Consider the following 288,358-nt stretch of genomic DNA (forward strand, 5'->3'; position numbering starts at 1 on the left):
CCAGGCACATGACCCTCCTCTTCCCCCAACTGTCCATCACGTAACCAGCGGTGAACGTTCCATCAGGGCAGACAGGTTCCCCCGAACCCGGGCTTCTCGTCAAGAAGATTTTGTCAATTGCGTGGAGAGACCAGTTGATGAATTCCACGATTTAAATTTGAGAGCATTGCGGAGAGAGGCTCTTGAAAGTATGAGACAGGACAAAATGAGATGTGAGAAGCAAAGCAGGGAAGATGAGGGAGAGGAGAGGCAAAAGATGTGACCGCCTTCGATGAGAGCCAGCAGAAGAATTGCACCATTGCCAAGGTAACAGAACCTTATTTGTCAGACTTTAATATGCATTTGCAATACTGTGAGCCGCAGTAAGACAGAATACATGTGTGTGAATGAGAGGGACCCAAATGGAAGAGTGAGGTTACAGGGAGAAGAGATCAAGGAGTTGGAGGATTTTAAGTACCAGTCAAACTATAGCGGCCACTAGAGGGAGACTTCAAAAGTGGCCGCTATAGACAGGTGGCCTCTATAGACAGGTTGGTGTCCAGTTTGAATGTTGACCAGTAGAGGGAAAACAAAGAAAAAAAAGGGAAAAAAATTCATGTTGACCAGTAGAGGGCACTGTGGGACTGCAGATAAAAGCTGTACAGCATTACTAGGCTTGTTATTATCCACGACTCACAAAACAAAGCTGTGCTAGTAATGTCTTACGCTTGTTTTTAATATTTTACTTTTTATACGGCAGAGTGTCATTACAGCTTTAGTTCATCAGGAAGTAACGGTGGGCGAGCAGGAGAGCTAGGCTCAGTGCTAGGTGTGAGTTTCGAGAGAGTTGGGAAGTGTGTTTATGATGGCGTGAATGTAAAGTCCTGCAGTATTCTCCGCTGTTAATAAAGCCATTAAAGTGCATCGGCGACGTGAGTCTCTCCTTCCCCACAACAAGCGGCATTACAGTATTGACCAGTGCACATTGTCTCACACCAGGAAATAAACAGTGTCACTTGTTACAGGTATTGGCTGGACAGCTATGTAGTGGGGCTTGTTTAACCTTTGCCTTGTGGGCAAGCAGGAAGGAGAGACGAGACGTTTGTGTGGCCGTGTTCAATGAATAAAGTTGGCAGAAGCAACAGGAGAAGTTTCCTTCTTTGCTGGAGCTGAATAACACTGACAAGTTAACAGACTAGTAGCGAACGGAAAAGAAGACAGCTTTTTTTTGTGTCAAATACAGAAGATGAGGACTTTGATGGATTTGGAGATGAGGATTGATCAAAAATAACGTGAGTACATTCTAAAATACTTCAATTAAGTACAACCGAACTCAGTTTTGCTCCTGCTGCCTTTTTAACATGCAGTATTGTATTGTAGCGTCGCTGGGAGCACGTCCTGTTCCCAGCCTACTTTGCGGTAATGTTTTGGTGCAAATGCTCTTAAAGTTACATGTTTGACCAGGAAATAGCAAGCTCAAAAGAAGACGGCTTTTTTATGTGGAACAAGTGACAGTTTGTGTGGATCTTGTGAATGATTGTGACTGAGCAAGGACTCAGTAATTAAAGTCTACACACGATGCCTTCATTGATTGAAAAATTGACTTTTTTGTGCATGAAGCTTCTACTTGAGTCGGTAATTTGGCCGCTGCATGCGGTCAGATATTGACCAAGGTAGACAAAATGGGTGGCTGCTGGCCGCGTTGGACAGGTGACTGCTATACACAGGGTCTATAACATGTAAATTTGCTGTGGGGGACAGCACATGTTAGAGGTTTTGGAAATAAAGTCAGAGAGGTCAGACTGAGATGGTTTGGACATGTCCAGAGGAGAAATAGGGAATATATAGGTAGAAGGATGCTGAGTCTTGAACTGCCAGGCAGGAGGCCTAGAGGAAGACCAAAGAGGAGGTTTATGGATGTAGTGAAAGAGGACATGAAGGTAGTTGGTGTGAGAGAAGAGGATGCAGAAGACAGGGTTAGATGGAGGCAATTGATTTGCTGTGGCGACCCCTGAAGGAAAAAGCCGAAAGGAAAAGAAGAGGAGAATACCGTGAGGCTGTTCCTTCATGTTTGTTTGGGACTAGTCTAACATTTGCGTTCATGGAGTCTGCAGTTTTAATTGTGTCCTGGAATGCTGCACTGTATATCAGTTGAATCTCAGCGAAATAAGCTTTTCAATGAAGTATAACACACAGAGAGTGGTCGGTGTAAACCCCGTTTTCGGCATGAATATAGTAGCAAGACGCTAACTGCTGTGTAATAAAAATAAAACAGAAAATCTGGTACTCAATGTGATGATTGGTGACAGACGCGATGAAGAACATGCAGAGAGAAATGATTGTGTGGTCAGGCGGCACGTTTCTTCATACTAACAACACACAGCTGACTTAGCAGTGTGCTGTCTGTGTCCGTCCTTGTCGCTTTAGCTATATTGTACTGAGCAGCCAGGACAGAGCCATGTCCTGGACATTCTGCCGGCGAGTACGCAAAGTGACGTTCGGACTTGAAAGAAGCTTTGGGCAGGCACAGGATTTTATCTGCTGTCGGAACCAACTGCATTGTTAATTGTGCGTGTGTGTGTGTTTGTGTTTTCCAGGACTTGTATTTGAAAGATTGCCGTCTAAGCTGGAGCACAGAGGTGGCTCACGAGTGTGGTGGCTTCATGGACTAAAATAAAGTGAGCGCACCCTGCCTCATGCACAAGTGTCTTTAAATACAGTAGATTTCAGTGAGTGAGAAGAATATCGTCTGCTTAATCAAACTGTTTAGTGAAGTCAGAATTGAATGTCCATACACAACAATTTCACAGACCTGTAGGGTTGCCAAACGTCCCTTGAAAAATTGAATTGTCCTGTATTTAGAAACAACAGTATGCGTCCCGTATTGAGTTGAAAAGGGATGCACTTTGTTCCTTATTACCGTGAGAATCAAAAATAATTGTTTAAAAAATAATTGTAATGTAAAATGTCAATGTAATTAATGAATGACAAGGAGCTTTGTATGAAGTTTTACGGTAAACTGAGACCAGCTTTGTCACAAAGAGAATAAAATGGCAAACATCCCTGGTTGCCTCAGGAAGGGCATCCCTGCAAACACTAAGCATCGTGCGATCGTCTTGCAGTGGTGACCCCAATGGGAAAACGCTGGAAGACAGTTATTTATTTTATTCTGTTAATTGTGTTATTTTGCGCTAAAAAACAAATTATTTCCCATGTTTATTTCCCAGTTTTATTTCCCATGTATTTGTATTACTCCTAAACAGGCATTTCATTAAATTCAGGTTTGAGTCAAATAAAAATCATTTCACTCAAAGGGAAAAAAATATTTTTCAGGAAGTTGGCAACTCTATTATGAATTGAAAAGAATTCACTTCCTCATTTGTTTTCAAATACACCATAACGATTTTTTTCTATGCCTCTGAAGATCACCATAACTACAAACCCTAAGCAGAAGCCATCTAACAGATTAAACACTACCATATACACTTAAGAACTATACAAAGCTGTGTTATCCATTTGACAGCTATTAGCATCAGCGTCTTCTTGGATTAGCATGTAGCATTCTCGTCCTCTAACCATATAGCTAAATGAGCTGAAAGGGCCAAAACGCCCTGGAGTGTTTGTGAGACAGCAGTTGGCCAGCGATTGAATTACAGATTTGCATACAAATACGGGGATTTCGCATAGATTAGTGTTGGAAATTTCAGCTCTTTTTAGAGAGACGGTTCTTTTGGGTCGGCCCTTTTGGCTCCCAACTAGCTCCTCAGATTTTTTTTTGTTGCCTTTAATTAATGTATTACCAAATTATGTGTATTGTCTAAAATGAATTACTAAAGTAAAAAATACATGATATCAAATGTTTATTATTTAAATGGCTTTATTTAAACCTCAATGAGAAGATACACAAATATATTATGTTATGTTATAAATAAAATACAAAAACAAAGACCCATCTCAATAGACAAATTGAGTCAAAATAGGTCAAATCTCTCCATGCAAATTTCTCATGAACGAATCGGCTCTAAGAGCATCACAGCGTGTTTAACTCCGCCCCTCCCCCTGCTCAGTGTGGACACAGAGACACCGCCACGCAGCTTGACCAACGACATTCGCCTTTAACAGAAAAAAAAAGACCAGGAAAAAAATAATCGGCTGCCAATTGGCTCCCAACGACGCGAGCCGGTTCCTGTTGTTCATTTCAAAGAAAAATTTGTGAAAAATGACGAGACTGAACTAGAACTAGAACTACATTATGGTAGAAGCAAGAGCTCTACGACAAAGTTCTTCAGAGAAAATGGTATGTTACCAGACATTTTACTGTTCAACCATTTTCTTTCATGGTTCGCTGTGTTTGCCGCATTTTTCATGTGTTGCTTGATTGTAAAACGTGAAGGAGGTCGTCTGGGAAGTTAAAAAGGAGGGACATTCCTTATAGTTCATAGTCCATATTGTAAAGCCCACATCCTTTATACATGTACCTTGTCATCATATTCACTTAAAAACTGTAAAATTCTATTTTGGTTTTGAGATGATCTGTCATATTTTTATCATTCAGTTATGCAAAGCAACCTGCAGATGTTTAAAGGAAACTGCACTTTTTTTGTTTTTTATTTTGCCCATCATCCACAATCCTTATGTGAGACATGAACGCACATCTTTGTCTTCTGTGCATTCTAAAGATATAAAAAGGGATAGTTCAGGATGCACGTAATAGGACGCACCTATTCCGCCCACAAAGCCTTCTGAAAAAAACTACACAAACTCTCCATTTACATAATGTGACTTGTATATTAACCAAGCTACAGCAACATTGTTGTTCTTGTTATTAACATTGTTACGCTGAAGAGCCTTAATGGCGTAGTGACACCTTGCCACACCACACCAGCTAGCTGCTAGCTAGCTGACTCGTGACTAGCTTCACCACACATTCGCTCATAGTGCGTCAGCGCCGCGCATCAGGCATCAGGCATCAGGCCACTACTAAAGCTAGCGCTACATACCGGGGCTGCTGCTGTGTTTTTATTTTTGAGTTTGGAAAAGTTAATGCTATATGTAGGCGGTTGTTTCTATGTTTTCCCAGTTTTCCTTTAAATTGCTCCTGAAAAAAGGGGCCCAAGCACTGACAGCAGATTGTATAACAGCTAAAATAAGACATCATTTCTGGTAAACTATTAGAATTATAATCAAATATATTATAATAAAGACGGGGAGATGCTGTTTTTTGGAGGAAAACAAAAAACAACAATGCGAGGAGTACGTTCAAGAGCTGGACAGTCATCCCTCGCAATATTGCAGTTCCAGTATCGCTCCCACACTATATCAGCGTTTTTCAGAAATTAATAAATGATCACTCTTTCATGGTAGAATATTGTCTATTAGTAGTCAAAAAAAATATTTTTCTTTGACATGTAGTGCCACCGAAATCACCTCACACATCAATGACCGCCTCATGGTTATACTGCAACACTTAGTTTTGGAAAAAGGGCTTTTACGTAATTTTTATTGGGAATATCATTCAGTAGTTTCACCTGTAGAAGGTGTTGCACTGTTCTATTTACTTCAACCACTAGATGTTTCCTACTGGTTATACTACAGCACTTAGTTTGGGAAAAGATTTACATACTTTTTTATGTTCAAAAGTATGTAAAAGCACATTCACTTGGGAGGTATTGATCCCGGAAGTTCACATCTTTGAATATATTTCTAACGTTACAGCAGTGTGAATCTGAAGGCATTTGTGTGTGGAACTGCAAGGCGGAAAATTAGAGCCGAAAGTCATGTGACAGTGGTAAGATTGTGGCAAAGTCACATGACAGTTTTTTGTAGTTGTCCAATTGTTTTTTTGTTCTTGTTTTTGTACCTGCACTTGTAATTTGTTTTATAAGTGCGTTTCTTTTTTGCAAAACAAAATTAATTAGTTTGTGAATGATATTTTGTTTTTGCAAACCACACTGAGTTTGTTTGAGAATAGTTTGGCATGATTTAACTCCTTACTCACAGCTGCTGATAGTCACGTACATGTCCGTGGCGCGGACACACACACAAAAGCAGTCTCAGATAGGCAATCAATAATTTACATTCATGTTGTTGTTAGGCTATTGTACATTAAATGATAGCTAATGTCAGTAGCTAAACAACTAGTGCGCGTGTGTGTGTTACGTCAAAGCAGGAAGAGGTAGGATATAAGCTTGCAATGCGTTTGAATGTTGCCGTCCTCTAGGCAGCTGGAGGAACCCACTGCATACAATCCCCAATCCCTTTAGGAGGCTTATGTATGGGGGCCCAGAATTTGGTGCTACGCCTGACGAAAGGTAATTATTTTTATTGAATTTCCAAAGTTCCTGTACTTTGTCAATATTATCTGTGTAGCAGAAATTGTGTGCATATTTTTAAACAGCACATCAATAATGACTTTCACTGCAAATCATTTTGCGGATGCAATTACAGTTAATATCAGAGCTCACTGGGGGTGTCATGAGACACTCAGTTCACGAGACGAGATGATAGATGAGAGTGGGTCTACGAGAACGAGACAAGATCTATTATTTTTAAGAAAAGTACAATGAAAAAATATGAATAAATATATGACAATATATTGCAATCTACAAATGTAATTTATACTACGTTACACTCTTCTGCACTATGTGTGTATGCTACCGGCTCCGCCGCCACCCATAGCGACAAAGAGACTGTATGACTCACTGTGTTAATGCCCTTGTTCTATGGAACAAACATGGAAAGGTGCTGAAAGCAATGGACAGAATCCTCTTCCTGCCTGTTTAGAGGTGAGAGACGGGGAAAACAGTCACGCGTGCACATGGTGATATATTGAGATCGGCAAAATTATCTAGTTCATTTTCATCTATTGTGTGATTAATTAATTAATTTATTATTGTCCCAGGCCGAGTCCCCACAAGACATTTTTATCTGAACGAGAAACCTTGTCACTTTTTTATCTTACAAAATCTTGTGACACCCCGAGAGCGCACTCAATTAAACCATGATATTTGGGTTAGATTCCGTAAATGGAAGAAGTTCGGAACCACCAGGACTCTTCCTAGAGCTGGCCGACCGTCTAAACTGAGCAATCAGGGGAGAAGGGCCTTAGTCAGGGAAGGGACCAAGACCCCAGTGGTCACTTGGATAGTGCTGCAGCATTCCTCTGTGGAAAGAGGAGAACCGTTCAGAAGGACAATCATCCCTGCAGCAATCCACTAATCAGGCCTGAAGGACTCTCAGACCGTGAGAAACAAAATTGTATGGTCTGATGAGGCAAAGATTGAAGTGTTTGGCATGAATGCCAAGCATCATGTTAGAAGGAAGCCATGCATTGTTCATCCCCTGGCGAAGATCATACCTACAGTGAAGCGTGGTGGCGGCAGTATCATGCTATGAGGATGTGTTTTAGCGGCAGGAACTCGGGGACTAGTCAGGCTAGAGGGAAATGAGAATGCAGCAATGTACTGTTCCGTCCAGCTCTTTTAGCAGGGTGGGAACCACCCAGGTTCTTTAATTCTATCAGCTGTGAAATAAGCATATGAGTCCAAAGTAATAGTTTTATGATTTATTTTAACAGAAGTGAGTATAAACTATTGCAATGCCGGCACTGGAGAGAGCGATTAGCTGCCAAGGAAGGTCTCGCGAAGTCCAATCAATCGTTGAAGAGGAATTCTGTTCCTCCTTCTTTTATGACTTTTGTCAAATAGGTGGTTTAATGTGTGTAAACTTCCCTTTTTTTAGTTGTTGGGATATTAGTTTAAACTAATTCAAGCTAGTCTTGGTTGGATAACTAAGCACTCCTCAGACAGAGACAGAAAGAGGGCTTATCTAGAAACTCTGTGCGTGTGTGAGATAACTATGAGGACAGGGTGTGTTTGTTCCAAGTGAAAGGCCTTGTGATCATGTCTCGTGTCTCTGTGGTAGATATAAGCACAAACATGTCGCAGTAATAAAACAGAGTGGAAAATGTTCCATTCGTCACAGTAGAAAGACATCCTGGATAGGGTTGGGCATCGAGCATCGATGGGAACCGGGACTAACGTTCCGATTCTCCCGGAATCGGAATGTTCATTTTTTCGTTAATTTTTTCAAATTTCGATGCCTACGTTCGGTGATTGACAAGTTTGCCGATCGGAAAAAATGGCTGCATGACACCAACAACAAACAACAAAGAAGAAGAAGCAGCAGGAAGCGTTTGTGTTCGTCCATTTCAAACATGGACACTGTGCGATGCCCCTCGCTACTTTGGCTGACATTCTGCAAAAAAATGAACGGTTGGCGCAGTGCAACATTTGCAACGCCATCATATCATGCAAAAGAGGGTGCAACACTAACATGATTAAACACCTCTGGATTCACTGCGTACATAGTGCCCTGTTTTTGACGAGCTACGCCGGACTTCTTCCAACACGCAAGTAAAACAATAAATTATGCCAACATTGAAGCAGCAAACAAATTATGCTTTATATTGTGAATACGGTGGCCAACTCAAATATCCAGGTAACGTAAGGACAAATGACCTGACGTTAATGCGAGCGTTAGCCAGGAAGTTGACCATACCCCGCGGTAAGTGCTACTCCATTCACTGTACTTGTTTGATATTCTGCACGCAGGTTAGTCGGAACTCAGCAAGGTTGAGTTACACTTTGTCTATTCTGCATCATAAGTCCAACAATATGTGTCATTGTTTTTTCATAAGCTTTTCAAAAATAGGTGTACTCCTATGTAAAGAGATTTCAAGACATTTATGTTCAAGTTCAATGGTTTGATATGTATTTACTGGTTAAAAATAGCCCTGTGAGAAATTCATGGTAAAGTAATTCATAAAAAGTTTAAATAATGGAGACATTCAGACATTTCATCCAAGAACTTTGGTTAGCGGCCTCATATAAACCATGCTTTTATAAACCAACTTTTATTACCCTACCTCTGAAAAGAATCGTAATCGAGAATCGTTAGGAACCTGAATCAAAACGAGGAATCTGAACCAAAATCGCTCAAATTCAAACGATGCCCAACCCTAATCCTGGATGAAAACCTTAGATTGAAGAGACAGGACAGCGATCCTAAGGACACAGCCAAGATATCAGAGGAGTGGCTTCAGGACAAGTCTGTGAATGTCCTTAAGTGGCCCAGCCAGAGCCCAGACTTGAATCCCATTGAAAATCTGTGGCGAGCTCTGAAAATGGCTGTGCACACTGGGCAGTAGTGGCTCATGAGCGAGAGCACATTGTCCAAAAATCGGAGGGCTGGCGGGTTGAACCCAGCTTCCTCCATCCCAATCACTGCTGTTGTGTCTTTGGGCAAGACACTTCACCTGGCTTCCAGTGCTGCCCACACGGGTGTATAAATGTGAATGAATGTTTGGTGTTAGTCGGAGAGGCCGTTGGTGTAAATTGGCAGCCACATTTCTGTTAGTGTACCGTGACTACAGATGTACACTTTGGACACCATTGCTTTAATAAGCAATGTTCTGTATTTAATGTAAATATTTTAGAAATTATATATATATATATATATATATATATATATATATATATATATATATTTATTTATTTATAGGGTTTTCTGTGTTCAGGGTTTTCTGGGCGGCTTACAAATACGAAAATAGCCATAAGCCCCGCCCACCACACGTTTCGTCACAGCCCGACCATGGTGTCAGGTTTCCAACTTTGCTCATTTAGTTTTTAGCTTTTTAGTGTTGACGTCCACTTGAGTTTGCTATTTCATTTAGAGTATTTGCTTTTATGGGTTCAGGGCAGGATTTTGTAGCATTTCCACATATTTTTTAGACCGCTTGCCTATTCCCCACCCCCACCGCTCTGTGGCCTCTTGTCCCGCCCCCTCTTCTTTCTCCCTGGCTGCCTCCGCCTCTCCCGCCCGCTCCGTCAGCCGTTCGGCTCTCGTCGCAGCCATTTTACCGTGGAGCGTCAGCGCGGCTGCGACCGGAGGACGTCCAGACGGCGCTAAAGAGGTAATTGTGCTTCTGGCCCTCTGCTTCTCCTTGTTTACTTGACCCCCGCATCCCCCGCTCGCTGCGTCGGTCGCGTGAGCAGTGGCGAGCGGAAAGACGGGCTGGCCGGAGCACAGTGGCCGTCTCTGCTAACGTTGGCCGCTCAGACGGAGCAAATATTGCCGAGCGAAGCTTGACGCCGCCAGCTTACAAGTCGGGAAAAAATGCGACGCCCTCCCTTCACCGTTCAAACTTGTTATCGAGCCTTTCAGCGTGGTGTGTCTGCGTTTATTTTCTTGTAGACTTTAGTGGCCGACGTTGAAAATAATAATGGAGGCTCGTTGGCGCCCCCGAAAGGGGGCCCCCGAGAGCACTTTAAATAGCAACAACTTGCTAGCCTTTGTGTTTGTATACTGACAAACTAGCACAGTTGGGTTATCGGATGTCAAAAAATGGTGAGTACTCATGAAATTAATGCTTTGTGTTTTTAAAATGTTCTTCCTTACTCTTATTATTATATTCGTTTTTTGTTACTCTTAACAGCAGTACTTTCGCTTAACTCGCTGAGAGTCAGTCACAGAGCAAAATGGACGTTTGTGGTCAAAATGGATGAGTTGTTATTTTCTGAAGTACAAACACTAATCACTTATGTAAGTTTTTCGGTTTTAAAATATGTTGGATAGACTTGTCCAATCAGATTGTTCTGATGTCATTGCTATACTGCTCAGCATCCCTCGAGGGCATATATGCCCAGTATCCCGGGATTGCTTTGCAACTAATAGCATTATATTTGCCAATACTGTCCATGGCCTTTCAGCATGACAACTGCACAGTCCACATTTACATACACATTGATGCAATTTTATCTGTCCACACAAATCGTAACTGCTAGTTGTTGGGTTTTACTTTTGTTCACTCAAACAGTTATAGCTGCTGTATGTCACAGAGAGCAGCTGCCTAGAGGGCACTGACTTTCGAACGTACTGCACTTGGCCTCTTCCTGCTTTGAGTACATAAGCCACACCCTACACAGCACGCCACGTGCATCAGTTATCTTTGTCAGCTAATGATAGCGATTTGACAAGTTCAGCTACTAACTTTAGCTATTCATAAAATGTATAGCCTATTGTAACAACATCATGCAAATTGTTTATCGCCTCTCTGAGACTGCATTTGTGTCTGGACGCACTACGGACATGTACATGAATATCAAGCAGCTGTGAGTGAGTGACCGAAAAATCTTTTCCATCCAAACAAAAATGATGCCAATTTTTATCAGTTTAAATTGTGAAAAATATAAACATTGTTTGTTCAATCTGTTTTCTTAAATGTGCTATACCTTTGGCTCAAAATCTTTTTTCACCCATAAAATATAAGACCACCACCAATATGTTACCAATAATGGTTTCAGAGAACAGATGCAAAAAATGTCTATATTCTTCACAATTACGAGTCAAACTGAATGAGAATTGTCATTCGGGCCGAAAAGGGGGAGTAGAGTTCATTGCTGCCACGCACGCACGGCTTGTGGACATGCACATGCCCGTAGTGTGCGCACACACACGCAATCTCAGAGAAGCTACCGACAATTAGCAGTTATGGCTGAGAACTTTCTCCCTATGTGTACACACTGGGATGCTGAGAAAAAACGTACAAGAGAAAGCAGCCTACAAAAAACAGCTAAACAAACAAATTGTGTCTGCTAACATTCATGTGTTTTTACTTCTGGCTGTATAACTGCAGGAAGTAGCTAAATGTTTGACTGCTGTTGTTTTGGTTGGTTTTAGACCCTAAGTTGGATTCGTTCGTCCTCCTTGCAGAACGATTTGGAACAGTTTGAATATATTGTTAGTCAATTGTCTGTGACAGGCAATAGCTTTATTGGTATTAAAATAACTGTACGACTTACTCTTTGAGAAAGAGTAAGAATGGACATCATACGACAAAGAAATGTAAAAAAAATTTTGGTATACTATCTGAAGTGTGATTAAACAAACCATTGGCCCAACTGGCCCAACCACTGGCAAACTCGTAGTCCTTATGAATAGTCTGGCAAAGGTTTGTTACCGTCAAGTCAACCATGGTTTGCTTTATTGTAGTCAATGCTTTTTGACCAATAAATTTTGTTTACAGCAGACCTCTTACTGATCACATCGGTACTATAACTCCTCGTGTTATGAATGAGTTCTGTTTTTACAACTCGTGAGTCGAATTTTGGGTATAGAACTTGTATACCATAAATTCCAGTGTATAAGCCGCTACCTTGTTCTTTCTAAACAAAAGGCAAAAAAACTCAGTGAAAATAAAATGGACTCTGTCTCATAGCAAAAATTGCACCAAAAACAATCACAACAAAAACAATAAAAATAGACCCTGTCTCTGTTAAGGAAAAAAAACTACAATAAAAACCACACACACAGTTATGTAGTGTATTGTTAAACTGTAAATGTACGGCGTCCTATTTGAGCTGGACCACATACTGTATCTGTGGTGGCAGAGTAAAATGCAACACGTCTTCTTTCACTCTATTTACAGTTCACAAATTGCTGTTTGTGACATGTACATTCTCCCAGGCAATTCGTACGGTCTGTCATAGATTTCGAACATTTGCCGAAATGTTGGCTTGTGAACCACATTCAAAGGTTGTATTTCTTTTGCAACGTAGCGAGCGACACTGTCTGTGAGCGTGCTCCATTTTGTGCTTTTTGTTTATTTTACTTTGCCGACCAAACGCCTCAGTAAGCGTTGGTCGTATCACCCTTCTTCTTCATCACTACTTTCAAACAAATGCGACATACAGTATCAGTACGTCAGTGTTCATGAGCTCACTTTGTTCATTCTATTTAAAACCCAAATATTCCCACACTGGGGCTGTGGCATTTGCCTTAGAAACCATCGCTTATGTACCTTCATTCATGTTAGTGTATGTTGGCTCACAAGGCTAACTTACTGCTAGCACTCTATGTATCCACTCACTAGCAGCCCCGCCTCATGTAATGTCTGAGAAGGGGATTCACTCTCTCCGTTCATTCCACTGGGGCAGCGGGCAGCAACGCGCACAGACAGATGCAGAGTGAACCCTCTTGTGATCCGGCCTGTGCGGTAAAGAGACGAAACAAACACACGTGCATACACGTGTCATCACACAGCAACTTAATACTCAAAAGGTGTATATGCAAGTATAGAAACATCTCCCAATATGACTTTAACATTAAAAAAACAACATTTTAAAGTTTTCCCATAAGGCATTGCGTCGGAGCAACGCATTCATTGGGGCGCTGCAATGACAACAGCTTCCCTCTTTGGGCTCCATGTTCTCTGGCTCGCTGGTGGACAGTAGCAGCATTTCAGCGCCATTTTCTATGCTTTCTATGCTCTCATCCAATGAAATGGTTTTCTCAATCGAAATGCATTATGGGAACACTTTAAAATGTTGGGTTTTTTTCATATAAAACAGCTCCTCCTCCCGGTGGATCCCGAGTCGTTCCCAGGCCAGTTGGGAGACATAGTCTCTCCAACGTGTCTTGGGTCTTCCCAGAGGCCTTCTACCGGTCGGACTTGTCCTGAAAACCTCCCTAGGGAGGCGTCCGGGAGGCATCCTGACCAGATGTCCGAGCCACCTCATCTGGCTCTTGATGCGGAGGATTAGCGGTTCCACTCCAAGTTTCTTCCGGATGACAGTGCTTCTCACCTTATCTCTAAGGGAGAGCCCAGACAGCCTACGGAGAAAACTAATTTCGGTCGCTTGTACCCGCGATCTTGTCCTTTCGGTCACTATCCAAAGCTCAAGACCATAGGTGAGGATAGGAATGTAGATCGGCGGGTAAATTGAGAGCTTTGCCTTTCGGCGTGGAGCTGTCTTCACCACAACAGACCAATGTAGAGTCCGCATCACTGCAGACGCCGCACCAATTCACTTGTCGATGTCACTTTCCATCCTTCCCTCACTCGTGAACAAGACTCCGAGGTACCTATACTCCTCCACTTTGAGCAGGATCTCATCCCCGACCTGGAGATGGCACTCCACCCTTTTCCGGTTGAGAACCATGGACTCCGACTTGGAGGTGATGATTCTCATCCCGGCCACTTCACACTCGGTTGCGAACCGATCCAGTGAAAGTTGAAGTTCACGGCTCGATGAAGCCAGCAGGACCACATCATCTGCAAAAAGCAGAGACTCAATCCTGCAGCCACCAAACCGGATCCCCTCAACACCCTGGCTGCGCCTAGAAATTCTGTCCATAAAAATAATGAACAGAATTGGTGACAAAGTAATAACACTACAGTAAATACAAGAATTAAATGAAACCATAATAAAGAGAGAACAATTCCTTATTACCTTTTAACCCTTTGACTTATTGTGACGAGGAAGTAGAAGAGACGGGAGAAGCATTGATTGTAGTCTTCCAACCAAAGCAGTAGCAACTTTTCATCTCAATAATAAGGGGGCAGTCTCCTGAAAGAATTCATGGTCCTATTTATCACAGCAAGTCTTCCAGGTCCTGAAGCAACAAAACAGCCCCAGACCATCACACTACCACCACTATATTATACTGTTGGTATAATGCTCTTTTTCTGAAATGCAGCGTTACTTTTACGCCAGATGTAATGGGACGCGCACATTCCAAAAAGTTCAACCTTTGTCTCGTCAGAACACAGAGTATTTTCCCAGAGGTCTTGGGGATCATCGAGATGTTTTCAGGGCAAAATTGAGACGAGCCTTAATGTTTTTTTCCAGCAGTAGTTTTCGTCTTGGAACTCTGCCATGCAAGCCGTTTTTACCCAGCGTCTTTCTTATGGTGGAGTCATGAACACTGACCTTAACTGAGGCAGGTGAGGCCTCCAGTTCTTTGGATGCTCTTCTGAGGTCTTTTGTGACCCCTTGGATAAGTCGCTGCTGCCCTCTTGGGGTAATTTTGGTTGGCCGGACACTCCTGGGAAGGTTAATTACTGTTCCATGTTTTCGCCATTTGTGGATAATGGCTCTCACTGTGGTTCGCTGGAGTCCCAAAACTTTACAATTGGCTTTATAACCTTTTCCAGACTGATAGATCTCAATCTCAGTTATGTTATGTTTTAACGGGGGAGGGCAATCACTTTTTCACAGAGAGCCATGTAGGTTTGGATTTTTTTCCCCCTAAATAATAAAGTTTCATTTAAAAACAGCATTTTGTGCTCAGTTGCGTTTTCATTGACTAATACTTACATTTGTTTGATCTGAAACATTTCAGTGTGAGAAACATACAAAAAAAATCAAGAAAGGTCAAATACTTTTTCACACCACTGTGTATTGCTATATCATCTATGCTGTACATCACTATAAATGCTTGAAACTTTCCTTAAATTGTCACAAACATTTTCCAGAACTCCGACATATTTTGCTCATAGCACAGAGCTAGTGGATGGACCCCGCTTCAAACTCCGTGAGAGACTCAACACTGTGTACTTTAAAACATTGTTAGTTTGCATTGCAATAACACACTTCACCTTCCGCGGAAGCATAATGTAAAAAAACAGTTTTCCAAGGTGTATTGATTAGACAAAATAGGTAACTAGAAATCCTGAAGGTAACACATGGACATTACACCATATTTATGATTTTGAAACTGTGTCACTTTGGTTATTGTCTGAATTTTGATGAAAAAAAAGGTAAAATAACACACTATGTTCACAATGTGTGTCAAGGCAGATGTCAGATCATTTGCATATAGTCTTCTGCGATTCAATTTTAGTGTGTGGGCTACGCTGGTTGCATTTGTGATGCTTATACGTTTTGTCGGAGTTTGTTTTGGATGCATCAAAATTTGTTTGGTGCCCAATGAGGTGTTATACTTTGTAAATCACAGCATCTGAAACATAAGCTCCACTGTTTGTATTATTTATTTCACAAAAGTGTGTTACAAATACGTCACACATGTCACAACGTGGTGATGTGCAAACGGGCTGAAATTGTCATCAGAAGAAAATATTTTTCACTGATTCTTGTCTTTATTCAACGTGTTTGTAGTCTGTGTGTCATGCTCCTCGAAGTGACAACACCCTCTCTCGTCCCGCACCCCTTTCAGTAGATTGACCCTAAGACCACTACGCTTATTAATTAAGTAATTAATTAATTAAATCCCAGCTATTTTTGAAAATTCAACTCCTTTAGTACCGGCCGTTTTAGACGACTTTGACTGATTTTTCAAGGAACACAGAATATTGTGTTCTATGGCTATCTAAACATGGAACCTACCAAAATTTCTGTGTTCATGTAATTGCGGACGGAATCACGGAATTGGCCAATAAAAAAGGGAATCTACGGTCAAATGCGGAATCTCACGGAAATTGACAACATGTGAATGAAATTCTGTCATTGTGAGGAGAAGGACGTTTGTGTGGGGAAGTATTTCCCCTGCGGACCGCTTAATCTTGGCGGAATCTCATCACCAACACTAACCCCCCTCCTCCTGAATTATACATGTTGAAACGGCAACCTGAAACACTGACCAAAGTTTGCGAAAAAACTTTCAAATTCCTCTTATGGTGCGTGAATGAAAGCTGGCTGGGTTAGCTTAGTTTATCAGAGCATCCTAGTGCGGTTGTGTGTGTTTACACCGTGTTGTGTTTTACCGTTTGTTAATGCAAACGAGCATTTTACAATTCCTGCTGATGTCGTGCAAGTGCTGAGTGAAATAAGGACAAGAGGCACGTTTATTCTTGCACCCAGATTGTCTTGACTGTCAGCAGACATTCTCAACACACACAACACACTTCCGACCTTCAAAATAAGAGCTCTGTTCGCCACATACTGTCTAATTGTGTAAACAAAATAATGGTGTCATAGAAAATATTTTACATTAATAACCTAATTAGAATTGCATCGGTGGCTGTCTTCCTTAAGCACAAGCACAAGCGCGGGTATTAAAGTTTGAGGATTTTGTAGCAATGTGTGTGGAGGTTGACATCTCCATCAGCTACATCTGTTTATGAAATACTGTGCAAAATTGGCCAATGATGTATTGCATCAATAAATGTAAGGATTTTTGCAGTTAATTAACAGACATTTTATTTACTTTCACAAAAGTACACACTCTATGCTGGTAAACTAAGTGTAAAAGGTAAAGAAACAGAATTTTAAAAATCTTGAATGAAGTGAGCCCTCTTGTCAGTCTCTTTGTCGCTGTCAAAAAGCCATAGTGTTGTGAAAATTCTTCTTCACATCTGCCATGAGATTGCTCGTATTAAACTTCCCCAGTTCTGTGCCACCATGGCTAACAACACTCCTACTTGCTAAACACACCAGCACGTGCTGTTGTGATCACGTGGGTTCTGCATGCTGAATAGACTGGGGACTAGGGCTGCTGGTGGATAGAAGTGCTGGTGGGAAGTCTGAAATGGACTGCTTGTATTGGAGTGACAAAATAATAATCTGATTTTCTTTGGCTGATATAGGACTGATTAGTCGAAATCAATATTGGATCGGGACACCCTTAATAATTATGATATATACATAGGGATATATGATATATTATAACATTAGTGGTTAATTCGGTCTCAAAATGATGTTGGCAATATAATTTCTGTAATAATTTGGGGGACAGTAAACATTTCAAAATACACCTGCATTGTTTTGTGACTCACTTAGTCTGTTTGTCCAGTCATATTCTTTCATTTTACTTTTCTTAAAAATGTTAGTCTTGTCTCATATCGTTCTCATAGACCCAGTCTCATTATATCGTCTCATCTTGTGAACTGAGTGTCTCATGACACTCCTAGTAATCGACCGGAAAAGCCATGCATTTACCTGCGCTGAAAGGAGCATAAGCGGCATCAAGCGAGGCACACCGTGTAAGGGCAACGATCTAATTAGATCTAATAGGATCTAATGAGAGATAGTAAACAGGGACTTCCCATACACAAAATGGAAGAGACCGATTTATTTGGGGAGTCCAACCACTTTAGTGCATGTAAACATAGTGACTGTTGCCGAGTAATACTAGCTTAGTCCAGTTTGAAAAGAGTAGTTACACTTTAAGCTGGTTTCATTCTGGCCTGACTTCAGGGTTGTTCATTTGGAGGAATTCATTGTAGTTGTGTGATCAAGCTTTCTTCCCAGACCGGGACAGTCAACGTTCTGCAAGCAAGAAAGTCATCTTAATGCTATCTGTAAGGAGGATTGTGGTTAAAGACGCGTTAATATCTACAGGAACTCATTTGACATTTGATTTCCAAATGATTTTAACTGTAGGTTTTCTTTGTTTTCCTGGGTAGGAGTGCTAACATGGCTGCTGGCATGCGAGGGCCTGCGATTGGCCGGCCGGTGAAATTTGCCAATGAGGAGCAGAGGGCGGTTCACTCCTGGTCCAGGATTGCATCTGCTGGTCACAGTGTTCTTTTGGATGCTCTGAAGATCCTCAGCCCGATGTCCCGAGACCTCTCAAGCACAGAAGAATTGGTCACCTTCTTGCAAGAGCTGAGCGAGGAGGGCCACAAGCCCACTGTGTTGCGTAGCAAGGATGTGTATGGCTACCGCTCCTCCACAAACCAGCTCCTAACTGAAGACATGCTCAAACCACCCAACCGGAATGTCAGGCCTATGGCCAAAAAGAGGCGAAGGGTTAGAGTCAAGAAAAGAGAGGTTCACCCTTCATGGAACGTCTTTGAAAGGGGCAACCCCAGAATCCATGGGATTCCGCCTCCTGAGCTACTGATGGACCAACGTGCTGTTGTCTACAACAGGACGCCTGTTCGAACTTCAGCGATATCGGAGCCGCCCCCCATGCAGTCGTGCCTCAGACTGACGAATATCAAAGGTCTGTCTGGCTGTCACACGGCCAGGCTCCAGATCCAAACTACGTGGGACTTACCCTGTAAGACACCCCCAGCTGTGTTTTTGCAGAAGCAGCCCCCTCCAGCACTTTCAGGAATACCTTTGCAGCCTTCCCAGAATGGTGGTGGGGCGCCCACCAGAGCTGTGGCCTTGTTCAGCCAGAGGAGCCTGTCCTGTCCCGTCCGCCTGGATGGCGCCCTCATCGGAGATTCTGCGCCAGTATTCTACGCTAATGGCCGAGCTTTCCCACAGACTCATACAGACCTGGGCAGCAATGGTTGGAGAGGCAATGGTCTCCACCAGAATGGACTGGGCCCTAAAGAACTAACTAACCCGACCCAGCAAAGAAACCGTTGGAAAGATAAGAGGCGTTTGCGATCTAAAGTCATAAAGGTCGATGACTCTCGCTCAGTGGATGAAGCCCGATGGAAAGCTCAGAAAATTTTACAGGTCAACCTGTCCCCAGTCATCCAGATCCATCCTATCAACCACGTGCTCAGAGACTTCAGATACCAGAAGAACTGACGGTCCTTCAACCACACGTTTTGTTAGTTAGTGTCTTACATCCTTCAGTTTCTACCGGGATACCAGATGTCTTTCATGGTTTTTGAAATGTTGCAGAGGAAACCCAGGTAGGTTTTGAAAGTTCTCTTCCCTGTTGGCCACTTGAAAGGCTTTAGAAGTCGGGAGTTGCTTTTCCTAGCTGGCTGGGAAATGACTTTCCACCGAATGCTGGTACTTTGTCACTCCACACAGTTACTGCATTCTGCTTTCAGTTGACAAGATGTCGGCCAATGTTTTCTCTTCCGTTTTCACGTTGACTGCTAGGTTGATGGCAGTTTTCTGATGGTCTTAATATTTTACCATTATTTTGTTTGGAGCACCATTCTTTTTTTAGTATTCAAAATTCCATTGAAGAATAGCACCATTTGGTTTAAAGATGAAAGTATTTTTTTGTGTAATGTCTTGCAGCAGTGAGGCCAGTGTGCTTCCTAAAGACTTGGTCTCCAATAAACAAAGATCCTAAATTGTTGGAGAGAATGAATTTTGTCTTCCTTTTTTATTTGTTTAACTGTAAAAGGCAGGGGGCTTCACCTTAGCAGGGAAAGTATAGTCCTTCACAAAGTGTTCCTTTTTTGTTCATGGAAACGGTAGTATTGTGGACTCATGGTAGTAGTGAATCTGCTTGTGGTCCACAGCGTACGAGAAGGGACAAACTGGCCATCAGATTCTGATCCAAATTGTTTTATTGTTTTGTCTTTTTAATTTGACAAATGCTGAAATCATATTTTTCTGAATCTTCCACTTCCCAATTTTTTACACCTCATGACAACTCAACAGTTCAGTTTTTCTGTTAAGACAAAAATGTTGAATGTGGCTTTTGTGTGAATGCAGTTTTTTTTTTTTTATTATTATTTGCAGGTGCTTACTGCAGTTGGTGCTCAAAAGCTTCAGAAATGAAATATTTATAAACTTCCCATTGGCCTTTCCCTAGGACCGAAAGTGCTGCTGCCCCTGGCAGTTTGGGAGTAGCATGTGCTTTAAAAAGGTTTACAGTGTGGCCAAGTACCCAGCAGTGAAAAAATGTATTTATGGCAAACCAAAAGATAGTAAATTTGCTTCCCAAATAATTTTAACATGAGACCAAGCGGTGAAGTCTGAAATTGTATGTGTGCATATAATGTGCGTGAAATATACGCTTGCCAGCGTCTCAGAGAACATCAGTTGGGTTACCAAAAGCTCCAAACATGCTGCTTAAGTTCCAAGCAGCAGAAAAAAAATATTTTGAAATCCAAATACTAATATATTAGCAGTAAAACGTTGTATGTCAGCATTTCCTAGTTTGTGTGCGAGTGTTTTTTTATTTTTATTTTTTTAAGGGATCATCAAATCAAAAAAAAATTTCCGGAGGGTCACTGTGTCCCGCTGCCTGTCTTCTAGCTTTGCAGACCTACCCAAAACTTTGTTTGTTTTATTTTTATATATCTCTTGGATCATCTTGTTGGTGAAACACTTGTAAATTTTTCCTACATGAGCTTTGAAAAAGTTTTTTGTTCAATAAACTGATCTGAAAAGTAGTGGGTTTTTTCGGTTTGTAAAATAGCAATATCAGAGTCATTTGTATGCTCAAGTAAAAGCCAGATTCCTGATACAATGCTTTATTCTGTGACCAGCATTGTCTGGCTTATCACAAATATTCCAAACCTCTGCCTTACTACGCATGGTCAAAAACAGTATTTTTTTGTCCTGAACTGTCAACACTGGCATCCTTCAGGGCTCCCTACTAGAGACATTTTTCCTTTCTTCAAACATTACAGAAATTCTAGGGCCCTAGAAAATCTGATTTATTTCTCCCAAATTCCGTTTTTTTAATGTATTTTTTACTATTAATGTTTTTACCTTTTACACTTATTTTACCAGCATAGAGTGTGTGCTTTTTGGGTTAGTGAATATAATGTCCATTAATTAAATGCAAAAATCCTTACATTTATCGATGCAGTACATCATTGGCCAATTTTGCCTAGAAATTGAGAAATGGATGTAGCCTAGCTAAGTTTTCTAATGGGGGTGTCAAAACCTCTGCACACGTTGCTGCAAAAATCTTCACCAAACTGTAATGCCCACGCTTGTGATTAAGGAAGATGTAGTCACCGATCCGAGTCCAATCGTGAGATGTTTTTATGACACCCTGACTTTGTTTACACAATTTGACAAGATGCGGCAAACAGTGCTCCTATTTTGAAAGCCGGAAGTGTATTGTGTGTGTTGAGAATATGTCTTGACGTCGAAGACGACCTGGGTGCAAGAATAAACGTGCGTCTTGTCTTCTTAACTCAGAACCTGCACGTCGTTAGCGGGCATTGTAAAACGCTGGCTTACATTAAAGCGGTAAAACACGACACTGTAAACACTCATCCAGCCTGAGTCGCACACACACAGCTGCACTAGTATGCGCTGCCAAACTAAGCTAATGCCGCTAGCTTCCATTCACGCTCCATAAAAGCTCCGATTTGAAATACTATTGAGAAAGTGATATCTATTTATTTATCTGTACTGTACAGGCTGAACTCGAAAGTGGAACCAGCATACTGTAACATGATGGAGAGCAGTGAAGCATGCAAGCATATTCAAGAGTCAAATTGCATGTGAAGTACGACAAAGTCATACATGTTGGCAGGTCTGCACTAATATTGAAAGTCCCCTGTGCCTCCCATGCCCTCCACCCCACCACTCCAGGCAGTTCACCACGTAGTACGTATATGTACTCCTACCTGACGTTGGAATAGCCACGATTACCCCAAATTAGCCTCAAAGGCTCATTTATGCTTGTTTGGTTGTTTCTTTTGACGCTTTCAAGGCTTCGGTATGTATTTCTGTAAATATGCAGATAAAATGGTGGGAGCAGTAACTTTTCAGGTAGTTTATTAATCCCTAAGGACATTTTTTGAAACACTCCCAATTTCTTGACAGCATTCTTGTGTAAATGTGAGCTCTCAGCCATCGCAGCTTGAAAACTGTCATCCACGATTGGTTGAAAAACATGGCCGCCATCAAGCTAAAGGTCTTTGCAGGGGCATAGGTGGGACTTAGCGACTAATGGCCATAACTCATTGACCATTTGTGTAATCGTCATGAAAATTTGAGGATATAGTAATCTCTTTGTTTATCGTGGTTAATTCATTCAAGACCCGACTGTGATCAGTGAATTTCCGTGAAGTAGGATTCCCTGTTCATAATTAGAATATTTTCATAGCTAGAGCATAGAAAACCCTCTAAATTGGACATAAGACATAACATAGACACACACGTTAGCATTGGGAGAGTTCTTGTGTTTTTTCGGGACAGCGTACTTCCTGTGGTGGCTGTTGTCTCATTAATGTAACGTAATGGCAGCTGAATGACACCACATCGGGATGGCTGTAAATTAGTCAGCCTTTTTATCTGAAGTAGACACAAGGCCTATGTCTTCCAGGCAGATGCTCAAAACAGCTCGAACGGTTCGACACTTCGTAGTTCTCAGCTAGCTCTAACCCAGCATGCAGAACGTTACCGTCCTTTTTGTAGCCCACACTGTAAACAGCACTTCGGAACTACACAATACACCCATCGCTACAGTCACATTACTGATGACCATGTCTTTAAATGCCTTATGTTTGCCTTTTTTTTTTCTTTTTTTTTACTTGAAAATGCTTAATTTCGGGAAAAAAATACCTAAAATTTGCTTACATATGCATTTTTTAAAAATGTTTTTACAAATAGGCTGTATTCAACCACGACACAGTGATAATTTATTTTAAGAAATCGTGATAGAGTGAAGCCACAAAATTCGAACTGAAACGGAGAGGGACGACTCTGAATTTCATGTATGTTAGCGTGTCTTCCAAAGCATTTTGTGGGCGACCCATAAGGGCTGCCACAAACGTCAGTCGTGAAAATCATACAGTACATGTATTATTAGTAATAATATAATAATAAAACAGCTGTGGAATGCAGTTTGTCTTCACCGACCAATGATGGTATGAATGCCCGCGCCACCATCGCCATGTTCTTCACAAAATTTTAGTTCAAGTCCACAGTTACTAACGCACACAGCGTCAGTATTTTTGAACGCACATGGAGCTTGAATATCTTCACGCTGTGTCATACGTGCGTAGTTAGGCACAGTGGAGGCCAGCGCAATGTGAGTGCATGCCAGTGGGTTGACAGTGCTTCAGCACGGTATGGGAAGATGTGCGTGTGTTTTGTGGAGCTAAAATATACGCACCTGAGCCAAAAAGTTTGTATGGAAACGGCCCAAATTGTTAACGGTAAACTAATGGCTGACTCTCCTTGAGAATGTTTGAACGTCCTCGTGTCTGAACATTGGTTCACATCGGGACTGAACTTTACAGTGAGCCAACATGCGGCAGGGAAGGTTATCGTCTTCCGTCTTCACTTCCTTCCCCTGACCCCCTCTGCACCCCCCAGGCGAAACCTATTGCAATGGTGAGCGCAGGCTGCGCGTGCTCAGCTCTTTGTGTTGTTGGGGGAAGGGAGCCCAGCCGGCGGAGAAGCCGGAGCGTCGTCACACGCGTTTAAATCAAAACACAACGTGGCACTTCACACTGCTCTGTTGTTGCTGTTCTGCACAAACAACACACAACACTTGTTCATTGGCGTCTCCAATGCAGGCGGCAGAGATCAGAGAAGGATCAGACGGCGAGCCACGCCACCAAAGAAGAAGAGGAAACGATGGGTCGTAAACAACATGGCTGCTCTGCTCACATTCAACGTGTTGATTCTCACACCAAGCAGCTGACACACACCAGCTAAGCACAAGATGGAATACCAGACAAGAATGTCCACAAAAGAACCAGAGCTTTTTAAAAATGCTTTGGTTTTCTAAACTAAGCTAAGCTAATCAGCAGTCATGTTCTCAAAAGACTGAAGAGAATGAACACAAAATCAGAAGCTGAGTTTACATGACAAGCTAGTAAAGACTGCTTTTTCTCAAAACAGTTTGTGCTCATGCACATCTGCAACAAAACCGTAATGTGCATGCCAGGCCACTAGTTGGCAGTGTCACTTCGTAAAGAAAGCAAAAATACACATGGAACACTTTTTACTAATGACAAAACAACATGTCGGGGAAACAAAATGAGAAATATTAACAAATAGGGTTGTCACGGGTCAGAGGTGTAAATCTTGTCACGTTTTAATCTCGAGTGACAAGATAGCTCGTTTGGAGAAAAGCTGCATCGTGCGGACAGGGCAGCCAGAAGCCTTTCAGGCTGTGAACTATGGCATCACTACTATGAATGATAATACAGTTTTATGGAAGTGGCAGTGTGCAAAGGATTATCGGAAGCGCACATTAAGTAAACCTTGCAATCAATCCACCTTGGTGTTCACAGCGTCAGCGAGTCACGTTTGGCTGTTTTTGCCATCAACGCTAAACAGCTGCTTGCTGCTTGTTGATGTCCAATAGGAAGCTGTAATAATTCTACATTTGATCAACTTTACTGAAAGATTTTTCAGATCAACCCATGTAGATGTTCAAACTTTGCACCCTTAATCACTGAGCGGTTCTGTTGACGGTCATTGCATTTGGCTAAGCGCCAGCTTTAAAGAACTGGTTCCATTTCATAACACACCTCAAGAGATCCTTGTTGACAATTTAGCAACATGGTCGATATATTTAGCAAATAAGGGTGCACTTTTAAGTTTTATTTATTCGGTAATTAAATACAAGTGATTAACAAAGGTGATGAATCTGCCAAGCAGGCGCGCAGTAGTGAGCCCCACCTCCGTAACGCTGTGCAATGCACGTCTGAAAGCTGTAAAAAACCATCCATAATGCAACCCAGCCCCAGAAGGCAGAGCTTGGACACACCTTCCTGGCAAAACATGCATGGGTGTCCAAAGTGTGGCGCAAGGGCCAATCTGTGGATTGTGGCTCATTGCAGAAATAAAATAAACAAAAACCCAGCAAAAGTGGAAAAATAGAGCAAAAAGGCAGAATATAACTACAAGAAGCGGAAATGTTGATACTAATAACTAATAAGACACAAGATTTGTCTTTAAATTATGTATAAATTGTTTTTATTATAAATTGTTTAGTTTTTTATTATAACTATCAAAGAAAAGTTGGACAGCCTTGACGTAAATAGACAAAGACAAGTAGACAAGAGAAAAACAGTGAGCTGTATTATTGTTATTATTGTTATTATTATATATGAACAGTGGTTTATTTGGTCTCAAAAAATATTGACAATAATACCCTTGAGCGTCAAAAACATTTCAAAACGCACCTGCATTGTTTTTTGACTCGGTTAAGTAAAAAAGTTTGTCCAGTCATATTTTCTTCATTGTACTTTTCTTAAAATGAATATTAAAATCGTGGGCCCAATCTCAATCAATCACTTCCTGTCCTTAGTCTTGCCATTAGTTTTACTAAAGTAGTAAAGTCTTTCAGTTGGGAAAAGTGTTTCACGACGTAATAATTTTGTTTTTGTTAATTTGTTTTGCTTTGTTTTTTATGTAACTTTAAGGGTATAACAGTAGATTTCAGTACAGAGCAGTGGGTGGGGTACAGTACTGAGTTCCCACACAATTGCACAGTTGAAAAATTGGAAGAATTGACGTTTTGCACTGTTGGATCTAGGTCTGTGACGATAACCAATGAATTGATTAATCAAACAATAAATAAAAACAAAGTCGACAATTTTGCCAGTTTCGATAAACTGACATGTGCATACGCCTTTGTTTTCCACTCTCTCCTCTCTTTACCACACAAGCCGGATGATAGGTGCTCAGTGCGCATTCACATAAAAGGGAGCTTTTGACGTCATATTATTCTACTAAAAATGGAGCAATCCCAGCTGGTGTGTTTTGCACAAGATGAGCAAGTAATTATGATGGAGTTACGAGTTTTAAAAGATTATCACTGCCAAAAACAGCAGTGAAAAGCAGCCAATCGAGCAAAGGTGGACTGCTGGCAGCAAATTGCCGACCGAGTAAATGAGTAAGTTAACATTGTGTTTTAATTTCTGAAAGCTCAACATTGTGCAGCCTTTACATATTAACCCTTACCCATTTCAAACAGAAATAAACCGGAGTCCCCTGCATGTGTCGATCTACTTTTTACCTCCTCTCGTGGAATTAACACAGCTGCCCAGGTGGCTGCCTTCCGAGCAGCTCTGTTTGTTTATTCAAGCACATTTTTACGTGCCATGAGAGCGACGTCCCGCATCGGTGTGATTCCCTGTCTACCCATTGATATTGAGGCGGCAGACCGGGGGCTAAGATGAAAGTCAAGTGGCTCGCAAGGAAGTGGAGATTCAAACCTTCAATACCTTCTATTATCATGGGAAATGTGAAATCACTACCGAGCAAGGTCGACAAGCTGGCAAGAACGTCAAGACCATCAGGGAGTGCAGCTTATTTGTGCTTCACTGAATGGCTAAGAGTTAGCGTCCCACATGCTACCGTGAGGAGCTAGCCGACTTCAGGGCAGTCAGAGCGGCCAGGAACACAAGAACCTGTGGAAAGCGCAAAGGAGGTGGGTTTGCACTCTATGTGAACAACCTATGGTGTCATCCTGGCCATGGCAACATTGAAATGTCCATCTATACAGCATTTTAGCAATAACGGTTTTCATTATTGGGAAAAAACCCGATATCATATTTTGATGCCAATATTGGTAGGCCGATATTATCGGACATCCCTACTTTATTCTGACCTGAACACATCAACAGCAGTGCATTTCCAACACCATATACGTATCTCCAACTCACACAACATGTCTCCGGTCCTCCTCGCAATGACACTTCCATATTGTCACGAGACGCATTCATGGACACCCCGAAAATCATAATGTCTTAATTATGCAGTTTTGTGTGGTCTAAGTAAGCAGAAAGACAAAGAAAAACAATAAGCGGACATTCGTCTCACTCACTAACCTAACTTACTGCGGAAGTACAATTTGATGCATTTAAGTATGCTGGGAAATCCCAGAAAATACATCTACACTCAAAACGGGAATTCAACTTAAATTACTTGGTGTCTTTGAAAGCAACTCTTCATGGCTCATAATAACACGGTTAAAGCGTGATTCAAATATTGTGCGACTTTTAAAGAGACTGGCTTTAGGCAAACAGATTTTCAAACATGTGCTATCTTTTAGCTTGAGTGAAATTTTCAGTTCATTTGGAACACATTTGGAAAACAACACGTGATTGTGTCCTGTCATTTATCTTGTTGATCATTTATCTTTTTGTTCTTAAAATACAGTAAAAATGGGCATATTTCACACATAGTTGCAAAGGGTGATTAATCATGATTAATTAAGTTAGTGTGATTAATTTGTTTAAAAAATTGTAATCACTTGATGGTGTCACAAGATCTCATGTCGTGAGATTAAAACTTGAGATTTCTTTTTCAGAAAAAAACTGTCTCACGATAATAAATAAATTCATCAGACGATAATGAACTTGAAAATTTTGCCAGCCTTCATATAATTCCATGCGCATGCGTGTTTGTTTTCCTCGTCTCTTGCCTCCAAACAGGCAGGAAGAGGGTTCACTTTGTGCATTGGTTCAGCACCTAAAGGTTTCCTAAAACGGCAAACAAAGAGGGACCTCTTGTCCGTCATACAGTCGCTTTGTCTCCGACAAGGGGCCGCTAGCATAAACACAGCAAAAGAGTGGAGTTTGGTGAGGAGCAATGCCATTGCAAAGCCAAATGCCACAACCCTCGTGTGGCCATATTAACTCATTCAATACCAAAGACGTATTTATACGGTTTTATAAACCTGAACTCCCAATCCCAAAGACATATTTTGACACCTTTTACGTTTTTTGGAGCGAGAGGCCAAAAGAGGTGATGACGCAACTGCACACTAATAGATGTCACTGTCACTTCATTTTTAAGCCATAAAAACGGCCACAAAGTGTCAGAAGTGCATTTGATAAGAGCTCGGCATGGATCATTTGCATGTATTAACACACTGGACAGCAAGGAGGAAGTGGAAGCGCATGGAGGGGTGTAGCGTGCAGAGGGGGACGCGCATGCATGCGCACAGATGCGTTGGCTGAGATTATAAAAGAAATAAAGGTAAGGAATTGTTGTCTCTTTTTTTATTAACTGTTTCATTTCATTCCTGTATTTACTGTAGTACTACTGTACATTACTGTCCTTAATGTGTTTTGTGTACAGTATGGGTGACTTAGGAGTTAATTTACGTATGACTTACAATACAAGTTATTTGTAGTTGTGTACCTACAATGCGTTGTAGTTGTAGCTACACAACTCGTTTATAACCCGAAGACCACCTGTAATTGGATGGATGTTGGAGAATCTGGCGTCCAGCTGTGCTTCGTTCATGAAGCACAGTTGTCCGTGACGTGACGAGAGCAGAGGGGCAGTGAGGTAGGTATTTACTCCCTCCAAAAGAAAATATGTTGCCATTGCGGCCTTACCCTGGTTTAGATACACAATTATTACACCTGGCTGCTATTTTCAAGAAAAAGCCACAAACTCTGCCGAGCAGCGGTTACTAACGGTAAGTGGCGTGATCTCGTGGAACTCTCGTCAAGTTTACTGTGGTCAAGTTAGAAACATATTCACAGATTCGAACTTCCGGGATCAATAACTCCCAAACGAATGTGTGTTACATAGCAAACTATACCTCTTTTAACCGTGGCAACACAGACAACGAGCTACAAATCAAAATGAGCCGTCTCCTGTGCAGTCTGACTTAGGTACATTGATCTCTATAAAGCCGGCAGCGAGACAGGAGCTCAGGGACCATCTACAAATGTCTTCTTCTTCTTCGGTAATATGGCGGTTGGCATCACTGTTGCCAACTCCTCACTAAGAAAAGTAGCTATTGGCTGACCTAGATGTCGCTAGAGGACGTACTGGCTACTTTGCATCTTATTTGCATGTGATGTTGTAAGCGATGTAGGAAAAAAACATAACCTCGTTGGAGAGATGAAAAAAGTGAGTAAAAAACCTTGATTATCTTTTTCGTGCCCGACTGTTCACAAGATTTAAGAGTGGCATAAAAATGAAAGCAGGGATAACACACCAACCTCCTGATGGGGCCCTCCCACATCATGTAGACCAGGGGTCACCAACGTTTTTCCTTGTGAGAGCTACTTTTACAAAATGAAAATGACCAAGAGCTACTCATTTTTGTAACATTTATTTTCAGAGCTTATTTTAAACCCAAACAAAGCGAATATGCTTGTTTTACCAGAACATTAACAAAATGCTGGTGTCCACAACTCACATTTTGTATTTCAGAATGCATTTCTTTCTACTGTTCTTTCATTATTAACTGAAAACCTGAATGAAAAGCAGGCTTGCGGGCACCTCATGTGGTCGTGGGTGCCCACGGGCACCACGTTGGTGACCCCTGATGTAGAACAAGAGTACAACATTTTAAACACAAGACACGTTCTCTGAGCCTGCAGAAACCTTTGCAAGGATCTATTCTATGTACATTTTGCAATCAGGTAAAATGGAAATTCCATGGTTGTAATTGTTATTGTTAAGGCATAGTGATAAAAGGAATCCTGGATACATTTTGTTTTTTTGTTGATTGGATTTATTGAGTGGCTCTGACATTAATTGTAATTGCATCTTATAAAAGGATTTGCTAGGGGAAGTCATTATTGATCTGCTGTTTGAAAAATACGCACACCATTTCTGCTACACAGATCATATTGATGAAGTACAGGAACTTTGGAACTCCATCAACAAACGTTACCGCCATTGTGCGCGTTAATTAGCGTGGGAATGGAACGCCTTCTGTTTTATTTCTAACACACACCAGCAGCAAAGCAAGAAAGCCAAGCTATTATTATGCGGCCAAATGACTCCACGTGAATCAAACATTACCAAGTTAATGACAGTATTGTTGTGTAAAAATCACGTGTTGAACTGTGACTATGGCCTACCGTTACACACCTAGTCATTTTGTTTCCCGACATGATTCACTTGGTCACCCTGTACGGTGGCCGACAGGGGCAGACGTGCAGCAATATCAAAACACAGAAACGATCCAAAACACGATAAGCATACCTGGCAAACCCTCAAGTTTTCACCAGGAAATGGCCGTATTTTGTCCTGCCCTCCCGTTTTAAGTTTATGGAAAGTCAGGCCTTTAAAATAAAAGCATGCCAGTAAAATAATACGTTTGCACCACAGTTGGCAGTCGGGTCTTTATTTTTTTTTCTGGTGGAACACCTCATTTTTCTGGCAAATGTCCCTTATTTTCAAATGCAAGCGTTGACAGGTATGACCATCAAACAAATTATACGAGGATGCGCTGCAATCACGATAATGCTGTAAAATAAAAAAAACAAATGAAAAAGGAAATGCTGCAAATGCCAAAAACACAGACAAACCCCAAAAACAACTACTGCGAGAAATGCTGCAAGTTCACGGAACAAAACAGAAGTTAGCCAGGCTCCCAGGGGCGCCAGACCTGAGGGGTATCCGTCTTCGTAGACATGAGCGGGACGCCAAGAAGAAAGTTGGCGAAATGAAAAGGCAAATCTTTCATTATGTCACTGTTTAACACAAAAATCTGTAACACTGTAAAATATTACCGCAAACTTTGTTTTGCATTTGTTTTTTGATCCAGCAGCGTCTGTGATTGCAGAATTTCTCATTTGCCACATTTTCTTGTGGCATTTGTTTGTTTTTGGATCATTTCTGTGTTTGGACGTTGCTGCGCATGTGCCCGTCGGCCACCGTGACCTTTTACCCTATTTTCAAATGTTTGTGTGGTTTGCCTCCAAAAGCTGTTGTCGTGTGAACTAACAACCAAAGTGCCATATTTTTCATTTGTGTTCTCAAGCTGTTGTCAAGCCCTTTTGTCTTACTGACTTCCAAAACAGAGTTTGTAGGCATAGAACAAACATGCTTGTGTGTAGGTGTGTGTGCGTGTGTGTGTTGGGGGTGGCAGAGGATGCCAATAGTTGCATAATCGTGTGGACGTCTTGAGGTCTTGTGTCATGGACGTCAGTTGAACAGCGTTAGAGAAGGGAACAGTGGCGCCTCTCTCTTGTGCTGACGTTCTAATCTACACCATCAATGATTCAGCATGCTCGCACACACACACACACAAACACACACACGCACAGGTAATTTCACATTGTTTGGGAAAAGAAAACGTGGCTGCTCGAAGAAAAGGTTTTAGAGGAAAGTGGAACACGTGGAGAAGGAGCTGCTGGACAACAACATTAAAGCCATAAAGCCTTCCTGGGAACCTCAGGGAATGTTTTTTTTCTTTGCCCTTTTATAACAACCCCACATTCACACACAGCTGCAAAAAAAACATACAAATATGAGGAAGAGAAGTTGACAAATAGCAGTCATATGATGCGTGGATGGTTTAAAAAAAAAAAGATGAGTGCAACTTTATTGACAATCACTTTGTCCTGCTTTGATTTGAAGCTTGTAGGAACAGACAATTAAAGTCACCACGCAAACAGCTGCTTTTATTGATCCAGGTCCAGAATCTTTGGCGGTTCCTCTGGTTCTGCTGGCTCGGCCCCCTGACTGGCGTCCTGCAAGGAGAGGTTAGGGTTGGAGTTGAAGACGTATCCATCATTTAATATCAGCTCAGCAAAAGTCCAGGAACTGTATCTTTTTTTTTTGCATTTGACAGGAATGAATGGTTTATTATATTTGGATTATATTAACTCTGTGGAGCCCATGACTACGTATCACTGGCAGGCGCAGCATGATAGGTGGTGTAGCACAGTGGTCCCCAACCCCCGGGCCGTGGCCCGGTACCGGGCCGTGGGTCATTTGGTACCGGGCCGCACAGAAAGAAAAAATAATTTCCATCATTTCATTTTTTTGATGTTTTATTTTGAAAAGTGGCCGGATTCTCTCTGTTACATCCGTCTCACTTGACGCATGTCCATTGTGCGTGTGCTAACTTTATCTCATGCCGCACAGATAGACTACTATTGTATTTTTACCATTTTTCTTTCACCTCATATTTGGTGTCAAATGCTGATACTATGTGGGAATTCATAAAGGTAAGTTTTGATGACTTATTGAGTGCTAATGTGCACATTTGTCTCAAGTTAATTCATGCTAGCACACTGCCTTTTACCACACACGTCAAACAGCGATGTAATTTAATAATCACTCTGGAAAAACTTGGCTGGAGCTTGAACTGGTGGATGGTGGGTCGGCATTCATTTTGTGCTTTTAATTTGATGTTATTCATGATTTATTCATTAGATTGCTATAATGTACGAACCCCCGCCCCCCTTGTGGGAACACAAGCCGGTCCGTGGGTCAAAAAAGGTTGGGGACCACTGGTGTAGCACAACTACGCAGCCACACTGATGCTCCCCAACTTCAAGACTTCAAACTAACTACGAAGCTTTAAATGGTGAAAATCATGATCAATAATATTCACCATGATTTTATAAATGTGTTGTCACATTTATTGGTCATTTGTATGCTCTGTTTGGTCCTGGAAAGCACTGCTTTGAAAGTGAAAGTCACGTCGGCATTGAAACATGACACCACCTTATGTCTGTGTAGCTTCTCAGCCATCCAGGCCATGATAATCCGCAAAGGTTGAATTGAGGCAACTGGTCTTTCTTGTTCATTGAAGGTGTTACACCTTTCGTCCAAATGGGTTCTTCAGTTCTAAATTTGACGTGTGGAGTCTGCCTATTTATGTCTGATGGGTGTGTCCCCCGGGAGTGGTCACAATAGATTTGTTGTTGTCGTTGCTGGGTGTGGCTGGTGTACAACCACCCTGCATAACAACAGATTGTTCACCTGTCTAAGCAGGTGCAGGTATGTTGACGGCACATGGGTTAAGCTCAAAACCTGCGAAACAGATTTGTTTCCTGAACACTTGGGGTGTCACAACATCTCACCAGATTAAAACATGACAACATTTCTCAATTAGGAAAAAAAAACTGTCTTGCAATAAGAAGGAAATAAATTTATCACAACATAAATGAAAACAAACACTAATTTTGCCGACCTCAATATATTGCCATGTGTATGCGCACCTCTTTTCCTCTTCTCTCGCCTCCAAACAGACATGACGAGAGTTCATCCGTGCTTCTTTTCTGGGCGCATGTGCTCCATAAAACAACGGCATGAACGAAGTGAGTCCTGCTCATTGTAGGGTCTCTGTGGGGGGAGGCGGGGCCGCTAGCATACACACCGATGCTACAGATGGGAATATTTCAGCTTCAAACCAAATGAGCAAGGTAAACCGTATTTATTCAAAAAACTGTGGCACCAAAAAGAGGCTACGCCACAAACTCTGGCACCACATAGGAGAACAGTTTCTTCAGACCCAGAGTCAGCAGTTATTTGCATCTCAAAAAGAAGGGACATCCCGGATAAGGAGGTCTACTGGTTTGAAAGAGATGCAAAAGCCATCTAGTATGTCAAACTAGGACCGGCATCACCTATCGTCCCTCTTTCCATGGGAAGACTGGCCACTAATGATTTGTTTTGCCACCAGGCAGGCGAACAAGCGATTGTTAAACAGGACGGTCGTTCACCAGCCATGTCGAGCATATTGTGACCACCCACAGGGGACACACCCACTGGAGACTCCACACTTAAAGTTTAAAACTGAAGAAGCCTTTTGGATTAAAGGTGAAAAGTCTTCAACAAACAAGAAGTGTCCAGTTGCCTCGATGCAACCTTTGTGGATGACCATGACCTGGATGACTGAGAACCAACAGTTTTAATAGTTAGCGTCCGCCTCGTGTTAGTGTGTTTTTTGCTTAACAAAAAAGAACATTTCCGCCACAATTTTGCCTCAGTTTTGTGTGCATTTTGCGGTTAGCGTACAATATGGCGCGTCTCTGTTAGTGTCCCATTCCGTAGTCCCTATTTATACTGTTTAATTTAATTGCACCGTGGAGGGAAAAAAAAACGTAATTTCGATGCTCTGTATGTCCTTGATATGTGGTGAATTGATTTTTTTTCCTCCCTTAATAATAAGTTTCATTTAAAAACTGCATTTTGTGTTCAGTTGTGTTGTCCGTGACGAATATTTAAATTTGTTTGATGATGTGAAACATTTAAAAAAAAAATAAAATCAGGAAGGTGGCAAACACTGTTTCCCACCATTGTAGCCGTCCTTGGCTATGCCTGCCATTGAATAGCAGTTTTTAACCTGTATTTTAGCTCACAGTTCAAAGCAAAAAAAATCAACCGAGAGACGGCTCTCATCTAAAAAAAAAAACGCTCGTTGGTTGGGACACTCGTATGCCAAGATACCACTGCATAAATGAGAATAAAAAAAATGACCGGCAGTGCTCCAGTAACTTCTCGCTGCTGTCTGGCAGGCGACGTAGTGAGTGACAACTCAAATCACAGCAGATACGAATAACTTTGGTCTTGTTGTGAGAGCCATCTGCAAGGTCTTTGAAGCTAAATTTACCAATTAAAATACCCTTTTCTTTGTTCATTTTTGCTCAATATTTGCTCCTGCTTGTAGCGCCACAGTCACCGCTGCGTTTCCTACAGTGTGGGCCGAGGGTCAAACAGGACATGCGCACGTTAATCGCACATCAAAGGAAAATAGTGCCATTAAAGGAAACTTCCTCCATAACTTTGACAGCCCTAATTTATGTACATTTTTTATTGTTTTTTGCATGTAAAACTATAAAAACGTGTTTTGTGTGAACATTTTTGGCTTTCTGGAACAAATTAATTGAAGGTACAGGATTTATTATGGGAAAAATTGATGCAGATAGTGTCCATTACTGTTAGAGTCAGACCTTGTGGAACTATTTAATGACGCAAACTGTATTTCATTTATTATGCTAATTTTAAACCATGCAGTGAAAACTCTTTACTATTTTGTATTGAATAAAAATGAACATAACTGCTTCCTGCTGCCATTGACTGTGTGCACTGAAATGTGTTTATTTACTCTCATTAAAAGGACTCTTATGCAACTGCGTTGAGGGCGCTAACTTTCGACGGTGCTTCAAGTATTATGTCCTGCTCTCTTCCTGCTCCGAGCGCTTAAGCCATGCCCCATGTAACACACACACACACACACACACACACACACACACACACACACACACACATCAGTTATGTTTATTGTCAGATAATGATAGCTATTTGGCACAGTTTAGCTACTAAAGTTAGCTCGTAACAACTGACAGCCTGACCATTTTTAAGCAGTTTCATTTGGAAAAAAAAAGTTGCGAAAATGAACATTTGTTCAGTCTTTTCTTTTAAACCACTGTTGGTAACATACACTAGCTGCTGGTCTTCTTATATTTTTTGGTTGAAAAAAATGTAGGGTAATCTTGAGTCAGTTACAAACTGCTTCCTTTAAATCTAATGGAAAGTGTCTGGAAAACTCATGGAAAGTTTCCATAATGTTTCCAGAAAATGGGCAGAAATTCTTTGCAGCCATTTGATGTTATTCATGTCTTAGTTTTACACAATACATAATAAATAAGATGAATTAGATCGCTATAATGTACGAACAACCACGCCCTGGGAGATTTTTGGGAAAACAAGCCGGTCTGTGGGTCAAAAAATGTTGGGGACCACTGCTGTACATGACAGGAACGCTATACAGAGTAGAAGAATAGATCGTAAAATCCATGCTTGATGCGAGGAGCGAGAAGGTGTGGTCAGCCTAAGTAAAAACTAGCCAGGCTGTGATTGGTCAACTCACCCCAAAGGGTTCGGCAAAGGCTCTAGAGCCGCTGTACAACGGATTTGGGATGGAGACAAGGGCGGGTTTGGTTGAACCACCAGCTGGATTGTCCTCGTCATCATTCTGTCACACAGGAAATGTTAGCAGTTAGCGCGCCCCCCCACTGATCATAACTAACAATGACAGCCACACTATGTCCGGTGTGTGTGCCTCACTTTGAAGTATTGGAAGCGGAAGGCGTCTGTCTTATGCTTGAAGACGTAATAGCCGAGCGCTGCCATCACACCAGCCAGCAGCAACGACACCAAGATGGCCGACACGGTGCCGCTCGAGTGGACGTGGCCACGAGAAGCATGGTGGGAAACCTGAAGATGAATGATTACATCACTTTAATACACTTGGTAACCATGGCAACCAGAGGAGGACAGAAACAATATCACTTAAAAATGAATGAAAGGTGTCTGTTGACCATTTTTGTCTGAAGATGTCGCGGTATCATGATTTTACTTTAGAACTCTAGAGGTTGCCTAGCAACATCAAAAGCCTCCAGTTAATGAGGGACGGGCTCCTACGAGCGATCTATGTTAAAAAAAAACACAAGAAACGTACAGAGGGCGCATGTGTCACGTGCTGATTTTTCGAGATCGCAGACTGGCCGCATACTTGTACTGACAAACAGATTCTAGGAGCGCTTACATTTTTTCAGGTTGCAAGACCAACTTACGCACTTTGTACGTGTGTCTTTCGTACTTTTTACTGCTGTCTGGTTTGGGCAAAACGTCAATTTTTTCATACGTCGCACTTATGGACTCCTACATGTGTCGCGCACACACACACACGCACACACGCACGTTCAGATATTTGGTACGTCCTCCATGCGTGTAGAGATCTTACTCCTTCATGGTCACCACATGTTCTCCATGAAAAAAAACGGTTGTGACCTATGCTTTGCATCAAACACCGTAAGGACCAAAATAGTGGACAGTTTTAAATCTCACCAGAGGGGGTGGTGCTGTGAGTGGCGACTCAATGACATGGATGATGCCGTTGACGGCGGGAATGTCCCACACCAGCAAGAGACGCTGGTTGACCAGTTTAAGACTCTGTGGGAGTGGAGGAGGGTTGAAAAGCACATTCAAGGAAAGTTGAAAATTCATTGCAGTGTGTTGACGGCGTGGGTTTGTGTGCGTTTGACCTCATTGTTGCCGTGGGTGACAGATAGGTTGAAGCCGAGCCTGGATGGGATGACTTCCTGATGTCTCAGATCCTTAAATGGTCGTCGGATGTTATTGGTCGAAATGTGATACTCCACATCTCGACCTGAGAGCACCTACACACACGCACAATGTAGGTAACAACTTGAGTCATTGTAACGTTTAAATGTAAATTTACAGGTGACACTCCCTTCAGGAAAACGTTCTTCCAGGTGGCCTTAAAAGCATTTCACCTCTCATCCAAGCAGGCTTTATCAGGTCATGTTCATGACGAGATAGTACAGCTCTAGTCTGAGGGGACGGTGCTGGATCCAACGTGATTATCCTCTAAGGTAGAGAAACGGCCAAACAAAAAACGTTTTACTTTGTGGTGCAAAACGACAGTTGTTAAGATACAATGGTGCCGGCGGCAGTCGTTTGGATGGAATCACCTCATTAGTATTCCATTCAGTTGTAATCATGGTCATGGACGCAACTGGAGCCAAAAGTGGATGTGTCATGTCGAGGAGTGAGTGAGACCATCTGTGTCTAGGTTGACAAACCATCTCTGAACAGGGCTGCGACACCAACCATTCTTGGTTGTGGAGTGCTGGGAGAATAAATACTTTAAATTCTGAACCATCCCCTTCAACTACAGCTGTCCTATCTTGTCATACGCATGAAGCCTGCTCGGATTAGGGGAAAACATCTAAGACAACTAGAACAGTCCAATTGCGATTAAATAAATGGCTTAAGAACACACACACACACACACACACAGTGGTCCTAAGCAAGGGGTATCCTCACTCCAGTCCAGGAGCCATTTGTGGCCAGAATCTTTTATTTTTATTGGCCCACTTTGATCGAAAAAGCATTTTTTGAGCACTATTAAGTGAGCCAAAACAAAAAGTATAGGTTACCTGGCTGGGGCTGAAGCCAGCGTCATGTGGAACAAATAACGTTACATCCGACTTCCTGTGAGCTAAAAACTCAACAAGCCGTTTGCCTTCTCCGGACAAGTCGCTGTAGTCCAACAAGAACTGCAAAAAAAACAAAGTCATGAATTGAATGTCCTCTCAACATGATTCTAACATTTACTGTTGAACAAGATTCACCTTGTAGAAGATAGAGAAGTTGCTATGCGCTGCCAGGACGTCAGTCAGGACACCATTACAGAAGCTGCCATCTCCCACATAGCCAGCAGGACACGTGCAGGTCACATCTGCACACACGGACATTATTGAAACACTCCACTGACTGAACAAGGAGCATATTTTAATGGCTCGCTACCTCTGACTCTGTAGCAGTAGGCATCATACAGGCTTTGCTGGTCGACAGGTTCTTTGTAGAGGACCACACCCACATGGTTGTCACCACACTTCACGGTGGGGAAGCGTGTTGGGTATCCCACCTTTCCCCCTTCCATCCAGCCCGCCACGCACAGATGCATTCCCAGCTGGAAAAACAGCAGCCATACATTAACAACTCCTATCTAAATGACCAGCCACTTCATTAGGTACACCGGCACAATCTGGTGACATTGAACTGATGCTGTCAGGGAGGTATTTACTGTAGGCATTATTATTCTACTTGTACTATTTTTACTGCACCATACTGAGAGATGTTTCTAACATTTTTACCCTATCATATAGCTAAGGCAACCACAATATTGACAATAAAATCATTGTATTCTATTGTAGAAACAGCTGCTACAGCTGTAATGGAAGTTGTGTCGGGTGTATTGAAGCGTCTCTGTGTCTCCATGGAAACCACGCTGTGGACCGGTACCTGCTGTGCATCACCCAGCTGTTTGAGGCTGGCCAGCATGGCGCCTTCGGCCTGGCAAGCAGCATCCGCCTGACTGAAGTTCATCTTGTACTTCCCGTCTGGAGAGCGCAGATGGAACACTCCGGCTGTGTTGGCTGGATCACGTCAGCGAAACACATTACAATTAACAATGTAACCTATGATGACCTGTTGCCCCTTTTCCACTGCATAGTATCTGCTTGGGTTGTAACAGCTCTACCTGCTAATGACAATTTTACATCGGGTCGCTCATTGATCGTCCAGATTCATCATTGCCGCAACATTTGAGGATACGTGACTCAAAATGACTTTGATAAACACACATGCTAACATTTGCTTACCCTTTTGCTGTACCCTAGCTCTGCAGCTTTACACAGTGGAACCCTTTTATGTCGATGCCAAAACTAACCACTACTTGCACATTTACTTGTGACGTTGGCCAGAGGCATAAGGAGAAAGGGTGACAATAAAGGATTTTGTACTTTACGACAGTTTGCTGGGATCGTTTTCTTCTGTTTTCATGATATGATATACTCAGAATCCAGGTTAATACTGCCGTTTAATGCTGTGTAACTAGACAGTAGTTATGTTGCTGTTTAGCAATAATGAGGACGTTGACAATACTACACACGGACCCGGTGTCAAAATTTGATGTGGACAAAAGCAACCAAACATGTATGCCCATGTCGACTTAAGTGGGCACTTTTTTCGGAATAAGAACAACAAGGTGGACCAAGACTTGATAAGTTGGCCCACATACGTAAGACTGGTAAGCAGGTTCCACTGTACTCCAGTCTGCACTTTGCTGCAGCACTTGTTTTCTCCCTGCCCGCAGTCTCCTTACAGTGGTCTTTACGCAAATACAGAGACTCTAGTTCTCCTCCATTGCATCTCCAGTGTGTCTCATTATGACTGTAAAGTTGTACTATTTTAAAGTGTAAAAGGCACCTCGCCAAACCGTATTGGGTAGAGCTGAACCAAGCTGGTGTTTCAGTGGAAAAGCAGCATGAGTATTAATGGGCTGCTCTAAGCATCACGTATCACATGACCACTATCTGCTGCAGAGTCATCAGTTACCATAGCAACAGAATGATTTTTCTGAGTACCACCATTAAAAGATCTCAATCCGTCGAGTAGCTGTTACTCTGGTATATCATGATTAAACAACTGGCCCATTACAGATTTGTTGCCATGGCAATTACAGTCATGACAGTATCAGTGGTAATGGCAGTCAGGGTAGATGTGTTACCATGGCAACATACGCGTTGCTCAGTTTCCTGAATACAGTATTCTTGTGGATATGTTTCTATGGAAACAGATGTGGTTAGGTTAAGGTGGTGAAGGGCATGCATATACAGTACGCACACTGTGGCTGACAGAAGTTGTTACCATGGTAACAGAGTAGAGTAGCCTTGATTAGCAGATAATACAGGATGTTTTTTTTTTTTACTTGGGTAACTAATAATTCTTGTGGAAATATCTGAAGGATAAAAGCTCTGTTTCCATAAAATGTTTATCACAATGGTATGAGCCTAGTGAAGGCGTTACCATGATAATGCAAGTCTTTGCAGGAGGCCACGCCATCACAACCTCCATTGTCTTCCAGGCAGCGATCAACAGGTGGCACCACTTTCTCCAGACACTGTATTCCGTTACCCACGTAACCCGGCAAGCACTCACACTCACGCTCGTTCTGCAGGGACACCGTTAGAACCATCACTTTGAAAGCAGGAGGCCAGGGTGTGGATACTGGATGTTAAATAAATGGTTGAAATAGGAATTAAAAATAAACTACCCGGCAAGGTATTTACTCACCGGACCTGTGAACTTGCAGGACGCAAAGTCACTGCAGCCACCATTTGTCTCCTCCACACATCTGGAAGAGAGACAGATACATCTCAGGTTGTTATATCTGATGTCACAAAACCAACACAAATGAAACATGAATGTGAGGTCACCTGTTAATGGCCTCACAGGAGAACCCATCGCCTTGGTAACCGCTGCGACAGGTGCAGTTTACCTGCAGGCCTGTCTGGTTGCAGTCTGCTTCCTGGTGACAGCCGCCGTTATACTCGGAGCAGAGATCTGGAGCTGCGATGTTTTTAATAAATCTGTCATCACATCTTGTTAACAGGAGCACCCAGGTAAAATGAGCTATCTTCTCATGAGGCGCTGTAGCGTAGCCTGCTGCTTATTGCTTACTAGCCACTTCTCCAGTGAGGGCACTGGAGCAAACATAAATGACGCTTTCTCCAATATGTCCAATTCATCCTCCAACAACAATGTATAAAACCACACAGAAAACATATACAGTAATCCCACACTACTTTGTGCTTTGAATTTTGCAACTTCACTCACGTTTTTTCACAAATATATTAATAAACCATGCTGTTTCGTGGTTGAATACTGCCTATTATTAGTAAAAACAAAATGCATAAGCGCTTTGGGTGTCTTGAAAAGCACTATAAAATCTAATCCATTATTACTGTTACTATATTTAAGTAAATTTGATGTATTTTTGCCTAAATTAAGCATTTTCAAGCATAAAGATGGCAGAATAAACTAAAATAGATATATAAGGCATTCAGAAGAAGCATTCAAAGATGTTGTGACTATGTGTAGTATTCTACAGTAATGTTACTGTAATGTAACAGAAACTGTACAAATTCTAGCTTCACTCTCTCAGAATATTTGGACCCCCGTCTTTCACATTCTGATTAACTTCTCTAGTTCGGATGCCCTCAAAACAAAAAATCCGGATTAGCTAACAAACACGTAAAAAAAATTCAGTTGTTTGTAGCAGCAGAACACTCACGTGGTTCAGGACTGCAGAAGGTACCATTTCCCTGAAAACCAGATTTACAAAGACATCCCACACCCGGCAAGCAGTCGGCCTGAGGGTGGCACTGCCGACACTCCTCTGGGATGGAGCCTGGACACATGCACATACTGGACTCATTAGCCTCTGTTCTATGATTATCATCACAATTGTCCTCTTTGCCAGACCTGAAGACCGACCAGACTTGCTCTTTTGAGGAATATCCGTCCAGAACATTTAGACTGAACTCCAAATTGTACCATTTTTGAGACTTCCACTATACAACGTACCCATTGTACAGTGGCAGTTAATCCCCTTACTTTTGTAATTGCATCGTAATTGCACTCACCTATGTCAATCTGACAGCGGTCGCCCTTCCAGCCTGGCTTACACACACACTGGCCAGATCCTTCCATGCCCTCGTCACATGATCCCTGCTTCCCGCAGTTACAGGCTGACAGACAGACAAACACACATAAAGTTAACCGCTCATTAATTCCTTCATTTTCTGTACTGTGTATCCTGTTCAGGATCAAAGTAAAACTGGAGCCTTATCCAGTTGACCGGCAAGAGGCGGGCTACACACATGCACTAAATGTGAAGAGCGTTTTGCTGTTGAGAGCAGTTATTTCTAAAGTACTGCGTATACACAAGTAATATCTTATATACTGTATTTATGTAGAGCTGGCAAACGTTTTTTCCATTCACTATTTCTGCAGAAATACAGTTCTATTATATGGACAAGGTGCTGATTAGCGAGCATTTAGCAAATGGAGGCGGTGACGACGTGACATCCGCACAAGCACAACTAGCTGTGTGATAGTGAGTGTGCAGCATTGCCATGGTGACAGCCTGCTGTAGCACTCATAGGGGCAAACATGTAGGCTGCATTGTGATTGGGTGGGCAATTTATACGCAATAGCCTCAAAGAAATGGAATGACAATCTCAGCCTGTTGTAACAATTCTGTGTATAAACTGAAATTACACCTTCAAGAGGTTGTGAGATCGTTTGATTTTGTTGTAGATAAAAAAAAGCAATATGTGCATTTTCTATAGACAACACCCCAACATTCACTATTAACATTCCCCATTCACAGGAAGCAGCATATTATTGAAGGAACAAAAATGTCTTTTTCTGCCCCCTTGAGAAAAAATTTTATATTACAAGCAGGGATAGTTTGACGCAATACTCGATAAAACTCGCAATACGAATATGAACTAAAATGAAAATACAGTCGTCTCTTGTTTATAGCTTAATTGGTTCCAGACCTATCCGTTTTCTTCTGCTTGTCTGGGTCGTGGGGGAAGGAAGTAGGAAAAGTCCAGATTTCCCAGTCCCCAGCCACCTCTTCCAGTTCCACTGGGAGGACCCCAAGGCGTTCCCAGGTCTAGCTGTGAGACATAATGCCTCCAGCGAGTTCTAGGTCTGCAATGAAGCCTTCTCCCGGCTGTGTATGCCCAGAACACCTCACCAGGGAGGCATCTGGGAGGCATTTGGACTAGATGCCCGAGCCACCTCAACTGGCTCCTCTCGATGTGAATGAGCAACGGCTCTAATCTGAGCTCCTCCCAGATGACCGAGCTCCTCACCCTATCTCTTAGGGTGAGTCCAGCTGCCCTATGGAGGAAACTAATTTCAGTCGCTTGTATCCGCGATCTCGTTCTTTTGGTCATGACCCACACCTCATGACCATAGGTGAGGGTGGGAACATACAGTAGATCGACCGGTAAATTGAGAGCTTTGCCTTCCGGCTCAGCTCTCTCTTCACCACGACAGTCCGGTACAGCGACCGCATTACTGCAGACGCTGTGCCGATGCGCCTGTTGACCTCACACGCCAAGCTTCCATCACTCGTGAACAAGACCCCAAGATACTTGAACTCCTCCACCTGGGGCAAGACCTCACTCCACCCTTTTCCAACTGAGAACCATGGCCTTGGATTTGGAAGTGCTGAGTATCATCCCAGAAGCTCACACTCAGCTGTAAACTGCCCCAGTAAACGCTGATGGTCACAGCCTGATGACACCATCAGGACCAAATCGTCTGCAAATAGCAGAGACGAAATCCTAAGGCCACCAAACTGGACTCCCTCAACGTCTTGGCCACGCCTAGAAATTCTGTCCATGAAAATTATGAACAGAACCGACAAAGGGCAGCCTTGGCGGAGGCCAACATTCACCGGAAACAAGCTCGACTTACTGCTTGCAATACGAACCAGGCTCCTGCTCTGGTTGTACCAGGACCGAATGACACATAGTAGTGTGCCACTCATCCCATACTGCTGGAGCACCCCCCACAGGACACCGTGAGGGACACAGTCAAATGCCTTTTCCAAAGCATATGTAGACCAGGTTGGGCAAAGCCCCATGTACCTTCCAGTACCCTTGCAAGGGTGTAGAGCTGGTCCAGTCTTCCATGACCAGGACGAAAACCACATTGCACCTCCTGTAGCCCAGGTTCGACTAACGGTTGTACCCTTCTCTCCAGCTCCCTGGAATAGACTTTCCCAGGGAGGCTGAGGAGTGTGATGCACCTATAGTTGGAACACACCCTGCAGTCACCCTCCTTGAAAACAGGGACCACCACCCCAGTCTGCCAATCCAGGGGTACTGTTGCTGACTTCCACACAATGTTGAAGAGACGTGTCAGCCAAGACAGTCCCTCAACATCCTGAGCCTTGAGGAACTCAGGGCAAAACTCATGTCATGGGCTATTTAATTTCTTCCTTCAGGGGAGCAGAATATGCGTTATATTTGTTTCTATATTAAGCAAACTACATGCATACAAATCTATTACTATAACAAGAAAGGAGCAAAAAAGGATTGGTACTGGTATTGGCATATATACACAGTTTCGATGTAGGTATCAGACATGAAAAAGTGGTATCAAGCAAGATGGACTTGCGTATAGTCGCTCTTACAGTACAAACGATTCATTCATGTTTGCTCTTTAATTTTGGGATGAACACCAACCTGTGCAGTTGGGGCCGTAACGTCCTGCCATACAAATTTCACACGCCGTTCCTTTGAAACCTGAGAGGCAGTTACATCTTCCTGAACCGCTCAGGCCATCTTCGCAAGCCCCATGGCTGCCACAAGGTGACTCCACGCCACCTGGACAAACTGAGAGTGGCCATAATAAAAAGTGAGTATTTATAGTATGTGATGATTGTGCTACATATTTTCCAATTCTAATCTGTATAAAGTTGAATGCTTATTGAGTTGTAAGATCTGTTTAAGTAATGATGGATTGTGTGGACTAAGAAGAGCAACACCCTATATCAAAGTGTGTAGATGAAAATGTGGGATGGCATAATGTTTTTCATGTAGTCTCAGAATAATTGTGCACACTAATACTTGTCCAATAATTGTGCATGCATGAATATTATATTCAGCTCTGAGTTTTAATAACATTTTGGATTGACCCAGAGCATTGTAGTTGTTTCAATATTAGCACTCATCCTTAAAAATACAACTTGCCTAATCTGTGTACCTTGGCTTCTTACCTTGACAGTCTGGGCCGTAGTGGTTTTTGCAGCACTTCTGGACCCAAGTGGGAAACTTACATATTCTCTTACAGCCAATTCTTCCCATTGTGTCCAGGTCACCTGACCAGCGCAAGTAACCCAGCGAATACCTGGTGCGAGGTCTCACACAACTGTCTACCTGTCCCTGTGAAACAGCGCCAACTGTGTTCTCTTTCTCAGCGTTTTAGGTTGTCAGTTAGTAGCCGAGTGGAGAGTCTTACTGTGTACTCGTGTCTGATGGGGCAAGGTGGAGGGACGAGACAGCGACCACAGCGTCCCTGAGACATGTGGAGATACAAAAGAGTCAGTGAGTACTGACAAAGGAACAATGTATTTCATGTAAATCTATTTCAATTGCGCGTGCACACATAGAATAGAAACGATTGTATTGGTGCTACTGACGAAAGTGGTTCTGTTCTCCAGAGTGTTGCAGTACGCTCCCAAGCCAGGCGGCTCCAGTAACTGGTCGATGCCATAGGCCACGCCTTCTTTGAAGGTCAAGTAGCGCTCCACTAATCTGGCGGCATTTTCATTGATCAATATGTCCCCCTGAATCAACACACACACCAGAACAGCTTCCAAAAAGGGTTTTGTCAATCAAACTAAATGAAAAGCAGAACGATAAGGCTTCAGGATTTTACTGTTCAAAATACCATCACGGTGGCAAGGACAGACAACAGTAGTTGCTATAGCAACACAGACTACTGAAGTGTGTGTGTGAGAGAGTGAGTGAGTGTTCTAACCACCACAGTCTTGTCACAGGTGTACTTGATTTTTGATCCGTGCATGGTGCGGAACCAAGTGTTTATACCCGGCTGACTGACATCCAGAACCTACACACAGAGACACACACACACAGGATAAAGTGTGACGGGATGTGAGTGTTATGGCGTCCTAGTGGACATTTTGGATACACTACAACTCCATCAGTGATCAACAGAGGTCGCTGTTGAAAGTATGACGTGTTTTATCAGATTAGGAGCTCATAGACTGTTCATAGTTACAAATGCACTGTTGAAGAAAGGCTTACATTAAATAAGTTATATCCAATGAATGTTAATATGAATGAATGCTTCCCACCTTGGAGTTGCGTATAATGTGGGCTTTGACAGTGGCAGCTAACTGCTCTTGGTTGTCAGGACTGGAGAGCCAGCGCTGCCTTTCAGGCGGCAGGGATTTGAGGGCCTGGTCTGTGGGCCAGAACATGGTGAAGGGCTGGTGGATGGACAACTGGAGAATCGGGAGCAATCCAGCACTCTGCACATGGATCACACAGCCACAGTGTTGGCAGTAAGACATCAATGGCCGTCATGGATAACTTCAACTGTAAAACTGTATGCATGGCCAAATAGATGGCTAAGAGGAGGGGGTATGGATGGATGGATGGGTGCTTCGATGAATGAGCGGATAATCTACAGAAGGAATTCATAATATTTGAAAGGGGGAACGATAGAGGCATAGATGTTTGCATGCATAATGTATGGATGTTGAATAAAGGATGTATGTATGCAAGATGGATGTATGAATGGATGCATAGTTGACATATGATGAATGGATAGATGAATGCATGACATAGATTGGATGAATGAATGGATACATGATGTACGGATGGATGGATGTTACATGAATGCATGATAGACAGATGATGGATGCATGATAGATGGCTGGGTGTTGTAAAAAAAAAAGTGTGATTGACCTCCATTAGCTTGTAGAAGGCGCTGTAGCCATAAAAGTGAGCTGCTGCAGTCAAGTTCATCTACACAAAAAGAGAGAGACGCGTCACATGTAGTCCATGTGTGATTGAATGATTAGCATGTCAGAAAAATGCAGCCCACCTGCTCCAGGTGACCTTTGTCCTGCAGCCTGTATGGCGTCAGCAGAGTGTCTATGTAGTGGATCACTCCGTTTGATGTAGTGTAGTCACTTGTTACGATCCTGGAACTGTTGTTTATCAACACCGAGCCCTACAGGTACACACACAAGTTCAGCTCATTTTGATCCAGTGCACTGACAACATGGAGATGGCACATGTGGGCATACCCGTGACCTCAGCAGCAAATACTTTCTCTAACAGCATATCATTACCATCATAGCACTCCCTCCATTGACATCTCTCTCTTTGTCACAATATGTTACACTGGTTCTATGGCTATCATCATACCATTCCTCTTTGCCATCACTGGGACTACTATTCTGTGGTGGCATCACAAAAACGAAGTCCAAGTCTCACCAATTCTTTATTAAATCCCACAGCGGAGATTGGAACCTGTGCAAGAAGCCCATCTTAACACATGCACAACTAACCCATCTTTTTTATATTTATAACCATTTCAGTCACACCCATTTACAAATTAATACGCAGTAATAACATTTTCTACAGTGTCATGTAAACATGTCAGCACCATCTTTGTGTGATTTGTATGTGCGTGTATATTTCTGACCCGTTGCAGGCTGAAGTGCAGAACGTATCCCGATGTGGAGATGGCGCGCTCCGTGGTTTGGAGGTCATTGAAAGTCAGAGTCTCACATGAAACAACGTGGTAACGAATCACATCATTTAGACGACCGGATTGCTGCCATTCGTCAATCTACATGGTGACACACGCACGCACATGAACAGTGTCAGTCATTTAAATGAGGCACAACAAAAGGCATAGTAGCAACATTATGATTCAGATATTAAGTGCCATGAAATCATCTATAAAAATTCCCTCCTAATTTTCAAGTATGTTTCAAGAAGCAGATAAAAAGAGTTTCTATACACACGGTGGAATATGTGTTGTTGTTGACGACAGGGACAAAGAGGGTGAATGGCCCGCTGCCATAAAGACTTCGAGTGTCTGATTTCTGAAAAAAACAGAAAGAAAACAACAAAAAGTCAAACTATCATGTGCTCTTTGAAGGTAGAAGTTACGGATAACTCACTGAGAGCATTTGACGGAAAACAGCATTTTCTGGATTTCGGTACACCTCCTGTCGGACAAAAATATTGTGATGGCGGCAGGATGGGGGGTGGTTGTGTGAAGTCGGAGGTCATGCGACTCACTGAGTTGGTGTTTCCCCGGCAATCAAAGCCATCTCCCACATGCCCTCTGTGGCAGGAGCAGTTCCTCTGACCCAAACCCAAGTACTCACAGCGAGCATATTTGCTGCACCCGCCATTGTTCTGCAAATGCATTTTATTGATGGTAAATGACAGGAATTCAGCTTTGAATTTAGATGATGTTTCTGGCTGCGTGACTCAAAAGTGTCAACATTTATCACTATTATCAATTTGACAATTTCCTTACTTGATTAAACACATGTAACTGTGTTTGAATATTCATTCACACATAAGCAAATTAAACTGTGAGGTCAATAAATAGCAGACGTACGGTCTTGCAAGGATTGACTGGATAACAGAACCTGCCGGATCCTTGGAAGCCCACCTGACACCTGCAGGCCACCTGGAGATCAGCAAGAAGAAACCCTTTGTTTTTGTTTGTTTTGGTAAGCACTGAATACCACTTAGAGACTTCACTCAACATAACATCGGTAGGTGTTTTTGTCAACATGGAAGACCATTTAGAAAAGCAATATTCAATAAATATTGAATATCAAGGAAAATTTCTTCAAACCTTGGCCTGGAACATTCTAAAAACAATACTTGTGATTGGTGTGATTGTGCCATTTCTGTGGATGTGCAATACATTTCCTACCACAAAGAAAACTGTCAGAACCCTGTGACAGTTAATGAATAAGGTTAATGATTTTAAATGTTAAAAAGAGATCTCTGACAAAGAAGTATTTGAACACTGAGGACAATTTAGAATCTTCCAAATCTGCTAAACTCTGTCCAACCCTCATTGATGAATTCATTGATGAGAGATGTGTCCAGTAAAGTACAGCTCATTAGAAAAGTTGGGGCAGAGTGTGTTCTCACAGTGTTGGGGCCTGTCCTGATGCACTCCGCCGACTTGTGGCAGCCTCCATTGTTGACCAGACAGCCATCGACCTCTGACAACACACACAAACCGGTGAGACGTGTGCTGTGTGTGTACATGTCAATCAGACAAAAAGGTGCAAAGCATTTACCCAGACAGACCACCCCGTCGCCCGTATAGCCATCTTTGCAGGTGCAGGTGCGCTCCCCCGTTGAGACTTTAGAACAGGTGGCAAACCGCGAGCAACCCCCGTTAGACCTGCTGCACACATCCACCTCTGAGAGAGGCACACAGTGAGCATGTGTCATGCGGCGTGGAGCAGCAGTAGAAAAAGAAGAACAGTGTGTCTTAGGGCTTGACCGTTACCTTTGCAGAAGGTGCCATTGCCTTCGTATCCCGCGACACACACACAGGCTGCGGCGGTCCCCTGCGGCCCCGTGATGCAGCTGGAACACACCACAACATGCAACATAATAAAAAAATCAGTCCTACAGTGACTTTGTTACTTTCAAGAATTACCATAGTAATAGTTCCTTCTTTCATCAATGTTATTAGCCCAGCATATTTTAATTTATATATTTGTATGTGTAAGAATTTGTGTCCCACCAAACAAGGAGGGTTCAAGAATAACAGACTGCTGATACATCAATAGAACCTACTTGGCGTTCTCGTCACACACTCCTCCACAGGCGTCGTCCTTGATCTCTGACACACGCACACGCACACAGGTGATGTCAGGTTTCAGAACATGTTGAGTTTGTGTGAGAATGTGTGTGTGGGCTTACCTACGGAGCATGAGGCTCCCTTCCAGCCTTTGTGACACTCGCACTTGCCACTTCCCGCCAAACCGTCGTTACACCTCCCGTGGTCGCACACACACTCTGCAATACGCACATGCAAAATCCCTTGTTATGACCTGAGATTCTTTTCTTAACAATAATCTTTAATTACCTCACAGACTAGTTGTTTTTACACAAAGGACAGCACTCAGTTGTAGCTTTATGAACAGGGTTGGAGATTGAGCATCGATGGGAACCGGGACTAACATTCCATTTCACCTGGAATCGTCCGCCGACCAGAAAAAACGGCCGCCTAATGGGCGCCACACACAGGAGGCGACAAACGACCGCGATTGGCGAAATTCACCGCCATAGCCTACGAAACCATGCACACGGGAGGCAACAAGCGATTGTCACCAGCTACATACGTAGGTGAGCGATGCATTCACATCCAGAGTGAATTGTACGGTCTCCTATCTGTCAGATGTGGAGGAAATTTCGAGATAACAAAGTAGTTCAGAGGAGGAAAAGCGAGGACTCTTGCGAGTACCGGATCTTGATAGTATTGAAGATAAACTTGCATAAATGTCCGTGTAAATTATTGTAAACTTAACAGATATGTTTACTCTGGTGCCAACGAGTTCCAATGCCGCTGCTTTTTAATTTTATATCGCTATAGTCTTTTTTTAATTTTTTTTTTTTTTGGAAATGTCAACTAGCTCCGGGAAATCTGTCACGGCAAGTATAGCATACTGATGAGCATCCTATCCGCTCATCGGTCGATCAATGAAACTCCTGCGGATTGGTCCTCGTCTGGACGATAGCTATTAAAAGTTGAACATTTTTAAACTTTCTGGGATCGTGCCGCAATACAAGCACAAACTTTCACACGCACGAATTTCGCGTGTGGCTTGACTGGACGTGACACGCGATAATCGCCCTATCGCGCAGGTTCTATTCAAAATGAATAGGTGCCCATAGCACCAACGAAGAGGAAGCTTCAGGAAGCGTTTGTGTTCATCCAATTCAACCATGGACAATGTGTGACTGCACTCGAAAGTTTGGCTGGAATTCTGCAAGAAAAATAAACGGTCGGGGTAGTGCAACATTTGCAACGCCACCATATCATGCAAAGGAGGGTGCACCACCAACATGATTAAATACCTCCGGATTCATGGTGTACCGAGTGCCCTGTTTTTGACTGTCTACGCCGGACTTCTTCCAACCACTCAAGTAAGTAAAACAATAAATTATCTATCTTATGCCAACATTGAAGCAGCAATTTTACTTTATACTGTGAATACAGTGGCAGACTCAAATATCCAGCTAACATAAAGCTGTGTACTTTTTCATAGACGAACGATCTGACGTTAACGTTAGCTGTAGCGAGGAAGTTGACCAGATCCCGCATTAACTAAGTAACATGGTTAAGTTACACTTTTGTCTATTCTGTATTGTAAGACTCCAATTCCACTCCAACACATAAACAACAGGATATGTTTAATTCTTTTTTTCATGAGGTTTTCAAAATTGAAAACAATTTGTGAACGTGTAATTCAGAATTCAAAACATTTATGTTCAAGTTCCTTCCTCCATCCATCCATCCATCCGTTTTCTATGCCCCTTATCCTCACTAGGGTTGCTGCGGGGGTATCGTGGAGCCAGCTGACTTTGGGTGAAAGGAAGGGTACACCCTGGACTGTTCGTAGTAGTAGTAGTAGTAGTAGTAGTAATAATAATAATAATAATAAATTGTTAAATAAATACCGCTCTGACAGTTTCAATTAAAAGTGAGCATTATTATCTTTGTAAATGCAGAATTTTCTGTACCTAATAAAATAATTGTAAAAAACAAATGTTCAGTGTGTGACTACATCTCCCATGCATGTTTCTCACTGGAAGAGCAGTTGACTCCGTAACGTCCAGGCTCGCAGTCCTCACACGCAGTGCCATGGAAGCCCTCGTAGCAACGGCACTCCCCGTTGCCAAGGAGACCATCCTGGCACTCCCCATGATTGGAACACCAGCTTCCTACTTCTCCAGGACATTTGTAGCACTCGTGGCCGTAGTAACCGGCGCAACAGGAGTGATGCTTCAGTACAGATTATTGTGTCAGTGTTGGTACATGGTTACGTGACAGTGTGAGCTAGTTACCTTGGTGACCTGAAGACATTTGACGATACAGCCTGGCACCGACTTTCTCCTGGAGCCAATTCGTGTTTTGTATCGACAGTTGGGTTTCATGTTCTCTGGAAACTGGGTTTTAATCTTAAGTGGTGCACATTGGAAAGATGGTAGGAGCCAGAAGAGGACACAACATTAATGAACATTCGCATTGACTTACTGGCTTGTATCTGTAGAGACATCGAGGAGGACCGTTACATGCTGTACACCGTCCCTAATGATGTGCAACAAAGGGAGAAAAACATTAATAGAATAGAAATAAACAATAGCAATAAGTTATCCTTCAGAAATCACAAACCCAAACTCACACAGAAAATATATTAATTGAGGACTATTACACTGTTAAACACATCACAACCTAGCGCAGATACTATGCAAATCTAGTGGCTGTGAGCAGCATAGCTATGGCACGACACTGATATGATCGAACCCTTTAAGCTGTTGTTTGGAAAACAGTGAGGTTGGAAAGTTCCCACATCTGACTAGGAAGAGTGCATTGGATCGCCACTCAAGTCTGGGTTCCTACTAACAAGGTATCCCAATTAGTTCTGTCTATGTCTAGTTCATGTATCCCTACGTTGACTTGCAGCGTGATCTCTTGGCTGCATCTGTTGCGGCGGACTTTGAGGACCTGAGGGAGAACCATGATGATGCCATACTGCGTCTCTGTGAAAGTGCCGTCCAGCGGGACATCGTTCACTGCTGTCTGAAGAGGCGAAAAGGAGCAGGTGAGTAAACACTATCATTACATAATCAGACCACATAACAATATCATGTGTGTCACACACAATTATACTGCATACACAGCACTTACCTAAAAAAGGTTCTATCTAGTGGGGAAGTTACCTGGTTGTTATTGTTCAGGTGGAACTGGACCTGGTAGTCGCTGCCCAGCAGAGTGCTCTTTAGCATGCCATCAAACAGTCGGTCTGGGAAGAGCAGCTCATTGAGAATCAGGTGGTATTTGAACACATCAGAGTCCTGGACATACATGTAAAGACGGACACATTAGGAGTTGTTTTGTGGAAATTCACAGATCAATCAGCCTTTGATCTAATTTTTCCACTTTAATTTTGAGTCAGAATAGTCAGAATACAGTTCTGAATGGACTAAGACAGTCATATAATGACACACAACTGTAGAATTTGGGTGAAAGGCCCATTGCCATAGAACTATAGCACTGCTGAATCACAGCAGGCTGTGTGGAGGTTGGGACCTACCAGGTGGGAGGAGTTAGTTTCACGGAGGTGCTGGCGGATGGCCTCATCTGTGGGCAGCAGCAGGGTGAAATCTGTCATGTTGACATTCTCTGACAGGTTGTACATCTGTGAGAGAGGTGTGTATTGAGTAAATTAACATGGCCGCCCTATGACTGGCATGCGTTGTGATACTTTTCTCACCAGAGCGTACTGTCGGAATAGACTGAAGCCGGGGGAGGAGTTCAAGAAGGCCATCAGGGTAGGTGGCTCGGGTGGGAGGTCAGAATGGGAAGGTAGCAGAAACTGAAAAGAGAAAAACTCGTAAAGCTTTATATATGCCATATTAGGATGAGATTTTTACACTAATGGTGACATCTCAATGAGTGGTAACCACACCAAGCAGTACACTTTGGTTCCGATGACTACAGTAATGTTTTTGCAACCTCCTGTTGGGCGACCAACTACAGTGGTGGGGTACCAAAAAAGGTGCCGCTACACACAGTGCAGTGTGTTGATTAGTGGACAGAGAACGGTCACTTCCAGAATGTGAAGATAACCAAAAACAAGAAAGATGTCCTTAATTGTTGTCCTTTGTTTGCCTTGTGGCCTTCCTCATCTTTGTTGAATTCGCTGGCACCTTACACTTTGTCGCCACCTTATGATGTCACGTTCACGTCACATTGTCACTTTGACACAGCTATTGCTAGAATTCACACTTCCAAACTGTACGGTGGTGAACTAAACTGGACCATACCGCTATAAAATATAAATACAAAACAACAAAATGTCCAATTTCAATGCTACTACCAAAGGGGTTATCATTGTGTTTATGACACCGCACAGCGGGTATCATGTGCTGTTGCCACAAGAACACGGTCACATGTGATCAGGTCCACCTACCCGGTCGATGATATGGATATAGCCATTGATTGCAGGCAGGTTGTGTGCGATGATGGAGGCGTTTCCAATAAGAAGTCCCTAGAACAACACAACACTGAATATGCTACAGGGTCGAGGATGTTGATTGCTCAAATATTACCAACATGAAGATATAAATAAATGATCACCAATCCAGCTGCAGGTGATCTGCTATGGTTGCATGCGCAATTTTAAAGGGTGCAAAAGTGGTCTGGACTGCTCTATTTAAGGATCGTCTGTCTCTGATTGGCTGTCTCCACTGAGAGTTTGGGAGAGCAGAGTGGCCGTAAATGAAAAATTTGATTTGAAGCCATGGAGTTGGAGAACTTGGTGGATGGAAATGGTGGAAGATGCAAATAAACACACTGTAATATAATAATAATAATAATGTTATATGCAACCTATTAGACAATGACATTTACGATTTATTAGGCTATATACTGTAGTAAATATACCTATATAGCATTATCTACTTACATATTACTTGGACGCTGCATAGCCAGGTGAAATTTGCATTAAAATCCACACTATTGCGCAAGAATATGCAGTGTTGGTGTTGTTGTTTTTCCATAGGAGATATGACATGGCTCCTTTTTGTAACTGGCTCCAAATCAGCCCTTTCAGTACCTCAAAAATGGCATTGCGGGAGACAATATATCTCCATTATTTTTATTTCCGAGAGTCCAAATATGTTGACAAGTGCATGGAAGCTTCTCTGACACTATCGTCTATCATTGCACCTATTATGCCTCCATTTCGCCATAATGACCGCAGTCTTGTGTAACGCTGTGCCGGTTTGCATCTACCTTTCAAACGTGCTAAATATGGATGCAAAAACACAGATCGCAAACAGTTTCAGGTTTGCATGTACTAAATGATTACATTTGCATCTCCTCCTTCCAGTATTTTGCGGGTTATAATAATCTCCATATATTCTACATATTCATAAAGGCAAACACGCACCGTGGATTGCATGTGCTATTTTGCTCATTTCACAGACTCAATCCCTCAGTGCACCGGATTAGTAGATCAGCTTTGTGCTCGTTATCAAGTTTGCACATTTTTATTAGGGCTTTCAAATGATTAAACATGTTAATCAAGTTAATCACAGTTTTAAAATGAATTAATCATGATTAATCACCATGTGCAACTATGTGTGAAATATGCCAATTTTTACTGTATTTTATGTACGGAAAGTTAAATTACAGGACACAATAATATATATTTGTATGTATTTACAGCTCCAAATGAACTGGAAATTTAAATCAAGCTAAAAGATACCACAAATGTCTGGAAATCTATTTGCCTAATGCTCTTCGGTAGTAGCAGAACATTTAATAACACTTTAACCATGTTTTTATGAGCCATGAGGGGTTCTGTTTGAAGACACCACATAATTACACACATTTTGAGTGTAGATGTATTTTCTGGGATTTCCAAGCGCACCTAAATGCAGCAAATTGTACTTCCGGAGTAGGAGTTACGTTAGTGAGTGATAAGAATATCCTTTTGCTGTTTTTGTTTGTCTTTCTGTTTATTTAGACCACACATATAGATGTTGTGATGCTCAGAGTGTCCCTGAATGCACCTTGCGGTAGTGATAATGAGGAAGTGTGGTTCCAATGACCAAGGAACTAGTGAGGATACAATTGTGAAGACGCAATTGTGGTTGCGTCTGCCGTCATAACAGAGAGGTGTGGCTTCATATGATGCGCATGTGCTAATTGCGCAAAAAATGTTCAAGTAATTAATTATTTTTTTTACTGCCATTAACACGCTATTTTGGACAGCTCTAGTTTTTATACATGCAAACCTTTAGTCGATCAGGCCCAACATGTGAGAAAATATAATAATACCTTGCTACTATTCCTGATCTCCCATTGTGTGGGTGAGTTCAAGGAGGCAAGCTTTTGGCCCACCAATCCCCCCATGTCTTCTATTGAGTAGATTCCTTGCAGGATGTGAGCCCTGAAAGCAGCAAGAGAAACAGGAAGTAGTCAGAGAATTGGAGCACTGTGGTGACTGTGAGCATGCCAGTCACCCCACCGAAGGAAATGAGGTAGGCGGTGTCTCCTGGTCCAGAACCAATTCTCAGCAGAGCTCATGTTCCTTAAAGCTTCTCGGGTCGGCACCAGCACTGTGAGGTTGCCACTCAGGTCCTCAGAGGAATGACTGTACCTCTGGAAGAATACATGTCATGTCAAAAGTTAGGATGGTGTCATTGATGTACTGGAATAAATGTGTGGTTAGAGTTCTTACATACGTGGATCATGTAGTAAAGGCTGGAAAGCTTTGGGTTCATGTCCAGCTCCTAAACACAAACACAAACAGAATAATTTTAGTCACTTCATTGTTTGACAATACAGGAGCTACAACTTCACATTAACCTCAAACCAACTCTGAGGCCCTGTCCACACCGCAAAGCGAAAGAGTTTTTTAGGTTGAAAAAAACCCACACATTACTAAATAGTTGCATCCAGACAGGAAGACACGCAGACGGAACCACGTGACACACCAAACAATAGAAGAAGAAAGAACGCATGCACATAAGTCCCTCCATCTTCCACTTTCCAAGGCTCATCTAGACTCACGAGAAGTGGAATTACTTCTGCGAGTCATTATGGAGAACAAGACAACAAAATATCAGGAGAATGTCGACTGGGGTGAGTCATGCTCGTCGAAATATTCAGCTATTATGTAGCGTTTTAGCAGCGCTCACTTCTGGTCACGTGATGGTGACAGGTCGGTGATGTCATCATTTTCAAAATGAAGCGGGTTGCTTGTCTACACAAAAACGACAAGCCGGTGTTTTCAAATTTTCCCACTCTGGAAGCCATTTTCAAAAAATATCATTTCAAATTAATTAATCATGATTAATCAATATTTCAAATGATGTCTGAAATATGCCCATTTTTACAGTATTGAAAGAAAGATACATGGATTATATATATTTGTATGTATTAACAGCTCCAAATGAACTGAAAATTTCAATCAAGATGAAAGATACCACACGTCTTTAAAAAATCGATTTACCTAACACTAGTTTCTTTTACTAGTAGCAGAACATTTGAATCGCACTTTAACCGTGTTATTATGAGCAATGAGGGGATGCGTTCGAACACAGCACATCATTTAAGATGAATCCACATTTTGAGTGTATTTTCTGGGATTTCCGAGCGTACCTAAATGCAGCAAATTGTACTTCACTTTACGCATTTAGAGTTACAAAGTGAGCACTTAGTCCATGTAAGAATAAGCAATATAACAAATGTACTATCATCAGGTATATGTTACATTAACCAGAGTGTTTTACCTCCATTAACGTTCCATAGCAGATGATTCCGTCTCCAGCGTAGCCATCAGGACACGTGCATGTGTGGTTTCCGTCCTCTTTCTGCTCACACTTTGCCTGACGGACACAGAAGCATTCAGCAGCTAAGGATGAACTACACTGTTACTGTACTGGTGACAGCAAAAAGATGAAACACAGCCAAAGTGCAGAATGAATCAAGAACACCAACTCCATGTGTCGTGTGTGTGCGTTTGTGTTTTTTACAATGGCGTGGCAGCCTCCGTTGTTGTTGTAGCAGGGGTTAACGAGGTCACACACAATGCCATTCCCCATGTAGCCTTTTTTACAGACACACTCGCTCTGGAGACACAAAAAAACACACAGTCACATTCAGCTGTCTGTTTTCATCATGTGTGTGCAGTAGGGGTGCAACGGTACAGGTAACCCACAGTACAGTCCGTACCTTGATATTTGGGCTACAATCCGGCTTCCGTACATTTTGTGTGAGGAAAGAGAACAACTTTTTTCTTCCAAAATACTCTTTATTTTTTATTATTATAAAATTATTTTTAACATGAAGTCTGAAAGTGAAAGCAGGTAATTCTCCAATAAATAACATTCTCCCAAAAAATAATGATACAGAAAAATTGAAGGATGTAGGGGACCACTTTGATGTGTACATCCAATATAGGTCCGTATATTGTACTATAAGCTTTGTGTTAGAGGTGACAAAGCAAATTTGTGTAATATCCAATAATATATTTCATTAAAAAGAAATACACTACTGCAAATACACTACTATTTTAAAAACAACGGCAGAAGCATATGAGGTCGTCATTAACTGGAGCACATTAGCGCCCCTTAGTGCAACAAGACGGCAGATGCAAAGATGCAGCAGGAAACATCATTAGCATTCTGAGTATATTGGGCTCTGACCTGGCCAGGTCCAATATGATTGCAGTCAGCGTTGGGGCTGCACCCTCCTCGACTCTCTAGCTGGCAGTTGTTGATCTCCACACACACTCTGCCATCACCTGTCCAACCCTCCACACACACACAAGACACGTTGCTGGGACCCACGTATATACACTCGGCCTAGAGAGAAAAACAGGAATGTTGAAATTTTCTTCTTCTGCAGTCTAACATCTACCAGATCTTACATTGGCGTCGCAACCTCCTCTGTTGCTCTTCAGACAGCGGTTGATGGCAGTACACGAGTGACCGTCCCCTTCATAGCCATCACGACACACACACCTGGTGAAACAAGCAAGAGGATAACTGTAATGAGGGAATGTATACATGCATGGACATGTGATATACTGTAGGTAGTTTGTGTTGTATGATGATGAGATCAGGGGCCCCAAGGGTGAGCCTTGTGGAATGAATGGAGTACAAAGTACAGACACAGAATGACATTTCTCTCTTAGATTTTAGAATGTTTATGTGGACATTTTAGTCCATTTGTGAGTTCGGATGTCACTGATGTTGGACCTGTTCTAGTTCTGTCAGATCAAACTCCTCCCAAGAATGCCTTTATGGCGCTTGCTTTGTGTGCTGGGAACAGAAAAGGGCCTCCCCCAAAGTATTGCCACATAGTTGGAAGCATACACAGTTGTCCAAAATGTCTAAGAATTAAGATTCACAGACAACTAAGGACTCTAGTTCAACTTGTGATTAATGTATATAAACAATTATTACAAATAACACGGTAGTTGGGTGTTCAGGTCTTACGTGCTTTGCAGTCCTGTGTGTGTGCAGTAGGCGTGGATGTGACAGTGTTCCAAAAGTCCATCAGAGTTGCAAGGTGTGGCTTTTTTATCGCACCTCTCTCCCGAGTACCCCTCCAAACAGGATCCTCTCCGACATGCACCGCCGCTACCGGGACGGTTGTCGCACACACCGTGCAAACAGTGACACTCTGAGCACACACACACACCAGGTGACAGTGCCAGGTCAAGATCTTTGTTGACCTTTCAGTTGGCGCTTCCTTCCTTAGACAGCATGTGTCACCTTCGTCACAGTTGTCTCCATGTTTGGATGAGTCGGTGCAGATGTGGCAGGCGACGCCTTCAAAGCCTGGTTGACAGCTGCATGTGCCATTGCCATGGATACCATCGAAGCACTGCATGTGGGGAAGAAAAAAATATACATGTATATATGTTAAGTTGATGGCTCTAGTGACAGATAATGTTGTTGCTCCTCCTCACCGTTCCTCTGTCGTAACACGGATGCTGGAAGCCGCCAATGCACGGTTTACAGTCCGGCCCGAAGAAACCTTTGCAGCACTCTGGAGTCTGATGTACACACATGATTAATACATGTATGGGTGAATATGTGGTCATTACATTTCTTTTATGGCAACGCTAAGCTCTTCTCAGGCAATTTCCACACACCACAAGTGTGCCTTTAAAAATGTTATGTGGATGAATGGCAACTCTATTTTGAAAATATGTGCAGACCAAACTCTTTATTCTGACCATTATTGCAGTAATAAAACATATTTACTTCTTCATCTTTCTTGCTATGTGCGATTGTGCATCATCTACGTATCTTTGGCTGCAAATAGCAACAAAATATTACAAGCAAAAGTTTTTGTTATTTAAAATATACTGAAAAATAGTACTACATACTTGAGCATATTCTTGTTACTATTTGTCCATGACTTCCGTTTTCAAAACTAGTAATCGATCAGTTTTTGTTTTTTTTAAATGTCTACTAATCAAATGTAGGGGCAATTTATATAATAATATGACAACGCTCACAAGGCAACTATAACTCAAATGTGTCCACATACTGTTTCTTAGGGATATGTACAAGTATGATGGCATAAATACCATTAACATTAACATCCAACATTATTCCGTTAGCATGACAATGACAATGCAAAAGTGATGTTACCATTACTTCCTGTATATATTGCAAAACAGAAATGTAGTTTTTTTGCACCATTTTTGTACTTTGGTAATCATGCTTGTCTCACCTGCTTGGTGACATTGCAGTACTTAGCACAGCCTTTACTCGGAAACAGCCACAGAGGAGACGTCACATAATCACAGCCTATCAGGTGACTGTTCTGAAGAGACAGACCAACAATGAACACGTGACAGTTTCGCTGCTTACTAGGCCAAAATAAACATTTATTATAGTATAATAAAAGTACATTTTACCAATTCAGTGCTGCCTTCTGGACAGGATGTCTCATAGAGGTAACTGCAGTGAGCACATGGACCCTGAAAGCACATACACGTCACACCAGTGCACACAAAGCATCTTTATTAATTATCTTCATCGTTAGCGTGTCTGTGCACACCACAGTGATCTTGCTCTCTGTGATGTCACAGCGGTGAGGCAAAATGGGGAGAATGGAGGGTGGGTACAGCAGGCCGTCAATCAGGTGGATGAGACCGTTGAACGCCCTGTTGTCGTGGCTGAGCACGCGGACGCCCTTGTCACCCAACACAATGTCACCCTGAGGGGAAGAGAGGGCGACGTCAGGCTCGTGCACACTCGCAGACTATGCCAGGATCCAATCAGAGAGACTTACATCAGTAGATGTGGAGATGGTAAGCATCTGATTGGCCATCGTCTCAATGCGAGGAAGAGCTGCCAGGTCATCAGATGTCAGCTGTGGACACGGAAATAAAATATCTACTACAGTACAGCTGATAAGCACCACTGATAAGAAGCTGACCCTTCTGAGGAAGATGACAGTCGAAACCTGTTATTGTAAATCTCCACCCACTATACATTGAAAAAATGTTGTCTGAATATAAGAAGCTGAGCATACATTCAAAAGATGAAAAAACAAACCTATTCGTGCTGCAAAGAGGAAACAAAATATCAACGTATGAAAGGGATTCTGCCCTTAGGCACTGTGTTGGACAAAAATACACAACATGAGTAAAAGTCAGAGCAGGGTTGGATTTACGTTAACAGTTTTAACGTAGTTAATTAAGTGTTTTCATTACCGCCATTAATGTGTTAAAAGTTTTAAAAAATCGTCTCGTCGGAAAAGTGGGGTCTTTTGCCATCTTAGGGCCCGATGAATGTGTGTTGGGTTTGGCCACCTCCTAGACCAGAAAAGTGTGCTTTAAGCAACTTGAAAAAATGTGATCTTGCGACAGCCACGGACCTGAAAAAACGGCCGAAAAATTGACACCTCGGAAAAGTGTGTTTTTTTGCCATGATGAATGTGTGGTGGGTTTGGCCCACCTCCTGGACCAGAAAAGTTTGGTTTCAGCAACTTGAAAAAAAATTGATTTCGCAACAGCCGCGGACCTGAAAAAACGTACGAAAATCGACCCGTCGGAAAAGTGGGGGTTTTTGCCATCTTTGGGTCCTGCTGGGACCCCCTATGAATGCGTGGTGGGTTTGACCCACCTCCCGGACCAGAAAAGTGTGGTTCCAGTAAAATGCGATTTTGCGACAGCATGCATCCATCTTTGGGTCCGTTTTTTTTACTTTTGTCAGCCCTACAATAAACGTAATGTATTGTTAAATGAATTATATTAGTGTATTACTAAATGTCATTAGCTTTAGCCCATCCATCCATTTTCTATGCCGCTTCTCCTCATTAGGGTTGTAGGGGTATGCTGGAGCCTATCTCAGCTGACTTCGGGCGACAGGCAGGTTACACCCTGGACTGGTCGCCAGCCAATCGCAGGGCACATAGACAAAAAAACATTCACACTCACATTCATACCTATGGTAACTGTGGTAAACTCCACACAGAAATGCTCCCAAGGGAGAATCGAACCCACGTCTTCCCGATCTCCAGACTGTGACTGTGTGGTCAACATGCTAACCACTAGACCGCTATGTGGCCCCATTAGCTTTGGCTCCCCACAGAAAAGAAAATAATGGCTTTACAACCGTACAGGGCTACTTACACTGGCCTTGGAGAAGATGTGGTGTTTGAGAAGTTCTTGAAGTTTATGTTTGGCCTGAGAAAAGAAAAAAAAAGAGATGAATGAAAGAGAAGCTAAATGACAGCTAAAAAGTTTAATGAGCATGTGATGATGTCATAGCATAAAAAAAGTTGTGAGAGCGTTTTTACGTGATTGAGCATGTAGAGAATGCTCCCGTCTCGGGCTTTGTCCACGGCCTCATTGGTGGGGATGAACACCGTCAAAGGTCCTGGTCCACTCAGAGGGAGCAGCGTCCCACAGTTCTGCAGACAAGATCACAAACATCACATCCCATATCGTCAGTTGTTTTATTTCTTCTCTAAGGTGTTCCTTTCCCCATGTGGGAAGGACAGTAAGCATCCCAATGAGACACTCACATCAACGAGAGACAGGAAGCGGTTGAACAATGGTTCCTTTCTCACAATCTCACCAATGGTCAGGTCTGTATACTGCACACAAGAACAATGAGATCAAATGGCTTCAGAAGGAAAAATATGAATTATTATTTATATGTGGTGGCCTCACCATGACTCGTTGAGTTGGCCTGGCAGGAGGAAGGCTCATGATTGGCAGGTCAATGATGTGGATGATCCCATTGGCTGCTGGCAAGTCCGCCTGGATGACTGTGTACAGCTTCTTGGGATCATCCAGCAGAATGAACCTCTACATAGAAGCCAGAAAATAACAACACTTGGAACTAGCTTTCTTTGTCGGTATAAACAGGCTCATTCGACAATATGTTTATTATTGTGCTTTACATTAGTATAGAAAAGTAAAAATGTCAATAAATAAGGTTGCCAAAATATTACAAACAGTATGAGTGCAGTTCTACACCCCTGCAAACCACAATAACTACACATGCGTGATCATAGACAGCCACAACATATCCTACTGCGCATCCTCCAATAAATTAATACCGTGACTGTGACATAACTGAGCGTTATTATCTTTTTCTATACAGCATTATAGATAGCCTTCTAACAGTACAGTGCAGTCCATACCTTGCTGTCTTTGCTCCTCATCCTTGCGCCTCCGTACATGTTGAACTCTCGGCCCTCCATCTCCTTGAGGATGTGCTGACCCATAATCAGGTGGTTGTGACACATCTCGTCCCTGACAGACTGGAGACAAAGTGGAAGTGGGAGTATTATTATTAGGGGTGTAACGATTCATCCACAACATCGATGTATCGATTTATATTGCTATAATCAAACTGCATCGATCTGTGTTCAGCAAGTTGCCATTCCGGATGGCGTATATTGATCTAACATTATTTAAAAGGCAATCTATTGCATCGATACTAGGAAATAAAGCATTGGATTTAAGCACGGATGTGTGGTGTTTTTAGCACTTTTAATGATAAAGACATTAAACGTTACTAGTGTAGCAGTTTGATTTGGCGTAAGCTGATTAGTCATGCCTGTTGAGTGGGGCGCATGGATGACGCCATGTAAAGGCGAGTGTTGTGATTACAGTGTTGTTGGCACATGTGGAGTTGAATAAACGGAGCCAATACGTCCTCCAAAGACCACAAGTTCGTAAATTTTTGTCCTGTAAAGAGTGACTCTAGACACCCTACACCATGTGCTACCCTCGATTCAGTCTGCCTGTGAGGTCATCGCCACGCTTTGTGCTGTATTTATACTGAGTGTTGGACCGCACCGAGTCATACGAGTGATTCCGAAGTTAACTTAAACTTTAAGCCTTTCAAAGTAATGGTTCAGAGCTTGTGGACAAGATAATTTACCTTAAATTATGTGATATCTTTGAACGCAACCCCTCATTACTTGTAATAAAACCTTATAAACTTTTTAGACTTGTGTTGTATCTTTTCGCTTGATTGTCATATTCAGTTCATTTGGAGCTGTTAATACATACAAATATATATACTCCTGTCCATTTATCCTTCTGTTAATTAAACAAAGTAAAAATAGGTGTAGTTGCTAATGATGATTAATTAATTAAAACCTGTGATTAATCTGATTAAAAATTGTAATCATTTGACAGCCCTATTTTTAATTCAACCTGAAGTGGTAGTTGTACTTTATTCAAATAAAATGTGAATGCATTTTCCATTAATTGTCGTTTACTTGTTTGTTTGTATCCATAATTAATTTATACCTGATTCCCTTACAAAAAACGGGAATCTAGGAAACTTCACCTGCGCTGTCCAGTATCCAGGTATTTATTTCACAGTCAGACTGGTTGAGTTTCTTTTTTGGCTAAAAAGTTACTGAATCGATTTCAAGATTCAAGAGTTTTATTGTCATATGCACAGTAAAACAGGTAGTTATACCACGCAATGAAATTCTTATTCTGTTCATTCTCCCTAAAAAAAAGAAAGAAAACGCAAGAAAAAGAATAAGAACAGAAGAAACATCAATACCAATAAATTAAAAGCAAGAAGAAAAGAGAGAGACATTTAATACCAATAAATTAAAAGCAACAACAATATGTTCAGTGTTATGAGTGTGTGTGTGTGTTGCGTGCGGCGTGTGTGAGTGCTTCGTTGAGAAGCCTGATGGCCTGTGGGTAAAAGCTGTTTGCCAGCCTTGTGGTCCTGGACTTCAAACTTCAAACCGCCTGACGGTAGGAGTGTGAAGAATGAGCGTTGTGAATGTGTGCTGTCCTTGATGAGGATTTAAAGTTACTGAATTATTTTGGATCATATCGTTCCAAATGAACCAATATTGTATTGGCAACCATGAATCGTGATACGAACCGAATAGTTATTATAAATGAATCATTACACCCCTAATTATTAGACTTGTAAAGGTGGTAGTGTTTTAAAAGGGCAAAGAGCAACCACTTACAGTCAGAGGAGTTTTGAGCAGGGGGACAAAAACTGTGAATGGTCCATTGTGACTTAGCAGCTGTAAGCAACCTTTCTCTGAAACACAAATATACAGTATAATAAACAAAGCACAAAACTGGCAACACAAAACTCTGCCTTTATAAAGATCACAAGAAATAAATGTTTTTTTAGATTATGGGATCTTTTTACCAAACAGGTTGATGGCTCCTGTCAGCTTTCCTCTGTGGTTTCCACTTCTGTCCAGCTCCCACAGCTGCTCCATCAAGGTACCGTAGCAACGGCGGCCATCACTGATCTCGCTCGGCTGGCACACACACCTGAGAAGAGCAGGAGAGGGAAACTAAACACATTAAAACACAAAAATGACACAATTATGAGACTGACTGTTGCTTTAAAAACCTATTAAAAGCTAAAGCTATCTAAAGCAGCGTTTACGCTTGCACGCATTTTGCCTCCGCATTGTCCCGCAATTTGTTGTGCCAATACATGTCATTTATTTACTTATTTATAGCACGCCTGAAAAGCGTGAAGGGTACTTTGCGCGCTGTTTGTGTTCTGTTTACACATGAATTACACACTTGGCACACAGTTCGTGATCAAAAATGTTGCATTGGCATGAAATGACCACGCTACCGCATGACTTATTTACACCTTGTCAAGTACTGTTTACGTCTAATGCAGGACAATAGTACGCGCGACACGCATTATTCCCGCATGGGTATGCACTGTCACCACCACTTCCCGCATCCGTGAAGCAGTCGTGGCATTATTTGGTCGCGCTGTGTCCCGCGTGACACCAAGAAACAGCAAGCATCACCCCAAGATTAATTAATTCTTCTATTTGCAAGGAACGTGCAAGATGTTTTATTTATTTATTTATTATTATTATATACATATACATTTCTGCTGATTCAAAAGTCAGAAAAAGTCTTACATGACTGAAATTTCATCCATCCATTTTCTATACCGCTTCTCCTTATTAAGGTCGTGGGGGTATGCTGGAGCCTATCCCAGCTGACTTCGGGCGACAGGCGGGGTACACCCTGGACTGGTCGCCAGCCAATCGCAGATGACTGAAATTTGACAAGTTAAATTTGATTGTATTTGTGATTTTTTTAACATGTTGCTTAAATGTTAGGTGGGAGTCAAAGACCACGCCCAGATACTGAAACTGGTCCACCACATCTAAACTTTCACCAGATGCTTGTTGGTCATCAATTTTATGTCGTGAAAAGAGTATTACACAGTTTTCTTAGTATTAAGATGTAAACAAGAAATTAGGAGCCGATGGGACACTGGCACCATGGCTCCAGAAAGTATTGCAGAAGCTTCTTGTTTAGTTTTTGCATGCGTATACAACACTGTATCATCTGCACATAACTGTATTTTGGTAGTTCAACACACATCTGGTAAGTGATTGGCATAGAGACTGAATAAGATTGAGCCTAGTATTGAGCATTGTGCAACTCCAGTAAGATAAGTTGACTGAAAATGTCCTATTTGTACAGCTTGCTTTCTTTCTGCTGGATATGATTTCATCCAGCCAAGGGCTCTTCTTGAAAAGTTAAAATGAGTTCATTTTGAAAGAAGCATACCATGATGTATTGTATGGAAACCACGCTTTAAGTCTAAAAAAACGGCACAGACAAACCCACCCTGATCTAGACCGCTTTTTACATTCTCAAGAAAGTAAAAGGTTGCTTTTTCTGTTGAGTGATATTTACGGAAACCAAATTGCATTGGGTGAAGAAGGGTATGTCCACAGTTGAGGTGTTCAATTAACTGTATGGTAATCCACTTCTCTGCTACTTTTGATATGATTGGTAAAACACTTATTGGCGGATAGTTTTCTGGTTTTGTCTTAGCACCAGCCTTAAAGACTGGGATAGAGAATGTGCAAAGAGCAGGAAGGAGGCAATAAACTAGAAAAAAAAGAAAAGACACGGACAGTGTGGAAGAGGGAATTGCTGACTAGAAGACATCGCTTTGGGCATTATGATTAGTTATTAACAGAAAATCACAAGGAAGATCCAAGATGCTACAGAAATTACTTGAGAATTGCTCCAAGAGGTGGTGGAAACGTTAACCCATTCATGTCAATGCGACACGCGGAGGCACGCTTTGATACTCACCGCCCGCATTGTTTGAACATAGGTTGCGGTGTGTTCACGTTGCATTAACGACTAGTTCATGGAAACACAAATTTTGAACATATCAAACTTTTCTTTGCGCACTGGCACACAGCCACGCACAGTTTATATATACTTGACACCTGTTAACAACTCATTGGCACACAAAATTGCGTACCAATGCGGGGACAAAGCTCGTGCAAGTGTAAAGGAGGCTTAACAATAGTCGTATGTGGTGTGTTTTTAGGAAATACTTTGTTCTATACCTTTTTTATACTATATTGAGAGGAATATTAGTCATATAATGTATACATATATACATATATATTTATATATATATACATACACACACATATATATATATAAATGTCAGATAACAATATTTTAGCTCATGGACAGTCATTTGGTGACTCTGCTCTCTACTCCTAGGTCCGCTGCTGTCGCAAAATCGCAATTTGTTTAAGTTGTTTGTGGGGCAAACCCCCCCACACCCTCATCAGAATGGCAGAAAACACCACTTTTCCGAGGGGTCAATGTTCTGCATTTTTTTCAGGATCACAGCTGTCAGGAAACCCCCCACACAGTCCCGGCAGGGTTGGCTTCTCCTTGGAGAGGAGTTGCTTGGCGTGACCTTCTGGTTTGCATGTATAAATCTCACAACGTCATATATTTTTGTCTAATATTTGGGTCAGTAGTACACGGTTATTGTACTTGAGGTAACAACAAAACAAGAAGGTGCCTCGAGAAGTGTTTGTGTGTCTGACCTGGCTTTTCCATCCAGTCCAGTTTGACAGACTGCTGAAGAGTGACAGGTGTCTGCTGAGCATGCCGAGACCAGCTGGCAGCCTGACCCAGCGTCACCCCCTATTGGAGACATGCCGGACATGCACTTGCAGTGAGCCTAAAAGAGACAGGAAATTATTTGCCTTTTGTCATCAACATCCTTGTGAAGCGTCCTCACCTTGTTGGGTCCTTTAAATACACAGACAGTGGAGTTGAAGGGACACCCTCCATTGTTAACTGAACAAGGGTTTCTTGGTACGCATACTCTGCCCTCTCCCTCAAAGCCTGGCTTACAGGCACAGCTGACCTTTGATCCCTGGGATGAGCATTGTGCGTTGACATCACAGCTGCTGGGTACACACACACCTGAAGAGAAAACATGTGCTACATCATTCTGAGAGTTGTTTCTAATATTATGGTTTGGTTAGTACGAACAATGTTTGATGCACCTCTGGTGTTGGATCTCATTAGACGTTAGCTAATTTGCTAATGCTTTACAGAACAGAAACTTAAGTGATAAAGAGGACCAAAAAAAAGATTACAAAAATAAAAAGTGACAGTTTTGAGTCATGAATTTACTTGCGCATTTGTTCTGCTGTGTCTTCCTGTACCCCGGCAAGCATTCGCATGTGGCAGCGTCTCCCTCTCCTTTACAGTATGAGTAAGGACTGCAAGAACTGCACCTGCTACTCACTGAACACAACATAAAAAACTCAATTAACAAAAACCAACATTTTTTCTTGTGTTCATTTTGTTGTACTCCTGCAATACAAGCACTTGAACTTGATGACTGAGTCTCTGAGAAGTATGGCTCCTGCATGTGGGTCATCATACTCTTACACCATGCTAAAAACTACTTTGTTGTCTGTGCATATTTTCCAGCTGTTGAAATCAGTAATTGCAGAGTCTCAGCTGCAGACTGAATTTAGTGTTAGTATGCTTCCCTCTTGTGGTTAGAGTGTGAAAATTAGCGTGTAAATCATCCCCAAAAAGTTTAAACAGCTCATCTTTCTCCAGGAAATGTCTACGATAGGATAGCTTTAGTCATTGTTTTTTTTTTTTTTATAAAAAAAAATACTAATCAGGAACAATAGCGAAAAACAAAACAAATATTTGCTGATATGACTGACCAATGGCAGCACAGAATATGTGGCGTCACGGCGTACAAAAAGAGTAATGTGAGTCACTGTGCAATGAATAAATGTACGATGACTGAGGAATGATTTTAAAATCTTGGTATGGGATCTAAAAAATGTGATCTCATCGCTGTACTGTAAAGGCTTATCGTCATCCTCATATTAAGGAGCTGAAGCGCTCACCTTGGTCGCAACGCTTCCCCGTGTATGGCGGCTGACACAAGCACCGTCCACTGCCATCTGGACCTTGGTCGCACAATCCATGCACACAGTCACACACTGACACACACCACAGCAGACAGCAACAACATGAGTGGAATATTGCCTCAACACCATTTATACTCCAACATGCAGCATGTTGTCACCTTGATCACACTTTTTGCCAAAAGTGTTCTGTTTGCTGCAATCCTGGCAGGCAAAGCCACTGAATCCGTCCTGAAGAGAAAAGCATATCTTGTTGATTTTTTTTCTTATAGAACCAAAGAAATCAAGAGTCTAATGAGCTATAAAAATTGATGTTGGGATTGACTGGGGCCACTGTTCTACCGTTATTCTATTAACAAAGTAAAATCGAATAACAAGGTTCCTACGGATTTGAGATTTCAAAATTCCATACTTTTTCCAGACTCAGTAAGTAGATGAGTATCAGTAGAGCTGCAACAATCAATGAATTGATGAATCCAATTGAATCGATCCAATTAATCAACTATTTTGGTATTCCATTAATCGTTTTTTTAATTTAAAAATGTAAATATCCTCTGATTTAAGCCTGTCAAATGTGAATATTTTTTTACATTTCCTTAGTCGCCCTTGAAAGCAGACCTATTATCTTTGTGCTTTAGGCAAGGCAAGATATTCATTATGTCATCATATAATTTTCAGGAGATCGTAGCTAGGTAATGTAGCTCTTACTATGATTTGGAGGAGGATGAGACCAGAGGGCTGGCCATTCAACTTGTCAATATTTCCAAATGTTTTCTGGGATGCATCGCCTACTGTGTGCTCTCACACAAACATCTCAGATGCACTAGCAAGCACCTTTGAAAACGTATTGATCCATTGCTTTTTCTATTTAGTTAATCATAATTTTATTAGAAAACAGAACAACGGTAACAGCGCTTGGAAACATTCATATTTTCCCATACTTGAGTTTCCATTTTCCATATTTTTCCAGACCAGGAAATCAAATCAAATCAAATTCCATACTTTCCATATTTACATAACGTACAGGAACCCTGTAACAAACTAATATTAGGATTAAAATGATACAGCAGCAAATAAGCTCTTAGATCAAACGGAATCGTCATTCCAGTGTTGCGCCGTATTGACCCTTTAGGGCCACTGTACTGTAGCATAACAAACAACGCTGTGAAGCTGCTCAATGCTGTTGTGAAATGATGACTATTTAATTCATGACAACCAACATGTTTACGATCTCTGCTGCCCTGCACTCCAGGAGGGTGTTTGACCTTACTTAATTCACCCATGACAAATAATTGAAATACTGCACATGTAATGTTTTAAGTAAGATTGTAGCATACGTTGCCATGTAAGTAACTGTTAAAAATCAGTGAACTCTGTAGCGATGAACCTTACTTTTGTTGAGGACAGTTTTTGACAATCAGTTGCTTTTTTTTTTTTTTTTTTTTACTCATTCAGTTTTCATTCCTCATTTGGACGACACTGTCTTTGGAATTTTAGGCCAAATTCGGAGTTGTTCTACCAATGTACCATTTGAGTTCCTCTGTATTCTAGTGTTTGGTTAGATGTCATATGAGTAAACCAGACAGACAGGTAGACAGGAAGTATACCGACATCACAGACACAGGTCCCATTGCCGAGGTCACCATCCATGCAGGTTCCGTGGAAGTTACAGGTCTTCCCTGACCAGCTAGGACAAGCTAACGACAGCGATATAGATTATAATCATCAACTCAGACAGTGTGTACAGTTATTTCTACTTATTTCAAGTGTATAAGTTCATTTCTTACGGAGACAAAGCGGTCCCCAGTGCTGTGGACAGCACTGAGGTAGTATGGAACTCTTCACACAAAGTTGCTGACATCCTGCAAGCACCATCTCCCTGCCGCCGATCTGCACCACATAGCTGCAGAGAGCACCGGGTGAAGAAGAAACCACTTCAGTCACACCAGCAAACACCTCCTCGGAGAATGACTCATACCTGCAGTTGGTGGTGCCAACCTTACTGAAGCCATGCGGGCAGCTGCTGGTGGCTAGGGCGCAGGACGTGCAGGAAGTGTACATGTTGACTGTGTGTGAGATGTCACAGCGACCAGGAGGAGTCTGAACAAGAAGAACGTTATAAATAAGAATATGATGCAGGAGTAAAAACATGACAAGCCACCAACAACATCGTCATCATCATAATCACAGAAGAACAGATAGCGGAAGCAGCAAAGCAATGCTAATAAACACTACAAGTAGCAATGTTACAAAATTTTGAAATATGTAAATTCAATTAATTTGATACCTCATTCACTTCTCTACCCCAAATATTTAAGAAGTTAGAGCAGAGTTTGTACCGTAAAATAGTGTCTTTGGTCCCTATTGCTTTAACATTGAGTCAAGACAAAAGCTGTGATCGACCCACGGACCTTGGCAAGTACAACCGTACTACAAAATATACAATAACTTTGGCTGGGGAAAATCTGTCAACAGAGAAATTCAACAGTAGCCATTTACATTTTCTTCATCATCAAAAAGTCCAGGGAAGAAAATCAAGAGTCATATTTTTTATGTATATGCCTCACACTGCAGTCCACAAGAAATACCTAGCCATCATCCATGACAGAAATGTATAAAATTCACAATCCACTCTATATTTGAGAAAATCTGAAAAAAAAAACATTTCGCACAATCGGATTTTAAGGAAATTTCATCTGCAGACAGATATTAAAGTGAATTAATATCCTAATATACCTTTTATCTTGTCCTGAAGCTCCGATTGATGAGTTTGAAAGGCTTAAATTTGGATTTAACGTTCGAAGCATTCGTTTGACTTGATGTGGTCCAACACGCAATATAAATGTAATACAAATTTGAAGAGGAAGAAGTAATCTACCTAACAAACATGTACACAAATGAAAATACACTGATATCCCATGCAAAAATAGCATTTTTAAGGACTCTCCAAACCGTGTGCGCATGCACAGTGTCAGATTTTTGCATCGCTAAAATACGGGTTTTGTAATATTGCTACTGTGTGCAGTGTGCATAGAGCTAGCTGACAGCTGTCAATGGCTATCACTGCCAGTAAAACATATCACACACATCACAACACTATATAACTGAATGTTATTAGTGTGTTATTGCTGTGAATATGACACTTTCTTCGCATGTGCTCATGGCTGTGTTTGTTTGAACCTGCTTGCCAGCCAGACAGTGTTCTCGACGTGAATTGCTAGCTAAATATGGATCGCCGTCACTTATCTTTCTAGCCTATTTTGCAGTCGATCTGTCAGTTTCATTAAGTAAGTCCATATATTTTTTAATAAATCTATTCTACGAATCTTAGACTAATAGAATGGGGTTTCATGCCAAGGCTAGATAAGCAGTGATCGCTGTTCACTGGTATTATATTGTGCCTGTGCATATGGAGTCAGTGTCACTTACTGTCACTGTCAGTCAGTGTCACTTACTGACAGTCAAAAAAAACATTTTTGTGTGTGTGTGTTATAGTCATCACAACACAATATCAGCGAATGTTATCATTGTGTTATTGTAGAAAGATGACAAAATTTCCACCTGGGGACCAATAAATGTAATCTAATCTGTTGTGACTGTGTTACTTTCTTGGCTTTGCTGTGAGTTCATGGCTGCATTTGTTTGAATCTGGTTCCCGGAATGTGTTCTGACCATGATGTCAGAGCGGAGATGGCGGTTGTTCAAAAAACTCGCCGGGGTGGCGTGTCAAAATCACAACTTCATTTCACTCGTACTTTATGGTTGTTTATTTATCTCTGACAGTACAAGTAGTATGACAAAAATGTTTCATTAAATGAGTCTTTATTGTTTTCTTCAAACCTTTTTTGGTGTCACTTTAAACGCTTCACTGAGCACTTTCAACCTCGGTTTATTATGCCTATCCGCCACTACATTGTGGACGAAGGAAGTCAGTGGGTTTCTACTCATACCTACTGTTGTGGACTATTGTTCTAGGTTTGAGTGATATCATTTAATCAAGCCTTTTCTAACGTTCTACACTCTAAAATAAGTATTAAACCACAAAGTAAAAAAAGCGAGTTTAGTTTGTATTTGTCTGTTTTGTTGTTAATATTGTCTTGTTTTACTTGAAGAGACTTAAAAAGTATATGTTCACATGTATTTATTGATAAATGATATTTCTGCACTGACAGGATCGAAACTATGGCATCATGTGATCTGTGCCACATTCAGGGTCACTGTTGAGTGACTGCCTGTCGATGGGACAGTCACTTAAGATGGCAACAGGTTATTTCTTTTTTCTTTTCAGAGTCAGAGTAATAATGTCATTATTGTGATGTGGTCTTACGGTAATGTAGTGTGTAGCAGTGTTGTTTGGTGTGTGTTACCTGTTGTAGTGAAGTCTGCAGGCAGACAAGCAGCAGTAGTAGTGGCAGCATGGTTCACTGTCACATCCAGAGGACAAATGAAAACACCAAAGCCCAGCAGTCCACCTCAGCACAAATCAGTCAGAAGACAAGCTGATTCATTAGCTAGGAGGGCAGAACAAAAAAACAACTATGCTAGGAGAAAACAATGGAGTTGTTTGGATATATTGCGATAAAAGTGACAAAGTGTGAGCGCAGTGCAGCGAGGCAGAGAGAAGCCAGAGAGGCTGCTACCGTCATGCCCTTTCCTTTCTAATCAAGGAAGAGAGGAAAAAAAGCTCAACAACAGAGTGTGGCAGCATAAAGAACCTCCCAGCAGAGATCTTCTCCTCCTCTTCCTCCGGCTGTTGCCCTGCACCAGGCCCACCACTGACCCCCACGGCTCTTAGGCCTTTTCTGGCAATAAGACATTACAAAGTAGACAACAATGCTCACTTTGGATTGACACTGGCAGAATATTGAATCATTATTGTTGTGAATAATATTACACAAACATATCGCAGGGCATCATTAGCACTGCGTAAAGCTTTAAAGCTGAAATGTTGAAAAGCTTCGAAACAATAACCATAAAGTTGAATCAAAACATGATTACAAAAGAGGACGTAGGCTGAGATAGCAAAACAAACACATATATACAAGATCTGTGATGATGAATCTGAATAATGAGGAAAAAATTAACAATGACCTTGCTGCGCCCTGTTGAGGCTAGTGTTTCTGTTAGCTTGGGCTAGCTAACGTGACTAAAACACTGACCTGGCTAAAGTTAGCAACATTGGCCTAACAGGTTAAAAACTTTGTAAAAGTAACTACTACGTAACAGGGTTTTTTTTGGTGACCGTTGTAGCAGCATTTGAGAGTTAAATGGCATATCAAATGAAATGATCAAGTCATGTTCCATTTAGCTCAATGTAGCTAATGTGGCTAACACAGTGTCCTGGCTGAAGTGAGCGTTCATCAGTCATCACACTCTTTCACTTGTTTCATGGATTTGTCTAAAACGTTATTACAGCATTTGACAGATGAATGGAACATTGGATTACATATAAACTACCAGTCAAAAGTGTGGACACAGGAATGAAATAACTAAAAGATACAAACACGTAATAATTCTTGCATGTGAGCATAGAAGGTAAGGCTAAAGGGTGAAAGAAAGATTGTGAGAAAAACTTCTTTCCTGTCAGGAAGTTTAGGGCGGATTTCCCTTCACGGTGGTCCCAGCGGGCCGCTGAAATTGGGACGGATTTCCTCGTCAGCTGACACAACTGGAGCGCTGGTTTCATCCAAGCAAAAAGAAACAAGTGTGAAAGCACTTTCTCTCCTGCTTTAATATAGTTTAACTTGACCAGCAGCAGTGACAGAGAGGGGGTCAAAGGTCAGATGGGACAATAGCAGGAAGCAGGCAAGTGCTGACAGTAAATAGTTTAAATACTTTCCGACCTTACTGAGCTTCATAACAAGTAGCATCATGTCGTGTCATCACTTTGGACCAACTGTGGACACGTTGCTGCCCCCCACCTTTTCATGGATCATCAATAATTCTTCATTCAGGATTTTTGGAAGGCCAGTTAAGAATCTTTTGCAATGTGTCATTGTCCGTGACAATCACACTGTGTGAATCAGAAGCCTTGCTAAATCTTATTGGTAGAGGAATCAAACCTAAGGCCCTTTGGTTACAGGCCTGAACATTATTCTGACCTGAACACATCAACAGCAGTGCAATTCCAACACCATACACCGGTATGTATCTCCAACTCACAAACACGTCCCTAGTCACCTTCGTCATCGAAAAGACACTTTCTCCTTGTCACTAGACGACTGCGAGATTCACGGACACGCCCAACGTCACAACAATGTCTTTATTATGAACGTACGTGTGTGGTCTAAATAAACAGAAAGACAAAGAAAAACAGTAAGTGGTGCATTCAAGTATGCTCGGAAATCCCAGAAAATACAGTCGTCCCTTGCAATGTGTTTTTCAGAAATTAATTAATAAATAAAGGATGGCTGTTTTGCGATAGACCATCGTCTATTATTTCACAACATATTGAATTGCAAGTGATACGTAGTGTTCCGGTCACTGGGCAGCAGTAATGACACAAAACATTTTAAGACATTACCTTACATTACCTTAACACTGCATGAAGTCATGAAGTCAGCCATAGCATGTCCAAAATGATAGAGTGAAATAAGTGGAAGTGGTAAGTTTTTGGCTTGAAGTCTTGAATTTAGAAAGACATTCGAGGTTAACTGGTTAGCTTGCAGGCTCGCTAGCTAGCAGCCATTTATTAAAATTGAATCCTTTAACGCAGTCGGGTCTGGAACCAATTAACCGCTAAAAACGAGGGACCACTGTACACTCAAAATGTGGATTACACTTAAATGACGTGGTGTCTTGCAAGCCCTCATTGCTCGTAATAACACAGTTAAAGTGTGATTCAAATGTTCTGATAGTGAGTGAGACAAAAAGCACTTCGAAAAAGGAATTTATTGAAAACAACCATTAAACTGAAATAGTTTAAGACCACCGCTCAAAAAATAACAAAAAACTCTCCAAACAAGAACAAAAAATGATCTCAGTAGGACTCAGTAATGAGTAGCTCCACCGTTCTAATTAATCACTTCAAAAATTGGTTTGGGCATGCTTGATGCGAGTGTTTCCAGGAGGCTAGTGGGAACATTGCTCCAAGTGGGGCCTTAATGTAGGTGGAAGACGGCCCTGTGTCTTGATGGACAGCCAATTGGATCCTCCGGCTCAGCGCAGGTGTGATTTTTTTTGGGTCTACCACTTGACTTTTTTGTTCCATAATGCTCAGGATCTTTCAAAAAATGTAGAATGACTGTCTTAGTGCGCCCAACCTCAGCAGCAATGGTACGCTGCGAGAGGCCTTGCTTATGCAGCTCCACAATCCGACCACGTTCAAAAAGAGAAAGCTTCTTAGCTTTAGCCATCAGGAGGGCATGACAGTGTGAATGCCTGACAGAAAATTATATAGATATATAGATATAATATACAGTATATTAAAAGCAGCAAGATACATAAATTTTAATGAAATTAAATATTGCAAAGCCATTTCTTTGCCTCCAGCATGTTGGGAACATTAATCATTTGAATATTTGTCTCAAAAGGGGTCTCCTCACTTTTACATTTGAGGCCAAAAATATGACACTTCTGGGACTCCTTGCTGGCAATGTCCCTCAAGCAAGGTAGTAGTTGGGCAGTTACGGTTGAGCCCTATGAATTCCGCCTAACAACAAGTGTTAGCTCAATTGTTTTGCTAAAACTTCATTTATGAAGGATTGTAATGAATAAAAGACAAATGATGTCAGTGTAATTTACAACAAGGCCTTTGGATGTGAAAGTGGAAGAATGCGCTTCTGAAGTCAAACAAAACATCATGCGTTATGTCCCGCGAGACTTCCGCAAACCTTGTGAGAATATCTAATGCATTATCCATCAGTGTTTTACTACTATTAATCAGTGACGTGCAATCAGGGGAGTTATATAATATTAATATTTGTCAATTGAACTGTAATATAAATGTATGAAATGCATGAAACTGCTCAATTTACAGATTTCCTGATCAAATACAGGGAAGAAGCCTAAGGAGAGGCCACCATGAGTGCAGCTTCTCGGCTTAGTGCGCAAGCCCTGCCTACTGTCTGAGTGCACACTGAGTTGGCTCATGGTGCCTACCAGTTTCTGCTTGTCAGCATGTGGCCAATAATACAGTATAATGTTGCAGAACCATTTATTATACACCATAACTTTACACAGCCTGTGCAATGTCTATAATGTAAGTACGAAGTAATAATTCTTGCTAATCAGACAATAAAATACATAGAAATGTCATACAGGAGGCATTTGCAGTACTGCTGCATCCTAAGGGGTCAGGTGTTCATGAGCTGGAAGGTGCTTGTCACAGACATCCTTCCACAGAGGAAAAGTCAGCATTTTTTTCCTAATAGCACTAGCTATAGCACTAGATATCAGGAAAAAAGCTAGCTTGCAGAAGAGTGTTGTAATGCATTCAGTATATTTTTATGCTCTGCTGAATGAATGAATGAATTTGCCTGCCAAGACGGAGCATATACCCAAACGCACTCACCAGGAGGTGGTCAGATTTTACCAGAACTTTACCTGGAGAAGTAAAGACTGCATTTACTTCATATACAGATAAAAGGTAAGAACAAAAATGTTTTTCAGTTCATTAAAAAAAAAATGGGTCTAAGTATCTGAAAACATTTTTTTAAACCAAGTGAATTATTCTCTTTTTTGTTATCCTCTCAATGAGCAACCTGCATTAACATTAAAAGGAGTCAGTGCCCCACCACACGTCACTGCTACCAAGACACTTAATAACTAATACTATAAATAGGCCACTCGGTGAGCGTATCGCTCGGAAAACACCTGTTTTTTCACCTTTACCTGTCAGGTGTGAGTTATTTTACTTTAGTTTTGTTCTACAGTAGTGCTTAACTTCTACACTTGTATGACAGTTAAGAATGAAAACACTCCCTGTACATTTAATCAAAGGTTTTATGATGGCCACAGTTTGACCCTGGAACAGATTACTATTTTCATTATTTCATATGGGAAAAAATGTATCTTAATCCCAACAAATCTGGGGTTTACTAGCCTTGTCTTGAACCATTTTGAATTAAAACATTTCTTGGGAGGTGATACAATAAAGGTTGTGGGCCTAATGCTGCCTCTCAGCAGGCTTCTAGAGGTTATAAGGACATGTTGACCTTTCATCAGAGACAACACCACCTCTAATGTATGGCTTTGAATCTTCACTGTTCTGTAAGGACGAGCTGAAGATCTGAGTTGGCTTGCCGGTCACACTGAGATGGCAGTTGACTCAGAAAGATGGTCTTCGGGTGAATCTTTCAGTGTCGGCCTTCATCACACGTGTTATTGTGCCTTATCTGCTGACCCTGCAGGCGACTGTTGCCGTGATAAAGCTCTATCAGAGGTTTGTGGTGCCTTGAGGCTGTCTGATCAACCACAAGAAATGCAAGTACAGTGATACACGTTTGACGCCTCGATAATGTATCACTGGCCTGTTGCGTAATGGAATCCACACACAAAGACCATGAAAAAGTTATGAAAACATCAATAGAGGGGGCTGAAGGTAGCGAGGGTGTCCCGGTGACCATCTTACCCTCACAAAAGGTCTCCATCAGTGCTCTGAGCTCATAAACAGCCGAAGTGACAAGAAAAGGGAAAAGGAAAACATTTTTTTTTTTTTTTTTTTACAACCATTAGCGTCATCCACCCTCTGACCAAAAAGTACATCACACATAATCATGATTCAGCACAATCTCTAACTTAGAAAAGTAAATCTTCAAAACCAACATTTAACACATGACCTACTGGAAGCCGCCAAGCAACTATCACAGGCCACAGAGGACATTTTGCTGAGCAGACACTTCCCGTACAGTATCTCCCGCCTCGGTCTGTGCAAAGTGTCCCTCAGCGGAAACGCACCACCGCTCGATGGCCTGGCCACCGCTGCCGACAGGAAGAGGAGGAAGCGAGAAAGAGCTTAAAAGGTGGCAATGTTGCTGCCCGACTGCAGAGTCATCAAGAGAGCAAGTGCTGATGAGATGTTTTTGTTGTGCATGTGAATTTTGTTTCTTTGGGATGTTTTTGGGGTCCAGTGAAAGACAGCTCATCATTTTATATTATTACTGTCAACATTATGACACAAGGAACCTGACTCAGAATAACAGTACACTGGCATGGAAGTAGGAGTTCAGAACATTCTTCTCCCAGTCCGTTAAAAAAACAAAAAAACAATTCAAAGTACATTTTCAGCAATGTCTAGTAGTCCAACCCGACTCTAAAAATGATGACAGTGGCCATCAAGTGGGGTCAAAACAAAGCAAATTCTTTACAGACTTTAATTTAGTAGTATTCTCCTTGGACAAGTGGTAGAGTAAGGACAATATATAAGGAGTAATATAAAAAGACATTTAAAAATACTCAATGATAACATAACACACTGTCATGTTGTGAAAAATAATAATAAAACAACCAGACCTTCACAATTACTACAAAACTTTCCTCAGATTCAGACACTGGCCACATCATTAGAAACACTGATTCCCAATACACCAGCTGTATCAACAATTCGAATTATGTTGAGTTTCGATTGACACAGACGGGTTATTATTTAAGAGCCGTAGAGTTGTGCAAGCACAATAATACAAATATTGTTACAATCTGAGCATTAATATCCTCTTCAAGATATATGACTTCATATGGCTCTCATGAGTTGGTGCACGTAATGACATGGCTATTGAGTGTATGTGGTTTGAATATCCATAAAAAGCTTCTTTTTGTTGTTCAAGAAACGCTTCATTTCTCAGAATGTGCAGAGAATCAAATGCTCTTGGCCGAGCACCGTGTGTATGTTAGAATAGTGGTCTGACCAATATCACACATGTAAATTGTATGAAAGTAGTTTTTGGTTCTAACTTTACATAATGTAAATAAAGCAGACTGCTTATGCAGACTGCTATAGGCTAACTAGCATATTTTCAATCCCACTAAAAACAGATTAAATATTCATGTCTATTAAAAAGCCAGTCCATCTTTGTGAATGACCTAAAAATGACAAAAGAGCACATCTGAGTGCAAGAAGCTGTGCAGTAAATGCAGTCTCTCAAGTTGTGCTGCAATAGTGCCAGTCTGAGTCTGCTGCATGCAAGTCCCTCTTCCCCCCCCAAAGGCACTCGCCGAATGGTGGGTGGGCAGAGCCCAATGTCTTTTAAAAAGCACAACTTGGCACCTGCATGGCTTGATTGCCTGTGCAGACAACTTCCCTTTTCTTCTTAAGTCCCTTTCTCATGCTCACTGAAAGATTTTTAAAAAAAGGTGCGTGAATTGCTCGACTGAAAGCGTGGATGCGGTCACGCACCCATGAAAAGCTCAAATTGAGGTGCACAGTATTGTCTAACTAAAAGAAAACACTCATGGCAGCTCTCATCCCATAGCAAATGTGCACATGCATGCTTTTGGTGTGTTCCTGATGCTAAGCTAACTCTCACAAGGAGGTGATCAAGACAAAAGAAAATCACCTTTATACACTCAGCACTGGGGTGTGTGGGTTTTGATCATTCATTCAAAGCATTCTCTTTTCTTCAAATTCTTTCATCATGTTTGAGGAGTGTCACGGAATGCTGGTCTTTCTTTGCGTCACATCTCCATGGCAACAAGCTCCTCGTTGGACCATTCACAGAAGTCGTGAGTGAGCCAAATAGCTTTGAATGGAGCTGTGAGCAGCAAGAAGTCGATTTCCGTCATTATCTGGGTGAAACAACGTCTTGTCCTGCCTAAAAGGTGGTCACTGCCTGGTTACCCACACTGCAATCAGCCAGTGAGCTCCACAGGAAGCTCTCGACTGCACAACGCCTCCCACTGGCGAGCCAGGAGCGAGATCAGTCTCTCTCTGCTCTCGGCTCCCGGGACAAAGACGCACCACTGCACCTCACCCTCGGCTCCCCCGCTGACGCCCCCGCAAGGCAGCGGCTCATCCCCTTCAACAGCAAAGTGGTCCATGGTGAGGTGGCAGAGCAGGTCTGGGCCTGGTAGGTCGTCAAACACCAAGGTTAGAGCCTGAGGGTACGTTTGGTAACCAAGCAGTATCCGGTCCAAGTCCCGGATCCTCCGAGCTTCACGGAGCTGATACCGTTCTCTGCAGAAGAGCATGAGGAGGGTGACTTTGCTGGATTGCTGGTCTTTTGGATCAGTCATCTCCACTGTTCACTCAATTCCTCTTTCAGCATTTGCTACAAACTACTACTAGTTTACACGGTGTAACAGGAAATAACCAGTAAATGTTGTCAAAAAGGGACGGGGCTTCCTGCATACTCACCTGGAGGGTGGCTCTTTGGCAAAGTCCGGAAGAGGATAGCTGACATAGTCTTCATCCAACAGGAAGACGTCCGTACTGGTTAGAATCAGAGTCCGAGGCTGGAGAACAGGTGAGTGGGCGGAGCCAGGTAATGAGGAGGAACCTGTGAGGGAAGCACCCTGGTCGTTAGGCATCTGGACCTGCAAGGAGAGAACATACAGCAGGTAAAATTAAATTAAAACATTGGAACAACTAGGTCAAACAAGATGAGTTTGAGAATAATAATGGATTAAATTTTACATAGCAAATTTCAAGGTACCCAAAGCACTTCACAGTGAAGTGAGCCCATTATTCATTCACTCCTCAATCACACACTGGTGGGGTAAACTACATCTGTATACACAGCTGCCCTGGGGTTGACTGATGGAAACATTGCTGCCAATTCGGCCTACGGCCGCTCCAGCCATCACCAAACATTCATTCAGTGCATTCACACTCATACATCAGTGTGGGCAGCATTGGAGGCAAGGTGGGTAGAGTGTCTTGCCCAGGGACACAACAACAGTGAGTGGGACAAACATTGAAACAAAACTCGTCTAAATTAGTCTAATCTGTTTCTGAATATCTTTTCAATGATTTTGGAAAAATGTGGCAATAAAGAAACCGGTCACTAGTTTGTAAATTAATGTTTGTCTCCAGTTTTAAAAATTGGTACAACTTTAGCTATTTTCATTGTTTAGAAATCTACCTGTTTGAAATGATAAATTACCAATGTAAAGTACGTCAATGGTTCTGCGATCTTTTTACCGTTTCTTTTTTGTCGTCTTCATTTCAATTACATTACCATCAGTCAATATTTTTGGTTTACATTTGTTGACAATATCAATCACTTCCTCTTTTGCCACACTCGTGAGGAACATGGAGCTGGGATTCCCGTCTATACTTTCATTATCTTCCTCCACTGACAAGGAATTTGGGATCCTTTCTTCCACACTTGGTCCAATATTTACCAAGTAGTTACTGAACCTTTCAACGACCTCCCTACATTATAATTTTTGGCCTTTCCATCTATAAAACACAGAGTGTAATCTGCTTTCTTGGAACCATTCCTGGTGATACTGTTTAGGATACTCCAAGTTGCTCTAATGTTTTTGTTCTTGTCTACCAATTGGCTATAGTGTTGTTTCTTACACACTCTTAAAATGTTTGTTAACATGTTTTTCTATGTCTTGTAGTTAATTTCTGCTTCTTTATTTTTTGTATCATAACTCTCCTCTGCGTTGAGTTTCTTCTTACTTTTGTAGTCCCTTTGTCATCCATTGTTGATTTTGCTTATTAGTAAATTGTCTCAATGGATAGTGCTTGTCGTAGAGCTTCCAGTAAATATTTAGTAAGTGTTCATGTGCTTCATCCTACACACACACTATCAACTTTGTTCTTACTTCCACAAGCATTAATATTTTTTTATGTACATCGTCTTTGAAATGTCTTTTTGTCCTTCATATTTCTCTCCCTTCAGTAGTTGATGAAATTGGAAGATGGTCATGGATATCATTACTTAGCAGACCACCTGTTGTGTTATTATCAAAAACATGAGTGAATATATTATTAATTACCTAGGCTCAGTGGTCTGTTATTCTGCCTGGTCTTGTGAATTTGGGATTTTACTCATGCTATATACTGTGTCTATGAAGTTATCTATTGTCTTTTGCTTATTTGGATTCAAAAAGATAGTGAAGTCCCCACAGAAGATGATTATTTTTTGGCTGATACCTCTGAAGGTTGCCTTGATCCAGTCCTCAAACATTTCAATACTTGACTTGAGTGTGTATATAAACAACTCAGTAATACATTTTTCCTTTTTTCATTATACATTGTAAATTGTTATCAATTGCAAATGACATGTTCTTTACCACTGTAGTTCAGAGCCCACGTACATAGCCACTCCTCCTCCACTTTTATTATAAGATTCCTGTTGATGTAGTTCATTTCATATCCTTCAAATCCATGTCTTTCTCAGCATCAATCCAAGTTTTGAGATTGAGATTACTTTGAAGAGTTCCATGAATTGACTCAGATACTGTCTGACGTTATTGTAGTTTTCGTACACGCCTTTGCTATTGGTTAATGTAGTTAAAAAGGCAGTAAAAGCAAAACCTTTCCAATTCCAGATCTTCCTGTCCTGGAAACGTTTGTGTTATATTGTGAATGTCATGGAATGTAGATAAATAAGTTCCTAATTCCAGTACTTCTTGTTGAAGTACTTGCATTGTACTTGCAGGCCCTTGCATTGTGCTGGTGATGTCAAATGTTTTAATGAGTGTAATTGTTCCAACTGCATCATTCTTTGCGAGTTGCATACTTAATTTTCCTTGTTGTCATGGTAATGTGATCTTTAGTATTTATCCTGGTCCTTGATGACTTTGACAAGAGGGCACTCTGGTCCTCCGTTTAGTTTGATGTACATTTTGCAGTTGGTGCTCCAAGTGCCTTGAATTTTCCCCTGCTTCCTTAAGTCGTGCGCCTTCTTGGCGAAGTCAGCATTGCATTTTGTCAGATGCTCATTCATGTAGATGTTTGTACCTTTCAGCTTCTTTCATGTCATGGCACTGTACAATGCGACTTCCTGCTAACCAAGCGTGTGTATGTCTCTGTTGGATGTGGCCTTGTTTACGGAAGTAATCTGGCCCTAAAAATTCCACGGCTATATCATATTGCTTTTTGCGTGGTATTGTTGCTAGGCAATCATTCACCGCTTCAGCAGTTAGATTAACATGCTAGCAGCTGTCGGCACTTATAGCTTGTTTATTTCAATGACTCTGTACTTCTCGCCGGTCAAGTTCAAGTCGGGGAGCAAGCTGTTCTCGTCTTGTGATCACAAAGTGTGGTCAGGAAAGCACCAAAATAATTCAAAACTCCAGTAACGCGGACCTCTTGCCATGAACGTGACGTTCCAGCAAAGCAAAGGAAAACTCATTTGTCTGCAAATGTCTGAGCATCAAGAACTCACTGAGATCTTATGCAAAACTATGTGGCAGGTCATGAAACTCACCTGAAAGACCAGCAGGTACAGCAGCACATTGAAGGAGCGTGACGATGACGACGCTGTGCTCGCTGGGGTCTTCCTCTCAGCCACGATGAAGGTCAAGTCTCCCATCTCCTCCTCACTGGGATAGATGAACTTCACCTTGCTGCAGTGGACCAGCTCGTAGTTGTGCATCTTACCTGCAGGGGCAGACACATTCACATCAGGTGAAAAATTGAGTGAAGTAATCAGCAATCCTCAGCTTTGATTGGACAATCATTACCTGTGCTTGTGTTGGTAAACTGGGAGTAGAAGTCCTGCTCTGAGGGCTCTGGAGCAGGGAGCTGTTGCCGCAGACTGAGAGCGGACATCAGTTCCTGCAGAAAGACCCCGGTCCCATAAATATCCCTGCTCAGACAGCACACTATGTGCTCGGCTGAACGACCTGCAGACACACAAATACAGAGAGCGGATTCATGATGTTAGCATTCAGCAGTAAGTTGGTGTTGTGCAGGCTTCCAGAGACACTGGTGACCAAGTGTGCATAGACTCACTGACCTACGAGCCTGAAGTACTGATCGAACAATCCCACATTGACAGAAAGCAGCTCAGAGAGTCTGATGATCAGACAGCAGCAAAGACAGACACTAGTGTCTATTTCTGTCACATCCATGGCTGAAAGACAAAAACAGAGAAGGAAGATTCAATCTATGACACTTAAGACTTCCTAAACATGTCATTTTTACTCATTTGACTGAAATATCATGACTTGCACAGCTATACTGCTTGACTCCTGTCTTGTAGGTGGCGATAATGCACATTACAAAGTCTAGCTTTTTTTGGCTGCAGTCCCATATGCTGGCCCTGGTGAGTCACTGCTCAACTTGGCCCAGATGACCAAAAGTGAAATTGCATTCCTCAACACACATTCCTTTATCTGAATAAACACCGATATATAAAGGTTTCTATCTTGGCCCATGTCCAATACTTCTACAAACTTTCATGAACCCTGGTTTATGAACTTCACTTAGTGCCACGAATATTAGCATGTAACATATGCAGAGTGGTGACATATTATTCCAATTGTCGGGGATGATTCTTTTACCTCAAGAATTTGGTGAAAAAAAATTGGTGCGTAATTTTCAGACCAATTGAATGAAATTGGATTACTTTCACGCAGCACACCTGGCGATCTCTCACAGTACACTAACGTGCCAAGGCACAGTTGTTGGCAATCACTGCTCTAGATGAATGATGAGAATTATGAAAGACAAGCTAAGGCTATAACAAGAGGTGATACACATTGCTACCTGGGAGACAGTGGCGTGTGGCAGCAGAGTCTTCCAACAGGAAGTAGATGCTATCAGTGGAGAGCAGCAGGCAGCAGGTGAATTCAGCCTCTGGAGACGTATAGAGGACCACAGACAGCCACAACACTTGTCTCACCTCCTCCCCCTCTGACTAATGGGAGAGGCAAAGAAAATCAATATCAAGACTTGCTTTAATCGTTTGTATTTATTCATTTGATATTGTGAATGCATTCTACCAATGCTATATATTTGTAGAAGTAAGTCAGTAGTTGATCCCCATCAAGCCCAGCCAGGAGCTTCAGCCCTGGAGAAAGACCGGGTGTGAGGTGGGGGGATGGTTGGTTCTCTTCCGGTGGCAGAAAAGGGGAGCTGCAAGAATGGAGTCACGAGGAAGGCAGATGAGAAAGAAGCACCAAATTTTACGCACGCCGGCCTAGAAGTTAGCATATTGGCCACACAGTCAGGAGATCTGAAAGATCTGGATTTGAATCACGGTTAGACATCTGTGTGGCGTTTATATGTTCGCCCTGTGGGTGGGTGGGTTTTCTCCGGGTACTCCGGTTTCCTCCCACATTCCAAAAACATGCATGTTAGGTTAATCGGCGACTCAAAATTCCACAGGTATGAACGTGAGTGTGAATGGTTGGTTGTCTTTATGTGCCTTGCAATTGGCTGGCGACCAGTCCAGGGTGTACACCACCTCTCGCCCAAAGTCAGCTGGGATAAGCTCCAGCATACCCCCGCGACCCTAATTAGGGTTAAGCGGCACAGAAAATGAATTAACTTACCTCTGGGTGTTGTGTGATTTTCTGCTATATGTACAACAGCACTGCTCACTGGTTCTGCAGGGACCTGAGGGAATACACAGGAGTCAAACTAAAGGATAAGATCAATTCAAACCCCTTTGGAAAATTCTGTTTTGTTCTTAGAGTCGATGTTCACCTCTTCCTTGATGTGGCAAACATCTGCAGGAAAGGGGCAACGCCACCATCTTCAGCCCCTCCAGAGTCCCCCTCTGCTGGGCCAGTTCTCCCAGAAAGGCGCTCTTGTCTTGGAACAGGGGAAAAAGTAGCAGCAGCTTCTGACCACCCAACAGCAGCTCCACTATGTGGCTCCACCTACGCACAACGCAACACAAGTCAAACACAGACATGGAAAGGTAACGTTATCCCAAAAGGCGGATCAGTCTCAACAAGGGGTGTTGGAGAAGAGGTTCAGAGGTTGACGAGCATATTTGGAACAGGTTGCATTTGACCTTTAAGTTTTCACCATTTATAATCTCTGTACCTGTAGTGGTGTTGTGGGTCCTGGCAGAACTCGCCTCCTGTTTGAGGAGCTCTCTCATTGGGGTGAAGCACCACTGAGCCAAGGGGCACACGGACCAGCCTGCAACCAGAGGAAGTAGCTAGCTCTCTGAAGTCTATCTTCAGTACCCAGAGGTGTCGGCGAGTGAGGAAGAGGAGAGACGGGCAGGTAGGCCCCTTTGTGTTGGGTAAAATGTCCAACAGTAGTGAGTGTGAGGTGGTCAAGGAAGAGGAGGATAGGAAAACAGTCAGGTAGCCTCCCTGGACTCCCTGACTCTCTTCCAGCTCCCAGGAGTTCAGGAGGGAGTGAGGGAAAAGCTGGGGGGTGATGGGCATCTCTGAGTCAGGCTGACTCTCAACTACCTGATAAACAAGTGACAAGGGAAAATGTTTAGAGTTTACAGTGACATAACTCAGACAAGTGCAGTTACAGGTACCCTCTCTGACCATCAGTCTTTTCAGCTCGGCCGTGGTTCGCTGGAGCTCCTGGGCCTCGGAGAAGAGGTAATAGCGAGTAGGACTGTACTGGAGCCCGAAGGCCAGACAGGAGCCAGGAAGCTCAGCATGCGAGAAGAGCAGGAGTTGAGAGAAACGCAGCAGTAGGTCCAACTGAAGACTGGCCAATACCTCCTCGGTTGAAGGACTCGTGTCTTCATCTGCAAAGTGAAGATGTGACATAGATATTGCCTCCAATGCTTCACAATTTGTTACTGCAAACATTTGATAGATCACAATTAACAGCATTTTTTAGGTGACCAGTGAGTGACTATTGACTTACCTGCAGACCTGGTGTCTTTGATATCGTCTGATAAGTGCAGCAATCCCAGTAGCCGCTCCATCAGCACCAAGCACACCATCTTCTGCTCCACCGCCTCCTCTTCCACCTTGAGACAGTAGCACCACAGGACGCTGCTGACTTGGACCTCCTGTTCCAACTCATCTTCATCACAAGGGTCCGACCGAGGACCACTTGGCCCTGTGGGAGGAGGAGGAGCGAGCGGTGTGGACGAGAGAGAGTCAGACTCCTGAACTGAATCATCCAGTGCCATCTCAAAGTAGCCATCCCCGGAGCCTGGACTGCAATGAGGGAATATTTTGTATTTGCGTATACATAACATAGTCAGGTAAATGTAAAGGTACAAAAACAATATCCGAGAAATAAATATGAAATGGAATGATTCTTTCAACCTGAAGGCCCTAAAATTGATTCCTGAAACACGTCTTGAAGGTTGAATTACCTTGGGGAGCCCACTTCTGTTCCTTCCACATGGGAAGAACTCTCTGTGGATTGACACCACTCATCCTTACTCTCTGTGTCCATCTTTGCCTTCTGCTGCTCCTTCAAGGCATTGCGGAGGCGCTTGGAGAGCAAAGTGATGAAGTGTTGGTTGGTGGAAGTCAGGGAGAGGAGGTGAGGAGCAAGCAGAGGACACCAGGTGGCACTGCAGCTGGAGCAAGTGGTTTCAACTGGTCTGGAGGAAGAAGAGGAGCACATGCAACTGGAAGGCAGAAGGAAGGGGGGGGAAAAAAAAAGCTGCATTCTAGTGGAGAGTGAGGCGAGGATGGATTTTATTTTTGTTACACTATGATGAGATCACACTTATTGGATACTAACCAGACAGTGGCAGTTGTGTTAACAGCTACAGTGGAATCACAGTGTGTGCGTTCAGAGAGGAAGCCAGCAGAATCTCCGTCCTGCAGACAAACATGAATCCAACCCTCAAACGTTGCTGCTCATGCACATTCAGTGTTTTAGATCCATTGCTATGCTTTGACTAAATAATGCTCTGTGCCCAATGAAATATTAATACCGTCTAATGCAAAATTGTAAAAACAACAATGTATTCAACTGTGCACACATTATATATGACTATTATATATGACTAAGCCTAATTGGTTGTCATGGTAATGGGTGAGGTGTCTGACCTGGGTGGTGTCAGCAGATGTGAGGTGTAGGACACTGGGCAGAGCGGCGGTTTCTTCTCGGTTCGTCATTTCTTCAGCTAGAGTTGCACATGAAAAGTTCAAATGTGAGCTGAATTCATTATATGATAGTGATGAAGTCATTCATTGTGTCTTCACATGCAAATGTACAAAAAGATTAACACCAATAATATGTTCAGAACAAGTCCACACCACAGATGAAAGGATAAAGGGGAGTTGAGTGAGAATCTGAAAAAGTGATTGTACTTGAAGTTACCCCAAATTAGGATTTCGACAGTTTAGATTTAGACAGTGTGCCTTCTAAATTACACCTAAAAAAAGAACACTCCTCCATCCGCCAACCCTGCACAGCCTGATTGATAAATACATGATTACCTTGGCTGGCGCAGGCAGCCTGTTGGGCCTGACAGGAAAAGGAAGGTATGGAGGAGGTAAAAGAGGGAGGGGCAACAACAGAGGTGCAGCAAGAGGAAGAGGAGGGGGGAGAGAGGCCAGGAGGTGCAGCAGCAGACAGCCTGGTCTCCTCACTGATCTGACAAGAGGACAGAGAGGAGGAAGCCTTCAGAGAGCAGCCGCCATCCACATCATCAATCAGAAGCTCCCTCAGTCTTCTTTTTGATCAAATGAGGCTTCTTTCCCACAGAGATGATGCATCAGAGACATAACAGTAGATCCAGGCTTTAATCGCTTGTGTCTTTCGCACTTAACCCAGTGAAGCAGGACAGTTCCTTTTTTTCCTCCAAAAAAACCCAAAGCAGCTCATAGGCTACAGTATGTGGTAGATTTCTCTGGTTGGTGGTGTGAGGTTGGAGCAGCTAATCTAAAAGTTGAAAATCTAGCAAACACTTAAAGGAAAACCACTTTTTTTTTTTTTTTTTTTTTTTTTCCCCAATTCTACCCATCATCCACAATCCTTATGGAATACATGAACACACGTCTTACTCTCTTCTGTGGCGTTCTAAAGATATAAAAACAAGATAAATGGAGACAGCTGCACGTAGTGGGACACACCTTTGCCATCGACAAAAAACACAATTAAAACACCTCCAAAAAGGTTTTATGTACATGCTATAACCATGTACATTCATGATAAAATGTAATACTTACAGTATTTTGGTCCTTTTAAACATTACGGGAGCTTTCTTCCTGGGCGCATTGATTTCTCATAGCAACATAGAAACGAATGCTTACACCTAGCATTAACTTTTCCAAACTAAAAAAAAGAACACAGCAGCAGTAGCAGCAGCTCCAATATGTAGCATTATGCTTTGGTAGTGGCCCGAGGCACTGACGCACTGCAGGCGAGTGTGTGGTGAAGCTAGTCGCTAGCCGGTGTGATGTGGCAAGGTATCAATACGGCAGTAACGTAGTTCGATCGGCGTAACAATGATAATAATAATTACAATGTCACAGTAGTTTGGTTAATATGCATGTCACATTACAGTGTTCCCTCGCTCTATCGTAGTTAACTTTTTGCGGATTTGCTGTTTCGCTGAATTTTTTAAGCTTTTATTCATTTTATTTATTTTTTTTTTACAGCGTATGAACGGTGTTACAGGCCGAGCCTGGCCCCTTAAGAAGGATTGCATTGTGGGAAGTTGAGTGTCTATCTCTTCCCTCTCTCTGAGTCTCTCTGCACCACCCACTGTTTTCTGCATCCTGATTGGCTGTAGACCCTTGTCAATCAATCTCCTTCATGCCGCACTGCCGTGTCTCCTTTGTCATCGCTTGCCTGCTTGTAACTGAATATTCGGTTCAAAGGTGGATGACTGCAACAATATGTTTTTACAAGGATACAAAAACGCTACAGTACAGCGGAAGGGCGCCAGGACAAAAGGCACGGTCCCAGGAGTGAAATACGCATGAGTGACTTAATCATTTCTTGAGTCCGACCTGTAGGTTGATCATTGAAATTCAAACGAAGGTGTGTTTAAACAAGAGAGAAATGTCAGAAGTTGTTATTGTCTGTCTGAGAGAAGTGTATAAAGTATATGGTGAGGGGTTTTACAGCCATAAAACATATAACAATTATAAAAAAAATGAAGTTGGCTACTTTGCGGATTTCACTTATTGTGGGCTATTTTGTGAACCTACATATGTATATGCAAATGGAGCGAGTTTTTTTTCAGAATGCTTTACAGGCAGAATAAGTGTTACATGCACTCTTAGATAAGTCTTTTTTAGCTGTTTTTAGATCTTTAGAATGCACAGACAAGAGAAAGATGTGTTCATGTCTCACATAATGATTGTGGATGATGGGCAAAATTCCCCAAAAAAGTACAGTTTTCCTTTAACGGGTTTGTCACACAGAATGACGCTGTGGTAGAAACACAAAAAGAAGATTTAGGTATTAGTAATTTACCTGCCATGTGAATCAGTGTTAATCATGTCAGAATGGCGAGACTACTAGAGCACGTGTCTGGATTAGTAAATGAGGATTATAGTATGAAATCAAGAAAGCATAATAAAACCACCGATAGGACATATCAAAATTCCCTTGGTCTACACGACTACTTGATTTCTTTATAATGCTATCTAATAATGATGCATGTTGCATGACAAACGCTACCTTCTTGTCACTGCTGCTCATCCGGTCTTTGACTTGTTTGGCTTTTTGAATGGCTTTTAATACTTCCACTGTGTCCAACTCCTTCTCTGTTGTCACCTTACTATCCAGACAGATCTGACGTAGAGAGAGCAGGATGATTAAACACACGCACAAACAAAGCCTCATAATAACAGTGCATTAATGACGTCACAAAGAGTGGCAGGAGTGTAGTGACAGTGCAATGGAGAGGTGGTCCTGTACCTCTGCTGCACGGTCTCCAAACTGGGCCAAAACTTTGGTTCTGTAGTCGGGGATGATGCACATGGGGTTGGAGGACAGGTTCAGTTTCTCCAGACACGGCAGAGCACCAATGTTTTTGATCTCCTCCAACTGCACAAACACACACACAATTCTGCACAAACAATCCAAATATATCAACTCTACATTAAAAACTTGAGTAGTCCATAGGGGTGTAAAGATTAATCGATGCATCGATTTATATTCCTACGATCCAACTACATCAATCTGTGTCCAGCAAAGTTTCCATTCAGGACGACATTGATCTAACATCGTTTAAAAGGTAATACATCGATTGAATTGATACTAAGATATAAAGCATTGGATTTAAGCACGCCGCACGGTGGTCTAGTGGTTAGCATGTTGGCCACACAGTAACAGCCTGGAGTTTGCATATTGTCCCCGTGTGTGGGTTTTCTCCGGGTACTCCGTTTCCTCCCACATTCCGTCAGGTTAATTGGTGACTGTACGGTGTGAATGGTTGTTTGTCTATATGTGGCGACCATCCAGGGTGTACCCCGCCTGTCGCCTGAAGTCAGCTGGGACAGCTCCAGCATGCTCCCGCTACCCTAATGAGGAGAAGCTGGATGGATGGATTTAAGCTCAGCAGGCTTTATATGGATGTGTGTTTTTGTTTTTTTAAGCACTGTTAATGATACAAACATTAAACTGTGCAACAGTTCGATTTGGCGTAAGATTCATGCCTGTTGAGTGGAGCGCACAGATGACGTCATGTAAAGGCGACTGTTGTGGTTACCAAGGGTTACAGTGTGGTTCGTTGGAGTCGACACGTCCTCTCCAAAGAGCATGAGTTTGTGAGTTTTTGCCCTGTAAAGACAGACTCTAGTCGCCCTACACCTCAGACGCTACACTCGATTCAGTTTGCCTGTGATGTCATCGCCACGCTTTATACTGGAATAATTAGTTCGGCGTGGGTTGAGGCCGTGACAGCAGCCCGTATTAATGATTGTGGTTCTGTGTGGTGATTGTTGGACTTCAATAAAAAGGCTGTTGCTCCGCCTATTTGGACTGGTGTTTGTGCCGCGCAGAAAGTGTTACAATACTTTATATTTATATAGTGTTGGACCACATCGAGTCACATCAAAAGTTAAGTGCAACTTAAAGCCTTTCAAACCCATGGGATTGGAGCTTCAGGACAAGATAAAAGGTATGGAGGACATAAATTCACTTTAATATCTATCTGCAGATGAAATTTCGTTACAATCTGATGGCGGAAAATATGTTAATTTTCCCCCGGAATTAGGTTGCATTTGATTTAAATAAAATGTGAATGCATTTGCCATTAATTGTTGTTTACTAGTTTTACGTCCATAATGAATTTATACCTGATTCCATTCCAAAAAACAATGGGAATCTAGGAAACTTCACCTGCACTGTCCAGTATCCACGTATTTAGTTCAGAGTCAGACTGGTTGAAATTTTGGCTTAAAAGTTACTGAATCGATTTAAAGTTACTGAATCGTTTCGGATCGGATCGTTCTAAATGAACCAATATTGCTCTGAATCGTACCGGCAACCATGAATCGTAATACTACTAGTCATGTGTTTACTTGTGTTTTGTAGACTATCGAAAGCAGAATTTTAAAAAGCAACATAGAAAACAAGAGCATTTAGTTCATTCTTACCAACTTACAGTATACACAAAGTTTTGGTTTAATAGGCGAGGATTAGTCTACTTATTTGTAGTTGTACTTTTTGAAATGGTAACCTGCAATGGGCAGGGTGGGGGACTACCTGGGCCAGCTGGTTGTGGCTGAGGTCCAAGTTGACCAAAGAGTAGAGTTTGCTGAGGCCCGTCAGTTGGTTCAGCTGATTGCCAGACAAGCTAAGAGTTTTGATGTTGCCCAGACGCGTGTGAGCCGCCTCCAGTATGCGCAGCTTGTTATAGGACAGATCCACATGCACCAGGTTGTACAGGTGCTGCAACCACAGAACAGTTTCTTGATGAGTTAAAAGTGGTTTTATTCTGGCAGTACGTCAGATCCAATTAAGTCACATGAAATCAGAGTCAGTTTGAGTCTAAGTCTACTTGTTAATTATTTCTTCCATCCAGTCAAGTACCTGAAGGTTTTCCACTGAAGAAAGCTGGTTGTGGCTCAGATCAAGAAACTCCACCTTCGGGATAAGTTTCTACATATTGTGAGATATTGAAGAAAATTACAGAAGAGAGACAAAACGCATGTTGCGATTGACTATGGAGGCTGTGTCTCACCACTGACTCGTCGATGGTGCTGATTGCGTTGTGGCTCATGTCCAGCGTGGTCAGGTTTCGCCACAGGGGCACAACAGCGGTCACGGGGCGTCCGGACACCGCCCCCTCTGCTTCCCACTGTGAGAATTCACTCGCTTCTGGGACGAGGATCAGCTGAGGAACATGGCCAACAGGCATTAGTAAGTAAGATACATTATGTTCTACTGTATGTAAACTAATGTCTAAACTGTACCATCATGGTTTCTGTAGAGTGGTGGATATTCAGAGTGGACAGACTTGACCTCAGAGAGGACAAACCTCCAATTTGGTCAGAGTTGCAATCGCTGATCTGAGGACAGCCAGAGACAGATGTCAGACTACACTTCACAGTAGGCATGAATTGTAAATGTGATCAAAATGTCATTCAAAATCAAACTTGAAAAGAGAAGTAGTTACCTCGATCTGCAGCAGTGACTTGAAAAAAGAGAGGTCAAAGGGGAGACTGTTCTCCAGGATGTTACTGGTTCCTACTGGACCTCTGGTGCCGGAGATCTGATCAACAGACGTAAAACCGTGTGAACACAAAGCCACTCTGCTTGTGGGGGGAATACATGACCGTGAACTTCAGGATCAGGATTAAGAGTGGAGCTAAGCGATTGGACCTTGAGGTAGCCCAGCCGACAAGTGAAGTCCAGGATGTGTCCCAGGTCGGTCTTGGCATCCCCGTTGCAGCATGTTGGTTTGGCCTGACGGAGCTGCTGGGAAACAGCGTGAAGCTGCAGAGGACGCAGGGAAAACACCTCGCCAGCTTGCAGCAACTGCTCACCTACACCACAAAGATACACACCCACTTTTTATGATCTTAATACATTTTAATCTCAGCCACAAAAATAAAAGAGTCATGCGTTATGGTTAAATTGCCATATTCAGTTGTTTTGCGGATTGTATGAACACAGATATACTTGTTGGTTTCCACATTATTGTCTAATTCCCAGTCAAAACCTGTGGGGAACAACTGTGTTTGTGTATACATCATCTTAAGCTATTAGCCGTTTACATGCTGTAATAAACAGATTCCTGACCGGATCAATCCTGGTGTTTTAGGTCAACTATTACAAAGGTGATGGTTCTAGTTTGAATGTCCCACAAACGCAATATTTCAAATTATTTCTCTGATTTCTCTTATGCTATGCAAACATAGTGACAGACAGAACAAGCCGAACAAAACAAAACCACAAAAAGCAAGCACTCGGCTGCAGGAGCTTGATGGTTGCAGAAACTTAAGACAAGAGGAATGGAAACCTTGATGAAACAACTGCTCGGCCAGTGCCGCCGTGATGCCGTTGATCTCCTGAAAGAGGAAAAACAGCCTGGTGACAATGTGTTTGCGATAAATGAATAATCACTTTATACACAATTGTATTCTATTAGCGAGACAAAAAAAAATGAGTACAGTAACCATTGTCAATGAAGGACTGGGCTAAGACTGACAGGTAGACATGAGGGATCTTACAATAGTCTTCTGCCACAGTGACAAAACATCCAAACATTTTGACTTGCAGTGCTTTGGGGGCACTGACAGTTTATATCGGAAAGAAATTTAGTTTTGACACATGAGTAAAGTATTTTGGTGTAGGTATGAGTTTTTGCAGGTGAACCATGGTGTTGTGCTGAACCATCCAAGTTATTTTGCTAAAAGAACCAAGAGTATTGAGAACTGTTATGTTTTGTTTCTGCCATATAGAGGGATGCAAGTGTCATTGATATCTATATCCACCTCCTTTGATTGTAGAAAGTTGGCAATCTGATGGTTTGTTGAAGGAACAGCTATTCCATCTGGTTCTCCTACGTTTTGGACAACCCAATATTTTGACCTTGGTGTAATTCGGAGCCCTGCGAGGATCACATCCTTCATTCATGCATTCCGATTCACCTCATCAATTAAATTTGTCATTTGCTCAGTGATATTTTCCTTTGCTTCTTTCTCTTCAAGAGTGGTGCGAAAGGCAGCATTATCCTCCAGTAGTGCCTCGATATCATCCTGTGGAACGTTGATATCATTGAATAATCCTTTATTTTCTTCCATAGGGTTTTTAACCTCCTACAGAGCAGCACGCAAGGCAGCATTATCTTCCAACAGTGCCTTGATATCATTCTGTAGAACCCTGACATCCTTGCATAAAGCTCTATTTTCTTCCACAGTGTTTATAGCCTACTTAAGAGCAGCACGCAAGGCAGCATTGTCTTCCAATAATGCCTTGCTATTGTCCTGCAGAACCTTGATATCATTGTATAATGCTCTATTTTCTTCCATAGGACACAAGGCAGAGCACAAGGCAGTGTTTTCATCTTGCAACTCCTCAATTTCCTCTCTTAGTGCCTTGGTATCCTTGCTTAGTGCTCTATTTTCCTCCATAATGTTTATGACATCACCATGGACCCCAAGGATCATTTTGATGAGGTTGTCGCTCTTTGATTGTACATATTGAATCTGTGATTGCAGACACCTGTCGCTTTGTTTGTGATTGCAGACACCTACATTGGCACTCTGTGCTGCAGTACACTCTTGTGTCTCATTCATCTCCTTCTTCAAGGCGTGTAATATCACATTTTTGCTCTCAAGAATATCTTCTGGGCCAGGAGGTGGGGAAGGTGGGGGAAACCTCTCATTCATCTTCTCCTCCAAGGCGTGTGAAAATATCCAATTTTGGTTCCCGAGAATATTTTCCAATTCTGAAACTGTTCTTACAGCCAGACTGACACTATTTCTGATATTGAATTAGTATTTCCAGGGCCAGTATCATTTCGCTTTTTTTGGCATTGATGCTAGGCAACCGCTTTCAACTTCAGAACTTAGCCAGGTAGCTTCACTTGCTATCAAGAGTTAAGGTTGAGGGAGTCAGCAACCAGTTGTGATCTTGTGTTCGGGAATCGGTCGGGAAAGCGCCAAAATAGTTCACATTTTTAGTATCGTCAGCCTATGAGCCAAAGCAACTTAGAAGGACCTTTGCATTTTGGTGGCACTGACTATTTACATGGGAAAGAAATTACCTTTGAAGCCTAAGTGCACAGTTTTGGGAGAGATGAGCTTTTGCAAGTGAGCTATGGCGTTGTGCTCAACTGTAAGACTGTTGTCGCCAAAAGATCTTTAGACTTTTGAGACTGTAATTTCTGTTTCAAGAAATACGCCAAATCAATGGAGAAAACCTGTAATGAGAGTTACATTGCGGTTCTTGATATTGTGGTGGTCAGGGTTCTCAGACTTAAATTGTCAATAATGTTCACATGCTGCATAGCACAGATCACATGAAGATGATTATTTACTGCCCTGAGGACTTCGGCAACACTGGCCTACTGTTGTACTGACATGGTCATGAGATAAACTAGTGGTCTTACAACAGTGTCGATTAGACACTTAGCACAATTCACTCCATACAGCAAAACACCATAATTTCCTACACAGTGCCTTTCTATCAGAGACCATGTTTCTTGTTTAAAGAATGTTGCAACTAAACAGTCTATGCGTCTGTGTAGACTCTCAGTCGTACAGGAGTTGTCCATTGAGGGAAAGGCTTCTTGAGACGTCAGCTGTACTTCTGTGAAGAAGGTGTCGGACGTCTCAAGAAGCCTTTCCCTCGATAAACAGTCTATGATATACTTTTAACACCAGTCTTGTGTCCAATCAATATAGGCTGAAGTTGAATGCTGCGGCGCACTCACGTAAAGGTTAAAGTGCAGGAAAGTGGCGAGTGCAGTGGGCGTGGACTGTGGGAACTGCTGGAGTAGCGTCTGCAGGTAGAGCTCCAGATCTTTCTGACGACGCTCCACCAGACTCTTAGAATTCTTGCCCAGCATCTTCTTGGGGGGGAGCAGCCGTCGGTCTACTTTATTCTCTGCTGTCAACTAGAAGGAACACACAAAACCATGATCATAATATGAATACAATGACCTGGATGAATGAGAATACAGTATTCACAGCCATGATCATAATAGTTCACGTTCCAGCGCTTATCTGTCCTGAAATAAAGAGGCAGTGAACATTAACATTCTTCTCTGAAAGAGCCTGTTGTTGAAGCATTCGGGTGTTATTTTGGAAGACTGTTTTCAAAAGTGACCTGACCAGCATGAGTGACGTCCCTTGCTAACATGTTTACCTTCTCGTGGAGGTCGTGGAAGTCACTGTAGCGATGCTTCACCGTCCATCTATGCTCTCCATCCATCACCTCAATGATGTAGACCTGAAACACCAAATACAGCTAACCTGAAGCAGGGCTAAAACATTGTTGCATGTTGAGAGGTTCACTTTGTTGAAAGTCATTTTTAACTATGTAAACCATGTATCTCTGTTGTTGTTTATTGTGTGACAGCTTGCTAGTTAGCAGTTAGCTTGTGTATTCCTGTCGTGTTTTAGTGACAAAATGTTTGACGCACGAATAATAACCACTGGAAGATTTCAACATGAGCGATTAAACATGATCGACAATATCTCGCCGACACAATAAAGTAGGCTAGTTACAAGCTAGGCTAACAGGCGAAGCAGAGCTGAATCTGAGCCTAGCTTACCGTGTAGTTTTCCACCAACTCCGAGCCGACAACACACACGTTTCTCTCCGGTAGCTCCTCTGTAAACGACACAGGCTCCATGATCGGATCGGGACACGGAATATGATTTGTCAGTCTTTAAAAAGCATCATTCAAAACGGCTTTCTGTGATGTAGGGTGTCTTTCCGTTGGCAGTCTATCGCCATTTAATTTGTTGTCACGCCAAGCAGCTGACTCTTTGAACTGAAAAACTTTATTAGCACACATCCGCTGACAATTGTACACAGCTCTGCTTTACATTGCAATCTGTTCACTGAAGCAGCGATTCCCAACCACTATGCTGACATCTAATTTCACTTAATTGGTCCGACAATTTGTATTTATTTCAAGCAATGTATCTTGGTTCGTGTATGTCAGCGACGTAGAGTCATGGAAAAAATTATTAGACCACCCTTGTTTCTTCATTTTATTGATAAATTTTAATGCCTGGTACAACTAAAGGTGCATTTGTTTGGACAAATATGATGATTATAACGAATACACCTCATAAGATTTTAATATTTAGGAGCTGATATCTAGCAACTTCCATGGTTTTCTTGATAATAACCTTTCTTACCCGATCTTCGTACTCCTTCTCGGACATGTGGAATTGGAAATTGTAACATGTAACTGTGTGCGTGTTTGAAATAAATGAAAGCATTACCATAAAGTCCCCTATTAAAAAAACAACAACGTTATACCGTTTTATATACATGCTGTGATCATGCACTAACAGGTACATTAATGACAACATGCAATACCTGCAGTATTTTGCCGTATTTTTATCATTTTAAACATTACCCAAACTTCTTTCCTGGACGCATTGATTTCACATCTAGTGCTACTTCCGTCAACAACAGCAGGGTATCAAGCACATGTCTGTTTGCTACTACGATCACTACAAATTTTGTGAGAGTTGCCGACAACTACTTTTGGACAAATAAGAATATACAGTAGAGCCTTTTAGCCTGAATATACGGAGGATGAGCTACAAGTTTTAGAAGCTGAGCCCGCAAGAACAGAGTGAAACTTTATAACAGACGGGGGCAAGTCATTACACTGGAATGACTTGGTGGTGAAAATGTGGAGCTTGTCATGTGTGTGTATGGTGTGTATGGCAAGGACGACATTGCTCCAAGAGATTGCATCACAACAAGTGATAGAAACGTTTTTCCACCTACTCAAAATAAACTGGAAAAGATGCCTCAGATCAGCTGGACCAGACAGACAATTGTCCAGTAAGTCATGATATTGATTCTGGTACATGGAGCACGTAGCACACAATATGACAACACAGTCCATCTAGCCGTGTATAAACAAAACATGGAATGTGGGCTAATACTTTACAGTTAATTTGGTTGTCTACTCGTAGTTGTTCATATGCTTGTTCTTGTTTCCTAGCTAGTACAGATTGGTGTCCCATCGCCACAGCGCCTCACACCACTACAGAGAGTCACTACGCCTGAAAAATAGTTATTTGTGTTAGCTGCTACAATAACAATGTCGCTGTAGCTTGGTTTATATACAGGTCAGTTGTGTAAATAAAACATGGTTGGCGTTTTTTGGATTTTTTTAGGGCTTAATAGTCGAAATACGTGTGTCCCGTTACGTACATGGTTAGCTCCCACATGCTTTTTTTTTTTTTTTTTTTTTTTTTTTTTACTTTTCTCTTTCTTTAGAACGCGCAGAAAAGAGAAAGACCTGTGGTCATGTTTACTGATTATGGATAATGGGCAATTTTTTTAAAGTGCAGTTTTCTTTTTAAAAAAAACTTTTTTGTGATAGATTCATTCACTACTCCTATATTTTTTAGGAACAACATGAGCATTGATGTATTTTATTTAAACATACAAACTATAACGGTCATAAACGAAATTAGTGCTCAGTGAGAAAGTGAATCTGACCTAATATGTATTTTGCATCTCAGCCACATGGGGTCGCTAGGACCCCTGCATACTTAGCTTTCAAAGTGTTTCTCAACAAAAATGAAGTTCAAGTAACATTTAATGACGTTTTGATTGACGCTGACAGAGTGGTGATAATTTAACAATATGTTTCTTATTGTGTTTGTGCTGTGGTGTACAGCTGCACGCCATTATACTGAAAGGTGTAGTCATCGTATTCAGCTACTATATAAGATAATCTACCAATATGATGTAGTACAGCTGTACAATTATTAGCACATTGTTGAATTAATATCCCAAAATGAGCATTGTTGTGGAGATGTGCCTAATGTGGACAGTTCCTCTGCTGCTGGTGTCAATCATCAGAGGGGGCGGGACTAACACGATTTGGATCAAGTTACATCTGCTGACCAAAGCAGAGCGAACCATTTTGATTTGCAGGGGATACCATCTCCTTGATCGCAAATCCAGCATATCTAAAACGTGCATATGCGTGCTATTGCATCACACTGTGTCGTAGCTATGTGATGACATAAACGATAACGTGTAAAAAGCCGTTGTATTGGAATGTATTTTTAAAAGCAGGGGTTGGGAGCTCCTGGAAGAGCAAACCCTACATTGAACCAGAAAATGGATCCTCCCAACCCTTCATATATGCTCTGAAGCAGGGACAGTTTTACAGTTCCTGCTGACTGACGAATCAGTACACCACAACGATTAAACAAACAACGAAAAGCAGCCTAAAAAATTAAGCTGGACAACACTAAAGCTCCGCAGCTCACTTTAAACTGCTAGGCAAAGCTGCGAGGAGCTTTTTGAAGTCTAGAGAGGCGAAGACAGGCGAGGCCGAGGAGGGCGTGTCAGGGAGCCACCAGGCGAGCAGGCAAGCTGCCGCTGCGAGGGGAGAAAGAGCAGGCTATGCAACAGCCCAAGCCAGAGGTCAAGAAAAAAAACTCCAAACTAGTAAAAAGGTAGACTGTGGGAAGGAGCGACAGAGCTCATTTGAGATCTCAATCCCCCTTAAAAAAGAGAGACTCTCTGTCTTTGTTGTCTCTGGGGAGGAGGAGGATGTAAAGGGGAGCATCATCACAGGGAGAGAGGAAGACAAGAACATGCTGTCACAGGTGATGTGCAGGAGGGGCTGCAAGCTGGAGGCTGATACCACTGAAGCCCCCCGCAGGGATGCCGCCAGCCGCACGAAGCGAGTGCTCCATCGGAGGACAGCAGGGGGTGGAGGGTGCCTGAGAGGGCCCAAGCATCATCCGCTCAAGAGGTCCACAATGATATGCCTTCGGCCCGTCAACATCAAAGGGAACCGAGCGAGGGGCATGCGGGCCCCTCAGAACACCAACCAGTTCCTCATGCATGAGAAGTACCAGATGATGCACATGCGCTCTGATTCTGTGGGCAGTGACAGTGGAAGCTGCTCAGACACAGACTCAGAGCTCACTGACATGGACTCATACTTGGGAGCCCTGGAGAACGCCAGAGGAGCCCTCCTGGACAGTCCAGAAGCACAGGACCAGCAGGACCCACAGAGGACCAGCCATGTCGTCCATGAAGACAGCATGCAGTACTTCCCTTCTGAGGACGACCTGATGCAGAGTCAGAACTTCATGCAGAGGGACTTTGCAGAGTTCTGTGACTTCCTGACTTTTTGAGAGGCAAACTTGAAATGTAAAGTCAGGTTTGAAGTCCATCCTTTTAATAATTCCAAGCCAGTGTGTTTTTAATGTAACAACATTCAGGACTTTGCCTTTTGGAAGTGACACTGTCTTAAGCTCTTTTCTCCAAACTCAGTGACACTGGTGTTTTTTGCTAAATGTTAAAGTGATGTGTATGAATAGCAGTCATGGATGAAGACAATGTTGTTATTGCTTGCACACAAAGGATGGTGGGAGTGAGCTCAAGCAGCCAATCATCATCCAGTTGCCTCTTTTTAGCTGCCCCTGAATGGCTGATGCTGCCTGTCATTAAAACTTATAAGAAAATAACTATTGTGAATACATAAATAAATAAAAATGCTGATATGCGTTGATTGCCTGTGAGTTTGCTTGATGATTTAATTAGACTTGCTTAAAAGTGTAGAAGCAGAGTTTCCTTTCAATTCTATTTCCTTTATGATGTCATAGAGAGTAGGTTTTTGAAGCAGTCCAATGTGGGTCAACGTATACACATAAAACAAGCATACATAATCACACTACAACAAACGTTTAATCATCTGCAAACTCATTTGTTCACGTATCCTGCTGCCGCACTTCGCTCATATGTCCAAAATACAAAATACAAAGAAGTTCTGATCACAAAACTATGGGATCAGCTAAGAATCTACTCGATCTGAATGTGAGTCACATTTGCGTATTGTCTTGTCAGAGAGGCCCGTCTTGGCACAGAATGGAGGGTAGATTATATAAAGTGGAATAGGCTGGCTGGCCACACCCACTCAGGACAGGCTCTTTAAGCCTCTTTGTGTTCGTGTGTCATAAACCAATCATGGTGACCACCGGTCAAAGTGTGACCATGGCAGCTTTTTTTTTTTTTTTTTTAGTGAACAGAGCTTCAGTGGAGAATATGACATATTACATGTAGATCTTATGTAGTGTGAGCAGGAACCATATTTGGTCACTGGATTGAGTGTTCAGGAAGGAGCCAACATACATCACTATTTCACGGGTATCCCTTTTCCGCTACGTTTCCCAGTAGATTCCATCTGAGCTTTTCTTTTCTATCGCCGAGCTGGGGACTTGTTTTTTTGTTCTCGCCTGGCTGCAGAAGCTAGCTGGGTTAAGTGTCCCTTTCACATAATAAAGCGTCGGTACAGCTCCTCGCTTTTTGTGGGGGTTACGTTCCGACCCTACCAGACTCTACCAACGTCCATAAAACTGTCTATTTTTGACACATAACTCCTCCAAACCTTACCGCTCTTTTTGACCCGATTTCGGATCAATATTGGCGATTAAAAGTGACTCTTGGAATTATTAGATTCAGCTCCAGGGACCTCTCTCTTTAGTCACTAGCAACAGAAGCTAACAAGCTAAATGCACAATCCAGGTTTAAACCTTAAATATGCCTCACACACTCATTAAACACATTTTACATTATGAAAGGTACAGGTACTTAGAACTAATGAATGATAATGATAATCAACACAACAGATAAATGGAATCACAGGCTAGCGTGTGGGGCCGCTGCCAACCTTACTATGAAGCGGGTAGCGGTAGTCCCAGCTAGCTTTTGGAGAAGGTGTTTCTCAAAGCCGCATATCCATGTAATCCACACTGCTTCCCTGATGTAATTAAAGTAACGACTTAAGATCATAGAGTAACTTGTGTTCACCTCGCTGCGAGTTTTGAGGCCGGATTGTTATAGGGTATATAAGTTTCACTTTCCTGTCTCACAGCAACTACGGTGCATTCAATGACCGCTAAACAAAGTGTGAAATCTTCACAAAAAAAAATCAGTGAAGTACCTGTATTATCACGTATTCATACATTATTACCAATTTAGGGTTGTTTTCCGTTTTTTTTAACCAAAAATTCATAAATTTGTGGGGCCGTGTCGCCACTGGACCTGCGTCTTACCTCCATTTCAACATGACTTGATTTTGGAAATATGAGCGCCAGAGCAGACTTGCAGACCACAAATGCCAGACTGAAGTATATATACTTATATATATATATATATATATATATATATATATATATACTTATAAGTATATATATATATATATATATATATATATATATATATATATATATATATATATATATACTTATAAGTATATATATATATATATATATATATATATATATATATATATATATATATAAGTATATATACAAACATATACAATTTCTCCTGGTCAATCCTGAACAACCATCAAAATATATCATACAGAATTTAAATTAAATACAGGTAGAATTAAAGTTTTGAAAAAGGTCATAAAATCCAACTGGGCTTGTGAAGTACACCAATAATGGTCTCCGAGTACATTTTAAAGGGTGATGATTAAACGTCGCCTTCATTTTATGTCCTTACATAAAATAAAAAATAAAGAAAGAGCTTTTGCTTTTGGTATTTTAACATTTCAGTGTGATTTATGATCTTCATCGAAAAAATTTCCATATGCAACCGAGGAATAGATGAATATGCAATTGAATCAATATTTAGGCTTACCCCTATTTAAATCTGTTGTTGGGTTTGTGGCCAAACACAGGTCTTATATGGTGCTCCAGCCCCCTAAAATTGCTAGAGATGACAACATTACTGTACGAACTTTGCACAAACTTGTTTAACTATTTAACTAGTACAAACGAGTTGACTCTCAATGAGCCAGGAGCTTTTAGCACCTCAATCAAATGCTCATAAACATCCTAAAATGTAGAATTCAGTACAAACAACAAATAAATAAACATAAGGAGAAGAGCGAACCAGCAGGGCCTACTCCTAAGATCTTTCGACCTCTGGATCAGCTGATGTACTCGGTTGGCACAGAGTGAAATTCCCCCTGAGGTTGTTTCAGTTGACACACACATGGAGTCACACTAACCTGCACAGTGTTTGCACAGTTTCTTATCAAGCACAAAGTTTCCAATGTGTCCGTCCTGCACCTGTGTCTACTAACTCTACTGGTCCTACTGGTTCTGTTGGTCAGCACAGCAGTGTGATGGAGGTCTCCCTCGGAGTGGGTCACCGGACAAAAAAAACCCACACGGTACAGTCATGGCCAAAAGTTTAGAGAATGCCGCAAATATTCCTTTCCACATAGTCTGCTGCCCCAGTTTTATAATAGCTATTTGTGCATATTCCATAATTTTATAAAGAGTGATAAAATGAATGGCAATGAATTGCAAAGTCCCTCTTAGTCATGAAAATGAACTTAATCCCAAAAACACAATTTCCACTGCATTTCAGCCCAGCCACAACAAGACCAGCTGGGAGTGATTCTCTGGTTAACGTAGGTGAGAGTGTTGACAAGGACAAAGGCTGAGGATGACTCTGTCATGCTGATTGAGTTAGAATAACAGACTGAAAGTTTTAAAAGGGGGGTTGCGCTTATCTCTGTTAACCATGGTTAAATGCAAGGAAATGGGCGCAGTCATCATTGCTTCGCACAAAAAGGGCTTCATAGGCAAGGATATTTTTGCTGGTGAGATTGCAACTAATTCAACCATTTATAAGATTTACCACATTATCAAGAACTTCCAGGAAGGAGGTTCAGTTGTTGCGCCTAAGAAAGTCCAGCAAGCGTCAGGACAGTCTCAGAAAGTTGATTCAGCTGCAGGGTCAGGGCGCCCCAGGGCACCAGGTGTGAGTGCATTTGCTCACGCAGAAAGGCGAAGACTTTTGGAAGATGACCTGTTGTCAATAAGGGCAGCAAAAAAATACACTTCTCTCCAGGAAAAACATCAGCGACAGACCGGTATTAGCAAAGTGTACAGGGATTGGGCTCCCGAAGACTGGTGTGAAGTAATTGTTTCTGATAAATCCCTTTTCCGATTGTTTGGGGCGTTCGGAAAAAACTTGTCCGGAGAACGAAAGATGAGCGCTACCATCAGTCCTGTGTCATGCCAACAGGAAAGCATTCTGAAATCATTCATGCGTGGTGTTGCTTCCCAGCCAAGGGAGTGGGCTCACTCACCATTTTGCCTAAGAACACGATCATGAATAAAGAATGGTACCAAAACATCCTCCCAGAGCGACTTCTCCCAACCATCCAAGAACAGTTTGGTGACAACCAATGCTTTTTCCAGCATGATGGAGCACCTTGCCATAAGGCAAACGTGATAACTACCGGTAGCTTTGGGAACAAAACATCAACATTTTGGGTCCATGGCCAGGAAACACCTCAGACCTTAATCCCTTTGAGGTCAGTCCTCAAGAAGCGGGCGGACAAACAAAACCTTGCAAATGCTGACAAACTCCAAGCGTGATTATGATTATGCAAGAATGAGCTGCCATCAGTCAATACGTTGCTCAGAGGTGAATTGACGGCATGCCATGGTGAATTGAAAAAGAAGGGTCAACACTGCAAATATTAACACTTAACATAAACTTAACGTAGCTGTCAATAAAAGCCTTTGACACGTATAAAACGCTTGTAATTATACTTCAGTATATCATAGTAACATCTGACAAAAACATCTGAAAACGCTGAAGAAGCAAACTTTGTGAGAGCCACAACTTGTGTCACTCTCAAAACCTTTGGTCATGATTGTACATTAAGTGCATTGGATTACATTCCTTTCTTAACCTGAATCCAAAAATATGATGACAATTTATACCAAAAAAGAGGGCAATGGGAGATTTTGACAGAAAACAAACAAAACAAAATCTCACATAATCCCCAAATTCTTTGGATAAATCTGTCAGTTTGTATGAGAATGATGGGAAACGTATGTTGAAGTACACGATCCAAAGCATACCACATCACACTGGCGGCAATGATGTGGCATGGCCGCTACACACTGTATGCACAATAATGAGTCAAGTGGGTATTTTGACCGTTGATGATTTTTTTTAGCACTCCAAGCTGTGTTAAATTGAATGCTTAATTAGTATTTGTATATCATATCAAGATGTGCACAATTACTAAATATCTTATTTTCCTCAGGTAAAATGGGACAAAAAAAGGCATTTAACTGACTCTGAAGAGTCTGTTAGAGAGATGCAGCACCTAATGAAATGGAGAAGATATTGGCCAGTCAGCACAGAACCAGCAAAGGTTTTCTTGCAAATAAGTCAACAGGGTCTTAAATATTCAGTTTGAGCTTTATTAGCATTTTGCATTGACCCAGAGTTCTGAATAACAACATCCATCCTCACATTACAACTCCCCTAACAATTGTGTGCACAGAGTTACACAAAACATTCAATTTTCTCTCGTTTTGACCGTTTCAAAATGGCTACTGCAGAAAGTGCACAAGTGTTTTGCTGAGAGGAAGTTGTCGTCAAGGAGTCAGTCAGCTCAGGTTTCCACCGCAAGTGAATCGTGTGTGTGTGTGTGTGTGTGTGTGTGTGTGTGTGTTCATGGACCCTCCCTCCACTGAGGGTCCTGGGGCAGTTGCTGCCTTCCAAAAACTATTTTCAACCACTCACAACTCCAAAAACGACATTTGACACATGTACATGTACCGTTACAATAAAAAGAGGTTTTTATCATTTATTATTTAAGTAAGCCAGTATGCTTATAGTTGACCATGTTATAAATACAATTGTTTTAGGAAACTTATGAGATGGTGAATCATACAGAGAAGTTTAAAAATGTATGCGTTATAAGCACAATTGATTTTGATGGCGAGTTTAGATGTGAAAAACTTATTTTAAGCATCTCTGTGGAGGTTCCCCACTATTTGTACACTTACCAGTACAACTCAGCCAGCTCGGACAGCACAAGTAAAGTGGTATACAATGGTGTGCAAGTCCTGTCTTCTTGATTTCTTATTTTTTGTGCATGTTTGTCACACTTAAATGTTTCAGCTCATCAGACAAATTTAAATATTAGTCAATGACAACAGAACGGAAGACAAAATGCAGTTGTTAAATGAAACTTTTTATTATTAAGGGAGAGAAAAAAATCCAAACCTACATGGCCCTGTGTAGAAAAAGTGATTGCCCCCTAAAGCTAATAACTGGTTAGGCCACCCTTAGCGGCAACAAGTGTTTGCAATAACTTGCTCTCTTACAGCGCTGTGGAGGAATCGTTGCAGAATTGTTGTCAGTCAGTCACATTGGAGGGTTTTCCAGCATGAAACACCTTTTTAAGGTCATGCCACAGCATCTCAGCAGGATTCAGGTCAGGACTTTGACAAGGCCACTCCAAAAGTCTTCATTTTGCTTTTCTTCAGCCATTCAGAGGTGGACTTGCTGGTGTGTTTTGGATCATTGTCCTGCTGCAGAACCCAAGTTGGTTTCAGCTTGAGGTCACGAACAGATGGTCAGGCATTCTCCTTCAGGATTTTTTGGTAGACAGCAGAATTCATGGTTCCATTTATCACAGAAAGTCTTCCAGGTCCTGAAGCAGCAAAACAGCCCCAGACCATCACACTACCACCACCATACTTTACTGCATACTGTTGGTTTATATTCTTTGTCTGAAATGTGGCGTTACTTTTACGCCAGATGTAATGGGGCACACACCTTCCAAAAAGTTCAACTTTTGTCTCGTCAGACCACAGAGTATTTTCCCAAAGGTCTTGGGGATCATCAAGATGTTTTCTGGCAAAATTGAGACAAACCTTAATGTTCTTTTTGTTCAGCTGTGGTTGTCGTCTTGGAACTCTGCCATGCCCAGTGTCTTTCTTATGGTGGAGTCATGAACACTGACCTTAACTGAGGCAAGTGAGCCCTGCAGTTCTTTGGATGTTCTTGTGGGGTCTTCTGTGACCTCATGGATGAATCGTTGCTGCACTCTTCGGGTAATTTTGGTTGGCCGGCCACTCCTGGGAAGGTTCGCCACTGTTCCATGTTTTCGCCATTTGCGGATAATGGCTCTCACTGTGGTTCGCTGGAGTCCCAAAGCTTTAGAAATGGCTTTATAACCTTTTACAGACTGATAGATCTCAATTAATCTGAGTTATGTTTTAAAATGGGGGCGATCACTTTTTCCACACAGGGCCATGTAGGTTTGGATTTGTTTCGCCCTTAATAATAAAAAGTTTCACTTAAAACTACATTCTGTGTTCAGTTGTGTTATCACTGACTAATATTTAAATTTGTTTGACGATCTGAAACATTTAAGTGTGACAAACATGCAAGAAAAGAAATCAGGAAGAGGCAAACACTTTTTCACACCACTGTACACCACTACACCTTCTGGACACCCACAGAGTACACTTCAATACTATTATTAGCTGAAAATGGAGCAATTTAATTCAGGAAAACGATTAAACGAGTACACTGACATGATTATATTTAAAAGGCTACATAGAGTCAAGTTGCCATTTAGGCTTTTCAACAGTCAACATCGTTGTGGTAATATCACTCAGGTAAACAAACATGGTGTTGTACGTGACGGAGGATGTTTACAGAGATTATAGCGAAGATCTGAGCGATGTTTAAAAAGTTTGAGGAAGAAACATTTGGAGCGTAAAGGGGTTTTTATAGACTTTTTTTGTATATGTGGCAGTGAGACTTTGAGGACGAATGCTTGCCACCGCCTACCCCCGCAGTAAAACATATCGCTGTCAAAAGATGTGTATACAACATGTATAATGCTTTGCAGCCTTGTCGCTATCATGGAATTGTGTCATTATGGAAACAAGACATTACTTATCGTACTCTATTGTGCCAAATTTGACATAGTTCTTTGTTCTTTTTTTCCTGTGTACCGGTGTTTAATGCGTTTATGCCGTACATTCAAGCCAAATGATTCTTGTAAAAGGTGTTTCTTCGAAGGAGTCATCAGTGAAATAATCACTGCAATGATCAGAAGTCTAGATGGGCGTCCATCGGTTTGGTTTAATTTTATTTGAACATGCATGAAGGTTACAATGGAACACATCTCATAAATCATCATTTCACAGTTCCACATGTTCAAAAGGAGTAGTAAGAAGCAAAGCTTATTTAGTCCTACCCCCACATCCATTCCACATCCTGCATTCCATGTAATATTTTTGATATAATAATCAGTGTAATAATAAATAATAATAAACAAGCATGACAGAGCAATAAGTATAATAGCCAAGACTCTTCTGACTTATATTTAGCAAACATCAACTGCTTGTATTGTTTGTTGAATTTGCTCATCTCGGTACATTGAGTTCCTTACTCAGTCCGCTCCAAAATTTAATTCCACATACTGAAATGCTGTGGGATTTCAGCATTGTTCTCGCATATAAGTGTTTTTTAAATTTTATTTTCCTCTAAGATCATATTTCTCGTCTTTCATAGAGAAATACTGTATGACGTTTTTGGGGAACAAGTTATTGTTAACTTTATACATTAATTTAGCTGTTTGAAAATGTACTAAAATCAGCTAATTTTAATATCTGTGATTTTAAAAATAAAGGGTTTGTATGTTCTCTCTAAACAGCATTACGAATTATCCTCACCGATCTTTTTTTTGCAGTACATCGACCTCTCGTTCTCTGCACTTGCTTCATCCATTGTTGTCTTAAATCTTCGTCTTTCGGAAACGAAAAACTTACAGTATCGCTCGGATACTGTGATCATCCAGCAGCAACACAACATTTTGTTTTGGTGAAAAATTTAGTGAACCAAGTCGACGAAGTGTTTTTTTTTTAATCTTGCGTCATCCCGATGACTTCACTTCCGGAAATGAGGCTGAGCTGCGAGCCATTTCATCATGGCTGGCGCCATGAACTTTTTTTTGCCAATTTACCATTGGCTTTCAACAATCGAACAAAGTAGAACACAATTACAAACAATATATAACATATTTAAGCAAAGTTGCTGAATCGTGTCATGGACGCTTTAAAATGAACTTTAAGTGATTTGCAAGACGTCATGACACTTTGCTGCGGAACCAACATTCACAAAGACTGCTCAGACTCACATGCTGGGTGTCTTACTGACATGTACAACATAAAAAGTGGACTTGCCAAGACATTGTTGAGTTTTCTTTAAAATAGAACACAAAGTTAATTTAACAAAAGCTAACATACTTTCAGCACAAATCAGGAATACTGGATGTTTTTTGTCAGCCATCAGACCTTAAAAACCAATCGGTGACCAACCTCAGGTTGTGTGCAGAAGGGGAGGAGGGAGAGTAGGAGAGGATTGACTTAGAGACACACTTTGGAGTGGAAAAGTACAGCGGCCCTCTCAGGGGGCGGAGACTTCTGCATGGCATACACAGCACAACCAATCAGAGCGCAGACAAACAAAGCGATTGACAGCAGTGGCATGCAGCTGACAAGTCTTTGTATAAACTTTCAAGATTGTGTAATGGAGGAGAGGCATTTACTATTTCTTATAGTGAACGTTTTGAGTTGACGAAGCTGCGAAATACGTTATGTGGAAGCAAACACAACAAAATGTTGGCAACAGTGCAGACAGGAGAAGTGAAAGGAGATCAGTGAGTTGCTGAGTAACTTTCCTCCATGACACAATGCGGAAAGCCAGTCAACTCACACATACACTAATATAAAACTATCAGTGTGTTGTTATTGAAGACATGAACTTTGACCCCAGCCCCCAACCAACTGCTACCTCAAGCATCCAGGGTCTGATACCAAATGTTATATTGAATGTCAGTTCAAAAGCACTAGCAAGAAACATCACCCCTAGCGATATGAACTTTCACCTTCGACACCGTCCAGTGAAAAGCACACTTTCATTTGTAAAAAAAAAAAAAAAAAAAGCTACATTCTTACAAATCTCCAAGTTTGAACCGCCATCTTGTAGAAAATATTTTAAGGATGATCTCCATGCATGCATTTAGGTTTTTCTTTGGCTTTTTTGCAACACTTATCACATTTATTTAGTTTTTATTTTTTTTTAATTTATGACAGTGCTTAATTTCTTTTTACACACAGTGAGAATCAGATGCATGACAACATTGTCATTAATGTTTAGAATGTTTTGTTTTCTTGTCTACATATTAACAGTGGTTATCTTCTTTTTACACTTATGTGATAGTTAATGTTAAAATCTTACTTAAGCATTGTCTGCTGCTTTTGGGTTTGTGCTTGTCTCACCATCACCAAACCCAACCCTAGTGTCTTGGGATACTAAAAAGAAAGAAAGAAAAAGTCTTGCTGGTACAGTTAATCCATGTCTCTGCTGTGCACGTACTAACACAGGAACACTTGTTTTTATTCTGGCAGCCTCCTTCACTCTTCCAGTCTCACACACACACACACACACACACACACACACACAAATTAGATTACATTGCACGTCACAGCGCACCCTGCTGGATGCAGAGGCAGCTATTTTTGTCTTCTGCCAGAGGCCATCCTATCGCGGAAGTTATCAAAGTTTATTAATTGCGATATTAAACGAAGAGAATAGAAAAAAGGAGTAAAACTTTATATTACATCACGCGGCCGTGTTGTGAGTGCAGCATGGCATGTTCAGAGCAGGTAACTAGTTACATTCGGCACCTTGCTGTATATAGTTTATGTACTCCAATCGTACAATGCCAATAGTTATTTTCAGTCTTTATATTTTTCTAACAGGGAGGTGAAAGACATATCGTGTCCATGTTGACGTGAACAGTACTGATAAATAAAAAAAATAATTTGTATGACAGAGGTTGTTTTTTTTATACCATAAAATATGACCGGGGTGTAGCACACGTCTGGCACGGAAACACGGAAGTGAAACAAGAAACGCTTTACGTTATTCAGCAGTGTCTGGTAAAAGTATTCTTGTCAAATGTAATTGATTAGTGATGCATTTAGGGTGTCATTAGGCTGTGTTTGTGACCAACGTGTAGACGCAGTGACACGTTTGGTGCAGTTTATTGAGTCTTTCACGCGACGTAATGTCAACAAAGCATCACTTTCGAATGAGCTCAGACACAAATGACAACTATTAGCAAGCAGCGCCTTCCAAGATATGTTAAGCCAGGAAACTATGAGAACCTCTTGACTTTACAGCAGGAAATGTTGTAGCATAAACACAAAGCTAGCAGGGAATGGCTTGACCGCTGGCCCCATCTGCTGGCGAAAAGTACGCGGTCACAAGGCTGACTACCTGCAGTGACCAGAAATTTCTCCTTTGATTTAAAAATCCCTATTGCGACATAGGTGACGGAAACTCATGCCTCAGGTGGTGGAATTCACTTTTCAATACATACCAAAATCTAAATAAATGGGATTTCACTTGTGTAACGCTTTTAAGGTACTCAAAGCGCTTTGACATCACAACCCCACTCACCTACTGATGACACAGCATCAGCTACAACTGAGTTTTCATTGTCTGACCTTGTCACCGGGGGTGGGTTGAGGACCACTCTACACCTGAGCAATGCCACCTACATAAACTAGTTGCCAAAAAAAAGAGAAGGTTTAAAAGCATCATCACCCTGTTAACTGTACACTATGTCCTGTCCTTTCTAAGTGAAGCTGCAGTTGTAGACTGATTGTCCAAATATTACATGTTGCATCAGTCCTGCCTGGTTTGTGTCCCCTCCTCATTTTCGGCCTCCTCATGTATTTGTCTCCTGTCCTCCTCGCTCTCCAGCTCCTGCTGCTCCTTGGCGTCGGCCTCCTTCAGCTTCTCCTCCACATGCTCAGGAATCTCCACCTCCATCAGGTTCTCCATGCCCTGCTCAGGCTCGTCTCCTATAAGCACCTGCACGGAGGAGGAGAGACAGAGGGCCGCTATGGGATAAAAAGTTTCCTTACGGTAAGTGTTAAAGCTGCCATTATTGAGGCACTAATGTTTGGCTTTTGGCATGGGTTTGTTACTACCAGTCTACAGCTTTGGATGTACTAATACAAATCTGAAGGGCCAAATATGCTTCCTACCTGGACTAGTTTTTCACAGGCTGCTGTGACCTTGGTGTCCGTCTCCCAGCGGTGGAACTCCCGCATGATGGGGTAGACGTTTTTGTCTTTTAGAGCCTTCCGACCAGCCTTGGTCGCAGTCAACTGTAAAGTTAAGTTATGAGTAAGACGAGCATGATAGGCGCACTCGTGTGTTTGCTTTCTACCAGCATGAGAGTCTCCAGCAGCATCTTCCTGATGTCGGGATCGTCTTCTCTCTTCTTGTCTTCTGGCAGGTATTGAAGATCTACCGGCAGACCTGCACGTCATCGTCATTTTCGTGCTTCAGTGAATTCGCACATCTAAACACCACATAACATAACATAACATAACAAAAACACCCACCTTCATTTTCTTCCTCACTCAGCTCCTCTGGACCAGCCAGTGGCAGCAGCAGGAACGGCAGGATGTCCACTGCATCGCTTAGCAACCAATCGTGATTGGCTGCGGGACATAAAGGAGATATGGGTCACATGAGGACAAGTTACAAAGTCACCAGCCTGGGGAAGCGCATTCAAATTCACGCTCTATATACACTGTACATATACACACACAGTACATACAACAATGACAAATGCTTTGTTGTTCTCTTGTTCAAAATGACATGTTAAGTGCTACAGAACATGCACTTTGACCTCCTGTTACTTCAGTAACATGACCTTGTAGGGATAAACACGAAAACATGAATAAAAATCTATAACTTTCCCCAGAAGCAAAAACGCCAATGTTGGTGCCTTACCGTAATCAAAGCAGCAGTTGCGCAGGACACCGATGACTCCACCCCTCCTCACCACTGACGCTTGAAACTGTGTGAAGGGCAACAACCGCTGGATGACACACCTGCAATGCGCGCACGTGCGCACACACACACTTTACATAAAACCAATGCAGGAATTTGGCTTAAAGGTGTAGTCAACATTAGGTAGTGTGAGGGGAGGCTCACTGTCACACTGAGTAGGAAGGCGGGTATGTGATGTTTTCGCCTCAACAGATGTGTTGTAAAAGGTCAACTTGACATGCTGTGGTGAATTTGTCTGTGACACACGGGCGGATTTACTTGAGAGGGTGCAACACGATCTGGTTAATTGGAATAATTGGGAGGGGATTATGATGAATAATGCTATGTTATGGACGGTGGAAGATTTTATGAATTGAGGAAAATGATGTTCAGAACATCAAGAGTGGAATGTGAAAGGGTGATGGGTTTGTGTTGTTCTGAACATTCATTTCCCACTGTATCTTGTTATTGTTATCTGCTGACCTTGCCTACCAGGTGCTTGTTATGTACTGAGGAAGACAGGACACTCATATAACCAAACTAGGTTGCCTGGCGCCTGTTTTGTTAAAAACAGTAACTCTGTGTGCGAATGCCTGAGTTTCGGGGCCGGCCACCCCGTTCTCACGCTCGCACGAACAGACTGGCATAAAGAGGGGTGAGCGAAAACACCTAGACGGAGTCTGCTGCGGGTTGTGATCGAACGCCCAGCCGATTGATGCGAACTCTTCCACGGGTGTTGGCTCTCCACCCTGTTGGCTTTGTAAGAGGCTTTTTCGCTGCAATCATACAGTATATCTTGTGTGTTGATGCTTAAATAAATACGCCCTTGTTTAGGCTAAAATACCTTGATGTGTCTGTGTCATTCTGTGTGCCGACTGAACACGATCCTCTAAAAATATTCTAAAACACACACCCTTTGAAAAGAATGAGTACTGTGAAAGTTTGGAAAAATTCAAAAGACTTTGTTGTCAATCACCTGTCTTTGTCCATCAAAAAGTGTCTGGCCTCAGGTAGCTGCGTGAGGTTGGATAGCATAGGAGCCAAATAGTGGAATTTGGCGTTCTTGTTGTACCCTTCAGTACAGAAGATGTCCACCAGCTGAGCAAGTCCAACATCCTCCTGGAGCAGCTGGAACAGATGGGCCAGCCTTTAAGAAACACTTAGCATGTCTTTTAAAATGGTCCACGCAGGTTTGGATGGTCCACCTTAAACAGAGACTTGCATGTCTTCTCATGGCGCGTCAGGTTGGACAGGATGCTGCAGATCTGATCAGAAAAGGGGAAGTCTGGATCCATGGTGTTCTTAAGCAGCACAGGAACAACGTTGACATCATTCATGAGCACCTGAACAGAGAAGATATTGTAGACTCAAACAGTGACCGACAGTAACAATTCACTCCACTGAGTTCTGATACAATAAGATTCACTCCAATTAACAGGCAATATACAACATGTCAATACGATTCATTCTAATTAAAAAGGGGTATGATACAATATGATTCCCCCCAATTACAATGTGACGTGATAATAGTCACTCCAATTTTAATAGTAGAAAGCACTAAAAAGACTCCAAAATAACAGAGTGGAGGCAATTGCAGCCCACAACATGTAATGTAATCATCCATCCATCTTCTATGCTGCTTATCCTGTAATGTAAGGATCAAAATTTAAAATGTTGATGCTAACAACACAAAGCTGATATGCAGGCTGCTTTTTTTTCTTTAAATATACTGTACATAACGTCTTAGCATATTGAATTGGTTTTAGCCTTTTTTATAAAAAGAAAAATATGAAAATGGCCCCCCGTGTCCTTTGATTTTTCAGGAAGCGTCCCTTCGTGGAAAAAGGACACCCACAAGGCCAGAATTGACATGCCGCTGTGTAAATAAGATAAGGCTACTTAATTTGTTTAATAAAATAATCTATAGACCTGTTCTACAAGAAAGTGATCCTTAACTTACGTGTGTTGTGATCTGGCGCTATATACATTTTTTTTTTTTTTTAAAAACTTTTTGGACAGGAGCCGGCCCCAACTATAATGACAGGAAAGACTGAAGTCAACTAATAAACAATCAGTTTCTTTGAGAGTGTTGCAGTGGCACAAAAGAGAAACTCAATGTCAGTCAGCACTCATCACCTGGTGCAGAGTCTCATCGGCCGACAAGTTGATCAGGATGTGGTAGCAATCCTTCACGATAGCGATGGAGGGGTCAGAGGTCAGCGCAAAAAGTGCACTAATTAAGTCAGGTTTAGAGCGCAGGAAGCGGCAGCCATCCCTGAAAATAAATATATTAGGTAGTAATGTGAGAGCACTATCAGTGACGCCATCCGCCGCCCACCTGTGTCCTGACAGTCCCAGAATGTAGCCGGTGGTGTGACCTTTGACATCAGGCCGTGTGCCAGGAGCCAGGAAGGAGAGCAGCTCTGCAGCCTCAGAATCACTCAGCATCTTCAAGACTGTTAAATAAACACCAACTAAACTTTTTACATCCCAAAGCTGTGAAATACCACCATCTGGCCATGCAAGACAACCATAAGCATAGTTTGACACACACCAGTCACCAGGAAATCAATAACTGTTGTTAACAGCTGTATGAACAAATTCAGTATTTCTGAAAAAAATAATGAATTCATGTTAACTAAATACAGAGAGAGGTTGTTATGATTTGGCCTCACTACGCCACTGAAACTACAGTGAAATAACGTTAGCTTGCATCAATGAGAGGAAGTGTTTAAATATGTCGATTAGAAATAAAGTCCCACCTTTACCTTGGTAGACGGCAGCTGGTTTCCTTCCCAGCTTTATCCCTTAAAACTAAACGCCATGAGCGTTAAAGACCCGCACGTGTCGACTAACAGCGGTACATCTGAGTCGCCTTTTTCCGGGTTCTTCTTCTTTAGTTCTTTAGTTGTGCTTTATTGCCACCCAGTGGTCGCTACGTGACACGGACGTTTTTCGCTGAATATAAGATTGAAGATTAACCTCTCCAAACCTACAATAACGTATTATAACCCTTTAATATAATGACTTATTTCTTTGCCTTCGGTATTCAGATAGACGTCTGGTCTTTAATTTCTGTCGGGACGCACTCAAGGGCTCCATGTTACATTTAATCTAATTTAAAGTTGTAATTTGTCAGGACAATATACTGTAGTCTTGCACAAAACCACGCAGTAAAAATGTAATATTTACCTTTCAAACTACTTTATTGATTGTTTTTTGAACACAAACACAAAAAGACATTTACACTGCTAAGTCCCATCAGCAACAGCTCACTCCCAGTGTTGAAATTTCATATAAAATGTTAACACACAGCAGAGTTTATGAATTAATGTCTGATCAGGCACTTTTTCAGTCAAGTGAACATATCTTAACTCTTAACCAGCATTTTGAGATCGATTGCAGACAACAAAATATTTCAACAAAAATGTCGCTCAGGAAAAGAATTTCTTGCGAGGGTGCAGCTATACATTTGTTTTTATCCAAAGACAGTTATTCTGACAAAAGCTCTTCCTTTGTATAAAAAGGTCAGACTGAGAGTGGAGGCTGAAACTGAAGAACACCAAAACATTTCATTCAATACTTTTGCAAAAAGACAAAGTCATTTGACCAAATGTGTGGACTGAAGAGAATATGGCAGTCAGTGTGCACTGCAAACACACACCATTCATCAACACACCCACCAGGTTCTATACGGATTTCCAGTCTGTGTAACCTGCCTGGAGTCAGGTGTTTAAAGTCCATTAAGAGCGTTGGAGGAGGCCGCCATGGTTCTGGTGTATTTGGATTTTGTTTGTATTGAACATGATGAAAAAGTCTGGTGTCAAAACATGATGTTCAAGACCGAAAGAGCACTGCGGACCCTTTGTGGAAGTCGGTCTTGTTGGCTCAGGGCGGGTCATGTCGTTATCATCGTCATCTTTATTCTGCCTTGTCCTTCCTCTTGGCAGTGAATGGGACCTTGTTGGCCACCGTGGAACCCACCGAGGTGACGCCGCCCGCAACAGCCGACACGCCGCCCTTCACCAGCCCCACCCCCATAGAGGGCACCGTGGTCACGGCCGACTTGGTGATCTCCAGACTTTTGCCGCCCACCCAGGCCACTCCACCCACGGCTGCGCCCACTACGCCTTTGGTGACGTTGAAGAGGCCTCCGGTCACACGCCAAACCATGCCAGGCTGTGGCGCCACGTGGTCCTTGGCTGCATCTGCCGGCAAAAAAAAAAAAGAAAAAAAAAAGACGTGAAGCACAGACACCAACAACATAGCTTGTTACCCATTTGTAGTTAAAATCTGCTATGTACGAAATCTACTAAGGAGCAAAAATCCCGCTTTCAATATTATTTCTTATGTTAATCTATATATATTATTGAAATTGATGAGAATAGTGGAGCTCTGCTCCACTTCCTCTAGCTGACTTTAGACAGCCAACTAGTTGAGTCAACAGCTCCTCTGCTGGTTGCAGCCAAGCAGTGCACTCCATGTTGCCTCAATGGCTTCAAGATGTGATCAATGTAAAATTAGTGATGTTTGTCTAGCCGTGGGGAGATTTCCTATATTTGCTTCATGCACTTCCACCTTTACCCTTACGTCAAGATTCTAGGTGGCGACATTGTAGCATGACTAACGTGTATTCCAACAGAAAGGTTTTAAGGTGTCTACTTTGTCTTGCCATGTTAAAATATTTATCAGGACTGAGCTGTGGCGTGTGAAGACTCTGGAATGTGGGAAGCTATGTAGGACAAGCATTTTAGGAGTGTGACTTCTATGATCACCTTGATGATGACCTCCACCAAGGAGGTCCTTCAGGTTTTCGTTGATATTAGCGGCCAGGATAATACAAAAAAAATACTTGAACTAGTTCCATAAAACTTTATGATAGAACTTATTAAATGTTACTTTGGATGTTGGATATTTTTCCCCACTTTTGCTAAAATTGTGAGTAGGCCTGTCACGATCATCGATAAATCAAACAATAAAAAAGAACCAGGTCAATAACTATGACGCCCTTGATAAATTGACATGTGCATGTATGCGTGTGTTTTTCATCTGCTCGTCTCGCTGCACGACACAGGCTGGATGGCAAGAGGGTTCACTTGTCATCTGTCTGTGCGCATTGGTTCCGAACCAACAAGGTGAGCGCATGAACACCTACCACCAACATGGAGAGTTTTCTCAACTGGGGAAAAAAAAATACGGATGGAAGTGCCTCGGGCAGTGGAGCCCTCATCCCGACAGTCAATGCTTACTGAGGCGTATGGTCCAGTGAAAACCAGTGAAAAATGGTGCGCGGTCACAGAAAGTGTCGCTCGCTGCATTGCAAAAGAAATGCAACCATTCAATAAGGTTATACGGCATAAATTTTAACAACGATACAGGCAACTTCTGTGTCAAGCTAATGCAGCTCACACAGCTACACTATACTTGAGTACCATCTAGTGGTTCATGTGTGAATTACATCTCATGACAATTAATGAAAAAATTGTGTAAAAAATGTTGTACATAATATCCATTATCGCCGATAATTTGTAGCACAATTATCAACCAGCAAAATTTCCATCACAGTCCACTTGTATTGGGGCCAAGTGGAGGGAGTGACCCACCAGATCCAGCAGAGCTCCGAAAGAGAAAAACCTTGCCATGTGTGACCCACTAAGTAATGTATTGTAGCATTACACCCGTCTACTGGACTGTAGTAGAACAATGTAGCCTTGATGACTTTAGGATTGTTCAGCCTTGGTGGAGGTCTACTGAATGACATACATGGACACAAGCAGTGTGAGGCTGCAACTAGCCCGTCTACCGCCAACAAACAAACATATTCCCACACAGGCAGAGTGTCTGAAATAGAAGGAGGCAACATGTAACACAGATTGCACCATGTTCCCTGGGGATGTGCCAGGGTTTAGTTGAGGGAGTGGGGGTGACGGCTTACCCTCTGTGGGCTGACTGCAGGCGGGTTCCATTTGGCCCGAGGCCATGCTGGTCCCGGGCTGGGGCTCCACACTGACGCTATTCACATTCTGGAGGATAGGGAACAAGCTAAATTTTATGTTACTAGTGTAAAAAACAAAACAAAAAACACCAGGATAAGACTATATCATTTCATGGCATGGCATGACATGGAAGATATTTATATTTGACAACTGGAATCATGTCTAAGCCACAGGTGTCTACATCGTACAATGGGATATTTAGTACACAGAAAGATGTTAGGTTTCTTTAAACTTTTGATTAAATAAATGCAAGTCTTGATAAGCATCGCAACTGAACAGCCTCATAATTCCTTCATCACACACGTTGTCAGTCTCCCTCTCTCGTTGCTGCTCTTTGTTGCCTTGACGCAAATTAGCCATTTAGTTTGAGCTATCCTCTTCATTCAGTCCAGCCTTTCGAAACCCACTGGAGATAGTGGACGGTTGATAGTCCAAATAGTCCAAACAGAAGCTGTAGTAATTTTACACTTGATAAAACTCACTTAAGATGTGTCAGAGATCACGGCATAAGATTTCAAAGCGCAGTTTTAGCTTTACGCTTTTAGCTTCCTTATGTTCTGAAGCTGCACTCTAAGCATCATAGGAAATGTACGTTTTTGCCATAAATTAGTCACGTCACTGTACAAGCCGCAGGGTTCAAAGCATGAGAAAAAAGTAGCGGCGTATACACCGGAAATTACAGTAATTACATTTACATTATTTCTTATGCAAAAATTTTATTCGGTTAGTGTCTGTTTCGGTTAGAGTCAGACCTTCTGGAACTAATTAATGATGCTAACCAAGGTTCCACTGTATTAACACTTCTGTTTTTTTTCTCATTACACTGTGCCTTCTCGCTCTATTTTTGATCATTTTTGTGGTTTTAATTTTATTTTTACAAAGTGCTGCGGCCCAATAAAAAAACAAGCCGTGTGCCACTAGTGGCCACCGGGCTGCACATTTGATATCCTTGGTTGAGCGTGAGTGTGGAGAAGCCTGTCAAACAATTCTAAAAACAAATAAAAGCTCAAGGCAACACTTAACACACAAATGCTCATAATAGAAAGCACACATCAGCAGAATCATATCTTCCATAAATTTAGTATAGAAGACTTTCTAAAAACAAAACGGCCCCTAATTATTTAATCAGAGTCAGTCTTTCATACCAGATGATTCCGATTACTTATCTTTAAACGATATTGGCTTCCTGTAATGGTATTTACATTCATTCCAATGTTTGCCAGTTCAGTTCTTTAATGCAACATTCAAGGCTGGCAGCTTTTATCATTGAGTTTGAAATTCAAACTGTACTATAAATACTTACAGGAATATGAGGTGAATGTGAGTACTGATACATTTCATGGGATATACGTATATGATGATGGTTAGTGTTACTTTTGCAATTAAGCTCCAAATAAATGAATGAAAGGAAAGCTCCCATAGGGCACTAAGGAGAATAATGCTAATGCTATAACGTGATTTTCTTGAAGAATATTATCACCTCCAGCTCCTCCTCACGCACATTTTTTGCTGGTGTGACCCACAAAACGGCGAAGTTATGTGATAACTGGTTCATTTGTACAAACTATTACATAAAGTAAGGGACCCGTATGCTTTTTTTTTTTTTTACATAAATGCATTTAAGCAAATCTTACCCCAATAAGAACATCTGCATGTTGTTAAATGATGGGGCGTGCGGGAGGAAACAACATGTGCGTTGCCTTGAACGTAAAAAAAATTGCTTTGACTTCCACTCAGAAGTGTAAAAGTGCATTTATGACGAATGCTGGTCACTTTTATTGACACGTTAGCGATCAGGATGTGACTTCCTACCTTGACCATGGTGGCTCAGCTTCAGACACACCTGGCTTTACTAGAAACTTGACTCTGGAGCAGCTTCTCTAAATTAATGACGAGCTCCAAGCGGGATGCCTCACACTGTGGCCGGCCTTATTTGCTCTCCTGCCGGGCCTCTGGAGCTCATCAACGTACGGACCTTGTCCTCTTCTTCTGCACCAACTTGTGTTGGCTTTGCGGGCTACGCCACGCAACAATAATCTTCTTCTTCTTCTTCTCTTCTTCTTCTTCTCTCTCAGCCTGATAGCTTCTGCCGACGTGGCGTCCTGCACACACACATACACATACACGCACACGCACAGGAACAGGAACAGGAACAGGAACAGGCAAACACACACACAGCACTTCCGCGCAGATCCTTCAAATTAAAACGCTGTACAATTCGAATGTTTTTTTCTTTTGGGGGTTTGAAATGGCGACACTTCGGTAGTGACAGGACGTCAGTGCTCCACCAGATGGTACTGTTTTCCTGTTTTCTAATATTCCAATATGCTTTTTTTCAATTCAATACAAAGCAGTGAACGTTATTAAGCAATCCGAATGAAAACACTGCAGGATGCATAGCAGGCCACTAGATGACCTAAAATGTTATACTTCTGCATCAAGCAAAGCGCTTGTCAGATCAAAGCTGGCTCGCTCCTCTTCCTTAAAACTCTGCTGCAGAGCGTGTACACCTCCTAAAAACCAACGAACGCAGACAAGCTTTTAATCAGGGGCGTATTTAGTAATTGGTGGCCCAAGACAAACCCAGTCCACATCCTTGTACCTGCACTGACAAAAGTTTTTTCATTTTGTAAATTGACATTTTTCTAAAAGGTGTGTATGTAATTTAGTCCACTTCTTCCCTGCTTTTAGAATCTGTCACAGTTGTTAGCTGTCATCTTAAGTTGCTAGTTACAATGTCATGTTTATTTCACCCTCCACCACAAATGATTGGAAATATGAATGTTTATCATCTTCTCGTGAGTGTAAATATGGGGAAATTCTCCTATTTCCTGAGCTCCTTAAAATTCTCCTGGGGGATAATTATTACCTGAGAAGTCTCTACAGGGCAGTCCTAATTTAGCCCCGATGAACTTGGCCTAGCAACTAGTCAACACATGACCAAAAAGAATTCAGCCAATTGGTGTATTGCCTTTTTAGTCTGCTCACTAGCTAAATGGTTATTTCACTTGGAAGTTTTATGATTAATCATGCTGACTGTAGCTTTACTGTAGCCCGCCCTCCCTGTGGTTCCCTTAAGCCAGGAGTGTCCACAGTTTAAAAAAAACCCAACCAATTAATGAAATATTAATTTAGCCTTAGGCCGCATGGTGGCCTAGTGGTTAGCATGTTGGCCACACAGTCGGGAGATCGGGATCGAATCTCCGTTGGGCATCTCTGTGTGGATTTGCATGTTCGTGGGTTTTCTCCGGGTACTCCGGTTTCCTCCCACATTCCAAAAACATGCATGTTTGGTTAATTGGAAACTCTAAATTGTCCATAGGTATGAATGTGAGTGTGAATGGTTGTTTGTCTATATGTGCCCTGCGATTGGTTGGTGACAAGTACAGGGTGTACCCCGCCTCTCGCCCGAAGTCAGCTGGGATAGGCTCCAGCATACCTGCGACCCTAGTGAGGATAAGCGGCATAGAAGATGAATGATAATGAATAATGAATGATAGTATTGCATTAGAAATTGTAAGCAAATTAAGTATTTGCTTACACCTACAACTCAAAGCTAAGATGTCAATGTTTTCTTGAAATAGCTTAGCATATATTGCTCTACATTGAACTGGTGTTGGCATCTGTAATGTACGAAATGTATCAAAGTGGCCCCCTGCACTCTTTATATTTCTGTAAGTGTCTCTCGGTAAAAACATTCTGGACACCCCTGCACTAAGGAAATGGTCATTTGTTTTCAATAAAATATCAATTGATTGCAAATAATACATGAAATGAAAGAGGAAGACAAGAACCATCCATCCATTTTCGATACCGCTTCTCCTCTTTAGGGTTGCGGGGCCATGCTGGAGCCTATCCTGACTTCGGTCGACAGGCGGGGTACACCCTGGACTGGTTGCCAGCCAATCGCAGGGCACATATAGACAAACAACCATTCCCACTCACATTTATACCTATGGACAATTTTGAGTCGCCAATTAACCTAACCTTTTGGATGTGGGAGGAAACCACAGTATCCGGAGAAAACCCACGCACACACGGGGAGAACATGAAAACTCCAAGCAGAAATGCCCAAGGGAGAATGGAACCCAGATCCCGATCTCCAGGCTGTTACCTTGTTGGCCAACATGCTAACCACTAGACCACCGTGCCACCTGCCAAAAGGCTGAAATAAACTAAAAGACATCATGTTGCATTTTACACCATCATTTAATAAATGTTTAGACCTGGCTAACTCTGTTGGACCTTCTGAGCTGAAAGTGGTGTACAAAGACAGAGTTCAAAGTTCAGACCAGATCCTCTGGCACGGTGCAGTGACATGCTTAACTGATTTCTAATCACAAAAAGCCATAAAAGTGGGATAGAGAGATTGAGAAAAAGTTTGTGTCTCTGCGATAAACCAATGGTGTACACTATCTAGCTGAACGTCATGCTTAAATGGGAGATACAAGTACATGTTATTGCACTGAATTCTATTTATCTTGGGCCTTTATTCTGGAGGCAGGAAATTGCTAAGGGGTGGTGCAACTTTATCTCCGGATCCAGCTCCGGATCCCACACCACCAGCAGTTATAAACTGCAGTTGTTTTTTTTCTTCCTCTTGGCCTGGCTGAACTTTGGGGACATGACTCTGAGACTCTGAATAGCTATATAATGTATTTGATGTGCATTTGAGGAATCAGACATGTTGAACCCACACAGTGACACATACAGACTGAAGCCATAAAGCCAGTGTATAGATGTGTCAAAGGTCAAGTGCAGCATGATAACACAGGAAGCCACTTTGATTGACACACAACAGCTTTTGACCTAACACTAATCCATGGAATGCATGCACACCACTGACCATAACATTTCCATAGCAAATCGAACTGATAAATTAGACCAGTCAATCAAGTGAACAATCAAGTGAACAGCAATGTGATACAACTTAACCATTTATGGGCACGCACAATATTTAACTCTAATCCACAACAATACATGCTTAATAATTACCTTTGTCATTTTTTTCCTTGTCTTTTCTTTTTAAGTGAAACAGCTAATTTTTTAGTCTATCGTCTGTAATTTCTTATTTTAAAAAACACACTGCAACAAAATGTGGACACAGGAGGTCGCTGTTTGTCAATCGCATCTGATCTTAGTTTTGTTCAGGCATATTCTCGCTGGCATAATTTTTGGGGTCCTTGCTGGAAGCTCGGCGGCAGTGTCGACACAAGACAAATATAATAAATACGAGAGAACAGTGGAGTAAATAATAAGTGAAATCAAGTTATTGAGTATTATTGGACGCTCCCTCACCCAGCGATGAATCTTGAGCTGCTCGGTAATTAAGAAACACTTATTTTCTCACAGAGCTTGTACCTTCTCTTACATTTCTTAAGTGTTTGTTATGGTTAGCATCATAAGCTAGCCCGACATAAGATAGCGCAGCACGAGAAAGGACCTTAAAAGTCACACTTTTCAATCCATCATATCACCGCTTTACCTTAATGTTATTACTAAATATCATTATACTTGATAATTACTGAAGGTTTGCTTTTAGAATGAAAATTAGTAATGTGTCACCAAGCTAACGTTAGACGATACCTTGCGTGTAATTTTAAGATGCAAATGTTTGTAAAGTATCCTACCTTTTTATTAGATAGATAAACGTTTAATGACGTCCTGCTCATTAATACCAGCGAATATATTTTTAAATGATCTTGGAATTGTTTAAATTAAATTTATGTTGAAAGTCAGTCTGATGTGCATCCATGCTATTCGTCTCTCTTTTTTATTTATCTCCTAGAATCTTTTGGGCAGAACTATCCAGAGGTAAAACAAACACATATATAAATAAAGCCAAACGTGGTGATGTTTTGTATTGTTACCAATAGATAGGTGGTATAATTAGGCTTTAACCACACCCTAGCTTCTGTTTGTGTCATCTGTGTTACCAGGAGGCAGATGGAACTCTCGACTGTATCAGCATGGCTCTTACATGCACCTTCAACCGCTGGGGGACCCTCCTTGCGGTGGGCTGCAACGACGGCCGCATCGTCATCTGGGACTTCCTCACGCGGGGTATTGCCAAGATCATCAGCGCACACATCCACCCGGTCTGCTCCTTATGGTGAGACACTCTGTCCTCAATGTAACAAAGACATTATTGTAGCTTAAATGTGGCAACAATAGCATGATGATGGAAGACACAACGTTGTTGTATTTGTCCAGTTGGAGTCGAGACGGCCACAAGCTGGTGAGTGCATCCACAGACAACATCGTGTCGCAGTGGGATGTGCTGACTGGCGACTGTGACCAGCGCTTCCGCTTTCCCTCCCCCATCCTAAAACTGCAGTGCCACCCCAGAGACATGTAAGTGGCCCATCTGCATCTCTGTATATTTTCCACAGACACACCATGGACATGAACATTAGTGAGATGGTTGCCTCTTCCTTAGGGACAAGGTACTGGTGTGTCCCATGAAGTCAGCCCCAGTCCTTTTGACTCTATCCGACTCCAAACACGTCGTCCTTCCTGTGGACGATGACTCGGACCTGAATGTGGTGGCAGCCTTTGATAGGCGAGGCGAGTACATCTACACTGGGAACGCCAAAGGAAAGGTCAGCTCTCTAAAAGACAGCACACTTAAATGTATTTCAAATCACTATGTAAAGCTCCCAATGTTCAATCAGAGAGAAAGAGTAAAACAAATGCTGCTGTGATTGTTGCAGATTCTGGTGTTGAACACAAACACTCAGGAGCTGGTGGCGTCATTCCGAGTGACCACTGGCACGAGCAACACCACGGCCATCAAGTCCATTGAATTTGCACGCAAGGGCAGGTGAGAGGACACAGCAAGTCTGACATTTACTTCAAAGTAATCTAGAACCAAACAGCAGCCTGTTCTGGTAACAAACCGGTTGGTTCTGAGCTATCTGCAACAGGGTTTCCCCTAGGATTTTTTGAAGGTGTAGTGGTGGGCTGCATGGGAGATGGACTGCCGCCGCTGTGGCAGCAGATTTTTTTTGTTTCTTATGACAAATTTTAATTTATTTTACAATGACAATTTTTTAGCACTTATTTATTAATAACTGTTTAATTAACTTATTTAACAACCAACATAAAATGAACAGAAGAGATTGAAAATCTGTTAATTTAATGGCAATGTTTGCAGCCTGGCTGAGAGCACTTGATTTTTCTAGGTTTTTTTCCCAAAAAGAGTTCTAATGCTCTTTGGAAAACTTGGCCAGAGGTGGCAGAGTTGGAGGCATGCTGTTGACATGCCTGTGACAAGCTGTTGTTATTTGACTCCAAATTTGACTATTTTTCCACTCTCACTGTAGTAAGGGACAAAGGGTGTCCCTTGTCAACTCAAGACGGGATGCATACTGTTATCTGGTTGCACATACACGAGTAGATGTCAAATTCACTTGCAGTTTTTCAAATTTTTGTCACAAAATGCGACCATTTAGTCACAGTCTGGAGCCCTGTATAGAGCTCTGTATAAATGTCAGCAATAATGTTCATTATGGGTCATTTTCACAGGCTTGAACAAGGAAATGTATTAATTAACTTTAAATGCCTTTGGTGTTTTCTTCCTGTCTTTATCTGCCAAGTGCCAACAGGGTAGACAGGCGATTCCCGTGCACGTTTTTCAAAATAAAGTGTAGTGAAACATTTTTGTGATATTTGAAATTTTATTTTAATTAATTGTGGTCAATATGTGCGTAAATAGGCTATGTATGTATCTATATAGAATATATATATTTATCCATTCATACAATATTTCTTAAAATTGTTTTTTGTGTGAAAAAAAACAAAAACAACATAAAACACCTAATTTTAAGATGGCTTTTATTTTGCCGTGGTGATGCCCCATGATCAATTACATGTGGCAGAAACCCTGTGCACCCTCTGCTGGTTGTTGCCACATAGTAAAATCCATTTGTTTGGTATTTTACACGAGCCTTGTATTGCAGTTGCTTCCTAATTAACACGGCAGACCGTATCATCCGAGTCTACGACGGCAGGGAGATTCTGACCTGCGGCCGAGACGGCGAGCCGGAACCGATGCAGAAGCTACAAGACCTGGTCAACAGGTTAGCCATCAACTGACCTGACTATATCAGGCAGACTGCTAACACAGACTGCTAGATTGTTACATGCACAGTATCAGTAGATTCTAGAAAGAGTGACCTTTGCTGATTTGTTGTAACACTTTTTGCACTGATCATCTTTCCCATCTAATTGATTCTTGCCTTACTGTCTGCCGTTGTTTCCAATGTTCAGGACTCCGTGGAAGCGCTGCTGCTTCTCTGGCGATGGTGAATACATCGTTGCCGGCTCGGCCCGACAGCATGCATTGTACATCTGGGAGAAGAGCATTGGTAACCTGGTGAAGATCCTTCATGGAACCAGAGGAGAGCTGCTGCTAGACGTTGCTGTAAGGGCCTCCTGGAATGTGTGCTGTTGTATTTGCTTATCAGATAAGTGACCCATCTCATCTTTATCTACTGTGCAGTGGCATCCTGTACGGCCCATTATTGCTTCCATCTCAAGTGGAGTGGTGTCCATCTGGGCCCAGAACCAAGTGGTTAGTTGGAATGAACAGCGCCTCTTCTCCAGCATGGCGGCTAAACTACAGTATAATACTATTTAAGCTGAAACTGCTGTTTGTCTGCAGGAAAACTGGAGTGCTTTTGCCCCAGACTTCAAGGAACTGGATGAAAATGTTGAGTATGAGGAGAGAGAGTCTGAATTTGACATTGAGGATGAAGACAAGAGTGAACCGGAGCAGACAGGTAAAAAAAAAAAAATAGCCAGTCTTGAACACAGCTGAACACCATCTCCTCGGCCTCATATGTTGCATGGCTCCTCCAACATGGAGCAACAATTATGTTTCATTTGTGTCATTAATTCAGTACTGGTGTGCAACATCTCACTCTGAGGACAGTAATTATGAGCAGTTATGATTGAAGCAGCTCTAGCCTCACATAGTGTCACATAGTGCACTGCTAATGTGTAATTGGCTGGTCTCACTGGTTGTTCTGGCCTCAGATGTTAACTCACTTCTGTTGCAGGTGCAGACGCAGCAGAGGACGAGGAGGTGGACGTCACCACGGTGGACCCCATTGTGGCTTTTTGCAGCAGGTGAAGAAAACCATTGCTCATTGATCTTGACAGTGCAGCCGCTCAGAGTCACTGCTCAAAGCAAACAGCATCCTAAAGTTTAACAGCATGAGTTTACCCACAAAAATATCCGCTCATGCTAAAAAAAGAAAGATTGATGCAGAAAGCAGAGTTTTTAACAAAGGATGGAAGTGAAGTGATTTATTGAAGTCAGTGGTAAAGGCATATGTTGAATGTGTGATTGAATTGCAATTACGAGACCTAGCACGCAGAGAAATTCAGAAACCTGACTGATGACAAACAGGCATGGACATCTGAGGCATTGCTAGCTAAGCTGCAAAAACAAAGCTTTTTAAAGACGCATCATACATCCAGGGAAGAAGCAGGCGAGACCAGCGTTGCTAAAAAATGTTCTTCGCATATCCGCCTGAAATATTCAGCATGACTTTGATGCACTTGTTGATGCCTAACAGAAGACTACATTTGTCTCACTCAAGCGTGGTTTTGCGAAGCTTATTTCCCAATACATTCACTCTTACCAGTCACATCTTGTCAAAACAATGGATTCGACTTTTATAAAGAGATAGAATTGATGTTATTAATTTAGACTTAAACTTAATTTACTTCAGCCCCTTGGGAAAAATAATTGCCTATCCCTGAACTAAAGTGACACTCAGTCGAGCACAGACCCAGTGACAAACAGTTTTATGTTTACTCTGCATGTGAAGCACATGTTCTACACACTTTATGTAGGCTGAATGAACAATTTGGTCTTTTTTATGTCCTACAGTGATGAGGAACTGGAGGATTATAAGGCTTTGTTGTACTTGCCCATCGCTCCTGAGGTTGAGGACCCCGAAGAAAACCCCTTTGGTCCCCCACCGGATGCTCAGACTCAGACTGGAGCAACAGAGGATGTGCAGGCAGGTGGTGATAAAAAGCAGCGGCAGCCTTCCTCTGAAGGAGGCCCGACCAAGAAGAAGGCCCGTACTACTAACATTGAACTGCAGGGGGTGCCTGTTGACGGTAAGAACAGCAAGTGTCACACTGGCACACCAAGAAGAAAATAATACCTTAGATTTGAATTTTTCCTAAATGTCAACATGTTTTAAATTCTACATTGATATCCCATGCCCAGCTGTGACTGTGTTTCATTAAATCCTCAGAGGTGCACCCCCTACTGGGCGTGAAGGGGGATGGCAAGTCTAAGAAGAAGGCAGCTGGCCGGCCCAAGGGCTCCAAAGGTAAAGACAAAGACTTCCCCTTCAGGCCCAAGCCCTACAGGGGCGAGCGGCCCTCCTTCGGCATGGAGGTCCTGGGCGGCTCTGGCCCAGGAGGCGGAGGCGGAGGAGGAGGGATGAAGGGCAGGGCAGAAGGGGTTCTGGGCACAGGTAAGCATGTCATTGCCCCTGCTGCTGCTGAGGGGGGGGCTCTGCTGGTCCTTCTGTCCTGCTACACTGATGTACACCAGCTCAGCCTGTCTCCAAGCACCCCCACCCCTCCCTGTTGTGCTTCTTCCCAACAACAACAACAACAACCCGCCGCCAGGTCAAAATGAACCCACAAATTAGCATACGCAACTCCAACAGTTCTGAAGCCACAGTTTGAATCTCATAGGATCATGTACTGGAGGTCCTCACTCTACGTATGAGTTGCGTTCCTACGATGGCATTGTATGACGCACTTTAGTGTAAGTCAGAACCTGTGCCTAGATAATATGCAGGTAGGTGCAGGTACGTAATGACGCCTACGTAAATGACACCGAAGTTACTCACACTGTTCACAGAACACATGAAGGACATATAATACAGTAATATGTAATTGTCTTGCACACTGGAGGGGGCGTTGCAAGAGAAGGAGAGACAGGCTCAATGGAAGGAGAACATCTCAATGATGACACCACTACACTGCCTAGTTATCACTGTCCATTTCATGGGAGATCCTTTCACATCAGGAATACCATCTTTATCTTTGATGATGGTTGCTGCATGTGAGCAGCTTAGACCAAGCATGCATCCAATGTTAGGCATTTCTCCACTTTCAGAGCATTTGACAATGTCTAATTTCACTTAACTTTCCTTTTCTTTGAAGCACTGCATCAGTTTTGGAGACATAATGCAGGTTAAAGTTAAAGTTAATGTCTTAAGAACAAAAGTGGGGTCCTTCCTTCGTGAAGCAATGCACGCCTCTGTATTATTTTGCCTACGTATTCTTTCATCGCACGCACGTATCTAGTTCTCTTTTCCTTTTTGTGCAGCATTGATAATTCATGGGAGTGCGTCATAAACATGAAACGTAAAACGAGGATCGCCTGTACAAGACCTATAGTCCAAATCCAAAGATAACATCAGTGGACTCATTCTAGTCACTTAGGTGGCAGTAATTCACTTTATAACAACCACAGCGCCATCTGTTGTATCAAGTGCCTCACTGCCCCACTTTGTAATGGTCAAAAGTGTGGGGAAAAAAAAGCCCCCAATTGCCTCCTTGAATATTCAATTCAGAAGTGAGGATTATCATCTTTGTAAAGGTACAATATTTGATTCAGCTCTTGTGTTGGGATGTAATGCCTTGTACCCAGACTGTGGCTTTCTAACTCCCTAATTGGATTTGAGAACTTGAGTGAAGTTGGACACCTGTTGGCAGATTGGCGTCACAACGGCCGACGGTGGGTTGGTGCCGCTATTTGGTACGTCTACGTCTACTTCCTGCTTGGCCTTTGACCCTCCTGCTCCCACTCCCGCCTCGCTCCTTTGGCCTTGTTAGGTGACATGAAGCTGCACTGTTGACTTTCTGTCTTTTAGGAGACTAACTTGATCTTAAACACGTTCTTTGTTTGTGTAGAAGTTGTTTTTAAGCAAGTACATACATGCTTCCTTTTGGGGAGCAAAAGGAGACGACTGGCATCCAACACAAACAAAAGTTAAAGGAATGCATGGGAATCTTTCATAACAATAATCAGAGTTGCACTACAACCAGTACTCCTTTTCCCCCTTAGGACAAAAACAAGTGATTTTGCCTATAGGTTGTAATTTATTCTACTATGATAGTACTTTGCTTAGCAAAGTTTGACTGACATACAGTAGTGGTAATTGTTTCTGGTGCACATACCTGACAACACGCGTGCTCCTCTGCAGGGACCCTGGTGACACAGACGTACAAGCAGCATGACATAGGAGGGATGGACTGAACTGTTGGGAGGATGTGCACCAACCAACAAGCTGTGACAAAGACACACAAAAGCTTGCTGTCACATACAGACTGTTTGGTGTGCACACTCTTTCCACTCCCACACACAGCTGAAGCATCACGGGGGAACTTCTACAGCTCGGCCCACTGACAACAGTTGAGATCACTTGTCCCCTGTAGGCATTGTCATGTATAGAATTCGTGTGTGTGTGTGTGTGTGTGTGTGTGTGTGTGTGTGTGTATACTTGCGCTCTTGTTTTTGTTTTTTTAATACATTAAAACATTTTGATTCATAAACACATCTTTGTGTGGTACATGTGATATATTGTTATTAGTTATACAATTCACAGTTTGGAATTACGTATTCCACATCTTTACTTCAACCTAGTCAGGATAAGCCAGCAGAGGAAAAAATGGAAATAATGTCTTGTTTTTTCAAACTGAATGACTTTAAAACACGGCGCAAACATGACTTATGTGTCATATGATCAACTCGACGTTTCCGCTTCTGAATTTTGACGTCAGTCATGTTGTCAAATAATATGGCAGCTGAATCCATAAACAACTCTGACCAATCAGAGAGAAATGGCCCTGGTATCCGGGTATAGCGTTGACAGAGATTAGTTTATGTAACTGTCAATCAAAATCATCCGTTAAGGTGGCATAGTTCACCAGCGTCAGACCGGAAACCCTGTAACAAAACGTTGCCGTTTGATCCAAAGTACATTTTGATTTAGATTTACATATGTATTCTTCATGGTTTAAACAACTTCGTACAGTATTATACTTCTAGAATGTGTCAAAGGAAGACGTTTAAATGCCCAAAATAAACTATGGGACCCGCTAGGTAAATTTACCGTGTCTTTACTTTGAAATCCCAAAAGGAAGTACGTCTGTACTAGTGTGCGCTAGTCGGCCGGGTGTGCAAGTAGGTCTGAATTGGCTGCTAACAGACCAGCCAACTAACTAACTAGTTGGAGGATTTGTCCCATAGCAGCGTGTTCGTCTTTGTCCGCTGACGGGAGGCCACGTTGGCCGCGATGGAAGTGGACAAAATGGACGAGAACGACTGGAGGTACCACGGGGAGGGTAACAAGAGCCTGGTGGTCTCCCATGTCCAGGTGAGTCTGCTAGGCTAACATTTAACATGGAGGCAAGTTGGGCTAAACCTGGACGCCCAATGTTAGCTTGGCACTTTATATTCACCTTCAGCAAGCTTCCTCTCGCCTTTTCCACAGTGGAAAACTTTGTGAAAAATGTCTAGAAATGTGTTTTAACAGCATTGTGTAGTGTCACTCTGTGGGGGTTAATGTGGCGGCGTAAGGCTGTTGGCTAGCTCGGTCGTGTTGCGTGCGTCCAATCAATAAGAAGACATTAAAAATAGTAGAAACACCATCAATGATCAACATGGACATTTTAAACAGAACATTGAGACACCACTTCATACATACCTGAGGGGAGCTACCCTGCAAGTTATTAGCCGGTGTCAGCTGGCTGAGAACCGAGATAGCTATGTGGTGCGTTCATGGACACCCATGCCCATCCCCGCCTAGGACTGGGACCGGCCCGAGCACGTCGATGTTGTTGAGCAACAAGTGATGGCATCAGCAGTGTTGTGCTCATGTTCTGACGGGTTTCACCTCACCCCATGTACTTTGGTTAGGGATGACACCATTTGTTACTGTCAAACACAAAAGCCGTGACATTGACACTGTCATTTAACAATGGACTATGTTGTTCCATTACACTGAGACCTGATCTATGAGAGAGGATCAAACTATTAGAAACAGGTGTCAGTGTGATGATGATAAAGACTTGTAACTAAAACAAACTTTATTGGGTTGACAGATGGTTGTGTGCTAGTTGAACACACCCAGGTGCTAAACCACAGTAATCTAGGTAATTGGATGATTTGGACACGATCATCTACGTATTGATAATTTTATGCTGATATGATTTTATCGACAGTCAATGAAGCTGAAAAGATCTTATTCGTGTTAAATGAAAGTCACACTGTCCTCTGCTATTGTCCTCACAGCTCTCCAAAGTTCTGCGTCTGCTCAAATACCCTGCTGAGGACTCGGAAAACCCCCCGCAGGTAAATATGAGGTTTTGCAGGATGCTTCTTTGGAGACAACAACTCACATGATGCTGTCTCGGGGTGTGTTCATCTTGGAGACATGTCATTAGATGCTTACCAAAGCAGCCTGTTCTACGTGTTTTGTCTGCCAGTTTTTATTGTTTCTTAGCTGCTCTCTGGAACTTATTGGCTTGACATGCAAATATGTGGCACCGCCTTCCTCGTGTCAGTATTTAGATGTTCCTCGTCGTGCTCACCATGCAGAGGAAGTGTGAATCTGCACTTGTATCTTCCTTCTGAACCAACTTTTTCTTGGAGGAAATAATGTAAATATTAGCTGTTCCATGGTCAAACTGTGGCCATTTTTTAAAAAACCTTTTATTCACTGTTAATTTGCTTAATGTTTTATGTCAAATATTAACATTCTTAAATGCCATACAAGTGTAAAAGGAAGCGAAGTTACTATTCAAACATCCATCCATTCATCCATCTTCTATGCCGCTTATCCTAAGTAGGGTTGTGGGGGTATGCTGGAGCCTATCCCAGCTGACTTCGGGCGACAGGCGGGGTACACCCTGGACTGGTCGCCAGCCAATCGCAGGGCACATATAGACAAACAACCATTCACACTCACATTCATACCTATGGTCAATTTAGAGTCGCCAGTTAACCTAACATGCATGTTTTTGGAATGTGGGAGGAAACCGGCTATTCAAATATAAAAATTGTGTACTCACTCTAAAATTTGATGACAAGGCGGTGCAAAACTTGGAGGTGGAGATTACTGCCTGTGCCTCTTAGCATGTGATGCTAAACCTCTAAACAGGATGCTGCTTTGTTTGCTCGTGTGTTTGTGTCGCAGACGACAGAACAGGCCTTCAGGCAGATCCAGAACATTGTTGACTTCAGCACCAATGTGATGAGCAACCTGCTGGGAGAGAAGTTCATCCACAGTGGAGTAAGCCATGCCTTTGTTTTCATCTCAACACAAACTAGTGTTCCATCCTCCATTGCAGGGTTTTGTTCTAGAACCACCAGGGATAGGTGAAAATCTGCAAAATAGCTACCTCCCACTGTAAACACTAGTTTTAGCCTTTATAACCCCTCCCAAACTTTTTACATGCCTTCAGACTTATCTAAGATGTTTTAAAGCATATTTAAAGTAAAGTGTGCAAAAACGAAAATGTGCAGTACATGTACGGAAAATACAGTAATAACGGAATACAAACACAAGCACAGACGTCTACTGCTGCACGAAATTAAACCAACACCCATAACAAACCAAAAAGTTGTTTACACATCCAAACAACTGGTGAAGCTAGAGTTTTTGAAAATCTCCACTCTGGCCTTAGTTTACAGTCAAAAATCTACCTTTGCATGTGTTGGCGAGGCCAAAATGCATGGAAAAATGAGTTTTTGAAATATTCGTATTTGTGTGGACATGGCCTTGAGGGTGTGTTGATTCTTACAGCAGGTTATCAGCATCCTAGTAAGACTGCATCTGGGTAGTTCCCCATCTCAAGCCACGCAAACTGGCCCTTGAAACACATGGACGTGAAAAATTCAGCAAAATAGTCACTTTAGACTTACAGTCATCCCTTGCCACATCGTGGTTCTAATTTTGCGGCTTCACTCTTATGGTTTTTCAAAATATGTTCATTAATTCTGCTGTTTTGTGGTAGCATCTGACCTATTAGTAAAAAAAAACCCCAGCATATTTAAGAAAACATTTACATAGCTTTACACGCATTACAAGCATTTTCAAGCATAAAATGGCTAAATGAACTAACTAAATGAACTATAATACAAAGAATGTATCTTCTGCCTTATAACTGTGAATATTGTATTCTACATTGGTCACTAGGTGTCAGCAATTGCTCAGTGAGACAAACACCAGACTTGATTGCCGGAACAACAGGCTTTTGTTGAAGGTTTAAATGATCTCACAACACTCACAATGATAAGATAATAATCATAATAACAGGGGCTACGTTGCGGCCATTACCCACGACAGGCTAAACCTCAACTGTGAACCCCCGATGTCACTTTGCCTTCCATATCTGTCTGCCTGCAACTAAGTTCCCCTTGGGAACACTTGTTCTGCGACACACATGAGCATGACTTTTATTTGTCTTAAATGGCTTAATCCGAATATAAAGGTGACTATATGGGTGTCATTTCATGTGGAGAGGGCTCTAATAATGTAAAAACCGTATGTAGAAGACCGTAAACAAGTTTCCTATGCCATAACTATGGAAATATTCCATTTATAAAGAAGGAATCCTACTTTACGGAAAAAATACAAAGTTTAGAAGTGTATAGCACCTTACAACATCCCAATGGTGCTGAAGGTGCTTTGCAAGAAAAAATGTAAAACACAAACAGGGTAAAATCGAATAAAATATGAGAATAAAACAGAAATAGACGCTCATATACAAAATCACATTTAAAAAAACACCTACAGTCGTCACATGTCAAATGCTAGTCTTAATGAGTTTTTAAATGAGATTAAAAATTCATAGCGCCGTGATAGATGTAGCTCAGGTGGAAGGGAGTTCCAAAGCTTGGGAGCAAAGGCAGCTAAAGCGCGAGCCCCCCATTTTTTGTATCTCATCCTTGGGACTTTCAATGTTGTGTTCTCAGATGAGCCTTAGATAGGTGACAATCAGTTAAAAGATCAGCCAATCAAGACTATTGATGACCTTCAACACAAACAGGAGAACTTTAAATTGTATTCTAAAAGTACTGGGAGCAAATTGAGAGAAAAGAGAACTGCAGTGCTACGGTTGTGTTTTGGTGAGAATGCGAGCAGCTGCAGTTTGCAACTGCAGCCTGCGAAGGGTGGACTGGTTTACTCCAGTATACAGGGAATTACAGTAATTGCGCCTCGGAACTAATTAAAGCATTCATAGCTTTTTCAAGGTACACTCTTGATAAAAAGGGCTACACCTTTGCCAAGAGCCTGAGGTGGTGAGGAAAAAAATTAACTTATCACGGTGGGTTCTGGCAGCAATTAACTGTGATAGATGAGGCACTACTTTATTAGAAAATCCACGAGATGACGATAGTTGAAGCCGCGATTGAAAAGGGAACACTGTATTACAACACACATTGCAAATATCCTGCAAAATAGCCGCATCAGAGCCGTAACAGGATTTGTCCACCTATGCCTTTAAACAGAAGTCAGGGAAGACGGGATACATAAGATATAAGTCAGGGAGGAAAAATGCCGGATTTACAGGAAATGTGAAAGGAGCTGATGAGAAGTTATTGAGCAACACAATTGACTTGGAGGAAGTTGCATTGTTTGGCTGTTTACACAAGTTATCTTAACTGAAAACAAAATTGCTGACGACAGCGATTCTAGAGCCTAAAAAGACCAGTATTTGAAAGCAGATTTCAAAGGGGAAGTTTTTGTGGAAACGTTGTAAATGGTCATGTGTTGCCAAGCAAAACTACAATGGTGGATCTCAGTAGTGTTTCTTCATCCAAGTGTTCATTTACAAAGCTAATGTTTTCACTCCTGTTGGCAGCTATGTGGAAACAAAAAAATATGACAATATACGTATTGCAAACTAATTAAATTACACCGCTTACACACTTATGCACACTGTGTGTATGCTACCTCCTGCCTCCACCCACGGAGACAAAGAGTGTATGGCCGACAGAAAGGCTCACTCTGTTCATGCCGTAGTTCTATGGGACAAACGTGCCAAGGTGCTGAAACCAGTGCACAGAGTGAACTCTCTTCCTGCCTGTTAGAAGGCGAGAGGAGGAAAACAGACTCGCATGCACATGGCAATATATCGAGGCCTGCAAAATCAAGTTCATTTTCATTTATTCTGTGATTATTATTGTGCCAGGCCTAGTGCCCACGAGACTATTTTTTTTTTTTTATGAAAGAGAAATCTTGTCACATTTTAATCGTGCAAGATCTTGTGACACCCCTAGTCAACAGATCTTTTGAGGTCGTCGTCTGTATGCCACTCTTCAAGGGATACTTACAAAACATTACCTAACACTTGCTTGTTACGTAAACGTACCAAAGTCTACCATGTTTTTGCACCAAACTAATCTCAACAAGAATGAAACAGCAGCTGCAGGCAAAATGTTGCAAAACAAAAATTAAACTCTTAATTCAAGCAGTCATAAAGCAGCTTTAGATTTTGTGACCAGCCCCAATTGTGTGCTGTCTTTGGGCTTTTTGTTCTTCTGAAGAAAGAACATACGCGAATAGATTCGTTAATGTGACTGATTTTCAAGATGCGTGGGATTAATAAAGTACTACTACTACTACTACTACTACTACTACTACTAAATAAAAGGCTTGTGAAATAAAAGCAACATACAGTGATCCCTCGTTTATCGCAGTTAATTGGTTCCAGACCCGACAGAGAAATTATTTTCCATACGTTTTTTTTATGTCTGTGTAGGCTCTCAGTCGTACAGGAGTTGTCCATCGAGGAAAAGGCTTCTTGAGACGTCATCTGTACTTCTGTGTAGAAGGTGTCGGACGTTTCGCTCCTCATCCGAGCGACACTTCCCTTTTATCGTAGGTGTGAATAACAGGATAGGATTATACCACTGCTCCGCCCAGGCTTAGTGTAACGAACCAATAGGAGGAGGGTGTTGGCACACCAATTCCGCCCACTCTTACTGTATTTAAGGCCTAAGCTACCAGCACTTATTAGTTTGCTGACGAAGCTCTTCGGATGAGGAGCGAAACGTCCGACACCTTCTACACAGAAGTACAGATGACGTCTCAAGAAGCCTTTTCTACGTTTTTTTTAGCATTATTAGTCCTCTAGATGCGAATTAACACCCCTATACTCACCTTTACACTTGTATTACCCAATATAGTAGATAAGAGTAAATAAGCCATTTAAGACATAAATAAGACTCGGGCTCGTGTGTGTTGCTATAAATTTGTTTCCACCTGCAATAAAAGCCTGTTCCAGTGATCAAGTCTGGCAGTTGTGTGTCTCACTGAACATTACGGCAACATCGCTGACACCTCTAGTCACCAGTGTAGAATTCTACATATCATCAGCGTCTTTGAACCTCTGACTGTATGTACTAGTAGACCTGTTCAGCATATGAAAGGTATCCTTAAAATTACTGTATTTCTGTTGTGATTTGGTGCTACAGTGTGTGTGTGTGTGTGTGTGTATATATATATATACAGACCCTTTCCAAAAAATTTGAATGTCATGGAAAAGTTGTTTAATTTCCATAATTCCATTCAAAAAGTTAAACTTTTATAGATTATAGATTCAGGGCCCACAATTTAAATGATTTCGAGTGTTTGTTTGTTTATTTTTACGTAATTTGGGCTTCCAGCTCATAAAACCCACGAAAACAGGAATTCAAAAAATTAGAATACTGTGAAGAAATCACCATTTACTTCTCAGTTTTTGCAGGAAAAAAAAGAAAGAAATTAGGATCACATCAAATCAATCAAAATATGGTACTTTCAAAACGATATGTCAATCTTCAATACTTGGTTGGGAATCCCTTTGCCTAAATCACTGCCTCGATGCCACGTGGCATTGAAGCAATCAGCCTGTGGCATTGCCTGGGAGTTATGGAAGCCCAGATTTCCTTGATGCTTGCTGTCAGCTCTTCTTTGTTGTTGGGTCTGGTGCCCCTCATTTTCCTCTTGAGAATACCCCATAGATTCTCAACGGGGTTTAGGTCCGGTGAGTTGGCTGGCCAGTCAAGCACTGTGATGGCATGGGCATCAAACCAGGTTTTGGTGCTTCTGGCGGTATGGGCAGGGGCCAGGTCCTGCTGGAAGATGAAATCTGCATCTCCATACAGATCCTCAGCAGAAGGAATCATGAAGTCCTCTAAAACATTCTGGTAGACTGTTGCGGTGACCTTGGATTTAAGAAAGCAGAGTTTACCAACACCTGCACCGGACATTGCACCCCAAATCATGACGGACTGTGGATATTTCACACTGGACCTCAGGCAGCTTGGGTTCTGTTCCTCACCCGTCTTCCTCCAAACCCTTGGACCTTGATTCCCAAATGAAAGGCACACTTTACTTTCATCGGAAAAGAGGACCTTGGACCACTGGCCAACAGTCCAGTCCTTCTTCTCCTTGGCCCAGTGGAGACGCTTCCTACGTTGGCTCAGGTTCAGAAGTGGCTTGACCCGAGGAACCCGACAGTTGTAGCCCATCTCCCGGATGCGTCTGAATGTGGTGGTTTTTGAAGCTGTGACTCCCGCCTCATTCCACTCTTTCTGGATGTCTGCCAGATTCTTGAATCTTCCCTGTTTGATAATCCGCTGAAGCCCACGGTCATCTCTTTTGCGGGTGCATCTTCTCCTGCCACATTTTGCCCTTCCTCTAGACTTTCCATTGATATGCTTGGACACAGCACTCTGTGAACAACCAGCCTCCTTAGCTATGAACTTTTGTGGCTTACCCATCCTATGGAGGGTATCAATGATGGTCTTCTGGCCAGTTGTCATGTCTGCAGTCTTCCCCATACTGAACCGAAATGAGACAATTGAACCAAACTGAAGCAATTTAATGACACCTGGGGAAGCCTGTGCAGGTGATTTGACTTTAGTAGATGATTAGTGTGTGACACTCAGTTTAAAACATTCATGCCCTGCAAAATTTGGGCTGATTTGTTCACAGTATTCTAATTTTTTGAATTCCTGTTTTCGTGGGTTTAATGAGCTGGAAGCCCAAATTATGTAAAAATAAACAAACATTTGCAATCGTTTAAATTGTGGGCCCTGAAGCTATAATCTATGAAAGTTTAACTTTTTGAATGGAATTATGGAAATTAAACAACTTTTCCATGACATTCTAATTTTTTGGAAAGGGTCTGTGTGTGTGTGTGTGTGTGTGTGTGTGTGTGTGTCTATATATATATATATATATATATATATATATATATATATATATATATATATATATATATATATATATATATATATATATATATTTTTAAATTACAAAAAAACCCCCACTGAAGTGATAATTGAAACAAACTAAGAGCTCCATTCAAAATGAATGTTGAATTTCTCTACAGGAAGTAGTCAAGCTGCCTCTTGAGTTTGTGCGACAGTTGTCTATCAAAGTTCAACATCAGCGACCTGGTAAGACTGACATGAGTCACACTGCAACTGAAAAAGAAAACAAAATAAATAAATGCATGTCTTCCCACATATTTGGCCTGTTGTGTGTGTCAGCATGGCGTTGTGATAAAGTTATGGACATATACAGTGGCTGTGCCCTTTGTCTGCCAAACCTGACATCTCCAAGCCTCCAGCAGCCATCACACCCTCCCCCACTGTGTGTGGAAATTAAGGTACACCAGCAAAACCTTCAAACATCTATTAGACCAGAAGCCACTCTTGCAGGATGGTCATTAAGATGAAGTTGTCCTGCCCCCACACTGTTACTTTGTTCTTCCAGCCCAAGTGTGGCTTCCTGCCGTCCGCCAAGCACATCAGCAGAGACATCAAGACCAAAGTGTGTCGCTTCTGCATGCACCAACACTACAAGGTAACCACACACCATCTGTCAAACCACAGACACCCACGGTTGTGTGTTTTGTGAACGTTGACGTCACACCGCAGGTGGCCAACGGGCGCTGGAAGAGACGCAGCCTGTACTGTCCTCTCGACTTGTTCTCAGGGTGAGTCCAGCTTAACACTCACAGCTGGAAGGTTTGCTTCTTTGTGCCTTCTTCACATCTTGCTTGTTTTCTGTTCTCTCAGGAGCAGACAGAGAATGCACTTTGCTATCAGACAACTCATAGAAGAACCTCAGAACAACTTCAAAATCTTCAAGGTGACACATGCATAACTTTATTCAAGTCTCTTTGCTACCTTACGCATTGACACATCATGTCATTGTAGCAATTTTTTTTTTTTTTTTTTTTTTTTAACTCACCGAAGTTAATTGTCAAAGTTGATGATGAAGTGCTGATGCTGTACATTTGGACCATTGCTGTTCCTCTGAAGTCCACTAGATGGCACTAATGCAAGTAAAAACAAAGCAATATGTTTCCTTGATTTGTGAAAATGAGCTGTGCCAAACAGAGAAAGAGATGTGAGCACCCAACACTTGATTTTGGCAGGCTATTTATGTTAAGTAATGACAAAACAGCTCAAAGGTTTGGGAAATCTAGCTCCATCACATTTGAAGCCAAAAATCTGCAAAATCCTGCTTTTTCTTGAGTTTTGTTGCGAGTGGCTGGCCAAATTGAACATGATAAATGCTCTTTTATGTGTCAGGGAGGTCAGTGTATATACAGCAGCAAGGAGGGCGGTGGCAGCGAAGACTCTCCGGACCTGAACTCTCTGCTGTATCACCTCAGACCCTACTTCCTGTACGGAAACAATCGCATCAACAGTCATGTGACCGGGAAAGGGGTCCTCAACGACTTCATCCAGGTAAACCCAGTGATTAAACACATGTTTAATGAAGTAAAAAACGATCTGTGGACCTTTTCCTATACAGGATGGATATTACTTGTATATCTAAGATACTAACAGTTTAGGATTGGTCCTTTTTTTAAGTTGGCATCAACATATTAGCTAATAAAATGTCAGTGACACCTCCTATGTGAGCACACCGAATGTTGATGTATTTAAAGATGACAGTCACTGTGATGCCCTGCAGGTTCTGGTGAACGCCCTGCTGAATGGTGGGGGTGGAGGGGGTGGGGTTGTGACGGAGCGACAGAGAGAGGGGCGGAGCTTCTGCGAGGCCAGCCTCTTCAACAAGGAGAGGAGTCGACATGGTCAGCAGCCGAATTTTTGCTACTGTTACTGTGTGTCAGCCATGATGTTTCAATGGTGGTGTGTCGTTTGCATCATCATCCAATGTAAATGAAAAACATAGCTGACGAGTGCGCAAAGTCAAGATTTGTTGTGATTCAGAAAAGATTTACTGTCAGTAAGTTGTCACTAATAACTACAGATAAATATTGTTTATAGTCTTTTAGTGCATCTCTATGGATGCCGCCATTGTTGTTGTGCCGCCACATTTTCGTGGGGGTACATTGTGTTTACATGTTTTTCAACTTGGAGCAGCATTGTATTGCACTTGTCCTTGTTGGAAATGTCCAAATTTTTAAAAATTGCAGTATGAGAGTCCCATAATAATTAAATTTTTGACCGTATGGTTGTACGACTGTGTGCAGGCTCTCAGGGTTTGCCCAGTGACAGCGTTTTGTTTCGGATCCTTCAAACTCAAATGTTGGACACTTTGAACATTGAAGGACTTTATCCTCTGTATCGCCGAGTGGAGCAACACTTGCAGGACTTTCCCAAGGAGAGGTAACGCATTATTCTTGGCCTAATGTGTGACTTGCCTTTATCATTTTACACATGCACAAAGAGAAAATGATAGTTGTAGCTGCTTCTGCTTGGATATGCTTCTGCTCTGGAGCTGTGTCTAACCTAATAATTACAACACGCATTTATAGTGTGTATAATGTTATTCGAAATTGGAGAACATCAACGTCAATCCAACAGGAGGGGAGCGAGCGAGCTGTAAGAGAGATTTTTATGGGCGTATGCGTATCAATTATTTGCGTATTTTCACCATTCGCTGGTAGGCATGGAATGTAACTCCCGCAAAAAGTGGGAATCTACTGTCTTTTTGTTGTTTACATTGTCAAAAATTGTGAAAGGCACCAAAATAACTGACTGTGCTGTCCCATTCTTTGATACCCGGTTGGGAATCTCTCTGGTATGTGTTGATTGTTACTCTCTGACATAACTTCCTGTGTGTGTGCGTCCGTCCATCAGAAGTCGCCTCCAGGTGGATGGTCCGTACAACGAGGCCTTCCTGGAGAGGTTACAGAAGTGTCCGACAGAGGATGACGGCTCTGTGGACTTTGCGGTGTCCAGGGTGAGACTGGACTCGGCATCATTGAATGCAGCTGCTTCCTCTTCTAAGTGCTGTGTGTTTTGACTGCAGGTCCATCAGTACCGCGTCGCCATGACGGCAAAAGACTGCTCCATCATGGTTGCTCTGGTACCGAGCAGTGACGAGGAAGATGATGAAGTGTATGTTTGCTTCTAAACTGATGAAATGTCTTCTTCATGTCTTTTAATGATCTCCTCCTCCCAGTCTCTCCAGTCAGAGGTGTCTCAGGGACTTCTTCACCTCCAGACCTCCCTCTTTTTCCTACTCCGTCTCCATTCTGGATCTGGACCCAAAACCCTTCGACAGCATCCCGTTCCAGCTGCAACTGGACCAGAAAATTGTCTCATGCTATATGAGGGTGGGTGCCGCCTTGCCATTGCACTCGGGCGTCATCACGACGTCTGACAGAGACGACTGCACGCTGCTCTTCAGGCCCGTCTGAGCAGCTGGGCATTGCGCTTTGACACTGGTGGTGGAATTGACACTTGTGCTGATGCATCTCGGCTACGATGAGGTGTTAGGGTTGTTTCTTTTGTGCCGTCAGGAGAAGAATCCCTCCATTCTGCCATTATTAGTTTGTTTAAAAAAAAAAAAAAACAACATGTTTTTGGAGGGTACTTTCTTCATTTGGTGGTGGCGGTTTGGGGATGGATGCGGGTACTTGGCAACACTTTTACTTCACCATGGCAACACTACTACCAGTCAAGTGCCAAGAAAGATGCGGGTTATGGGTCATGATATTTTTATGATGTCATTCCCTGAATGTATGTGGAGACCTCTGAGGGGACATCACCGTGGCAACAAGCTACATAAACATGTCTTCCTTTGGTTTGCGTGTCAGCAGCAGCCAGGTGTTTGGTTTGTAAGCAAATTGCTTTGCTTTCACTCAAGATTCTGATTCCGGCACCTCCAGCCCAACTTAACCCAAATTTGAACAAATAAGATGAGCCAGCTTAGTTTGTTGGAGAAAACAAACAGTGAAACCTCACTCGAGCGAGTACTTGTTCACAAAGTCATGTGACCAGTCCCTCTGAGCTCCAGCGCAGAGTTGACTGTCTGGGTGCCAGGAGTGTACCATACTTGTGCCATACTTGTAGAACTTTATAAGTGTTGTGCCTAAATGTTCTGATAAAACTGTGTGTGTGAGTGTGAGAGAAAGAAACATTGTTACAAGCTGCTTTCATGTTAAACATACCTGTGAACTCTCAGCACTCCTGATAACTTCAGCAGAGGGTCACAAGGTCATCTGACATGTTAGGGTGCCGTCTGAATCATTGGTGAAGTCTTTGTATCCACTGGATGAGACACCACACTGCAGAAGTAAAAGGTCACACAATAGACAGCAGGGCCTGATGGGACCTTGTGTGACAGCAACCTAAACCAATCAGAATTCAGATTGTGATGGTGAGCTGTTTGAGTGTGTGTGAGTAAAATGTTGAGAGAAAAAAAAGATATTTACAAATACAAAGGCTGCTGTCTGGCATTTTGTATTTAAATTATTTATTTTTGTAGATTTTAACCAATGAGCTCTGCTGTCAGACTTTCTACTGAATAAACACTTTGTAAGAGACCAAGTGTCATTGTGGAGCTTCTTGTCACTTCCAGGATGCTTCTGCAGTGGAGTCACAAGTCCTGGAGCAGGCCAACCTCCCTGATGATGCACTCCAAGGCTGCTTCAGGTCCCACTAGCCTCAACAGGCTGTGGAAGGCTGTAGCAGCGCCACCTATCGCTTCAGAGGGGAACAGTTGCTGGGCTGCAGAGACAATTATTCATGATTGAACTCTGCATGTATTCACTACACAAACATTTTTAATAAAGTCAAACTCTAACACCTGAAGACAAGATGAAACACTACTTAATGAAGTCTACTTTCCAAAACCTAACCAACTAAATCTCGCTTCATCACACCATCTGAGATACAAGGTATTTTGGTGCTTATCCAAATTAGTTATTCTGGCCTTGGGGGAGGTCCGCACACCAAAATTTGTGGTTCCAAGAACAAGATTAAAGTAGTTTTTGGAAGCAAGCGACAGGAGGATCTCACCTTTCTCTGGGATCTTGGTCAGCAAGTGGACCTTTGGCGTGACGCTGCCCTCCTTGGAGACCTCCACTGACCAGTGAACTGATAATATGCAGCTTCGGACAAAACAAAACCACATTTAGAATGTGAGAAGACAAGCGTGTGTGTGTTTTGAATTTACCCTGGAAGTTCAGGATGATGCAAGGTCATGACCTCTGACCGACAGCCTCCGGGGAGAGAGACAACTGTGGGATATTTGGCCTGCAGAGAGAATTTATAGTGACATTTTAGCAGGTTTTTAATCCTTCATATACTCACTAACTATATTTTATTAATCACGATCATTTTACACCATTGGAAGTCAAGCGGGGAACAAAATGATTCCTTGCTCAGAACTGTCAGCAGGGGGCGACACACACAGACTTTTTGAAAGAAAAAAAGAGGAGGCGTGAATAGTTTGAGTATCAGGTTTGTGTTTCTGTCGTTTCTTCAACTTTGCGACTGACATGTGAGCTGAATGCTGACTCAGCACAACCTCCTTTTGTCTCTCCTCCACGACGGACAGGCACAGGAACATTTGGGAAGTCCATTAGCCACAATATGACAAGCTTCTGTTGCTTCTGGGCTGCTTAAATCTGAGCTTCTCACGTTAACACACTCTTGGGTGTGTTTGTTGTGTGAGTGTGACTCAGCTGAAAGGTATCACAGCAGATGTTTGTTGCTCACCATCACGTTTCGACATAATTTATACTGTCAACTCCCATCAGTATATCATAGCAATCCTCACATGCTGCACCATGCAAATGTTAGCAGTACAGGAATTCTCAAATTGCAAAAAACCTGACCATCAGCGTACCTCACCAGATCTCAGCGCGCATCAAAGCATGAACTTGCTTTTACTACTACTACTACTACTACTACTAATAAAGCCTTTGGGGTGGCCACAGTTTGATGCTGGAACAGATTCTGTTTCTATTTCTGTTTTGTTTTTTGTTGTAGACTGTAACACTGTGACATAAAACATTGCCTGTATACTTATATATCTATATCTATCTATCTATATATATATATATATACAGTATATATCTACTGTATATCTATATATCTCTATATATATCTATATATCTCTCTATATCTATATATACCTATATCTATATATCTATATCTCTATATATATATATATATAAAGCTTTATAGTTTTGTTTCTTGCAACTTAAACTGAGTTGAGTTTGCTAATGACACGCATGTGACATATTTGGTCTGGTGTGACATATGACCTCCGCACAGATGTGACGCTTCACTCCAACCTGTCTCACACACACGCTCTCTCTCTTGCTCGCTTGCCACCGGTCCACACTGCAGCTGTAAGCTCACTCGGCTCTACACAACTACTGCGACACACTAACACTATCTTTGAACAACACACACACACGCACACAGGAGCATCTTTGAGCTACACACACACACACACACACACACACACACACACACACACACACACACACCTCTCATCAGGAGCTCCTGCACTTCCAGAAGAGGAGGAAGGAGGGAGGAAGAATTTGGCCTTCATACTGCTGGTAATGTAGACTTCCTGTCTGTCTTGTCCGTCTGTCAGTCATTCATTGGCTCCTCCCCCCCAGTGCGTCTGCTAATCAGTGAGGTCGTGTTGTTGTACATGTCAGCCACACAATAACGTCACATGACATGATCATGTAGGGGTTGCTGTGTTGCTTCATCACTCGTGTGAACACAAGCTGACCAGGCAAACGTGTTCTTGTATAACATTTGATGAAGAACATACTAATACACCGAGTACTGACTGCGTGCTCCTTTGACAAGACTTTGGAAGCGAAGTGTGCTTGTTGTTCTTATCAGTGTGTGCAGTGCACTGCTGAATAAGGAAATGTAGGCAAGGTTAAATATTGAAATGAAGAACAAAACACAAAAGATTGAAATAACCTGCCAAGAGACGATTGCTATTTGACTTCCATTTCTAGTAGCCTTGCCAAAACGCAGTTCACTTGCGTCAAGCATTTTCGGCAAGTCATGTGTTCTTATTTTAAGTACTATAGCTTAGATTTCAGTACATATTACTTAAGATGAGCAAAATGGGTAAAACTTTTTTTTTTTTTTTTCATGCTGTGCACCGTGACGAGGTTAACAACATGTCCTGCTTCTTCGGACGTAACAACACCACATTTAAATTTCAGTGTTGAAAAAACAAGATATTTACACACGCAAGCAACCTTAAGTGGTAACAAAGTGGGTTTTCAGACTGGACACACCTCATTAGGAGGCAATGGAACCATGTGACTTATAGCGGTCAAATTTAGACCAAAAAATACATTTTGCATACAATATGACATCGATACATTGCATGAGTCCAACTGTGTTGGCAACACTTATTTTTTTAAGCCCAAAACATCCCCGTTAGCACCATGCTGGCATGTAAACCGGAACGGAAGCTATTGTTCCCCAGCTCCGTCGCCCCACCTATGACATCATCAGCAGCTGACTCTGTAGTTCTTTGCTAACTAACACAGTTACGCCACAAGTCTCTGCTGCAAAATAACCCACAATGGAGCCAAAGACAGTTGCAAGTGCCAGCATTTTGATAATAAAGGTGAGAAATTGAATTGAATTCAAGAAATAACTCATAGCAAAACACAAAGGTGGTGTCCGAGTGGATCTCACTGCCCCATAGCCGTCTTTGTCAACATTCACATCTGCAATCACGGTAAAAGTGACGTTAAATGTTCATTTATCACGTTCATTCCTCATTTATATGCATTTTGAATTGCTTTCTGCATATAAAACTATAATTGTAAAACTATTTTTTTTTAAAAGGGTTGTAAACATTTTTGGGTGTCTCGACCGGATTAATTGGATTTGCATTATTTCTTATGGGACCAGTGGATTCGGTTAGAGTAAGTTTCGGTTTGAGTCTGACCTTCTGTAACAGATTAATGATGGCAACCACGGTTCCACTGTGTAACGTTACACTAGTTTTGGCCTTGGTGGAGGTCTGTGCTCTGCTGATTGGCATTCTAGTGGAAAAGGATCATGATAGCATTGATGGAAGAAAAAAAATAAAGTCAGGTCGAGACTAGGATTTTGACACACTACAGTTTAGTTTCATAAATATATTGTATTTGTTAAGGGTTGACAATGTAAGACAATGAAAATCGAAACCAGTGAGGGGATTTATTTAATGATAAAACTATTTTGGTTTTGGAAAAGTGCAAAGGGGTCACTGTGGAAAACCTGAGGTGTTAATTTCCCTGTAAGTTCTACGAGAGTTGTTGTGAATAAAAGCACGTTTTAAATCATCTCCAAGGTATGGAATGGAAGCAGAGAGGACAGGAGGACATTGTCTGGTTTTCATTAGCAAGAAAGTTATTTTTATCCTGTCTTCTAGCTGCTGGATGTATCACCATGTGAGCCTGCTCATCCAGAGCCTTAAAAAGAAAAGGAGTACTTTTTTTCTCCCCTCCCTCTCCTTTGACTGAGCACAGATGAAGCGTGAAGCTGTCTGCCTCTCTGCCTGTCTCACACTCTAGGGGAGGACGGAGTGTGGTGGGGTGGGGGGGTTAAGTTGACTCATGTTGGCTGTGGCCCTCCATCTAGAAAATGGAGAGTGTGGCTCATTAATACTTGGACAACACGTCATCACATTTATCTAGCTACTCCTTAATAAGCTGCAAGTATTAAATGGCCACATGGGGGCAGCAAAAACAATCTTTATGTTGATGATTATGAGAGAGATCCGTGGTCTATAAGAATGAGAGCCGAAAAAACCTGCACGGTGCTTTATGAAGCTAAAATACGTTTGATTATAAACTGTTAACGTGTTTCCATATCACAAAGATACAAGGTCACACCACCATTTAAATTTACAGTACATACTGTAGAACCAACAGTTGCTACCCAAAATGTGTCCAATTGGGTCAATTATCAGAGTGCAATGCTGTAAGCTATCCTAGTGATAATCTGAGAGTATTTTGTCTTCTTTATCGTTTGTTTATATCTTCATACTATTTGGAAAGCCACCAAATGTTTGGGGACAATTTGGTCTCAAGTCTTGGATGAACTCCAGAAAGCGTGCTTTGTTTTTTCTTTTTTGTGATGTCAGAAGGTTATTGAAGGGTACCAGTGATGGCAAAGAGGAATCATGATGATAACCATAGAACAGGAAACGACTGCCACGTAGCAGTATCAAAGTGGTAAAAGCGCATTTCGCATTTCCACCAGCTTCTGAAATGTCACAACATTTATTTATGTCCAGAGTTGCATTAACTTTTCACCAAGAACTGTATTGATGACTTTTACTTTATCGGTCTGACCACTGCGCAAAGTCTTCTTTGACACTTCAGAAAGATTGTCAATGCGGTTCAGGTCGGACTCTGTGCTGGCCAACCCATGTGTCAAAATGATGTCTCAGTTGTTGAAAAATGGAAATATCCTCTGGCTTCAGCCTCTCAAATGCGAATATTTTTGTATTTCCTTAGTCATGCATGAAAGCAGAGCTATTTTCTTTACGTTTTAGATGGACATTTTCCCTCTTTTTTTGATACGTTGCAGCCTAAACAACAAACTGTGCTTGGCTCATGTTGGTTTGGTCCGTCTAGGCCCGGGGTCGGCAACATTTAGCATCAAAAGAGCCATTTGGGCCCATTTCCATGAAATTAAAACCCATAAAACGTAAGGTAATGCTACATATGTAGGTTCCTAAAGCGTATTGTCACGTTCCTTTTCTGGCTTCCTGATGGAGTGATGAGCCACACCTGTTGCCACCTAGCAATTAGTCATGTTTAATGTTGTAACACATTGATTAGTTCCAGTTCAAGTACCACTCTCCATGCCCCTTTTGTTGCCATTGTTCATGAGCGACAAAAGAAAGCTAACAAGTGAAATAGTTGACCGGCAACATGGATTCTCACCAAGTGGACTCACCAGAAAACACCGTCCCTAGGTTTTGGCGGAGAATTGCGCGGCACACGCCCAACTCCCACGCAGAACTTTGAAAGGCTCATGACGACGTCAGAAGAGACGGCGTAGTGACTACACAGAAGCATAAACCAGCTGGAGCCACAGCAGAAGGATAAACGAGCCACATGCAGGTCCAGAGCCACGAGTTGCAGACCCCTGGTCTGGGGCCTAACAAATTACTCAATGAATCAAAACAACAGTAATTGTTAATTGCAGCCTTAGTGTCATGTAAATAAATTACGGAATTAATCGTTCGTTTTCATTATTGTGAATATGCATGCCGTTATGCCACCATATCATTTCCAGGAGATTATAGCTAGGTAATGTAGCTCATACAAAGACTTGGAGGAGGACAAGAGCAGAGGGCTGGCCATTCAACTTCAATCTCCCCAAATGTTTTCCAGGATGCGTTACCCACTGAGTGCTCTCACATCTTAGCTGCCCTAGCAATTGCCTTAGAAACAGATCCATCCATCCATCCATTTCTTTCTTTTTTTTTTTTTAAGTTAGTCATAATTTTACCTTTTAAAAAACAAAACAGTGGTAACAGTCCTGGAAACACAAATATTTTCCCATACTTTTCCACCAATTAATTTTCCACCAACTAATTTCCACTTTCCAGACCTGAAAATTTACAACAAATTCCATACTTTTCCAAACTTGTGTAGGAACCCGTATTACAATGAAGTGACCCATGACACTTGCCGTCTATTTGCAAATTAACCATGCTGGTTGTCGTTTAGTACGCATTTATTTGTCCTGGCCGCACAATATGGTCACCAATAACTTGACAATAACAACATTTTGAAATATGCACAAATCGAAGGTTGACCAAGAAGAGTTTGGCAACCAAACCTCTGATGATGGCCTTAAGCTCCTGCATGAGGTGAGAACTACACACAGGCTAGTTCTAATGGGGAAGTGCTTCCATCTTCACCTATTTACAGCAAACCATCAGGTGTTCATGTCACATCTCTCCTTTAATAATGACAGGACTGCTAACTACTCATTACACACGCACACGCGCACGCGCACGCACACACGTATATATGTGAGGGCCAGCAGTAGCACTAACAGCTCTGTGTTTTCTCCAAGTTGCTGCAGGTAAAAACCTTCCTTCTGCTGTAAGTTTCAGTAATGATTTGGGACAGGACCTCTTTTTAGTCAACTTTTGGTGGTTGTTCTTTGTTGAGTAGTAACTAATAAGAAATTCAAAAGGTGGTTGTGAAGGTTCTTTAGGTGTGATGCTGTGAAGCTGTTGTGTGCAGGTCTGCAGGGATGAGGAGGGTGCTGCTCCTGGCCGCTTTATGGCTGCTGCTGGTCCTGACCATGTCCGACGGCCTAGCCAGAGAACGACCTCGTAACCCGCGTGGTGAGACTCGGCGGATGAAGAGGAAAAGGGACGGACACGGTAAGACTCAAGGACAACAGAGACAAGAAAAACTGTTCCAGTGGTGATGGTGATCAGCCTCCAGTGAGGATTGGATAAAAGACAACCCAGTGTCTCCTCATGCAAGGACCCCAAAAAATAAAGCCAAAAATATCATCTGGAAATAAGAATTTGCTAACTTGTGGATATCGTGGTTTCTCTCTGTGTTGCAGGTCACGGTCGAGCCAGAGCAGGCCGCCCTAAACCTCGAAAGATCCAACATATTACTGGTCTCAGCATTCCAGTGGAGCCTGTTCTTGAGAATGCCGTCTTCTTGGAGTCCTACAAGAACCTACAAGAACAACACTCCAGCTACAATATTCTCCCAGGTCTGAGTCTACCGAGTCTACTTTAGCATCAGGAACTCAGGCAGGCGAGACCACCAGTGCTAAAGCAGCTAGATGATCCTCATTCCAGTAGGTGGTCTACTCATCATAAGACTGCTACTTGAAAATAATAACTCCATAGGAATTGTGAATTCAAACAGGATGTAAGAATGATGTTAACAATACTGTACATGCCGTTATTATCACATGGCGTGCTGTGTATTGAATCCATCTCAATCCATCTACCGGAATGTATCTTAAATGTGAGCTAGATGCTAATTTACTGTCAAACACATTTCATATCTATATGGTCATATTATAAAGTGTCACATGATGTGTGGGAAGGGGTTAGATTTCATTCATCCTTAACTGAAATGTGCTTGCGCTGCAAAGAACACATGCATGTGGAAGGAATCCATTTGGTGGCACTAGTATGTACGTTGATAGCAGCAGGGCAATACTTACAGAAAAAAAGAAAAGCTCCAAAGTACAGTATGAGTGCTCTAGCAGGGATGACAGGGAGGGCAGTACAGTATAAGAATTGCAAGATAGCATTGAAGAGAAAAGCCTCTTAAGTGGCTGTGTCTTTGGATCCAGCACAGCATACTATTAGAAGGCAAAAATGACAGAGGGGGCAGACTTAAAATAGGCCGCAGAGAGCCTGTTCTTCCTTTGCTATCCTAGTAGTTTACAGTCTTTTCTTTTGACTCACAAGCAGCCAGAGCCTGGTCCACCCCCTAGTTTAGATGTTTAAAAGGTGGATTTAAGCAGTAGGAGGGGCAGCGTAACAAATGACTGCTTTGTCTGCATCTGATGGAAAAGTGCAGTCTTTGACAATTTTGAAAAGTCATGATTGCAGACACCACCTTTGCGCGCATATTCAACAGTGTTGCGGTTGATTGACTTGCAGGTAAGCAGGGTCAGTGTATCTACCAGGGTCTGACCATGTTCAACCAGGCCGTGTGGTCTCCCCAGCCCTGCGTCACCTGTCTTTGTACCGGAGGGCGGGTGGTTTGCGACGAGATTACATGTCCTGTCATGCCCTGCCGCCTCTCACTCACCCCCCCTGGGGAGTGCTGCCCCGTCTGCATGGAGCCAGGTACAAACACAACATGTGGCAAGGCCATGCTGCAACATAAAGAGGCAAAAAGAGACCAGACAACCATGCCAGACAGACACTGTTTATAACTACAAACCAGGGATGCTCCGATCAGGGTTTGTTGCCGATTCCGATCATCCACAAGTGAGATTGGTCGATACGGATACCGATCACATGGATTAACTGTACATTATTTATGATGAGTGCTATTTGCCAGGGCTGCTGTAGACAATCCCAAAGGAAATAGGGAATTATTAAAAAAAAAACAAAAAAAAACCCAACAACTTTTGGGCAGATTTTTTTTTTTGCCTTTATTTGTGTGGAACTATTTTTGTACTATTTGACACAAACCTCAATTTAATTTGATGCATGTTTTGGAATACCGCAATATAAATACATGGGAAATACATTTTTCAATAATTTTTTTTTTTACTTCAAGATAACAAAATTAACAAAATAAAATAATCCAAATAAGAATATTTATTAAAACAGAAATCTGTCCTGCTTAACTTAAAACTGAATAAATTTAGTGTCCAAGTTGAAAGGGTCTCCAACTTTCATACCTATAAGTGCTGTCAACTATTTTTGTTTTGATGACTGACAACATTTTAAATTGTACCTTATTTACCAACAGACCTCCAATCAAACAGTGTGGCCATCGTCTTTATGCTATTTTGTAGTCATTTGTCATTATATAAAAAGGCATAAAGTCTGAATTGAACAGTTATGAGAGTTGAAGCAAATTCTTTGACCCTTTGGTGAGCTACTCAAAATCAGCTGGCGAGATAGGAGACCCCGTGATAGTATCACCATCATGAGGCTGGACACACTATGTGTTTATGTTCATTAAACGACGCACAAATAGTGTTTTATAATATACATAATTAGTATAATGGCAACATGAGAAAATTTGTTCAGTGACACTTGAAAAATTAGTATGTACCCCATGAATGTGATATCCACTTGTAGCTTTCCCAAAACGAGCTGCAAACTAACCACATTGCTTGTTTGTTTTAAAAACAAAATGTCACTGTGGTCAAAAGTCACATTTGGAATCCGAAGACCAGAAGCTAGGCGGATAACTGTAGCTAGTTTGCTAGACAGCTTCTGCCAGTGACAGCTAGGCAAAGCCTGTAAACAAAAATGCAAGAAAAGTCGAACGGCAATAGGTTTGATAAGGGAACACACTGGCATCGATTGGCATAGCCTGTGGAAAGCTAAAGCCATTGAGGTTTTTCAGACTAGCTTTGATTCTCGCGGCAATACGAGACAAAGTGCATCCCTTGTTGGCTCAATCTGGATCTTGGCAACCCTACATGACACAGCACACATGTAGGGTTTGCTGCTGCACACTGATCGGGTTTTGTGATCGGCTTTGAAAGCCATTTATCGGCATATGCCGATCACGTGTTTTTTACGAAAATCGGCCAATATTGATCAGTGGCCAGTCGATCGCAGCATCCCTGCAAGAAACGCATGGTTGAAGATGACCACAATGTATTGCACCTGGCAACCTCCAATTGTTCATGACACTGCATAACAATCAGGTTCCAGTCATAAGGTCAGCTCGATTGCAGCTGTTTACTGTATTTTGAATTAGACGAATCTGTGAGAATACAGTAATCCCTAGTTTATCACGGTTAAATGGTTCTAGACCCGACCGTGATAAGTGAATTTCTGCAAATAAATCCTTTATATATATTTATGAATGGAATATTTTCGTAGTTATGGCATAGAAAACCTTTGTACAATGTTCTGAATACGTTTTTTTTTTAAACATTATTAGAGCCCTCCAGACATGAAATGACAGCCATATAGTCAACTTTACGTTTGTATTACCCAATATAATAGATACAAACAGAGAAAATCTCACTGAAGAATTACCGACAGAGTGACCAATGTTGAATACTACATTCACAATTTGAATGGGTCTTCATTTTAGTTAATTTAGCCATTTTGATGCTTGAAAACGCTTAATTTAGGCAAAAACAGTACAATTTGCTTAAATGTGCTTTTTTAAAATAATAATAGGCGGTATTCAACCAAAAAGTAGCATGATTTAGTCATTAATATCTGTTTGAAAAAACATGATAGAGTGAAGCCGTGAAGTTCGAACCGTGATGTGGCAAGGAAGGACTGTATACACTATGTCAAAGACATCATTTATGGCCCATGTAGACACAACAAGTACTGTTACAAACACATCACATTGCAAAAAAAACAAAACAAAACATATTTCAGTACAATATGTAGCCGTCTTTGTCAACATTCAAGCCTTCAATCAAGGCATAAGTGGCGTTAAATGTTCATTTACCCCTTTCATTCATAATTTGTATGCATTTTTTATACATTTGGATTGTTTTCTGCATGTAAAACTATAATGGGAAAACTATTAAAAAAAAAAGTGTTTTTTATTTTTGGGTGTCCAGAACAGATGAATTGTACTTGCATTATTTCTTTATCAGAAAAACGTATTCAGTTTACATTTCGGCTTGAGTCAGACTACTTAATAATGTGTGGAAAACATCATCTCTACAACAATAGTCTACATTTTGGTCATCTCTGCTGCCTCAGAAAGTTCTTAACATCATGGCTTTCAAAATGTGCCAAACACATTTTGGGTGAGTTCCCATGTTGTGAATGAATGTTGGAATGTATGACATGATTCAGCGTGTTCATAGACTCTGACTAGCATATATTTATATGCATAGCACAAAGGTGATGGTGTTGATGATTTTCGGGCATCATTGGGAGATGCATGTTGCATTCAAATTCAAGCAGAATGAATGAGTTGGATCAGTGAAAGGGATTGTGGTCTTGTTCCTGCCTGTCTACCACACTAACACACAGCCGTCTGTCTGTCTGTCCACCTCCTGTCTGTCTTTCTGTCACCAACATCTCTCCATCCTGTCATTATCTTTTAGCCATCTTTTCTTCCCTTCTTTCTTCCTCTCTTCTCTGGTCTCTATTTCCATTTCTATTTCCTGCCTTTCCTCACCTGTGATTGGCTGCCCTGCACCACCTCACCCCCGCCCCAGATCCTGACCTCAGCCTTGACCTTTCTGGTGACTCCCCAGTTCCGAGTGACCCCGGTGACTCAGTCACCCCACTGACCCCGGAGGAGATCCAGCGTATATTGTGGCGAGAGGAAGAGGAGCACCGTGAAGAAGAGGAGCGCTTGAGGAAGAAAGATGAGGCAAAGAAGAGGAGGAGGCAGGAGAAGAAAGAGCAGGAAGAGAGGCAGAACACAATAGCAGAGGAGAGAAGGAGGCAGGAGGAGGCGGCGTTGCAGTTGCAGGTGGAGAAAGAGGAGGAGGACAGGAGAAGGACGGAGGCAGCAGAGAAAGAAGCGTGGAAAAGAGAAAAAAAGCTAAGGGATAATATACTGAGGGAGGAGCTACAGGCAGCAGAGGAGGAAGAGGAGGTGTGGCTAAGAGGAGACGTCTTTCAAATGCCCCCGAAAGAAGAGGAAGAACCCGAGGAACTGCATCTCCTCCCTGCTCCCATTCCAAGACCTCCTGCTGCCACAGAGGATGAGCTGAAGGATAAGGAGGCTGAAGTGGAGGAGGGGGAAAGAAGAAAGGAGGAGAAAGAAGAGGTGCTGAACAGAGGTGGTCTTCCACAAGGCTGTGAGCTCTCTGATGTCACAGTGACTTGTGACAATGCCAAACTCACTTACTTCCCTCCTCTCTACATGCCTGAACTCAAGTCTCTCAGCCTGGAGGGTAGGTTATGTCTCAACACGCAAACAGAGTGATGCATCTTCTCGTAGAAACACAATCTTTGCTTGACACTGACGACAGTGCAGATGCTGGCTGTGCAACAATGATTTTAATCATTTGAGGCAGATAAAAATGGCAGTTGACAGCTAACAGTGAAAAGCTGTACATTTCAATGTTTTACGCATTATAAGGGCGAGGAAAAGCATCTGATGGACTTGAAGATCAATTACGTGGCGTAAATGGAGCATCATCCCTCTTTAGTTAACTCTTGCTAGTAGCACTGCTCCACTTCTTTTTACACTTAAGTGTGTAAAAAGTAAGAATGTTTAAGGGTGACAGTTTGACCCTGGAACAGATTATATCAATTTCCATGCTTCTTAATGCTTCTAAATACAAACAAATCAGCATTCAAGCATGGACTGTGTTCAATATTCAAGGTTACGCTGTAGTACAAATACACAACACTTAGTTTGTTATGCCCATCACTTGTCTGGATACATGACTGTCCAAAAAAAAAAAAAAAAAAAAAAAAAAAAAGAATAAATGAATGAAATAGTCAAAACACAGATCACTGAAAAATGCAGGCCAGATGCACACGAACACAGTATTTGGTCTGGCAAATCCTTGTTTTCATCTGCTCATGGTAAATATTTGTACAGGAAACAACATCAGCAGCATCCCAGCAGAGGCCTTTAATGGCATTCCCAGCCTGGAATGGATAAACTTGAAGAAAAACAAAATCACTTCCACTGGAATCGATGCCAGAACATTTAAAGTAAGCCATGGATATTCTATACTGCTGTAGCCATTCTGTTTGTGGTGGAAACGTAACAAGAAATGACTACAAATGTAAAATGTTTTTTTTTTTTTTTTTTTTTTTTTAAACAGACTGAAATATTCACATGTAATTAATGAATGGAGCCTACCAATGCATATTATTATTTACTATGAATGAATGGCTGTGTACCAGGGTCTAAAGATGCTGAGGCGTCTGTACTTGGATGGAAACCTTCTAGATGCCATTCCCCCCAACCTCCCGCCAACCCTGCAGGAGTTGAAGATCAATGAAAACAAACTACAGAAGATCCATGGGAACAGTTTCCACGGTAGTTCTACAAAATTCTACAGCAGCATACTTAACAAACACACTGACGTGACCTTATGTCCTGTTTTTGTGGTCTAACTGAAATCATCCACATCTGACAAAGGTTTAATGGATTTAGTTCTGAACATCAAGAAAAGGTAATTTAATTCATTTCAATTTAATATTATTTTGTGTCACTGTCTTAGGTCTGAGCAGCTTGGTGATTCTGGAGTTGGAAGCCAATCTGCTGAGCGAGACCAATGTGGACCCAATGGCCTTTGTGCCCCTCGTGGAGCTCTCCTACCTCAGACTGGGCAGAAACTTCTTCCGCTCTATCCCGCAGGGTCTTCCCAGTTTACTGTTGGTATGAAGTCATATCTGTTGGCTTAACCCCCCACTCCCAACCGCAGTAGCTTTTAACCACTCTCATTCCTCTCAACCAGAGAAAGTTAATAGGGAATTTATTTTTCAGACTCTAATGGACACAGCATCCACATTAGATTGCATCATCTTTCAGTGGACCACATTAAACAAAACTCTTCCACTTCAGGATTTGCGGTGCAGTGAAAACTAGTAAAAGTCCCAACAAACCACAGTCAAAATCTGCCACAAAAATAAATAACCTCAATTGACACCACTCTGTGGGACATTCTTATAACCCCACCCCAACTTGAGGTCTTTTTTCTTTCAAACCAAAAATGTAACATATTTGGGGAACATACAATGAATGACTCCAAATCAAAAAGTTGTATTCTTTCTGCCAGGAGTTGTACCTGGAGAACAACCTGATAGAAGAAATCCCAGAAGGTGTTTTTAATTACACCAAAAACTTGAACGTGGTTTCCCTGAGACACAACAGACTGGAAGAGACCAGGATGGCTCCACTGGCCTGGATCAACCACAGGTTTGAAAACATTAAGTAATTTCTTTTGTATACTCGTATAATCACAAATATAAATTATCATCTCTCATAATAATTATTAATAATTGAAAGTAACAATAGTAAGTAAAAAAGTAGGGATGTTCGAAATTGGCCTTTCCCCCCCCCCGATAACCGATACACCGATATTGTCCAACTCTCAATTTCCGATATCAACAGATACCGATGTGTAATATCACATATCTTTTTCTTGAGTAAACTTATTCTAAAATAACAATACTCTTAAATGAGTACAGTTGTTTTGTTGGCTACTCCAACCATCTCTGAGTAGATCATCATGTGTTACATGTTTTATATTTGAATACAGTTGTGTTTCTTGTATCTTGATTTATGTTACTTTTTGAAATATTTAATTTATTTTAAAATATGTGAATTTGCTGATTATTATTTTGATTGATAACTTTCATGTTCTTATTTTATTGCATTAAAACTACTCATTAAATGTACTAAATACATACACGCGCGCGCACACACACACACACACACACACACACACACACAAAGTATATACATACATACATACATACATACATACATATATATATATATATATATATATATATATATATATATATATATACACATACATACATACATACATACATACATACATACATACATACATACATACATATATATATATACATATATACGTACATATGTAACCCGCCCTGTTTCGCACCGGGGTTCGAACACAGGACCTTCGCAATGGGAGGCGCGAGCGCTGACCACACGGCCAAAAGCCCGGACTGTCGACCACGTGTTCAGTGCAGCTCTTAAGGCAGAGGGAGTGAGGTTTACCAACGTACACTTGCTCAGCCTCACAGGCTGGCATCCGTTACACTCACATGTATATATATATATACACACACACACATATATATACACACACACACAGTCAAACCTGTCTTAGCGGCCACCTTTATAGAACGGCTACCTGCCTACAGCGGCCACTGAAAAATCCCCCGCAGCAAATTTACATGTTATAGACCCTGTATATAGCAGTCACTTGTCCAACGCCGCCAGCAGCCACCCATTTTGTCTCCCTTGGTCAATATCTGACGCATGTAGCAGCCAAATTACCGACTCAAGTAGAAGCTTCATGCACGAAAAAGTTTTGTTTTTCAATCAATGAAGCCGTCGTGTGTAGACTTTAATTACTAAGTCCTAGCTCAGTCACAATCATTCACAAGATCCACACAAACTGTCAGTTGTTCCACATAAAAAAGCCATCTTCTTTTGAGCTTGCTATTTCCTGGTCAAACATGTAACTTTAAGAGCATTTGCACCAAAACATTACCGCAAAGTAGACTGGGAACAGGACGCGCTCCCAGCGACGCTACAATAAAAAAAAAAAAAACATACGCCAGCATGCATGCGGCAGCGGGAGCAAAACTGAGTTCGGTTGTACTTAATTGAAGTATTTTAGAATGTACTCACGTTATTTTTGATCAATCCTCATCCACAAATCCATCAACGTCCTCATCTTCTGTATTCGACACAAAAAAAGCCGTCTTCTTTTCCGTTCGCGACTAGTCTGTTAACTTGTCAGTGTTATTCAGCTCCGAAGCAAAGAAGGAAACTTCTCCTGTTGCTTCTGCCAACTTTATTCATTGAACGCGGCCACACACACACGTCTCGTCTCTCCTTCCTGCTTGCCCACAAGCCAAAGGTTAAACAAGCCCCACTACATAGCTGTCCAGGCAATGCCTGTAACAAGTGACACCGTTTATTTCCTGGTGTGAGACAATGTGCACTGGTCAATACTGTAATGCCGCTTGTTGTGGGGAAGGAGAGACTCACGTCGCCGATGCACTTTAATGGCTTTATTAACAACGGAGAACACTACAGGACTTTACATCCATGCCAACATAAACACACTTCCCAACTCTCTTGAAACTCACAGCTGGCACTGAGCCTAGCTCTCCTGCTCGGGACGCCCACCGTCACTTCCCGTCAATTCCTGATGAACTAAAGCTGTAATGACACTCTGCCGTATAAAAAGTAAAATATTAAAAACAAGTGTAAGACATTACTAGCACAGCTTTGTTCTGTGGGTCGTGGATAATAACAAGCCTAGTAGATTCAAGATTCAAGAGTTTTATTGTCATATGCATAGTAAAAGGGACAGTTATACAAAGCAATGAAATTCTTATTCTGTTCATTCTCCCAAGAAAGAAAGAAAACACAAGAAAAAGAATAAGAACATCAGTAGTGCTGTACAACTTTTATCTGCAGTCCCACAGTGCCCTCTACTGGTCAACATTATTATTATTATTTTCCTTTTTTCCCCCTCTACTGGTCAACATTCAAACTGGACGCCAACCTGTCTATAGAGGCCACCTGGCTATAGCGGCCACGTTTGCAGACTCCTTCTAGTGGCTGCTATAGACAAGTTTGACTTATATATATATATATATACACACACACACACACACACACACACATAATATATACACATATACACACACACACACATATATACATACACACACACACATACATACACACACCCACGCACATACATACATACAGTATAGTACACACGCACACACACACACCCCCACACACACATACATACATACACTCCTGATCAAAATCTTAGGACCAGTTGAAAAATTGCTAGAATTTGCATTTTGCACATTTGGATCTTAATGAGGTTTTAAGTAGAGCTACAATATGTAAAAACAAGAACGGGGGAGTGAGACAAAAAACATTTCAAGCTTGTAATTTAAACAGACAAACAACAAAAAAAAAAGCCTGGAGGAGGGGCACGACGGCGAGCGTCTGGTGGCCGGGCCTACGCCCATGGGGCCCTGCCGGGCACAGCCCGAAGAGACGACATGGGTCCCCCCTACAATGAGCTCACCACTCATGGGAGGGGCCTAAGGGGTCGGGTGCAGAGTGAGCTGGGTGGCAGCTGAAGGCGGGGACCTTGGCGGTCCAATCCTCAGCTACAGAAACGAGCTCTAGGGACATGGAATGTCACCTCTCTGGTAGGGAAAGAGCCTGAGCTGGTGCATGAGGTTGAGAAGCTCCGGCTAGATATACTGTAGTCGGACTCACCTCAACGCACAGCAAGGGCTCTCTAACCAGTCTTCTTGAGAGGGGTTGGACCTTGTTCCACTTTGGCGTTGCCAGCAGTGAGAGGCGACGAGCAGGGGTGGCAATTCTTGTTGCACCCTGGCTTGTGGCCTGCATGTTGGAGTTTAACCTGGTGAACGAGAGGGTAGTTTCCCTCCGCCTTCGAGTGGGGGGACGGGTCCCGACTGTTTGTGCTTATGCGCCAAACAGCAGTTAGGAATACCCACCCTTTTTGGAGTCTCTCGAGGAAGTACTGGAGAGTGCTCCCTCAGGCGATTCCCTTGTTCTGCTGGGGGGACTTCAATGCTCACGTTGGCAGCGACAGTGAGACCTGGAGAGGCGTGATTGGGCGGAACCCGAGCGGTGCTTTGTTATTGGACTTCTGTGCTCGTCACAGATTGTCGATAAACACAATGTTCAAGCACAAGGGTGTCCACATGTGCACTTGGCACCAGGACACCCTAGGCCGCACTTCCATGATTGACTTTGTGGTCGTATCATCGGACTTGCGGCCATAATGTTTTAGACACTCTGGTGAAGAGAGGGGCGGAGTTGTCAACTGATCACCACCTGGTGGTAAGTTGGCTCCGATGGTGAGGGAGGGTGCCGGTCAGACCTGGCAGGCCTAAACGTATTGTGAGGGTCTACTGGGAACGACTGGCAGAGCCCTCTGTCAAAAGAAGTTTCAACTCCCACCTCCGGGAGAGCTTCGACCATGTTCCGGGGGAGGTGGCGAACATATAGTCTGAATGGGCCATGTTCCGTGCCTCTACTGTCGAGGCAGCTGATCGGAGCTGTGGCCGTAAGGTGGTTGGTGCCTGTCGTGGCGGTAATCCCAGAACCCGTTGGTGGACACCAGTGGTGAGGGATGCCGTCAAGATGAAGAAGGAGTCCTATCGGGCCTTTTTGGCTCATGGGACTCCGGAAGCAGCTGACCGGTATCAGCAGGCCAAGCGGTCTGCGGCTCTGGCAGTTGCTGGGGCAAAAACTTGGACATGGGAGGAGTTCGGAGAAGCCGTGGAAAATGACTTCCGAACGGCTTTGAAGAGATTCTGGACCACCATTCGGCGTCTCAGGAGGGGGAAGCAGTGCACAGTCAACACTGTGTATGGTGGAGATGGTGTGCTGCTGACCTCGACTCGGGATGTTGTGGATCGGTGGAAAGAATACTTCGAAGACCTCCTCAATTACACCGACACGTCTTCCGATGAGGAAGCAGAGCCTGGGGACTCCATGGTGGGCTCTCCTATCTCTGGGGCTGAGGTTGCTGAGGTTGTCAAAAAGCTCCTCGGTGGCAGGGCCCCGGGGGTGGATGAGATCTGCCCGGAGTTCCTTAAGGCCATGGATGCTGTAGGCATGTCTTGGTTGACACGACTCTGCAGCATCGCGTGGACATCGGGGGAAGTGCCTCTGGATTGGCAGACCGGGGTGGTGGTCCCCCTTTTTAAGAAGGGGGACCGGAGGGTGTGTTCCAACTATCGTGGAATCACACTCCTCAGCCTCCGTGGTAAGATCTATTCAGGGGTTCTGCAGAGGAGGATCCACCGGATAGTTGAATCTCGGATTTAGGAGGAGCAGTGTGGCTTTCGTCCTGGTTGTGGAACTGTGCACCAGCTCTACACTCTCAGCGGGGTCTTTGAAGGTGCATGGGAGTTTGCCCAACCAGTCTACATGTGTTTTGTGGACTTGGAGAAGGCATTCGACCATGTTCCTCGAGGAATTCTGTGGAAAGTACTCCGGGAGTATGGGACCAGCTAATTCAGGCTGTTTGTTCACTGTATGACCGGTATCAGAGTTTGGTTTGCATTGCCGGCAGTAAGCCAGACCCGTTTCCAGTGAGGGTTGGACTCCGCCAGGGCTGCTCTTTGTCAACAATTCTGTTCATTATTTTTATGGACAGAATTTCTAGGCGCAGCCAGGGCGTTGAGGGGTTCCGGTTTCGTGGCTGCAGGATTGAGTCTCTTCTTTTTGCAGATGATGTGGTCCTGCTGGCTTCATCAAGCCGTGAACTTCAACTTTCACTGGATCGGTTCGCAGCCGAGTGTGAAGCGGCCGGGATGAGAATCAGCACCTCCAAGTCCGAGTCCACGGTTCTCGGCCGGAAAAGGGTGGAATGCCATCTCCGGGTTGGGGATGAGATCCTGCCCCAAGTGGAGGAGTTTAGGTACCTTGGGGTCTTGTTCACGAGTGAGGGAAGGATGGAATGCGAGATCGACAAGCGAATTGGTGCGGCGTCTGCAGTGATGCGGACTCTACATCGGTCTGTTGTGGTGAAGAGAGAGCTAAGCCAAAAGGCAAAGCTCTCAATTTACCGGTCGATCTACGTTCCTACCCTCACCTATAGTCATGAGCTTTGACCGAATTGACCAAAAGGACAAGATCGTGGGTACAAGCAGCCGAAATGAGTTTTCTCCGTAGGGTGGCTGGGCTCTCCCTCAGAGATAAGGTGAGAAGCACTGTCATCCCGGAGAGACTCGGAGTAGAACCGCTACTCCTCCGCATTGAGAGGAGCCAGATGAGGTGGCTTGGGCATCTGGTCAGGATGCCTCCCGGACGCCTCCCTGTGGAGGTGTTCAGGGCAGGTCCGACCGGTAGAAGGCCTTGGGGAAGACCCAGGACACGTTGGAGAGACTATGTTTCCCAACTGGCCTGGGAACACCTCGGGATCTGCCGGGACAAGCTGGATGAAGTGGCCGGGGAGAGGAAAATCTGGGCCTCCCTGCTTAGGCTGTTGCCCCCGCGACCCGATCTCGGATAAGCGGTAGAAGATGGATGGATGGATGGATCACCTGATCATAAGTTTAGGACCACAGGCTATAAAAGTCAAAATCTGCTCAAAATTTTCCTTTTCTGTCACGCATTCACACTGTCATGCCCTCCTGATGGCTAAAGCTAAGAAGCTTTCTCTTTTTGAACGTGGTCGCCTTGTTGAGCTGCATAAGCAAGGCCTCTCGCAGTGTGCCATTGCTGCTGAGGTTGGGCGCAGTAAGACAGTCAAGTTTTTTGAAAGATCCTGAGCATTATGAAACAAAAAAGTCAAGTGGTAGACCCCCCCCCCCCCCAAAAATCACACCTACGCTGAGCCGGAGGATCGAATTGGCTGTCAATCAAGACACAGGGTGGTCTTCGACCGAAATTAAGGCCCTTACTGGTGCCGACTGCAGCGTAATAACCATCAGATGCCATCTGTGGGGAAAGGGTTTAAGACACAAAAAACAAATTCAAAGACCTCGTCTCCTTCAACGCCACAAAACAGTACGTTTGGAGTTTAAACAAGAGCACCAAACACGGGACATTGAAAGGTGCAAAAAAGTTTTATTCTCTAATGAGAAAAAATGTAACCTTGACGGTCCAGATGGCTTCCAACGTTACTGGCATGACAAGGAGATCCCACCTGAGATGTTTTCTACCCGGCACAGTGGAGGGGCATCCATCATGTTATGGGGTGCTTTTTCATTAATTGGAACACTGGAGCTTCAGGTGGTGCAGGGTTGTCAAATGTTTTTGTTGTGGTTTGGAGAATTTTTTGTTATTTTTTGAGCGATGGTCTTAAACTTTTGATCAGCTGATAAACAGCCTATTTCAGTTTAATTGTTGTTTTCAATAAATTACTTTTTCAAAATGCTTTTTGTCTCACTCCCCCTTCTTGCTTTTGCATATCGTAGCTCTACTTAAAACCTCATTAAGAGCCAAATGTGCAAAATGCAAATTCAGCACGCACACACACAGAGTATGGTTTTTCGGCACTACTTTGTGCTCTACAGCTGAGGTAATGTGAACTACTATCTGTGTGGGACCAATTGACTTCTTATCTCCTTCATCTGAGAAGATCAAATACATAGTTTTTGGTGCCTAACTGTTTCCCAAGTATATTAGTGTGTGTGTGAATGTATAAACGAGAGGCATTAACATAAATTTCTTTACAGAAAGGCGCTTTAGTAAAGTACATATTTGTTTGTACTGTATTTGCCACCATCACCTTGCCACATGCAATATGGCGGCGACATTGACGTAAGGCTCAGTGCATGATGCGACGTCTACGTATATGGTTTTGACAACAGCACTTCCTGTTTCTCAACATGCTTTGCTGTAGTGTTGTTGTAAATGGCCGCCAAGTTACATGTTTCAAGCTCACATAGTTGTTGATTATTCAGCATTATTTGTTGGTAGTGTCTTGTCTGTTGTTATCTACCTATTACATTGCTGTGTGATGTTTTTAACACTTTCTTTAAAAGACACCGTGAGTAAGAATGCTATGTGGAATGGTAACACCTCCCACCTCACGATTTCTATGGCACTGGAAACTTCATTGTGAGATCTGTTCTTGTTCTAGTTGCTAAATAAAGAGTTACTTCTTCCTCACAGGCTTGTGAGCTGCACAGTATTAACTACATGATTCAGCAATGTTGCGATTTTGCAACGTTGGCGCTAAAAGCTCTACATCGGCTCTCATTGTAGGGAAACCGATACCAATGCTAGCCGTTTTTATGCCAATATCGGGCCGATAATTATCGGTGGCTGCCAGACATCCCCAATAAAAAGTAATCAGAATAACAAAAAGATGTCAAAACGAGCTGCCGTGAAGCTCCAGGCTCACACTGGTGAAGCAGTTCTATGGAGAGCTTGACTTTCAACAGTAAAGACGCAGCTTTCATTTCACGAGCATGTGGTTGTGTCATTTCCATGTATTAATGTTCAGTGAGCACCCATCATGATGTATGATTGAAGGCTTGGCTCAGCATAACACCACCACAAAGGATGGTGTGTCATTCCTCTTCAGTCAGCTGTAATTCTAGCTTCACCTCCACACATTCTTCATCTTCCCATCTTTCCCTCTTCTGCAGGAATCTGGAATCCATCGACCTGTCGTATAATAAACTCTACCTGGTTCCGTCCTACCTGCCCAAATCTCTGGTCCATCTAGTGCTGGTGGGGAACGACATAGAGAGGATACCTGGTGGGTGTACATTGCTAACAGAAAAAGACAGATGGAGGCACACGTGATTTATATCACTGTAATTTAAATATGCTTGGGTTCTGGATTGCAGAATGGAAAAATAGATGCTGACACGTTAACATCCCAATGCAAAAAAAAACAACTTATGGACAGCTCTTGTAGATGTTACCAGCTCATGTCTGCCATATTCGAAGTGTTCTCAATTAACACGGCTGCAGGTTTTGTGTTTGCCCACATGGACCCTGGTATCGAGTACCTCTATCTGTCCTACAACAAACTGGATGGGGAGGGGATAGAACCAGAGTCCTTTTTTGGATCCTACCATTCCATGGTGGAGCTGTGTCTGGACCACAACCAGCTGGTGACTGTGCCATCAGGAATCAACGAGATGACAAACTTACACTTCCTCAGACTCAACAATAACAAGATCAGGTAGAAACTGAATATTCATGTATGGACTATTTTTCTGACTTCCATCTCCAAAGCTCCCACAATAAAACTGCTGTGGTATTTTCCAGGAGTATCCCTGATGAGGGCATCTGTGACCCGGACCACAGTGGAGACTCTACTTTGGTGGCCTTGAGGTTGGAGAACAACCTCATTGACGCCAAAAAGATTTCCCCAACAGCCTTCTCCTGTGTGCGCTCCTCCTCCAGCGTGGTCTTAAAACCCCAGAGAACCAAATGAGCTAAAACCACACTACAGAGAACACTTTTGCAACTCAACTTTTCAATGCTAAATAAGTTTGTATGTAAACTACCAACAAAAATCAAAGACAAAAATATATATTTGAGCAGCTGACATCATAGCAGCCTATTAAAGGGGCAAGTGTCACTCAGAACTCTGCAACCCTATAAAACAATGGTTATATTGTTATTTGTGGTCTCCGAGGCCAGCACCTCTGAGGTAGCAAACATAACACAACACTACATGTAACTGATCGCTTTATTTTGATAAACATGCACCAGAATCGCCTGTCTGCCCGGTTGGCACTTGCACGTGTGAACAGAAAAGTACGCTACCCGTCTTGTGTTGACGTTCACGTTGTTTCTTATGATTGAGAAAATGAAAAATAGTCAATAGTAAAATGTGCAATCAATTGATGACAGCTTGTCACAGGCTACGGCTATCTATACTAGTGTGTTTGATCGCTCATCTTTCAATCTCATTTGACTTTCTGGCTTCTTTGTTTACACATTTTGCCTGGCTCTCACCGCCTCTCTGGCGGCAGCTAGCTAACTCGTTTTTGGTCCCCGGACGAGCTACAAGTGGCTATCACGTTCATGGGGTTCATGCTAACTTACTTTTTTAAAGTGTCATAAAAATTGATATTTGTCATAATAATAAAAAAAAATTGCAGATGCAGCAGTGGCATGAAACAGCGGCGGCAGTCCACACACCCATGCAGCCCACCACCACATCTTCAAAAAATCTTAGGGGAAACCCTGTTATGACAGAGAATTCAAATACAAACTATACACCATTTTCTAATTATAGTTTGGTAACAGTTTCTGGGAAATTTCTTGTCTTTTTGACTTTGTCAAATTTTCCAGTGACAGCCTGAGGCTGAAGATCAATAATTACAGTGGCAGGGACATCTTAAATTAAATAATGATTGAAGATGATTATGACCATGCTTCCTTTCTTGGTAAGACAACTTGTAAACATTAGATAACTGAGAGCAGATGAAAAATAAAAGTGTAATGAGATGTGTTCAGCTCTCAGATGCTGGAGGATGACTTCTTATAACAAGCTGAAGTTAAGAATTTGTTGGGGCGCACAGTTCAAAGATTTTTTATGAAAATATGAATGGCTAATGCAGTCATCTGTGTCACATTCACACACTTGAGACAGTGAAAGTATGTACAAATGACAGTGTTTGCAAAACAATCCCTGTTACCATGGACCTGCAGTACCAACTGAAAGTGATGTACAATGCATGGCAGGCCAGTGGCCGGTGATATCACTTTATAATAAAATCACTATGCACGTGTGCACCACCTGCTAATTCTGTGAGTGGGTTATGAATGTGTTGAACTCAGGTCAAGTGACACCGTCGGACACAGTCATGTAGTAAATGTACGGTACACTTGATTTGAGAAATCCAAAATGATAGTACTTTTATCCCATGTGAGCTAGAACAGTATATAGATGAAATGACAACTGACAGTTGATAGCCATCGATGACATAAATACCACTCCTGCAAACTTATCACACACTTAAAGTCTGATGACAGTAACAGACGTGAGTACAGCAGCCTCTCTAACACACCAGCCGCACATACCACATGGAGCTAAAGGGTCACAGATCTATCATAAGGTTTTCTGGCAACAAGTTGCTCCGGCAGCACTAAAACAGCAACAGCGAGGTAAATACGCGGCACAGTCCCTCTCCACGTTTCCCCCGGTGACTCACAAATTTAAAGCCCTCAGCTGGAGGAAATGCCCATCAATCCACAAAGTCAGCGATCTCCTGGCTGCACAGGAGCCAGACAGACGTTTGAAGGCTTGGAAAGTATGAGCGCCTGCGAGAGACATTGCGACTCCAATGGGGATCGCAGACCATCTCCATCGGGAAGTAATTTCTAGGATGTAAAATGGACCAAATTAAATAGTTCTGTGGCAAACCAGGAAAATGAAAAGAATGAGTGTTGTCATGCAAGGTCTCCGCAAACAGCGTGAAGGAAGTTCAACACAAACATGTGCTTATAGAGATTTGAAATAAATATGCAATACTTCAATTCTCTCCCTATATTTGCCGTGCAATTAAAAAAATACATTTTACATTTGTATTGTAGCTGTTCAGCTGTATTTTGTGCTTACCAGACAGATAGGGTGACAGATGGATAATGCAATGGTAGTGCCAGTGTGACAGAGGTTGAAGGTTCCATTTGAAATTGTAGTGATAAACGTATATTATACGTCATAACCTGCATGCATGTACGTGACAAGACGTACATCTAAATCATTACTTTGGTTTTAGAAATTTGGAAAAAAAATCATCCGGTAAAGCAGTGCAGATATACTGTTCTTGTAGTCATTAAAGTGCTGTTCGTATCCTCTCACAGTCCTCTGACAAGAGACGTACACAGTGCCAGCATCACATCAGGCTCTCATTAGATGATTGTTATGTTTGTGAAAATTGCATCCTCTAACCTTGGAGTCTGGCATGATACAAACTTGGTTCCTCTCCAGAGGTATTCAACTGTGATGAGGAGAAACTGTAAGTGGACCCTTGAGCTGAGCAGCAGAACCATCAAAATGACCTTGCATACACATCAGATCATCATGACTTGGGTGGACCAGCCCTCCAACTTTTCAAGTGACATGCTGTGAGCATATGCTCCTTTAGAGAATGTAGCCCTCCTTCCTCATGAGGCATCTGCTAGCATTAGCCTTGTAGCAGTGTTATGCTATCACTAAGAGACTACTCTTGTGTGTTCTCATTCTGTCTCAGTTGTGAGAGCTCCGCCTCTGGACATTTGGCCAATCGTTGGTCTGCAGCTTCCTCAGCCTCTCATGCAAAGTCTGTCAAAGTCATTATGTGACAAGGTGAGTGGCAGCGGCACAATGCTGAGGCGGGAGCCAACGACATGTATTCACATGCTCATGTCAGCTTCACAATCCTCGAGAGGAGGAAAGCTCTCTGCATCGAGTTGCACTGCACATCATTTATCCAACCATTCTATACTGCTTATTCTGCTCAGGGTCACAGCAGGATCCTATCCAAGCAGACTACTGTAAACTACACCTTAGACTGGTGGCCAGTCAATCACAGAAGATGAGGGCATTGAGTGTGAATTGAACTCACGCCAACATTATGTCACTGCAATCATGCTGCTCCACAAAAATCCTGCAATCCACCTCAGCTGAAAGAAAAGCAACAGCCAAAAAAAACAACCTTGGATTGAAAATGCAAACTGAATGACACCGTACTTACTATTAGTATCATAATTCAGACAGAGTAGGCACTCAAAAGATCAAACTGTGATGAAAATAACCCTCCTTAAAAGTCCTTTAAAACAAAGGACTAGAGTCAAAGATTATGTTAAACACAGTGGAGCTCATTAAAACCATTTCTTGTGAGATGATCTCAGATGGTTTGGAAAATATGACTTCCCCCATCAAGAAGATGCATCAAAACCAAAGCTGCTTTCTGTGTCTAAGTGCCAAACCAGGGCATATTTGCTCTGTCTCGCGATGCCTCGAGTTGTGCTTCGGGGTGTCGTTCCAGCTGGGCTCAGCAGAAAATACCAGTGAGGGATGGAAAATAAAAGTGAAGCCCAGAGGAAGCATGCAAGTTAGCTTTTCCACTCTTGGCATGCGTTTAAAATGTTTGCCCCTACATAAAACCTGATACTTAACGTACACAAAAAGCATGTAGCAGAACAACCTGTTTCTCGTCTGTTTAAAGGATTATTGGAATGATGCTAAGTGTAAGCATGGTGGAAGCGTATTACCTTATTCCACATTCACAGCAATTGATAATCAAATAAACAAAGGCTGTGGAAGCAGGAGACTAAGCAGCTTGCTCCCCATGTAGACTTGAAGATTGGGAAGTGTGAGCTAACTACCCTGGCATCACTTGAAAGCTGCTGACCAAGGCTGCTCACATTCACAGATGCTGTGATGACAGACAGCGTCAAGAGAAGCTCAACTTCTCACCCTAACAACAGAGCTTTTCCATCAGTGGGGGTGTTCTCAGAGCAATTTTTTTCATTGCTGCTGAGACAGGGGGATGCTGTTCTCCATTCTGACTTAGGTTGCATCCCTCAGTCTTCTAGCTGAAACTGTACTGCTCCTGCATTTACTGCCTGGAGTTTGAACAAGGACAAAAACTCATCTGACGGCTAAGGTAGGACACCCGCCAGCATTGCATTTAATGACAACTTTTTTTTTTTTAAGTATAGTTTATCTTGTATTGGCATCTCAAGGATGGAGAATTTTCATTCAGCGTACAAAGAATGTTTGTTTTGAATGTATTTATTTCAGATTAATTTAGCATTTTTAGTGCAACACAAAATCAGCTTTTCTGAATACTAGTTTGTGGTTTAAATAAACCTTTTTAGAAATAAATAAATAATAAATAATCACAATAAAATCATTTTTCTATCATTTTTCCACTATGTAGAAAATACAAAAGGTAAAAACTGAGTCGACATAAAGCATCATTGTTGCATACCAAACAAAGACCAATTACTGTATCTATTTTGTCAACTCAGTTCCTTAATAGACTGAACAAAAAAATAATAATTTAGTAATGACAGTTATTACATTGTAGAGAAGTGGTATAAATCGTTTTTCTGATTTCTTACCTATTATTTCTTTTACTCTTTAGTAAATGAAGAGAGCAAACCAAGTTTGCAAAAATTAAGAAAGCAAACCTCATTTGTATACATTTTTTACACTTGAACTAAAATGTGTTGCGGAAAGGAGCGCGCTCAACAGCATTTGTCACAGCAGAATGACGATTGACCAACGCCACCAAATATTTGTGGCTGCACCGAACACTATGCAGCAAATCTCAGAATCCATCAAGATCAGCAGACAATGTCAGATTCTCTGCAGGCAGCAGGAGTGTTTAATAGTGGAGGCTACATAAATCACTGGGTAGATCGCCTCAAATGGCAAATAGGTAGGAGATGGCAAAATATTTTTTTTGGGTGGAATAACTCATTTCCAACTGAAGTACTGGCAGGGACATGGAAACAATGACAAAAGTTGGGTTGCCCTTTAAGTCTTTAGTGAAACCCATCACTCAAAAAATGTAATTACATTCTGAAACCACAAAATCTAAGCTAAACGCCACATTCCAAAGACGTCTAAGGTCGGTCAGAGGTGAGCACTAATAAGTCATAATAAACCAATAGAAGTAGAACAGCACTCAGGAGAGCGTAGCCGTCTGCCAAGGTTAACAAAAGTAGGGAAAAAAACTGATGGAAAGCTATATTTATGTTTGTTTGTCTGACCACAGTGCTGCGAAAGCAGTTTCTGAAATCAGTAGTGTATGCTCTGACAAAAATAAGGGAGACATCAATGAATGGCTTCTATTGTGAAGCGTCACTAAAAATACAACAGAAAAGTGTCTCTATCCTGCTGACAGATAAGAACTAAAGATAGTTGTACGTCATTGCCATGGTGACAAATACATAAACTCCAACCCTGCAGAGTCCAGTGACTGAATTGATCGTCCACTGTTTGGATTTTGGACATGCTGTACAGTGATAAATACAAAACTTGCTTCAACGGATTTCAGTACAGGTGATGTTGGTAGTTCTGAAAGCGCCACATAAACAATGTGAGCGGTCAAAATTTATGTAACTACTTTTCCACTGCAGGCCTGTCCTCCACAAACTACTACGAGTAGTAGTCCAAATACATAGTTACCTGCATTGTCATGTTATTTCCTCAGTGTTGGGCTATTGGTACGGTTGTTTTGGCCAAACTGTTCATCACTTAATACTTTCATCTGCACCTTCAGCTGATCTGTCACTGATCAGTCCTCCAGCCAAACCATGAGGGTGGTGGTCCTGCTTTGTCTGCTGGCACTGGGCAGCAGCAGCAAACACAACCAGCGAGTCAACATCATGGACTTCATGAGAAACTACGACGTCATGATGGCAGATTCCAGGCACGACGAGGATGACGACGACGATGATGACGACAACAGTCATTACCATGATTACTACGGCAACTGTCCAATGGATTGCCATTGTTCACCAAGAGTGGTACAGTGCTCCGATCAAGGTGAACGGATTTAGACATTGTGTTTCATAATATTGCATTTTACACATAATAAGGTTTCTGTTTTCTGTATTTAAATTAAAAGATCATCAGCATCTATGCTAACAAACCATTTGTGATTGTACAGGTTTGATTAATGTGCCTGCAAAGATTCCTGACCACACTGTGATGATTGACCTCCAAAACAATGATATCACTGAGATCAAGGAGGATGATTTTAAAGGCCTGGACAAGCTTTATGTAAGAGCAACACAAAGGACGTTTAAAGCCAAATTCGTCTTGCTAGCACACTGTAGCAATCCTAACATCAGGCACCTACAAAGGCAAGACGAATCATCAGAAGAAAACTAAATGAGTCACATCTCCTGCGTCCTGTGCAGGAAAACACCTGGTAATATTTCCAGTCGTAATGTTTTTGTATCGGCCCACATGTGTATGTTTATGTACTCACACGAATAATTAGAAGCTCTGATCATTATCCTGCTTATAAAAACAAACAATGGAGACTAAGAGGAGGGTGAAAACAACAGTACCGTTCCCCTGTACTCTTTTTGTTGGATCTAGGACTCAAATCTAACCTTTAAATACAGTGGAATACAAATTTGATACAGTGATTTTGATTTACTGACATTGGTAGTGCAGTAGTTCACATAGCTAAACTTTCATGCAACTCATCAACTGCCCTGTAACTAGAGATGCTTGATATTGGCTTTCTTAACGATATTGCCCAGCGCTTTACTACCTATACCGATACACAAATAGATATATACATATATACATGAAATTCATGTATCAAATAACAAATAATCCAAAAACACAGGACCAATTCCACAATACCACAATGTCAGTAATACGAGTCATATTAATAAATAAAGTGCATATGGTAAACAAGAGCTGTTATACAGTCTTATAGCAACCTTTTTACATTTTACCGTGATGCCACTGGATTCATTTCACAAATAAATACTGTATGTGCAAAATAAGACAAATACTGCAATGCAAGTTAGAACTTAAACTTTCCATTTAAACATTTTGTCTCAAAGGTTATTAAAACAATCATGACCACGAAGTCAACTAAAATAACATGTTCTCCTAATAGCAACAAGTAAGACAAGTTAGTCTTCATAAATTCATAAATAAGAATCCAATTGAAGAATGCTGTAAAAGCTACAATTTGGAAAGCTGCACATTTGTATGTGGCACAAACGTCTGTATAAAAGAAAAAAAGTAAAGAACAAAGTATGAAAGTAATACAATCAGTGAAATTATAAACTAGGCTCATTCAGCATGTCACCGCCAGTTGCTTATTTTGCTGCATAAACGCAGCATGAACTAAACATATTAGATTAGAAGTATGAAAAGAAGACCCCTCACGCCACACCTGCGCGTTCATTGCAAATTGCATATTTACAAACCAAAGGCAAAACTTGGAAATAATTCCAGACCGCGGACATACTGAGCTTGCAACCTTGTTGCCATGCGGAGCACATCATCACCGAGTCGACGATATTAACAGCACAAAAACCAATACTGATCTAATTTTTATGCCAATTCAGCCGATATGAGACATCCCTACCTGTGACCCAGGGTGTAGGCTGCCTCTCAACCTGGTGCTCCAGCACCAGATACCGTATGTGGACCCAACTAATCAGCGACATTAACTGGGATAGCAGTTAATCCATCATCAACGACCATAGGTAACAGTGGATTTAACGATTTGTTTTGTCCCAAACCAGGGCTTGTTCCTGATCAATAACAAGATCACAAAGATTCACCCCAGGGCCTTCAAAAACATGAATCATCTTCGACTGCTCTACCTGTCCTACAACCTGCTGACCGAGATCCCGGCAAATCTGCCTCCCAATGTCATTGAGTTGCGCTTCCATGAAAACAGGATTAACAGGATTCAGAGAGATGCTTTTAAAGGCTTGAAGAAGCTCCATGTGCTAGGTATGGACTTCTAAACACACAAACACATTGATTTGAAGTTGTCGAGGGTTTTAAGTTGTTGCTTTGTGTTGAAATGAGTGAATTATGCCAGTGACTCGGCAAAGACACCAAACGTATTTTTTTGTATTATAATCCGACTAACAACAGTTGAAGATCACAAGCTTTTTCCAAAGGATTTTTAATGGCACAATAAATAAACCAAGTTCCCTCTATCATCTGTAGGGATTATAAAAACAGCATAAAAATGATACATGGTATTTTAATAGATGTGTGCTTTCTATAAAGAAAGATAGCATCAGAACCAGATGTTCTTTGTATGTTCAAACAGAGCTGGGCGCCAACCCTCTGGCCAACAGTGGAATTGAGCTTGGAGCTTTCAATGGCTTGTCAACCCTCTATGTTGGCATGTCAGAGAGCAGGCTAACGGCTATACCCAAAGGTACAACATTGCTCATCTCCTCTGCTAATTGAAACAAATCAAAATGATGACAATGAACACAACCCGTGTCCAATAACATGATGCTTTGTTTAATATTCACAAGTCATTCTTTAAACAAGGCGTAAAGTCAAATATCCTTCAGTTACCTCTCATGTTTTATTTATTTCAGACTTGCCCACTTCCATCACAGAGCTAAACCTCGAGTACAACAAGATATTTAAGGTGGAAGTTGAAGACCTCATCAGATATAAAAACCTGCAGAGGTGAACGTTACTGAAATTTCATTGAGAAATTAATTCAGTGATTTTCTCCAACTAACAAATGCTTGCATGCTGCTGTATCAAAAACAAATACATTCATTAATAAATAAATGCTCTGGGGAGTGACAAACATGTAAACAGGTAATGGAATTGAATGTAAAATATTCAGTGCAATCGAATCTGCGAAATGTGCAAAGCTACTTCGGAGACAAAACATAGAGATGGAAATATTTCTTCGATTCACAAACTACATTTCAATGTTTGCAGACTGAGCTTGGCTTTCAACCAAATCAAGTTTGTGGAAAACGGCAGTTTTGCAAAGGTCCCAAACATCCGTGAGATCCACCTAGACAACAACATTCTGAAAAAGGTCCCACCAGGTCTCAACTCCCTGCGATACCTCCAGGTGAGACACACACGCAGTCTAATCTATCTAATGAGCCAAATAAGTTATATTATAGTTCTACGTCGACAACAGCGGGGATCAAACTGATCGCAAGTTCTAAAGTAGCAGGCTCTTAGCAGTTTTCCAATTACAAACAGCTTCATAAATTTGTCTCTTTAAGAGTAAGCCAAGACAGCCCTCAAAAGACATGAAACCGTAAAAGTGTTACTTGTAGAACAAATATTATTTCAACACTTCAGCCAAAAAGAATGTCTAAGTTTCCAGTGTGTAAGCTGCAAAAACTGCAGTCCCTTTTTCCTGGTCTATCATGATACTTTGAGTTTCCAAGGCAGGTGCAGTTAGTTTACCAGCCAAAAGACAAGTCTGAGTGTTTCATAACATATTTCCAAAATCCCCTCTGTCTGTTCAGGTTATTTTCCTCCATGCCAACAAAATCACCAGTGTGGGAATCAACGATTTCTGTCCCATCAGATTTGGCGTCAAAAAGAACTTGTACTCAGGCATCAGCCTGTTTGCAAACCCTGTCAAGTACTGGGACATCCATCCGGCCACCTTTCGCTGTGTAGGCGGACGAAGAGGCATTCAGCTCGGAAACTTCAGGAAATAGCAGGGAGGGGAAATGATGCCTTCATGACAACTCATAAAATGGACAGCTGCCGATATCCGTTTAACAGCATAACAGGGGAGAGCTGGAAAACCAATCTTGTAGTCTGTTCAGCAGAAAACAACACCTATGTTTATTGATAGAAAGTCCACTCGAGACCCTGTCTCTGCTTTGTCAGGTACACAAATTGTCCCCCTCCACTTGCAGTCAGTTTTCCTATAAATAGAGCGCCTCCCACAGATCACACCAAGAACAACCCTCAAACAACTTGAGTAGTTTTACATGCTACATTCTTTTGAGTATATTAATATTGTATGAGATACTGTTGAGGAGAGAAATAAGCTTAAGTTGACTCTGTAGCATTCATAAAATACGACAAACAGATAATATAATTATATTTTCTGTCTTTGCTATTTGTTTTATTTTGATGAATTTTTTGATTTGGGGCTTTGCCGGGGCCAGCTGTGAAATAACTGGAGCTTAAATCTCCCATTTTTTACTGAACAAGTATTCCTTCCAGCAAGTCTGTATTCACTGGAGGATATTGGTGATATTTAGTGCAATAAGTGACTCAAAAGCCCAATTTTTTTGTCTTTTATATGATCTCTGCATACATGTCTAGTACTTCAAGAGACATGACATTGGTCGTCATGTGAAAGTGTCCTCAGCAGGGCTGGTGATATACAAACTTTCTAAGCTCCAAATGCCTCTGGAATTGAAATAAATGTGGCAACTAAATTTATCACATTTAAATTATAAATGGATGGAAATTATGAGCATGGATATTCTGTATACCTATGCGTATTTTGTCTGCAGCCCTTGTTAATACAAACTGTTGCCATTTTCTCCAGTGTCCTCTCCTCTAATGGTGCTATATTTATTGAGTATGTCTTTAAATAAACCTGGAACACCTCCCCAGTCATGAACTCTTAGTACTTCATTGTCTTTGTCTATAAGGACATTGGACCAGACTGTCCTAGGTTGTGGAGATGCCATTACTGACATGCATGCCAACTTTGAACTTGGGGAACCTCACTCCATTCACTTCATAACAGTCTATGCTGTACGTTCAGGACAAAAGTTCATCCAACATTTACAACAACATGGATAGTTGGCTATCTAAGCTGTTATGAGCTGACAGTGTGAAGGAAAACTGCAGTTTTTTGGGGAATTGTGTCCATCATCCACAATCCTTATATGAGACACGAACACAGATGTCTCTCTTTTCTGTGAGTTTTAAAGATATAAAAACAGATAAAAGGAGACAGCGTATTACGGCACGTAAAGGGAATCACTTATGCCACCTACAAAGAGCGCTATTAAAACATCCAACAAGGTTTTATGATTTTATATACATGCTGTAACCATGTAGTAGTTACATTCACAATAACATGTAATACTTAACAGTATTTTGGCGTATTTTGGTCACTTCAAGCATTACCGTAACTTCCTTCCTGGGCGCATTGATTCATTCTTAGCTCCGTCTTTCATTTGGTTTTATATCTTTGTAACGCACAGAAAAGAGAAAGGCATATGTGTTCATGTAGATGATGGGCAAAATTCCCCCCAAAAGGGCAGTTTTCCTTTAAGCTGAATTAATGATGCCCTCTGCTGGTCACTTCTAAGTAGTGACATCTTAAATGCATTGATGGTTTCAAGGCAAGCTACACAACACATAACCTCATTGTTATATTTACAAAATCTATTAAGCAATGCTTGATGCGCGTTTATGAGACACTGATGAAACATGCAGTGTAAGGAGGTAACCTTATTTTTGACATTTTGTATGAAGAAATCAAGAAATCAATGATTAATGATTCAGAACTCGTAAATTGTGTTTTCACTTGTTTTTACCGGCCCGTGGCATATTGTTGAAATAAAATTCAACAAAAACAAACAGCAAAAAAAAGGGAAAAATATCCCCCGCGAATAGCAAATAAACAAGTAACTGAGACACCCATACTCTACTTTTAACACTTTTGGATCGAGACGCCAACATACACTACGTCGGGTCGCTCCTCCCCTTCCAAACCCTCCTGCTAGCTTGATGTTGATGTTCTTCTCTGATTTCGGATCAACATTTGCCTTAAAAGTAACTGTTGTAATTATTATTAGGTACTCATCACTAATGAATGATAATGAAAGATGATCGATAGAACAGATGTAATTTGAGTCCCAGTCTAGCTGTAAGCCTGGTTGTCAGGCTCCATCTCCCTGTAAAAGCGGCTAACAGGGGTACGCAGCTCCACAGGCTCACAGCTCACATATTGTATCTATAGGTATGGGCGGGTATGAGATTCTGACTGTATGATAACCTTGGGCGGGCAAAAATATCACGGTTTGACGGCTTCACAGTATTATAATTACAGGTCTAAAATGTGCTCTTTTGAAATATCTTTATTGAAAAGAGAAAAAAAAAGTTAAGTGCAAAAAGTTAAGTCATTTTTAAACCATATAAAATGCAAATGCATGCAATCAAGAGACCCAAGAAGGTCACAACATAAATAATTTTTTTTAACTCGTAATGTTGCGTTATTATTTCATAGTCGCATGTCACACTTTCCGACATACTTCAGTTTCCGGGTCATGTGATTGTTGTTAGCAACTGAGACATTAAGTGGTTGTTGCTTGTCGTTCAGTAGAGAGTAAACGCTTTATATCACTTATTCTACACTCGTGTCTCTTTCTCAATCACATCTCTACATTTGGTGACCCTCCACGTGAGTAATATATTGACCGACAATGGCGACAACAGGGCGGCCGTACCACAGTGGTTAGCATGTTGGCCACACAGTCAGGAGATCGGAAAGATCTGGATTTGAATCTCTGTTGGGCATCTCTGTGTGGAGTTTGCTTGTTCTCCCTGTGCGTGCGTGGGTTTTTGCCAGGTACTCCGGTTTCCTCCCACATTCCAAAAACATGCATGTTGGGTTAGTTGGCAACTCTAAATTGTCCATAGGTATGAATGTGAGTGTGAATGTTTGTCTATATGTGCCCTGCGATTGGCTGACGACCAGTGCAGGGTGTACCCCGCCTCTCGTCCCAAAGTCAGCTGGGATAGGCTCCAGCATACCCGCGACCCTAGTGAGGATAAGCAGCATAAAAGATGCATTTTTTTATTTGAAACAGTGACTTTTTCATACGGTGGTATACCTTGAAACTGGTAACCGCCCCTTGCCTACACATAGCTATACATTACTACTACTACTACTACTACTACTACTACTACTTAGTGTGAATTAATGTCAGGGGGGAAAAAAAATAAAAAGATAAAAAAAATTTTTTATTAAAATTAACTGGCTGAAAACAAATGAATTTGCAGGTACAAGATTATGCGTACCCGCAAATGTGAAACATTGTTTTTTTTAGCCCTTTGGAGACGCAAAATGAAAAAAAATATATTAAAATATCAGTATATCAACCCCCCCCCCTCAAATGGTTATTACTAAAGAGTTACTGTTACTAAAGAGTTGACGTATTCCTCTATACACCAGCAGATGCCACTGCACACAAAATGTTCAGCTCTGTATTTTGGAAGGGTTTTGCTATTCAAGGGCTCGTCAGATACTGACTGGTTGGTTTATTGGCTAACTGGTTTATAACCACTTAAATTCTTGCTTCTCCAGAGGCTCTACCTATATTTTGCAGCAACAATAAAGCATTTTTGCGCACAATTTGAGCTATTGTACATACTGTAATATAGATTGTCAAGTCAATCAGTTAAGCCAAAAACATTTAAAACTGGAATCTATTCACTTCCTTTCTCTGCTTCTTCCTACTCCTTTTCAGAAATGCTGAATTGGCCATGTCATGTTCCTTATTGTAATTTTCTTCAACTACAAAATTCATTACCATTACCACACTTCACTACAATAAGAGATGAATATAATAAGCTTGTATTACAGTAATATTGACAAATGGGAAACTGACTACCACTCCAATATTGTACAAATTGACTGGATTACAGGTAGGTTGCATACAGGCCTTCAACAGCGAACCCGCCAAATATAATTTATTCACAGTCCCTGTGTTCTTACTGGTGTGAAACAGTTACGTAAATTTGCATTTAAAATGATTTACTGTGGGATCATTGTTCTTACTTTTCCTGCTCAGATTCTAACTAAGGCCCCCCCATCCAACAGGAGTATCTTCTTGTAGACTGCCAGAGAGCCAACTCTTGCTAAGCTATCTTCAGACCAATACAGCTGACAAGATGATTTCACAGCGCCTTTCTGAAGCCCCTTGCAGACATACACTTCCCCACTGTTTTGTCTCCTTGAGATGAAGACTTGGGGTTTGCTGTGGGTGAGATTGGGAGGTAGAGGGGAGCGGCCTCTCTTTCTCCAGGAAACATATGGAATAGATCTGCCACTTGGCCAGACCCCCTCCTGCCACGTCTCACAGCACGCATGCACACAAAGATGAATGCACGTGCACGTGTACACACTCACATAAACATGTTAAAGAGCAGGATATGTTGTTAAAACAATGCTTGTGCCTTCACAGAGGTAAACACGGTAAGAAAGCTCAACAGGGAGGATCAGTCACAATCAAAACAAGGGATTTCATCAGTTGGAATTAGCAGAATGGAGTTGGTGTATCCGTAAATCAAGAATTTTGTGTATTTCTTTTGACTATCTGGAAATTATAGGGGGGGCCTTGAGACACCCAACTCTCAGGACGAGACAATGCACAAGATTGGTCCCACGAGACGAGACGAGATTTTAACAATTTTGAAAAAAAGCACAATGAAAAAATATGACTGGAAAAACACACTTTTATTTAACAGAGTCACAAAACAATGTTTTGAAACGTTTGCTCCACTCATTGACGCTAAACTATATTATTGTCAACATATTTGAGAGCAAATAAACCACTGTTACATAATATACACTCAACAAAAATATAAACGCAACACTTTTTTTTGCTCCCATTTTTTATGAGATGAACTCAAAGATCTAAAACTTTTTCCACCTACTCAATATCACCATTTCTCTCAAATATTGTTCACAAATCTGGCTAAATCTGTGATAGTGCACATTTCTCCTTTGCTGAGATAATCCATCCCACCTCACAGGTGTGCCATATCAAGATGCTGATTAGACACCATGATTAGTGCACAGGTGTGCCTTAGACTGCCCACAATAAAAGGCCACTCTGAAATGTGCAGTTTTATCACACAGCACAATGCCACAGATGTCGCAAGATTTGAGGGAGTGTGCAATTTTGTCGCACTTTCAACACACCAGAAAAAAAAAAAAACAACTAAAGTTTGGAACGTCTTTGGATTTTACAAGAAGGACGCAAAACTCGATGAAAGCCACGCCATTTGTAGTCTATGCAGAGCAGCTTTGAAGTCCAAAGGGAGCACAACATATGACCAGCCAGACCAACAGATGCGCGAGTATGGTAACTTTTTTGTCTTGTAACGTGTTTACTTTGAAATGTTGCACCTTTGTTACATACCTGAGGTGTTGAAAACACCATGGTAAGTCTGAAAAGTTGCACGCTTACTATTGTTATGACATTTTGAGTATGGGATTGTTTACTTTTTCAAGCTAACACAGCATTTCCATTGCACCCAAGTGACAAATAGTTCTATTTACTTACCTTTGTTTGGACACATTTTTGCGACTTTTGCGAAGAAATGTGTCATTATTTAAGGGGCTTTGCACTACTTATATATTTTGTATTACTGATTAGAATGAAGGCTAACTTTTGTTTTTTCATTGTTAGATTTTACATTGATCCCTTGAAACAAAAAGATGCTCGTTCAGTAAGTATTTTTTTGGTCTGTGTCTGAAAAATAAATACATTTATTTTTGTCAGTGTCTTACAGCCTGCGATTGGCTGGTGAGCAGTCCAGGGTGTACTCCGCCTCTCGTCCAAAGTCAGCTGGGATAGGCTCTGGCATACCCGCGACCCTAGTGTGGACAAGCGGCATAGAAAATGGATGGATGGATGCGTTACAGCAAACCTGGGGATATGATGTGCTCTTTTATACAGTTGAAAATACTGTAAGAATGCCACTTTCATATAATTGGCATCTTTATTTTATAATGATTGTCTATGACAAACATTAACCGTGGCATCAAATTGTTCTGTTTATACACACACACACACACACATATATATATTATATATATATATATATATATATACACACACACATATATAATTTTTTTTAAATGTAATTTTATTGGATTGTAACCTGTGTATGTAAATTTGAATCAAATATTCAAATCTCAAGATTTGCTAACATCTTGTATGATGACGATTTGAATGCCAAGTTTTGACTTTTGAGGCACATTATTCCAGAAAATCGGTTGACCTCCAAAGTGTACCATATTTGGGGCATTCCACTTTGCCCGGGGAAATTGTTCCAACAGCTTCAAAAGTCCCCTCTGTCTTAGACACTACAAGACGGAATATTATATATTATGTAAGCCATGATTATGTCAGACCGTAATAGCCACTTGATTAAGAACAGACAGGTCTCTGGCCTCCACTGAAATAATCCCTTGCCATTCAATCACAGATTTGTATGTCTTCTGAAAAGATTTATGCAAATTACAGTTAACATGTCATTGCTTAAGATGATTCACAAGGACTCCTTGTGATGCTGCAGTCGGAGCACAAGGACACTTTGCTTTGAGTAACCTAAGGTGTACTGGAAAATTTGAGTGCTTTTGAGACATATTGGAATAAATAATGGGGTCCTGTGTTATTGTAATCTTTATTTTCTGTGGCTGCACATTACCTTGATTATGCTGTAAGCCTGGAAGAAGCCATTAGAGGCCCAAATATTAGGGATCTCACGTTGCCGGTGTTTAAACTGAGGAGAAAAGGAGCAATGGTAAGGTCATTAAGCAGGAGAGACCACTACTTCCAACTGCTTCCTGTGATTGGGGAACCAAAAACCTCATCAATCATGTCACAACTCAATGAAAAATAGAAATGGTGGCATGGTCATAGACAACCATAATATATCCCAATGGACATCTCCTGGATTTTCCCATGTATTCAAATGAAGTGTAGTTGACCTGGCTAGACTAAAATGTCTACTGCAATGTGTCCAATCATGTCATTCACCAAACTTGACAAACAGATTTATTTAAGATAACTGATGTAGAGATAATGCAAGTTTATGTTCTGCACACAAAACAATTGTAAATCTACTGCATCCCACTGGAATAGAAATTATGCAAGGTCTCTCTCAAGTTCTGTTTAGCGCAATAACTCAGTTTTTATTTTAGAGGTAAGATTTACAACACAACCAAATTATAACCATTTTAACCACCAGACTACCTGCTAGTTGGACATTACTTGAACTCATGCAGTGTAGGACAATCAGCTGACACCTCATCTGACTCCTCTCAAAAGACTAGGGCAACAGCTCTCTCTATCTTTTAAAAGTGAGGTTCATGACCTAACTTTGCTGCAAACTATTTCAACAACCAGATGACTATTTGACAAGGCCAACAAAATCGCATTATTTGCAAAGATATAATCACAAGTTACACAAATATAGCCTCCCAGGATTTGAGTAAGACCTCCTTCAAGCCTGTTGCTCTGCTGCTTTGGGCATTTGGTGACCCAATAAAAACTGAGCCAGGATCCAGACGTTTGTGAGAGGCTGGTCTTACACAACTCTAAGGGTTGTGTAAAGACAAATACACAATAATACATTTCCTTTTTAAGAGTCAAGTGAGTTTTAACTGGGAGATCACTATTACAGATTGTTGCTATCTTGGCCTGTGGCTCAGTCTGACAACAAAGTTTCATTTAAATATCAGTACTCCCTCTACATCGCTAATACATTTCATGTGTCAACAAGGATGATCAGCCAACTGGTGTCTGGATGTGGAGTGGAAAAACTGCCTATATATGATGACAGCATGTGAGTACGCTGGGAGGAGCCAAGATAGATTGACAGTACTTGCAACTAGGATAATCCAAATGGTCAAATAACTGCAATTAAAACCATATGTGACCGAAATGACTTTAGCCAACTGGAACATTATTGTCTTAAAAGTTTCAATTATTAGTCATTAAGACTACCTAATTCAGAAATGTAATACAAACCACGCAAATATTTAATTCATGGACTGCAAATCAAAAGGACTGCTATAATTAAATCAAATTATTAAAGCAAATAATTAAATCAAGCTATAAAAATAGAAAACTAACAAACGAGGTGTCTGGAAAATATGGTTTGTTATTGCACTTATAAAATGTGTCCATCATTCCATTTAATTCTACTAATATCAGTTATAATTACGCACTAACATACATACGTATTTCCCTTGACCCTTCACATGATCAGACTCAACAGCCTTCGGTGTCTGGGGATTTTAAGATAGCTCTAGCCTCTCATTTTAGATTACTCCTCTCCCCGCATACGCAGACCCCATATGACATTACACTTTGTAGAAGTTAGACATTTTCTCTAGAAGCTGAGCGTTCAGGTTGTATTTGTCTCCTTGGATGCAGGTTTTATTCAATTGTACCTCTCATTATTCTCAAAAGAACTTGTCTTGTCTCTTGTCTATTTTGAAGCCAGAAGAAAATTTATATAAAGTATTTCAAATGGTCTGGAAAAGTAAAGGAGGGATAATGTGGCATTACATTTACTGACAAAATTATTACTCTTTTGCATTAAAGGTAAAACCACAGACAGTGTTGTCTTATCCAGTAGAGATCATTAAGAAATTTGTGAAGGGAAGTTCAATAAAAAGACATTTTCTCCACATGAAGTCTCGAACGAAGTAAGCAGCAGCTGTGCTCTCCTCATCACAATTAGCGCAGCGACAAATATGTGAGACCACAATGATGTCCTATTAAAGAGACTTAATTACATTAACATGGGAAGTTCCCAGAACTCCCCTGTCTCCACACATGAAAAACACATTTAGTCCTACCGCAAACAATGATGCAGATGAACTGTCACTGTAGTGGGCAGGCACGAGAGAGGCCTACCTTACCACAGGACATGCGCGATTTAACTGAAGAAAAAGTCAACATACATACACTTTATGGTCTAATAAAAATCACCATACCATTGTAGCTTAAAACCACACTTTGTTGAATTGAAATATCAGACTTATTGAAGGATTTCACATGACTGGCCACGGGCAGCCAGTTATTATGAATCCTCAGCTCACGAGTGCATAAATCAAATATATAATACAGCGGAACCTCCGTTTTTGTATGATTCAGTCTGATGCAAAAATTTTTGCATCACTTCTCGTACACTATATTACTCTTTAGCACGTTGAAAATTGTGGTAGATGTGGATGTCGTTTATTCAGCCATCTTGGATCACACACCCAATGCCAAATCTCATGATACTTAGTTCACATAATACGGCATTCTGTAACGCTCATTCATTTGTAAACTCAAATGAGAATGTTACACAAAGTAGTCTATTTGCCCTCATTTCGTTCCGGACTTCAGTGCTCAAACAAAGAATGCCAAGCGTTGGTGACTCTGCCTTATTGTGGTTATTAATACTGTACATTGTGAGAGTCCAAGTTTGTTTGTAACGTGTCTTTATTGCAAAACATGCCTGTCCGTACTTGTCATCTCCCACACAGAAGTCATTGTCCCCCAGCTCAGTCACGCATCTATGATGTAGTAGTTTTGCAAACTAACACAGTTACACCACAAGTCTCTGCGTTTTTTTATTGACCACGGCTGCAAAATAACTAGGCATGAGCGAGTACACCACTATCTGTATCTGTTCATCCATCTAAATTACTTGTATCCGCATCTGTACTTGGAGTGGTCATGGCATAAACCGGAAGTGGGTGGGGTTTAAATGGGTACATTATTTTAAGTCTGAAATTGACATGGATTGATCAGAAGTTGCTACATTTATTGTTTATTATTCAGCTATATGTGTACTGTGTATGTAAGTGATCTGTAACACTTTTTAAATTATTTTTAATGATCTGTGTGAAGTTGATGATTCATGCAAACATCCAGTGATGGCAAACGGGGAAATAATCTACGAATCTACTCATAATCTAGTACCGCATTCAGTACTACGAGCAAAGTTTTCCAACTGACTTTATACCATCAGTAAAATTAGAAGCAAACAGACAAAAAAAAAGAACACCCGCAGTGACCGACGCAACACGAGCCGCTTACAGCTGTGTCTTGTCAAATGCACCGCGTACGTAACGAAACAAGTTTACAAAGTAACTTTAGATACGAGCTGAGGAAAACCTGAAAAGAAAAAAACGTCCGGAGTGGAGACAGTGACCAACGCGATACGAGCCGTTTTCACTGCATACTCCTCTCTCTGGCTGTCGGGAGTCTGTTTAGGGAGGGGCGGTCACTGTGTGCGACTGGCCAATCACAGAGAATGAAGAGTGAATACATACAGTAAGTAGTAACCCAATGATGATTTTCCTTCATCACGACTACGGATAATGACTAGCTGTACTCATTTCATGCTTGTACTTGACAAAAATGCATTATCCGTAACGGCTACTGGTCTACAACAAGTATCCGGCTCATCCCTAAAAATAACCCACCGTGGAGCCAAACAAAATTCCAAGTGCCAGTATATTGATAAATAAGGGGTTTGTGGGGTCTTTTGTGACCTCTTGGATGAGTCATTGCTGCACTTTTGGGGTAATTCTGGTTGGCCGGCTACTCCTGGGAAGGTTCACCACTGTTTCATTTTTTTGCCATTTGTGGATAATGCCTCTCACTGTGGTTCACTGGAGTCTCAAAGCTTTCGAAATGGCTTTATAACCTTTTCCAGACTGATAGCTCTCAATTAATCTCAGTTATGTTTGCACAGCGGGGACAATCACTTTTTCCACACAGGGCCATGCAGGTTTGGATTTTTTTCTCCCTTAATCAAATGATGGAACGGATTGAGCAAGGAACTCAAACAGAGCACTAATATGAGCAATTTCAAGAAACAATAGAAGCAGTTGATGCAAAGTACAAGGGAGAAGCGTCCTGTAACACCGTGTACATGCAATGCATGTCTAAACAATACTACACTCACCACTAACTCTTCATTCTTGTCACTTATTACTCTTCATTCTTATGTGAGTATATTGTCAATACTCACCCATTATCCAACTATGTTCTGTTTTATTTTATTTGTCAATGCTATGTTTGATCACTACCACACATATTACCAACTCTTCATTTTTGTGGTCTCATTGTCAGCATTCACCCATTATCAACTATGTTCTGTTATGTCTATTTCATACATATTTATTATGATGGTCATATGGAGTAGTTACGGTGACAAGACATTTGACTACCATTTTACCACATTATTACACTACCTGATCATTTTCCTATGTATTCAGCCAGAACAAAGTGCATTTGGAAGTGAACAAATCTATTGCAATTGATGTAAAATGGATGGGGGGTAAGATTAAATAAGCTTTGTTTCTTCCTACTCCTTTTGGACATGCGGAATGTGATGTATTCCAATGCAACGTGTATGCATGCTCAAATTAATTAAAACCATTATCATAATAAGTTTCATTTTAAATTTTCTGCATTTCATGTTCAGTTGTGTTGTCATTGACTAACATTTACTTGATGAGCTGAAACGTTTAAGTGTGACAAACATGCAAACAAAAACAAAAAAATCAGCAAGGGGGCAAACACTTTTTCACACCACTGTATAAAATGTACAGTATCACAGCTTTCCGGAATGGAATGGAACAATATTCACCTTAATTTACTACTAGTAAAAACTAACTTGCCTATGATATCTTTGCTTGTAGTGATTGAGTCAAAGTCAGCGTGAATCACTGTTTTGCCAGAAGCAAAGCGTACAGTACCTAAGTGTCTTTCTTTGAATTACAGTCGTCACAGAGCAGTCATCTAATATCCAATACCAGCAAGCAGTAGAGCCCAGTCAGTCGCTAATATTCTCCATATGCCTCTTACTGATTTAGTCAAAAGCCTCGCATCCCAGTTGACAATTTAATCAGTGCTGGACTCTTGTCCACTTCTAATACAGAATATCATCAAGACGACACAGTGTGTAGATATCATCAAAATCTCATTACAGACATGGTTTATTAGACGAAACAACTTTAAACATCAGACTGTTTGAAAGTTTTCTCCAGTTCCACAAGTTAATCAGCTTTGCTTCCCATAAAATGTTAGCTTGAAATGCGTTCTGATCTCCAAAGCACCAGGAGCTCATGCACACTTTACTGAAGCTTTATTTTCCAAATACTATCTCCAAATGTCTGCCAATTAAAGTAGAAATCAAGTATGTTTTAAGGAATTCTTGCTCATTTAACTGTACTAGCCAAGTGCTTTTTTGTGTCCTCAGTTCAAACTACAAAAGCAACATAGAACAAGTCACCAATACATTCCAGTGGAAGCTAGTAGAAAAGACTCTATAATTGCTGAGGACTTTTGGTGGGAAGAGCTGATAGTATACCTCATGCTAAGATAAGGACTTCCAGATGACAACCATGAAATGGTCTTTACAATAAACAGTCAGCAGCTACACACAGGGAGCAGACCCTGAGATGTCCACAACATGACATGAACCAAAGATCTTGTTTAATTGACCACAGCTGAGTTTAATAGTGTTTGATACCGCCTGAAGAAGATGCACAGAAGAAAACTCAAACTATACTTAAAAATACTTAGCCTCAAGGTTTACAGGTTTCCTGCTCACCTCAATGAGTAACAAGGGAAAGCTTGAGCGACAAAACCATTTACCAAATCCCTGAAAGCAATTTTATATTTTAGATCACTTATGGAATTACAACAGAAGCAGCAAAAGTACAAATTAAACATGCAACTACCCAACATTTAAATAAAAGGAGCAAGGGATCACTGGATTGGAAGTAATTGTCTAGCATATCGCTTTCAGGCCCGACATCAAATTGTGCACCGAGGCTGTTTTGGTTCCTGCAAAACCTACATGTGCAACAGCAGGGCTGAATTGCAATCTTCCTATCCAACATCTGCTCTGAATCTATCTCTGATAGCAGAAACCATGCTACAGACGTTTCCAGCAACAATTCTACAGTACCCTTAAATACTTCATCATAGTGAGATGATTCACAAAAGGCAAGACATTAAAAAAAGAAACTTGTCAATGCAGTAAACTACATCCCCAATTCATGAGTTGTATGCCAGCGGTAACATAAAAAAAAAAAAAAACAGCATGCGTTCTTGTTGCAAACCCATTGCTTAATCCACACAACTGTAATCACAACTGTCACTACTGTATAAACTGAAACGTGTCGAAGAACCATACCAACAAAGGATTTCTTCTACACCATATTTTCCTTGAGTTAGTTGCAGCTGTTCTGCTTTAGCTGTCCACGTAAATCCCCGGGGACTAAATTCCAGGATGGAATGCCACTATTTGAACAGACTAAGCATAAGGAAAATCAATCACCATATATAAGAAGACAAAAAACTTAATTACATTTACAGTAATACAGATATTGATTTACTCAGTCAACAAGCTGCTAAACTTTACCTTTGAGGCGACCATGATTTGTTTCAATGTCACTTCATGAAAAAGATTGATGGATTATAGAGCCAGTTCATTTCCATATTTGGATATCTAGCAAAGACTCACACTGACAGATCAGTGCCATCTTCAACTAAAATACAGGTGGTCCGTGGGTTATGTACGAGTATACTGTAAGTCGGATCTTACACCTATATTATACCTAAATTAATATCCAAGTCACTCTCACTGTACACAGAACACACAAAGGACATGCAATACAGTATATAAAACACTAAATACAACAATTAAAAGAAATATTTTTTTTAAAGTAGTGTTAGAGTTTGATGTTTTTCAACAGCAGTCTGTTTTGTTTTTGTAAAAAATAGATTGTTGATCAACCGACTCCCCGTCATTCTTACAATCTCCGGGTAGACGTGAAAATACTTGTCTCTGTACCAAAATGAAGGCGGGAAAGGTAGAAATTATGGGGACTGTGAAAATGACACCACGGTACTAAAATACAACTCTACAACACCTAATATTGCTAACAATTTCTCTAATAAGGCTCACTATTGATTGTGAATAATTGACCCCTTACCTTTCCAACTGTTGCCATTTATAAGTTACTCTTTAAGAACAATATGGTCTTCCAACATTAAAACTGCCTAAAACATTTCATTTCAGTTAAGGTGGCTCGAGCATTCGGATGCGGTGAGGTGTTCTGGGCATGTCCGGTCGGTAGAAGGCCCCGGGACAGACCGAGGGCACGCTGGAGGGATTATGTCTCACAGCTGGCCTGGGAACGCTTTGGTATCTTCCCGGTGGAACTGGAAGGGGTGGCCGGGGACAGGGAAGTCTGGATTTCCCTACTGAGACTGGTGCCCCCGCGACCCGCATAAGCGAAAGAAAATGGATGGTTGGATGAATAGATAAAACATTTCAAAAGAAGATGAGTATGTGACAAGCCTTAATACAGTTCTCATCATAATCTCTTTTGTGTCCTCTATGTTGCTAAACAGCATGTGAATATCTATCAAGGCAGACGTTGACGATGGCATTTGACAAGTGTTTCACGTAACACACTGAGGTCTTAATAGTAATCGTAAAAGAAAGCCGATTACGTAACAAGTCTCTGAGCAAACATAAAACTGTCAGTCGGTAGCCACTGAGAGTTGGCAGGTGGCTCTGTCAGCGCTCATTGTTGGGTTAATACATCATGGCAGTCATCAAGCACACCCAGGCTGTGCTATGCCAAGCCAGGTGGTCCTCTGTGTGGAAAGCTCTTATGCAGTCGCATCGAGTTTCGATGTGGAAAGATTTCATGGACAAATGTTTTATGGTCTCGGCTGGATTCAATCTGTCGCTACATACTGTAGCTCCGCCTACACCTGCCAGTCTAAAGACCAGTTCAGTGTTACTCTATATTGACTGTTTTTACCATGGCCATTACTTGAACAAACGTCACAGGTTTTGAGCGGAAAAATGTGTCCGCTACAGATTGTGTAATCCTAATAATGGTACTGAAATTATGAATGGGTTATACATATATTTTTTAATTTATACGTTTGTTCTTTACAAGCAAAATGTTTTCGTAATTAGAAGTATTGTATAAAGCAGGGGTCACCAACGTGGTGCCCGCGGGCACCAGGTAGCCCCCCACGACCACATGAGGCGCCCTCAAGCCTGCTTTCCATTCAGCTTTTCAGTTAATAATGTGAGAACACTAAAAAGAAATGCATTCTGAAAAGCAAAATGTGAGTTGTGGATACCAGCATGTTCTTAATGTTCTGGTAAAACAAGCATATTCGGTTTGTTTGGGTTGAAATAAGCTATAAAAATAATTGTTACAAAAATGAGTAACTCTTGGCCATTTTCATTTTGTAAAAAACGTTGGTGACCCCTGCTATAAAAGGAACCTCTACTGACAATTGTCCCCAAGTTTGTAAATATTACATTTTAGTGAATAATACATTTTAGTGAATGCCATAAATGTTTTTTGGATCTATGTCAACGACAGAAGGGTCAATGACGCCCAAGAGGAAAAATGTGTTGATAACCATAGAACTGCTATGCGACAAAAGCAGTACATGAATTTCTTTCCTGGCTGATCAGTACAATATGACAATGTCAACAATATTAATAAATAAACGAAGAACAGTCTTTATGTGAAGAGACCGTTCGGTGTGACTTCAGCATTCTCTGACAACCAACCATCAGGTACACAAAATTTGTGACAGTAAAAACATTTTGTAGTTGCTGGACCTCTTCCCAGAGTCATAAAGTTAAAAGGCATTCATAATTGCTAACACACCTGTAACAGTCCAGGCTCCTGTGCCTTGGATGTTTAATCTGGCCCCCCTTTTCCTTCTCTGCTAGAGCCCTGAAAGGGTCACATGCTTTCTATTTAGGTGTTGTGCCGTTTAATTCATCTCTGCTTTTTCACATAGAAAAGTACCATCTCTCATTTTTCCCCACTGCAACTTGTCAAGCAGCGACAACAAAAAGAAGAGCTCCGGGGAAGCCCGACATGTCTCTAGTTTGACGAAGTCTGAAGCCAGTCCAAAGCAGCCACAAGTCAACAGCTGTTAAATACACTGAGAGGACAGGGTCTCAACATTGGAATTTTTTTGTGCAGCCAATGGAAAGTTTTCCCATAGTTTTTTGCCAGATTCGGTAATGAGGTTTTTTCTATTTACTTCTGGCATAATGTAAATTATATGGGTTGGCACACACCTTAACCACACTTACTGAAAAGCACAGCTGTACAGGTCGGAGCTATAAACTGTACAGACTTAGTGAAAGCATCATCTTTCTCACAACCTTTATCATTATGTATACAGTAGATACCAGATTGACAATTGTTATTGTCATTAAAGAGATTTTTTTGCAACTGTTCAAACATAATTTATATCATTGATAAATTGATGATGGGGGTGTGCGCATCTGACCTGTGATTCTTTACGAACCACTTATTTCTCTGATTCGCACTCCTGAATCCCATGAACTAGGACGGTCTGCCTGAGGGTCCCCCTTCCAATTATTATGATAGCATAACTGGGCATGGACCAGAGGTTCCTATTAATAGAACATACTTGCACTGTGACTGTCAGCCGTCCGTGTTTTCTAATGTTTCTATTCCATACATGTAATGTGGAGTGCCTCTCTTTCAACAGTGAGGTGATATGTGGTCAGGAAAGGGTTAAGCACTCAGCTCTACAAACTCGCTTTTAGAGTGCTGGAAGCTCCAAGTTCAGCCTTTAAATACCGTCATTTGACACATCCCGACGGGGGCTTGAAGCAGAGCGCATCTGCTGACCCAAACTCAAACGTATAGCAAGCTCTGGTGTCACTGACATACTGCTTGGGGCAGCATGAAGGCGCTTATACTAACGAGCATGCTGGTGCTGCTATGGCTGGGGACATGTTCAGCCAGGAGCTCTGATCACGACTCACATCTGATAGCAGGATCATCACCTGGAAGGGACCTCAGCAGGTTCTTCAGCAACTATTGGAAAGTGACGAGGGCCAGGGTAGGAACTTGTGTTACTTACAACATCCTTATACATGCTGTTGTTTTACACAAGTGTCAAAAAATGTAACACTGGATATTATCATCCAATGTCAGTGAGCAAAATTTTGATCAATTGTTTCTGAGCCAAAAAAAAAGAAAAAAAAGTATTCTTATAATGTTGTAGTCTCACCCACTTTTGGACAGACTGATTATTTTAGCCAATATTTCTCCTATTTCATAATAACAGAATCTGTTTGCAATTGATATCTCCCTCTTTTCTCTTTACCATACACCCCTTTTAAAGCAAACATTTCCTCACTCAACACTCTAAAAGCTTACAACAACCACAGACACCCTAACATAACCAGAATAACCTCTTTCAGAAACACTTGAGCCAACCAAAATCAAACTGTCAGTGGGTAAATGCAGACAATGTATACAACACCAATCAATTCAATGTTTCAAATCTGATTTTAATTAACAGTTGGGAACAGTTGTTAAATGCACAGAACAGTCAGAAAATTAACAGCAGCCAGTCAATTTGGCTGTAGTGATTATACATGTACAGAGGGAGACATTTACGGCAGTGGTGGCAAACTCGCACACGGGGCCAAAACTTAAAGCAGACTTTAGGTTGCACACAACGCCACCCCCAAATGTGTCCTGAATGCTGACTGGATGAGCCAGCAGAAGGGAGCGAGAGACTGATGTGGCTATACAACTATGGTTGTTTTGGCGTGCTTGTTTGTTTCAATAAAGTGGCTGATGATGGAGTACCTCTTTGTCTTTATCAAAATGTCCAGGCAAATGTTACAGTATTTATATCAACACAAAAATACCTCAATCCGCAAGATGTGTAACCTGGAAGAGTTTGTAACGGTGGAATGGGAGAATTATGCGTTTCCTAGCATGCTTTGTTGTTGTTAAAATGATCACTTTCAACTGTCTTATGCCTCTTTAAAAAAGGTGCCATTTCGTACAGACAGGTTGTAATAGTTTTAAATTGGTGTCGTTGTTGTTGTCAGTTGTGTACAGTTAAACTATTGTTACTTTGAGTCCAAATGGTTGTGCAATTAGTGCTACATATAATACTGTGGCCACTCCTGTTGAACAATTCTACAGGAATAGTTGAAACTGACAGAATTACTTTATTGCACAGATCATTTTTAGTATGTTGAGGTCCATGATACGGCCCAACTTAATGCTATTTTACAAATAGTTCCACATACAATTCTGTGGAAGGCCACATGTGGCCTGTGGGCCTCGAGTTTGACTCCTGTGATTTAAAGGGTCCAGCCTTGATGATCGAAAATGCAAAAGCAGGCCACTGGATCCATCTTGTTGTACAGGTAGCTGATATATTCGATTGAGTAGGTAAATGTGTGTAATTAGATTTATGAATCAAATTAACAACCAAACATTGTTTATTGTGAAACTAATCGTTGCAAAAAAGCGGTAAGTGTTGATTTGATTTATTTTTCTTGCCACTTCTATCAAAGACATGAACACTTAACGGTCACAGGCCAAGAATGCAGAAAACCTTGGAAACAACTAATTCCAGAAAACACGGTGATAGGTCATACATACACCAAATTAACTGTTTAATAAAACAATACCACTTATTGAATACATGGCTTTAATGTGTTCTGCAGAGAGCACTGCCTCCAGCTGATGAACCAGACGACAGCCCAATCCCATCAGGGGCAGATGAATCAGGTAAGATCACGAAGCAACTATAACTTCATTTGTAACTGAAGCTACAGCTGAGTAATACCAATCACTTTTCTAAATAAGTTCAACAAAGTTGTGCAATGTTTGAACAAATATTTGAATAAATGTTGATATCTGATACAAACTCCCCTAATAGTAAGTGCAATTTGAAACAGAGCAGAAACATCAAATACTTCTAAAGTTCAATGGTTTCACACAGGGAAGGACAAAAATGGGAGTCCAGGGTAGCCTTGGATGTTTTTGAACAGTATACTGTACTTCATAAAGTCTGCCAAGTTGATAAGCATTATGTAATGTATGTGACTGTATGGCAATGATCCTGTTTAATGATAGGCTGCTAAATTGTTAAATTCCCACTTTTCCACCACCCCAATGACATCACTGTTCACTAGACTGATGTTTGCGTGCTGTTGCTGTGTTCCAGACCTGCCAACTTGTCTGCTGTGTGTCTGTCTAACTGGCTCAGTGTACTGCGAGGAGGTCAGCCCAGACATGACCTCTGTTCCCACCCTTCCTAAGGAGACAGCCTATCTGTACGCCCGCTTCAACAAAATCAAAAAGATCAGGACCAAGGACTTTGCAGACATTCGTAAGGCTCAAAACTGTCTATACCAAAACGAACAGATGTCTATTCAGCTATTGCTTCAGTGGACTATTTGTCTGGCTCTTTGACTTTTTCTTGTAAAGACGCATTTGCTTGACAAAATACAGGCATACAGAAACTGACAATGGTTAAAAATACTAGCAATGGATAAACAGTGATTGGGGGAACCAAGATCTTTGTGGCTGACCCTAGATGTACTACAGACCAGACTCCAACCATGTGGATCAAAGTTTTAGACACCTGTTAATAATGCAACTGTTAACAATACAATCAGTCCGTCATTCTCCACCAGAATAGAGAAAAAAGTACTATGACGTCAGTTACAATATAATGGGATGGTAACAGCAAAAGAAAATGAGTATGTTTGTTATGTTTCCTCCTTGTGGTTCTGTAGTGACACTGAGGAGGATTGACCTGACGGGGAACCTGATCTCAGAGATTGAAGATGGAGCGTTCTCTAAGCTAACTTTATTGGAGGAACTGTCACTTGCTGACAACAGGCTAGTCAAACTCCCGGCGCTCCCTGCCAAACTGAAATCGTTCAACGCCAACAACAACCTCCTGAAGACCAAGGGTGTCAAAGCTACAGCTTTTAAGGTGCATACTAAACATCACCCGTCAATTTTTTGTTTTTAATTCCAACATAAACTAAAAGGACTGTCATAAGGCAAACCAGGGGCACCTGTAAAATTGTTTCTGTCTAAAGGTTTATTTAAATCAATTAAGCAAGCAAGTTACCAGGTATGATTAAGTGACTCCCAAATGCAAACAGGTGTTGCTAACTGTAATGCACACTACCAGTCAAAAGTTTAGAAACACTTTCTCATTCAATAACATGATCAAGTGTCTCCAAACTCACTTTCTCATTTAATAACATGATAACTGGTAGTGACTGGAAGTGGATATTGGCATTGTCCATAGAGCAAATAACATGGTGTTGTTAATTGTGTGGGTCTGCATTGAATAAGTATATAATTTTTATAATCTGACAGAAACTGATTGGACTGGTCAACTTGTACCTGGCTGACAATAACATGGAAGCAGTTCCACAGATCCCAGAGAAGGTTCGGATTTTACATCTACAGGTATCTATCTCTTTTTAAAACTAGGCATCACTTGACTTCACAAACTACTGACATTTCTGCCATTGATTATTGTGGATTTGTTTGTTTTGGGTGGCCAGTTTTTACTCCCATGGTTTCATTCTTCATTCTTGTCCCTCCCACCAGAACAACAACATCACAGATGTGAACATAGACACCTTCTGTAGGTCCAATGACACCTACTACCTTCGACCGAGCCTCAGTGAGGTCCGTCTGGATGGAAACCCTGTAATTCTCTCAAAGTACCCTGACAGTTTCACTTGTATGCAAGTATTGCCTGTTGGACGGTACCGATGAAGAACCAGCAACATTACTGTCGGCCCTTCAAAGCTGATGGAACAGTTTTTTCCTCACCAAACAGCTGCAGGACACAGAAAAATTCAATTTTGTGCTGTCTGACAATTGGACAAGAAAGTGTGACTTTTCATGAGCCTAACAAGTTCTTTGGCAGTAAATAGCTTAATTAGCTTAAGTTCACCACTGATGAATATATTTTCCAAGTACAAACCTATATTATAATTCACTGAATCACAAGCGCTACCTTATTTCACATTTCTACAGCTTTGTGCAGTGATTTGCTATTGTTTAAATCTTTTAAGTATTTCCAGTATTACATTTCATTCACCCCTCTACTGTAATGTCAGTATTTTGTCACAGAGCTCCAGTTACAGCTTTAATTTATAAACACCACTTGTGTTGAATTGAAGTAGGAAAGCATTTATCGAGAGGAATGTAAAGATTACTCTATTATTTAATCAATTTTTTGTATCCTCAACTCTTCCCCCCAGTGATAAATGATTACCAATGTGTATAGAATAGTGACTGTACAGTAATGTGTATGTGACATGCCTTTTTGTTTTATTATATATTTTAATAAAATGTAACTTTTTTTTTTTTAAAGGTATTTTGTTTTATTCCCGTTTAGATTCATTGTCACATGAGATGCAGTACAGATCATTTTGAAATAGTGGAAGCAATGTCTCTGTGCAAAAGTTTAAGATGCTGTAAAATGTCCTGCTAAGACCATCTTAATTATAAGTCTTGCAAGTTGAGTATTGATGTTAAGGATACATTTGGGATACCGAAAAAACATGTATATTGTATATACTGTATACCCTGGTAGCTCATTTAGCAGCTGCTGTCAAGTCAAATACTGAAAACTGCCATTTTGAAGCACTGACACAAGACGACAATATCTGTACATGTTTTTAAGCTGTAAAACACCCACAAATGAGAAATTCACATCAGCGCCTGGCCACATGCTTGTAAATGTTTGTGGTTTGTAACTGCTAAGAGGCCAACCAGCATGTGCATTACAGTGAAACTGTGGCTGGCTCAGTTGTGTTGTGGTCCTCTTGCAACACAGAAGACGGATTCTTTGCCGCTGTTGTACTTTTAATGCTTTTATTGGCTGAATGCTCCACTGTATGTGTCATTTAATGACAGAACACCACCTCCTCAACACACACACACGCACACACACACACACACGCACACACACAGGTAAAGCCTTTGCAAAATGCAAGTGCAGCTAAATAAAAAAAGAAAGCATGCAGGCAAGTATGAAAAATACGTGTTAATCTGTCCACCAACTTGGCTGAGCTTTTCATTCTCAGTAAGTAAACAGAGCCTGCTCCATATTACTCTCACAATTTCATTTATTCAGTGCTTTTATTGCCGCTTCATCTGTGGAGCCATGCAGAACGATGATTACCAACCCCTTAGCAGATCAATCTAAAAAGGATCCATTGTATGAAATATGCACATACTGTACAGCCTAGGTTGCCAAAGTGGGGTACCCCCAGGGGTACGTGAATAAAAACTAAAAAGAATTAATGTCTAACACTCACAATTACGGGTGCATCTGAACGCCTCACGGCGCAAGGACGGACGGACAGACCAGAAAGGAGACAGTTGCTCATTGCTCTGTGTGCATCATATGAACAAATACAGCAAGTAAGTTTGATGATTATTTTGTGCTTTAAGAGTGTTTAATCTTGAAGATTAAAACTCAGCGATGAAAACTCACAAAAATCACTAATCTCCCGAAAATTAGGATTTATTGTTGGTCGCATGTATTTTAGTACTTGGGATACTGCTTTATCATGATTGCTTAACTTTCCCCTTCAATTTGGTATTAAAATAATGTAACTGAGTAAATGATGGTGGTGGTGGTGTTGGGGGGCTGCACGAGGTAGTAGTATGTGAGGTGGAACAAACCAGAACCCAATGTGACAATGAAGGTGGGGCATAGAGCCCACTAGTCCGTATAGCCCACCGAACGGTGTCCTATTACATGTTAACACTGGAAAGTCTGGCAAATGAATACAAAAGACCAGGTGAGTAGTTGGCCAAAAATACACTACAATTTTATTTTACTGATTACAAGTTATTAAAAAGACAGTTACTTTATTACACAACTCTTGTTAAAAACACACACAAAACACTGCTTGGCTCTAATTATTGGGTTCAAAAGCAAACAAGAAAAAAAACACTGCAAACTGAAAGAAAGAAAAACACAAACCCAAACACACACAAAGATGAAAAACAGAAATTCTAAATCAAACACTAACCTCCAAATTAGACCAGGCTAAAGTATGTACGTGCTGTACAAAATCGCCATCGGACCTTGGCTAACGTGCATACATCAAAAGGTCAATTGGTCTTACTGAGACAGAACACTCACTAGATGAATAGAGAGGGCCTTGGACGAACATAATAAGGCGCAACAAGGTATAACAGGGCATACGGCAGGGGTGGGCAAGCTATGGCTCGGGGGCCACAACCGGCCGGCCAAGCGTTTGAATCCGGCCCGCCAGTGTGCTTCCAAAGTATTTAATTTAAACTTTTCAACATACAAGCTGGCAACATGACTTGCAAGTAGTCAGAGTCCATCATTCTGAGGCAAGCTTTTGACGGTTTAAAAGGATAGTTCGGATTTTTTCGACATGAAGTTTTGACATCCCCATTAGCAATGTACCATTAGTCATCAACAGCGACTTACACCCCCCCGCACTTGGTCCCGTGAGTCCAGTTGTGGTCTGATTTCCGTGAAGAGGAACGTAGTTCCGTTTAGCTGCTGGTTCATTTAAGTAAAGTAAAGCTTTTCAAAACAATATGTGTTCAAAAGAGTAATACAATTGCATCATAAGAATGCCTCTGCTAAAAAATGAGACCTCACAAATCGATCGGTGTTATATTTGTCTCCCGCCGTATCCCTGCGCACTGTGGCCTCTCCATTCTTCTTTTGCAATGGAGCAGCACGGCCATCTTGTTTAAGTATGTGTTCCACCGCGGAAGAACAATGTAAACGTCTTCATCACGTACACAAGAATGGAGAGGCAACAGTGTGAAGGGATACAGCGGGACACAAATATAACGCCGAGCAATTTGTGAGGTCTGTGCTGATGGGAATGTCATACAACTTCATGTCAAAAAATCTGAATTATCACTTTAAGTAGCTTTTCACATGCAGCGATCCAGACAACCACCCCACCCATGGTGCCAAACAAACAACAACAGTCAACAAATATGTGGCACACAACTTAACCTACCCACTGCACTGTCTGGGAAGTAAAAAAGGAGGGACGTTCACATACTCTTTAATAGTCAATGTTTTATCGTTTGTAGTTCATATTGTATGTGACACATCCTTTATTCCTGTACATTGTGGTTGTCTTATTCAGTAAAAAAAAAAAAAAAAAAAAAAACCTGTAAAATTAAACTTCGCTATTTGATGTGATCTGATATTTAAAGTGCTCCTGAAAAAAAGACAATCACATATAGCAGATTGTATGACAAAGTCAAAAAGTTTGCCCACCCCTGACATACGGTCATAACAAGGCATACGTGCATAACAACGCAGCAGTGGCTCTCTTTATTGAGATCCGCCACGGCTCCAACAGGGCAGCAGACGCGATCAGCATTGCCGGTGACACGCCACTAACGAACAATAGACCCACATACATGATGCGTTCATGGGAGCGCCGACTGTACGACTTTTGCCGTTTCAATTGAAACACTGAAACAATGAACTAAACCCCCCCCCATTACATTAATATGCAGACTTAAACCACAGCCATCGCGAATGGACGAAAAAAAAGTGAAGCTCTAATTCAACCCATTCAAATGGAAGGATGCCAACATCACACAGGAATAAAAGATAAGTAGGATGTTCACTTATCAGTGTTCATGTGAAACTTTATCAAAATGTGACCATGCAAAATACACTTTTTTGACACAGATTTACTATAAAATTAACTAACCAATAAATTCTGCAGGAGTAGTGGGTACTACATGGCTTCGGGTCTTTCTGGTCAAATGTCTGAAGGGGTACGAGACAGTAAAAAGTTTGGGAACCACTGCTGTACTGCATTAGCAATGTCAAAGTAAACCTTTATTACCCATCCAAGCCTAAATAAGATATTTTATTCAACTTTGACTCAACATATTATTTTTGTCATAAGTGTTGCGAAAAGCCAAGTGCATTTGCACAATCCTTTGATGCTCATTGAAATGAGGTCCATGGAGACTAATGAGCTGTATGTCATCCGGGGTAAGTTTGACTTTAAAGGTTCCACTGGATCTCACTATACCATGCATCTAACATTAATATCCATTTTACCTGCAAGCCTGTAAAAAACAAGCTGCAAGCCGCAAATGTCCCCCAGCCAGACATTGGACACCCGTGCATAACACACTAAATGTCTGCAATTATTAGGGGTGTTACAAGATCTTTGGAGATTAAAATGTAATGATATAACTCGTTTAAGAGAAAGGTTGTCTCACAGGCACATTGCAGCCAGAAGATTATCAGACTGTCAGCTATGGCATGGCTACTGTGAATGATAATACATGTAATATGGAAGTGGCAGCGCATGAGGCAGGATTGGAACCGCACAGTAAGTGCTTTGCACATACCTTGCAATCCAAGATGGTCTTAGGTTTTCCCCACATTACTAGTTTGCTCGAGCAGGTGAGAAGGGTGGCTGCTTTTTTTCACCCCCATCGGAGTTCAACAACGACCGCAGTCTTAATGTCCAAGCAGAACCTGTAGCAAGTCTACATTTGATCGAAGTTACTTAAGATTTGTCAGATCCAAAACTCAATCGCTGCATAAGACCTGTGATACTTGTGAAGATGTGTGAAACTAACATCTTGCGTCATCCAATACTTCCTGGTTCCGTACTCCAAGCATCATGGGAACTGTAGTTTTTTGCACAAACAAACTAATCTACTGCAATTTATTTTACATGTGTCTTTACATAACTACACATCAACATAAATCATTAGTAGAAGTAGCTACAACTACAATCAATATTTTAACTGTCATAATTCTGTAGTTTTTGTTTCAATTTGTGAAAAACGGTCAACAGTTTAAGGCATCATGCTTCGGTCATGCATGGAAAGTTGTAAAACATTTCAAACTGTACCTGCATTGTTTTGTGACTTGGTAAAAAAAAAAAAAAAGTCCTATATTTTATCATTGTTTTCTTAAAAGTAATGTTAAAATATTGTCTCATCTCATTCTCGTGAACCCAAAATCATGTATCGTCTCATCTAGTGAGCCGAGTGTATTGTGACAGCCGTAGCAAATATCCATCCATCCCCCCCCACTGAGCGATGAGGGTCAAAGCCATTAGTCAAACCCAAGTGAACAATTTACAGCCTCCAATGCTCACATTTGGCCTGAGAGAATTCCCAGTGACTGAGGAGACATCTGGTCTCCCCTTTGAAGGAATGAAGGATGTTAAAGTGTGATGCTCGAAGGATGCTTATTCTTGATCATCCTTGTTGTACTACATCTGTGTGTCATGTAACACACATTGTATCAGCCAAAATACAGTCAGGTGACATGATAGCATGACAATGCAGAGATGAGGCCACTAGTGACAAGTCTAGTTCAATGCAGCTGTCTCTCCACTTACCTGAAAGTGCTGGAAGGTCTGGCGTCGTTCATCAACCCTGTCTGAGAAAGTCCTGAGAGTCCTGAAGAAACACAGGAGGTCTCTGCTTTCCTCCACCCTGAAAGGGTATGTCAATATTAGCTGCAATAGGTAGAAGGGCAAGTGCACTAAGAGATAGAGATAGGGTACCCGGTACATTTATTTAATGACGACCAGTGAAAAAACTAAATATGCATGCCAGGCCAGTAGTTGGTGATGTTGCTTTCTGACCAGCCAACCTTGAAGAGATTTTATGAGTACTTGAGCTGGTCGCCCTCTGAATGAGTCGTATACGCACATACACATGTATACTACAAGCTGACCAATTACAGCCTTAACAGTCAGCATTGCCACAACTCATACATTTTTTGGAGGTATATGTCACACTAAGCAAAGAGACAAAATGCATACCTTAGAGCAGCAGAGTATACAAGTGTACTCAAAATGCATGCCGTGTGCATAAAACTCGTACATAGTGGCAGGTCTGCACTTTGTAGAGAAACACTACACATGAGCAACTTTTATTGTGACTTGAAGTTATAAACAGATTATTCAACAAAAGAATAATGACACAATTATGGTGCAAATCAACAAAGCGTAACACTAAAAATTGACACTGACACTGTAAAAATTATTTGTTTATGTCTGTTTGGATTGAGCCTGAAAACAAATTCTGCTCAAGACTTTCCACAATTTTCCATGGTGGCCCGGGGCTAGACGGCAACTGGGTGAAGTTTCCACAGATTGTTATTCCACCGTGTAGAGCTGATGGAAACATGGCTTCCATATAATGGTGGGAGAGAGTGCCCTGGCTCCCTGCTGTTTTATTTAAGTGGTGAGGTCTCACAAGTTGCAAATGATTTGATTTGACACTTTGCATCTTCACTCTCGGACCAGGTAAAACATACACACTGTCAATGCAAATATGTTCCAGTGGAGGCAAAAATTGTACTAGTAAAAAAGGGTCATCTCTTTACCAATCTGTAGTAGATCTGGGGTAATTTAAACGACAAATAAAAACTTAAGACTCTCCCATCTCTAATTTCTCGCCACATAATTGTGCCAGCCTGTGAGTGGCTTGGTATGTGCTGCTATGACTTCAGAGCAGTTTGGCGTCACACTATCAATTTAGAAAAAGAAACTGTTTCAAAAACCTGACAGGCTACATCTAACTTTCTTCCACTATGGGCCTGAGGTCCAAGTGATTTATGGTTCACTTGGCCCAAACTTCCATGAGCCTCAAGAGCACTGCTCTTGAGGCTCATGAGTAAACCATTTCCAAAATGCACTACATTACTAAATCACCAGCTTTGCTTGTTAATACTGTGACTAAATCTATCTTGGTTCATCAAATATCGATATAAAAGTCTTTCACACATTTGGAGAAAGCAGCTTTGTGTCACAGTCATTAGCCACAGTGTTTTTCCATGTGTTGTTTTCCAGATTGTGTAGACTCGCACCACACAGTCCAGATGTGGCTTGGCCTCAAATACAGAGCACATACAACTTCACACATCTGCTATGACTTGCTGAAACACTCACAGGGCTGTCACAAGCCTTGAGGTGGTGAGAGCGCAACCTTGAAATACACCTTGCTCATCTCGAGCAGCCTGTAAGCTGGATTTCCCTCAGGCTTTCATGCCTGGATCCTTTGAAAGAGGCAGAACCCTGCAAGCAGGAATTGAACACAACACTCACCCAGAGAGAAAGCTGCCGAAGTCCTGAAGGTCGCTGGCGTCCATCACCACATTCAGACTGTTGATTTTCCTCTCTGATTGCTCACCCTCCTGCAGGACAAAACACACATTGAATACAACATACATACAGTGAAACCTCGAAGGTCCAAAATGTGTTTCAGAAAGTTGATTGACCTCTGATTTGCTTGGGTTTCAATTTTTTTCCCCCCATTAGGACATAGAAATAATCTGTTCCTGAGTCAAACTGTTGCCATTATTTTTTTAAATAATGCCTATTGTTTTTTGGAAATTTGAAGAGTAGGTGTTCCCCTTTTATCCGAATATCTGACTGATTCAGGAAGAAATAAAAATACACAAAGTTTCCTCCAAACATTGAACTCTTCCTCTAGACAAGTATTTTAATGTGTCGTGAGAGAAGAGTGTTGGTTACATTACTAACAAAACATTGAGGTTACTGAAAGATCCATCATGATGTGGCAAAAACCTCCAAAAACACACAGTATGAATTAAAGCTGTAATAAAAGGATAGCAATAGAGGTCGAGTTTGAAAAATTAACGTCGATTTTCCATGTTGCACAGCGACAATTTATCTTCTTATCAAAACAGGCTTAACCTTTGGAAGAAATTGATAATGCATCTGCCATGAAGCAAGCTAGAGGAGGAGGCAGTGAAGCAGATGTTCTTGTAACTAGTGCACAGGTTACAGTGATGAAGAATGTCAATGCATTAAATTCTATTGTTTTAGTTCAATATAATTTTACTGTGAGTGTAACCATTTTTATTTGCGCTCAAGTGTTAAAACATTGAAATACGAAGCTGACGTCAGCTGCTAAAGTCATTACTCAACACTGAGTATAATCCTCTGCTGCCCCCTCTTGGGCGGACAACGCACTGTGAATTTAAAATCTGATGTTTGGCATAAATTTCTACGAAGAGTCTAACGTGGAAATGTATGCCAACCATAATTAGACTATATTATGTCAGTGGTGTGCAGTCAGGACCAGCAAAGCATTCTCTGCTGGTCTAAACACTATCAGAATCTTCATCAAGGACAGCACACATCCACAACACTCATTATTCACACTCCTACCGTCAGGCAGACGCTACAGGAGTTTGAAATCCAGGACCACAAGGCTGGCAAACAGCTTTTACCCACAGGCCATCAGGCTTCTCAACGAAGCACTCACACACGCCGCACGCAACACACGCACACACTCATAGCACTTTATTTATTTATTTGTATTATTTATTTGTATTAATGTCTCTTCTGTTGTTGTTGCTTAATTTATTGGTATATATGTTTCTCATGTTCTTATTCTTTATTGTGTTTTCTTTCTTTTCTTGGGAGAATGAACAGAATAAGAATTTGATTGCATAGTATAACTGCCTGTTTTAGTATGCATATGACAATAAAACTCTTCAATCTCTTGAATCTTGAAGAAGCACTGACCTACATTAAAATGTAAATTCTCGTATTTGTTCCATGAAATTGTAATTTACTCCAAACAGTCTATTATCTTCATTTCGTAGCATGTGTCTTGGCTGTACCGCTTCCAGTGGTGTATGTGATTTCTTTGTCCAATCAGATTTCAGATTTCAGCTTCTGTCTGTTGCCATTAAGGGTACCACACAGTGGTCACCCAGCCTCTCTTGTGACTTTTTACCAGCGTGGGGGAATGACCCAGGATAAATTTCTCTCGGAGAGACAAAGTTAATCATGAATCTTGAACAACAGTGACTTTTTGTTTTTAAAACAAAACAAGCAATGCGATTAGTTCGGAGCTCGTTTTTGTCCCACGTGGAAGTGTATATCACGTTCATGGGGTACGTACTAACTTTTCAAAGTGTCACTGAACAATTTTGCTCTCTTGCTGTCATTATACTAATTATGTCTTGTCCTCACCAGCTGATTTTGAAGCTGAAGCTCACAAAGGGTCAAAGAAGTACTTCTTTATTATAACTGTTAAATTCAGACTTTATGCCTACTGTATATATAATGACAAATGAGCACAAAATAGCATAAAGACGATGGCCACACTGAGAGGAGATCGGCTTGGTAAAGTAGTGTACAATTTAAATGTTGCCAGTTTTAAATAAAACAAATAGTTGACAGCTCTAATAGTGATGAAAGCTGGAGACCCCTGCAACCTGGACACTATTCTGTTTTAAGTTAAGCAGGACAGATGTCTATTTAATAAAGATATGTATTTGTATTATTTTATTCTGTTAATTTTGTTATCTTGAACTACAGTACAAAATAAATTATTGAACCATTTATTTCCCATGTATTAGTATTACTCCAAAACATGCAACAAATTAATGTACAGTTAATCCATGTGATCGTATCGGCTGATCTCACTCATGGATGATCGGTGTCGGCATCATTATGATATATACTATACCTTAGACTTTAAACATGGACGACTCACCTTGACCTCTGAGAGCTGAAACTCAACCTGGAACTCCAACTCTGAGCAATAACCAGAGACACACATCTGCTGGACCAACTTAGTACTACCTAAAAGACACAAACCCAAACTACTGTTAGAGTTTCACTTACACTGTGTGACTGTGTTAAACCGAGCGAGCCGTGTGCAACTGCACTAATTTAGGTCAAAAGTTGGCAGGTGTGATGATCATTAATGGAAATATACTATTCCAGTCAAGAGTTGATTTATCATTTAATTATTCTTTAAAACAGTATTTTCATTACTTCTTTGCACTGAGCGCACGTTGCAGCTTTTTATACTGATGCCATTCATCTGGCTCTGGCGCTGCAGATCTTCCTCCAGCTGCTCCACCTCCTCCTTAAGACCGGACAACACCTCCTCTGCAGTTCCTTGTGGCGTCTGTCCACACACATGTGACCTGTGGAGACGCAACACATTTCTTGCTTGTGTAAAAACTTCTTCTGAAGAAAAAAAGGTGATGTTTGTGTGTGTGTGTGTGGTTGCATGTGGGGACAATTTTACACTCTAAAAATTAATAAAAACTTACAGGGCACGTTGCATTTGTTCACTGAAATGGAAAGTCAGGTCTTTGTGGTTCTGCCATTGCTGTTGCAGGTTTGCAACTTCAGCCTGGAGACGCTCAATGTGGTCTTCCAGCAACTTCACCTCTTCAACGTTCTCTTCATTCATCCTGATGTAGAAATCTTGACCTGTGATACCAGTCAAATATATCATGTACAGTAACAAGGACAGACTTGAGGAAGACAATAGACAGAAAATGATGAGGTAAGTACTAGTAAAATACACTCACTGGTCACTTTATTAGGTACACCTGAACAATTTAAATCAGATATATCACACAATTCGCCCTTACATAAATAATTATGTCGGTATTGTTAGGTATTAATATAATAAAATGTTTTGTCAAGTCAAACTATAGTAGTATCATACTGTAGTATAGCGAGAATTTTTGTAGTTGTCGTTTGCAGTGGTGGATCTCATTAGATTACGCAGGTGTACCTAATTAGGTAACAAAATGTATATGAATACACTTTCCAAATGTTACAAAAGAATATCTTCTCATCGCTTTGCAAAGGACAAGTAAATTCTGTGATTTACGTACTTACAATAGCAAGAAACAACACGTAAATATTCAACATGACAAATGTACACGCTTAGCCTGTACAGTATTTATCAATTGTCTTGGGTACTATCTTAAGCATAAAATTAACAAAACTCTGACTTACCAGTCGTTTTTTGACACACAAGAGCAGTTTAGAGAATCGCGCCCTTTTGGACGGTACCACTTTGTCTACGTAAGAGGGGGAACCGGAAGTGAGTTAAGGAACTACCAGCACTGAGCATACAATTACAATTTTTTAGTTTTTGTTATTCAGCTAAAATAAACTGGATTTTACAGCTAATATTAGTGCCTTACCAACGCCAATATGTCATAATTAAAAACACTATCCTGGATACGATTTTTAGGAGTACCCTTTGCGACAAGGGTGTGTCAAGTTGAGTGTCGAAATTGGTTATCGTAATAATTTCATTAAAATTCTTTTTTGCACATTAATCGATTTGAAGTATAGCAAATAACTTCCAGTTATTTTCATATTTGTGTGAAAGTTGAAGTTCAAAACTATCAACAAGGGAGCGGAACTGTTGAATTGCACAGAAACAATAGCGGACAGTAATGACGAGAGGACCGTGGTGTCGATCCCATTTAAAGGTAACGCTGGCTGGATCCATGTGAGGTAAACGTTTCAGCTTTCTGTCTGTAAGAATTACTTCGCATGTTTTTTGTAGGAAATTTTACGCAGTCTTAGTTTACTTGTTATCTATATTCAATTAATAGCTTGTGCGAAGCGACGATGAAAGTTGGTGACAACATGAACAAATCACAAACGCTCTTCATTATAACTCTTGACGAGCAATGATTAATTCTTAGCTGAGAAGGCAAAGCCATACGTTCAAATCAAGACGATGAATATTATTAAAACACACATGCACGTACATCTACAGAATGTCTGGTATAGATATTAACTAAATAAACCGCTATAATTAAATCAGATATAAACCAGATTGTTAGCTGTCCCCTAAAAGTTTTGTGACTGATGGTTGTGGTAATTGTAGAATTATAGCGCTCTTGTCGCAAGATATTTTGTGATATATGGTTATTACTATGTACTCCTAGTTTAACCAGTGTCTAGAGAGATGGTGTGGATATGCTGACCCGTGTGTTGTGTTTGTGCAGTGACAGTGCTGCATTGGCCAGTGAGATGCAACGGCTGTATGTTGGCGGGTTGAGCCACACGGTCACCCAAAAAGATCTGAAGGATCGATTTGGAAAGTTTGGGGGTGTGGAGGATGTCGAGCTCCGGACAAGAAGGGATGATGAGGGTAACAATAACACTGACACTCTGAAAGCCACAATAAATAATAATGTTTACTGTATATCCTTACATGGAGGCCTCCACTTAGACGTTATGCAGTAAATAGCACCCTGGCCTACATATGAGGAAATGCAGTGCTTTCAAAACAGTACTGCACTGTAATCCATCCACATTCACCTAGATGTGGTTAAACTATTGTTCATTTGCAGGTATTCCCTACAAAACATTTGCTTATGTCAACATCAGTATTTCTGACACAGATCTGAAGAAGTGTAAGTGAATTTAACAGCAACTTAAAGTCAATTTGTTAAGCAGGAACTTAAACTTTAGTATCTGACACATTTGCTTTCTCCTTCAGGTATGACGGTGTTGAACAAATCCAAATGGAAAGGAGGAACTTTGCAGATTGAACCAGCAAAGGAGAGCTTTCTGCATAGGTAACAGTGTTCATTGTTTGGCAAGTTAGTTACAAAATTGAATATATTTAATGTCCCTAGTTACTGTCATGAGTCACAGCTTCTGGCTGTCATAAAGTCGGCTGTGTGTTGACTTGTAGTGGACTTATGGCTTTGCTGTCTTAGACTGGCTTTGGAGAGGGAGGCGGAGTTGCAGCTCCCCAATCAGCCTGCAGCTGAACACCATAGACAGAAAGTGTTGGATTCACTCAGCAAAGCCGGTGTGGACAACTTCACCATGAAGGCTGCTGTGCCGGGGACAGAAATACCAGGACACAAGGTCCAATTAACTGTTTGCTTGCATGGACTGCGCTTGAAATTGGGTTTATATGCAGGCTAAATAGTGTATAGATGCAAATGCAAGGAGCATCCCAATACTTCTGTCTATTTGTATACTAGCATTAGCCAAAACCTCAAAATATGACCATAATTGTGTCAGTTTTTATTAATAGCATCATCAATGTTCAACCAAAGGTCCTCTGCTCTCAGGACTGGGTGGTCAGTAAATTCGGACGAGTCCTCCCCATCATGCAGCTCAAGTGTCGGAAGGGAAACAAATCTCGAACCCTCAAGTATGACCCGTCAAAGTACAGCCACAACATCCGCAGGTTGGCCTCATCCGACGCAGACCTCCCCACCCCTGTCGCGCAGCTCACCTGGGAGGTTGATGGGGGAGACGATGACATCAGCAAGAAGAGGCGGGGTGAGTTCCCGCCGTACGAGCCGCCAAGACCCAAGAAGAGTCGGACAGATGTGGTCACGGCTGTGAGCACAAGCAGGTAACATGATTGTGGTGATTCTTAGAGGTTCCTTTATAGTTTTGCCAAGTCTTATCCAGCTGGGATAAAAGGGGTCTAGAATGTTCTAAAGTTTTTACTTCCAGTTCTTCCACCCTCTGCCCTTGTAGACAAGCGCAGCCTGTCGTCTCTTTCACCAAATCAGAGACTCATCAGCTGACCAATGGTTTCAAAGCTCCAATCAACCACAGACAGCCGCAGAGGAGAGGTCCACGTTACGAGGACAGTGATGTGGACTCCGATGAGGAGATACGCCGTCTGGTGGAGCTCCAGCAGCCTTCCCATGATGCATTGTGGCACGACGGGCAGGAGGATAACCTGGAAGTGGTCGGATATGATTACTTAGACTTGCAGGAGCACAGAGGTAAATTTTTAATCAACACTTAATTGTGTTCATAGTTTTTTGCTTGAAGAAGTACCACATACAGTATATTACTGTATACTTGGAGGAGTCTTTGTGCGATACTCATATTTCATAGAGCATATTTCACAGTAGGATCACACACATTTTTTTTTTTTTTCATCTCGATTCACAATAACCCATCCATTTTCTTCCGCTTATCCGGGTCTGGTCGCGGGCGCAGCAGTCTCAGTAGGGAAGTTCAGATGCCCGAGCCACCTCAACTGGCTCCTCTCGATGTGAAGGAGCAGCAGCTCTACTCTGAGCCCCTCCCGGATGATCGAGCTCCGCACCCTATCTCTTAGGATGAGTCCAGCCACCCTACGGAGGAAACTCATTTCAGCCCCATTTATCCGCAGTCACGTTCTTTCGGTCATGACCATAGGTGAGGGTGGGAACATAGATCAACTGGTAAATCGAGAGCTTTGCCTTCCGGCTCAGCTCTCTCTTCACCACGACAGTCCTGTACAGCGACCGCATTACTGCAGACCCACCATCAGCGGGGGCAAGCATAAGAGTCCCGTGCAATGTGTTTGGGTGGCGTTCAAGGGCAGGCGCCTGGGTGGCCAAATCTGGTTCTGATTCACAATAACATCTAATGTAATTTTTAAATGATGATTGCTTTTAAAATGTATTTTACTTAACGAGCTGCATCATAAAAAACGCAGCCATTTTCTTCATGCCGTTAGTATGACAGTCGACATTTTCTTGTCACTCTCCCCGTCCCCCAGCAAGCCTCACTGGTCAGGGCGAGTTAGCTTCTCTGCTCTGACCCTCCCCACTGACTGCCTAGGGAGGAGCGTTTGCATTAATAAATTAAGTTAAATTACTTGGGAATAAAAACTTTATTACGTGCATGAATGGACTGTAGAGTGAGAGAGCGTGGAATGTTTTTGACTTGATTGATTATTTTCAGCCTTTCTGTTCATTTCTATCAAGAAAGTCTCCCGTCAAAGGTCTCCCATGACGAACGGGAGAAAGACCATTGGAAGTTTTTTTTTTAAAGCAGAACAAGACAATAATAGTGATGTAAATAATTTAAAGTTTGTATGGAAAAAAAAATTCGCACTCAATTCTAAGCAAGAAAAGCATGATTTACATTTTTTTCCAGAGTTATATGCAGCCCTATTTTCACATCTGTGTTAGTATTTTTCTGAATGTGTCAAAATTTCAACTTTCCTGGGAATTCTAGACAGGTCAGTCAACGAGGAGGAGGATTACGACTCTGCCGACACGGATGAACTGTTCGCTTCAAGGAAACCTTATCTTCCTGTAGAAGAGAAACTTCCTGAGCCAAACGCTGACAACGTTTCGGGAAGAGAGGCTGAAAGAATGAAAAACGCGAAGACGAAGAGGACATATGGAGAGGAAGGGGATACTTCTGGAAAAGCTCAGTGTGCACAGCAGAGGCAGCTAATCTGCAGCTCTGTGAACCATATTAAGGAGGATGATGAGGACGAGATAGACTCAGATGATTCTGAGTCGGATTCAGACTATGAGGCAATGTTTTCCAATGTCACCCATCTGGAGATCTCCATGGCTGATCTTCAGAGATTAGCGGAGGAATTCCAGGAGACCTCAGAGACTCCAACTCCAAGCATCCCCACTGAAAAACTCACACCTGGACCAGCACAAGTACTTACCCCTAAGAAAGGCACCCTACCTGAAGACATTCTAGCCTCGCTCCTGGGGGAGGACAGCAGTGGGGACGAACAGAAGCCAAAAAAGACGACGCTGCCCGCCTTTCAGGGGACGAGAACGCTGAATGGGGGGTCCCAAACTGACAATTGTCCCAGGACGAAGAATACAAGAATACAAGCTTCGGATCTTAAACACGTGTCCGAGTCCAAAAGTGCTGAGTCGGACGACGATACTGAAGTAGAACTGGACGAGAATGACAAAGCTCTTCATACTCCCAAATTTTTACAAAGGGCTTCACCTTGTACACATCCAGAGAAAACTGATACTCGCTTCAACTTGAGTGAGGATGAAGGTGAACAGGAAGGACGAAGGACAATGGCCAGTCAGCCAATTCAGACATCTTCATCCTTTCCTGAAGATGCTACTTCACACAGTGAGGAGGAGGAGGAGGAAAAGGAAATTTTGCGTCGTCTCCAGCTAAGCGCTCATGAGGAAGAGGAGCGACAGAGGAAGGACAACTTGAGGAGGCTGTCTGCAGTCCAGCAAAGAAAAAAGGAAGCTGAAGAGCAGAAGAAGCTCATCCAGGGGGCGCTAGCCAATGTGGTAAGAGAGTTTCTTCTGCATCTGAATCTCCAACCTTAAAATGTTTCATTTCAATGTACATTCTAAAACCACACTGCATACAGTTACACGTTGAATCTCCTAATATTTCCAATCCCATAATTATTCTCTTTTTATTTTATTCTCATTTATAGGACGGTCTTCCTAAAAGAACAGGAAAACACATCGTCTTTGACTCGGATAGTGATGATGATGAGCAGACAGTGGTTATGGCCTCTAAAAAGTCACTTCTCCAGGACAGCCAATCAGAGGTCATGGCTTCAGGCGATGAGGAGGCAGCAGCCAGTGACTGCGGCCCAATCAAAAATAAAGTGAGTTAGGGGAACTCAGTGTATTCACATTCCACTTCTTTGCAATGAGTTCAAAATTTGTTTGATTTGTGCGTGTTTAGGAGCATCTGAAACAGTCGGGCCCTCGGCTGTTTAGCAGCAGTGAAGATGAGGAGGATGAGGATGAAGAGAAGGATGAGACCAGGTTCAACCTCAGGCCTCAGTTTGAAGGTCGAGCTGGACAGAAGGTCACAAGTTCTTGTAGTTTTTGCTTTATATGTGTAATTTAGCACAATCGCTCAATGTTAAAAATGTCACCATCTTCATCAAGTTCCTAAACAGTGCCGTAATTTCACCTGGAAAAGGTGCATCAACCTGTGTGTGTGTGTGTGTGTGTGGTTTAGCTGATGGCGTTGCAGTCTCGCTTTGGGACAGACGAGCGTTTCCGGATGGACTCTCGCTTCCTGGAAGAGGAGGTTGAGGAGAACAACAACAAGGAAGAACTAGGTGAGGCTACTGTGTAGTTATAAGAGCTCATCATAATAAAATACAGGTTGATATACCTTTTCTACACCAGGTTACACACAAACTCATGCAGATGAAAGGTATAGTGAATGTCATCTGTTTTTTGGATGATTAAGTGACTGTTAATGTTTCAGAGGTGAAGACGAGCCTGGTCAATGATGATGAGGCTCTGCAGGAGGAGAGGAAGAGAAACATGTCCATCCTGCACAACGTTCTCGGACAACAACCTACCACTGGCAAGACGACCAGTAAAGCCAAGACCTTCAGGTCAGTATCACACACAAATTTTTCAACACAGAGTTAGACTGGTGATATTCTAATGTGCGACGAGTCCAGGGTGTACCCCGCCTCTCGCCCAAAGACAGCTGGGATAGGCACAAGCATAACCGCGACCCTAGTGAGGACAAGCGGTATAGAAAATGCATGGATGGATATTTTAAAGTGGAAAAATGTGTTGGCAGGGACGTGTCAGCGCTGCACTATGACCCCAGCAAAGAGGAACACGCCACCTTCGAGGCCAAAGCAGACGATACCAAGAAGGAAAGGTATGAGCAAAATAGCCAGATGAATGGTGCTGTCTGCCTTGGTTAGGTACTTTCAAATGTACTGAGAGGATCATAAACCCTTTTCCTGTACATGCATTAGTTATGTTCGTTCCAGAATGTCTGACTCCGAACCGAAACGAACGCTAACCAAATCAATTTTGCCCCTAAGGAATAATGTAAATCCAATTAATCCGTTCCAGAAAGCCAAAAATACAAAAAACACCAAACATTTTTTTTTTATAGTTTTATAATTATAGTTAGACATGCAGAAAACAATTAAAAATACTTGTAATATAAATGATGAATGAAAGGTATACTGAAAGGGATAGATGAATATACAAGGTTACTTTTACCTTTATTGAACACGTTACAATGTGGCAGCGAGATAAACCACCCCCACGTTCCTGTTTTGACATGAGTTGTTTATTTAATTCCAACCTCAACAACCAAAACTAGAGCCAAAGAAAGTTGCAAGTGCCCGCGTTTTGATAAAGAAAGTGAGAAAACTATTGAATTCCAGAAATAACTCACAACAAAGCAGGAAGATGGTGTCCGTGTGGTGTCTCGCTGCCACATCGTGTCTTTGGGAACAGTAGTCTTCAGTGAAGGTATAACCTTCAATATTCATTTAGACCTTTCATTCGTAATTTATATGCATTTAGATTTTTTTTTTTTATTATGAAACTGTAAAAACATGTTTTATGTTAATATTTTTGAGAGTCAACTGTCACAGTGTAGATGGGCGACGTAACTTCCGGTTCCGGTTGCCATTTTGTTCGCTAGCTAATAGGATGCTAACAAGGAATGAAGGACATTTTCTAATAATAAAAAAAATGTATGTACATGTTAAGAATACAGATGGATTCACGCAGTGTATTAGTAACACGACAGGACGCGCGCCGTATTGTATGCTAACTGGAGAATGTACGCAAACCAAGGCAAAATTGTGGCGTAAATTGTCTCCGTTAGCCAAAAAACATGCTAACCGTGACGGACACTAACAGAGGTTCCACTGTAATAGTGATTTGGCAAAGTTTAGATACCATATCATAATCACACAATGACTCCAAATTGTTGGTCGCTTCTATGAGACTGCTTTTGTGTTTGAACGCACTACGGACATGTACGTGTGTACCAGACTGCGGGGAATGAAAGCCATTGACGTGATTTGTGATCTAATTCACAATTTTTGCAGAATCGTGCAGCCCTGACTTTGATGGGGAATGTGCTCAAATAGAGTTCTTGTATTTGCCAACGTACTGTAATTCACACAGAGGCCAACAGAGGCCGCTATTACTCGACAAAAAGGATTGCTTGAACTAGCAATAACGTGAAGATGGTGTACAGTCCAGCAGTCCCCAATGTTTTTTCCCCCGAGGTTCGGTTTGTGTTCCCACAAATGTATGGCGGGCACTCAATAACATCATCAAAACTCAACTTTGTGCATTCCCACATAGTATGAGTATTTGAGACCAAATATGAGGTGAAAGACAAACGGTAAAAATACAGTATAGTAGTCTATCTGTGCAGCGTGGGTGAATGTTAGCACATGCACAATGGTGCATACAAGGACCGTCAAACAAAGTGGGACGGGTCGCAGCTCGCAGAACACAACATATAAATGCAAAAACTATGGGATTTGTAACTGTATATTATTCTTTTAAAAATAAAATAATGGCCCATATTTCCAAAATTTATATGCATTTACATAAAATTTGATGTAGTTATTTACAAATGTATTTTTCTAAGTCCATTTTTTTTTAAATTCTTCTCATTGCACCTGAAAGGTTGCTGTGCCCGTGGGCAGGGCAAGGTGGTTGGGGACACCTGGTGTACACTGCAACTTACACTGAATGTCCACATCATTTTGTACACAATCAACATTTAAAGAGATATCATGTAATACATGTGGCACATAATCCATTGAAGGACACTGATGGAGCTCTGATTTGCAATAACAAATAATGCAAAGGAAACTAATTAAAAATTTTAAATAATTCTGGAGGAGGACAAGAATTTTAAACAGCCAAACAAGTGTAAATCAGTTAACCACTGTTAATAATAAATATAAAAACAGTTGGTCTTAGGTGCTATTTGCCTTGGTTAGGTACTGCATGGGGGGCACTAACTTTCAAATGCGCTAAACTCGCCCTCTTCCTGATCAGCCATTGCAAGCTGTGTCCCACGTAACACACACACACACACACACACACACACACACACACACGCACGCATTTGTTATGTTTGTTGTCAGATAGTAATAGCGGTTTGGCAAAGTTTAGCTACTAATGTAAGCTATCATTAAGCTATTCATAACCACACATCACCAATATAGCATCATAACCACACAATGATTCCAAATTGTCAGTCGCTTCTCTGAGACTGCTTTTGTGTACATGAACGCACTACAGACAAGTACGTGTATCGCAGACAGCAGTGAGTGAAAGCCATGACCGTGAGTCATCTTATTTGACAAAGTTTTACTTACCGGTAGAATTGTGACAAATATAGACATTTATTTGTTCAATATTTTTGTTTAAACCCCCCCTTGGTAACATGCTAGCCAGTGGTGGCGTTCTTGTATTTTGTGATTGTAAAAAAGTGTAATTCGGAGCCAAAGGGGGACAGCACCTTTTAACATTAAAGTCAAAGACGTAACGTGAAGGTAAATTCCTGTCGCATTTTTTTCCGTTCTTAATTACCATACAGTCGTAAAAAGACGTTAAGCACTGTCAACAACAATGTGGATCTTTGCTTAACTTTACACTTTTATACTACACTATTATAATAATCCTGCTACTGCATTCTGTCCACCATAAGAGCGTTGACTTTTTTTTTTTTTTCCTATGTGCTCATCACAGTAAGTCAGCCCGGAGAAAGAAGAAGGAAGAGGCTCAGAAGCTTCCAGAAGTTTCCAAGGAGATCTACTATGACGTGACCGGCGACCTGAAGGCCTTGTTTGGTCAGACGAAGCATGACAAGGAGGCAGAGGAAGTGGAGACAAGCTGGGACCAAGTAAAGGAAGATGATGGTGCAGGAGAGGATGAAGAGCAGCCCGCGCCCATGACATCTCTATTCACTGATGCCAGCGCAGGAAGGGAGCAGTCTTCCGGATTCACCTTCTCCTTCTTTGGCAACGACTTAGAGACAGAAAGTGAACACACAGGTGGGTCACTGCCCCACTAGGATGACGATTTAAGACTAAATGTTTACTGTATGTCTAATGTATGTGCCAGCTGAGTATAAGGTGGAGAGCATCCAGGCTGCAAAGGTGTCATGGCAACAAGACCCCCGTTTACAAGACAGCAGCTCAGAGGGGGAGGAGGAGGAGGAGGAGAAAGAAGAAGAAGAAGAACAGGAGGAGAAAAGCACATCTGCACCTAAAAACAATCAGTGAGAAAGACTATTATGACTTTTCACCAGGCTGTCTGCCTTTTTCTCTTTTGCCTGTAGTGCATGAGAACAGTATGACTTCCCATACTACAGTACACCATCACATTTTGTGGACATGCATGAGAAAATGCAAGTTTAGTCAGTCATCTACCACCATAAATTTCAGACAGCTGTCTTTTTTGTGTTCAAAATGTATTTACAGTCGTCTGCAATTGGCTGGCGACCAGTCCAGGGTGTACCCCGCCTCTCGCCTGTAGTCAGCTGGGATAGGCTCTAGCATACCCCCGCGACCCTAATGAGGATAAGCGGCACAGAAAATTAATGGATGGATATACAGTCGTCTCTTGTTTATCACGGTTAATTGGTTCCAGAGCAGACCGCGATAAGTCAGTTTCCGCAAAGTAGGATTTCTGCATTAATCAATGGAATATTTTCGTAGTTATGGCATTGAAAACCTGTTGACGATGGTGTAAATACGGTTTTGAACATTATTGGAGCCCTCGACATGAAATAACCCATATAGTCATCTTGACATTTGTATTACCCATTATAGTAGATGTAATCAGAGAAAATAAGACATATTAAACATAAATAAGATAACATAGACTCACGTTAGCAGTTCTTCTTTTTTTTTCTGGACCGCGTACTTCCACCATTACAATAAATAACCATTTAAGACGTATGGTGTAAATAAAACTCCTACTTGAGCAATGTCACAGTAAATGTCTTCCCTGGGGAACCTTAGTGATGACTCTACTGCCTGTCTCACCGAACAATTACTGACACCTAGTGACCAATGTAGAATGCAGTACATTGGTGCCTTGGTTAACGTCATTAGTTCGTCTCAAAGCAAAACGGACTCTAACGAAAGCAAATTCTCCCATATTAAAATAATGTAAATCCAGTTAATCCATTACAGACACACAATAATTATAGTTTTATGTGCACAAAATAATGCAAACAATGACAAATGAATGCACAACTGAACATTTAACATCACTTTTTTTACCTAGTTGTGCCAAGAGGGAGGGGGAGAAGAGGAGATGCTTGGAGGGCAATCCCTTTTTTTTTTTTACTTTATGCACTCATGCCACAAAATCTATGCAGAGAGGTCTGTTAAAGGGTTTTTAACATGCACAGTTTGACATAAAAAACCCCCACTGCCACAAACATGACGTATAAAAGTGAACATTTAATATCATTTTACCTGTCGTGGACACCCTTGGACCAAAAAAAAGGACAACAACCATATAAGAGCAATTTGTTCACTAAAAAAAACATAGTGCTTCTATCAAATTTGAATATCAAATCCATAAAAGCACCGCAAACGCAGTGCAACCTATGTGCAAACAATGCGGGTTGTGCGTATCAAAGCGTGCCTCTGCATGTCTCATTCACATGAATGCGTTAATTTTTCCACCACCTCTTGGAGCAAGTCAGGGGGAATTCTCACGTAGGTCCCCTTCAAATAATGGAATTAATGAAGCTAAGAATAATACCTACTGTTGCGTGGCGTGACGCGGGATGCAGCGCGACACAGCGGGACAGAAAAACACCACGACCGCTTCACGGATGTGGGAAGTGGTGGTGACAATGCATACTTATGTGGGAACAATGTGCGTCGCGCGTATTATCGTTGTGCGCTAGACGTAAACAGCACTTGACAAGGCGTAAATAAGTCGTGTCAAGTTGTGTCAAGTCAACAACAAGAAAAAAAAAAAGTGTTACTGAAAAGACTTTTTCTGTCCACAGAGAGGAAACACCTCCCAGGATGGACCTGTTCTTCTTCCACCTCAATGACAGCAGATTGTTAGGTATGATTGAGAGTATGTTTAGCAGCCTTTTGAGAGATGGTTACTCTACATTAGTGTGTGTGATGTTATCTTTCAACATCTCCTCCATCAGAGGGCCCCAGGTGGTTCTGTCGTTCCTCTCAGCTGGAGGAGGAGAGAGAGCAGTGGGAGGAGAGGAGGATGGCGCTCAAAGAGGTGTGTCACTCTGCATGGATAGGAACACGAGCACAACATCTACCTTGACTGTACACTAACACACAGACTTTTTTTTTTAATCCTCAGGAGTACCGCAAGAAACACAAGGATGCACGCAGGAAGCTCAAATCCTCCCAAAAGAGTTAAGGAGGTTTTTCTTGTTTTTCAGTTTGAACATAACTTCAGAATCATGTACGCACAGATGAATAATGTGTGATGAAATTAGGTTTATTATTCTAAATGCTATTTCACGATGATCCTTCTGAGTGAGACAGCCACAGGGAACACACAACTTCTTTTTAGGGGTCCTGAAATGAAAAAGAAATAACATATTATATGTGTAATAATACATGCATTTTCTTTGGCTGTTGACTTATCTTTTTAAGTTATTTGTTATTTGTGGTCCTCCATTGGTCATCAAAATTTCAACTACAATCTTCACTGTTATTTTGTTTGTGCCACCAAACATCATATTTGCTTCAGTGGCAGAGCCATAAATTTTCATTAGAGTGGCAATAACTTGGTACCTGAAATGTCTAGACGGCCAGTGGGGTGGCTGGAGATTGACCGGGGCGACCACCCCTGGCCACCACATAGCTCCACCACTGCCTAGCTTATAACATCATGTCAATGAAAATGAAGATTTTAATTTTATTTCTGATTATATTGATGCATCTTGTCAATATACTGTTTGAATAATAGGTTCACAAGCTTGATCATTTTCTTGTACTATTGTCAGATACACAATGTGAATAAACATCAATTTCTACGTATGTACTGCTCTTGCCGTACTTCCTGGTGTTATGCACAGCTCAAAAAAATTAAGTAAACAGTGAGACAACACAATGTAACTCCAAGTCAGTCACACTTCTGTGAAATCAAACTGTCCACTTTGGAAGCAACATAGACTGACAATCAATTTCATATGCTGTTGTGCAAATGGAATCGACAACAGGTTGACGGTAAGACACTCCCAATAAATAAATAAAATAACATCATAAATAAAATAATACATAACAATACATTTTTGTGTGATTTTGTTGTCAGCACATTCAGCCATGTAAAGAACAAAGTATGTAATAAGAATATTTCATTTGTTCAGATCTAGGTTGTGTTATTGTAGTGTTTAGTTGAGCAGTATATTTTGAAAGGGTCAACCGGAAGCGTCACTCTGCCGTGTTGCGTGTTTAACACCCCGCTGAAGAAATGAACAACTTCATAGCTTCAGCATCAGCAATACAAGCAGGTCACACTTCATGGACATTTGGTGTGAAGAGTTAAAAGTTTTACTACAGCGCATGTCTTAGCACGAAACTGCTAGACTAACGCTAAACATGAGCCCAGTTCTCTTTGCTTTGCTTCTTCTGATTTGTTCAGTGGAGCTACGCAGCCACGTCCGTCGCCCTCACCCGTCAGCCCAGGGAGAGGATGCTTTGGACCCGCTGGTCAAGGAGGAGGCTCCTCTGGATGATGGTGGTGTTGTTGAGAGTTTGGAAGTTTCAGAACTGAGTCGAGCTGCCCGCCGGGACGGATCTTCTAGGAGACGAGATCACGGCCACCAGCGACCACATGAAGACCCGAGCGGATACTTCACCACACCGCGGGCGGACCGCCACACCACCGCCCTGCGGGCTAACTTGTCATCGGGCCGCGGTGCCGGGCTGCTTAACCCACTGTTCCCGGTCACAGACGGCTCCTACTGGGCCTACGCGGTGATGCTGCTCGCCCTAGTGCTCTTCTCCGTTGGCATGGTGGGTAACCTGGCTGTCATGTGCACCGTCTGGCATAATGTTTACCTGAAGACTGCTTGGAACTGCATCCTCGCCGGACTGGCCCTTGTCGACTTCCTGGTGCTGTTCTTCTGCTTACCTGTGGTCGTCTTCCATGAGCTTACATTCAAGAGGTTGCTAGGAGACATGTCCTGTCGCCTCGTGCCCTACCTGGAGGTGAGTGACATTGTCATCGATGAACTTCTTGATCAGGATGGTTGGTTTGATTGTTAAAGAATGGTATCAATTCTTACACGAATGTTAACGTGAAATTGTGGTTAGAAACCACAAATTGGTGACAAAATTAAAAAACATTTCTCAAATGTATTGTCTTATTACAGGGAGTCGAGCTTCATTCATTCAAAACACTACAATTCATATAATTTCAGCCACATTTAATGAAATTCGTCAGAGATATAAGTTGACTTGAAAAATTCCAGAATTGGAAAGTTGCAAACTTTCCATTGGGAATGGAAGATACTTGCTCCCGAGGCCCTGCATGGACTGGAATCACTGGGAATGTTTATTCTGTACTGTTTTGTGGTTCGAAGAAATAACTTGATTGAAGTACTCAAGAAGAATAACAAAAATGCCATTTAAAAACATCAACTACCGTGAATTTCCATCGAAAATCTGGAATATTTCAAAAAAAATTCTTCCACCTTCTCATGGAAAATGTATTTATAAAATGTTTGTGGCCACTAGTAATCTTTTATGCAAGCATGTGAACATGTTTGGTTTAAACCAGTTGTTCCCAAGCTTTTCACAGTCCCGTACCCCTTCAGACATTTGACCTGAAATATGTACTCCTCCTCCTACATACATATATATACATACATATATACATGTACATGTACTGTATGTATGTGTACAGTATATGTATGTATATGTGTGTGTGTGTGTGTGTTGTGTGTGTATATATATATATATATATATATATATATATATATATATATATACTGTATATAGTACATATACAGTGTACAGTTTATACATATATACAGTGTGTGTATACGTATATCTAGATAGATAAATAGATATCAGATTGTGTTTACATTCAATAAGCGTGCATTTGAGGACTCTTTAGTCTTTTTTTAAGTAGCTTTTTAATCCCAGAGAAAAGGCTGCCTGCCCCTCCTCCACTGCTCACTTTGAGGTTCACTAAGTTCAGGGAAGCCACATTTCACAGAAACACCTCACAGGATTTATTTGTGCCCCCAAAAGGTCGCCTGCAAAACCACTACGTTATTGTGGGTTTATCTTTTTATCCACTGGGCCATGTACTCTTTAGCTTTGTTGATGCTCATCAAAGTCTAAACTTCTTTCTCACTAATGAATGTTTGTTCATCAGAGTGTTTAAAGCCGGTGGAGGCTGGCAGCTTTGGCCGCTCTGTTAGTTCAGCCATTTTCATGCTAATTAGATCTCTCTGTTAATTATCTTAAGTTGTGTCTTAGCTGTTGGAGGTTGTTAAGTACTCAAAGAGGGAGGGAGGACAAGTGCGGCTAATGATAGTCTGTGTTTCTGGCCCAGACCACAGACTTAAAACACGCACAATGTGTGACAGCATTAACGGCCCTCTGTTCCTTTTCCTGTGGCTCCGTTTGTTTCACAGTCAGGGAAGTTAAGTTTAATGATTTTTACAACTTTAAGAAAAGCTTTACAATTGAGCTTTCATTGATCACCTGTGGTGATCGAAGTTGACCTCTTAGATGACTCAACCTGCGCTATGTTCTTTACCTCTTTTTGTTTGTTGGTGCAACACTTAGTAATTCATGAAACCGTCATGCTTTCCTGTCAGGTGACCTCTCTGGGTGTGGCCACCTTCAGCCTCTGTGCTCTGAGTATTGATCGTTTCCACGCCGCCACGGGACCCGTACCCCTGCACACGTCGAGGGTGGAGCCCTGCCGGTCAATCCTCTCCAAGCTGTCTGTTATCTGGTTGGGCTCCTTGGTGCTGGCTTCCCCTGAGCTGCTCTTATGGCAGCTGCTCCAGGAGGCAGTCAGCCTGCCAACCGCCACCACCGACCCTCAGCGGGGACAGGTGGGCGGCTCCCTGGCGGCTGCCTTCCGAGCACGAGCAGATACCCTGGTGGTGGACATATGCGTCCGTGAGCCGTCTGAGGCACTCCCTGAGAGCATGTACCCGCTGGTGTTGACCTACCACGAGGCTCGCATGTGGTGGATGTTTGGCTGCTACATCTGCCTGCCACTGCTCTTCACTCTGGCCTGCGACCTGGTCACCAAGCAGGTGTCAGCGCCCAGACCCGTCAAGGCGGCAAGCAGACGCTCCTCCTCATCCTCCTCCTGTGCTTCATCTTCCTCCCCAACAAAGAAGAAGCACCATGCGCGTCAGCAGAGGCTGCGCTCCACCGTCATGGCGCTCAACGCTTTGTATGTCACCTGTAATTTACCAGAGAGCATATGTAACATCACTCTGGCCTACGTCTCGGTCCCAGCCGTGGTTCTGTCGGCACTGGGCCTTGTGGGCCAGTTCTTCTTGTTTGTACGTTGCTCAGCGACGCCGGTGCTGCTGCTGTGCTTGTGTCGCTCACTGGGCCAGGCCTTCATGGAATGCTGCTGCTGCTGCTGCGACGAGTGCCTCCCTGATGCCCACTCTTCCACCTTGGCCTCCACCGCCACCACCTCCGCCCTCTCCTCACCTACACCTCACTCGCCGTCTCCGTCCCTGTTGCCCTCGGGCAAAGAGGAGACAGTGAAGGTAGAAGTAACCTATGATCGGGCCAAAGACTCATCAGCAGCCATTGGGACCCCTTGCTGAGTTCTACCAGTGATTTCATTCAGGTCAAGGTACAATTTGTAGCTTGTGGAACAACATAATGCTTCCAATTTCACACTCCAGACCAACAGAGGGCGGTGTAAAACCAGGGACTATCTGCCCTAAATCTCTTGAAGAAGGAAACATTCAAAATTTAAATGGGTGATGATGCTTTGTGGATTGTTTTGAGAAGGGACGAGCATGATACCGCTTCCATAAATGACTGGGATAATTAGCAATTAGTATTTGTGATATTAATTTGAAGTTTTATTCCAAGAAGCTGTGAACATTCATCTGCTGATACTTCCAGACACATCATCATTAATACTCCTCACATTGTCACATGTTGAGGTTCACAAGTTCAACATTAAACATTAAAAACAAAAGTAAAAAAAGCAGAAAGCCCACTCATGCTGAGGCTCAGAGGTAAATATCATCACGTTCAAAGTGTATGAAAACAAAATCCTGATTCTTATAGAGAAATACATCAACAGAAATGTGTCCACCACATGGAAACAAACTCACAGTGTAACAAAGTTATTGATACGCTAACTTCACCAGCCTGGTGAACCCCACTCCATCCTTCTTACACCACTCTGGATTATGATATTCCAGTATTTTAAAATGGACTTTGTAGTTTTTGTCAGTCAAGATGATCCAGGATCAAACTTGGCTTTTTTTTTTGTTTGTTTACTTTGGATTTCTTCGAAACCAGTTTAGGCAGCAAACTCGTTGCTGCAAATCCATGATCGGTCAAAACATTGCGTCATGACATAACCTAGTTGATAGATTGATAGAAATTACACATGCAAACGAAAAAGTGCTATATTGTGTAACAAACTAGGTCATACCCCTTGCACCAAATTGGACCTTTAAAACATCAAGAATCCATCTAAGTTTATTATTAATGAATTTTAGTAATAGTGATCTTACACTCTGAGATTATTTTCCTCTGGAAGTGTTCATCAAACAATTTATGGGTGTTTTGTTACTTTTGACTTTTAGTAAAATTTTCCTTTCTCACTTGTGAGTCATATCTCCTGTCAGTGTTTTCACAATGTCGGTACATTTTAGGGTCTTAAAGGAACCACACACACATAACCGGACCTGTGTTCTGTACAAGAACTGGAAACATTGAGACCGGGTCTGAACTCAGCTGGAGTGAACACCGAGCTTCCGAAACCCATGTGAAGCAAGAAGTTGGTCATGGTTGACAGCAGCGCTCCCTTTTTTATTTTCGTTCAATTATTGAAGGTCAAAGCTTCACAAATAGCGTCGGCCTTTGAGTTTCTGCACACCAAACGAGAACAGTTGCCTGGGGAGCACAGACAAGAATTTATGTTCTCTATGGACCACTCTGCCGTCCAGACGGAACATTTTGGAACAAGTAAAAGTATTCTAGAACGAAAAATATAACGAATAGAAAACAAAATAAACAGCAGGCACTCTCAACCTGTGCTCCAGATATCATTTTATAAAATTGAATTTAAAATGTTTTTATAGATCCTTTTTTTTGGCTCAAATTTAGCAAGGATTTGGGTTTTCTGGGGTTGTGGGTTCATAGTCAGTCAGTGTAGTCTATCAATGGTATGACGACATGAACACAATCACTAATTTGATGTATAATTGCAATTCATTCATTTAAAAATAGGATTTCTAAAGGATGTGATGCACACAATGTTTCCATCACTTGTTGCCATTTAATTAAGCTTCATATGAACTGCTTGGTGCCCTGAAGCCACAATGCATGTTAATGGTAATATCAGACTGGAAAGAGTGTGATTAACAAGTGCATTAGTTTAATCATTATATTAAGAGTATAATGTCTTTATTTTATTGGGGACAACCCAAGGCCCCTCCACAGATGTCAGGGCCCACCCTGAGTTCCACTAGTCTGAGGGCCTTTGAGCTGAAATATTTCCCTCCCACATCCACGTAGCCGTGCAAAGACAAGAAGGGAAGAGGGTGGGGGCTCCATAAGACCAGCTTTGTTCAGGCGTCCCTTCTCTGGCCAAGAGACAGAGATGCTTGAACAAAGCTGCATATCAATCTCAAGGCCACCATTGGAGTTGCTAAGCTACACAACACCCACCTCCTCCCACCAGCTGCCCCAAGACACAAAAGAACGAGGAGAGGTGGAGGGGGGTGGGGGCGTGGTCCATCCAGATAAGCCAAAACTTAAACTCTCTTTTCTTTTTGGTCGCCTTGACAACTAGTTTAGATACAGGAGCACAAAGTTAGCAGTATGGCCTCCAAATAACAACATCCTGCGTTTGAACTTGATGGGCGACTGGGCGGGCTCTCTGCATGTACAGCACCCCCAACAAGGTCATTAGTAGTCATGTGTCAGTGTTTACACTGCTTATAAGACTGAATGTGAGGAGAAAGTATAAATATGAAACTCACATTCACATCTTCATGCTATGAAACCGCTTCATTGAACCTAACATCCTTTTTTACATCGTTATATTTTTATATAGTTATATAGTCTTAAATATGTACATACAGTTACAGTACCTAAATCGTTTAACAGGTGGTGCTGAGGTTGAAAAAAAAAAAGTGTCGTAACATATCGACAAGCTCCAGTTCAAGTACCACTCTCCATATTGCTTTCGTTCCCATTGTTCATTAGCGACAAGCTAACAAGCGAAACAGTTTATCAGCATCATGCTTCTTCACCGATTTGACTTACTGGAAAGCACTACCCCAAGCACTTCAGCTGAGAATTGCACGGCATGCACTCTCCGAAGCAATACTGAAAGTCCCATGACGCCAAAAGATAAAAGAGCTGCTTGTGGCTCTGGAGCCACAGGTTGCAGCCGCTTGTATTGACTACTAATACTCAGAACAATGGGAAAGCCCAAGGAACTCAGTGAATATTTATGAAGGAGATTGAATCTAATATATACTGTATGTGTTTCTGTAAAAATCCCCTCACACTCACAAAGACGTTTAGTTTGAGGGAGATCCAGCAGTGATGTTCAAACATTGGGCCCAGCCATTCCGGATGCTTCCATATCCGCCTGTCAATGACCACACAAATGCTCCAGTTTGTCCTTCTGCCCATCACTGTGAGACAGCATGTGGTGGAATCAGCCACCAGCTGGCCCATGTGAAGACCCTGTCCAGTTCCTCGCTGAGCTCTTACAAGAGGACTAGAGAAGAGTTTTGAGAGGAGCTCTGTGAGCATTTTGGTGCTGAGCGCATGAATGTGATCTTTCAGGAAGACATCAAGCAAAGCACGCTGGGATGGTCTACAACAGACTCACAAGGCGACGTGACCGACTATAAAGATGTCTGGAATCAAAACAAAGAGTATCAGCATGAGGACCATATTGCCTCATACAAACATAGGGTTCATTTATTTACTGCTAAATAAAAAAAAACGATGTTTGGTTATAATCATTCATATTACAGTATATACATAGTGAAACAAGAGATTAAAACAAAACAATAAGAACATTAATATAGAGAAGAAGCAGGAAAACAACACGACCTGGACAGAGGCTAAGTGGGTGGAACCATTGTGAAAGCAAGCTACCCGGATCATTAAAATAAACACACACAACATTACTGAGCAGGCTAAATACATTTTACAAATGGACAGCATTTCAGTCATAGCACAATACCATCTTTGAAAGTCAGCAGGGAACGCGTTTACAACGTACGGTAAGATCAATTTAATCTGAGAGACAGTTTAGGTTACTTGTAAGTGCTTCCTTTTTAATTAGCAATGACGTTTGCATCCAAGTTCTGCCGGTTTTAGCAGTTAACTCTTACAAGTCAACAGCGTGTCAGCCATAGCATCTTGCTGAAGTAACTACATTAACTATGGTTGACATAATGATTATATGTTTGGAGAAAAGCTTATTTGTTTCAAGAGAACGACACATTGTCATATGGAGGCTACTATTTGAGGAAGTACGGCATTTTAAGTGTTGTATTGTTATACCACAAGGGGGCAGCGTTGCTCTATGTGATCACTATTTTTTGGGCTCTATGACCCATAGAATAGAACACCACAATGCACTTTTAAATCCAATCCAGGCAACAAATTATCGGAAGAGCGTCTGACAGACGATCAACCTAAAATAATATTAGTACACACCTATATGTTATATGTGCCCTGCGATTGGCTGGCGACCAGTCCAGGGTGTACCCCACCTGTCGCCCGAAGTCAGCTGGGATAGGCTCCAGCATACCCCCGCGACCCTAAAGAGGAGAAGCGGTATAGAAAATGAATGGATGGATAATTATAAGACAAGAAAGAAACAATAAAATAAAGAAGAGACAATTAAAAAAAAGAAAAGAAAAAGCAAATACATAAAATAATAATACAAAGCATGGCTCAAGTCAAGTTCTCTATCTATCTTTTGAGAATCTCAGTTGTATATCATTCTTCCAATGAGGCAAGGTAGATTTAACTTTGAAATATATACTTTTATTCATAAAAAATATATAATGCTAAAATAAAATACCTAAAAGAGGAACGTTAATAATAATTTCCAAGTTGCTGTCATTCATAAATTAATTTTTCATAATTCATGTATTTAAATTAATTTTTGGTGGACCGCCACAAATAGATTTGGCACTACCTGTTTGCCCTCACTCAGAAACACATTATAATCGGGCCGTTTGTGAATGTAGCTTGTTGTTACAACTGCATACAGGTGGCTGCAGTATGCATTGTAACGCCACTTCTTCACACATCATACGCGCCTGGTCTGCCAGAGAACAAGGTGGAGAAGAACGGATCAGTGTTGCCAACTTAGCAACTTTGTTATTATGTTTAGCGAGTAATCAGACTCCTCTAGAGACTCCTTTTAAAAAAAAAGCGTGTTTGTGTACCATCGTATTTGTGATATAAAAAAAATAGTAAAAGAAGAAACATTTCTCCCATTACAATTATATGCAAAGGCGTCATGTCCAACTATGCATATATCCACAATGATGTCATTATGTCATAACAGTCCTATGGGAAACACTTGATTATCCCTAATTTAACATCCATAATAGTCAACGGGTTTAGCTTGATACCATTGACTCGCCCACTCCTCATCTCCCATAATAAATGCATTGTCACTTTCAAAGAGTAGATGTTCCACATTTTCTATATTTATACAAGTATTACAAAAGGTACAGAAGGTAATACAGTAAATAACTTGAGTGGAAACAAAAGGTTAGTAAATGTAGGAACTCTTTTGGTTGGATTTAACTGACATAACTTCAGAATTCATTCAGAAGACTAAAGAAATGCGAGCTGCGGTTTCATTGTTCACACCCAAAGTCACCTTCTGAAAAAGGAAAAGAAAAAAATCTAAATTGTGTACTCATACGTCTAAAACAACAAAGTGTTAATGTTGCTGAAATTGTTTCAATACTATATTTCAGCCAGATTTAACTTCTAATGGCCCTCTTTGTTATTTTTAGAAGAATATACTTTGTTTACTACTACAGTTTTTTACGGACTACTCTGTGTGTGTGTGTGTGTGTGTGTGTGTGCGTGTGTGTGTGTGTTTAAATAGGAGGTATGCAGCTTCCTAACAGAGTCCACTTCTCAATGTCCATATTTAGACAGTGAGCAAGTCCAGAAGCTCCATTTGTTTATGACACCACACAACATTTCATACCTGCATATGGTGTGCCTGTGTGTGTAGTTCTGCAGCTTTAGGAAGCTGAGAGTTAATGGTATGAAACAACAATTTGTAATTTTGGTAAAGAGTGTAAAACATGTATTTTTAAAAGTCACTCTTGCAATGTAATGTAATGGTTATTGCTTTACTTTAGCCTTTAGTCAGTGATCACACAATTGTATTAAAAAATAAGAGCAAGATAGTTGGTTATAGCGCTAGACTCCATCATAAATGAGGAATGAGCCCAGAATGAACATACAGCAGTTGCTGCAACCCTGTAGAATCCTGAATGCGGAGTAGCAAAGTGTTGCATATCTAATAAAACGAGTGTCGTTACTCTAAAAATGAATAATTATGCTTAATTACTTACATTTATATGCTTCTTTATCTAGCCGCTCTGCCTTCTTGATAGCAGGAGTGGTGTATTAATGGAAATTTCTCCTACCCCTTCGTTTCAAGTGTGTTCCTCGACCACGCTTTGTTTCAAGTGCTGTACACCCTTAGCCCTTACCCCCAGCCCTTGATTTACAGACAATTAGCCCTTGATTTACAGACAATTAGGACATCATTTGATTCTCGTGAACGTGCAAAACCTAGGGGTGAAGGCTAAGATAATGGGTAAATGGTGGAATTGGGAATCAGCCTTCAGTTTGTGTGCCTGGAAAGCGACAGTTAAGCTGGTATGAGTGAGAACAATGCATCTATTGTGTGTGTGTCTCCCAGTAATTTTCCATGTGTCATATTTAAGTGTTGCTCAACTCTGATGCTATGTGTGTGTGTGAGTGTATCATGGATGAAGTTATTAGATGCACAGAGCTAATAAACTGTATTAGGTATGTCCTGATCTGATATTGAATATTGGGACGATATCAGTGAAAAAAAACAATATTGGGTTTTATCAGCTTGCTTCTCAAATCTCCAATATTGGCACTCCGGTACAAGCAGTCAATTCCAGACTCCGCCCCAGCATGTCTATCCAGCAGTGACTGGATAGAGCCAATATGATCACAACAACAGTGTTTGCCAGCGTGCTAGCAAAGTAGCAAGGAGCAGGAGTGATGTCAGACGTGTGGCACTAAAAAGAAGTAGCTGAGTGCAAAACTTGTCATGCACAAGTTTCCCGTGGTGGCACAGAATTGGGGAAGTTCAACGACAAACCTCATTAGGCATATGAAGGGGAATCACACAGAATACTCCCTCAGGACGACAAAAGGTCATTGGCTATAACAGAAAACAGCGAGCCCCTGTCGGTGGTGAGTAATGTTGGGTTTAAATGCTTCATTGAGCACCTCGAACCTCGCTACTGTATATTATGCCTAACTGCCACTACATTGTGGATGAAAGTATACCCCACATACATATAAGGTAAATGGGTGTGTTGGGGTGACTGTTGTTTTCTGTTTGAGTAATATAACTTGATCAAGCCTTTTCTAACATTCCACACTAAAAAACAAGTAATAAAGTGTGTATGATTTCTGCTTTTGTATTATTCCACACCATAAAATAAATAATAACAGTATGTATGATTTGTGTTGATTTCGGATCAATATTGTTATGAGCCGATGGCTGCAATATCAGTATCGTATCGGAAGTGAAAAAGTTGTATCAGCACACCCCTAAACTGTATAATATCTAATTGTATGAAGTGTGTCAGAAAAGTTCTAGGACTGGTGTCATAAAAATATATTTCAAATCCAAACCACTCCAGTAATTCCCCTGGAGTCTAATGCACTTACCCTGCATTCTCTGCCACACCTTCATGCGCTCCTGGACGGATTCTTCTGAGATCCTCCGCAGAACCGTGGAGATAATTTTTTGGAAATACCAGCAAGACGTAAGTCAAGGGATGACAGCCATACCTCTTTGTTGGGTCAGTAATCTGGAGCAGGAATTTTATGTGATTCAGCCAGCTGGCGGTTACAGTCAGCAGTCCAGGATAGAGCAGCACGAGTGTCTCGCCAAACATGATGGGCCCGTCGCAGCTGGAAATGGATGGAAGGGACCGAAATGTCTGACTCTTGGGATGGAATGAGAGGAGGTTGGAAACCATCGGCCATCTTGAAAGGGGACATACCTGTGTCCGAGCAGACGAGGGTGTTGTGGGCGTACTCGATCCAGGGGAGAGGGGAGGACCAGGAAGAACGGTGTTGATGGCAGATGCAGTGCAGCAAGTCCTGGTTGGCTCGCTCTGTCTGGCAGTTGGACTGTGAATGATGACCTGAGGTTACGCTTTGCAGAAGGCCCTCCACGCTTGTGTGATGAACTGGGGATCCCTGTCCAAGACCAAGTCAGAGAGGATGCTATGGATCCGGAATTCATGTTTAACCAATAGCTGGGCTGTCTCCAGAGAAGACAGGAGCTTAGACAGGGCAATGAAATGGGCTGTCTTGGAGAACCTATCCACTAGAGTCAGGACCAAGGTTTGTCCCGGGAAGGAGGGAGACCAGTGACTAAGGGCAGCACAATTTGGGACCATGGATGAGGCAGGATAGGTAGGGGGCAGCAGGAGAGCGATGGGATGACTTGCTGCGGGTACAGAAGGAGAAAGCGGCGAAAAATTCCTTGATGCCAGTTCATCGAGGGCCACCAGAATCTGTTTGAAATTACAATGGCGGGCCATCTTGGACTTGTGGTCCCACTGCAACACCTCAGGAACGAACAGTTTGCCAGGAGGGAACCCCTTGGGTATCTGAGCACCCTCTGCTGCATCTGACAACCTTCTCTCCATCTCCCACTCAAACCACCCAGGCCACAGGTATACACAGTGATTACAGGTGCAAGTGATGTCATCATGTAGCTTGAGTAGGGAGCAAGCGGCTTCACGACTATGTGTGTGACGATGGAAAATTTGCTCCATGGCTTTGGCAAATGAAGAACATGTAGCACAGGTGGAGGATTGACGGTTCCACTTGGCTGTGGCACAAACTCCTGGTCTGCCAGTGAGGTTGGACATGATGGATGCCAATTAAGCTTGTTTGGAGTGGAATGCTGCCGCCTAGAGTTCAAAATGGAGCTCACATCGAGCGAAGGTAGTGTGTCTTCTGAGTCAGCAGAGAAGCGCTCAGGCCGAGAAAGCTAGGGGCAGAGCGCAGGAGAGGTGACTGCAGGTGTAGCTAGAATCTCTTGATTAGGCGCAGCGTCACAGCTGCTAGGGAGTGGACCAGTGGTGGAGGCGCCATTTTGAAAAAAGGTCGAAAGGTTCTGAATTGAGACTCAACAACCTGCATGTGAGCATTCAGGCTCAGCCATGCTTAGAATATTACCATCCAAAGTGTTAAATTGCTCCACCTGTTTGTCTAGGCGCTGAGAGTGTTTGTGGAGGGCAAGCTTAAGCGGGCGTGTCTCCACAGGGACCATATTGGCCAGATTGTTTTGTTACGGCTGCCGGATATGCCAGAAGATTGGACCCCAAAGCAGAGATGGAGAAGGCAGGTGGTTGACAAGGTTTAATAAAGAGAACAAAGGGCACACTACAAAGAGTGAAAAAGTACAACACGAAACGTCTGTGACAGAAGGTCACCGGAAAACTAAAACGTCGGGAAAAGTAGTAACAAAGGCTAAATGGCAAAAAGCACAAACAGTAGTGGTTGGCAAAAAAAAGAAAAAGCACAAAAATCAAAAGGATTGGCATGACAAGGAGGATATACTTGATGCTGGTGAAAGTTGGAAAACAATCTGGCGTCAAACAAGAAGCAAGGCTTAAGAGTCCTAGTGATTACTGATGGAAGGCAGGTCTACAGTGGTAGCTCCGCCCAGGGAGACCAAACAACGGCATTGTAAACAGAGACAGCAGAGGGCAGCAAACACTGGCAGAGGGCGCACAAGACACATGGTAGTTGATCATCAGGCCTTGTGGCAGGAATGATGCCCCTCACAACGAAGAATGCCATCAACATCAACAAAAATGTATTCCATTTTGGAATTCCATCTGGAATGTTCTAGAAAAATATTTAGTTTTAATCATCATTGAGGAATCTTTATTTTCTCTTTCTGCCGTTACAGTTCTTCTGCGTTGAGGTCACGTGCAGCTGTGCAATACTGGACTGGAGTGGAACAGGTTAGGATATATTTTTCACTCCAACCAGTCAGATAGACATGTTTAGGCTTGTCCAGCCTTGGTGGAGGTCTGCACTTTACTGCTTTTGGACAAAGATATCAGAGCTTCTACAGGCTACAGAGGGCCGCATACCAAAAAAAATCTAAGGGTTTGGAGACCACTTTTAAGTGATTAAACCAATCAATCAGTTTAGGCTAAGATATTTTATACTTATTTAAATTATGTCGTTCTTCCTAAAGATTATTAAACTCCTATATTTTATAAGACAGACCTAAATTGGAGCAAATGAGGACGATTTGCAACAAATTCGTTCGCCAGCGGCAAACCCAGCGGCTAAAGTAAGAAGTACAACCTCAATGTTCATGCTGGCAGTGCTTCATTTACAAAAAAAAGTTATACAGTATGCTACATGCTAATAAAACAAACAAAAATGACATGTTTCACAGGTAGGATTTTGGTCACCCCTGCTCAGTCATGTTAATGGTTATTTATTTAAATGCCACCTTCTTGGACCAACTGTGGATTAACTGTGGACCATTTAGGAGTCAGAGAACCCAAGGTTAAGCACCCCGGTACAGTTAATGTAGCACCGGTGTATATATATATTTCTTATCATTTCCTTCACTTATCACTTATCAATGCATTAAGCTGTTGGCAGGTGTACAACAGGTGTTGATATTGCACACTAATCTCAGCTTCTCGGTTAAAGCGATGACTTTAGAACAGGGGTCTCAAACTCAATTTCACTGGGGGCCGGTGGAGGTAGAGTCTGGGTGAGGCTGGGCCGCATCAAGTATTGGGAGTAGGGCTGGGAATCTCAGGGTACCTCATGATACGATACAATTCACAATACATCCATGTGATAACACCACTGTTAGTTCAGTGTATGTATGTATGTAAGGAACACTGAGCTTGCCTGGATGTTGCGGGCTGCATTTACACTACTCTTTGATGTCCAGTCACAGGCCACAAGATACGATTTGGTGGGCCGCAAATGGCCCGCGGGCCGCGAGTTTGAGACCCCTGCTTTAGAATGTTCTCCTCTGTGAGTGTATTGTTGTTATAACAGCAATCAAAATGAGCAAGAGTCCAAAGCCGCGCACAGCAGAGACTCTCACTCCGTCTGTCATTCTGCCTTCCCGTTTGAAGCCGAGCTGCGTTCAATTCCCAGCTTCCCTCCCCCTCAGAGACTCCACACTGGCATCCCATCCATGTCCTTCCTTTTGTTTCTTCTCCCTCGTCCTCCTCGTCCTCCCACACATTTCTCCACTCCTTCCTTCCCTCGCTTATCATCCGTCGCCTTCAGCAAAGCAGCCATCCAGCCGAGAATTATGAAGAGAAATCAAATGTGCTTTTAGTGTTGTCTCCGCCACCTCTCCACCTGCAACCCCCAATCTCCCGCTTCACTTTAAGTATTGATTGCAGCTGTGACAGCGCGCCCACATCTCTCTGCCCCATCTGATGCTCCTTTTTCAGTCAGCGTGCGAGGACCACCACAGCGCCACACGTGGCTGGCCATGACATCATAGCTCAAACATGCATTGACTTCATTTGGGATGTGCTGCATTCTAAATTATTGCCTTACTTTAATGAACATACACCGTGTGATGACTCAGCCTGTTGAATCTTGCTTGTAGTTTTGCATGAACATTTATGTTGTTTTGCTCTTGGTTTGTCTGTACAGCCATAATGACGCTAATAACTACCGAGGGTTACGTTTAGGTCGTAACACCCGCTGGTTACAAAAGATGCGGCAAAGATGGCGTTGCGCACACATGCAGCGGCTCAGTGCTCTCCTTTTCAGTGTATCTTTTGTTTGTCTTGGTTCCTCTTTTTAATTTTTTATTGCCGTATGTCATGCTATCATCATGCTTAAATGACTTCTGACCAGTGGCCCTCACGCCAATCATTATGAAGTGTTTTTTAGAAACTGTACAGCAACCACATCATCCATAGACTGGACCACCACCAGTTTGCATACAGGACTTACAGGTCAACAGAGGGTGCCATAGCCACTGTCCTTCCCACTACACTGACCCACCTTGAACGCAAGCACAGTTATGTCAGGCCTCTATTCATTGACTTAAGCTCGGCATTCAGTACCATCATCCCGAACGGGCTGGTACCAAAACAGAACAACCTCGGACTGCCACATTCCACCTGCCTTTGGATCAAGCACTTCTACTTTCAAATTCCTGGGCTTTCACCTGAATGGAGACCTCACCTGGAACACCAACACTATCACGCTGATCAAGAAAACCCAGCAACGACTACACTACCTCAGAGTTTTGAACAGCAACGCCCTTGCCAAGGAGTTGCTGGTGTCCTTCTGCAGGTGCTCGATTGAGCGTGTACTTACATACTGCGTCCCAGTGTGGTTTGTAAGCTTCACTGTTCAGGAGAAGACAGCTTTACAGAGGGTCATCAACACAGCCCAAAAAAATCACAGGCTGCACTCTTCTCTCCCTGGAGGAGCTGTACAAGTCCCACTGCCACAGGAAAGCCTGCAGCATCCTGAAGGACCCTTCTCACCCTGCACAGCACCTGTTCCAAATGCTCCCCTCAGGGAAGCGGTACAGGATGCTGAAGGCAAAAACCAGACTGCGAAACAGCACATACTGTATCACCGGGCCATAACAATAATAAATCTATAACTTTTCCTTGTCAGGTAACCCACCTGTAACCCAACAAATGTGAAATATTGTAACATAACCAATAATAATATAACGGGGTAGTATTTATTTATTGTGTTCTAAAATTAGCTGCCATTTATGAATGAATAAGACATGGCAGCTAATTTTAGAATACAAGTTCAGGGAAGCTTTTACAGCTATTATAGTATCCTTTTTTATTATTTTATTGATTTTTTTTATTATTTGTAGACTTTTATGTTGCACTAAAGAGGTTTTGCACATCATTTTTGTTGTACTCTGTACAATGACAAAGTTTCTGATTACATCTAACAATTGATTGTGGTTTGGACTCAGAGATGCAGAGATGAGGCAATAGTTCAGGTTTACACTTCAACTTCAGTAAAATTCCAATGACGCCACGATGCAAAAAGGTAGAAACGCACAATCAAAACTCCAAAAAAAGCTGGGACAATGAATGCTATTGCTATGGTGCAGAGAGTACTCCCAGACTAACACCAGGTGGATAATTTACCACAAGCTAGTGACACGAGGAAGATATGTGGAGCATGAACTGATGAAGCGGCGAGACGGATCAAATGAGTGGAAACAATACGTGGTAATCTTATGCAACACAGTATTATAGGGAACATGCAAACCCTTTTTTTCCGAAAATCACTATTATTAAAATGCACTGAATTGGTAAAGCTTCAAACAGCTAAAATTATGCATAAAGCAAACAATAACCTGCTACCCAAACACGTAATACAATTCTTCTCAACAAGAGAGGAGAAATATGACCTTAGGGATCAATTAAACTTAAAACACTTACACTTACGAACAACGCTAAAACCCTTCAGCTTATCAGTATGTGGAATCAAATTATGGAACGGATTGAGTAAAGAAGTCAAACAATGCGCTAAAATGAGCAATTTCAAGAAACAGTACAAGCAGTTGATGTTTACAAAGTCCAAGGAAGAAGAACCCTGAACCATTGTGTACATACCGTATAATGCTGTGTCTAACCACTCTTGCACTTCCTACTTATTCTTCATTTCTTAGGAATACTTGAAGCATTAAATTGTCTGTACTCACTCATCATCATCAAACTGTGTTTCTGTCAACTAATAACCTTTTCATCACTTATTCTTATATGGTTATTATGAATGTTATATAATGTATCTGTAGTGATTATGTATGTATGTACTGTATTTATCCCACAGCGGGGAAATTAACTATAGATTAGAAACCTTGACTCCTATTGTACCACATTGTCATCATTTTCTTATGTTATTTCAGAATTATTAAAGGGCACATTTTGAACACGGAGTGAACAAATGTATTGCAATTGATGTGAAACAGAGAGTGCGTAGGATTAAATAAGCTTTGCTTCTTCCTACTCTGTTTTGGACATGTGGAATTGTGAATTGTAACATGTGATGTATTCCAGTGTAACTTGTATGCGTGTTCAAAATAAATTAAACCATTACCATTGATTGGCAAGCAGGTACCGGCTTGGCTGCAGGTGTGTCTCATTGCTCCTCCCAATTTGTGTACATATAACTATAATAATAACTACTACCGCTACCCATGTACAAACCGTAATACAAAACGCTCATGTAAAACTGCAATAATGCCTATTATTCATGTAATAATAGAATATAAGAACTAGGGTGTACTCATAATGTGGAAATAATGTGACAATAATAGTATTTATAATAATGCCATTGTTACCATATTATTGTTTTACATTATTATTGTTTTTAATATTATTTGTTATTGCATGTTTTTGTGAGCCGGCTGCAGGACAGTAACATTATTGCCTCTAGCTGAATACAGCCGTAGTCTTTGTTGACATGCATCCTATCATTTGTGCACAGTGTTGGTGCAATAAGGAGGAAACAAACACTTGCTGACACACAAATTTAATTTCCAGCCTGATGGCGGCTGCTTGATAAACAGGCTGCAGGTGAGGAGGAGGAGGACGAGGAAGTTGTCCAATCCTAACCAGAGGAATGTGCTGAAGTGCTTTGTAATGGGGACCTGCCCAAATGTTGTAACGGCCTCAACTGTGAGCTGACAGGACCAATGAGAGGGAGCGTGTGTGTGTGTGTGTGTGTGTGTGTGTGTGTGTGTGTGTGTGTGTATAGATGGCTTCATGATTCATTGTCCCAGGTAGAGGCGCAGCTGATTTAAAGCAGTAGCCGTCACTTAATCAGCGTCACAGCGCCTTGACTGCAGCAGCGGCTGGGTTATATAAAGCATAAGTGTGGGATTCCCAGCAGAGGGGCGGCAGGGGAGCATAATGGATAACTGCTGAGGGAGGCCAGTATTGATGTTGGTGATTGTGATCATGAGTGTGAGGCCTCAGCTTGGGCTGCAGCTCCTCCACTCTTCAATAATCCAATAAAGACGGCAAGCCTCTCGGAAGGGCATCCCTTGGCTACTTCTCCAACGCCACCGTGACGCCAAGCGCTATATGGTTTGGAATGGTAAACTCTGACCCAGTTGTCAATGAAGTAAACTCAGAAGATGACGATTCTACAGTGCTAAATAATTATACTATGCGTTAATAAACGACACAGACAACATCAGTTCCATTCTTATTTGAATACAATACTGACTTTTCTTTGTCAACCAATCAACAGATATCAGCATGTTTGCCTCCACCCTCCACAAGCAAACCGTACGGGGTGCTGAAAAGTGGAACGGTACAGGTATTATGTATCATTTGGCACCATTTACAATGGAAACACTGATTAAGGCATCCTGCAATGAAATGAGCTGTTCTGCTTATTGAAAAGGAAGTCTAAAGAGCAGACTCTGGCTCTGTTCTGTTAGAGATTTGTATGCATTGGACACAAATGAGTAGCAAACAAAGTTCTATTTTTAGGCCATGTCCATGTGTACACTAATATTTAAAAAACATTTTCCACACACACCAGATTTTTGTTGTACTTTTCCTATTCTCTCATTTTACTTCAATCAGCATTTTTAGCAACACCGATATTGTTAGTCATTGTCATGGGAACCATATAAGAAGCTGTGTGCTAAAGGTCGCACAGATATTGATGCCACAAGTTTTATCTGTGCAAGTGTGTGTGTGTGCGCGCATGTAAACATATATAGTGAATGTTGAGTGCTGCGTGCTTCCTAAGCCTTTGGGGAACAGCAGCTTTAGTCAAATATGTATGGCCATAAGAGCAAAACCTTATAGGACTTCTACATAATTTACACTGTGACACTGCATGGCTCCTCATAGAAGTGACCCAGAGGACTTTAAACAGCGTCTTCCTTCGCGGCCTGGTTTGTCCTCACGCTGTGGCTAAAGAGCAATACAAATGCACCACTGTAAGCGCTGGCACTTGTACACATTTTTAGTGATGGCACAAGGTCAAAAGCTTTGAAAAATGTCAATAATAATAAACAGGCGGACAGCAGCTGTAACAGCAGTTTTAAGAGTTTATCGTACTGCGAGAGAAAAACACAGCATTTGAGAGGAAAAATGACTCGATACTCTTAAAATGATCCTATATATATACAGTATAATAGTTTTTTACATATTAAACACATAGTAATGGAGTGTAGCTATGTTTTGACTTGAGCAAAGTTGGTCAGTGTAAAATCATTTAATTAAATTAATTGATATTTAACTGAGTAGTCTGAGCTGCAGGTGACATTTCAGGCAACTTTTATTTATTTACTTTGATTTAAAGCAGTCAAACCAGTATGAGCCTTATTATGCAAACTGGTTATGATCGGCTAAGGACTTCTCTTCATTGTCTTCAGCAAACAGAAGCACACAAAGAAGAACAAATGTCACAATTGATTGTAGAGACATATAATGTTTTCTGTGTAGTATATAAGGCCCTCCCACATCCATCCTCCCAGATCTTATTCCATCCTTCACCTTCTCCTTCCATCCTTCTTTCTTTCGCTGATGACCTGCTTCTTTGAGGCTCGGTTTGACCCGCTGACTGATATCCAGGCTCACATTTTAGTGGTTGACGGACAGATCATAAAGCCTGGATTGATGGTATCATCCGAACCCTTCCCCCTCCACAGTGTCCTTCACCCTACTCGTGCAGGCATCAGCCTGTAAACAAGTCAGCGCCTTTCTCGTCACACTGCAAGAACATATCTTGCTGATTGTTCTGGAGCCTGCAGTTTCCCATATTATGAAAGAGCAACAGAAACAACATTCTCAACATTTGAACATGCAGTTCAGTTAAGATGCAGTCCTTACAATTTTAAGCACTTCACTAGCACTTCAACACCTAAAACTTCACAGAAAAAATGTCCAAACAATCGACCCTGTGAGTGTTTTGAAATAGATTGTGTTCAGCTTGGAAGAAGTCATGGCTGATTACGATGTTTCATTATTCATTCTTCCTATTCATACATTATTATTATCAGTATTGTCTGCCTAAATTGTGTATGGTCAACTTATCAAATAGGGTGACTTGCCCAATAAAAGGCAATTTTATTAAAGCTGAACGTCATCAGTGTTGCAAAAAGACAATAAAATGCTAACGTCCCTTTTTTGGCCAAGAGAAGGGATGAAATTCAATTAATTGCAGCACCCTTAGCAGCAACAACTGCAACCAAGCGTTTGCAATAACTTGCAATGAGTCTCTTACAGCGCTGTGGAGGAATTTTGGCCCACTCATCTTTGCAGAATTGTTGTGATTCAGTCACATGGAGGGTTTTCCAGCATGAACCACCTTTTTAAGGTCATGCCACAGCATCTCAATTCAGGTCAGGACTTTGACTAGGCCACTAGGCTTTTTTCTTCAGCCACTTACTTGAGGTGGACTTTCTTGTTTTGTGTTCAACTTCTGGTGGGTGCCTCCATGATCCCCTCCATGTCATTTTGCCAATAATGGTCAATTTGTTTTTGTTTTTGTTAAATTTGAGATTCATTTAATCTAATTGAGACCTACCTGCAGTCATCTGTGATTCCAGCATTGTCTTGACTCTCAGCCCTGGCAGCTAGCTTTTGATCTGTCCTGCATCATCTTTTCTTTTTCCAATCTGTCCATCAGCCATTAGTCCATTTTGGAAGAAAAAAGGTTCACCATTTATTCCATTTTCATGCCCCTTTTATGTTATGCTGCATGACCTTCAGCAAGGTCCAGGGAGAACACATCAACATTGTTGCCCAGTATGTTTTACTGTTGGCTGTGGTTCAATAAGTTTTACGCTTGTATGACTTCATGCTAAAACTCCACAGTGTTTGATGATTGTGACAGTTTGAACCTGGAACGAGGAATATTTCTACTTCCGTTACAGTAATCCCTCGCGGTTTCATTGGCTCCAGACACGACAGTGATAAGTTAATTTCAGCGAAGTAGGATTAGAGCATAGAGCATAAACAGTTTTTATTAGAGCCCCCTAAATATGAAATAACACACCTATAGCCACCTTTACATTCATATTACCCAATATAGTAGACATACTATAGAGATCATCAGAGAAAATAACCCATTGAAAGCATAAATAAGACTCACGCTGGTTTGTGTTGCAATAAATGTGTTCCGCATGTGTGGCGGACAGGAAGTGAGATTGGAGGTTCTGAGGTGAGTGGATTACTGCTGCACAGTAATCCGTTATTATTATGAGTATTATTATTGTGTGTTATTATTGTGCCCGTTGTGAGATCATTCAAACTTGCAATAAAAGCCTGTTGATCTGGCAGTCAAGTCTGGTGATTGTGTGTCTCACCGAACATTACAGTAACATTACTGACACCAATGACACCACGATGTAGTGAGTGGTGACTGTATTTGGGGAAAAATGATAAGGAATTGTCTTGGACCTTAGAGGTTCTCCTGAATGTCGTTGAGCATAGTTTTATTTTCTTGTAAATTTTCTTGTATTTGTTGTATTTGTTGTTTCATAACACTGATACCGAACACTGACAGATTATTTTTTTTAAAAGGCAGATAGTGACAGTGTAGAAGTCAGACTCAGAGTCGATGCTCACAACAACTATTTCTCCACAAAGCTCTTTCCTCTCCTGGCCAACAATCAATGAGGATTATGGCAGCCAAGCTCTGACACATGCAATGGTGTGTCCATACACTGCAACATGCACTGCAACAAGCGTCCATGTGCACACTCTTGTGGTTGTCTTTTTTTTTTGGTGAAGGAGGGTGGGCTGAAAAGTGACTGCAGCACTTTGCTGAAGCGAGATGACGCAGTGGAGCCATGAAGAAGACGAAGAAGCACTGCACCATTCATCCTCCTCAACCTGTACACCCAGGGAAGAAATTCACTGTTAATTAGTAAATGAATATATTGATACGTGTTAACTGAAACTTTGATACTATAATGATATAACTAAATCACAGTCATTAGGTTTATTGAAGATTAAATTGGGTTTGATGACAACAAAAACACGTGCATTTTGTTGACTGAACATCAGTGCTTGTCGAAGCAGCATTTAAATCAGATGGATGCTTGATGTTAACAATAGACAGGGTTGGTTGTGTAATTGTGTTGGAGCGTGATAGCGTAGCAGTTTTTGTATACATAAACACACACACATACACTTATGAGGACGGCGGGAAAAGCCCGTCGTGATCCCACCAACAGCCGAGTCAGCACTTTGCTTTGTTCTAAATCTGAGAGCAGTTGAAGTGTTTTGAAAGTGTTGACTCGACGAAGGCAACAAGTTCTCTCACGCTGCCAGATGGTGTGTTGATGCTGTGTGTGGACTACATGACTGCTTTACGGTAGATTAGGAATAGAATCTTCCACTAATGATTCGTGTTGGTTGGTGTTAATTTGATGATTGATTATAATCAAATGGTCGGGCCCGCAGTTCATGTTGATGATGTGACGTGCCCTCACTTCGAGCCGCATGGATATGTACATGTCAGCAAAGATACACAATTTTCTCATGTGAAAGAGAGATAGAGGGAAGAATAGAGGGAGGAATGGGACCAGAGAGATACACCGTGAGTGGGGGGGAGAGACCAATGAAATGTGTTTGCAGAGTTATGGCTGCCAGTCAGCATTTCATTGCGGGCGGCTGTCAATGAGCACACGGGGAACAACTCATCAGCACACACACACACACACATGCACTCAAATACACACAATCACACACATGCATGCACTTAATAAGAAAAGCTGTTCATGAATGTTTTATCAACACTGTGCTTAGATTGTTTTGATGAATGGTGGCCTAAGATAAAAGAAGTGAGGGCAATCATGTAAACAGGAAGAGGGGTTGTCTACATTGTGATAGCGGCACCTTTATCAGAACAACAAGCAACATAGTCAAAACAGAAGAGTCAGTATGTTTACACTCAACTTAGCAAATGTTAAGTTCGCTAAAAACTACAAACTAGACTCAGATGTTTACAAAAATGTTAACCTGAGGTTAGTAGAAGACTATTATCTATCAAATTATTTTGAGTGTTTACATAAACTCCTGCGCTCAGTTCTTTGAGCACAAAATTGTATGTGATGTCTACAAAAACATGACAAGACTCTTTGTCTTTGATGCTTATGAAAATATATGTCAGATTTGTTGAAGACTTTGTACAAAAACAAGTATGTAACGTTTGAAAGTAGACTTTTTAGATACACGCAAATACATTTCATGCCTTCTATCACCTTGCGACTGTGCGATGTAAATCATCTGGCATGTTAGTTTGCTAAAGCAAAGCTTTGCCTTCAGCATTGCATTCTTCTACTTGTCTCTCTTGCTAATTGGAGTTCCGTGCCGACATGTTCCCCATCTTGCTTCAACGCTGTTTGTGTGTGAATTTGTCTCTCTCTGTTGTCTCACTTCAATATTGCGACAATTAAGTCGCGACTCCGAGGTCAGGGGTTGAAATAACAAGGCGAAGTCGTTGTCAGGTCTAATTAGCTTCACTCGTCTTACTTTCTTCACGTTGTCTGCAGCTTTTCCTGGAAAAAAAAAACATTCACTGCTGCTCATCAATAATGGAAAAGCCTGAACATTTAATTATAAATGACTGTGTCCCCTTTGAGGGTGCTAATGAACCCGCCATATCCCCGCTGGCTTGGTCCTCCTGTCACGTCAGCCTGATTATGAATCTGAACAGGTGCTCTTCTCTCTAAACAACATCAGCAAGATCGCACACTGCATGTATCAACTTGGAAAAGTCTTTGTCACAGTTTACCTCCGTAAGCAATATGTGTGTTTACTTTGTTAAAAGTTATGACACTACCAAAATAACTCAGTGGGGCAACAAGGGATGTTAATAGATGAAGACAGTGAGAAGAGAAGATGGTGAGAAGAAAAGAAGACTATAGACAAGAAGTTACATAAAGTCTGTGGACTCACATTGAAAGCTCATCTACACTGCTGTGAAAAAGTGCTTGCCACTTTTCTGATTTCTTTTTTGTTGTTGTCACACTTTAATGTTTCAGATCATCAAAGAAATGTAAAATATTAGTCAATGTCAAGAAAACCAAACACAAAATGCAGTTTTTAAATAAAAACTTTTTATTAAGGGAGAAAAAAAATCCAAACCTTCATGGCCCTGTGTGAAAAAGTGATTGCCCTCCCTCTTAAAACATAACTTAACTGAGATTAATTGAGATCACTCTGGAAAAGGTTATTAAGCCATTTCTAAAGCTTTAGGACTCCAGCGAACCACAGTGAGAGCCATCCATCCATCCATTTTTTTATGCCGCTTACCCTAATTAGGGTCGCGGGGGTTTGCTGGAGCCTATCCCAGCTGACTTTGGGAGGGAGGCGGGCTACACCCTGGACTGGTTGCCAGCCAATCGCAGCACAGTGAGAGCCATTATCCACAAATGGCAAAAACACGGAACAGTAGTGAACCTTCCCAGGAGTGGCCGGCCAACCAAAATTACCCCAAGAGTGCAGGGACGAGGTCACAAAAGAGCCCACAACCAAATCCAAAGAACTCCAGGCCTCAATTCCAATCCAATGCAATCCACTTTAATTATTTAGCACGTTTTATAAACACTGTTTCCAAAGTGCTGCACATACTAGTAAAACCATACATAATAAGTAAAAGTAAAAATTACTACAGTAAAAACTAAAAGATCAAATAAAAACAAAGAAACGTACAACAGTAACATATTTAAAACAAGAAGTAAAAACAATAAAAGCAATAAATCCAAGAAGTAGGTAAAAAATAAATACATAATTCAATTAAAAAACTAAAATAAATAAAGCCACTTATAAAAACACTTGCCTCAGTTAAGGTCAGTATTCATGACTCCACCATAAGAAAGACACTGGGCAAAAACGGCCGGCATGGCAGAGTTCCAAGACGAAAACCACTGCTGAAAAACCCCCCCATTAAGGCTCATCTCAGTTTTGCCATCTTGCTGGCAAACATCTTGATTATCCCCAAGACCTTTGGGAAAATATTCTGTGGTCTGAGGAGACTTAATGGAAGGTGTGTGTCCCATTACATCTGGCGAAAAAAAAATAAAATAAATCCTGAAGGACAATGTCCAGCCATCTGTTCGTCACCTCAAGTTGAAACCAATTTGGGTTCTGCAGCAGGACAATGATCCAAAACACACGAGCAAGTCCACCTCTGAATGGCTGAAGAAAACCAAAATGAAGACTTTGGAGTGGCCTAGTCAAAGTCCTGACCTGAATCTTATTGACTTGCTGTGGCGTGGCATGACCTTAAAAAGGTGTTTCATGCTGGAAAACCATCCAATGTGGCTGAATTACAAGAACTCTGCAAAGGTGAGTGGGCCAAAATTCCTCCACAGCGCTGTCAGAGACTCATTGCAAGTTATCGCAAATACTTGATTACAGTTGTTGCTGCTAACGGGGGCCCAACCAGTTACTCGGTTTAGGGTGCAATCACTTTTTCCACACAGGCTATGTAGGTTTTTGATATTTTTCTCCCTTAATAATAAAAAAAATCATTCAAAAACTGCATTTTGTGTTCAGTTGTATTGTCATTGACTAACATTAAAATTAGTTTGATGATCTGAAACATTTAAGTGTGACAAACATGCAAAAAAATAACAAATCAGGAAGGGGACAGGATGGTCACAGCCAATCCCAGCAGAGACTAAGCTGAGAGGCAAACCATGGCCCAAAGAGAACATGGCATTCACCTCAGTTGAGCAATGAGAAGTTTCAAATGTGAGAGGGAGAAGAACGACTTCTCTTCCTCACTTGACGTCCCATTCTGCAGCATTCATCCTCCTCTCTGAGCTTCCTGCACGGCCCCAATCTCCCCCCTCACACCCCTCTGGGCCATGACAGCTAATCAATGAGCAGGAGGCCATGGGGGAGACTCTTCCTTCATAGCTGAATGGACTTCCAATGGAATTGAAGCGTGATGGTGGGGTGATGGTTGCACCTTACCATGCCGCTGAGCATAGAAGGGGAACCTCCTCCTTGACTCTGTGTTGTGTTCTTCAGGTTTTTTGTGTGTTGATTAGGTTTTTATTTAGATCCGACCTAATGGAAAGACAACAACAATAATTTCACATAGCGTCGCAGCTTCGGAAGGGATGGTGACCAAATGTGATGCTTCAGACCCGGTGCGACCTGTATCAATTTTAGCACCATGAACACAGTCAAGGCGGTCCACAGCACAAGCTGAGCTGCTTGCTTTCATCTGCTGCACATTTAATCAGACATCTGCACTCAATTAAGACTAATTAGCGAGCCCAGTGATGCCAGTCCTGCAGCTTTTGACCTTCTCTTAATTGTTTTCTCCACTCTGTGTGAGACTGCGTCCCCTTGCAGCGTGCAGGCACCAGCATTTAGAGTCAGTTTCAATTTCATTTCATATTGACTGATGCTGTTAAAGGCAGTGAGCATGAGCATAGTCTAAAGATCTACAGTGGTGCCCTGGTATGCCCTGGTTTTTGTAGGATTCGGAAGGAAATTACAGAAATCTTTTGTTGGAAAATATGTCTTAGTTTTTGTACACTGTTATGTTATCGTACGGCGCACCTAACAAACTAGTCAGAGGAATAGAATGCCCAAACAAAGCATCCACACGTTGGTGACTCGTCTTTGTAAAGAATGGATAGTGGTTCTGTTAGAATTGGGACATTGTAGACAGATTGTGCCTCGTGAATCATTCAATCATCTTTATTATGTTTGTGTGGGTGGTTTATTTGTTCATAGAATGCACACATAATGATGAACAACTTGTATCTGTCTCCTTTCTTCCTCCTAATAAGCAGTGTACACCATGCACTGATGAGGCATTCAAAAGCACTGCATATTTCTGATTCTTAGAAGAATCTGTCCTTTAAAAAAAAATTATTTACTGTAGCTGCAAAAAGTTACAAGCATTAGAACTTTGATAAACAAGGTGAGACACGATTGAATTAATCACAAAAGTCGTAGCAAAGTACAAATGCAGCGTCTGTTACAATAGGATTGTAATGTGAAGGTTGCTTAGTTAGTTAGTTAGTTTTCAGGGGGGAACGGTTTAACAGAGACAAGGACACATCCTTGGCACAATGGTGGTTGATAGTGGGTGTACTACTCAATATCACTCCTAAATAGAGTGAACCAACCAAATAAATAACAGAATAGAAAAAAAAATAAATCAGCCTAAATTGAGAGGAAGAAGCAAAGTAACAAGGTGGAGAGAAAAAGATAAAAGAAAACAGATATTTGGAATTTCTGAATTTACTCTATTTGGTGTTTTCGCCTAGGTGTAGTAATGTTACACGCTGCTGCCTTTCATGCTAACGGCACAGGTTTGATTGCTGACCAGGGCTGCAACACCCAGCCATTGGAGATTCCAGTGCTGGTCCCAAGCCTGGTTAAATTGGAGGATTGCGTTAAGCTGGGCATCCGGCTTAAGAACTAAGTCACATCACCAGGGCTTTGTAGAGTACAGTACTCAGGGACGAGTTGAAGATCGGTGATAAATTGTTGGCGCTGCAAAATCCAATATCCAAAAGCTCTTATCAAGTGGAAGATGTTAAACCAGACCCGGTATGAGCCAAATAACACAACAAAACTGCAAATCTAGTAGAGATGCTGTGCTTTGTTGCGTGTACACGCCGCCATCTTGCGTAAGTATTTCTCATTTATTAACACACACGTCATTTTCAATTCTTTATTAACACAAGTGAGGCAGAAGTTGGATCAAAAAGGCTATGTACTGTACATTCTATGCAAAAATGCAGCCGTGGGCACCCCCGTGTAGTCAGAATGGTACAATCTTGATCACATGACATTTTCATATGATTCAACTGCGAGATTGATAGTCGAATCAGATTCTGAAGAAATCTAACTGTTGAGTAGTCGACTATTCTAAGACACCGCTACAAATCACTCATGCAATTGACTAGCTGTGGCGACCCCTGACGCAAAAAGACTTGTTTTTTTTAAACTACCTGTATGTATCTGTATACTATTTCATTATTACTTTTAAAATTTAACTTACCAATTCTTGCTCATTATAATTTAATCATTTTATAAAGTACTTTTTGGTCTAATTCGAATTTAAATGTAATGTTTTTATTAAATTGGAACCCGATGAAGAGGAAGCAAGAGCAGTCAAAATGTATTCATACACGGGGAATATAGACTATAAACGGAAATAGACAAGTGTGCAGTGCATTATTCAAAAGTACTTTACAGCATCCTGCATCCCTCCTTGCATCATTTAGTCAGCAGCAGGTTGTCGTGATCATGGCTGCCTGTGGGGGGCACTGCTGAGACCGCGGGCTGGTGCTTGTTTCTCTGCTTGACTCACTCAGCCTGCAGGAGAACAAGTTTGTGTCAATGAGAGAGGCTGCAAAGTGCAAACACACGCACACAGACACACACACACACACACACACACACACACACACACACACACACACACTGTTAAAGTGGTGCAGAGGCAGATGTGAGTGCGCTCAGTGTCAGTCTGCTGTCGGCTCCTCGGGCAGGAGATGGGTGGGTGTTATCGATCGGAGCGGCATCCTCACCCACGTTCTGCAACGTGCTCACGAAAGGTCAACAAAGGTCACCAAGTCAGCTGTCAGCCCGCTACACTTACACTTTGAATAAAAACATTTCTGTTTAACACCTGTGGGGAGGGAAAAATAAAAAGAGAACCACATTTTGCGTCACAGGAAACAACTCAGTCTGCACTTAAAGCTATTTATTGTTTAACTACGTCGATACTTTTATCAAAGTGCAGATTGTTGTTTTGGTAAACACAAATCATGGAATTCCCTCATGAGTCTGGAGGGAGCATCCAGAAAGATAGGTGGATACATACATATGGATCGTGACTGCGGGCAGAATGTTGTACATAAACAAGAAAACATCGGAATCAGGCCAGCTCCCCTTACGCAGCAAGTGTGTGTAGAGAATGTTAAGTTATTAGTATTCATAAGTGCATCCCTGAAATCATGTGTGTCTGTGTGTGTGTGTGTGTGTGTGTGTGTGTGTGTGTGCTGAAGAACAAAACTATAGTGCTAAAAGAATGTCACTCGACTTCCGCCATGGATCAACGCAAGTGGTGTAACTAGGAATTTTTGACCTGGAACCTTTGATTTGGTCCAGAAGCATACCAATTAAAAGTGAGGGACAGGAAGTACAACTGTTTTGTGTCACGCGTCTACTCGGTACAAATACAGTACAGTCCAGTCTTTGGCTAGAGGAAGTCACGGCTGGAGAAAGTGCCAGAGCCTGGAGACCCTCTTCTGTCGTTAAAGTCTTCCTCCACTTCGCCTAATATGTAAACGGACAAATACAAGTGGGTAAGACAAAAGAAGTGTTTTGCTATCATTCAGAGACTGGGAACGGTGCTATATTTTTGGGTGTCTGGAATGGATTAGGGCCGCATGGTGGCCTAGTATCTTAGCATGTTAGCCACACAGTCAGGAAACTTCGTAGCAGATGGGGGGCAAGTCGTTACACAGGCATGACCTGGCGATGTAAATGTGGAGCTTGTCAAGCCATGCCGACAGAAATGGAGTGTGGCATACAGTGTAACCACTGATGGAAAGGCTTCGTGTGTATGGCGAGGAGGACAAATGCTCCAAGAGATTGCATCACAACGAATGAAGAAATGTTAGCGCTAACCCTGCAGTGATAGAAACTTTTTTCTGCCTACCCAAAACAAACTGGAAAAAACGCCACAGGCCAGCTGGACCAGACAGACAACTGTCCATCGAGTAAGTCACCATGATATTGATTGTGATCCATGGAGCACTTAGCACATGATAACAACGCAGTCCATCTAGCTGTGCATAAACAAAACATGGAGTGTGGGCTAAAATTTTACAGATAATTTGGTTGTCCATTCGTAGTTGTTCATATGCTTGCTCTTGTTTCGTAGTCGGTACAGATTGGTCTCCTATCGCATTTTTTTTGAACAGCGCTCGGTAGTGTATGAGGCGCTGCACAACGCCAGAAATATAGTTCTTTGTGCTAGCTGCTACAATAACAATAACAATGTTGCTGTAGCTTGGCTTATATACAGGTCTGTTATGTAAACAGGACATTGTTGATGTTTTGTGGATTTTTTTTTTTTTAGGGCTTTATAGTCGAAATATGTGTGTCCCGTTACTTGCATTGTTAGCTCCCACATGCTAGCTGTTTTTTAGCTGTTTTTCTCTCTTTAGAACGCGCAGAAAAGAGAAAGACATGTGGTCATGTTCCACATACGGACTGTGGATGATGGGAAAAATTTCGAAAAAAGTGCAGTTTTCCTTCAAAACCAAGGTAGGTAGTCTTTTATGTCCAGTCCTAATGTTGCATCTCAAGCAGGAAGTAGCCTGTTTTCTATCATATGGGAAACAAACAAAGAAAAATATGCCATTTTTATTTTTTATTTTGCCGTCACAATGGAAGCGTTCCTCCCTGCCCCACAGCCAGCAGTACACGTCAACAATTGTACTGTCTACACCAGAGATGTCCAAAGTGCGGCCCAGGGGCCATTTGCAGCGTGCAGCTTGTTTTTTTTATTGGCCCACGGCACATAGCAGAAGTAAAATAAAAAATAAAAAAATAAACTAAAAAGGCAAAATGTAAAGAAGCTGTAATATTGACATTAATAACTAATAGTGAAACAGAGCTTTGTTAAATGTATGTTGGGTAAGTTTTTTTTAGCCTTTTTACAAAATTGAAAACTACACAAAAATATCAAAGTGGCATCCCACATCATTTTATTTTCAGTATGTGGCCCTCAACAGACAAAGTTTGGACACCCCTCGTCTACACTGTGTACTTACTCAGTTTCTCAGTGTGCAATTTTTGAGAGCGTAGCGCTGTCGCGAATTCATTATCATCACTTCGCCGAAAATGACGATTGGATCTCCTTTTTTTCCATCTTCTTCTTCTATTTTTTTGTCAACATTTGGATCTCTTGATAAAATAACAGCCAACTTTTTCCCCCCACTTTTAGATTTTACAATAGTTAAAAATATATTTCTTTTTCCTTTTTCTCACTTGCATGTACCCACTGCTTCAAATGAGACGGAGATTATGCCGTCGCTTTTTGGTTGGTAATCCCTCCCATTCTGCTACATAGCTCAGATGGTGACTATTAAGGATCCATTTTGGCAAGTGCAACTTCCGGGTACTGACAGCATACTGCATTACTTCTCGGTGGGAACACAAAGCATGCACTCAAAACACGAAGTGTACTGTAAGTACTTAAGTGCGTGAATTGAGACACACAACTAATGAGACATACATAGATTTATAAGTACGTACAATTGTACTGTACATACAGTACATACAAAACGACTTGGACACCACATCAGTTTGTCCCTTTTTTCCCACTTTGATTGTCATTTGTGGCCACGCAGTTTTGTGTTGTTGCCATGGCGTCGATATCTGACACTCTGCTGCAGCGCCTACATGATTTAGACGACACAGTCACATGTGAATCCCCACACACACACACACACGCACGCACGCATGTCACAACAAGGAAAAGAAAGACAGAAAACAGCAGTTAGAATGTGTCAACCTCGTGAGAGGCAGCGTTTTAAACGTGTTTCTGAAGGTGACTGTGCGAATGAAACACAACATAAGCGTGTCACAATAAACCAATGATTCTGAAGAAGAAACACGAGGCTTGGAGGTAAAGTGGTTAAAACGAAGCGCATATAATGACACTCTGCGGGGGTCTTTTACACATGGTCAACATTTGTTTTTTATTGAAATGTAGCATTTTACATATCAAAAGTACCAATACTCCGATATGAAATGTATGTGTTACTTATTTATTTTTTACTTTCAGCTTTTCCCTGTCGGGGGTCACCACAGCTGATCTCTGAAGTGAAGTAATGAAGCAATGAGCAGTCTTCACTGCCATGCTGTACTCACAACATATGATGAAAAAGAAGTGGGCTGATATATAAAACATGTCATTTGGGCACTTCCTGAAACAATATGGTTCAGCTTGCTTTGAACACCCCAATTGACTATCACCCCCTATAAATTCAGAAAAAAATTGTCCCTGCCACCCGTTTCATGGATCTTTACGAAAGTTGGTGGAGACGTATCATGAAAGTACACTAGTAATAAAAAAAAAAAAGTAAAAAAAAGTCTTAAAGATCCAAAGTCCTTATGTGAAACATGAACACATTTCTTTCCCTTTTCTGTGCATTCTAATGAGAGAAAACAAGTTAGCATGAGCCACCTAACATTGCATGTCACGGGAGGCACCTACTTAGGCTTTAAAGACTTAAAAAAAAACAAAAAAAAACAACAACAGTGTTCCATTTACATAAGTGACCTGTATATTAACCCAGCTACAGCGACATTGCTATTTTAACACGAAGAATTATATTTCTGGCGGAGCAACACAACGCCTCGCTATAGGTGTTGTGAGTGACGCTGAGTGTGGTGGATGTCTCAGCGTCACTCACAACGCCTCAAGCCACTCCTGAGAGTTGCTGGTGCTGCTACTGTGTTGTTAGTTTTGAAAAGTTAACGCCAGGTTATAAATGATGACTTGCAGGTGTATTGTTGAAGGTTATGGCAATAAGCTGAAAAGTACTGATTGTGAAACAAGAACAAGCATATGAACAGCAATGAATAGACAACTGATGTGTAATGTATTATCCCACATTCCATGTTTTCTTCCTGCACGGCTAGATGGACAGTGTATATAGCTGTGATATCAATCACTATGTGATCCATGTATCACAATCAATATCATGGTGACTTACTCGATCGACAGTTGTCCGTCTGGTCCAGCTGGTCTGGGGCGTCTTTTCCAGTTTATTTTGGGTAGGTGGAAAAAAGTTTCTATCACTCAAGGGTTTCTTTGTGCTAACAATTCTTCCTTCGTTGCGATGCAATGTCTTGGAGCAATGTTCACCCCGCCATATACACAAAGCATTCCCATAACACTGTATGCTACTCAGTGCAGCAGAAACACTAAATGTCTGTCAACGTGGTTTGGCAAGCTCCACATTTACACCACCAAGTCATGCCAGTTCTGACTCTCTCGCCCCTCGCGTGCTGCGATGTTTCACTTTCTCTTCTTGCCAGCTCAGCATCTAAAACCTGTAGCTAATCCTCTGTATATTCAGGCTCAAAAAGCTAAGCCTCTGGTTCCTCATTTGTCCAAAGGTAGTCGTCGGCGTAGTCGTCAGCGGCGGCTCTCACCACGTCTGCCATAATTACTAATAGCAATCACACACTCTATGCTGTTGTTGACGGAAGTAGCGTTAGTTCCGATCAGTGGGCTCTGTGAAATCAATGCGCCTAGGAAAGAAGTTCCGGTAATGTTTTAAATCATCAAAATGCGGCAAGATACTATAAGTATTACATGTTATCATCAATGTACGTGTTAATGCATGATCACAGCATGTATATAAAACAATAAAACGTTGTTCGAGGTTTTTTTAGAGGGCTTCATAGTCGAAATAGGTGCCCCCCGTGACGTGCAATGCTAGCTGGCTCGTTTTCTCTTTTTAGAACGCACAGAAAATGGAAAGAAATATGTGTTCATGTTTCACATAAGGATTGTGGATGATGGGCAAAATTCCCAAAAAGTGCAGTTTTCCTTAAAGAATCCATTTTCAAAAACATTTTGGTTTCCGTCGGCCATTTTGAGTGAAAACTAGGGGCGCTATTTTGATAAACTCCTGTTAGGAACTTTGACCAAATGAACCCAAATGAAAATCATGGATACTAGACAGATGGACGATGATGTACTGCAAAGGAATTTAACCTGAACCATAGGATGTAGGCATTGATCCACTAAGCAACACGAAACCTTGGCTCCACAAGGGCAGACTTCTATAATATTTGTGTGTACGATGAAGATGACGCCCAAAGAGATCTTTGTGTCAATTCCTCATTTAGTCACAATGCCAACTAGACTAGTGGCACTGGCACTGGTGAGTGACCACATCGGTGACCATTCAATAAACATTATGAGTTATGAAGGCTGATATCGCGTTGCTCTACTCCTGTTACATATTGAACATGTTAGGAATATGATATTTTGACTTATATTTTCAACATCATGCCAGAGGTTGAACACTGCTTTTTTTAATAAGTAAGTAAAATAAAATGCGTAAATATATTTTTGCTGACATTTGCTATCAATTTTATGGGACAAATTCCAGAATTGGGCCCTTCCCTTCCCTTCCTGGATGGCTTGATAATTATAGTCTCCCTCTTTCCTCGTCCGCTTGCCAAACTTTCCCAAAGACATCATTACCTGTCAGGGTGGTCCCCGGGAAGGTTGTGCCCTGCAATTGGCTGGCGACCAGTCAAGGGTGTACCCCGCCTCTTGCCCAAAGTCAGCCGGGATTGGCTCCAGGATACCCGCGACCCTAGTGAGGATAAGCGGCATAGAAAATGGATGGATGGGATGGAACCTACTGTACGTTTCAGCTGCTGTTTAAGTATAACACCTTATTGTGCACCAAACGCATTTTGCTGCATACAAAACATGTACTTTTGGCCAAACTCCGACAAAACACTTCATGAAACATAAACAGCGTATACAGTGTTGCAAGTGAATCAAGGAAGCGTATATGCTGACGTCTGCATTGACACCCAATGTGAACGTCAGAGTATTTCCAGTTTATTCAGGTTATTGAATTATATGGTTATTGGTCAGGTTATTTCTCAGTTTTTTGTCGATATTCAGACAATAACGAAAGTCACACTGATTCAAAATCTGAAATATGGCATAGTGTCCGTGATGCGCGTTACGTTTCGATTTTCTACTGATCTATTTTTTTTCAAATCAACACCGATTGGGGAACTATTGTTTTACATCATGTTTCCGCGGAAGGTAAAGTGTGTTACTCTTGAACTAACTAACAATGCATTGAAGAACACTTCAGGTGCATTGAAGTGCAGTTTTGTTTACAGAGACTTCATACTTTATTGTTTTTATTGTTGTGGATGTTTTCTATTGAAGTGTTCTTTTTCTTAACAAAGAAATGTTTGTGGGATGGCGTCCATTCACTGGCATGTGGCTGTTTGCTGGAGGTGTGTCTTGCCAGGGCCAGAAAAGATGGATCGTCTTCATTGCGGAGGCTTTTGGCCTCTCTCTGTGAGTGCATGTGTGTGTGTGTGTGTTCACATTTTGTAACTATGGAGACACTATTGGTGTTGCACAAGTTTACAGCCAAGAAAGAATCATAAAAACACCCTGAAGAGTCCAACTAAGAGATGCAGTCTAGGTAAGTAGTGTGCGTTTGTATGTGTGTGCAGTGTTGGCACTGTGTGGGTTGTTCCCCGTATGTGTGTGTCATTTATTGCGTGGGCTCAATGTCAAATGAAAACATCTCATTGACATGTATAGAAATTTCCTTTACTAATGCACGATACTAACGTGTTCACTGTGGTCATAGTGCAAAGATGTGTGTGTGTGTGTGTGTGTGTGTGTTGGGGGTGTGGTGGTGGGGTGCTAATGCTGTGCTGGTGTTTGAAGTGAGCGATGGGGTGCAGCTCTGCTGCTTGCATGTTAATGCTGCGGCAGAGATGGAGGATGTAGGAGAGGAGGGGAAAAGGCCAGAGCCCGCCCACACATACACACACACGCACGCACAAACACAGACAATCACAACCTGTTATTTCACGCTTCTCCTGGTGGAGAGTCAGAGGATTCATGTGGTGTTGTGTTGCAGGCCATCAAAACACTCAATCTTACAGTGTTTCCTGGCACTTCTCTTAGTTGGCGGTAAAAAATGGGTGGCTTTCCTTCTGTCTCAAACCTTTCTTGGTCTTTGTGCTTGGTGGAGGTAATGGACGTTTTTTTTCACCGTTTTCCGCTCCATGCTTTAGTGATTTTACTATTTCAGTTGCTTGTATAAGTTCTTTTTACGCTTGCATCATAATGACCTATTCCAACAATCCTATTTACTTAATACATTGCCTGCACTGCAAAAGCAGGCATGTTTGAAACAAGACCAAATTATCTTAAAATGAGACAGTTTTTCGCATTTAAAGCAAAAAATTATGCCAATGGGCTAAGCAAAATTTGCTTGCCTAGAAAATAATGAGTCCTAAAATAGGAAATCAGCTCTAAGTTCAAGCAAGGTGGGTGTTCTTTAATTAAACGTTCTTATTACAAGGTAATAATTAAGCAAAATGCTCTTATAAAATTCATAAATTGAGATAAAATTTGATTTTGTGAGGCTAGATTTAGAAGATTATTTTTTAACAGAGCTTTTCCAATAGAAAAACAATCATTCACACCTATGGGCAATTTTTAGAGTCTCCAGTTAACCAAACATGCATATTTATGGAATGTTCCGACAGCGATTTGTACCCAGGTTACCTGATTGTGGGGCCAATATGCCAACGACTCGACTACGGTGCAGCCAACGTTGGTACTTGTCAGCATGTTACCATATTTGAGCTTTTTGACATGAACCGTATTCAAATTGTATGGATGGAACTTTCTTACTTAAAGATAAAGGTGTGATTGTGTCTAAAATTTGTTTAATTTAAGAAAACCTATTGTCATAAACACTATCTGAAATGTTTTTTGGCTCGATTTGCATGTAAATGCACTACTTATCAACTAGATAAAAAAATAAATAGTAATATTTTCTTGAATCAGGTTTAATAACCCTAGGCAGTGTTTACACTTGCATGCATTTTGCCTCTTCATTGTTCCGCAATTTGCCATGGCAGGCCTGAAAAGGTTGAAGATTAGTTCACGCAGTGTTTGCCCACTGTTTACGTGCTTGGCATACAATTCGTGACCGAAAATGTTGCGCATTGGCATGAAATACCACCCTCCGGCATTACTTACTGTATTTACAGCTAAGTCAAGTAGTGTTTACGTCTGGTGTACGACATCGTATGCAGGAATGGGTATGCATTGCCACCACCACTTGCTGCACTCATGAAGCAGTCGAGGCATTATTTGATCCCGCTTTGTCCCGCGTAACGTCACAAAACAGGCATCCCCCCTAGAAGAGAAGAAGCTCTTATTGCTTGTATTTAATGAAAAAGTCTTGAAATTAAATCATGGTATGCTCTAGGACAATGTTTCCTAAACTTTTTACACTTGCGTACCCCTTCAGACATTTGACCTGAAGCCCTACTCCTGCACACTTAAAAAACGTAAGCCGTTTTATTTTAATTGACTTGAAATATTGAACATCATTAATTGGTTAATTCATTTTATAGTAATTCTGGATCAAAAATTTACATTTTGCATGGTCACATTTTGATGAAGTTTTACATGAGCACTGATAAATAGATAAGTAATCATCCTACATATGTTTTATTCCAGCTTGATGTTGGCATCCTTCCATTTGAATGGGTTGAATTTGAGCTTCACTTTATTGTAGCCTCACGATGGCTGTGGTTTAAATTTGCATATTAATTTAATACTAAATTGAAGGGGAAAGTTTAACAATCATAATAAAGCAGTATCCAAAGTAAAACAAATACATTTAACAAACAATAAAGCCTCATTTTTGGGGGGGAATCCCCAACACTGCACCGTGCGGGGATTGGAACACAAATATAAATGAAATCTCTTAATGCACAAACTAATCATCAAACTTACTTATTTGTTCATATGATGCACACAGAGGAATGAACAACATCATGCTCTGTCTCCTTTCCGCTGTGTTCTCTTTACGCCATAATTATGTTAGGCGCTAATTGTTTCTTATTTTTATTCACGTACCCCTTATGACTATAGATATATTTTCTGTGTGTGAGTCAGTCCTTCAATTCAGAACGTTAGGCAACCAGTTTTATTCTTAATTTAAGACAAATATTCTGAATCTCCCACAGAAGAATAATCAAGTTTTTAGATTGTTAGTTAAAAAAAACTGACTAATATCTGGCAAAAAATATCTTTATGAGAATTGGCTAGATATACTTTCTCAATATAAGTTGATTTTTGTCATGTGAAAATTGGTAGACATATTTTTTCTATATTCTTTCTTTTTAGGAAAAAATGAGAAAGTGTTACTTAAAATGGGACATTTTTACTTTCTTGAAAATTGAGTTTTTGCAGTGTGTATGCTTTAAAAGTTATAAAATAGAAGGTTCACAATTTCTCATGGGACGAATGAGTCAGAATCCAAAGTGTGAACGGGAAAGGCTGCAGTTTGACTTCTGAGGTTGATGTTTAAATGATGAATGCATCAGCAGTGTATTTATAGTCATGGAGCCTGAGAGAGAGTTGAAAGCTGCTGATGAAAAGTTAATAATATCAGGGAGAGGAGCAACCCTGCCCTCCCCAACAGGCATCACTAATGACCAGCTTAGACTCCGTGTGAGGGACCACCAGTGGAGCAAGGAAGTCTCCCCTTGCTGCCTGTAGTGGGGCCTCCTCCTCCTCTTCTTCCTACCCTGGGCATCCATCAGCTGTCATCGGGCTGACGGGGCGGCAGTGCCGAGCATGATGGGATGTTCCCTTGACAGGCAATAGGACTTGATGTTCAATGTGGATCACGCAGCCTTGTATGGATTCTTTTGACTTTTCACCTCCGATGTCAGAGGCTCCGCTCCTCCTTGCCAACTGCACAAACGGCTGACTCGGTGCAATCTGGGCATTTTAATATTTGATAGTGAAATTACAACTATGGAGAATGTTACACTCAACTAGAAGGGATGCTGTCTCTGTGCTGAAATGTCAACAATAGAAATGAATTGTTTAATACATCACAGCAGATCATAGCGATCCCACATACCAGCAAAATATGAACCCTACTGTGATTGGACACTTACAAAGTTTCAGATGATGAAACGACACCCATCTTGTAGAAAAAAATCAGAAAAGTCAAACTGTTGCCACCAAGTTTAGAGAAATACAGGTCTTAATTGAGTTATTATTATTATTATTATTATTATTATTATTATTATTATTATTATTATTATTATTATTATTAATAATAATTTATTTATTTATTCCATTCCATTTTCTTCCGTTTGCCTGGGTCCGGTTTGCGGGGGCAGCAGTCTCAGTAGGGAAGCCCAGACTTCCCGGTCCCCGGCCATCTCCTCCAGCTCCACGGGGAGGACACCAAGGTGTTCCCAGGCCAGCTGTGAGACATAATCCCTCCAGCGTGCCCTAGGTCTGCCCCGGGGGCCTTCTCCCAGCTGGGCATGCCCGGAGCACTTGACCAAGGAGGCATCTAGGAGGCCTCCGGACTAGATGCCCGAGCCGCCTCAACTGGCTCCTCTCGATGTGAAGGAACAGCGACTCTACTCTGAGCCCCTCCCGGATGACAGAACTCCTCACCCTATCTCTTATGGTGAGTCCAGCCGCCCTACGGAGGAAATTCATTTCAGCCGTGTATGAAAACACAAGAGGAGGGACCTCACGCCTCACGCTGGAGCCAGGTCCAGGGGAAGGGCTCGTAGGCAATCGCGTGGTGGTTGGGCCTTCACCTGAAGAAGTCACACGGGATCTCCCCCCTGTAGACCCACCACCTGAAGGGGCATGCATAAGGGTCCGATGCTATGTGCTTTGGGTGGCAGTCCAAGGCTGCCTGTGTGACCATTTATTTATCTATATTTCTGGGGGTTTTTTTTCTTAAAAAAATACCAGCATTGTAACGTGTATGACACCAATAAATGTACAAGAGAAAAAGCTACATTGCAAAATCTGAACTAAAAGTAGTAGTAGTAGAAGTAGTAGTAGTAGAAATGTGCATACCAAAATCTAAGGAGATATATTACCGGTACTTCAAACAGAACAAGAAAATTTGATTACAAGAATTCACTTTTTGTAGTGTAAAAATCACATTAAATAAAGAGGCTAGTTGAATTAATTTTAAAAATTGGGGTATTGTCGTTCAGCATATACCTAAAAACTAGAGGTGGGGGGCAAAGCATGGACGTGGCATTTAAACTTTTTAACTGTGCCCAAATGTGGTTGTGTGCTTTAAGTCAGAGAGAAAACAGGCCTCTCTTCACAGATAAGAAGAATATTATAAACACATCCTTTCCTAATAGATAGTTTTTGCCTCTGTATAGAAGTGCATCTGCGTGTGTCGCTATGCTGTTAGCAGAAAAGAAAGAAGGAAAATCACAGGAGAGCCTTTGTGATAAAAATAATATGAATTGCGTGAGAAGGTAGCCATGGATACAACACCCAGCCCCCCTTGCCAGTGCATATATGGAGACATTTATATGTTTCCATCGCAAGTAGTTGTCTAAATGCTGTGTGTGTAGGTGGATGGTGACCCCAGGAAGTGACTTGATTACATAAGTCTGATGGATTTCATATCACAATGAGCGTCCACGCAGGGAGGTGAGCTTGAGGCCCACTCTGAGTATGCGTCAGGATTCAAACCTTCAACATTCTTCATGTCACCTTCGCACACAGCTTACAGCAAGAACTTGTGAAAGCACCAAGCTGAAGTGTTATCATCTGTTTTTTTACACATACACTCACAGCTAGTTAACGTTAAGAAGCATTTATTGGCGCATTTATTTCAACGTGTTTGGTCATTACTGTTGATTCCAAATACAGTATTTCGCTATAAAGCAGAACATAAAGCAGAACAATCTGACACATATTTTTTAAAGGTGTAGTTATTGAGACGAGGCTTCAAGAATTTCATCACACAGCTAGTTCCGCTTTGCAGAAAAAAAGCACTAACAATTGTCACTTTTTGTCATTACAGTCCACTTGTATTGGGGCCGAGTGAAGCATATCCAGCAGATGGAGCTGTGGTTTAAAAACAAGTGACATTTTATAACGTGCCTGCTGTGTGCACAATGCTTAGTCAAGTGAGTATTTAGAGCTTATGATGGTATCAAGCTGAACGCTTATTGGACGGAAGCATATCTTGTGATGTGTATTTGTGCCATGAGGGAGGGTGTGTCCTCAGTAGATCAATAACCTATATCATGGTGTGCACAATTATTTGGCAAGTTGTATTTTTGAGGACGTTTTCAATGAGAAAAAAGGACAAAGTTAATTTTTTGTGTGCAATGCAGCCTCCAATGTGTGTGTGGGTCCCCAAGTGCAGGCCACAAGCAGCAATAACACACAATGATGTATGAGCCTATTACACTGCAGACAACAAGATCACTCAGCAACACCACACCATACACACTTTTTCTTTTACTTTTCATTCGTATTTTCATATTTGTTATATCTATCTATCTATCTAGCTATACTGGTTCACGTCATTCCATTCCATTCCATTTTCCTCCACTTATCCGGGTCCAGGTCGCGGGGGCATGAGTCTCAGTAGGGAAGGCCAGACTTCTCGGTATCCGGCCACCTCTTCCAGTTCCACCGGGAGGACAACAAGGCGTTCCCAGGCCTGCTGTGAGACATCCAGTGTGTCCTAGGTCTGCCCCGGGACCTTCTCCCAGCTGGACATGCCCGGAACACCTCACCAGGGAGGCTCCTCTCAATGTGAAGAAACAGCAGCTCTACTCTGAGCCCCTCCCGGATGACAGAACTCCTCACCCTATCTCTTAGGGTGAGTCAAGCCACCCTACGGAGGAAATTTATTTCAGCCGCTTGTATCCGCGATCTCGTTCTTTCGGTCACAACCCAAAGCTCAATAGGTGAGGGTGAGAACAGGTAAATTGAGAGCTTTGCCTTCCTGCAAGGTGGATGAGGTGGGCCACCTAGGGCAAGACCTCAATTCCAAACCGGAGGGTGTAATCCACCCTTTTCCAACTGAGAAGCATGGCCTCGGATTTGGAGGTGCTGAGTCTCATCCCAGAAGCTTCACACTCAGCTGCAAACCGCCCCAGTAAACGCTGAAGGTCACAGTCTAATGAGATGAGATCCTAAGGTCCCCAAACTGGACTCTCTTGACACCCTTCTGTCTATGAAAATTATGAACAGAATCGGTGACAAAGGGCAGCCTTGGTGGAGGCCAACGTTCATCAGAAACAGGCACGTAGTAGCGTGCCACCAATTCCGTACTGCCGGAGCACCCCCCACAGGACACTGCGAGGGATACGGTCGAATGCCTTTTCCAAATCTACAAAGCACATGTAGACTGGTTGGGCAAACTCCTGTGTACCCTCCAGTACCCTTGGAAGGGTGTGGAGCTGATCCAGTGTTCCGCGACTGGGACGAAAACCACATTGCACCTCCTGTAGCTGAGGTTCGTCGGTCGTACCCTTCTCTCCAGCACCCTGGAATAGACTTTCCCAGGGAGGCTGAGGAGTGTGATCCTCTATAGTTGGAACACACCAACTAAAAGGTGGACCACCACCCCAATCTTCCAATCCAGAGGTACTGTTCCTGACCACCGAATCCGCTTGCCGCTTGGCCAGACGCCCACATCCGGGCGAGGTGCGGTCCCTCCTCTTGTGTCTTCTGAATCACTCTTTGTCTGGCCCGTCACCTAGGACCTGTTTGCCTTGGGAGACCGTACCAGGGGCATATTACCCCGGACAACATAGCTCCTTGAATCACTCAGGTACTCAAACTCCTCCACCATGATAAGGTGGTGATTCACGGAGGAGTAGCTTACAGCACCTGGTATTCCCAGGCCATGTCCCATCCAAGTACTAACCAGGCCCGACCCTGCTTAGCTTCCATGATCAGAGGAGATCAGCACTGACAGAGTCGTGTGGCCGTAAGCCGAAATATTTGATCCAAATGAAAAAAATAATGCATCTTAAATAGGGCTGTTAATTGATTAAAATATTTAACCACGATTCATCACATTTTGTCCATAGGTAACTTGTACTTAATTGCAATTAATCACAGATAGAAACAAGTTTTTAGCTATAGTAAGTGTACCTTAATACCTTAATACACCTATCAACATGAGACTGGATACATTACATTAAGCAAGCATGCTTAATGTAATTTTTTGTTCATTAAATGAAAACAGGGTGTTAGAAAAATAAATATTGACAAATTACAAAAAAACAGAGTGCTCAAGAACAGTCAGTAGTTTGTATTGTATTGTATGTACTTTATTTATCCCACAGCGGGGAAATTTACTTGTTACAGCAGCAAGACAAGTAAAGAGAACAGTGTAAAGAAAGCATAGTGTCTACAACATGGTTCAGGTGGTGCAGGTGTTGTAGAGCCTGACAGCGGTCGGTATGAAGGACCTGCGGAACCTCTCCTTCTTACACCGTGGGTGTAACAGTCTGGTGCTGAAGGAGCTGCTCAGGGAAACAACAGTGTCATGTAGCGGGTGAGAGGTGTTGTCCATGATGGATGTCAGCTTAGCCAACATCCTTCTCTCCCCCACTTCCTCCACGGAGTCCAGAGGACCGTCCAGGACAGAGCTAGCTCGCCTGATCAGTCTATTTATCCTGCTCCTGTCCCTGTCCGTGCTGCCCCCTCTCCAGCAGCCCACAGCATAGAAGATGGCTGAGGCCACCACAGAGTCATAAAAGGTCCGTAAAAGAGTCCTGCACACACCAAAGGACCTCAGTCTCCTCAGCAGGTGAAGGCGACTCTGGCCCTTCTTGTAGAGGGCGTGGGTGTTGACGGACCAGTCCAGCTTGTTGTTAAGGTGAACACCCAGGAATTTGTAGCTGTCTACCAACTCTATGTCCGCTCCCTGGATGTAAAGTGAGATGTTTTCCTCTGGAAGTTAATGAACAGAACTAGGACTGCGCCATACTCTGTTGTGCAGTCAGGCTACAGCTTATACTTTACTTCCAAACACTTCCAAACCCTCTTTTACACACACTTTATCACAATTTTCTTACTCTGGCAACTTAATCGACATGGGAGTATGACACTGCGGGTCTCTCAACATGCAACTTTTATTCGGTCTGTCATGTTCTGCTTTTGCTACTCTGCTGCCGTCTGTCTGTTGTCTTTTGCAGTGCACTGCTGGTCCTGCCCGGGCGGAGCCACCTGTGCACACTGAAGAACGTCATCAGGCCTAATTAAGCTATGCTGTGTGACTCACTCGTTGCCAGGTTGTTAACTTGGACTGCACTCGCTCTCTGCTCAACTTCCCTCGCGTGTTGTGCCTTCTTCGTGGAGTTGTACCTTCTGGTCATTAGCATTCTGTGAGTACCTGTTCTGCTTGGCTTATTCCAGCATCTCCCTTTGTTGCTAGCAGCAGATTTAGATTGCTCCCCTGCTTGGCTTTTCCAGCAGCGTTTTCTGTTCTAGCAATAGTTAGCATTTTTCTCTGCCTGGCTTTTCAGCAGCTTTTTCTGTTTCTAGTATTAGTATTTTTTCCTACTTGTGTTTTTCAGCAGTGTTTTTTTTGGTCTTGGTTTTTGTGTGGCTTGGTTGTACTTTGTATTTTCTTTTTGTATGCTTATCTTACTGTGCTGGGGAGCTGTTTTTGTATTAGAACTTTCTGTCCTCTCTGCATTGGGGTCTAACTACTGGCTTACGCCAGCCGTAACACTGTCATCTTTAATAAACACAGCAGTCCAAGCACAAACGCTAAGAAATAATAATAGTAACGCTAATAAATTCCCTCGCGAGCGTTTACTGCCCTCTCATTGAGCGCTCACTTCTGTCTTTGTCACATTGACACAAGCCCCCAAATCGCTCTTTTTGGCTATGCCTTCTGGTAACTCGCAGCTCGTGTCCCAAATTTTAGTTCGCAGTTCAAAGCAAAAAATCCGCCAAGAGACGACTCGCGTGTTTTTGACGCAAAGATTATATGTGCTCAATAAAAGCAATTTTGGAGGTCCTGTTTAGGTGAGTGTTTGGTTAAGGTCAATGTGTGCGTGCGTGCGTGCGTGCGTGCGTGTGTGTGTGTTTGAACTCCTTCTGCCTGAGCACTGACGAAGCAGATGGAGTGGTGACTTTTACGCTCTGAATGCTGTCTTGAAGGATGTGTCCCCGCCACCCTCCACCCCGGTTGTGGACCGCCTCCAGCGAGATAAACAAATGTTTTCATTGGTTCTGCTCATGTGGACCTGCTTAGTGTCTCATTCAGTGAGTACACCGTCATGCTGTTGATGTACTGCATGTCTATTACCTCCGCCAGGGTTGGTTATCTTACCTGTTTTTCAATGTGTGGCCCCAAAGCCTCATGATCATGGCAACAGTGCTAGCTAACTAATTGTAGGACCAACGTGAGTGTACACACACAGTATTGACATTAGCCACACAGGTGTATTGTGGCAACAGAGTGACGGACAGCAACTGGTAGTCCTGACATGGTACATTCCTGTCATGTGACTCATTAATAGTAACATTCTGTACACTCTGTTAGGACAACGCTTCCCTGCAGGAAGTCCTGCTTTGCATCCTCCAGCCAATGAATAAAAGAAATGCCTTTTTAAATATAGACACTCTGGAACCAAAGACAGACAATAGAATAATTATTTTTGGACAATCAAAGGCAATGTTATCCACCACATCACCCCACCACATCATTTTGTGCGGACCACGAAAGCCTGGTAATAAAGTGTGTCAAAAATGCACTTCACCTTTTTCCTTTTAAATGTGTTTGTTTAAATCTATTTAAATGTATTTGTTCTTTCTTTTTGAAGGAAAAATCGTACTGCATGCAGTTCTAAACTTTAATATTATCTGATCATGCAACAAGATGCAACATGCAACCATGATTTGCGGAGGTTACGATTCGAGAACCGCCGCAAATGGCGAAAATCCAGTAATTGATTGTAATGGATGCCTGTAGCTTATACAGTGGTGTGGCTAATTTAGGGCTAAATTCTAATTTCGTGACATCTCCTTTACTTCATAACTACTCCTTATAGTTAAAATACTGTGCTGCTCGTGAGTCAGTGAGGAAACGGTAGCACATTCTTTGGGAAAAGCCAATCACGGCGAGCTTGTCAAATCATCGGAAATCGCAGGAGGTCATTATATATAACAGTATAACAATATAACAGTCTGACTCGTCTTACAAACAGCACTAAACTAATCATACAGCAACTTAACACTCAATAGGTATACCTGGGAAAAATACAAATACGAGTTTGAAATGAAAAAAGCAACTTTTAAAGTTTTCCCATAATGCACTGCGTCTGAACAACGCATTATTTGGAATGCTGCAATGACGTCAGCCTCCCTCTGGCTCCCCCTGGTGGACAGAGGCAGCACTGCAGCACTATCCATCCATTTTCTATGCTGCTTGTCCTCCAATTAAATGCTTTGCTAAGATGAAATGCATTATGGGAACACTTTAAAATGTTTTTTTTCCTCTGTTATTGGTATGTGTTGCATATTTACTAGGTATACCTTTTGGGTGTTAAGATGCTGTGTGATGAGTTAAATATCCTTTGTAAGATGACACTGTGAGTCAGACTGTTATTTTGAGTAATTCCTGCAATTTCCAATGGCTTTGACAAGCTCGTTGTGAGTTTTTTCGCCTGATGGCCCTGTCCCCCATGGTAGACAGGCGAGAGGATGGTGATGAATGACAATGGAAGGTGATTGATACAGCAGATAGAATCTGAGTCATGGTCTAGCCCAGTGGTGTCCAATTATTTACAGTCCATAGCTTGTTTTTTATTTGCCCTCATCATATTCTGAAAAATAAAATTTAAAAACAGCAAAAGTTGAAAAAAAGAAAATTTTCTATGCCACTTCTCCTCATTAGGGTCGCGGGGTATGCTGGAGCCTATCCCAGCTGACTTCGGGCGACAGGCAGGGTACACCCTGGACTGGTCGCCAGCCCAATCGCAGGGCACAAATAGACAAACAACCATTCACGCTCACATTCAAACCTATGGACAATTTAAAGTCGCCAATTAACCTAACATGTATGTTTTTGGAATGTGGGATGAAACCGGAGTACCCGGAGAAAACCCACGCACGCACGGTGAGAACATGCAAACTTCACACAGAGATGCCCAACGGCGATTCAAACGCAGGTCTTCCCGATCTCCTGACTGTGACTGTGTGGCCAACATGCTAACCACTAGACCAAAGGCATAATGTATGTTAAAGGGATAGCTTGAATTTTTTGTCATATTGTATGACATCCCCATCAGCAGTGTAGTACACCAGCAGTGACTTACCCCCCCCAATTGGTCTGGTGAGTTCGGTTTTGGTCCGAGATCTGTGACGAGGAACATAGTTCCGCTTAGTTGCTGGGGTCATTTAAGTAAAGACTTTGGCTTCTCAAAACAATATGCGTTCAAAAGAGTGATACATTTGCATCACAAAAATCCCTCCTCCAAAAAATCAGACCTCACAAAACGCTCTGCGTTATATTTTTCTCCTGACGTATCCCTGCGCGCTCTCGCCTGTGCATTCATGTGTATGTGATGAAGACGCTTGCATCTTCTCCTGCTGTGTAGCACATGCGTAAACAAGATGGCCGCGGAGGAAGAGTGGCATTACGGTGAGTTTCTTCATCACATACACATGAACGCACAAGTGGCAGTGAGCAGGGATACGGTGGGAGACAAATATGATACCGAGCGTTTTGTGAGGTCTAATTTTTTTGAGGAGGCATTTTGTGATGCAAATGTATTGGTGGGCGGGTGTTAGACCTTGTGCAGGTTCACGGCTGAGACCAGGGATCTTGGTCAGTATGCAGCCCTTGATGACAAATTTTGGACACCCCCGGTCTAGCCTTAGCTTGGTCGTCAGGCTACAATCGCGCTTACGTCTGCTGTGGCAGCCTTCATCTCCCTCTAAAACGGCTAGCAGTGGTACATGGCTCTGCTGCTCTGCGGGCCACTGTGCCGTCCCAACTAGCTGTTGGAGAATGTGTTTCTCCGAGCCGCATCAACATAATCTACACTGCTTGCCTGTTGTAATTTCAGTAACGACTTACGATCATATATAGTTTAAAGTTTTGAGGCCGGACTTTAAGGAAGCTGATTGTAGAAGCTAGTGATGCTGTAGCGTCATCTTGCACTGATCACGTCATTATGCTGTATGTATGCTGTAAAAAAACATTCTATGCTTTATTATCATGTATTTGGCCGCACGGTGGCCTAGTGGTTAGCATGTTGGCAATACAGTCAGGAGACCTGGAGGATCTGGTTTCGTATCTCCACTTGGGCATTCCTGTGTGGAGTTTGCATGTTCTCCCCGTGCGTGTGTGGGTTTTCACTGGGTACTCCGGTTTCCTCCCACATTCCAAAACTATGCATATTAGGTTAATTGGAGACTCTAAATTGTCCATAGGTATGAATGTGAGTGTGAATGGTTGTTTGTCTATACTGTATGTGCCCTGCGATTGGCTGGCGACCAGTGCAGGGTGTGCCCTACCGCTCGCCCGGGGTCAGGTAGGATGGGCTCCAGCATACCCCCACAACCCTTGTGAGGATAAGTGGCATAGAAATTTCAAAATTATTAATGATTTAGGGTGAATGAGATGTTTTTTCTACAGAAAAAATGACCTATTGTCGGAGAAGAAAGAACAAATAATAAAAATGTTCTTTTTTATAAACAAAAATTAGTGAATTTGCGGGCATTCTGAATTGCAAATGTGCAGGGATCCACTGTATCACTATATGAATCTGGTTTGTATTTTAACCAATGTTCCCTAATCCTTTTTTAGCTCTGGATTTGTCTTGACTGATTTTCTTTGCTCTTTCCTGGTAAACTCATATTGCAGAGTGTGTTTTTTTTCAGTGTTGCAGCTGAAAATCATTAGAGGACGGTGAGTTGTTGTACATTGCGAATATTGAATAAGAACTGCTACAAGGCTCAATAAAGCCATGGTGAGAGTCAAAGTGATTGTTCATCTTAGCCCTTCATGTGCCAAAGCAATTCATTGCTTATATGACAATATCGATTGTAGACATTTTAAATAAGGTTGCTGTTGTTTTTAAGCCGTTTTGCAAAGAGTGTTGGATGTTGTCAATAACATCAAGTCCTGTTTTTGATGACTACAACAAATTGGTAAGAATAAGGGGAACACTGGTGAATGTTGAATACAGCAAGTGCACAACAAATGTATTAGCTATTAATGTGAAACTGAAAAGGGGTAGGATTAAATAAGCCTTGCTTCTTCCTACTCCTTTTTGGACATTTTGAACTGTGAATTGTAACGTCATGTACTCCAATGTAACCTTTGTGCATGTTTAAAATAAAACTAAACCATTGTCATATTTTTTTTTTTTGGCGGGGGGTGTATTACAGTAGTAACCTGTGCAACTCTGGTGAATAGCCATGGTGCTCACTATGGACAAAATTTTTGGACATGTTCAGTGTGAGGTGTACACACTCACCGACTCATTTTCAGTGGCTCGTAAATGTGTACTGCTATACAAGCTGTACACTGACTTCTCTAAATGTCATCAAAGTTGACTTTATACAGTATTATTCCTTGAGTAGTCATAATAAAATGTGAGTGCTGTACAGTACTTTTGTCAGATGCTGTAAATGAAGGATGAAGGCTGAGTGAGGCAATGCTGTCATGAGCGTCAGTCAGCTTTTAGGCAAAGTGAAGCAGCGTGCTTCTAAATGGCAGCTTGAACACGCTCTCTGCCTCTCTGTCATTAGCATAGCGTAGGAGGACCAGCTGATTGAACGGCCACTTGGCAGCTGAACATTTTTCCTTCTCCGCATTCTTGATCCATGTTGTGCATGACCATGTGATCAGGAAATACAGCATCCTCAGAAGTCCTTTTCAAAAGACAACACTCAGAGAGGTAAAAAAGTCAGCTTTCTGAGGCATTGATTTCATTCGTCCATCCATTTTCTATGCCGCTTATCCTAGTCAGGGTCCCGGGGGTGCTGACTTCGGCGAGAGGCGGGGCAGGGCACATATAGACAAAACAATCATTCACACTCACATTCATATCTATGGACAATTTGGAGTCACCGATTAATGTTCTTATGGAATGGAAACCGGAGTACCTGGAGAAAATCCACATACACACGGGTAGAACATGCAAACTCTCTAAGCGGAGATTTGAACCCAGTTCTTCCTGATCTCCTGACTGTGTGGCCAACATGCTAACCACTCAGCCACTGTGCAGCCCCTATCGATTGCAATACAATGCTAAATAAATCTTGCACATCGTGACCCTTGCAGGGATTCAGAGAAGCTATGAAACAAAATACAATGTCTTCTTCCCAAAAACAATGTTCACGCTTAAATACTGTTACATGTTTGCCTCACTTTTATAGAAATGAATGACATACGCTATCACCTCAATGTCTTTCTTGTACTATTCTATTAAATTTAGTGGCTTTTTTTGTCATGTTCTGCTGAAGCTGCTCTGCTGCCGCCTATCTACCCTCTACTGCAGTACACTGCTGGTCCAGCCGGGGCGGAGCCACCTGCGCCCACCTGGGAGCAATTGTAATCAGGCCTTTATAAGCCACGCTTGGACACTCCCAGGCTGTCAGATTGTTGCATAGATGTTGTGCTACCTTATGTGTTTTTTGCGCTCTGGACATTTACTTCCCTTAGTATTTTTGTGAAGTACTGTGGCTTTCTGCTTAGCTTTTTCAGGAGCTCCTTTGTCTGAGTTTTTTCTATGTGGTTTCCCCTGGATTTTATGTTGTTCTTTGTTTTTCTACCTTTTATTTTTCCGCTCCATTTGAGTGCACTTAAAAAAATATATATATTAAACCTTTTTTCTTTGCCATCTCTGTTGTCTCTGCTTTGGGGTCCAATCACTGGCTTTACGCCAAACTTAACATTTTTGCTCTTTTCCATTTTCTTTCACCACTGAACAAGTTATCTGTTGCTACACATTCCTTTGGGTATTAAAAAAATGGATTTGAGCACATTTTCAATGGCAAAATGTAAAACGTATTAATGATAAGTGTCAACATGTTGAACACGTAAGAATGAATTATCAGTAATACACTGTAGTAGTGGTGGGCCGTGCTCTTGGTACTCGGGCCTTCAGTGGGGAATCCACATTTTAATACCATCACTGTCATGCTGCAATTATACAAGTCATTGATCATATACAAAAATGCAATATAACAAGATGTGACATTACAGAGAACGGTATTTCATGTATTGGTGATGAACAACATTATTACTAAAGCAGAACCCTGGTTAATCTTTAATCTTCAAATACGTTGTCGCCGATACGCCTGAGTTTCTGCCACATTGCTAACATAGTTGAAGTGACATCGGCCAGCACTCCTGATTCTGAAGACTGTGGGCAGATTGCATTGACATGGCAACACATAGAAGATGAAATCTGATTGGACAAAAAACATATAAGATAACACGTACTGGCTGGAAGAACTGCAGCCAAGAGACAAGCTAGAAAATGAAGATAGTAGACTGTTGGGAATAAATTAATACAATTTCATGGAGCAAATACTAGAATTTAAGTTGTAAATGCATGGCAGTGCTTCTAATAGTGTTTAGGCCAGCAGAGAAGGCCTTGGTGGCCCTGACGGCCAATCACTTGTAGACATGCATGGAGAAGGGATAGCATTAAATAAGCATTTGGATGTGATGAATTGTGTAAGTGTAAATGTGATGCTCCTTAATGTAGCTTGTTATGCATGTCAGAAACAAAACCATAAACATGACCAAAGATAACTATGTTCACTTTTGTACTGAGCGATTCATTTTACAATATGTTTATTACTGTGCTTGTCTGTAGTGTTGTACTGCTGTTTCTAATATGTTGACGCTCTTGTGTAGCTAAATAACCAAACTGTTAGAAACAGATACGGTACAGTCGTACAAGCACAGCAGTAAACAGTTAAATGAAATGAAGACAGTCTGACAGTGTCAGTCAAATGCAGGTTTACCTAATGTTGTGGCCAGTGTTTATAGACAGTGCATATATCTGACTTTTAGGTGACATTTTCTATGATGATTGTCAGTTTTCATTGATCATATATTTAATGCAGCGCCTCACAAGAGTAGAGTTAAAGAGGATGGTGTCATTAAGGAGATCCACCTTAAAAACATGTTCCAGCCTCCTCCTCCCCCCTTCTCACCCTCCCTTCCGGGCCAGCCAGCCAGGAAAAGACGCTGATCTAGCCTCTGGTTCTCCTTTGCGGTCTTGTTGAATGTGTAGGACCAGCAGCACCCACTAGAACCAACAGTAGTGGTTGTTTCCTGGATCTAGTCTCGCTATCAGTCCTTGTTCCAGCAGGGGGGAGGAGGTGGAGGAGGAGGAAGGGGGGAGTTGGTCTTTTATCGGATTGATTCCTGACCCAATCGGGTTCTGTTCTGCGGTGCTGCAGTGTGTCACAGCTGTTTGTGTAGCTGCTTTCTAACAAGGGGAAGATATTGGTGCATTTTTGTGTTTTTCTAATCCAATTCCCGGCCTGCTGATCATTTTGCCCCCACCGCTACAGTCTCGTCAAGTTGCTGGCTGGATATGGAGGAACCTCAGTGAGCTCAACGCGCCGACATCGGAGGACGTGATCCCCGCCAGTGGAGCTCGGTAAGCTCTTTTCCTTTCTTTTTATTTAAATGTCAACTTTGCTGCCTTTCAAGCCTCCAAACAAACCAACGTCTTTTTGTTGGCGAGTTTTTCAACGTGTTTGTTCGTCCAACAGAATATTATGTTGGCACCAGCAAGCAGCCAGCACACGAAAGGTTTTTTCCACAGGTGTGACTGATAGTGTGACCGTGACTTGTTTCACCTTTTCACAACCACTCGTTCCCGGGGTGGGGGTGGGCTCCACGTGTGGATTTAGCTCCACGCTCGACTGGCTCTTAGCCAGTGGATGAGCCGCCCTCGCCCGCAGCCCTCGCTGTCAAGTCCCCTATCAGTAATGTGGATGTTTTAGCGACAACTTTCACTGCAAAATGTTACGGTTGTAGCGACTTTCACAGCACTTTGACGCGTGGGGGACACATATTGTTGTATTGTTGTATTTACCACGTCCTAACGTGGTTACATTTAATCGAAATGGGTCCAAGTTGGATCCAGAATCAACTTTTGGACGCGATACGCAACGCCGACCAGTTGCTGCCGCCCACCGCTGTGTGCTATCCAGAGTGCGGAGGACTTGTACAAATGGTTGTTTTTTTACGTTAAAGGACTGTGTTGTGGTGCAGTTGTGCTATGCCGAATTGAAGAGCGGTGGTGGGTTGTTGTCAAGGGTTAGAGTTGGACGTGATGAGTCCTCATGGACTCTCTTTAACATGGCAGTATTTTATAAATGCGCCGCTTCTCAATGGCAGTGTTGTGCGTGAGTGTGCGAGCGAGCTCTCCGGGTAATGGCTGCGAGCAGTCAGACCTCATGAGGATTTCTCCGTGTGTTTTCCCGCAGTGCACGGTTATGTTGTGTGTCAGTAAGGGTTCCTTCTAAATGTAACGTGTCCAGTGAGAAAAGGATAATATTTGCCTGGTGAACACAGCCTAACGACGAGCTCGTTCTTCCAGTTGGAGTGGTTCCACTACATTGTAAACAGTACCTGGACTCTTCGACGCCCTGTTGATCTGAGTCACTATGGAAAAAAAATATACTTTATTTCAACTGAGAGAGAAAATGGCAGTGACGTCATGCAGTATGACTGGAGGATGAACAGTGCCAGCTCTGTTTCTTTTTCCCTTCTTTTTCCTGTCATTTTCTTCCTCCTGCTTCTCCCTCCTCCCCTCTCCATCTGGGTGTGTCCTGACTTATTGCGTTAGGGAGGAGGGGGGATCCCACATCTTGGCTCAGTGGTGACTCCTCCTCAGCTTGTGACCTCCAAACGAGGGCATTGCTCGTTCTCTTCCCCTTGGGTTCTGCCTCACCTCCCACTTGGGAACTTGGGAAGCCTCCAAGGCAGAGTGGTAGCCGGCGTTAGAGAAACTGGTTGTTTTATGGGGTGGGCTGCTTAGAGCCCCTTTTTAACTGTGCTTGATACCCCCTCGCGATCGGCTGTGATTCTTAAAAAGCCATTTGCCGCAAATTGAATTTCGAGGACAGAGCTAGCTGATAATTGTTGATGCGATGCTTTGATTTTTGAAAAGTGACTGATCTGCTTAATGCCGGCTCATGACACATAAAATATTACCTCCTAGTTTTTCATCCATCTATCTGTTTGCTATGCCGCTTATCCTCACTACGGTTGCGAGGGTATGCTGGAGGCTATCCCAGCTGACTTCGGGCAAAAGGCGGGGTACATCCTGGACAGGTTGCCAGTCAGTGTTTTTCACAAATCAGAAGTGTTATTTCACATTTTGCTGATATGACTTTTAGGCCTTCAATTGGTTCTATCAATTTCAATCTACATCTATAATCTGTCTGTCGGTCTGTCTGTCTGTCTGTCAGTCTGTCTGTCCCACATTTTTGCATTTTTACAAGGTATGAAATGCTAGTTGTTTTTGAAACTGTAAACCCTAAAAACAGGCGTTTTCGGAAGTTGGCCATCATGTAGCGGCCAGTCAGAGTTCCCTACAGTATGACAGGTGAAGTCTGTCACTAAGAGATGGTAAATATTTTCATACTTCAACCACCAAGGGCTGCATAGTGAAATATATTGTATATTGTTTTTTTGTAAAGTTGTAAAATTTACAGTACACTCCTGATCAAAATCTTAAGACCAGTTGAAAAATTGCTAGAATTTGCATTTTGCGCATTTGGATCTTAATGAAGTTTTAAGTAGTAAGCTACAATATGCAAAAACAAGAAGGGGGATTGAGACAAAAAGCACTTTCCCAGTCCTCCCAACCTCAGCAGCAATGGTACGCTGCGAGAGGCGTTGCTTATGCAGCTCGACAATCCGACCACGTTCAAAAAGAGAAAGCTTCTTAGCTTTAGCCATCAGGAGGGCACGACGGTGTGAATGCCTGACAGAAAATGAAAATTTTGAGCAGATTTTGGCTTTTATAGCCTGTGGTCTTAAACTTTTGATCAGCTGATAACAGCCTATTTCAGTTTGTTGTTTTCAATAAATTACTTTTTGTCCCACTCCCCCTTCTTGCTTTTGCATATTGTAGCTCAACTTAAAACCTCATTAAGATTCAAATGTCCAAAATACAAATTCTAGCAATTTTTCAACTGGTCTTAAGATTTAATTAAAGACAAGATATAATTAAAGACAAAACTTATTATTTAACAGTGTCAACATTCAAGCTTTTTCTCTTTACATTGTGCCTTTATAAAGACTTATTTTCCCATTTTTGCTGGATTTTTTTGGTTTAATTTAATCAAACAAATGCCGCGTGCCAATAAATAAAAAAAAAATGTAAATGAAAAATGAAGAAACGTGTTTAACTATTAAGCACTGATGCACTGACTGCTTATTGACGTTTTTGAATGATTTGCGTTTTACAGAGAAAAGTGGACATGTTGCTTTTGTTCGTGAAACCATGCAACTTCTTACTGTGCTGTCAGTGTCACTGCTACTGCTACTACAGCAACAGCTATGGTGCAAAATGTTAGCTCAGCTAATTAAATCCAAGTCGAGCCCCTCTGTTCAGGGTAGCGATACTGCGGTACCTACCAGCCTTCGCCCGGACTCAACACAACATGCTTGAGTCATCACACGATGGAAGGGGAATAATATCGTCGATTGAGTCAGCCCCAAAGAAGCATATACTCATATACGGTCCTATTACAATTACTTTACCACCATATAGTGTGTGCTTTTTGTGTCAATGAATAAGATGTCCCTTAATGGAATGCGAAGATCCTTACATTTATTGATGCCATACATCATTGTACAATTTTTTTCCCAGTATTTCAGAAACAAATGGAGCTTGGCTAGCTTGTCTAGTGGGATGTCAGCCTCTGCACACATTTCTACAAAATCCTCAAACTGTAATATCCATGCTTGTGGTTAAGGAAGATGTAGATGCAATTCCAATCTCTTTATTTACAAGCAGTAAATACAACATGTTGCATACACACTCAGTGTCACTCAAGTTCCAGTCATGGTAGTTCCTAGGTTCCCAAAGTGGCGTACGCGTACCCCCAGGGATACACCAATTGTTATCGGGGGTATGTGAATAAAAATTAAAACATGTCACTGTGAGTGGGGATTCCCCCAAAAATAAAGCTTTATTGTTGGTTGTATGCATTTTTGTATTTCGGATAATGCTTTATTGTGATTGCTAAACTTTCCCCTTCAATTTGGTATGAAATTAATATGCAGACTTAAACCATAGCAATCGTAGTGAACATAAAAAGCGAAGCTCAAATTCATCCCATTTAAAACGGATGGATGCCAACATCAAACTAGAATAAAAGATATGTAGGATGATTGCCTATCTATTTATCAGTGCTCGTGTGAAGCTTTATCAAAATATGACCATGCAAAATAAGCATTTTTGCCCCAGAAGTACTATAAAATTAATTATGTTCAATATTTCAAGTTAATGAAGATGAAAAGGTTTGTTTTTCCGTACATGGCTTCAGCTCAAATGTCTGAAGGGGTGTGCGACTGTAAAAAGTTTGGGAACCACTGCACTAGCTGACAAGCAAGATGACTTTCCAAGTTATTTTGCCGACTTATCTGGCGTTTTCAGGTGGCCGCTTCAGGGAGGGATGGGTTAGTGATTGTGAGCAGTCTGCGGGGGAAATATATCACCACACGAACGTTTCTTCTCCTCACGATGACATTTCATTCACATTATGTAAATTTCCCGGTTTAACAGTAGATTCCATTTTTAATGGCCAATTCTGTAATTTGATCCGCGATTCCTTTAACACAGAAATTATAGGGCCTTACACATAGCACTCGCTTGCGATCTTGCGTCTCTTTGGTTCCGCCATTTCTGGTTACACTGAACACTTTATTCTGTGATTCTTTGTGGAGACACTGCCTTGTTTAAGACAGTAGCTCCACCTAGCGTTTAAACTAAGAAGTGCAAAACAGTTAAGTACTGTATGAACCATAGCCCATTATATTTTTAGACTTTGATACGGGCCAGTTAAAAATGGCTTGTGTGTCATAGTTTGGACACCCCTGGTTTAAAACAATGAGTCGGCGTATTGGTGTAACATTTAGCTCGATCGTGCTTAACTTTAACAAATTAAACAAAATGGCATTGCATTAGGACTGAAAAGAAGTCCTCAAAGGCAGCATATGACTGATGTGTCTGACTGCGGATCAATCAAATGCCATGAACATTGATTTGTCAGCACCAGTTGCCTAATTCAGACTTTAATTCATAACCTGTGGAAGTCAGACTAGGCCTCCACAAGTGTCATTGGAAATATGACTCGCTGTTAGACGGGCCCGGAGGAAAAAAACACTCGAGTTGCCCCATCAGGCGGCATATATAGTATTTAATTAGCCAACTGGCCAACTAATGTGTCAGTCAAGCCAGCAGACTACTAGTGCGTCACGTCGCATGTCGGCCGCACACTAATGAATCAAATCGGCGTGTCACCTCGTCAGTGTTTACGAGGCGAGACAGGCGGCTCAGTCCGTCAAATCTCATCTGGCGGAAGTTTGATAATCCCTCACGGAAAACGCCTCGCAGAGTGGATTCCTGTTCGGATATTGAACGGTGGGACGTTTATGAGAGGCTGCTTTATGTTCGCATCAGCGATCCATTGAAAAGTGGCGTGCCGGTTGGCCCGGGACTGAAGCTTGTCGCAAGCTCTCGATGTCCTGCGGCAAATCCTTTTGTGTTTTTGATTTTTAAATGGATCAGTCTGTTCTGAGCGGATGAACCAAAGCAATGAGGGTTAATTGCATTTATTCTATTGACTTTATCTGGATCAACCTTGATTGTGTGTTGTGATGTTTGGCAACCCCCCCACCCCTTCCCTCTTTTGATTTATGGCTCAATTCGGTGCCGGCCTCGAGTCGTTCCCAGTAATAGCACTTCAACTCGTCTTCCACAGCAAATCTATCAACACTGTCCTGTTCCACTGCAAATGTTCTGGGCGTAAATACAAGCTTTGCTTGGGCCAGTGTCGGCATTAAACAAGAGTTATGTACGTGACGGGCACTCCATGCATACTGGATGAGTTGCTGATAGATATCCCAGCAGCAACACGGCCATACACATTCATTCAGATGGAGAAATTAGACAAAGGACTCTACAGATGCCCTGTAGAATATTGAGCTTGTGAATGAACAATCATGTCTTTGCTGCGTTGCCTTTATGCCTTAAATCCCTCTGCAACACATGTACGTGATTTTATATCACTTAGTCGACATGAGTCGATGATTGTGCTTCTGTTATGTACAACATTAAGGGCCGAATGTAAAATACATATACTACGACCAAAGTGTAGCTTGAAATTGCTGAAAGGAACAGTGGACCTCAATGTTGGCTTATTTTGTTATCTTCTCAGATGAGTTTGGAGCTTTGTTTGCTGCTGGAGAAAGTAATCTGAGCACTTCAAACCACCAGTTTAGTTCCGTTTGAGCAGCCAAACTAATCCTGTTTAGCGTTGGAGATTTTGCTTGCTTTGCTTGTTTGTTAGTTGGCAAAATTACGCAACAACATTACACATTCCCCCCAAATTTGTAGATATTTCAGATGGAATATATAACATTTTGTTGAGATCTTAATAAAGGTGCAGGTATAAAAATTTATTTGAAATTTTTTAGCTGTTACAGTCTACTTGCAATAGGTACAGTACAAGTGGGTGAGTCACCTACTAGACCCAGCAGATGGAGCTGTACCTGCAGGACTGGAATTGTGGTTAGCATGTTGGCCACAGGAGATCTGGAAGATCTGGGTTTAAATCTCCGTTGTGTGGAGTTTGCATGTTCTCACGTCCTCACCCACGCACGCAAGTTTTCTCTGGGTACTCCGGCTTCCGCTCAAATTCCAAAAACGCGTATGTTAGGTTAATTGGCGACTCTAAATTGTCCATAGGTATGAATGTGAATGTGAATGGTTGTTTGCCTATATGTGCCCTGCGATTGGCTGGCGACCAGTCCAGGGTGTACCCCGCCTCTCGCCCAAAGTCAGCTGGGATAAGCTCCAGCATTCCTCCGTGACCCTAGCAAGGACAAGTGGCATAGAAAATGAATGAATGAATGAATGAATGAATGAATGCTTTGAGGGTCATGCAGGGTTTCCCCTAGGATTGTTTTTGAAGCTGTGGTGGTGGGCTGCATTTTAGGGTGGACTTTCACGGCTGTGTCGTGCCGCTGCTGCTTCTGCAATTTTTTTTATGATGACAAATAACTATTTATATGACATTTTATTTTTTTATTATTATTTATTTATTTAACTTATTTATTGAACTTTTTTCATCAACCAGCACAACATGAACAGAGAACATTTCAAAACTGTTAATTTAATGGCAAAGTTGCTGAAAGCACTTAAAGAGTGTAAAATGTCAAGCCTCCTTTTGTTACCTGACCTATTTAGTCCAATAGTGTTATGTGACTAGTACAAAAGTACAACATTTTGCACTATTTGAAACAAACATAGCGATCACACACCCTGGCGTAGATAGGCTTAGCCTGTGACAAGCTGTCATCAATTGACTACATATTTTACAGGCTACTTTTCATTCCCCCGATAATACGAAACAAGGTCTATCCAGTCACACATACGCAAGTGCCAATAGGGCAGACAGGCCATTCCGCTGCATGTTTATCAAAATACAGCGAGGTGAAACATTTTTACGATATTTTAAATTGTTTTCAAAGTAATTGTGGTCAATATGTGCGTAAATAAACATATCTATATAGCATATGTTTCCATTCATACAAGGTATTACTTAATGTTGTTTGTAAGTTTAAAAAAACAACTTATTTTTAAGGTATGGAGGCTTTTATTTTGTAATGCCGCTGCGCCACAATCAATTACATATAGCGGAAACCATGGTCATGGTTTTTCAATCAAATGACTCAGGCAGACATGTTTAGCCTTGGTGGCAGTTTGCGTTCAAGAGTGGATTCAAATGTAGTTGTTTATGGTCCTTTCAGCACAGCATATTTATTAAGATGGAGACATTAATCCTGTGAGGAAAGTAAAGGAAACCAGCAAGTGCAGACACATTGGATTAAAATGGTGTCTTTGAGCAGTGACCTGGACAAGTGATATGACCTGTTACACTACCGTTGATGCTTTTATCAGTGCGGGGAATTCGGGAACCCCCCACTGCAGTCCCGCCTGCGATCCAGCAGCACAGGCATGGTATCTTACGTAAGTGGACATCAATTATGAATGGCCGCAGTGCAGCAGTTGGAAGCTGGCTCCTATATTTAAGATATGACTGAGCCTCTGTTTGTGGCTATAATAGAGCTGTTGGCCTTCATTATTATTTGATAGACCTGCTGGCGGGAAGGAGGTCACCCCATGGAAGAAGATAAGTCATAAAAAGCACTTGAGTTATTTATGATTTAATGAAGCAGGGAACCTCCTCGATATTTAAAAGGAAAAAAGTGTCTCATTTTGTGTCACAGCTCAGTACAACGTCACTCTCATTTTCATTTGACCAGCCCATCATTTTCTCTTTAGTACGCTACTGTGCAGTGAACCATTGCTGGGAAATCTGAAGATTGCAGCTGGTATTGTAGAGCTGTAAAGGGTCGAATACAGTCTGTTCTGGCATGTTGATATTTCAAACAATTTCTCTTTTTTTTTTAAAAAATCACAAATGTAAAAAAATGTCTGTCTCTGGGTCAAACTGTCGCGATTTTAGTAACAATTTAATACTATTAGCGGCCACACAATTGTAAAAAGAAGTTAACCACTATTAATAATCAAATATTAAAGCAACAATACACTCAAACATGCTTGATGGGTGACATGTCCGGTGAGTATGCTGTCCTGTGTTGCTTACGGATTGGCCCCTGTTGTCAGTGGGAGTATGGTTTGGGCAGGTGTATGTTATGGACCATGAGCATGGGTGCATTTTATTGATGGCATTTTGAATGCACAGAGATACCGTGACCAGATCCTGAGGCCAACTGTTGTGTCATTCATCCATGAACAAGACCTCATGTTGCAGCAAGATAATGCATGGCTCCATGTTGCAAAGATCAGTACACAATTCCCGGAAGCCGAAAACTGGAATTCCTGCTGAAAACATCCGAGGCCAGCATACTCATCGAACATGCCACCGCATGTCTTGCGGTTAATTGGTTCCAAACCGGACCGTGACAAGTGAATTTCCACAAAGTAGGATTCCTTCTTTATAAATTTGTAGGTATGGCATAACAAACCTGTTGTGTTTAATACGGTTTTTAACATTAGAGCCTTCTAGACATGAAATAACACCCCTATAGCCACCTTTACGTTCGTATTACCCAATATACAGTAGTAGATAAAATCTGAGAAAAAATAAGACAAATAAAACTCGTGCTCGTGTGTATCGCAGTTAATGGAGGACAGGAAGTGATGATGGGGGTTCAGAGATGAGTTTTAGCTTGTTTGTTGTGGCCGCAACAATAGCCTGTGTTATGATGATGATGATGATGATGGTAAAAATGTTACTCTTATTGTTATTATTGTTTTTTATTGTGCTTGTTGTGAGGTAATTGAAACCTGCGATGAAATCTGGTGTTTGTCTCACCGAACAATTACTGACACCTAGTTAGCAATGTAGAATACCGCATTCACAATTTGAATGTGTCTTCTTAATGGCTTATATTTGTATTTTAGTTAATTTAGCCATTTTTATGTTTGCAAATGCTTAATTTAGACAAAAATACATACAGTTTGCTTAGATATGCATTTTTAATAACTTATAATAGGTAGTATTCAACCATGAAACAGCGTGATTTATTAATGTGTTTGAAAAACTGTGAGAGTGAAGCTGCGAAATTTGAACTGCAATGTGTCGCTGGACGACTGTATACAGTGTTGAGGCAAATGGTGCTCACACCAGATACTGACTGGTTTTCAAACAACCCCCCCCCCCCCCCCCCCCCCCCCCCAAATATTTGGGAGAGAGGCCTTCTTTTGTAAAATAAATAAAGATTTAGGTGTTTGTTTTGAGTTCAGCTCTTAAAAAATGGAAGCAAAAACAAGCTGCTTTTATCAAGTTAATCAATGTGATCGCCCCACCTGCAAGCTGATGAGTGATGGTTTGTGACATCACGAAGAGAACCAGGGCTGTGGAGCAACTCGAACTGGCTGCCGAGGCTAGCTGGGGGATGTGGAGAGCGAGGAGGAAGTGTTGACCAGCATGCCCATAACCGTGCAGCTCGAGTCCTTGAGTACAATGGCAGTTTGCGATGTACTGTAGCTTAAGTAAATTTAGTAATTAGATTGCATGTTTGTGTGAATTACTATTCAAAAAAAAATGTTTTGTGCAGGCCTGCTTTGGTGCTTTTGTTCAACATTTAAGACATATTTCCCACAAAATGTGCAACCTCAGGGAAGTTACAATTTGGAGGTTTGACTTTTGACACGACCTACATCATGAGTATACTCACAGCATATAAGGTAATCTATGTATCACATTCAGTCAGCGCAGCAGGAAGTTGACCTCAATTGGCTCGTCAATTCCAGGCTGAATATGGAGTTGCTAATTGTTTCACTTATTTAAAAAGTTCCTTATTGTGAATTGCAGAATCAATTTAGGACGTGATGGAAATGTTATTAATGGCAAGCAACACTTTGATCGGCTTCCCTCTGCCTGTCTGTCACACACACACACACACACTCCCACGACGCCGCCCACTAGACACCTGTCAAGCGCCGCATGTAGCTGCACCCACACCGCGGTTATGTAAGTGCGTGTCAGGGGGCGCTCTCGCACAGTCTTCTTACAGTCGTCAATCCTGTTGGCACCTCCGTGTGGATACCACCGACGCTTATTTGCAGCAAGAGAACAGAGAGACTAGTTGACATTAGACATTTTACAGATCATCCCCTCTAGAGAGGAACATCCTGTCCACAGTTTTTTGGGAGGGCTTTGTATAGGGTTGCAACTAACGATTATTTTAATAACCGATTGTCCATCCATCCATTTTCTACGCCGCTTATCCTCATTAGGGTCGCGGGGCTATGCTGGAGCCTATCCCAGAGAGGCGGGGAACACCCTGGACTGGTCGCCAGCCAATCGCAAGGCACATATAGACAAACAATCATTCACGCTCACATTCATACCTATGGACAATTTAGCGTCGCCAATGAACTTAACATGCATGTTTTTGGGACATGGGAGGAAACCGGAGTACCCACGCACGCACGGGGAGAACATGCAAACTCCACAGAAAATGCCCAGCGGACATTCGAACCCAGATCTTCCTGATCTCCTGACTGTGTGGCCTGTGTGACCACTGTGCTAACCAATAATTGGTCGATTTATTGTTTTTCTTGATCAATCGATGAATTGGATAAAAAAAAAAACACACACACATTTTCAATTGCCACCTCTTTATTCAGAAATAGAAGATTTTAACTGACAGAGCAAATAAGTGCACAAACACCAGGTTGCCACTTGAATATTTTGTTAAAATAATGTTAAATAATTAAAAAAATCAAAATGTTTGTCAAATAGCTAGATGCTGAAATCAGAGGATACATTATTTACATGGTAAAAAAAATCGATTAATTGTCACAGCCCTAGCGTTGTATTCTTTACAAAGATGTCAATCAAACGTCAGTGTGATTTCATACATTGATCAAGTCCTACAAATTATAAACATGAAACATTAAAAAAATGTCTATAATGGGCAACATTAAAGGGACTGTATGCAGCTGGATCAAGATTTATTTTAAAAAAAATTAATAAAGAAATAAATAAAAAGAACACCGGCAACTGACATATGTTACCAATAGTGGTACAAAAATATGTCTATTTTCCACAATTACAAATGGCGTAAATTGCCGTTCAGCCTGTATAAGATGATTGGTTACTACCGTGCGTTACTCTTGTAGAAAAAGCAGTCTCAGCAAAGCAATCAACAATTTGCATTCATGTTGTTGTTACGAGAGGCTATACAGTACATTAAATTGATGGCTAACGTTGGTAGCTAAACTTTGCCAAATCGTTATCATTAGCTGACAACAAACATGCGTGTGTTACGTCTGGCATAGCTTCGTACTCGATGCAGGAAGAGGGCATGATATAAAGCTTGCAGTACTTCAGAACGCAAGTGCCCCTCTGACAACTGGGGAACTCGCTGCATATAGTCCCTTGAAGTTCCGAAAGTTGAAATTGAAGTTTGAAGAAAACTGTAAGAAAACTGAAAGCTGTAATGACAAAATGGATCTGATCCAGATTGGATCCAAGTGAATTTTTTATTCATTTTTTTTTATATTGAGCCTAACAAGGTTTGTCACTACACGTTTGGATGGAAATGTACACATTTACTGTACTCTGCTATGTCTGTATTTGATCCAGACTGTACATCACATCAAGTGTGGAAAGGATGCTGCGCACCAACAATCCTCC

The 288,358-nt window shown here is 41.8% G+C and overlaps 15 protein-coding genes across 36 annotated transcripts in view; 10 read left to right on the forward strand and 5 right to left on the reverse strand.

Annotated features, from left to right (window-relative positions):
• Positions 1 to 9,809: 9,809 nt before the first annotated feature.
• Positions 9,810 to 20,821, forward strand: ccdc71 (coiled-coil domain containing 71). Of its 2 annotated transcripts, none has more exons than XM_054783984.1 (2): positions 9,810 to 9,952; positions 18,185 to 20,821. In XM_054783984.1, exon 2 carries the CDS (start codon positions 18,195 to 18,197, stop codon positions 19,266 to 19,268), a length of 1,074 nt encoding a protein of 357 aa, XP_054639959.1. In that variant the 5' UTR covers positions 9,810 to 9,952; positions 18,185 to 18,194; the 3' UTR covers positions 19,269 to 20,821. The 2 variants fall into 2 exon arrangements, with proteins under 2 accessions (XP_054639959.1, XP_054639960.1); XM_054783985.1 differs by lacking the exon at positions 9,810 to 9,952 and adding an exon at positions 10,051 to 10,386.
• Positions 20,822 to 29,458: 8,637 nt separating this feature from the next.
• Positions 29,459 to 74,504, reverse strand: stab1 (stabilin 1). Of its 4 annotated transcripts, XM_054783980.1 has the most exons (71): positions 74,249 to 74,504; positions 73,901 to 74,044; positions 71,512 to 71,633; positions 71,321 to 71,436; positions 71,145 to 71,230; positions 69,695 to 69,764; positions 69,513 to 69,608; positions 68,773 to 68,886; positions 68,372 to 68,559; positions 68,175 to 68,311; positions 65,471 to 65,598; positions 65,280 to 65,356; positions 63,468 to 63,587; positions 62,992 to 63,129; positions 62,844 to 62,915; positions 62,616 to 62,729; positions 62,449 to 62,502; positions 61,104 to 61,184; positions 60,870 to 61,028; positions 60,727 to 60,789; positions 60,540 to 60,632; positions 59,767 to 59,853; positions 59,570 to 59,681; positions 59,291 to 59,477; positions 58,720 to 58,813; positions 58,496 to 58,654; positions 57,824 to 57,919; positions 57,581 to 57,676; positions 56,531 to 56,578; positions 56,314 to 56,447; positions 56,124 to 56,235; positions 54,250 to 54,327; positions 53,551 to 53,652; positions 53,371 to 53,475; positions 52,997 to 53,131; positions 52,728 to 52,856; positions 52,311 to 52,364; positions 52,121 to 52,234; positions 51,863 to 52,058; positions 49,973 to 50,068; positions 49,847 to 49,892; positions 49,554 to 49,633; positions 49,339 to 49,464; positions 49,187 to 49,260; positions 48,639 to 48,710; positions 48,311 to 48,430; positions 48,190 to 48,237; positions 48,031 to 48,111; positions 47,706 to 47,852; positions 47,100 to 47,228; positions 46,961 to 47,020; positions 46,345 to 46,521; positions 46,008 to 46,097; positions 45,667 to 45,813; positions 45,486 to 45,542; positions 45,244 to 45,409; positions 44,711 to 44,860; positions 42,086 to 42,190; positions 41,734 to 41,850; positions 40,877 to 41,009; positions 40,734 to 40,794; positions 40,467 to 40,611; positions 38,901 to 39,034; positions 38,403 to 38,568; positions 38,228 to 38,334; positions 38,033 to 38,152; positions 37,115 to 37,249; positions 36,918 to 37,022; positions 36,135 to 36,284; positions 35,938 to 36,042; positions 29,459 to 31,804 (listed from the first exon to the last, which is right to left on the reverse strand). In XM_054783980.1, the coding sequence occupies exons 2-71, from the start codon at positions 73,949 to 73,951 to the stop codon at positions 31,736 to 31,738; spliced, it is 7,635 nt and encodes a 2,544-aa protein (XP_054639955.1). In that variant the 5' UTR covers positions 73,952 to 74,044; positions 74,249 to 74,504; the 3' UTR covers positions 29,459 to 31,735. The 4 variants fall into 4 exon arrangements, 3 of the variants coding, with proteins under 3 accessions (XP_054639955.1, XP_054639956.1, XP_054639958.1); XM_054783981.1 differs by lacking the exon at positions 74,249 to 74,504 and having other exon boundaries at positions 58,496 to 58,603; positions 73,901 to 74,210; XR_008572197.1 differs by lacking the exons at positions 29,459 to 31,804; positions 35,938 to 36,042; positions 36,135 to 36,284; ... (1 more) ...; positions 37,115 to 37,249; positions 74,249 to 74,504 and adding exons at positions 37,297 to 37,460; positions 37,565 to 37,722 and having other exon boundaries at positions 73,901 to 74,210.
• Positions 74,505 to 76,527: 2,023 nt separating this feature from the next.
• Positions 76,528 to 99,216, reverse strand: nisch (nischarin). 5 transcript variants are annotated; one of them, XM_054785165.1, is made up of 28 exons: positions 99,005 to 99,216; positions 98,596 to 98,679; positions 98,162 to 98,344; positions 95,744 to 95,792; positions 95,104 to 95,267; positions 94,898 to 94,993; positions 94,695 to 94,790; positions 94,463 to 94,615; positions 94,312 to 94,380; positions 93,985 to 94,170; positions 92,194 to 92,322; positions 91,954 to 92,067; positions 89,760 to 89,916; positions 89,367 to 89,443; positions 89,056 to 89,135; positions 88,679 to 88,939; positions 88,219 to 88,517; positions 87,888 to 88,096; positions 87,424 to 87,803; positions 87,079 to 87,254; positions 86,925 to 86,988; positions 86,373 to 86,505; positions 86,137 to 86,287; positions 85,385 to 85,501; positions 85,110 to 85,271; positions 84,854 to 85,026; positions 81,823 to 82,001; positions 76,528 to 81,642 (listed from the first exon to the last, which is right to left on the reverse strand). In XM_054785165.1, exons 1-28 carry the CDS (start codon positions 99,083 to 99,085, stop codon positions 81,318 to 81,320), a joined length of 4,347 nt encoding a protein of 1,448 aa, XP_054641140.1. In that variant the 5' UTR covers positions 99,086 to 99,216; the 3' UTR covers positions 76,528 to 81,317. The 5 variants fall into 5 exon arrangements, 4 of the variants coding, with proteins under 4 accessions (XP_054641140.1, XP_054641141.1, XP_054641142.1 ...); XM_054785166.1 differs by lacking the exons at positions 76,528 to 81,642; positions 81,823 to 82,001; positions 84,854 to 85,026; ... (6 more) ...; positions 87,424 to 87,803; positions 87,888 to 88,096 and having other exon boundaries at positions 88,228 to 88,416; XM_054785167.1 differs by lacking the exons at positions 76,528 to 81,642; positions 81,823 to 82,001; positions 84,854 to 85,026; ... (7 more) ...; positions 87,888 to 88,096; positions 88,219 to 88,517 and having other exon boundaries at positions 88,788 to 88,981.
• A 2,387-nt stretch (positions 99,217 to 101,603) lies between these two features.
• wu:fb55g09 (coiled-coil domain-containing glutamate-rich protein 1) lies at positions 101,604 to 102,963 on the forward strand. Its single transcript, XM_054784951.1, has one exon. The coding sequence runs from the start codon at positions 102,039 to 102,041 to the stop codon at positions 102,585 to 102,587; it is 549 nt and encodes a 182-aa protein (XP_054640926.1). The 5' UTR covers positions 101,604 to 102,038; the 3' UTR covers positions 102,588 to 102,963.
• A 6,813-nt stretch (positions 102,964 to 109,776) lies between these two features.
• On the reverse strand, positions 109,777 to 118,057 carry hgh1 (HGH1 homolog (S. cerevisiae)). 7 transcript variants are annotated; one of them, XM_054785809.1, is made up of 10 exons: positions 117,930 to 118,057; positions 117,500 to 117,617; positions 117,298 to 117,436; positions 116,367 to 116,504; positions 116,138 to 116,280; positions 115,123 to 115,223; positions 114,729 to 114,827; positions 114,551 to 114,642; positions 114,366 to 114,488; positions 109,864 to 114,189 (listed from the first exon to the last, which is right to left on the reverse strand). In XM_054785809.1, the coding sequence occupies exons 2-10, from the start codon at positions 117,607 to 117,609 to the stop codon at positions 114,001 to 114,003; spliced, it is 1,134 nt and encodes a 377-aa protein (XP_054641784.1). In that variant the 5' UTR covers positions 117,610 to 117,617; positions 117,930 to 118,057; the 3' UTR covers positions 109,864 to 114,000. The 7 variants fall into 7 exon arrangements, with proteins under 7 accessions (XP_054641781.1, XP_054641780.1, XP_054641784.1 ...); XM_054785810.1 differs by having other exon boundaries at positions 114,551 to 114,630; positions 116,138 to 116,289; XM_054785808.1 differs by having other exon boundaries at positions 116,138 to 116,289; positions 117,924 to 118,022.
• Positions 118,058 to 118,360: 303 nt separating this feature from the next.
• On the reverse strand, positions 118,361 to 124,381 carry zgc:153675 (uncharacterized protein LOC768179 homolog). Its single transcript, XM_054784538.1, has 3 exons — positions 122,970 to 124,381; positions 121,097 to 121,184; positions 118,361 to 119,369 (listed from the first exon to the last, which is right to left on the reverse strand). Exons 1-3 carry the CDS (start codon positions 122,976 to 122,978, stop codon positions 119,083 to 119,085), a joined length of 384 nt encoding a protein of 127 aa, XP_054640513.1. The 5' UTR covers positions 122,979 to 124,381; the 3' UTR covers positions 118,361 to 119,082.
• A 1,953-nt stretch (positions 124,382 to 126,334) lies between these two features.
• Positions 126,335 to 133,747, forward strand: rbbp5 (retinoblastoma binding protein 5). Of its 2 annotated transcripts, none has more exons than XM_054785667.1 (14): positions 126,335 to 126,480; positions 126,946 to 126,971; positions 127,097 to 127,269; positions 127,371 to 127,511; positions 127,597 to 127,759; positions 127,871 to 127,980; positions 129,119 to 129,238; positions 129,429 to 129,582; positions 129,661 to 129,732; positions 129,823 to 129,940; positions 130,220 to 130,289; positions 131,059 to 131,294; positions 131,435 to 131,659; positions 133,406 to 133,747. In XM_054785667.1, exons 1-14 carry the CDS (start codon positions 126,462 to 126,464, stop codon positions 133,456 to 133,458), a joined length of 1,680 nt encoding a protein of 559 aa, XP_054641642.1. In that variant the 5' UTR covers positions 126,335 to 126,461; the 3' UTR covers positions 133,459 to 133,747. The 2 variants fall into 2 exon arrangements, with proteins under 2 accessions (XP_054641642.1, XP_054641643.1); XM_054785668.1 differs by having other exon boundaries at positions 131,435 to 131,512.
• A 623-nt stretch (positions 133,748 to 134,370) lies between these two features.
• ippk (inositol 1,3,4,5,6-pentakisphosphate 2-kinase) lies at positions 134,371 to 147,011 on the forward strand. Its single transcript, XM_054784330.1, has 14 exons — positions 134,371 to 134,578; positions 135,496 to 135,555; positions 136,400 to 136,495; positions 142,590 to 142,656; positions 142,750 to 142,868; positions 142,976 to 143,065; positions 143,140 to 143,198; positions 143,281 to 143,353; positions 143,800 to 143,958; positions 144,188 to 144,308; positions 144,711 to 144,846; positions 145,321 to 145,423; positions 145,493 to 145,581; positions 145,646 to 147,011. Exons 1-14 carry the CDS (start codon positions 134,498 to 134,500, stop codon positions 145,881 to 145,883), a joined length of 1,491 nt encoding a protein of 496 aa, XP_054640305.1. The 5' UTR covers positions 134,371 to 134,497; the 3' UTR covers positions 145,884 to 147,011.
• Positions 146,017 to 211,332, reverse strand: cenpp (centromere protein P). Its single transcript, XM_054784332.1, has 9 exons — positions 211,255 to 211,332; positions 210,555 to 210,717; positions 210,271 to 210,425; positions 209,987 to 210,075; positions 207,559 to 207,647; positions 205,843 to 205,939; positions 147,644 to 147,723; positions 147,487 to 147,578; positions 146,017 to 147,195 (listed from the first exon to the last, which is right to left on the reverse strand). The coding sequence occupies exons 2-9, from the start codon at positions 210,695 to 210,697 to the stop codon at positions 147,065 to 147,067; spliced, it is 876 nt and encodes a 291-aa protein (XP_054640307.1). The 5' UTR covers positions 210,698 to 210,717; positions 211,255 to 211,332; the 3' UTR covers positions 146,017 to 147,064.
• Positions 148,818 to 171,085, forward strand: ecm2 (extracellular matrix protein 2, female organ and adipocyte specific). Of its 3 annotated transcripts, none has more exons than XM_054784327.1 (12): positions 148,818 to 149,039; positions 153,720 to 153,862; positions 154,054 to 154,209; positions 155,117 to 155,305; positions 158,344 to 159,030; positions 159,687 to 159,802; positions 159,998 to 160,133; positions 160,318 to 160,475; positions 160,876 to 161,015; positions 168,980 to 169,092; positions 169,311 to 169,524; positions 169,611 to 171,085. In XM_054784327.1, exons 2-12 carry the CDS (start codon positions 153,730 to 153,732, stop codon positions 169,777 to 169,779), a joined length of 2,211 nt encoding a protein of 736 aa, XP_054640302.1. In that variant the 5' UTR covers positions 148,818 to 149,039; positions 153,720 to 153,729; the 3' UTR covers positions 169,780 to 171,085. The 3 variants fall into 3 exon arrangements, with proteins under 3 accessions (XP_054640302.1, XP_054640303.1, XP_054640304.1); XM_054784328.1 differs by having other exon boundaries at positions 158,383 to 159,030; XM_054784329.1 differs by lacking the exon at positions 155,117 to 155,305.
• aspn (asporin (LRR class 1)) lies at positions 173,732 to 180,402 on the forward strand. The gene is made up of 8 exons (XM_054784331.1): positions 173,732 to 173,947; positions 175,574 to 175,839; positions 175,964 to 176,076; positions 177,573 to 177,786; positions 178,115 to 178,225; positions 178,395 to 178,488; positions 178,753 to 178,891; positions 179,301 to 180,402. Exons 2-8 carry the CDS (start codon positions 175,608 to 175,610, stop codon positions 179,496 to 179,498), a joined length of 1,101 nt encoding a protein of 366 aa, XP_054640306.1. The 5' UTR covers positions 173,732 to 173,947; positions 175,574 to 175,607; the 3' UTR covers positions 179,499 to 180,402.
• ogna (osteoglycin, paralog a) lies at positions 196,260 to 200,759 on the forward strand. Its single transcript, XM_054784333.1, has 6 exons — positions 196,260 to 196,496; positions 198,130 to 198,193; positions 198,633 to 198,797; positions 199,207 to 199,409; positions 199,805 to 199,897; positions 200,042 to 200,759. Exons 1-6 carry the CDS (start codon positions 196,338 to 196,340, stop codon positions 200,210 to 200,212), a joined length of 855 nt encoding a protein of 284 aa, XP_054640308.1. The 5' UTR covers positions 196,260 to 196,337; the 3' UTR covers positions 200,213 to 200,759.
• Positions 211,333 to 211,690: 358 nt separating the features above from the next.
• Positions 211,691 to 224,020, forward strand: nol8 (nucleolar protein 8). Its single transcript, XM_054785811.1, has 18 exons — positions 211,691 to 211,764; positions 212,265 to 212,410; positions 212,613 to 212,675; positions 212,762 to 212,840; positions 212,985 to 213,138; positions 213,348 to 213,637; positions 213,766 to 214,019; positions 215,248 to 216,299; positions 216,452 to 216,628; positions 216,709 to 216,834; positions 216,991 to 217,093; positions 217,246 to 217,378; positions 217,573 to 217,656; positions 220,518 to 220,822; positions 220,893 to 221,049; positions 222,802 to 222,863; positions 222,955 to 223,037; positions 223,125 to 224,020. The coding sequence occupies exons 2-18, from the start codon at positions 212,290 to 212,292 to the stop codon at positions 223,182 to 223,184; spliced, it is 3,303 nt and encodes a 1,100-aa protein (XP_054641786.1). The 5' UTR covers positions 211,691 to 211,764; positions 212,265 to 212,289; the 3' UTR covers positions 223,185 to 224,020.
• A 192-nt stretch (positions 224,021 to 224,212) lies between these two features.
• gpr37l1a (G protein-coupled receptor 37 like 1a) lies at positions 224,213 to 228,606 on the forward strand. The gene is made up of 2 exons (XM_054784683.1): positions 224,213 to 224,983; positions 226,606 to 228,606. The coding sequence occupies exons 1-2, from the start codon at positions 224,372 to 224,374 to the stop codon at positions 227,584 to 227,586; spliced, it is 1,593 nt and encodes a 530-aa protein (XP_054640658.1). The 5' UTR covers positions 224,213 to 224,371; the 3' UTR covers positions 227,587 to 228,606.
• A 47,552-nt stretch (positions 228,607 to 276,158) lies between these two features.
• The window catches only part of LOC129187007 (plasma membrane calcium-transporting ATPase 1-like), an 89,197-nt gene continuing 76,997 nt past the window's right edge, over positions 276,159 to 288,358 (forward strand). Inside the window, exons 1-2 of one of the 5 annotated variants that reach the window (XM_054785844.1) lie at positions 276,161 to 276,537; positions 288,308 to 288,358. The exon at positions 288,308 to 288,358 is cut by the window's right edge and continues 9 nt beyond it. The gene's annotated coding sequence lies outside the window, so the exon portion shown is untranslated. Of the gene's footprint in view, positions 276,538 to 288,307 lie in introns of all 5 variants that reach the window. The other 4 variants (XM_054785847.1, XM_054785848.1, XM_054785843.1 and 1 more) reach the window with 4 other exon arrangements.

Source organism: Dunckerocampus dactyliophorus, chromosome 8, assembly GCF_027744805.1.
Source record: "Dunckerocampus dactyliophorus isolate RoL2022-P2 chromosome 8, RoL_Ddac_1.1, whole genome shotgun sequence".
In the NCBI taxonomy this organism is placed as follows: domain Eukaryota; kingdom Metazoa; phylum Chordata; class Actinopteri; order Syngnathiformes; family Syngnathidae; genus Dunckerocampus; species Dunckerocampus dactyliophorus.

Coding starts and splice junctions, on each gene's coding strand:
- ccdc71 (XM_054783984.1), top strand. CDS start 18,195: ATGGCTGCTGGCATGCGAGGGCCTGCGATTGGCCGGCCGGTGAAATTT.
- stab1 (XM_054783980.1), bottom strand. CDS start 73,951: ATGCTGCCACTACTACTGCTGCTTGTCTGCCTGCAGACTTCACTACAA. Junction 61,029..61,103: donor CCATCTCCACATCTACTGAT/GTAAGTCTCTCT, acceptor TCTTCCCCTCAG/GGTGACATTGTGTTGGGTGA. Junction 46,522..46,960: donor CCTTCTACAAGCTAATGGAG/GTCAATCACACT, acceptor ATCCATGTGCAG/AGTGCTGGATTGCTCCCGAT.
- nisch (XM_054785165.1), bottom strand. CDS start 99,085: ATGGAGCCTGTGTCGTTTACAGAGGAGCTACCGGAGAGAAACGTGTGT. Junction 92,323..93,984: donor GCCACAACCAGCTGGCCCAG/GTAGTCCCCCAC, acceptor GTGTTTGTGCAG/TTGGAGGAGATCAAAAACAT. Junction 92,068..92,193: donor TTGGAGACCGTGCAGCAGAG/GTACAGGACCAC, acceptor TCTCTACGTCAG/ATCTGTCTGGATAGTAAGGT.
- wu:fb55g09 (XM_054784951.1), top strand. CDS start 102,039: ATGCTGTCACAGGTGATGTGCAGGAGGGGCTGCAAGCTGGAGGCTGAT.
- hgh1 (XM_054785806.1), bottom strand. CDS start 117,609: ATGCTGAGTGATTCTGAGGCTGCAGAGCTGCTCTCCTTCCTGGCTCCT. Junction 116,290..116,366: donor CATGCAAGTCTCTGTTTAAG/GTGGACCATCCA, acceptor CATCTGTTCCAG/CTGCTCCAGGAGGATGTTGG. Junction 114,190..114,365: donor CCTGTGAAAAACTAGTCCAG/GTAGGAAGCATA, acceptor TCCTCCGTGCAG/GTGCTTATAGGAGACGAGCC.
- zgc:153675 (XM_054784538.1), bottom strand. Junction 119,370..121,096: donor CTGCAGTCAGCCCACAGAGG/GTAAGCCGTCAC, acceptor TTTTGCCGGCAG/ATGCAGCCAAGGACCACGTG.
- rbbp5 (XM_054785667.1), top strand. Junction 130,290..131,058: donor ATTGTGGCTTTTTGCAGCAG/GTGAAGAAAACC, acceptor TATGTCCTACAG/TGATGAGGAACTGGAGGATT. Junction 131,295..131,434: donor GCAGGGGGTGCCTGTTGACG/GTAAGAACAGCA, acceptor TTAAATCCTCAG/AGGTGCACCCCCTACTGGGC.
- ippk (XM_054784330.1), top strand. CDS start 134,498: ATGGAAGTGGACAAAATGGACGAGAACGACTGGAGGTACCACGGGGAG. Junction 143,959..144,187: donor TCCTCAACGACTTCATCCAG/GTAAACCCAGTG, acceptor GATGCCCTGCAG/GTTCTGGTGAACGCCCTGCT. Junction 145,582..145,645: donor GACGAGGAAGATGATGAAGT/GTATGTTTGCTT, acceptor TCCTCCTCCCAG/TCTCTCCAGTCAGAGGTGTC.
- ecm2 (XM_054784327.1), top strand. CDS start 153,730: ATGAGGAGGGTGCTGCTCCTGGCCGCTTTATGGCTGCTGCTGGTCCTG. Junction 154,210..155,116: donor CAGCTACAATATTCTCCCAG/GTCTGAGTCTAC, acceptor ATTGACTTGCAG/GTAAGCAGGGTCAGTGTATC. Junction 160,476..160,875: donor GTCTTCCCAGTTTACTGTTG/GTATGAAGTCAT, acceptor TCTTTCTGCCAG/GAGTTGTACCTGGAGAACAA.
- aspn (XM_054784331.1), top strand. CDS start 175,608: ATGAGGGTGGTGGTCCTGCTTTGTCTGCTGGCACTGGGCAGCAGCAGC. Junction 176,077..177,572: donor AAGGCCTGGACAAGCTTTAT/GTAAGAGCAACA, acceptor GTCCCAAACCAG/GGCTTGTTCCTGATCAATAA. Junction 178,892..179,300: donor ACTCCCTGCGATACCTCCAG/GTGAGACACACA, acceptor CTGTCTGTTCAG/GTTATTTTCCTCCATGCCAA.
- ogna (XM_054784333.1), top strand. CDS start 196,338: ATGAAGGCGCTTATACTAACGAGCATGCTGGTGCTGCTATGGCTGGGG. Junction 196,497..198,129: donor GGAAAGTGACGAGGGCCAGG/GTAGGAACTTGT, acceptor TGTGTTCTGCAG/AGAGCACTGCCTCCAGCTGA. Junction 198,798..199,206: donor CAAGGACTTTGCAGACATTC/GTAAGGCTCAAA, acceptor GTGGTTCTGTAG/TGACACTGAGGAGGATTGAC.
- cenpp (XM_054784332.1), bottom strand. CDS start 210,697: ATGAATGAAGAGAACGTTGAAGAGGTGAAGTTGCTGGAAGACCACATT. Junction 210,426..210,554: donor GAACAAATGCAACGTGCCCT/GTAAGTTTTTAT, acceptor GCGTCTCCACAG/GTCACATGTGTGTGGACAGA. Junction 147,196..147,486: donor GACCAAGATCCCAGAGAAAG/GTGAGATCCTCC, acceptor TTGTCTCTGCAG/CCCAGCAACTGTTCCCCTCT.
- nol8 (XM_054785811.1), top strand. CDS start 212,290: ATGCAACGGCTGTATGTTGGCGGGTTGAGCCACACGGTCACCCAAAAA. Junction 216,629..216,708: donor GCGGCCCAATCAAAAATAAA/GTGAGTTAGGGG, acceptor GTGCGTGTTTAG/GAGCATCTGAAACAGTCGGG. Junction 217,657..220,517: donor GACGATACCAAGAAGGAAAG/GTATGAGCAAAA, acceptor TGCTCATCACAG/TAAGTCAGCCCGGAGAAAGA.
- gpr37l1a (XM_054784683.1), top strand. CDS start 224,372: ATGAGCCCAGTTCTCTTTGCTTTGCTTCTTCTGATTTGTTCAGTGGAG. Junction 224,984..226,605: donor GCCTCGTGCCCTACCTGGAG/GTGAGTGACATT, acceptor CTTTCCTGTCAG/GTGACCTCTCTGGGTGTGGC.